General features: G+C 40.9%; 8 protein-coding genes across 9 annotated transcripts in view; 3 read left to right on the top strand and 5 right to left on the bottom strand.

The window, feature by feature from the left end:
• The window catches only part of ric1 (RIC1 homolog, RAB6A GEF complex partner 1), a 67,975-nt gene extending 53,363 nt beyond the window's left edge, over positions 1–14,612 (top strand). Inside the window, exons 10-26 of the mRNA XM_036529511.1 lie at positions 1,158–1,206; positions 3,195–3,350; positions 3,580–3,771; positions 3,952–3,990; positions 4,144–4,254; positions 4,412–4,501; positions 5,024–5,184; positions 5,555–5,693; positions 5,994–6,110; positions 7,100–7,819; positions 8,386–8,544; positions 9,687–9,823; positions 10,655–10,950; positions 11,625–11,822; positions 12,256–12,433; positions 12,658–12,846; positions 13,330–14,612. Coding sequence (XP_036385404.1) covers positions 1,158–1,206; positions 3,195–3,350; positions 3,580–3,771; positions 3,952–3,990; positions 4,144–4,254; positions 4,412–4,501; positions 5,024–5,184; positions 5,555–5,693; positions 5,994–6,110; positions 7,100–7,819; positions 8,386–8,544; positions 9,687–9,823; positions 10,655–10,950; positions 11,625–11,822; positions 12,256–12,433; positions 12,658–12,846; positions 13,330–13,615 — 3,217 coding nt within the window. The 3' untranslated portion in view covers positions 13,616–14,612. The remainder of the gene's footprint in view (positions 1–1,157; positions 1,207–3,194; positions 3,351–3,579; positions 3,772–3,951; positions 3,991–4,143; positions 4,255–4,411; positions 4,502–5,023; positions 5,185–5,554; positions 5,694–5,993; positions 6,111–7,099; positions 7,820–8,385; positions 8,545–9,686; positions 9,824–10,654; positions 10,951–11,624; positions 11,823–12,255; positions 12,434–12,657; positions 12,847–13,329) is intronic.
• Positions 14,613–19,672: 5,060 nt separating this feature from the next.
• Positions 19,673–46,096, bottom strand: LOC118778116 (endoplasmic reticulum metallopeptidase 1). The gene is made up of 15 exons (XM_036529466.1): positions 45,790–46,096; positions 43,706–44,010; positions 36,364–36,491; positions 35,405–35,510; positions 34,941–35,087; positions 34,243–34,335; positions 30,765–30,977; positions 30,164–30,384; positions 27,576–27,750; positions 26,997–27,187; positions 26,252–26,404; positions 25,831–26,033; positions 25,302–25,417; positions 24,782–24,945; positions 19,673–23,725 (listed from the first exon to the last, which is right to left on the bottom strand). Exons 1-15 carry the CDS (start codon positions 46,059–46,061, stop codon positions 23,549–23,551), a joined length of 2,664 nt encoding a protein of 887 aa, XP_036385359.1. The 5' UTR covers positions 46,062–46,096; the 3' UTR covers positions 19,673–23,548.
• Positions 46,097–50,605: 4,509 nt separating this feature from the next.
• Positions 50,606–54,092, top strand: mlana (melan-A). The gene is made up of 4 exons (XM_036528261.1): positions 50,606–50,673; positions 50,938–51,034; positions 51,364–51,480; positions 54,024–54,092. Exons 1-4 carry the CDS (start codon positions 50,606–50,608, stop codon positions 54,090–54,092), a joined length of 351 nt encoding a protein of 116 aa, XP_036384154.1.
• A 1,877-nt stretch (positions 54,093–55,969) lies between these two features.
• On the bottom strand, positions 55,970–71,463 carry LOC118777870 (uncharacterized protein KIAA2026). Its single transcript, XM_036529096.1, has 9 exons — positions 71,384–71,463; positions 69,554–71,128; positions 68,447–68,647; positions 66,473–68,007; positions 65,204–65,283; positions 63,143–63,232; positions 61,865–61,980; positions 61,355–61,548; positions 55,970–60,062 (listed from the first exon to the last, which is right to left on the bottom strand). Exons 2-9 carry the CDS (start codon positions 70,267–70,269, stop codon positions 56,356–56,358), a joined length of 6,639 nt encoding a protein of 2,212 aa, XP_036384989.1. The 5' UTR covers positions 70,270–71,128; positions 71,384–71,463; the 3' UTR covers positions 55,970–56,355.
• Positions 71,464–77,011: 5,548 nt separating this feature from the next.
• On the top strand, positions 77,012–144,184 carry LOC118777432 (E3 ubiquitin-protein ligase UHRF2-like). Its single transcript, XM_036528317.1, has 16 exons — positions 77,012–77,331; positions 96,060–96,347; positions 106,721–107,007; positions 122,420–122,638; positions 125,307–125,416; positions 126,972–127,158; positions 128,887–129,010; positions 131,304–131,411; positions 131,837–131,941; positions 135,817–135,923; positions 136,242–136,404; positions 138,594–138,731; positions 139,663–139,882; positions 142,193–142,338; positions 143,617–143,715; positions 143,961–144,184. The coding sequence occupies exons 1-16, from the start codon at positions 77,179–77,181 to the stop codon at positions 144,105–144,107; spliced, it is 2,601 nt and encodes an 866-aa protein (XP_036384210.1). The 5' UTR covers positions 77,012–77,178; the 3' UTR covers positions 144,108–144,184.
• Positions 144,185–146,143: 1,959 nt separating this feature from the next.
• Positions 146,144–175,410, bottom strand: LOC118778578 (glycine dehydrogenase (decarboxylating), mitochondrial-like). The gene is given in 26 exon segments (XM_036530195.1): positions 146,144–146,767; positions 147,155–147,235; positions 147,766–147,938; positions 148,209–148,304; positions 148,906–149,017; positions 149,564–149,705; positions 149,963–150,075; positions 150,366–150,515; positions 151,430–151,555; positions 152,153–152,228; positions 153,303–153,445; positions 154,173–154,214; positions 154,410–154,494; positions 156,038–156,135; positions 156,529–156,609; positions 159,857–159,897; positions 159,900–159,986; positions 160,232–160,337; positions 160,424–160,520; positions 161,236–161,432; positions 163,432–163,576; positions 164,708–164,785; positions 164,890–165,054; positions 165,861–165,996; positions 174,769–174,847; positions 175,031–175,410. Coding segments are annotated over 26 exon segments (3,084 nt in total). The 5' UTR covers positions 175,325–175,410; the 3' UTR covers positions 146,144–146,626.
• Positions 175,411–176,221: 811 nt separating this feature from the next.
• Positions 176,222–185,258, bottom strand: oaz1b (ornithine decarboxylase antizyme 1b). Its single transcript, XM_036529361.1, is given in 6 exon segments — positions 176,222–177,270; positions 177,519–177,604; positions 179,057–179,229; positions 182,231–182,317; positions 182,319–182,370; positions 184,858–185,258. Coding segments are annotated over 6 exon segments (657 nt in total). The 5' UTR covers positions 184,986–185,258; the 3' UTR covers positions 176,222–177,139.
• An 8,269-nt stretch (positions 185,259–193,527) lies between these two features.
• On the bottom strand, positions 193,528–214,049 carry LOC118778523 (inactive tyrosine-protein kinase PRAG1). Of its 2 annotated transcripts, XM_036530079.1 has the most exons (7): positions 213,868–214,049; positions 211,258–211,359; positions 208,031–208,403; positions 206,239–207,821; positions 198,533–198,693; positions 196,018–196,751; positions 193,528–194,658 (listed from the first exon to the last, which is right to left on the bottom strand). In XM_036530079.1, exons 3-7 carry the CDS (start codon positions 208,280–208,282, stop codon positions 193,621–193,623), a joined length of 3,768 nt encoding a protein of 1,255 aa, XP_036385972.1. In that variant the 5' UTR covers positions 208,283–208,403; positions 211,258–211,359; positions 213,868–214,049; the 3' UTR covers positions 193,528–193,620. The 2 variants fall into 2 exon arrangements, with proteins under 2 accessions (XP_036385972.1, XP_036385971.1); XM_036530078.1 differs by lacking the exon at positions 211,258–211,359.
• Positions 214,050–240,811: the final 26,762 nt, after the last annotated feature.

Here is a 240,811-nt window from a genome sequence, read left to right as displayed (position 1 = left end):
CGTGACTCTGTAGAACGAGGAAACGGGATGCTTTTACCTGCACACGTGGCGCATGCTGTGCATTAATAAACAGAGCTTCACTGTAAGAGCTTTCTGCCCTATTCCTCAAACAGCGTCAGTAAACAGCACTTGGGATTCTCTTATTAATGCAACCCGCGTCAGTGGTGCATAGACTGTCACATGGTTAGAAGTGTTAAGAGTCTCAGACCAAGTTGCTTCATTTCTGCAGATGGCTGGAAGGATGGGTGTTTGGTTATGATTATTTATTTTGGGGTATTATTCATTGTGTATAGGTCAAAATAATACCTATAGAGGCTTTTGAGGGTTTTTTGGAATGCATCAGTGAGTATAAAGAAGCTGTTTTGGGGCAAATGAAAGTTTATTTTGCTCTTTCAGAATTTATTCCAGACGAAATAGTACCTTATTATCATTAAAATGTACTTTATTCTGTTGGGCTTTAATAAACTACTTAAAGCACTTGTAATTTATTATAGCCTTATGCTTTGTACATTATTTCATTTTACTTTATTTATACATTATTTCGTTTCATAGTGCCCCCTGTAGAAATTACTTTTACAAATTAGTTTTTGTTAACTATGACGGGATGAAATAAAGATTAACGCAGTTTGTCAGTTCTGAGATGGAGATTTAATAGGAGTTTTTAAGAAATATTTTGCTAAATAACTCATCTAATTCTTCCTTGTCTTTTCTACAAGTATTGCTCTCTCTCTCTCTCTCTTCTTCTTTGTTCTTTTAGGTGTACATACAGCACTTTGGGTGCCTCAGGTTGATTGATCAGAGGCTTTTCCTCTCAGTGAAAGTTGAACTAAAGCACTTGCTCAGACTGGTATGAAGTTGTGTAAGGAATAAAAGTCCTAGGTTTTTATCACGATTCATAGTACAGCGTGTATACACGTACATGCTTAATGTACTCACATTAACATACATAGATATATGCAGTAACACACATGTTTAGTGGTTTTACTTGAGAAGTGGGGTTTTTCCATTGCATACAGCTTAGTGCTCCTAAGTAATGTACATACAGCAGTCCATATGATGAGATTCCAAACCTTTGACCTTTGTCGTTGTCCTTTACGAATCCAGCTTCCCCAGCCTCTCTGCTTGCTCCTCAGCGTGTCTCTCCCCTCTGCTTGCAGGTATCGATCAGATGGCACGAAGAAGGAGCCCACAAAGATCAGCTCTATGGTGAGTCGCATTTCACTGCTGTCCTTTAACCCAGCAAAGCTTCTGGTCAGACACGGACCATCTGCTCAGCTGGTACTTGGGCTAAATTTTCAAGGGTTCATCAGCCTCCTTAAACATTAAGTTAATCTCATGATGCTTAGATGGGGATATGCATGTCTGAAATATCTTAAACATTTAAACACTGGAACTTTGGTCCCCATTTACACATTTAGTGTCCGTTTATAACTTGGGTCTGCTGTCAGCTGTGATCATATGTGTTATGTGTGTTTTCATATGAATTGGCCTCAAATTTTTCTACACAAGTTATTGAAAGCTATTTATTTGAAATCAGGAACAGTCTTAGATTCTGCATAATATTTATTTGAAATCAGGAACCATCTGCGTCATTACTCTACAGGGGGTTTGTAGTCAGCTTGTGGTCAGTGGGCCACACAGAGAAGGTTGATGCGTTTCACTCCAGTGGCCTTGCCTGTGTGGCAGCCTGGAGGGGTCTCGGTTATGGGATCTTTAAGTTCTGCTGATCTTCATCCCTCACTTTACACCTTGGCATCTGTTCCTCTCAGCACCTCTTGACTGTTTTGCTTTTATGGGCTCCTCTGCTCAGCTGGTCACTCAAACATGGGACACAGTACTACTCTAACATATGTGGCAGTATGCAAATAATAGCATGCTTTGGTGTCTCAAACTTTTTTCCCTCTTCTGTAACATACAATTGGGCTGCTGTGAAATAAACCCATGCCATTTCTAGTGGTGATGATCATTGTTTTTAATGGAATTTTTTAAAGCCCAGTATTCTCTCATTGATCTTTTGTGTTATGAAGCAATATGCTAGATTTCAGAGTCATAAATCTATAGAAGGAATGGAGTATGTTACAAAGTGGAAGCATTAATTTCTATGCCATTGTTTTTCTTTTTGAATTTTAAAATTGTGTTTGTGTTACAGAGGCTATTGGTAAAAATTTCAAATCCTTGTTAAAACAACATATAACCTGAGTGTAAAATATTTCAGAAACAGTAATTTCTCTTGTACTGCATTAATTTATAACTAAACAACAGTATTGAGAGTAACAGAATTAGAAAGGGTTTGAGACATGGTTAAATAAGGAGTAAATAATTTTTTCCTTTCAATGTTGTTTTTACAAAATGCTGGAACATTTAGCCAACCAAAATTACAGCAAGTAAATGTTTTCATAAGCAGACTTTCATGAGTGGAATATACATCCCTGTAGATGTATACATGGTGTATGGTAACAGTACAGCATTGTTAGAAAACAGGTCAAAGTGCCCTTGAGCCTTCCAGAGGGTAAAACTGGAATTCTTGTATGTGTGGCCTTCATTCACAGCAGTGTGGAAGAGTTTAAAGCTTGGCTGTAGAGGTTTACAGACAGTCTTTGCCTACAAGCAAATAACAGTGTAATTGAGTTTGCTATAGTTGTTACTGCAGTCATTTATGCCTCTATTTGACCTGTTTTACATTGATTTATAGCGTGCATGCTTGCTTGTAGCACTTCGCACCGTTCTGTAATTCAATAAGAACATTTGCCAGAATGCTAACAGGACTATTATTGAAGCTGACTTTGCATGGTCATTAGAGAACCGTGTTTGTCTGGGGTTTAAGCTGTTGTGCCTACGTGCCTGGGTGAATATGTGACACCTTTTTTAGCGGACTTGAACACGCCAAGGCTGTTTATAAATAATCAGGTGGTCTATGATGCAGTCGGTGGTTAACCTCTGCCCTTTCATCGCATTCAGTGAGAATCAGACTGCCAACGTCCACATGAAACCAAGTGAAACAACCAGATTGGACTTGGTTTTCTTAGTTCTGACTGCTGCTTTACAATTTGCACAATCCATCGCTCTCTAATCTAAATCCATGCAGTGGATTTTATTCGGTCCCTGGAGGAGAGCAGGCAGGGAAGCTGAGCGCGGCTGCTGATAAGAGAACACAGCAGCGCTGATGCTGAGCCTGATACGGCTTACTCCCACAGAGCTGGGGGGCAGAGGGCTACCACCTGTGGGTGATCACCAGCAGCGAGGCCAGCCGCAGGTCAGACGGGGACATGGAGAGCACGCCCACCCTCCAGCAGGCCGGGATCCTGCAGTTCCAGTTCATCAAGAGCGCCCTGACAGTCAATCCCTGCACGGTCAGCAGCTCTCTCACTGCGCACACACACACACACACACGCACAGTACACACTCACACGATTATACCTCTATCATACTACACACATACATGTGTATGTCAATGGTAGTTTTAAGATTAGAAGTGTAGATTCCACCAGTGATATCCACATGTCACTCTAGACTGTTTTAACCTGGTTGAAAGTTGCTCTCATGACCTTCTTGACCCTGTAATTTGGCTGGTCTTTACAGAGCAACCAGGAGCAGGTGCTTTTGATTGGGGAGGACCGCCTGTACCTGACATGTGGGGACCCAGCCCAAGCCCACACCCCCTCGGAGCAGCACCTATCCCGGGACAGCAGCCCCTTGTACTCCACCTCCCCCTCCTCCGTCTCTCAGGGATTAAGCACTTTATTAGGACACAGGCATTGGCACGTGGTCCAGGTATGGGCTGGCACACTGAAAATGCTACACAATCAGTCATTACTGGTCTGCATGCTCTTTAGGGTCTCTGCCATGCTGCTGTCTCAAATGCACGTGCCCCCAGTATCTTTCCAGGAAAGTGTAATCTAAAACATATTTTCAGAATCAGTTTTTTGTTTCATTTGTGTTTTTCTCTTCCAGATTCACAGCACATATCTTGAGAGCAACTGGCCAATACGGGTGAGTAAGAAACAAGCAGGGCAGCGTTGTTGAGGAGTGGGGATTCAGAGCAGAAATACGCCCCTCCGCTTTGGACTGCCAGCTACAAGGAAGCAGATTGCTGTGAAAGCCATCGGTTTCTAACGGCCTGGTCTCCGCTCCCCTGTCCCGCAGTATGCAGCCATAGACACGCAGGGCCAGTGCATGGCAGTGGCAGGGAGACGCGGCTTTGCACACTACTCCTCCTTCACCAGGAAGTGGAAGCTTTTCGGGAACATCACCCAGGTTTGACAGCTTCTTTTTCTTCCTTTCTCTTTGTCAAAAACTGTCGCATTCCAATAATCTGCAGCGTTCACTTCAAGAAAGGTCATGTACAGCGTGACAGAAGGTATTACTGTGCTTGAAAGTAACTGAAGCTGGTGTTTTTCTGCCTCTACTACAGGAGCAGAACATGACGGTGACCGGAGGGCTGGCATGGTGGAACGACTACATTGTAGTCGCCTGTTACAATTTCATAGACCAGCAGGAGGAGGTAAAGAGATCCGAAAGGCATTACCAATGGATCACCCTAGACAAAGATAGAATTAGAACCTGTGATTGCAAAATGTGTGCATGTTCTTCTCTGATAACTTAAAAGCTTAGGCTGTGTGACTTTCAGTTTATTCAGGATTTTGCCATGGATTTCATGGATTGTTGTTATAACAGGTTGGGGATGTAGTTTCAACTCATCCTTTACAAGCACTTAGGACTCTGTGTTTAGCACTTCCTGTGACTTGTCCCTCCCAGCAGTCATCCATTAATGGCATTCCTACTCCAAATTTCACTGTGCAAAATTTGATTATGTTGATCAGAGTAGTAGTTTACCACAGAGTTATTTATAAGAGTGCTGTCAATCACAGCATGTTTGAGGACAAATCAGCATATAAATGAAATGTTAGCATGTTATAATTATAATGTAATTCCAGTTTGTCAAAAGCTGTTACTCAGTTTTTGTAAAGGCAAACACCAGGCAGCACAGAATGGGTGAAATAGCCTCTCTGATCCTCTTCTCCAGCTAAGGCTCTACCTGCGGTCGTCCAACTTGGACAACGCGTTCGCCGACATCACCAAACTGCACTCGGACACGCTGCTGCTCAACGTGTTCCGCAACATGGTGATCCTGTTCAGGGCCGACTGCTCCATCTGCCTCTACAACATCGAGAGGAGGAAGGACAGGTGGGTCAGGCCACAGGGCAGCCGTCTGCTCCAGCTACTGTAGCCAGATCAGTAATGGTGACGAGCCTCTGCTTCAGACTGTAGGATTAAACTGTTGGCTACATTCTTATAAGTTGTCTACAGCTGTGCAGTGTAATTTAATCAATGTTGAGATAAATGCATTTGGCCTGAACTGTGCCTGATGTAATAAACGCCAGACAGAGTGTAATAATATCAAAAAGTTAAGGCTGTAGTTTTGACCGTCGTTGATAGAAGGTGGACTGTGACTTAATGGATGTTTCTTCACTGACTGTTAGAGCAGTAGGATACCGGATGCCTTGGTGTCCCTCTATAACGCTCTCCTCTATAACACTCTCTGTTCTCCTCCCAGCCCGAACGCCTCTGTCAGTATTGAGCTCCTGCAGGAGGTGTCCATGTCCCGCTACATCCCTCACCCAGCCTTGGTGGTGTCTGTCACTCTCACCTCGGTGCGCACCGAGACCGGCATCACTCTCAAAGCCCCGCAGCAGGTAGTGTATTTTCTCACACACGTGCACATACACACGTGCGCATACATGTATACACAAGCACACACATACATACAGTCATGCACATACCCATAGGCACACATTCATACGAATACACACATGCATATATGCGCGTACACACACACACGCACATACACACACACATACACACACACACACACACACACACAGTAGCAGTTATTATAGATGCAGCGATTCAGCGTATGGGTGAGGACGCATATACAGAGGCTGAAATAAAGGTGTTCTAGGTGGCTGGCTCTTAGCGGTGCCCTCTGTCCCCAGGCCTGCGTGGCGGAGAGCATCATGCTGAACCTGGCCGGGCAGCTCATCATGCTGCAGAGGGACCGCTCCGGGCCCCAGGTGCGCGAGAAGGAGGCCCTGCCCAATCACAAGAAGCTGGTGAGCCATTAGCCCCGCCTTGCGCTCATAGTCAGCAGAGGCTGTTGCTGTGAGGCATTCAGGCTGCCGTTGTCATGGGAACCATTACATGCTCATCTGGATTTGAAAGGCCCAGCTTCCACATCTCCCCATCATCATCTTATCAAGGGCAGCAGATACTCGAAGTGACACACAAACGCACATGAAGCACGGAGCTCTATTAATGCTATTAATACTGTGGCACAAGATTAGAAGGGCTGGCTTTCTGCTGTTGTCCTCTCCCCTCTCTTCCCTTTCTCTGATCAATATTATATGCAGCATAATCAAAAAATAGGCCATCAATTTTTTTGATGTGATTTTTTTTGTTGCTTATTAACATCATTATATTGATGTGTGACCTCAGTTATATGGGATGGACAGGAAATCGTGTCACATCATGATGGCTGATGAAGCTTCCACGTTTCTGCTGCCATCTGAAAGCTTTTCTCTGCAGTGGAACACACTGTACACAGGAGCCCATTAAAATCAGGGGGAACTTTGAAACCCCCTCTGAATAATTTAAAATGTATGCTCAGCGACTGTTTCAAAGGCGTTGGGAGGCAGAGAGAGGACCTGAATGTGTAATGGGCAGTGCATGTGTACTCTTCCTTCGTGTTTTGTCTGCTCTAAAAAACGGACTTTGTGTCAGCTTACATCTTCATCCCATCTTCTTGAATGTGTATACATTGTCAGTATTTCAGAGTTTGGAAGGTTATGAAATCGTGTCCTTCCTTTGTTATTGTGAGAGTGTTTTCTTTAAGTTTGCATTAGTGAATGTGTGCTCTTGCTTTGTGTTCTGTCTGCTGGCATGGTGTAAGCTCGTTTTCATCCCCTCTTCCTGAATGTGTACACATTGTCACTTAATGTCAGTGATTGTCAAAGAGTTTGGGAAGTTCTGAAATCGTGTCTTTCCTTAAGTCTGCACTGTGCTGATGGTAATTCGGTCTCTCTTCCTGCCCTGTCGTTCCCAGCTGCCGTTCTGCCCCCCGGTGGTGCTGGCGCAGTGCGTGGAGAACGTGTGGACGACCTGCCGCAGCAACCGCAAGAAGCACCACCTGCTGGAGGCGCTGTGGCTGGCGTGCGGCGAGGCGGGCATGAAGGTGTGGCTGCCGCTGTTCCCGCGCGACCACCGCAAGCCGCACTCCTTCCTGTCGCGCCGCATCATGCTGCCCTTCCACATCAACATCTACCCGCTGGCCGTGCTCTTCGAGGACGCGCTGGTGCTGGGCGCCACCAACGAGACGGTGCTGTACGACGGGCTGCAGGGCCCGCGCGAGCCGCTCGAGGCCCACTTCCCCTTCTGCACGGTGGAGCGCACCTCCCAGATCTACCTCCACCACATCCTGCGGCAGCTGCTGGTGCGCAACCTGGGCGAGCAGGCGCTGCTGCTGGCGCAGTCGTGCGCCGGGCTGCCCTACTTCCCGCACGTGCTGGAGCTGATGGTGCACGTGGTGCTGGAGGAGGAGGCCACCTCGCGCGAGCCCATCCCCGACCCGCTGCTGCCCACCGTCGCCAAGTTCATCACCGAGTTCCCGCTCTTCCTGCAGACCATCGTGCACTGCGCCCGCAAGACCGAGTACGCGCTCTGGAACTACCTGTTCGCCGCCGTCGGCAACCCCAAGGACCTGTTTGAGGAGTGCCTGATGGCCCAGGACCTGGACACGGCCGCCTCCTATCTCATAATCCTGCAGGTGGGTGGCGCTGTCCTCTAGGGCGACGTCACGCGGCCGGCCTCCTGTCTCAGTCCAGCAGGCAGGGGCCTCTGTTACTCTCACGTGACATTTTAGCAGCAGAGAAGAAGAATGGTTTCCAGGTCTCCACCTTCACAACCTGCTTGACGAAGTGAAGGTCTTATCTTGCCAGCTGTAATGACCGCTGCCATAAATATGCCTTCCAGCATGTAATACATGCCATTTTATTCCACTGTGTTAAATCCAGGGGCATAAGCTTTCCCTCAGTAATTCAGATAATTAAACTCAGTGTTCATCGTGCTGGAAGAAAATGCCATTACACTATATATAAATCCTCTGAGCCATTTTACTGCCATCCACTTGAGAAACATATATTTCAGTATGACTGGGTTACTGTTTGTCACAATACAGCTCTGTTCCAAGGGAATTAACCTGTCACATCTGCTAGAGCTTTTTGGCTACACAAATGAATAACCCAAAATTTTCAGAATTTTCAAATAGCTTGACTGTGGCTCAGTGAAGGTCTTGACAACTAAGCTGAATTTATACAAAATGTCTCGTGGCAGAACATGGAGGTCCCGGCAGTGAGCCGCCAGCATGCCACACTACTCTTCAACACTGCCCTGGAGCAGGGGAAGTGGGACCTCTGTCGTCACATGATCAGATTCCTCAAGGCCATTGGCTCAGGAGAATCAGAGACACCACCCCTCACACCAACCACTCAGGTACTTGTAATCTGTGATTTTTTTTTTCTTCATCAAAGTAGTAAACTTTAAAACTGAATAAATTTGCAATAATGGTGCGACCACTCTTCCAGTTTTCCAGAGCTGTTCTTTTAGATACATTTTCCTGCACTTGTAATGTTGTTGGTGAAGACAGATACAAGTTCCCCAAGATGTATTTCTTTGTATGTTTTACATTCATATTTTCTCACTAGGCAGATACTCTTATCCAGAACTACTTACAAAGCAAGAGTATTTATTTAATTAATAATGGGAAATGTGGAAGAAAATCAGATATTTTCCTTAAGGAAAAATAACATTAACTTGCTCTTGCACAGAGAAACTACATTAACAACATAATAAAGCCAGTTATACCCATTAGCACCACTGTAACTACAAACAAAGTGCTCTTTGTTTGTGATTGAGAGCAGTTCTGTTGTTTGTGTGTACTGCACATGTTCTCTAAAATAGTTAGTCCCTAAGGACAATTTTAATCCTTCTTATATAACAGTTACGCAATACTGGCATAGAGTTACACTGTTCTAACATGTGTAATTCAAACAGTTGTGTGAAATTCCACATTTTATATATCTAGCTTTAATAAGAAATGTATTTTATTGGTATTTTGGATAAATAATTCATGGATTAGTAATGAAACCAAATTTTACTTTCACAGGGTAAAACTTGACCAATTTGTTTTAAGATTAAAACATTAAGTTTACATTAAGATTAAGTTTTTTTTTTTTTTTTAAATGGTGGTTCTTGTTTGAAATGGCGAGCTTAGTTGGGCTGAATGGCCTGTTCTCGTCATCATATGTTATGTTTTTATGTCCTTATATCCATTGCATTGCAGTGTCCATTCACATCCTGACTTGGACTTAGCCACTCCTTAGGCAGTCCTTGGAGTCAGATTGATCAGGACCGAATCAGGAATCAATCAAATCACAACTGAGTCACGAATCAAGCTCAGTACTGGTAGCCTTTCCAAACCATCACAAACATGATTCCTGCTTTAGGATGCAGCGATGTGTGGAAAGTTTCACAGGGCTTTTCATTCTGTTGTAGTTGCAATTGCTACAGCTGTTTTTGAGTAGTTGAAGTAGATCTGAAACAGAGCTTAAGTGTGTTTTCTCTGGCTCTGTTAGGAACCCAGCTCAACGGGAGGCTTTGAATTCTTCCGGCACCGGAGCATCAGTCTGTCCCAGTCAGCTGACAGCCTGAATCCAGGGAAGTTCAACCTGCAGAAGACCCTCAGCATGCCCTCTGGACCCTCGGCAAAGAGGTAGCGAGAGAGAGTGATGCAGATACTGTTATCTCAGACACTGTTTCTGAAATATGTCCACTGCTCCGTACAAGGAGCTTAAAGTGGCCTGTGCAGTGTATGAACACCCTTCAGCTCCAGGTTTAAAATGGAAGGTGTGTGTCAGATACATGGTTCATGGCTCTCATGCACACACTAGGCTGTGGTCATATGGGGTGGGGGGTCCACTGCCAAGCTTCGCAGGCTTGTAAAACTGCCAGAAATTCAAACCCCACGTCAATTCCTGGCAGTTTTCTGTGCTGCCTACAAATTCCTGTGAACAGTCGTTAACCTGAACTTCCACGGCAATTTACAGTGCTGCTTACTGACGAAAATCCCACTCTTCATGCAGTGTTAGCGCTCCTGTACTCTGTGACTATGAGCCAGTGGTCCACTGAATAGTTGCAACCTTTTTGAGTGCTTCAAAGGGAAAATGTGACTGAATTACAGGAGTTAAGAGGAAATCTAAGAAAACAAACTGCAGTTTGCAAGACTGCAGCTGTTTTTTAGATTTAGTTTAAACAACCATTACCCTATATGTCTTATCATACTGTATAAGGTTTTATATATCCCTGGTAACAGGATTAGTAGTAAATACATAAAAGTGGTTCAGCTTGTCGCAGTATGTATAATGTAAGGTAAAACGGGCACTGTTGCAGAGCAGAGATTGATTGTCGCTCTGAGGGATTAGCAGGGTATTGTATCTGGATTTCCAGGGCAACGACCTCGCTGAATACAGCGCTGCCGCTAACGGTTGCTTTGATATCCCCCCCCCCCCCCCTCCCCTTTTCGTCTTTTGCGCGCGGTGGGAAGCGGGGACAGGTGGAGCAGGGACAGCGACTGTGCGGAGAACATGTACATCGACATGATGCTGTGGCGCCACGCCCGCCGGCTGCTGGAGGAGGTGCGGCTCAAGGACCTGGGCTGCTTCTCCGCCCAGCTGGGCTTCGAGCTCATCGGCTGGCTGTGCAAGGAGCGCACGCGGGCCGCCCGCGTCGACAACTTCGTCACCGCACTCAAGCGGCTGCACCAGGACTTCCTGTGGCCCTTCCCCGTCATCCCCGCCTGCTCCGTCAGCTCGCCCTACAAGAACGGCCGCTACCGCGCAGGTGAGGGAGGCTCAGTGTGTGCCCGGGGGGGCCTGATGCAGGCGTGCAGTAAGCAGGGAATGTCGGAGGCTCAGTGTGTGCCCGGGGGGGCCTGATGCAGGCGTGCAGTAAGCAGGGAATGTCAGAGGCTCAGTGTGTACCCGGGGGGGCCTGATGCAGGCGTGCAGTAAGCAGGGAATGTCAGAGGCTCAGTGTGTACCCGGGGGGGCCTGATGCAGGCGTGCAGTAAGCAGGGAATATCGGAGGCTTGTGGTAGTAGCACTAGAGACTTACAGTACCACTCCAAAGTTTGGACCCCCCTGATGAAGCTAATGGGAAATCTGCATTGAAAGACTTATGCTTAAATGCTCGAAATTTGTTTCTTAGATATAAATAGTGAAGTTGATGCCTATGCAAAAAAATGTCATTTTAAAAAATATTTTTTGGCCAGTTTGAATCTAAAATGTAAGTTTTGATTTGTTCTTTTTGGTCACCGTATATTTCCATTTGTGATATTTCATAGTAGTGATGTTTACTATTATTCTAACATGCGAAAAATAGTAAAAATAAAAGAAAAACCCCTCTATGAGTAGGTGTGTCCACACTGGTACCATAAGGCTTGCTATAATATACTTTGTGTTATGGACCACATATGGACAGCACAGTCTAAGAGCGCTTCTTCCGCCCTGTCTCAGTGCTGGGCACGCGGCTGCTGAAGTCCCAGTCGGCGGACAGCCTCCTGAACAGTGAGATGGACACGGCCCCGCCTCATGTGGCCCCCAGCAGACACAGCTGGCTGGACAGCCTGGGGGCGGAGCCCAAGGAGATGGACACGGCCTCGTCTCACGGGCCCCAGCCGCAGGAGGCCTTCCTCTCACCCCTCATCAGCAAGGGTGAGTCTGCCTCTCACCCTCCTCTTCCTCTGTGGCAGGGTCTCCAGTGAGGGCCCAGTGTCACTCCTCTTCTGTGGTAACCTCGGCTGGTTGATTGTAAAAAAACAAGCAGGAGTCATTGTTATAAAGTTTCTACACCCTTTTTGAGCTTTTGCTCAGAATACAGTTTGTTTTATCAATTCTCTTTAAAAACATTAAAAACATTAAAAAAAACCATAAAGAATTTCCAAGCATGCACCTGGGTCGATTGCACAGTTGGAGGATTGCAGGTGTAGGCAACTTGTAGACAATTGGCAGAGAGACCTGTGTGGATTTTCTATCCCTCTTGCTTTCATCTCTGTTGTTTTGAATTGTAAGTAAGCCTCGTTTTGTCATGGTTTGCATGTGGGTCTGTTTCACCTGTTTTTGTCTTCTCTGGCCTCTCTGTCCCCAGGCGATGAGTGCAGCATCGGCTCGGCCACAGACCTGACAGAGACCAGCTCCATGGTGGACGGGGACTGGACCATGGTGGACGAGAACTTCTCCACCCTCAGCCTGACGCAGTCTGAGCTGGAGCACATCTCCATGGAGCTGGCCAACAAAGGCCCACACAAGTCCCAGGTGCAGCTCAGGTGAGGCAGCCGTCGCTCAGTGATGTCATCACTGCGGGATGGTTAAATACGACAGAGGCATCACCCCAGTGTTCCATTGGCGAGAAAGACTGTCAACTGGTATGGCAGATGGGAGATGCATTGATCTTTACTCACCACTCACAGTTCCCTGCCTGTGCTTTCACCTCCTGTTTCACAGCGCTGGCTGTTGGACTCATCTGTTTGTGTTTGTGCTGGCATCCCAGGTACCTGCTGCACATTTTCATGGAGGCAGGCTGCCTGGAGTGGTGCGTGGTCATCGGTCTCATCCTCAGAGACACCAACATCATCAAGCAGGTGGTCAGTTTCCTGGACTCCCCCGAGGTCCCGGCGGAGACCGTGCAGAGCGTTCGCAATGGCCTGCTGGCAGTGGATGCTTGGGCCTCGTCCGACTGGTGAGCTCACTTGCACGCGTACCACATACCACACATGCACTGTTCACTGAACACACTGGAAATGCATATACACATTGTGGACACAGGACACTATACACGCACACACACACACACACACACACACACACACACACACACACACACACACACGACACACATTATATGCATACTGCAGACACAGGACACTACACACACACACGTACACAGACTACATGCAACACAGACGGCAAACGCAGGACACACACCATATGCACACTACGGACAGGCTTTCTGCACAACACGCTAACGCACCCTGCAAACACAGGATACACACACTATGCACACTAAACACCATGTAGTGATCTGGTCATAACTTATGACAACTGGGCTAAAATAGTTTAGTGTAATATCCGCACGTATAGACGTGCTTAAACCAATGCGGGCTAGATGTCTTCTGAATGGAGCCTGACCACGTGTGTGTGTCTGTGAATCCCCACTGCACAGCCTGGGCTACAAGCCCTTCCTCAGCCTGCTCCGGCCGCAGCTGCAGAAGCTGCTGGAGGCCGCCGCCGAGCAGGTCCAGCCGGAGGTCTTCCAGCCGTCCGGTGCCTCCAAGCTGGCGGAGCCCACCAGCCCCCGGACAGAGGAGAGCCGCGGGCCGGTCGCCCTGGGGGCCAGCCTGCCCGCCGAGGCGGCAGGAGGGGCGGCGCGGCCCATGGAGGACTGCCCCGAGGAGGAGCAGGAGGAGCAGACTGTGGACGAGGGGGCGTACGACTGCACCCTTTCCTGACCCCCACCGAGCCAGAGCAGCCTCCACGGAACCACAGGAAAAGGAAGAGAGCGGGAACGCAAACAGGAAGTGGCAGAGACACAAGCCCCAGGTGGTCAGGGCAGCTCCTGTCAGCTGGTGTTTGAGTTGCGTTTTTCTTTAGTTGTTTTTATTTTACTGCTTTAAGCATTACGATGTTGAAATTGGATGTGTGTGTGTGTGAGCGCGCGTTTCTGTGTGTGTGCGCATGTGTGTGTATAAAATTGTGTGATGAACTGAGCTCCTTAAAGACAGAGAGAGGTAACACTCCCTCCCTTGCTGCCCGCAATGCAAAACCGAAAATATGGACCCATTAAAACTTGGCCAGGGTCCTAGGAGGTCACTGAAGCACATGATGTATGCTTTTGAGCATTCCGTGGACAGAGCGTCAGTATTATATTGTAATGAAACACACCTCACAGGTCCTGATGAATTGGAGTCTGCTTGGACAGAGCCTTAGGTAACACCCAAATGATGTATACTTCACTGTACTCCTGAGTGGGCAGTATACTCACATGGCAGAATTACGACCGCAGGAAGTATTACTTCTGGGATTTATGTAAGCTCTGCACTGTTGTTGCTGTTTGGTTTTTAGCTCCCTGGACCCCTGTAACTCGGGGGTTTGTGTTTATTTTTACGCTTGTGCTGTTCGTTCAGTTTTGGGACGGCATTCTCATAAGCTCTCCTGAAAGAGAAATGGACGTGGGACGATCGAAAGCATTTATTGACATTTTCGGATGTGCACAGCATTTTAATGACCTTTCTTGGGACTCCACTTGCCTTGACCTTGTGTAGTTTGGATTATGGACACAAAGGCATATAAATCAATTTTGAATACACACGCACAAAAATTTACTCCAACAAATCAACCAAGATACAGAAAACTCACAGCAACCAGATTCTGACGGTCCCATATACTGTGATGTGGATGAAGTGAGATATTTGGAGACATAAAATCCTGTTTGTAGTAGATGGGGGATTACACACTTAAGTTAATTTAAGCAGCTATTTTTAGGATCAGCTGCAAAAAATCTGAAGTCTACAGTTTTACAGACTGGTAGGCATTGTGTGAAACATTAAAGTAAAGCAGTTATTACAGCTTCAGTATTTATGTGAAATAAGATGACTTAAAACTGAAAATATGTCATCTTCATATAGTTTCAGATTCTTAATGGTACAGAACAGGCCTCATTATCTACACTATCCACATAGGCTGAAGCTCTGCAGAGTTCATTTTGATGCAGAATGCGCTATGCAGGGTTTCACTAGCACTTAAACTGGTCTTTTTTAGGTCACAGAGCCATGACCACAGATCAGATGACCACATGTATAGAACAGAATTCTGCTGCAGTTACGTTTTCATTTATCCACAAACAAAAAATCACTGGTCCTTAAAATGTTGTGTTCCACAGAATGTTTTGAAACTTTGAAGCAGGGTTTTTTTTGTCAGTTATAATTTGAAGCCTGTTTGTGGGCCACAGAATCAGTTACAGTATATTCATTCACTTACCCAGAGCCATACACATAAATGTAGTTTATGTATGAGCAAATCAATGTGAAAGTGTTCATGAGCGTGTTGATTAGAATAACAGCACTGCATGAAAATGTGTGTACCTTCACCTCTGAACTCAGACGAGCCTGGTGTGTTCAGTGTGGCCTTTACAGTCCATGGCATAGTTTAAGAAAACTTAAAACCACGTTGCTTGATCTGACCCCAAATGACCCATTTGGATTATCTTAAATGTGTACAGTCCATTTTTAATTTATGCAGCACGATTTTAAGATGATGTGCGGTTGCTGTTGGCCTCAAAGCTGTCAGATCAGTGTGAGACAGTCAAATAAAAGGAGCACCAAAACCAGCAGACACACTAATCATTTGGGGAAGCATTAATATTGCATACTTCTTCCACCTGCTGTGGAGCAGAAAAAGGAAAAAACTGGTAACTGTATATTTAGGATCACTCTGTGGAATCAAGTCCACACTGCTTGACTGAACAATCTATAACATTGTGTGAAGACTTGTTTTATGGGGAGTCAACCTTGTATGAATTGGGGAAATTTTATCCCTGCAAACAGTGTCCTTAAACTGTATTATAATGAAACTGAGATAGTATGTCCTTAATGGCATGTTGAGTGAATGGGCTGAAATCAGTGTTAACACTGGTAATTTAGCCGAGATGGAAACGTAATGATCAAGTTCTGTGTGTGTTAACAGTTTGTCAACAGTTGTCAAGTGTTTGAAAGCATAAATCATGTGGTACTGGATATCTTTGAATCTCCTGCGTGTATGAAATTTGAACCTGAGAATTTTGCTTTGTATTCTCTTGTCCAGTGGAACCTCTATACCCAAAGTCATATGAACCTGTTTAGGTTTTGATTTTGAGTAATTTTTATATTATTATTGTTATTATTATTCCTGCCTAGACCATCGAGGAACATAAATTAGATACACACCTTGACTTTCATATCTTCACTTATTTATTTTTTATTGTTGTGGCTATATTATCTTGGACTGCACATGCATTTCATCAATGTGAATAGCACTCACTCAAATCATGTGGCCCTGTTTCAGACTCACAGGCTCTTCATTGTGAGTGGGAGACTGGGAATCCCTTTGAGATGAGAAATGGTCACATGATCACCTCCAGAACTGCTTTTAAGTCAATATTAAGTAACCACAGCTTTGCTTTATGGTAGGAGCACATGCTTAGGACACTTACAAAGAATTTTACACAAGTGTGATATCGCCCCCTCCCTTCATGTACAATAGTTTCTACCTACAGCAGTATTAAAGAGATGCTAGAAACGTTCGTAAAGGTTCAGTTTAATAAATCAATGCAGAATTGTTACTACTTTTATACAACAATGGAGTGGTCTATTTTTATAGCTTTACTGTGCCCCGCCCATGTCATTTCTCTCCTCTGTTCATTTTGCCATGCTCATATGGACCAAAACATTTTAATGAAAAATGTTTAAGTTGGCAGCAGCTAACTCTTGAAACACTTCTCATCTCTGTTGTTCTGCTCTGCAAAGTGGAAATTCATTTGTTTGATACCGGTTTATTTCTTGGAGGACTACCTTGCAGATGCTGGGCAGCCGTGCTCTGTTCCTGTCCAGACCGTGCAGTATACAGATACAGAACTCCAGTGCTGATGTATCACATGCTTTCCATTACCAGGATGGCACTGATTTTGATTTCCTCTTCTACCGTCATCTCAGTATATGCATTGTTCCACTCCCTTATTAGAGAAAATGAAACAGTGAAGTCCTATCGAACGTTTACTTGTATTATTCAACCAAAGAAATGATTAGCCACACTCTGTACACAACAGTCAGAGGTCTGTGTGTGGATGTGTTAGAAGGCTCACTGAGACCTGGGGCCCGGTGAGAAAACCTGTCCCATTTTTGCACCAAAACCTGCTCTCACTCGAGTAGTTTTGAGCCACCATTGAGGTGAACAAAACCATAGAAACGCTACATAGCAAATGATGCAGCTTCATTGACATTAAAAGGCCTTTTTCCAGCTAAGTCAAACAATTAATGGCAGACTCTTTCCATGCATAGGTACTGTATTCATAATGGTTATAGGGGTGTGAGTACCTTGGAATGTTGGGAGGACTCTTTGTAAGCTAACTTCCTGTGTACAGTAAAACATTGCCTGGGTCAGATGGCCACCTTCAATGCAGTGTATAGATACAGTTTCTTGTACAATTACTTTTCTACTGTTTTTTTTGTTTTCTATTTTATTTTGCCTGTACATAAATACAATAAATTATTTTTAAAAACAAACATGTGTTTCCTATACTTTACCACTAGTGTTATCCCAGGTTGAGTGAAGAAAACACTGCATGAGCCAGAGATCATGAAGGAATTGTGAACAGCTTGTGCACCCCCCCCCCCACACACACACACACACAAACACCCAATGTCAAATGTCCAATTCATAGGATAATACCGATCATTTCTCTCCTAATTAATGGCATCATGGCAAATGCAGTTGGACATCTGTTTTACTTCTAAGTTAAAATAAATCCACTTGTTGGGATACACAACTTCAAAAAGTAAGAATTTAGTCTCTCCTTGTCTGCAGGTATTTCACTATAAGTGAATTATACAAGGTGACAAAAATCACCTTGCCCTCAAGTCAAACGTAAACTAAATTAAATGTGAAATTCATGTTGAAAACGCATCTGTGGTCCTTTGAAAATGACACTGGTAAATTTTGGCTCCTACTACAGGACTTATGCGTTTTTGGCTAAACAAACAACTGAGATGACTCATTTTTTGAATCATGAAAACCGTTCAAATTAATGTGGAGTTTTATTTTTGCTCTTTGTACATCCAGGAGTTTACAATGTTGCACAAAAATAGCTTCAACAGTGACAAACTTACAACTGATATTGATTATATTGCAACAGATGACATTGCAACAGATTAGTGGGATATCATTTCACCACTATCGCCACCAATAGTGTAAAAAAAAAATTGGACAGAAACGTTCCTCTTGTGTTAACTGTGTATTGCATTTAAGAACACCACTGCCAAACTTTCATACAAAACTGCATTTTATTCAATGTTGAAAAGAACACTAATTTAGTGAATACAATAAATAAGGGCACAAGTGCGTGATTGACAGGACAAGAGAGAAAGGCATATGAAAACAATGAAAAAAAATCAACATTTGTGAACATGTGTGGAAACAATCCACAATTGGAAATAGAAAAAAAATATTAAGACACAGCTTTGGGCATTTCTAATATAATACGTAATTTTTCTTGTAATGATTTTAATTTCCACCACAATCACAACAAAGGCTGTCTTTTTTCCAGTTGAACTAAACTACTAAAGTATGCCAAACATATGTATGTTTAAATACTCAAGTATGCTTGAGTATTTTCGTGTTGAAAGAAATCATTGCCAACCAGAATATGTTTATGAAAACAGGTTCAGAACTGTTATAACTGTTGTAGATTTTGTAAATTACACGTATGTAATGAAACTATTAGGAGACTCCTTCATACTGATTTGGTTGTCCCTGGTTTTGGTAACATATATGAACTCATCAATATTCAGTGCCATTTTATTGTGATAAGAGATTCAAGTTTAAAAAGTCAAAAAAGTGTAATCTATTATTACTATTATTAAGTTAGGCTTATTATAATAATGTGCCATGTTCAAACAAAAAAGTATGAAATACTGAATAAAGTTCCTGTAGCTTACACCCTGTTTTCTACAACTTTACATGTGATGTATTTTACGTATAGTGAATGCAGGAATATTTAGTAAGTCTTGGCTCTGTGGTGACTACAGTATGGCGTCACACTCACACATTTTGGTCAGCCATTTCCTTAGGAATATTAAATGCTGTCTTTACTCAGAACTGCAGAGTGCACTTTCAGGAAAAGAGAGCTTGAGATGAACTAGAATAGTAGTGGAAACATGAAACAGTGGTGAACCTGGGAACTTCTGAACTTCACTGAAGGACACTATGTCAGCCCCTACCCACAACAAGCTATGAATTACATCAGAAATGCCCAGATGAAAAAAGAACTTTCACAGCGTCAAGAACAATAAGGATTACAATCAGCCACCAACCAACCAAACCACGTTTTACAATCATCCACAGTGCAAGAATACTGCAGAGTTCTACTCATAAACATATGTATTTCACTTATAATACCCAACTGATTAAAGCAATCTGCCACTCTTCATTAACAGGGAAGTAAGTACATTGTACATTTCTGTAATAGCAGAGGTCACCAACACATTGTTACAGAACTTGAGTAATTACTTTTACTGCTGGGAGTCAGGATTAGGCCACAAAGAAATCTGTAATACATAAACCATAAATGGTGAACACTTGTGACTATCAATCAATGTATAAATTATAATTACACTGTTATTACATAATGTTACAGTGTAATTACTGTCCTTAATGTAGAGTGTCATAAAAATGTAAAAAGCCAAATTATTCAATAAGACCAGATATTTACAATATTTTTTAAACTTATACATGTAATTAGTTATGAATAGCACCCCTGGTGATTATTACTTCAGAATTCTTTAAGTTTTTTATTAACTTTGGAAATGTTCTATTGACTAAGACAGATATTAATAAACATTAATATTTATGCCATACACCAAAGCGGCGAGACCCCCTTCAATATTTTTCATTCTATTGTGCAGCTATCCTAAAACATATGAGTAATTTCATACATGGCAAAATCCATAAAAGTTTCATTATAATTTTGCTTTCTTGTATATTTCTATACATGCATACTATGAGAGAAAGATGCTGGGAATTTTCATTGCAAGTGCAGCAATGGATATGACAAAAATAGAGATTTAAACCTCACTTCTATTCTACAAAACAATGCTGTACAGTCCAGTCCTTGCTATGACCATAAATATATTTATTTGTAAGTGCATGTAGCCAGAGGGTAGTAAGAAAACCGTATTGGCATTTAAGGAAAAAAGTCATAAAGCAGTTTGTAGAAATCAGTCTTTGATGACCTTAAGCTTTCAACATCCTCTGCCAGCAAAAGTCACAGGAAGCCCAAAAAGAATGCTTATAACACGCTACTGCTATTGCTACTACTGTTAGCTTAATCTTAGCTACCTAGCTGGCTGAGGACAGCCACTTGGATACACAGCTAGATAAAAGCAAGGCTTGGTGTTACTCGTACTGTGTTTTGTTTTTTTTTTTTTGCAATCCCATTTTGAAAGGGAAGTCATTTTCTCTGCAGCGGCCATCCTGAAAGCACATGCTGTTGAATAATGTGAAAGGCATGAAGTGAACTCAATGTACTCCCTAAAAGTGGCAGTCGAAAATGTCCCACGCCTATTTACACTCCTGTTGTATTGCAATGTTGCCACTACGTTTGAAGTGCTTCAAGACCAACATAAAAGCGGTCACTTGCATAGTTCAGATATAACTTTCGTGACTATTCCAATGTGGGATAAGGGCAGCCACTTTGTGCTGGAACACTCACAATACTGTACATTGCCGCAAGCGGAGAGACATTGTAATGAACTGCTAACCAACACTGACTCACACTCTAACCGCAAAGCCTTCACAAACATCAGGCTGAGATTTGTTCAGAAGCATCGTTTCTCTTAAACGCGGAGCAACAGATGCACACGCGCAGTTTTGACTGAACTCGGTTCACAGTGAAGTATAGCACGAGACTGGTTACACAGAGTTACAGGAAGAGGAAGACATTTTGAGGAGACAAAGGAGGTGAGGGGACAGGTCCACGTGGGACCTCCGTGGTCTGGAGTTAAATGTTTTCGCCAGAACAGAATGTCCACTAGAGGCCTTCAAGTGTACGGACTAATCAAGTGCACATTAAAGTATGTCCTCACGCCTCACACCGTGACATCAATGGGTCTACTCTTCTAAACAGTGTTCCTCAAAAGGACATGGAAAGCAGCTGTACTTTGGGAGAGAGGCTCTGTCCTCTTAGGATATTAAATGCAGCACAAACTCTGAGGTAACAGAACACACACGCTTCCCTCTCTATCCCTCCCCCCTAAGCGCACTCAAATCTCTGTTCTGAGTGGCTACCTACATGCACACTCTGCTTGGTAGACGAGTGGATGAGACCGTCGAGTTAGCCCTTGTCCAACTCTAGGTGGCGCACAAACACATAAACACAGTCGAAAAAGCAGAGCACAGAGGCAGCGGTGGCAGCAGTTCGGCTGAGCTGATTCCCCATTGAAGGGAAAAGATCCAGGTCACAGGTGAAAAATTTCAAGACACTCACGCCTCCAGAACAGAGGGGCCAATGTGCTCTCTCATTCAGATTTAAATCACCCTCCTTCCATCTCTGTGGAAAAACCCAGAGAGGCCCTTGTGAACCAGTAACCAGCATCAACCTCAAAGAAACAGTGTGCTGCTATAAGCAGCAAGGGTGGGGGAGCTAAACCACAGTGATGTTACTGAAATGTTAATGCATTTTCACACAGATTAACCAGTTCATGTCTCCTCATCATTTTTAACCACTCCACAGTGTTCCATTCTTCCAAACATACCCTGTTAATATCACCCTGCCTTTTCATATCCCCAAATTAGTCTTTGCTTGGGATATTAAAAGGGTTCACTTTAAAGGAGAACTCAGGTAAAAATATTATTATAACATATATTCTCAAATTTAAAGTTCTTACATATATGACTGAGCATTCTGGACTGCATCCCTTAAGCCAAGGACCTTACCCTGCTCCACCAGACAATGATGCAAGCTGGCCTTGCTACCGCAGAGCTTTTCATTACATTGAATAGAGAAGTAAAGAAAGGAAAAAATCTGCTTTCACCCTCCCCCACATATAACTCGCTAAATCATGCTCTTCCTCTGAGTGTATCTGTTAGTCTGTGCATGGTGATTGCATATGATCTACCACTCCACACTGGGAATGTCAATAAGAATTAGAAACAAAAAGATTTATTGGAAAAGGGTCAATACAGTATAATCACAATTTACACAGATTCTGCGCTCCCTTTAAATTAGATTACTGAAGATAATGTCAAAATCTTTTTTTCTGGTCCATCTTGTGTAACAAATCTGCTGAAATGCATTTTATATGCAGCTGTGGCTGAACCGACCCACTTCCTTTTTCCTGACAAGAGTATGACTTGGCACATCTCAGGAGGAGACCTAAATACCTACACATTGTGTAAAATATAAAACTGTAATTATTCATACCTAAAATGATGCTCAAATGAAACCAGAGGTGATGCTCAAAAATCGTGTGAATGGAGCCTTGCTGTTCACTCAATTTCTAAACAATTAAGCTGTTACCATGCACAAGACACCATAAACTCCCAAAGCACTTTTGTATTTATTTTTTGATTCTTATGTGTTTTTAAGTGATCAGAATGTGATGTTTTTTTCCTAAAAGGTTTGTATTCTCCTGTTCATTGTAATGAGAAGCTCTACCTTGTAGTAAGGCCAGCATGCATCATTTATTAGAGGAGGGTTTAATTCTCAGCTTACAGGAAGTGATTTGAAATGCTCAGTTACAGACAAAAGAGCATATAGTTCACACATACTTGATGTAATAACACAAATGAAAAATATTTTTTGATCAGAGTGCCCTTTTAACTACAGTAGTCCTGGATACCCTGTGTAGAGAAGGAAACTTACTAAAATGATAATAAGCTGTCTTTGGGCAACTCTGCTTGTTTAAGGGTTGAGAAGAACGGCAAAATTCCATCAACTTCTACTGTTTTTTCAACCGAACTGTTGCACTGAATCTACCCTACATCAGCTACGATCACAGGGTGCTGGTTTGAGCATGAGTTCACAGGATACAGTTGACGCTAATATTTACAAACCACATTCATTCAAGTTGCATTGCTCTTTTTACAGTTCAGTAAAAAACCGTCAATTGTACTTCTAAGAGAAGTGTTAAAAGATCCTTGCAACGTAGCTACTACAGTGTGCACATCGTGCAAAGGCCTATAGCTACAAATAAAGCACTTATTTCCTGTTGTCTGTCAGAATGCCACCTTTGATGACTCTCAAGCTTAGCCTGTGAAAGGCCACAGAATAGTAGAAATATCGACCCTAGGTATTCACTTTGACATTTACACCTCAGAGGAATAACATAAATGACTACTCTTGTTCCAAGGGAACGCTGAAAGACAATAGATGAACAATGGCAAACATGCAAAGCGATCTGTGTTGCTTAAGGATTAAGAAGAGAGTATAAAACAAATGAATGCATCAAAGACGACCTTGTCAGTAGGTTAGTCAGAAATTACTAGGCTTAATTCTGGCTTGGCTTTCACACGGCTCCACTGTTACTACCCTATTGACACAGTGACAGGGATGTCTCTGGAGGTGAGCTGGGATGGAGGACGTCTGCATGTGTGTGCTGGGTGGAGCAAGAGGAAGTGGGTGCCACTCCAGGCTCTCAGTATCGGTACATGTGGTAGGTGCTGACCCAGGACGAGGGGAAGGCCCACACCGGGAACCTCTGCAGCATCTCCTGCAGCTGGGGCGTCTTCTGATCTTCCCCGAAAAAGTAGTGGGATGCGATGGCCACTGAGATCATCCCCTCTGGTCCTGAGGGGTTTGGAGACTTGGGTGGCTAGAACACCAAACACACACACACACACGCGCGCATGCAGGCACACACACAGTTGTTACATTACATTACTGGCATTTAGCTGACACTCTTATCCAGAGCTACTTACACAAGTTACAGTTTTACATGTTATCCATTTATACAGCTTACTGAGGCAATTGTGAGTTACGTACCTTGCCCAAGGGTACAGCAGTAGTGCCCCAGTGAGGAACCAACAACCTTTCAGTTATGAGCCCTGCTCCTTACCATTATGCTACACTGCTGCCCAGTGTTATGGGGCACAAAGCCACATGTTCCTTTTAGAGCTTGCAGTCATTGTAGAATGTTTACGACTGGTTACTTTGTTCCTTTTTCACATAAGTGCATGCAAAATGCAGGCAGCCAAGCCAAGACTACATTTTTCATTGAACATATTGCTTTAATAGCAACAAACATGGTTTACCCCACAACTGTTAATTACCTCTGTGTCAAAACAATGCGCTAATCACTGCAGTGCAAAGGTAAAGTTGTTTTCACAGCTAGCAGCGTTTTAACATGCTGCATTTGTCAGTGTCTCAGTATGTCTGTTGGTGTACGACCACTGTTGATAAGAGATAAAATTGCCTCTCCCAGTTCAAAGTGTGTACCCCTAAGGATATTCTCTTAATGCCTAAAACTTAATCCTACTGATACTGAGACACAAATATCTTTATCAATTATTTAGCATTATTTATCAATGGTGTTCACATAACTTATGAACTTGATTTCTTGAACTGACCTAAAGTTGGGACTGGGTAACTAGGTTCATTCTCCTGTTATAGCCTTATAAATATATTCCCCATTATAGCCTCATAGATACAACCTAATACCCAAATATCTGTAACACATGTCCTCATCTGAATCAGTATTCATCATTTGGGATGTATGCAAATATATGTAAAGCACATAAATGCGCATGTAAATACAAGTTTGGTCACGGTTCCTGTGCTGTTAATGCACAGCTCTAAACCTATGTAAACAAAACTGTTAGATATTCAAAATAAGTTAAAACCAAAGAGTCAAGACTTGCCACAAATGTACCTGTATTTCAAACCAGAAGTTCCAGACCGGAGATTCGAGGCCGTGGGAGTAGAATATGAAGTACTCCCCGTTGAGGTCAAACTGTGGCGTCCCATCTCCGAAGGACCAGCTGGACAGGACAGCCCCACTGTGGGGCATGAGGTAGAGGGACATGTGGCTGGGCCCTGCAAGGGGTACAGTTAGGGGACAGAGGGACAGACAGGCATCAGTGCCAACCCTGATCCAAACCATCATTTGTTTATTAACTGACCAAAGCAATGGGCTGGGATCCCACATAGCCACCTTGACTAAGGGCCTTTGTTCCAGGGAAACAGACAGATGTAATAACTCAAGTCTCATTCTTAACTCTACACAGAGGTGGTTTTTAAACTTTTTCACAGGGGGGGTGTCTGTGACGGTGAATTAGCTCTAAGACAAAGAGGGCATGGACACGTTCAGCAGGTTTCTGCAGCTGGTTACTGCATGAGAAAACCACCAATACAATTACACAAGCAGACATAGAGCTGCCAGGGCCTCCTACCTTTCACTTCAAAAGTCATCTTAGTTGTACCCCAGTCCGTCTCCTGTTTCGAAAGCAGCTTGAATTCTACGGGGGACTTTGGTGACACTTCAGGGGCAGGAAGGTACCAATTTTTCCTAGAAAACAAATGTGCCATGTGTTCTGCTACAGTATAGGAGAACTCTCATATCAAGTGGAAAATAATTAGTCTCCCATTTTAAGGTTAAGCAGAGGGCAAAATGTTAATTACTGTGGGATTCCATCCATAAAATTTGGCTTACACTGCCTAGAAGACAATCCTTTATTTCATTCCAAATGTAAATATGAAATGTAAATTAATATTTCTTTTGCAGCAATGTGGACATGGTTAATCCTCTAGTATGTGGCAAAAGAAACTGGTGACGAAACAAAAATTAGGAAACTGTACAATTCCTTATCGTCCCTACTTCCCAACCAGGAGAACACATCCTAGTTTAGTAAAGACCAAATAAAGGCCAACTGGCTGCTTCACACCAACTGTTTAATTGGGGCCTAGCTGACCCAGACTCACTTGACAAGGAACTTGACAGGCAGGAACCAGGGGAAGCCGCAGAAGGGGAGGTCCTCCTTGCACTTGGTCCGGATGGTCTCGTTGATCTCCGGTATGTGCGGTGTGATGTAGCGCATTCCAGTGTAGTCAAAGCTATTGATCCACAGGCCTGAGTCCCGCCTCTCCACCTCACCGTCCAGCCCGTGGAAGGTGCGTGTGGTGTGCTGGAGACGACATTTGTAAATCCGCTGAAAATTCAACCCTGTGTAACCTGCGTCGCTCTATTTGCCATACTGATCTAGCTTTTACTAAACTTCTCACAAGTGCCACTGATGAGGGGCTAAGCATAAACAGCATTATCGAATCATGGGACCTTCTGCACTTCAAGCCGAGTTAAATTTCAACGCCACTTGGCAGGAACATTCAGTTCATGCTGCTTTACCTGAAGGAAGACCCGTTTGGGTCGTGGGCTGGCCGGATCAGCCGTGTAGGGGAAGAACAAGCCGCAGGAGACCAGTATGAAAACCACCGTGAAGATGGTGCCGAGCCCCGCCAAAATCCATTTGGTGCTTCTGGCCATGTAGATGAAGTGGAGCTGAAAGAGCAGGAGAGAAAAGGATCCTTACAAAAGCTTCAGAAAAGGTTTCGAAGACTTGGTCGCCATATCTAATGGTGGAGAAGCTAACCAAGTGAAACACGCCACATGTACACTATACTTTTTTGGTGAGTTATTATGAGAAGATTAAATCTTCGATAAGTGTTTGGCTGAATATATCAAGCATTTATATGCCAGCACTGACATGGTATCATCTGTAGTGGGGAGAGGCACAAAGAGCTGCAAAAGTCAAGCAGAGATGGAAGAGAATTGTGGATGCCTTATATGTTCCACAAGGAGCAAAGTGAATTACTGAATGACTGACATGGTATCAGCATAGAGAGAATTACTGAGCACTTTCCTTAGAGCTGAACATCAAATATTTATTTTCTATTTTCTAGAAAAATTATCATAACCTCAATTATGTGATAATTACAAACTTAAGTTACGGATCTTTTTCCAGAGAACAGCTCTAAGGGCCTTTTAAAGCTCATAAGACAGGATATGAGGATTCTGCTCATAGTGTGAGAAATGGGATAGGATCAGGGCATGGCCATTGTGCCGTAAGGATGCCACGCCGTTCTGAACTCACAAAGAAAGAGGAGAGGAAGATGGTGCCCAGGGTGACAAGGGAGGCCAGCACCACATCTGGGGGGATCTCCGTGCCGCTGCGCCCCAGGATTGGGGTGAAGATCTCGAACACCACCCAGATGAGGAATATGAAGTGCACGTAGGGCAGTGCCAGACCCAGTAGGTACAGAACCGAGTACTTCACCGTCGCACCTTAAACAAAGAGATGAGATGTTCAGCCAAGCGGCAACTTCCTGGTTCCACACCAGCCTGCCCGTAATTAGGATAAGACTAAGACTATAGGACCCTGTCTATATTTCAATTCTGTGTATAATTTCAGCCACTGCCCAGTTAAATCAAGACAAGATGGCCGTCAGGTTGCTCAGTGGGTATCTATGGTCAGGTTTTCTCTGGTGCGTTTCCAAACATGTTTGTTTACCTTTAAGTGCAAATGAAAATCACAGATGTAAGCAGGCAATACACATCAGGGAAAACGAAAATATAAAGCATCTAGACAGGAACAGAAGAGGAATAAAGATGTGAAAGAAAGAGAGTGTTGGGGGGGGGGGGGTTTACCCCCTTCACTGGGGCAGCGTCTCACCTCTCTGCTTAAACTCCTGGGTGAGCAGCAGCTTGGTGGCCAGTGGGAAGGACACCATGAGCATGGGCACGTAGGCGGAGCAGAGGCCCTGCTGGGTGAGGTAGACCAGGGAGCAGCACCAGAGCAGCAAGCTGACGTCGAAGAACAGCTCCCCCAGCTCCAGCCGCCTAACGCTCTGCACAACACGACAAGCCACGGCTTGTGTTACACGTGTTACATGACACAGCTCTACATTACAGGCAGTTTATTTCCTCAGCCACCCATCCTGTCTCTGGGGACCGGCACTGCAGCTCAGGGCTGATCCAAAACACACCCTACATCTGAACAAGCGATCTCTTGGCAGGAATTTAGCTGCAATCAGACATATCTGCATTTTTCTGACATGCACAAAGTGCAGTGCTTAACTTAATGTTGATATATGTGATGCACTGCAACAGAAGTTGCTAACAGCTCATTTTCATCTTAACCCAAAGGAGCACTACCAGTGAAACTACATGACAGTAGGAAAACCATGCCCATGCTTTTGCTACCCAAATATGCAGACAAACTTCAATTTCTGTCTTCTAGTCCAGACACACCCCCATCAGAAGGTCATAAACATGGAAAGAAAAAAATAAATCCTATCAACATATAAAGGAGCAGGATCATAATCAAGAGGTTTCAAGGTCCATTCCCCACTGGCATGGTGCTGTTGTACCCTTAGGTACTTAACCCAGACTTGCCACAGGCAATTTCCCACCATATGAATGGATAACATGTAAAATTGTAACCTATGTAATTCGCTCTGGATAAGAGCGTCTGCTAAACAACAATGATGTAGTGTAAATGAATATAATGTATGAGATATACAAATAATCAGTATATAAAGGTTACCTTGAACTGCTCATCTGAGACCCTTTATGGGCATGTCAGTTTTTTGATTGCAAACATGAATTAGGCAAATCATAGAAGCAACTCTCAGAAAAGCACCGTCCTGTAACTTCATCCATAACATCAATATTCTCATTCAGACATACTGGCCCATGGAAATAAGATGAGCTCGGTGGCTCAGAATGATTCAGTTCAGTGAACAGAGAAATTAATCGCACACGAGGACTGGTACAGCAGCTTGGACAGGCAAATGCCTTGGCTTGGAATGAGAAAATGAACAGGAAAAATGGCAAACACCACCTGTCTGTAACACAACTAACTGCTGCTGTTTTTCAGGCCTGCGCCATATGTTTTACAAGTGAAACAGCTAATCTAAAAAATATGTGCTTGGTGCATCTTAACTATGGGTGGATTCCTTTTTATCCACAAAAATCTAAAGCGTGTACTTATAAGTTTTACTTTACCTTACAAGTAAATGGGTATCTAAATAAAATGCACAGTGGCAAAGTGGCAAAGAACTCTTCCTTTAGCATGTCCATATTTCCTCACTCTAAGCATTACCTTTTCCCTCTCCAAATGAATGAATACTTGATTTCACACTTCACACAAGTTGACATGTTAGAACAGAACAGTAATCTTACACTATCATAATCTTACAATTTTAGTTTGATCCATCCAAGCATGTTCATATGGCTATGCAATTAAGCTACTTTTTATAGGCATGTTATTACTCTGGCACGTTTCAGCTGAACATACACTATATGGACAAAAGTATTCGGACGCCCGACCATTACATTGTAATGACATTGTATTCAAATACATATATTTTAATATGGAGTTGGTCCCCTTTTGCAGCTATAACAGCCTCCACTCTTCTTGGAAGGCTTTCCACAAGATTTTGGAGTGTTTCTGTGGGAATTTGTGCCCATTCATTCTGTAGAGCATTTATGAGGTCAGGCACTGATGTTGGACGAGAAGGCCTGGCTCGCAATCTCTGTTCCAGTTCATCCCAAAGGTGCTCGATGGGGTTGAGGTCAGGACTCTGTGCGGGCCAGTCAAGTTCTTCCGCACCGAACTCATCAAACCATGTCTTTATAGTCCTTGCTTTGTGCACTGGGGCACAGTCATGTTGGAATAGAAAAGGGCCTTCCCCAAACTGTTGCCACAAAGTTGGAAGCATAGCATTGTCCAAAATGTCTTGGTATGCTGAAGCATTAAGACTGCCCTCCACTGGAGGTAAGGGGCCTAGCCCAAACCCTGAAAAACAGGTGTGGCCAAATACTTTTGTCCATATAGTGTACATTGAGCCCTTTACTCCTCTCTGCTTCCAGTCCCCTACAAACTCCATTATATTCAGAGCTTTGTATGAGACTTTGATTGCTGTGAAGGTGGCTACAGAGCCACAAATTCATTTAAATGTGAATTGTTTTTTTGCTTAATAATAAAAAAAACAAGGGTTCTTCTGTGTGGATTCCTATTTTAACAGAAGTGGGGCAAAACACATTTATACAATCGTGGCTGTTATATTTAAGTAACATTTTCACATTAAGGAAATTCATATAAAGGAAGTCTTAAAACACGGGCTAATATATGGTCAAACTGCTCTTGTGGTATGAGAGAAAAAACTTTTCTGCAGGGTTTATTACTTTACATCCTTTTATAACTAGATGTGACTGCAGAAGCTGCAGGCAGAGTGCTGAGAGTGGTGGTGCACTCACCCCGTAATAGAGGTTCTTGGCCAGTGTGTGAACCAGGATCATCTTGCCAGCGGCGGCAGCACCGTATAGGCAGACTGACATGTAGAAGTGGTTGTACCAGAACATGGACTGACCCATGAGGGACACCAGCAGGGCCACAATGAGCACAGAGAGCAGGGTGACGATCCAGCTCAGGATCACCACCCCGGTGCCACAGGCCAGCTCGCGCACGTACCGGCCCCCTGTCACACGGAGCACACAGACACTCTGTCAAACTCCCTGCATCAACTGGCAAGCCTATACAGAAGCAGCACAGTTTCCTTAGGGCTAATTAAGTTAAAATGACTGGTGAAAAGGTCATCGGACAGTTGCTACTATCTAATTAAATGCTAAAAGGTACACAACTGCTGGGATAGAACCAGGAACTTGCTCCAACTAAACAAAATAGCTTTTCCACACAGGATACACTGATCAATGAACTTAACACTTTAAATTCAACAAACAGGGCATTGTGATTTTTTTCCTCTTATCTGCCTCCCTCACATTTCCATTGTAATATGCAGTGTGTGTGGTTTTGCCAACCTTTACAGAAAATAAACTGGTGCACCCTGCAGGTACCTACCCCCGTTGCTAGGCAAAGAGCACTTCTTGCCCAAGTAGAAGAACGTTGCCATGGTTGCCATGTAGTTAATGATGGTTCCAACACGAGCTGGGTAGGCCACCACAAAGACACCCAGCAGGTCAAAGAACACCATGTTGCCGTGGCGATACTCTGAGGAATCTGCCAGCTTCTCCGACATGACAAGGTGCTTCAGGACTGCCAGGATGTTGTCACCTGAGGGGGCATTCATGAACAACTGAAACAAGTGAACTTTGCTTACCTTTTCTTTTACATTTAAAACCTCTTTTGTCAAAGAGGCTTTACTCATACACTTTATATGCAAGCAAATATTGCCGGACCTGTTTATTTATATTTAAAGGACTTAAATAATAACATGATATGTAATGCAGCGTACATGATAACAAATTCATACAATACCAAGCATCACTTGCTGCTCTTTTTGCTGACAGATTATACAATATCTGTTTTTATTACACCTAAAAGAGGCTGTAAACTCTGAAGACTGAAGAGATCTCCTGCTGTGTGGCATTCAAGATCCCAGTGTGTCGTCTCCTACTTTTCTTCAAAACAAACTCGGAGACAATAGTGTCTCTTAACTAGAAGTACATAGAGTCCAATTGTTCTGGTTATGTTTGATATTTCCATTCATTTCTGCTCACTTGATACAAACAAAGAGCTTTTGGCTGTGCTGGGGCCCCTTTTGTATGCAAACTGATCCCCATTACACAACACTTTTCTGTGGCGTAAGTGCCGAGAAGCCTCCGAATCTCACATTTCCACCTGTAAACCTAAGGCCCAGTTACACTGCATTTGATAGCAAGTGTCACCCAACCTACATCAAGACCTTTGCAGCCAAAATACCAATTTTCCACCACAGAGCTGAAAATAGGTTCACTCACTTTACCAGTGTTACTCGTGCTGGCCTAGTTACAAGCAAACCGTTTAGGGTAAGGGTTAGAAAACAGATTCCAGGCCATTGTCTCAATCTGTCTCAGTCTAACGGATGAATTTTACAGTCCTATTAAGGTATGCTGAGATACATGTGGGATAAACGTATGGATAGAGTTGGGTACCGAAACCCGTTCCTATGCGACCGGTATCTACTGGACCGAAATGCAACGCAGATTTCAGTCCCTCATTTCGGTGCCACTTAAATGCCTGCCCTAAGCTAGTGTTAAATTATTGTAGTTGGGTTAGGTTTTATTTATTATGTGAATTTGTTATGTAAATTTGTTAAGTGTTTTGTGTTTATATTTATATATGTAAGTATATAATGTAAGTAACTGTTAACAGTTAACCCTTTTGAGCGTACAGTCACACCGGTGTGATTAGCCATTTAGCACGTATGCTAAACCAGTGCGAATACATTATTGGAAAAAAAAATTCTAGCTAATTTTAGCTTTGAAGAAACAGCAATTTAACGTTTAAAAATATAGCAAATAAAAAATGAAAACTATGAGAAGCTTAATAATGCTAATGAAAACATAACGAACCATGTAATGTAACACCCGCTACATAGGATAAAAATAAGTTACGTGCGAAAGGGTTAATATATTGTTCAAATAATATAAGTTCAAATTTGCCTTAGCAATTAAAAAAGCTGTTCTTTAATGTCATCGACTATCGTTTTGTGCTTTTTTTAGTATCGGTTCAGGCACCGTTTAGGCACCAGTACAGTTTCAAAAATATCGCTTTAGCACCGGTATTGGAAAAAACCCAAACGATAACCAACCCTACGTATGGATACTTAATTTAAATCAGTATTTGCCCAACCATAATATTGTACCTACCATTTCCTGCTAGATTTCATTGCCTTTATTCTGAAAATTGTTTTCTCTGACCACTTGGCTATTGTTCAACATAGCTTGTTTTAAAGGATAAGTTTTTAGTAAAATGTAATTGGTTCTGTCTAGGCAATCTTCATAGTGTGCTGTTTGAGATGAATCATTTATAGATGCCTACATGCTAGCCCAACACCTCCCCCTCCCAACAAACAACATTTGTTTGGTCTGTGTTGCTTGTCAGCTTGTAGCCATTTCTCATCTAAAACATTCGATCAGTGTTGGTTGTGGTGTGTGTCCCTTGCAATCTAAACTTTCTCTCCTGGAAAATGGTACATTTTATGCCATACTTCTCTCTTTACCAGCTAGTCAGCCAAACCTGTTACTGGGTAGATATTTTTTGAAAGTTTTGAGCAAACTGACCCAAGAAACGTCTGTGATGCGAGAGGTGCTTTTCTCCAGCAAATTCGAGGAAGCATAGCTTTCAAATTTTCAAAGTTACACAGAGCAGTTCAGCTTTCAGTTGATCAAACACTTCATGGTTTTCTTTTTCCCCACAAGGAAAATAATTTAACTTCAAATACCACAGAAAAACAAATTCCAAATACCGGAACTGATGCTGAAACATCAAGCAGGCTCACTCACCACTTCTGTAAGAGGAAGACAAACTCTAGGCTAGACAAGGGTATAACTAGTGTCATATGAACATGTGTAGCCATTCATATTTATGGCATACACATCAGATGTGGTTGGTCTCTTCCTGCAAACTCCAGTCAATGACAACAGCCATTTTTAAAGGAAACAGCAGATGAAAAACGTTTGTTGAAGATAAAATTGATTCTTCTTCAGAAAAGTAATGCATCTAACCGTTATTACAGTGTTTATATTGAGGTTGGAAAGTGTGCGTAACATGAGTACTTACAAACAGACAATGTATTAGTGAGTCGAGTGTTAGTTTAAGTATTTGTGGAAGGAGAGTGTGGAGTATGTGGAGTGTGTGTTTAAGTATTTCTGAGAGGAGATTATGGAGTGTGTGTGTATTTCTGCAAGGACAGCGTGGGGAGTGTGTAGCATGTGTGAGTATTACTGAAAGGAGATTATGGAGCGTGTGTGTATTTCTGCGAGGACAGTGTGGGGAGTGTGAAGCATGTGTTTGAGTATTTCTGAGAGGAGATTATGAAGTGTGTGTGTATTTCTGAGTGGAGAGTGTGGAGTATGTGGAGTGTGTATTTGAGTACTGCTGAGAGGAAAGTAGTGTTTGTGCTTGAGTATTTCTGAGAAGAGAGCGTAGAGTGTGTGCCTGAGGGGAGAGTGATAGCGACAAGGGTTCAGCAGTCCCCTGCTGCGATTTCCATCCATTCAGCTTTTGGCAGTTTCACACAAACATAACCGCAGTGCTCAGGCCACTTCAGAGCCAAGGCAGATCCCAGGCACCACTGCCCTACAGTTAACCTTACAGCAAATCAACCAGAGTGACTTCAGTGCCACACTCAAACATACCAATCTCCTCAGCTCTGCTTGGATAAGCATGACTTTCAGCGTGACCCTGATAACACATCCAGCTCTTTCACATTTTGCCCTTGGGTGACACTGGCTGCCCTTTGTATGCGTCAGGCCTGGCGAGAGTAAGCACTGCTCTGCATGACCCGCGCTTGACGGACAGTGACAGGCAGGTCGCTCTGCCAGCTCAGACTCACCCGCTCTCTGTATCGATTCCGTCAGGATCCTGTCTGGAGTGTCATACTTCGTGTGGTAGATGAATCCATTTTCAATGAAGGCCAAATCGATCCCTGCACAGGAACAGCATGCCAGGGTCAGGCCAAGAGAGAGAGAAATGACACGCATCAGTACACCCACTGCTGCAATGACTGATGTCTGAGGTGGGGGAGGGACATTTTGAATTTTTTTATCCAGTTTATTTACAGTTATGTAAATCTGTTAAAGCTATCAGTCATAATATTACTTCATACTCCATGAGCGTCAGCTGTTTGGTCTACCGTGAGTTTATTTACATGAACTCAAAGTAGGAATTACAATGAGTGGAAAAATCCCACAACCATTAAATTAGACACTCAGCTGATGTGCTATACTATAATATGACAGGAAAAATTACCAAACAAGAAGTATAACTAAATATTATGTTTTAATGACATCGCAAGAATTAATTATTGCATTGGATAAAATGGGATTACAAAATCATTTAACATGGAATTTTAAACAGGACAAGATACAAACAGGAGGATGAAAGAACATACCAGGGAAAGTTAAATGGCCTTTTAGATGACAGTAAGAGATGATATTACACAAGACTCAAGCAAACTAAGTCATGGCATGATCAGTAAAACAATAAGAAGAAACACTGATGTTATCACAAGAGACACATCCTCTGCTTTACCTGGGATATTCCCAAAGTCCCTGTAGATTCGGAAATCCGTGTCTGAGGGGATCACCCCACTCTGGAAGACCTCCTGGCCAACCACAGAGGCGAAGGGGTGCTTGGCTGAATGCACATAGGCCTGAACTAACCAGGGGTTTTCAGGTCCTGACAATTCAGAGGAAGGGAGATGATGAGAGAAAAAGAAAATGTTTAAAACATCTGCACCATCTGCACAATTTATTTTAGCAGTTAGCATTTTAGCAGTGGTATTTTTCAAAACGCATGAGGCAACATTGTGATTCTCTAATGTGCTTGCTTGCTACAGTTCTTTTCAATCCACTGCAAACTCAAAGATCTTTCAAAAACAGACACAGACTCTTCCACCTGCTTCTGTTGCTGCAGCATTCTACATTCCCTGAGGAAAGCATGCTCAGCAACTGATGAGACTGAACAGATTCTCACTCTCGCAGCAGCGCACATACCTGTCTGAAACACCACCTCTTTGCCCCCCACGCCTGCCGCCTCCAGGTTGATGAATGCTCGGACCTGTGTTGCCCACGGGTGCTGCGTGATGAAGCCGTGACTCGCCTGACCAGAGCAACCAGAACAGGACGGCACAGCATGAGCAGATGAGCGTTTCAGATAAGCTAACGGCCATGGTTCATGGGTAACACACAATGAGATTTCTAACAGATGCCTTCAGACGGAAGGGCACAGGACAAAACTCATGGTATAGTGTGCAAGTGTTTAAATGGATTTGGGAAGCTGCTGTCTATGCTAGAAGAATTTTTTTTGTCAGACTCAACATCAGCCTCCGCTCTTGAGCAGGGCGGTGGTGTCTGGTACTTTCTCCCTTATTTACAATCCCACTCCATTAGTAAAGAATGTAATCCAACCGGTGCCTATACTTCTGGGCTGTTTCCAAAATATAGCAACACCTCAAAAGAAACCAGTGATGGTGATGCTACATAGAATGGAAAAATATGAAAAATGTCTTATATTTTGTGTATATTACATGCATTTCTTAAAGGGAATCTGGCCGAGTTTTGATGGAATTATCAAGGTTAGGTACTACTCCTATATATCTATTTGGCAACGTTAACAACTGAGATCAGGAAAAAGGAAGTGGGTGGGTGAAGCAAGAAGTGTGTCAAATGCATTCCAGCAGATGTGTACTAAGGGAAACAACGAACAAAAGCAGTGGAAAAGAACTCTGTGTCTGTAATGTATATTAAATATTTAAGAGTATGTTGACCTAAGGTGTGGACCAGAAAAAATTAAATAAAACATTATTTCAGCGTAAAGAATTTTAATACATTAATTTTATTTAGCACAGAATCCGTGCAAACTGAAACCACGCCATGGCTTTTTTATGTCTAATGTTAAATGCTATGCAGCAGACTGAAATTCTGTATGGCCTTCTGCACGTTTTACCACACACCTGGAGTATGTTCTCCTCTGCCCCATTGAAAAGGAACACCACCCCATGCCGCAGAGGTGTGGAGAGGTTGGCCAGGGAGTGCAACACCTCCAGCATAACGGCACAGCTGACCGCATCATCGCTTGCTCCTGCAAACAGGTGATGGACACAGCGTCAATGCAATCAGAGAGTGCTCAGATTCCTGTCCCCAGGGTGCTTTGCAACAGGGGCGCACAACTCTGACCCTGCAGTTTCACCTAATTTAAGCTCTTCTTATATTTTATATTTTATCGGTGAGGTGATTATATAAGTATATTAAACCTAAGATATATATTAATATTTAAACATATAAAACATGCAATAGTGCCCAAATGGTTCCATGTTGCACACAGCTGTTACAAAGCTTGTGTGTTTTAGTTCTGTCATTTCTCTTGAGAGGACATGGAAACTACACCTTCAATTGAGATACATCCTGAATTGTACAACAAACAATCAGAAATATAAAATATAGTGAAAATATGCTGAAAAATGTATGTATCTCAGTGATGGCTGAGATTAAAAAGAGAAGCCCTCAGCTGGCTTGGACATGGCGGCCTACTAATAAAAGGATCTTGCACGGTCTGCAATCTGCTCTCCTGTGATAGGATTATTCACTTCAATGTGTGACTCAGCTGGGTGATGAACAGCAGGCCGCAAAGTTCTACACACAGGGGTGGAGAGGTAAGGCTCCTTAACTGGTGTTACTCATCCTCAACCTGAACAGGGGGATAAATAGCCCAGTCTGACAGAACCAGGACACTTTCCACAACCAAACACTCCTTTTGTGAATAGTGTCATGTGACCTTAATTACAGGACAACTATACCACAGGAAGACTGGATCTCAGTTTACAATCTAATTCAAAATATTCAACCACTGATAGCACAGTATCCCCATCACCACACAGAGGAGATAAATCCTATTTGATACACTGCCCAACATGTCTATCTACACCACATTCTTGGTATTCTATGTGCAGCATCTAGGTAGTCCCCAGAGGTCTTCCTTCCAAGCTCAAACAAGGCCTAAGCATTCTAAAGTCCTAAATATCTCGGCCATTTGGAGAGTGAGGCCTACAGGGTAGTATGCCTTAAGAGAACCATCATTTCTCTGTTCGAATGTTCATATTTTGCATGTTTTATATGAGAGATGATGTGAAGGTTAATAAGGTTAACTGCACAACAGTCTCATTAGGCCCTTCTTAACACTGTACAGGCAGTCAAGTTTGTGAAAAATATTTTACTTTTGGGGATTTACATGGTTATACCATTACATGTATACTGCTACTGTATATATGGTACAGTCTCAGTTATACTGTAGAAATGGCTGTCACACCATCAAGCAACTGTTTTTAAGTATTACTCCTCTGGTTACCTCTTTAATCAGTGCTGTTTTCACTGAGGAAGGAGGGCAAAAAAAAACATCACACACAAAATTATCTGTAAAATTTAAATGCTTTGGGTTTATCCCTCCTACCCCAACACGTAATGTCAGGGAAATGTGGAGGGGAAAAACAACATTCAGAGCTCATGGAATTGAGTCCTGAGTTAGATTTACTTGTCTAGCAGGTTTTTTTCCAATTCATTGCCAAGTAGGAATTTGTGACATCCTAGCCCATGTGAAATGATTTTACCAAATGACTTCAACACTGAAGAGATCAGCAAAATGAACTCATTTATTATGAGAGAAACTGTCAGTCAAGATACATGGCAGATGACTAAATCAACCTGCAAATATCTAACACGACAACAAGCAGAAAGAAAGATATGCTTTACTGTAGGGGTTAAGAGGCACCCCCGTACCAGAAGGACACTGAGGGAAGCTAATGCAGTACTTGGTGAATGCAAATAGCATGGAAAAATGAGTGACGGAAGGCTGAGTCACGTGACTGTGGCCTCCCTGCAGTGTGTTGTGGACCAGCAGCCAATGGCAGAGGCAGCATGTTCAGGCAGGGCCAGTTTGCAAACCTGTGCCAAAGCTATTAATGTGAACAGATCGCTCTTTGTGTTCCCACAAATCAGCTGCAACTGCAGAGTTCACAGCCAACAGGTTAATGCTGTGAGTTCACACTGAACTGAACTGAAGGGAATTTTGAAAAACAATGAAAATGCACTTTACCAAATCAAAAAAAAAGTACAACTTCAGCAGTTGTATATTGAAAATTAACATTTTCTAAGTCACCACAGAAGCCGTCAGCAACCTGATAGAGGTCATGTCTGTAATACAATACAAAGGAAATGAAACTCAACATGACACGAAAATCTGTTCATGTGTTTTGCAAGAACAAAAATATCATTTTCCCCATAATTTTTTAAAAAATGTAGTATTTGTCAACATGTCTCACACACTGTGCCATCATCTCACATTTCCCTCAATGATCAACAAATATAGAGCAGGTAGCACTGGAGAAAGAAAAAACACCTTGAATTCTAGCCAATATGGTAAACTATTTATCTGATTATTTATGAGACTTCCACAGCTAGGCCTACAACTAGGGGTGTGCAATATGACGATATTAGATCGTGAAGGCTTAAAATGTCTCTACAATCTGCCTTTACAGAGAGATCATTAGTATCGTGCTACTGTGCACATTCTATCAGTTGCAGTTCTATGGCTCATACACGCATCCAAAGTTGTTTTGTCAGCCAAATCCGTTTCGACACACCAATAAACCGCGATTAACACCGCCCATTCGCCTCCTGTATGGCGTCAGATTTATGCCAAAAGTCGCGAGCGCAGAAAACATTCTCACGAGCGCAGAAAACATGCTTGCAAGCCTATAAAACATTCTCGCGCACAAAGCAGCCACCACGCGCGAGAGAGTTTCTGCTTGGCGAGCGCTGGAGGGCATACGCGTTCGCGCGGGTTAACTCTGCTCGACGAATCAACCTGAGTTTTGACAATTTGGGGGCGGAAACCAAGGGAGGCACTGGCCCTCTTATGATTGGTCACTTACAACGCAGTCACACCCATACGACCGCCTTGAACCTTGATTGACAGCTTCTGTTTGGTCAGAGGCCTGTTATTTTACATTTACATTTACATTTATTCATTTATTTATTCAAATTGCTGGGTTGTTAGACGAAGCCAGCTAGCAGTATCACTTACATGTAAATCTTCAAGTGTCACCGCCATTGTTCCGTCCACTGTGTCCTCAACTCCGAATTTGTTGTCAGGACTCAGTTGTTTGAAATAACAAGCCTCTGGCCGAACAGTGTCTGTCTGTCGTTCAGTTCATGGAAGCTGTCAATTAAGGTTCAAGGAGGTCGTGTGGGTGTGACCAATCATAAGAGGGCCCTAAACTCAAAACTCAGGTCGATCCGTGCGAGCAGAGTTAACCCGCGCGAGCGCATATGCCCTCCAGCACTCGCCAAGCAGAAACTCTCGCACGTGGTGGCTGCTTTGTGCATGAGAATGTTTTATACACTCGCGAGAATGTTTTCTGCGCTTGCGACTTTTGACATAAATCTGACGCCATACTCCTGCCATTGAATTTTCATGCAGTCGCGTCACTCATAAATTTCGCGTCGCGTTCGGTTAAAACACACCTTAATAACGAAGGCATTTGAGAAAGGCATTCCGTATGACAGGAAAAGTAAGCGCTGGAAAGAGGTAACTGATGCAGTAACATTTTACCTGGCCAAAGATATGATTCCCATAAAAACCGTAGAAAATGAGGGCTTCAAAAGACTGCTAAAAATAGTTCAAGGTAGATCCAGGGTACGAGATACCCAGCTGCAAATATTTTTCCAACACGGCCATTCCACGGCTGTTCTCCGAATGCCGCGACAAGATTCAACACAAAATTCAAAACGTCCAGTTTTTGCTACAACAGCTGATTTATAGTAGGGAAATTAGTCTGGTTGTACTGTTCAGTAACTTGCAAAATAGTCTTAAAAACCAACATGAAAAAGAATCGTGGTAAGATCGCGGATCGTGATCCTGCCTGAAAAAATCGTGATATATTTTTGCCATATCGCCCAACCCTAGCTACAACTGCACTGAATACATTTCACAGTAGTGTTTTTAACAAGAAATTTTAACAAAATTATTACAACTTCTAGCTTCACGTCCTTCATTTCACATGCAGCTGACTGCAACATTTCTATGCAGAGCTCCTCATACAATTAGAACTTTCAGATATGTAAACAGAAGTATCTTAATCCTGACAACTCTGACATCCTGACTGATCAGCAAGAAAAATTCCAAAGCTCGGATGCAGCCACTAAAAGAAGAAAAGTCAGCAACAATTTATTCAGGTTTTTTTTTTTTAATGCAAAGCAGGCAATTATACAGTTGACAAAATGAGTTAGTCTGCCACTGCTTGTGATTCATTAAAAAACAGCTAGCATAATGCAAGTCAGACCCAAGTCAATGTGTCTTGGCATCAAAAAAAAGACAAAACAGGGAAAGTGTTCACGAAATATTTCACTTTTGTTCTGCGCTGTTTTGATGTCACCACACCTGCTGTTCTTCTGTTTACAAAATGAAAGTATTTCAGGGGAGAACTCTGGCTTTATTCCTTGTAAATTGTGGAGGTACAGAACCACTTAATTTTCCTCTGCACACAAGATTTGTCCACAGGGTGTCTTGTAGCTGATTAAGTTTAACATTTAGAAACATGGCAATTTACCGACTTAAAGTATACACAATGAACAGTGTGCCCAAACAATGCCAGATGTTAACCTGACAGTCAGGATTCTTCAAGCAGTTAATCATCCAGTCAAAGCTGTGTCTCAAGATAAAACTATCACAAAGTGACACAGTGACACTGTGATTCTATACTGTGCCACTAACAGCCTCTGCATTGACAAAATCATGTTTATGTCCCACTTGTGATAATATTGCTCAAAAGAGGAAACAGTGGAAAATGTGCACAGTCATTTGCATCAAGAACACGAGGGGAGTCATACAGACATACAGTCATCTCCATCTTGTTTCATCATTTCAGTGTATTGTCTTCTGATGAGGATTAAATAGGACTTATCGCTGTTGCTCATTGAAACATGTTGAAAGTGTTGAAAGTGGGTGAAGGTGGGTGAAAGTGAAAATGTCAGACACTCACATTTTTAGCATTGCTGGCAGGGAATGAGACTTTATGTACACAGCTCAGTCTTCTAATTTGCATATTTCACTAAATTATCTGTCACACACTCACATGGAACAGAGACTAATTCTTATATCAAAATAACATCAATGTCAAAGATGAACAGTGTTCCTATACCTTTAAGTAGTACTTAACTGCATCGTTGTTGTGTTAAGACTGGTTGATGAATACAACATAATTTTTTTACAACCCTTTTACATCTGTAAATTTGTATAGGGGTTGTCTCTTTGGTTAGAGGAGTTGTATGTTTACCACAAGTCTGATATCCCTTATTTTGGTGCCCCTTAATATTAATTATTTATTTCACTTCAGAAACTCTGCATCTTCTGCTAGAAACTGCATCTGCTAGAAACATTTAACTACATCTCTCAGTGCTGAGTCACTGACACTCATGAAAGCACCAGTTTTCAGGTACAGGACAGTGAGGTGAGACTCTTCTGGGTGGCATTTTAAGTTTTTTTTAGTCCATTATTTGCTCTTAGGTCATGCATTCATTTAATACTAACAATTCTTTTATAGTAACATGGTATCCTGTATTTGCTACAGTAGCCTGTATGTTCAGCATTTTGTGCAAGATAAATAGCTAGTGATTATTAAACTTCTTTTGTTTAATACAGCACTATACACCAAAATAATTATTCTGGAAACAAACGAAAAAACCTTAATATGTCAAATGTTCTGAAGTGTCCTAGTGTTCTTTTTAAAACACAGTACATTTAAATTGGTCCGCTGGGGACTGAAAAGCAGTGATGTCCAAAATGTCCTGTAAAGCTCAATGCCCTAGCAAACTGGAAATATGCCATGAGGCAATCCTTGGAAAGAGGGCAAATAATTACTCCAAAATAACAGTATAGGAGCTAGCAATGTAAAATTTTGAAGTTACATATACAAATAATGCCATACAGAAACGGAAGGCTTTGTGTTTATTAGCATTAAGTTAATGGAAAAATTGAGGTTCCCTACTTTATATTGTGTAACAAAGGTTCAAAAATGCAAACAGGAAAAAAAAACATTAAGAGTCTCTATGACCTGGAAATTTTTAGGGGTTTAAAGGAATTCAGGACATAATGTGAGTAACATTTTAAAATGCATATATAGGTTACCAGGTTAAATACCAGAGAAGAAAACAAAAAAATGGACCTTGTTCCATGAAAATTTACAGGGTTCTGGAAACCACTAACAACCAACCAGGTGTCCAGGGGCCTCAATCATTAATCTGGGTGGTAACTTTTTCCTAAAATTTGGTCATATGCACAGAGGTCAGCTTTTTAGAATCAAGATGGATAAACCTCAAACTGTAACATAATTGTTTACAAATGGACTTGAATTTAAGCCTTAAAGTTACCACACTTTCATATTAATATTTTTGCATGTTAATGTGGCTTGATGCCCTGGTTGCTTATGGAAAAATGGAGACAAGAAGAACATACTGTAGATGCAGAAATAAAAATTAAAGTGTATGCACATGCAAAGCAAAAAACAATATCTGTTTGGCAAATGTGAGAGTGGTGTGTCAAATCTTGTGAAAAATTCAATTTGGCAACGTCTCACCAATAACGCCAATGCTGCCAGTTTGGGAATGAGGAACTATCACTGCAGAGGTTACAAAGAAATGGTTTTACTTAATGTTAACTAAGAGGTGCATTGTGCATTGCACTGTAGGCAGGCCAAACGAGCTCCACTTGACGCCCACTGATGGTCGTACTTCAGGGGTAACTACGGTTATTAATTAGAGACAAGAGATCAGAAAAGAATATCAGGAGACATTGTGACCTTAAACTTTGACCTTGCAACCCTAAAAATTGACAGTGTTCTATGGATCAGTGAGGACAAGATGCATGCCAGTTTTAATCAAAATTAATGTGTAATGTGTAACTGCACAACCCTGAAACAACAAGCAATCAGATGCCTCTCTGACCTTACCCTTTGACCTTATGACCTCAAAGTCAGTACGACTCTGGACACCAGTATGGACAACAACTGTGCCATGTTTCAGAAAAATCTTTCCATAATTCAGTATGTCAGAGGTCATAAACCATTTTTGCAACAGAACCATAAAACCGCTGTACTGAAGATTGACAGAACGAAAGAGCACTGGAAGAAAAACTAAAATCTACCTTTTCTGTGTGCTGAATTTTTTTGCGGGATATAAAAGAAGCCTATATCACCAATTCAGAAGCTGACTTTGACAATACTGAAACAGAGGTGCAGGGCCTACCTGGGCTGTTGGCAACAGTGTCAAAGTGACAGTTAGCCAGCATGAGATGTTTCGCCCCAGCCTTGGGCTCCAGTTTGACGGCAATGTTGGTGACCTTGTCATAGAAGCTGGTGAATCCACCCAGGAAGTCAATGCTGAAGGAACCAGTGGGGCGCTGGACATTGACAGAGACAGAGTGGGGGCCAGCAGCAGTCTCTGCTCGGATGTGCTCAATCTGATCAAGCAGGTAGTTAACTGTCAGTACTTCATTCTCCACACTTCCCACGGGCCTTGGACCCACGCTGGTGATCTTCTCCAGGTGTTTTCTGCGAGACAACACGAGTTCAGTCAGACATCAGGCCAAAAGGACGAATGAACATATGGTGCAAAAAACTCCAGAGAGGAGAACAACATGTAGGGAAATGTAAACCAATTAGCTTCCTCATTTTATAGCTCAAGACCCCAATTGGCTATCTGGTATTTTTTCACTCCCTGCACTCTGCATTTACTATTTTGACAGTATAATAACACCATGTTGACAAACTCACTAGCTAACTGTATCCTTGAGTGAACACTTGTTTAATTGGCTTTCCAAAAACAGGCATGACATGTGAAACATAGTATTTTGCAATTGCTTAAGCTGTACCTTAAGAGTGGAGATAACAAGAATAATGCTAGGCATAAAATACAAATGACATGAAATATAAAATTTCCCCTCCGTTTGAGAGGAGCTTCAAAGCACACAAGCTTCAGGAAGCGCTTTCCATGTAAGTCAAAATAAGCTACCTGACACCTAGCTGGGAAATTGACACTCAGCACTAATTCTGTGGCTCATTGACATTGAGAACAACTCCCCTCCCCCTCCATCACTGAAGAGGAAGTCTCTGAGGACTACCACTTTGGGTGTGGTTAGGTATCCCCCCCCCCCCCCCCCCCCCCCATCTCGGTGGCACGAGTTGCAGATATGACTTCATTTCTGTATTATTGAGCAACTAAGCTGTGTTGTTTCCACCTATGTACTCCATGTGTCCATTAAATGCAAATGTACTGCAAGCTGGATTGCACCAAATTTCTTCGTTCAATTATTACTCTTGCATGCTTGTTTTGTTTCATTTCAGGCCCTGTTTTGAAGCACTGAGTCTTGCCCAGTTCAGAAAATCCAAAATCATGAACCGCTGCAGTACCCAATAAAGACAGCTGACAGTTACACTTGCTGTCTTCATTACCGTAACGACATCAATGTGTAAAATCACAAACGACACATGACATATCACATTTGAATTAAGTGAAATATTTTTCACTGCACCCAACCTTTAACATCAAAGTGGGCAATGCAGAATATCATTTCTGCTCCCTGCGTATGAGTTTTATGCAGTAAATTAATTATTAATGGACTGCTGTGTCATTATGTTAGATTGTTTGAAAGATGCGGATGAATGTGTTTGGTCAAGCAAAATATGTTAAATTAGACTTTCACAAATTCCTGAAAAAAAAAAACATTTAAAGGTTTTTACGACATTTGGTGTGAAGCTTGTTAAGGACAGTTCCCCATCAACGGTGCCATTCAAGCCTCTCGTACAGACAACATTTAAGTCGAGCTGGGCTAGCTGCTTCCCATGCAACTGAAAAAATAAGAAGGAAACTAAAACTAAGAGCCAAACAAACACTGCTAGCTCCCACATGTCATTCTTTGGTCAAATACACAGCCCTAATATAAAGTTTAAAAAATGACTGCACATCCCCTTTCGCTATGTCATGGGAGATCCGCCTGCTAGCTGTCGAATCGATTGATTCATTGTGAGACTGTCAGTAAGGTAGTTAGCTTCGTGGATAGCTAAGATTTAAAATACAACTCTCAGCCATCGCTGTCACTTTCCCCTTTGCATGGTAACTAACGCTATCTAACGACTTTACCTGAGCGAGATCGCAAACTCCATGATAAACACAACCATAGCTTGCGTTGCCTAGACTAGACGGTCGTTTCCCTAGCGTCGAAATGTTAAGGCAGGGCAGCAAATTACTCTCACGATGTTAATGTATTTAGACGGTCAGCGAGTTAGTTAGCGACTAATTACTCACTAACTAGCCAGCAACTAACTACTTACCTTGCCCTTATCGCATTGAACTCGCCGGTGGATTTCCCGATGACTAGCTGCTGCAGCGATAAATGGACCAGTCCCCACAGCAAAAGCATGAACACAGCAACCAAAACAACTCCGATCCCTTCGCTCAGCAAATACAAACTAACTTCAGGCTTCTTTTTCACTTCACCACAACCGTTGTTTCCGTACTGTTGCAGAGCATCCCTGTCCCGTTGCGAGACATTATTCTGAGTACCGTAGGCTTTTATTCGCCTTATTGTGGTGTCACTCTCCATTTTTACTGCTGGTACACCAACGTGCGTCGATTGGGCAGATTCCGAACGGATAATAGGGAGGGACAAATTTCATTGAGGAAGTGTTCGGTGACAGGAAGAGCGAGGTGAGCTCAATGTGCAAAACCTTACGTAACGCTCCGCAGAGATACTGATGGGAGGTGAAGTCCGTAGGTAATGCAAACGCAAAATGCAACCTCTGTAGCATCCGTAACATTTCACGACAATGCTCAGTGTTTTGCCTGTTCAGCTCGTCCCAGATATTACTGTTGCAAATACAGTGTTACAAAAATCAGTTCATATTCCCATGGGCTAAAGTGCTTTAGTGGTCAGAGAGGTTAAATACAGCTGCTAAATCTCTGCTTGGCAGGCACACCTAACCTAACTTGTCTACTGTCTGACCTATCATCCATATATATAGCTTGACATTTAATGCAACAATTCAGATTCACATCCAGATGTTTCCCTCCCACTGCTTGAACCCACAACTGTCTGGTTATGAGCTCGCATCCATGACCACCTGTCCACACTACTGGCTGAGTACGATTATACAGCATAACAGTGAAATTGATAATGTGTCTTGTGTTAGTACAATTGGCAGTGGTGGTGATGCCACATTTAAAACTATCAATAGGGATTTTTTTTTTTTTGAGAGAGAGAGAGAGAGAGAGAGCTGTGGTTGCGGGATATGTGTTTCTTACTACTATGTTCTTTATGGGATGTTTGTCAGGGTAAATTACATATCTTTGTACATCTATATTAATGTCTCTTGGAGTTTTTCTAAAACATCTGTGAAAGGTTATCTGGAATTTCAGACAAATCCTACAGCACTGTCATTTTTACACACAGTTCCACTCAAAATGGAAGTTTCAACATCCTGCATAGGAGTTACAAAATATTATTCCAAGCTTTTAGAGAGAAAATGTATCCCCAGTTTTATAAATTGTTATCAATTATTCTTCTAAACTTTATTTATGACTGCCCTTTCCCCAACCATGAAATTATAATTGGGTTATAATTGGCAGTTGGGGGGTGAGAAGTACAGGTTTTGGGAGTGCATTGTACAAAAACAAACATCAATCGCAGTTAGGTGTTTTCAAAAAGATGCAACTTGCTTAAAACTACATGCAGCTGAATTTATTCCAGGAAGTGTAAAGTTACATGCATTTGAATTTTTTGCTATATACTAAAGTAGTACACTATCATAGTAAAAATAACACTCAGAGATTCACCAGCTGACCTCAAAGCTTTCACCACACATTAGTGTTGCTAAGAAATTCAGATTAAAATCTTTAAAAAATGTGTGCAAAGCCTCTCTGGCAGAAAATCTCTATGGAGAAATATTGGCAGACCACAGATTTTCTGTGTAGCAAGTAGCATATGTAGAAATGCCTTTGTGTTAGGCAGTTTTGTGGTTATTTCATTGACACTGCTCAGTTTTCTGAGCAAATTTCTGAGCACGGTTCTTTGCCTCCATTAAATCCACCAATTCACCCACCTGTCTCCTACCAGAATGTTCAAGAATATTTAATAACTTAGTAAATAACATGTACAGGCCAGGGCTACTTGATTTGGAATTGTCATTTGTAAGACATCTGCCCTTATTGGATGCTAGGAAAATTTAAGAATAATTATATGAGTATATTACATGTTAGTATTTCTACAGTGGTATAACCACAACTAATATTTTGTCTGTGCTAACTTTATGATAGAATATAGGAACAACTTTTGTTATTAGCTGTTGGCACCCTGATGTTACTGATCAGTAGGGGATGGGGTGGGGAGGGTCTACTTTCACTACTGGATATATCTAAAACGTAGTTATTTTAGGGACAATGCATCTGTAAATGGCAAAGTACAGAGTATACATATGTAAAACAAATGTCACCTTAAAATAATTAATTTTGAGTTTCAGTGTTTTAAAATAAAATACCACACAGAACAAAACAATGTATGATTTGTAATTCAGTACAGTGTGAGAATTGGTCAACGGGCAGAATACTTTATATTATATAATATATAATATTATATAATTAAAATTATATTAAATTATACAATTACATTATAGTATAAACATATTAATGTAATTAATATAATTAATGATTTTTGGGCTTGTCAGGTTCAATTAACTGCATGAAAACCCACCAGCTATTGATATACTGTTACTAACGCCATAGCATATCAATCTAGCTTGCTTACATTACTACTCTTCTGCTGTCTGCATCACCGGCTGTGTTTCAGTGGTCCTGGAGTCAGATAAGCTGAGAAAGGTTTTCAGAAATACTGTGCGTAGTTGACATGCTCTTTAAAGCACTGTGCTGCAACTGTGGTCAAGCACACTGTGTCATTATAGAAAATATACAAGCAATAAATAACATGTAATACCTTATTTGTAATACAGTATGATAATAAAACATGTACAAAATCAAGTTTAATTTGTTTTCTTTATTTAACCGTAAATTACACAAGTACTTCAAATTGTTGCTTTTTTCGCCAATCTGTGTGCCAGTAGTTAGTACTGGAACACTGCTAAATCACACTTTGTTTAATATCACATATTTGTTCTTCTTGGTACAGGGATGTATGGGTTACACTGTGCTTTTGTCAAACAGTGTAAGTCATGAAATGTTAAACATCATTGCCAATTATTGATGTGCTCATTTTCCAGGGAATGCTCCGCTATTATTTTAAAATCTTAGTCTTTTGTTGATATAGACAGAATGTACAAATAATTTTCTCTCTAGTGGAGTGTCCATCCATCAGCAAAGATGAATGTGTACATGTCAAATGTAGTAGACTGTGGACATTACAAGTCAATATTTTTTCCACAAATAATTACAGCCATATTGTACCTATTTTTAACAATTATAACACTTTTATCGTGGTGATCCAGCATTAAAGCATTAAAGAAGGCTTGTATCAGTGACAATATTCTTAACAAACATTTTGATGGCTAGCCAGACACAATAGATGACAACAGAAACCTTGAGGGAAAGTAACATAAGTTGAGGCTTATAGACTGTGCAGGCTTAAAGGTGGGGCAGCAATAGCAATAACAGCACACTACAACAGGCAGGAGGCACAGCCAGTCCAGCAATTATTAAGTAACATACAGCAACAAAGACACTACTAGGTCATGCAAGAAGAGACTGACATGGCAGTGCAAGTAGCCTGTATGATTGAAAATGGATAGAACATAGAAAAGAACTGCTGAAAGACCTGTAGAATAAACACATCTTGTAAACTGCAAACCGCTTACCAATGAACATTGACGCTGCTATCCAGGAGGAAATCAGGATTGCGTGGGGCTGAAGAATGACACGAAACAAACAAAAGTCCGAAAAGACCAGCTTTATACTTTTATTGATATAATACGCAGATTATTAAAGGAAACTCTACAGGGGCAGAGTGCTTAAGGTGCTTAGTTATTTGCTGCCTGCAGAGAATAATTACAAAGCTGCCTATGAAATGGCCCCCACCACTCCCTTCCTCCCACAGCCTTCTAAATTTATGATAAAATAACACATAGCAAGTCTGTCTATTATTGTGTATTTGATAAATAAACGCCATGAACTCAAAATTATTTACATTATGTACTAGGTGCATATTGTTATCAAAAATAAAATCATGAATCATAACTTTACATGTTAGTTATTTCATATTATGTTTAAATTTTTTAAAGTAATATTTTCCTGAGCAACCGTTATGATGAAAATCCAACTGAATGTGAGACCAGTTGTTCGGGGGTCTTGTGGCAAACCGAGGCAGTCAGCAGACAACTTTCACGAGTGGCTTTCAGTTTGAGGGATATTCAAAACTGCGGGGTTTTCACGCTAATTAGTCTGGTTCAATGGCTTTAAGTATGAGCGTAGAACCCGTGACGGTCATGAGAATTCTTTCCCTCAAAGGGTTCTCCACTCTCACAAGCAAAAGATTTCAGTCGGGAAAGCCACCCTGAATGAGATTTCCTGTACCGGCTCCATTGCTGCGTTTTGGACTAACGCTCTCCCCAATCAGTTCCAATTTTGGTAAGATTTTTCATTTTTTTTTACGCACATCCCGAATTCACAACGACAAAATGCTGTCTGTTTGGCAGGGAAAATAATTTCATTATGGGATTATATGCTTAAATATACAAAGAATAAACATTTGTATTTAATTTAATTAAGCAGTAATGCGGGTAATTACATACTCTAATTTATCTGTCAGTTTATTTTACAAAGTATACGTTAACTTGATTTACATTGCTTCACTTATGATGCAACATGATGCTGTCGAAATGTGATGGTATTATGAAGACAAATGTAATGAACCTCTTGAACAAACATTCTTGTTACAATGCATACGTTCAGTTGCTATGTTTTTTTTTTCTTTTTTGCTTTGGAACGTTTCACATAACGTTTCAACCAGTGTTCCAGAAAAAGTCTTTATTTTATGTGATCCTCCATCCAATAAAATAAGGATTTTTAAAGATTTTGTCATGTGTCATTTTTTCCCTTTTCTTAAGGTGTGATTTCCAGTTTCCAGATTTTCCCAAAAACGACAGTATGCCACGCGGAGACTTCAACGTCCATTTCGCAAGCAGAGGCGGTGGATTATATGTTCGAGCTGAAGAGTTCGTGGAATTCTTTAAACGCTTTATTTAATAAGCCTACTCTTTTCCTTCTTCTTGTTCTGAATTACACTACACTCAAACAGATGTTTTCCTTCATTAAATCCGTATTTGTAAATGCTGGTGATTGATGTTAACCATAATAATGAAAAATCACCTCGGAGATTACAATCGGTGTAATTGATCATTTACAGCAAATGGAGGCTTGTATGGTGATTTGTACTCCCCTTGAGATCAGCCTGAAATAGGATTTACTGCACTTTTCAGGGCAGCAGGAATAGCTCTCCTGGTCATCATTCTCGCAGCTCTCCTCATAATCGGATGTTGGTACTTCAAGAGAAGGAGTGGGTACAAAATGATTCGGGTGAGATACGCTGTTCTTCTACCTCAGGGAGGCTGACAAGTTCTCTACACAGAGGTGAAGAGTATGTGGTAGGAAGTATTCATCTGAGGGTTGCCCTTCCAAAGGTATACACTGCATTTAGTTTGTATGCTGTTTCCCATTCAATTGCTGAGCTCTTGACAGCTACATACCAACAAAGCTTTTCAGTCTTCAAAGCAAAATACTTTCCTTAAAAGACTAATTTAAAAGCCAGATGCTTTTAATACAGTGAAGGTTGTGGAAGTACAGCTTTGCTTCACCTGTAGAAAGGACACAGTCAATGTTTATCCCTATCCCCTGTCTCCTTACAGCCTCAAAATGCAAGTCAGTCCTGGAGGTCGTTGATGAGTTCAGGCCAGTACAGAGACGGAGGAGCAGCTGCCGAGAACAAAGTTGCGCTCAATGAGTTCAGCAGCCTACGTCAAGTGGTAAGTGATACCAGTAACTAAAGATACCAGTGGCTGAAGGGGCTATGGTGTCAATCTGAACATTAACTTGATATGTGTAACTGTACAACCACAGAACAAAGTAGTGGGGGAGAAGTGAAATCCAAATGCTATTAATCTGAATGTAATTTATGTTTCATGCCTCATTAGGGCTGAGTGTGAATGCATTGACATTAGTATTGTCATAATTTGTACCCCCAAGGATTGTGAGGATGGGCACAATAACTTATTGCAATTTTTTTTTTTTTTTTTGGGGGGGGTGGGGGTGGGGGGGCATTTGACTGGCGTACTTGCATATTGAGATGGTTAATACCTTGTTTGCAGTGTTTTATCAGGGTTTTCAGTTTCATCCTAGTGGCTATTCATCCAAAAGTTACTCATCTTGCAATATTGATAATATTCTCTTCCTTGAAAGTTCTGTTTAAGCTGTTGTTGCTTATATGTATATTCTGTGTTAATTTTTAGTCTACTTTGCAGCTGACCTTTCCTTAATTGTTACTTGCCAGCAATCTAATGTTATTATTTTGAAAATACAGTCAGCTATACCATCAATACACAAGAGGGTTAGCTAAAATGCCTACACCTATACCAGCTTGTGCAAACACACAATCTTACCATATTTAACTAATCAATCTGATCAATTTCAACAGACACAAATTGCTAGCCTTAAAAATACACACATGCACACACACACACACACACACACACACACACACACACACACACACACACACACACAGTCATACACACGCTGTATGTACATGTATACATTGAGGCATTAAAAATGCAATAAATACAGAGCAATTCATTTCTATAGCAGAAAAAAATTACTGCTAGGCCACTTCTGAGATGTACAGCATAAACCGGTTATCAGATCAAAGGAAGAAATACTCTCATTTCCTTCATTTGCTACTGGAAATACTCAGACTGTGATAGCAGCGTGCCGCCATTAACTTCTGTAAATGTGTTTGTTGCTTTGAGCAAATACACTGCAATACATGGCACCAGAATATTGTCTCGAGGATTACATCAACTGTGATCAAAATCCATATTGCATTGCAGCCCATGCCATCACACCTCCAGCTCTCATCCAAAGCTGAGGGGATCGTGCCTCACACCATGTTTGTAGTCTGTGGTCCACCCAGACCAGATCGACTTCTTGCTGATCAGAACACTGCACCAAGCATCCTTTCTTTGAAATAGCTTTACTAACAAGGTTTATTTCATACCTATATTATTATTAGTAGCATTATTTATGTTTGGTTAGTTTCTTTTTGGAATGTCTGTGTGCCCAGGTGTGATGTGTCCATGCTGGTTATTAATCACCATGCCTCTATATAAACCGTTTGCAGCTGCATGTAACTAAACATCCCTTACTGCACTCTTTTATGTGACCAGAGCATATTACCAGCCCACACAGAAGGATAGCAACAACCTATACAGACAGATGAATGACTCAAACGTTTTTGTCCCTAGAGTAAAACAAATCCATTAGTTACCAGATTTATGGTTACTGTGTTTGATTTTGTAAAACCATCTTGAATTTAGACATTTACTTTCTGTTATCATGTCAAGTATTTATTTGCTATTCCTTCATGAGATGTTCATGGAGAGTGAGAGAGACGCCGTAGTTGAGTAATATAAAAGGGGGTGGGAGAATTGACCTCAACTGAGGCAGCCGATTTTTTTTTTTTTTGTGACATTCACATCAGGGGTGAGGATGGTGGTCTTTGGTAGCTTTTCAAATTCAACTTTATAATTCAATTGAGCAAATATTATTAATGGATGGTATGATAATGAGTCTCAAGTGGCTCAGATAATCAGACACAATAATCAGACAATTACCAGAACAGCGGAACAGATTAGCTTTGTTCCAGTGGGGATAGGGATGGGTAGGCTGGCCAAGGTTTCCCCATTTCATCTCTCGTAGGCACCCTTTGATTTGTCAGGCACCTGTGAGTAGCACCTATCCTTCAATGAACATCCACTCCACTGTAGTGGACTGTGTGACTTACAGTTTGAAAAATAGCCATCAGGTGTGTGTGAAGGTATCAGAAGATTGAACTCGTCATGCCTCAGTGTTCCCATGTGAGCACAGAGGTTGTTGCAGTGACACAAGCCTAGTGCACAACTCCAGAAAAAAAATAAGTGGAGAATAAAAGCATAAAAAATAATTTTCATATATTTTATACTGATTTATACCTTTTTCTGAAGTTACATAATTCAACTGACCTCAGATCCTGAAAACTATAATGTGAACAATGTATAAAACAATGCAACACTTCAGACCTACGTTTCTTCAAACCTCACTCAATCTAGCTTTCAATCAATAACTCCTGCCTTCATTGAGGCTGGAAAAGATCATTATGTTTTGGCTTGTTAATACAGCAATTCTCCATGTTACTTTTAGTTAGACTAATTAGTAATTCTGATGTGAATGGCTGGGATATAGGTAGATGGTCTGTATGAAGTTGTATATTTATGAAAATATAATTGAGCTGTTGTCAATTCTGTTTGTATTTCAGGTGCCCAATGCTCCTCCAGCATATGAGAAGATTTCCTCTGACCTCTTACCCCCTCCCTACTCACCCTGAGAAACTCATTTGGACAACCACCAAGAACCAGTGATGGGGTTGTGAATATTTACTGTCACTGATTTTATGGTTTCCATTAAATACTCACTCTCTCAAACAAGTGTGCTTGTGTTCATCAAGACCTGTAGCTAATTGATTTTCTCATAAGTTTTCATTTTCTTATTTTTTTTAACAATGCTTATGTAGAAAACAGAAGCAATTCACAATCACATTTAGGATAGGCAATGTGATTTACCTTCACTGAAAAGTAGTAAATGGTGATGCTAATGCTTTTTAAAGAGATCATTTAAGGCTTTCCACATGCTATCTGAACTGTAACTCTACCTAATAACCATCTGGTACAATTTGTAAACATGTAAGTACTGTGCATGTATGTTTCTTTTTCTTTTGACTTCAAAGTAAAGGCTTGTGCTTAAACCAAAACAGGAAAAAGAAATGTGTTTTGATTAGAGCAATACTTCTACACACCCAGTGTGCAAGACACAAGGAGGGTTTTTTTGATGATGGGCAAATATGAACACATGATAGTGGATGTATTAAGTGACAATCTTAAAATGTAACACTGTTCTAAATAGTTAGTCAACTCCCAGTGTGCAGTAAAGGGCTGGTGGTAGTCACAAAACATTGCCTTTTAAGACAGGATTGTATTTTACATACATATAAAGGTGCAAGAAAGTGAAGTATGTAAAGGTCTGTCATAGTGACATAGAAGAGAAGACTCCTGGTGTAAAGCGCCATATTTATTTCCATGCTGACTTGTCTGAAATTTCTTAACCATTGCAGATGGTTCAAAGTACCTACTAAAATGTATATGTCGTGCAAATGGAAATAATAAATAACCAACTTGGAGTTTCATACAAACGTTGAATGGGTTTACACAAATTACAATAACACCACTGCTCAGCTGTGTCTCAGTTGGGACAATTTTTTCAAGCAGAGAGAAACTTTAAGAGATGAAATGAAAATTTTGGCAAAATATGTCCAACACTCAAAAGGGTAACTTCATCTAAATTCAGATATGCTGCTCCTTACAATTCAGTCAATATTGATATTGAATAGTGGTATGCATTGTACTTCCTTCCACAATTCACACTGTAAAGAACTGTTTGCCTTGCACCTCTCTAACAAACGTACAGAATACGCACCTGATCTGTATCTCCTTGCAACGAGTCGCTTTTTTCGTATCTCCATGAGTCTTCAAAACATGTTTAGGTGGCTATCCGGAAACACTTAAGCCATGTCTTCTTTTGCACCACTTATTAAGCACACTGCTTAATATAAAATCAAATTTAATGCATTAAGACACACTAGCTCTATGTGCAGATCAGTTTATCTACAGACTTGGAGACCTGTTAAGGATTTGGGTGTATTACTATATGGTTAAGTGAAAAGACATTTTTAAAGAATGAATGAAAACCTGATTTGCAAATAAAATTTGCTACAATATACAGAGTTAGAGTTATAAAACCATGACTGGGTTTCATTTTACTTGTATTAGATAAAATAAATGAAGACCTTTTTAGTATGGATACCTACACTACAGTAAAGGTAACAAAACATTACATTGTAAATGTATGGCTGGCCTTTAAATTGTAAAGACCTCTACAAAATGCCAAATATTAGAATGGGTTCTTCAGTTCAAACAAAAAAATCTGAAAGATCTGTATAATGTCTATGTTCAAATACAAAAAGTGACAGATTGTTGGACAGAAACTGTTAATCATGAAAGAATGGTTTAATGTCAATGAAAAATGCTACAAAACATTCATACCTGACTTAGCTACCTTCTCAAATATGAACTCAATAGAAAAAAACCCTGCCGACCTAGCAAGTTACATAAACTTATGTGTACTGGCCATTAGATGTTTCCTCTCCAAACAATTGAATTCATCTTTTATTGTGACAAGTTCCCTCCAAAATACATCCCATTGGGATCTCCAAATGGTTTTCTTTAGGAAATACAAAAAACACATCAAGTAAATAAATCCCACACATCTGTTGAATATATTAGCAAACAGTTTCAGCAATTGAGCTAGAAGCTACAGGGGATCTCTTCCATGTTGGTGTCCATCAGTACTGTCCTGTAATATGTCTAAGGTTAAAAACATGTAATTCAAGCTTCAGTTTCTCAAAAAAAAAAACCCTAAAGTGAAAGAATGGTTGTCACATACAACTACTTGCTGTACAGAATCCTGTTACGGGATAAAAAGCAGTTGGAATCTGACTTTCATCTGGCATGTCCCAAAAGTACTGGCTTTCTGTCTCAGTTACTAGGTCCTCCTTTTTCTCCTTGTGATGGTGTCAGGGCATCGTCACTCTTTAACGTGGACAACACCTTGCCTGTATTCGAGTTCACTGTTACCACCACCGTGGTCAAAGCCTTAGACATTGGTGGCAAACCGGAGAGGGCGGGGCTTTTGATGGCATTTAAAATGGCGCCATCTGGACTCACTAGAATTTTATTTGATGAGGAGCTTGCCAATACGACTGGGGCAGTAACCTGCTTTCTCAGAGTCTGTGAAGGACTGGTGGAAGCTTGTGCCATGCTCACTGATTCTGATCTCACCATCTTGGCTGGCTGGCCAGGTGCCATTATGACACTGCTAGTGGAGGGTGGAATAGCCATAGGGGATGTCTGTCTCCATGTGAACGCACTCCCTGTAGGTGGCACTGTTGCAACAGGCAGAGACTGCATCCTAGAGACCGTGCTTCCTATTGGAGGCGCAGTGGCTGCAGGAAACACCTGTGGTCTGGAGATGACATTTCCCACTGGCTGCAAGGCTGATGTAAGCTGTGCCTTGGGTAATGCGTTTCCAAGTCCCGTGAATAAAGGTGCTGGTATAGTGTTATTCTGTGAACCTCCTGTTGACTGGGCAGGAATCACAGACTCCTTTGTATGGTTACCTATAACTTGCAATGGAGGAACTGGCAAGCCCTTCCCTTCAGCAGACAATCTTGTGGTAGTTCTCATGGGACTTGGCAGGCCCAGATGGGAAGTGGGTGCAGCTGCTAGTAACTGGGAAACATGTGCAACTGAAGTGGTGCTACTAGTTGATAGTGGAGTTTTCACAGTACTCCTCCCTACAGTAGTAACCTGGTGAGGGACAGGAACAGGAGCAGCAGGTGAGGGGGTTACTGTCACAGCGGATGGTGGTGGGGGTCGATATGTGGTTTGCTGGGGTGGTGCAGTCGGTGTTGCCTTTCTTGGGCTTGGTGTGACTGACAGAGCAGGAGCTGGTGCACTGGACGCAACTGCGCTTTTCTGGACAGCAGGTGGGGGGTTTGCCCCTTGAGCCAGAGGCACGACAGGGCTGGATATGAGCAGCACATGGCTCCCAGGCCCAAGACCTTGAGCAGGAACGATGAATCTGGTGTTGTTGATTATGATGTGGGTTCCAGGAGCAAGGGGGGCGGAAGTGTTGATCACAATCCTTTGTTGCACGGTAGTAGCAGGTTCATTTGGGGAACCAATAACAGTCTGGAGTGCAGGTCGAGGAGCAGAGACCGGGGTGCTAACCATCTGGGTAGGGGTGGGGGTGTTTCCGGCCTGAGACTGTGAAGCAGGAGGGGTTACTTTGAAGGCAAAGGATTTTGTGTTGAGCGGTGCTGGAAATCTTGGTTTATTGAGGACAAGACCTGCTGTTGGTGACCCAGCAGCAGCGGTGTTCATTAAAGCTAGGTCTTTGCTAATGAGACTGCTTGCAGAAGTAGTCGCAATGGCCTTCGGAGAACTGCCTCCTGCTGGCCTTATTTTTGCATCACCCACACCAGGCACCAGAGAGGCACTAGATGATGAGACACTATGATGTTGAGAAGCTGTTAAAAGAGCTGAGGATGCAAAATGTCCGGTTTTGATAGTAGAGAATCCAATGGTTTTCCCATCAGGAGACTCATTGCTCTTAGCTGAACCTGTACTTTTTGCAGTTGACAGAGTCATTCCAGTGAGAGCACTAGAAGTCTGAGCAAGAATCAGACCACTTGATGTACTTGCAGCAAGTCCTGCCCTGGACACAGTTACACATGTGCTTTTTGCTGCCAATTCTGGTGAAGACAGACTGACTTGCTTGCCAGGGTTCAAGGCCTCAGCTGATAACCTGGTAGATAAATCTGGCAGTAGCCCGATTGTCTGAACCTTCTGCAAGGTGCTGGCAGGACTGTTGCTGATGACTTGACTAACATTAAGTCCAACTTTCACATCTACGACTTGAGAGGTCGACGTCAGGGAAGTTGCCACGGTGTCAGTAGACAATGCCTGTTTTGGAATGCTAACTGTAGAGTGGTCAACAGAGACAGGTGCCTGACTTATCAGCATCAGCCTTGGCGCCGGCATGGCAGAGGAAGCAGCGGGGGAAGCAACTTTGGATGTTGCTACGGGAGGCGCAATGCTTGACGGCGGAGTTACGAGGATGACCTTCTGGAAGGGAAGCCTGTCAGCCAGTCTCTCCTCTGGTTGAGCCCTTTTCACTGGTGGTTTGGTGCTGTACTGCACCAAAGATGCTGGAGTGATTATCATGCCACTTTTTCCGCAGGAAGTGGTTACATTGACATTACTATGAGGAGTTGCTGGCAATGCTGGATTGGTGACAACTGATGATTTTGCAGACGTATTAAATTTGTTAGCGGTTAACGAAGTGGGAATAGAAACATTATGGGACTGGGTTAAGGCAAAATTCACAATAGTCCCTCCTGCCTGACCTGCACTGATTGGAATGGGAATGGTAGAGGGAGCCTGGGACAGGCTAACAAAGGGAGCAGGTCTGCTGAATGTTGGTGGCGACACAGTTGTGGCTGTGCTAGACAGTGCTGGGGGAGTGGAAGCTGTGGGAGAAGAGGACTTGGACACCAGGAAGGCTTGAAACTGTGGGGAAATGGCGATGACAGGGCTAGGAGGCGAAGCACCGGGGACATTTTGGTCAGAAGTCTGAACCTTTACCACACCTGTGTTGCCCCCTCTAGTCGTGACAAGGATTGACTGTGAGTCCCTGATGCACACGGTCTTCAGTTCTTGCTTGGCATCGGGAGGTTTGCTGGGATTTGTAGAGGTGTCACCGGTGACAGCGGATTTATTAGTGCTTACATTCTGAGTGGTACAGATTTTGGAGACAGAGGCACCCATGTAAGTGGACGTTACAGCCGTCGGTAAACTGGAAGAAATGGTGCTAGTCGAGACGCTCCTGCTGTAGGCCTCGGTCAGTGGAGCCACTGGCTGTATGGGAATTTTATTAACATCGTCAGCCCTAGTGAAATTAGGAGAGCTGGGCAGTGGAACCGTTACTTTGGAGACAGGGACAGGGATCTTCTGCTGCTGGGACTTCCGGGGGTCCTTCTCCAGCTGCCTCTGGATAAGCAGGTTAGAAGGCAGGATGACCACCTGTTGCAAGATCTTCTCCCCTGTCTTCTGATCAAGGACCGGCTGCACCGCAATCTTTACTGGACTGTTGCTGTTCTTCCTGAGTAGGTCCAAGCCCCCGGGCACAGCGTGGGCAGCCTGAGCAGGACTCTTTGGTGTGGGTACCGGTTGCGGTGCCTGTGTCGGGCTCACCAACACTTTAGTTGTTTGCGTGGAGACGGCTGGCTTGTTTTGCATCTGGCTGGCCGTCATCGCAGCTGCAGCGGGCTGACTGATTAAGGTCACTTTGTTCCCGACACTCCTGGCTAGCAAGGCCTGTATGGGCGTGGAGCCCTTGTGGAAAACAGCCATTGGTGTCGTAACCCTGGAGGTTTCTGTGACTACGTTCTGTGCGGCGGCATTTGGCTCCCTGGGTCTAGCCTCTGTTTGCGCTGCTGGTGACGTCTGTTCCTCAGCAGTGCTCTTGTTTTTCTTCCGAGGGGTCAGCTCTTCATCTGTGCTTCCACTCTGTCTCCTCTTAGAGTTCCTCAAAGCTGGTTTCTGCTCGTCGGAGGCGATGCTTTCCCGTCTAGCTGAACGGGTCCTCCCTAATATCTCCACTCCTTGCTGCTTAGCATCATCTGGAAAACAGAAATAAGTAACAGAACAACTGTCAACCTCCTGCTGCTATGAAGAGCGAAGAGTGGTAAAAATTTAAATATTAAATAACTACAAAACAAAACTTGAGTCACAATAACTGTGATGAGCAATTACTTTCCAGAAAGGCATTTTTTTAATCCCTTTGCACTTTCTTCCCTCCATTTTTTCCCCTGATAAACATACTGATGTTTCATCAAGGTGACGTTCACCAACATATGACCGCTTGACCAAAACAAAATTTATTTGATGGACAACAAATTAGGTTTGTAGTAATTATTAGATCAGTCAGGCTAACTAATCTTATATTAAAAATATATTCATAATTATATGTCATTTTATTTTAATGGCTTTTGCTTTTGATTGTGCACACAGCATGCCTGCAGATGACTGTAATGACACATCACATGACCTAAAGTAACCAGTGTGCTATGTATATGAAGAGAATTCTCTATATAACTGAAACATCCCATGATAATATGCAGTCATAAACAGAATATGTTCATAACTGGGGCTGTCTGTTAGCTGTTCAAGACAAAATGTTGATAAATAAAATTTTAACATAAAAATAGCTAATATGTATGTCAATAGCAGTTATTTTCTGACAAAGATTTCTTCAATCTTTCCTTTTTCAGTGTAACATAAAATAAATGTGTGGGGCAACAGTTTGTAGCAGTAATTTCCATAATCTGTTTTGCTTCCAACAAATGCGTACCATTATTTGTAAACAAAGTACATGACATTTACATTACATTTGCTTAGCAAACACTCTTATCCATTGCGTCTTGCTCAGATTCGAATGATTACATGTTGTATTCAGATGGATATTTACTGAGGCAACTCAGGTTAAGTGCCTTGCACCTTTCTACAACAGCAAGGACACTCAAACCACCAAGTTTTGGTTACTGGCCCAGCTCCTTAACACTACACCGCACTGCCTAACATTAGTCCTACCAGTGCTAATGCACATATTTTACATGTATTAGCGAATACATATATTTTCAACCAGGGATGATTGGGATTTTTCATGAGGCAAAGGGGGTAGAGTAACCTTCTGACAGATGCCAAATATGAATAAGCATTGATCACTTCAAGCCTTCTACAGGAAGAACATTACTGCAAACCATGTCAGAATCACAACATCTAAAATACTGAAGGAGAAAAGTCATATTTCACTTAATATGAATTTGAACATTGTTTTCTAGTCTCTGTTCATAATATAAGACCTCAACTGTATATGTTAAGAATAACGATGTACATGTCTGTATGTGCTCACCTGCTGTAACTGTGTCCTTCTTGGCTGCCTGGTCCTGTTTGTCTTCCCCATCAGCTGGCTTGATGCTGTCAGTGGATGAATGGCTGTCCTTGCCCAGGCCTCCATCCCCCTCCTCCCCAGTCCACTCCTCTCTGACAAAGTTGTTGTAGTCAGGATGCTTCTTGAAATCATCAAAATCCTTTTTTAACCGGGCCCTTTCAAGAAACACAATGAAGTTAAATGTGTACCTAAAGTACAGGGATTTTGTCACAGACAGCTAACACTGAAACTAACAGTTAATTCATCCACTGACAAAAAGTCACAAGTCTGAGTAGAACTGGTCTAAAATTGCACAGATGAATTATAACAATTAACATGTATCAGTTAAAATGTCACTTCTGAAATCAACTGAACCCCGCACTTCCGAGCACATTGTACCAGTCAGCCACACCAACAAACTGAACTTTCATATACATTGTTGATGTGCTCATTCATATAAGTGCAATGACACGCCTTTGGGCATGCATTTACCTGTTCCTCTGGAAGGCCTTGACAAGTTTGGGCTCCCAGGGAGAGAGCTCATTGAGCAGTCTGATAAGAGTAATGTGTAGATCTTTTACTGCTTCTCTCCTGAAGTACCATCGCCCCTGTAAAACATCACATGCAGCTTGTCAGCCTTCCAGCATATACCAAAGGCCTTGGCCATCTGCATGCACCGGTGAATATCTATCAAACCATCTGACCTTAGGTAATTCTCACCTTCCCAGTGCCTTCAACACTGGGTCAGTCTCAGAGTTAACACCAGTATCTGGTGCATCTTGCACTGTCAAGGGTGAACTTCATGAGAATAACGATATAGAACTATTCAGTTCATTGCTGCTCTAGGACCTCACAATAGTATAGACTGTTATAGTAATATGGAAATTATAATTCATTTTTGGCGCTAGCAGGGCAGGTAAGCAGACTGATATTCCTTGTAGCCTGGCTGAAGCTATACAGCCTCAGGGCCTTGATCGTGAGTAAATGATTTGTACAAGATCTGTTTAATTGTATTGCATCAACAGTGCAATGTTACATCAGAAAGAAAAACATCAAACACATGCAAACAAGCATCCTCTGCTGGCCAGGCCACCGGTTTTGCAGTCAAAAGCTTGATATGCTAGCGGATGGACCCCCGACAAGCTGACAGCTGCTTCTGCCCCAAAACCACTGCCACTGCAGCCTTGCATTGCAAATAATGACTGGCCGCAGAGCCAGTTTTTGTGTGCAAGTACCTTACATCTCAGGCAACCCTTAAAGTCTTTAAAGAGTTAACTGCTTTTTTGGCTTCTATCCAGTATATACGACTATATACGAGCAAAATAGAGGAGAAACATGCTGTCTATAAATACCCTGAGTTGTCACATACAAAAATTCTTATTTATAACAATCATAAAGGCAGAGGACAACTACTATTGTCATCACTGGAAAACTAGCTTGTTAGGTAGATGGTTAGCTTCTAGAATCATGTACTGAATTATTGTCTCAGACCCAGATCGTCTCAACTGTGTGAGACTATCTGGTGAACTGCTCTTTTAAAGTCAACACTGAGCATGTCCAGAAAGACAGAGATAGCATTTGTTGCACTAAAAAAAAAATCAGACTTTTCATTTTTGTGTTACTTACACCGGGGTCCTGAACCTTCTATCTAGTATGAATGAACACACTATGAACTCAAATGAATCAAAATAGCAAAACATGAGAAAAGAAAACTACCAATGCAACAAACATTACAGGCCACATGACACAGGAGGTCCCTCTCTCACTGACCGATTTCTTTCTGGTGCTTTCCAGCTCGTCCAGCTCATCCTCTGTTTTGCTGATCAGCTCTCTCAGCTCCTCTAGACTGGTACACACGAGCTGAAAGATTAAGAGAAAAAAAACAGTGGCATGTGAGGATCCTCACTGGTGGACAGTTAAACTACATCCCGTGACATACAATTTTATGGTGCCAGGAAGATTTAAAAGTGTTGGCATCATTCAAGCAGATTTTTGATGAACAGACCTTAGTTAATATTGTCTCAATCTGCCAAATACTGATTGCGGATCTCTGCTTAGATAATTCCTGAAGAATATCCAAAAGGCTTTTTTGACCTCACCTTTCTGAATAAGAAAATAGCCATGTTTTCCAGTGGGACCCACTCAACAGAGACAGACTAACACAGCCTCCACCATCACGATTTATACTCATTCTTCACAGATTTGTATATAACTTACTTGGTGTGTGCAAGTCACCAAAACTGGTCAATCCGGTAAACATTCCTATCTGGGACCCACCAAAAATGAACTCTGTCATTCCTTACTATTTAAGAAGTCAGTATATGTTCTGTTGTGTCTCATTTTCATCCACAATTTTTCAGACTCCCCAGCTTAACGAAGCACAAAAAATAAATGCAAAACTAAACATTGTTCAAAAACTTCCAGTTGAATGGCTGATTATATTGGCAGGGATCTGTTTTTGAATACTTCCCTCAAATCATTATTTAAAATTGCCCACTGTGGCCTTTGGAGCTGTGGTTGTGATTGGATGCAACTGTATTTGTTTGGCATTATTTGTCAGAGCAGATGCTTACCTTATCTTGAAATAAGTACAGCAATTTTTGTTCCAATTATGACATTTTGCATTAGCAGTTACAGCTACAGGCCTACATCTATATGCTTTAATTCCACAGACACAGCATCTCATCCCCACAGGAACCTGTGATGGCAGGTCAGCGGGGTGTAAGACCAACATCAACACCCTGTTTTTGCCTTCAGATTGGGACCAGGAAACAGACCCACATGAGCTGATTAGTTTATTTAATTTACTGCCCTCTAGAGCAGGGGGGCAGTTTTATCTACTGGTTTCCATGACAGTCGTTGATTTCAGTAAATTTCTTAATCTTTAGCTATGTAAATACCCCCAATGCCTCTCTGTCCAATTTCCTGCAATTACCTCAGTTTGGCCTCTTTGTTGTGCTGCTTTAACTGCAGATGATCCACCACAAAGATGATGCCATTAATTCAGCCAGATTCTCCATTTTGTTTAGGTGGACAACTGCCCCTAACAGCTACAAGATTACTCCATCCTTACAGCAATCTAACTGCATCCCCCTTTGTAGCAACCTTGGAACACCTAAATGCAGAAAATGTCTACTACTGGAAATGTGTACTGCCATATGTCATGAGGAAAATGGTTCAAATAGTAAACTCAGACATGTCCGGCATGCATGGTGCTCATGACAATGATGCTTCCAAAGGAAGAAGACTCCTCAGAGGACAAAACACAACAAGACGTCATACAGATTCACCAAACCACATCCCATCTTAATGATACTTAGGACTGTGATTTGTGGCCAGATGGAAATCAAACTGAGCTTTCCAGAGATGCTCATCAGCAGTATGTTTTGGAGCCTAGTGATACGAGGAATATTATGTTCTTAATATGGAGGCAAAGGTGTGGTTCAAAATCAAGATCTTGCTTATCAGCCGTATGGTGACAACCAAGAAATGTAAGAAGACAACCAGGAAATCTAATAAGTCCTGGCAGAGACTGGGTTTTGCCCATTTTGTCCTAATATATGCATGTTTTTTTTTCTCAGCATCATAATCACCTTTTTATGACAAACAATGTAGCAAAAAGGTCAAGACTTGTTTAACCTGACCAGAAGACACAATTCAAATTGTCATTCTGGTGCAATTGCAAATTGCTCCGACAGACCAAATGACAGGATTAAGACAACCTTAGGACATTCCACATAATACTGGCTCTGATGCAAATTGCTGACCAGCAATCTAGTTTATAAAACCTGGACTATCGGTAAGTATAGTGAGGAAACCAGAGCAGCTTACCTGAAATGTAGGTTCAGCAGGGAGTTTGGGGCCAGCTTTTCTCTTCTTTGCTCCAACCTTTTTGGACTCAAACTTTTTGCCTAAAAGAAATGAGCACATGTTGTACACTGTGATACTCACAAGCACTCTTGAGTCATTGTTTTAAAGACAACTGATAAAACAAGGCAGGAGAAATAGTCATATTATGAATTTCAAATTAACTCCATTGAAGTACAGTCCACAAGGGTACAGTAGCCTACATAAAGTAAGGACAAACTAAAATTGCAATTAAAAGGAGAAACACTAAACTACTTCCAAAACTTCTACCAATCATTACACTGGGAGTCTAGAAAAGAAGATCTGATTTGTGTAACAGTTAGCATGATGCTAAAATTTCAGCATGGGGATCTGTGTGGAGGAGTGGTTAGGATACTACAATCTATGCAAGAGCAGGAGGTTCTGAATTCAAGTTCCAGATGTGATCAAACTGGTGTAAGTAATTAGCCTGACTCACTCCAATAAAAAATCAGCTCTGTTTAAACTGGTAATCTAAAAATATACATACAACTTGCCTTTTTCATATGCAAAAACAGCCTTTGGGAAATGTTTGCCCAACCATATAAACAGCACATTGGTCCACCATGAAACACGGGCAAATCAAAGTCATACAATGTTTAAATGCATCTATAAAAAATTCATTTGGAGTACAAGAATGACTCATTTAATGTTGGTTTTTTGTTCCTAACAAAGCCCAACTGTCCCACATGTAGGTCTGTTTACTTGCAAAATTAATGTGAGTCAAACTACGCTTTCCATTTTCATTTAGTTAAGGACAAGGTGTCACTACAGCTTGAACAGCACCAGTAATTCACACTGTGACATTCAAAAATGTCATGACAGTTTTAAATTATTTAATAAGGGATTAGATATATAAAAATACTAAACACTTCAAATATGTTTTGTTACGTTTGATGGACTTAGATAAGGACACTTCTCAAATAACTAAAAGAAAACAGAGGTAAACAGAAACAGCCATAGTAACCTCTTCATTTGGAACTCTGCTTACACATGTCCAATTGTCTGAGTCTAATCTGTATAAGCAGAGTACACTATATAATGATTCACTGCTTGATTATTAAAATAGATTGTGCCATTTAAGGGTGGTAAATGCTGCTACCTCACTATCTTGTCACCTGAAAATAAAATGAGATCAAACAACACTGGCATTGCGAGTTCATTTACAGGGCCACTTTGGTGTGTTTCCAACAAGCGCACGAATACATCCCTCACCCAATTTCCTCTTCTTCCTCTTGCCCTTCTTTTTTTCCGTGGTGGCTGCTTTCAGAAGGTTGTTTTTGAAGGCTTTGGCCAGGTTAAGCCGCGTCCCTCCTGGTTTGCCCTGGCCCTCTTTAGTCCCAAGCTCTTTCACTTTCTTTTTCTTTCTTTTCTTTTTCTTAGGGTGCAAGCAGCAGGCCTTCCCCTCGGTCGGGCTCTTGTGGGGCGAATGGTCGGGGGCGGCCGCTGTGGGTCGAGGTGCCATGGGGCAGTAGCGGTGATGCTCCTGCTTTGGGTTTGCGTTACTGCTGCATGCCGGGCAAGGCTCCTGGGCCTCGGCGGACGTCCCGGTAGACACCACGCGGATCTGCCCGGGGCTCAGTGGAACCACGCCACTCGACGTTTCCCCCGGATTCATGGGCGATGTCCTCTTATTGCTCTTTTCTCCTTCTCCAACCTGAAGCCGCGATTCACAGGACTCTGCCTTGACGTGCCCTAAACACCCTTCCTTTTTCACGTCAGGGCTGCTCTGCACTTCCATGGGTTCTTCCTTAACGCTACTCGTGCTGGAAGTGCTGCCATCTTCCTTACATGGATGGTGCAGGCTGATATGTCCTTTTTGGTCAGGTTCAGCTTTAACTTTCACAGGCGTGTCCCCCTCCCCTCCTCCCGAGCCCTCCATCAGTCCCCACACGCGTGACGAGCTGCAGTCCTCCTCTTTTTGCTCTGCGCTGCAGCTGTCAGCCTCTTCTTTTACGCCCTGCTGCCCTGTCCCTGTGGAACCCTCATGTCCCTTGGTCTCCAAACATCCCTCAGCCGTTTCCTTCAACTCCTGCCTCTTCACCCGAATGGATGGGAAGGGGAACTCGGGGGAGGAGCAGGGACTTTGGCAGTAGATGCGCAAGTCCGCCCCGCAGAAGTGGGGGAAGTGGATGTAGGCATTGTCATGCCCGTCGTACCCCAGGATGGACTCCCTGCACTCGTGGATAGGCTGGGCCAACACCGCGTCCTGCACCTCCTTCTGGTTCTCATACACATAGTCGCACAGGCCCTTGAGCAGCCAGACGCGCTGGTTAAACGGCAAAAGGTGGAAGGGCCGCTCCTCTAGGGGGCTCACTTCCCCCAGAGTGCGGAAGAACTGAGGGCAGAGGCCCAGCTGCTCTGCGCAAGCTGCTGTGTCCTCAGCCCGGGCCATGGCCTGGTACCAGCCCAGCACCTTCTGCCGGAGAGCCGCCTCCCAGCGGCGGTATGTCAGGGTGGGGCGCCGGTGCAGGGTGGCTCGTCTCTGGGGATGGCACAGCAGCGAAGTCATCACCTTGGCCAGGAAAGTGCTGCAGCGGGGCATGAGCAAGCAGCGCTCCAGCTCAAAGAACACAATCTCTGGCAGATTGAGCACCGTCTGGGCCAGGCACAGGAAGTGGCCAATCGCCGGTAGCTCCCACACGGTACCTATGGACCAGGGCGAGGCCTGGGCCAGCAGTCCCTGCTCCCACTCCTCCAGCTCTTTCGCAGAGGCTTCCTCTGCTTCTTTCTTCTCCTGTTCGCGTTGCCTGCGGCAAGAAAAAGAGATGGTTTTTATGTAATTACACAGAATTGTTATGAATTGCTTTCCAGGGCACTTACACCGTTAATATGTCGCATCTTAAGCACTCTTCAAGAGACTTTTCTCAGTTGGGTAGACAATAGCCGTAGGAGGGGCTCAGACCCTTAAACAGCCTACTCAGCACAGCAGACAAACTTTTCCTGAAGATATCTGGCCACGTGTGTCTTTTATTTTGCTTTATAAGACTTGGTATTACAGATTTGTTATAGGAGTCATTGCAAAACATTTTTGTCTTCCCATTTTATTCAAAGATATGAGTTGGTTAAAATTTATATCAATTGAAAGGTACAGGGAGATTTTTGTGATCAGTAATTTTTATTGCTATTAGTTGTATTTTGACTTCTGGTACCACATTATTCCACATAAACAGTTGATAATGGTCCTACCTCTTCTCCTCTTTGGCTCTCTGCTGCTCTTCCAGCCTAAGGGCCTGCACCATCAGAGATTCGCTGGCCCCCATTGTTATAGTGGCCAGGCTACGGGGCACAGACCGCCGCCTCGTGGAGGTGCTCCCAAATCCTTTGTCCTCTTCAGTCCCAAAGCGACCCTTTGAGGTGACAGCCAGTGAAGTCTTCTCCCGTAAGGTTCTGCAGCAACAAGAGAGAATGGTAAATGATGCTGCTAGTCTTTGTAGTCTTGGTAAATGGCACTATCAGTTTTATCAGATGTCACATAAGCACGTTTTTTATCAGATGAAACTGCAAGACTTTTCATTAGTCATGCATAAATCACTCAGCATTTTAACACCACAATACCTGCAAATTGCCACAACCAGTGTATTGAAGGTGGGCATGGAACCTACAATATTCACAACTTCACACCACAGAGACACAGTTAGCTTACTCAACAAAAGACATATCCCTTAAGCATAGACTAACTGAATGTTGATAAAATTACCCTAGCCACATTTTAACAAAGGAAGCCTGAGTTAGGTGGAACAAGAACTGCAAACCAAAAATTCAGCAGGATTAATTGCTGTGTCTCAGTTGCGTTTTCATTCAGAGCTGGTTCTGCCCACTGCTATAGCCATCCAATCAGATGTGATTTATAGATATCAAATTTCATAGCAAGATGGCACATAGAGGTATTGGTGCAGAAGAGTAAACAGTTATCCTTGGAGAGATGCCTACTTTTTGGTATCCAACAAGAATGGCTCAGATGGGCAAACTACATGCTACACTATTATGTGGATCTGGATTTATGTGGTACATTTACCCCATTATCTTTCTTGCATTAATGATGTTGGTATGGTTATCACCATCACATGGTGAGGAGGCGTAAAGGGATGATTATAAGAGCCTAAGATTTGGGAGGGTCATACACACTTAAACAACCTGGGCAGGCCACGCTTGTCATCTCGTGGATGACAGATTATGCGTCATAACTCCTACACTTTTGAAATAACTGTCCTCTCTTACAGTAACTACAACTACAAATTTTATTTAAGGATGTGCTCTGTTGTTAAGAGACTTAAGTGGTGATTGTGTGCTTACCTAGACAGCAGTGTCAACTTCTGCTCCAGCATAATTTCCAATTTTTGAGCCTGTTTCGAGATCCAGTGGTCGACACCGTGGATCCTGTAACAGTTCTCCAGCATCTGCCTGAAGTCGGCCACAAACTCCGTGATAGTCTCATACTCCTTGTTAACGAACTTCTCCTCCATCCTCCTGAACCACATTGGTTCCTGTAGTCGGTCACTGTCACCATGCTCCTCCGCGTTCATAGGGTTCATGAACGGAGCCGTTATACTTTTGTGTTTTTCGAGCAGAAATCCGTGAAATATTCTATAGGCTTGCTGCAGCTCGTAGCTAAAGTCATCCTCATCGTTTATAACACTAGATTTGCAATCCTCGGGCAACGACCGACTGTCCTCCGATATTTCAGGCTCCCCCTCTACTAATACTCGACTATCAGCTTTACAGTCAGAAATCGGACTTCCTGGCGTTGCGGTCAACAATGTCCCGTTGCTGAGCTCCCCAGTGGTCAGATTAAGTTCAGTACTACTAAATACTGATTCCTGTGGTAAAGTGAGAGGATTCTGCTGCGATCCCGCCTCCTGTTCGTCTTGGGACACATAGTCGGGGTTTTGTAAATGTTTACGTTTTTCTGTTTTGTTTGTCATTTCATTACGCTCTACGGCGTCATGAAGAGATATCTCTGATAGGTTACAAGTTTCAATTCTAACACTACTATCAGTTTGCACCTTCATCTTGCTACAGTGACCAACGATGTGGCTCTGTAACTAGTAGCAACCTAGCCAGCTAATTCCATTGCCAGACGAAAAAGATAGAGGGTTCTCATTGCCAGATACAGCTAAAGACAATAGATTAAATAATCTGGTCCTTCTGAGATCACATAACTGCGGCGGTGAAATGTTCTTAGAAACACGCATGTAGTTATGTGAACTGATCCGGTCTTATTTTGCTAGCTAGCGCTAGCTATAGTACCCAGCACGCCTTAGCGACATCACTGCTTCATATTACATTGTTCCCTGGACCATGACATGTATTCCTTATTTCTTGGTGTGTAGCCAAAGTAATAACATGAGAACCCCTAACTATCTAGCGAGCTATTTGTAAGGGGAACCTGGAACTTTCTCCTTAAATTTTACCTGCCGTGCCAGACCAGTGTTAGCTATCTTGCTAGCTACCTGGCAAGCTAAACTTAGTCAAAGTCTTGTAGCAAGCTAACGTTCATTTCAAGCTGAGGCAGTGATGAGTTCTTGGCTCGCAAGCTAGGCAGTAGCTAGCTTTCCAAGTTTCATCATTATAAGCATTTAAATCTGTCAAGTGTGCGGAGCTCGTAGGCTTCAAGTTGGGCCCTGCACATCCACCTGCTACAGATGCAGACCCTCTCATACCACAGGGCCAGTGTTCAGACCTCCGCGATCAGCGCCTTCAATTTGCTTCCTAGACCTACGGGGTAACCACTGTCACCGGAGATCTGTGGTGCTCTACCCGTCTATCCGTGCGACTCATTGTTTCCATTCGGGGCCTGCGCTGGCTGCTTCCTCCATGACATTCCGAAAAAAGATGATCAGATTCCAGGGTGATTTCTCCCAGATTTGTCTGGGATAAAAAAGCAAAGTTAGCTAACTAATTAGCAAGCTAGCTACTTATCCGCTAGCCTAGACAAATAGCCAGCTTGCAACCAAAAAGCACTCCGAAACCGGCACGATAGCCAGCTAGCTAGCTAAATCGGAATAGTCCATTTAATTTAGCTAGCTACTTAGCTAGCTACACTCAGACAAGTTAAGTTAAGCTATCAGGAAAATGTATATTTATTAAATGCACCTAACATACTAGCTAATAAATAATACTTACGACAAGTTAGGCGATTTATAACTAAAAATTAAAAATTCACTGCCATCTAGCCAAGACCCGATTCAATTAGCTAGCTAGCTTCCAAACGTTACTTTGAACTCACAGCGCCTCTGTTTGTCCTGTCGTTTTGACGTCATCACAGTGTCACTGATTTTTGTTTAGTTACATTTTTTGATAATTTCTAATGCTCATTATACCCTTTACAGCCAAAATTACCAGAGCTTCCTTAAACCAGATTTGTTATGAGCTTTGGATAAAAGCCCTCCCCCTCTCAAAATTAAATGTCAAACAGGAAAAGACACTTTTTGTGGAATTAATGCTTCAATAGTTCTTTGCTACTGTATCTGACAGAGTGTCAGATTTTATCTCCTGAGGGCAAATGTGCATATTATTATTTTCGTCACACCTCCCCAGCTTGCTTCAAGTTCTCAATTTTGTAAGTGGCTCAATGTCTTTTATCAGTAGACAAATAAATATGTTAAATCCAAAGAATGTTTGTAGGCACTGAATTAAAATACTTTACTACTAACTGTATGGTAATACGGTGAAAATTTTTACATTGATTTTGTTTCATACTATGACAAAGTATGACGAAATTGTGCTTTAAAGTTAATGGAATGGGCCGCCTGTGGAACTGAAAATATAAAATAATTTTTGGTGTATTTACAAGTGAGTAGTTCTAGTGAAGTTGAATGCTCTTTACTGCTGAAGTCTGAGAGCATGTAAGGTTTGAAGATACTTCCCAGTCAGGTTGAAAGTACAAATAATCTGCTTCTGTTATTTTATTTGTAATTACATTTGTGGTATTTATTTCAGAATGATAAATATTACCATTTTTAATTTTTACCACATCATGATGAAGTCACAAACATAGGAAAAACCTGAGCCTGGAAAATGTTTGGTCTAAAGACATTATAAGCCCTCGGCTGTGAGCCATAAAGTATAACCAACCTGATGAAGCTCAACACAGTACATTTCTCATCTTGTATGACATTCAGACAGTCAGATTATGTAGACCCCCCCCCTTAAAACTTAAATGACAAATAATTTTGCAATGGCTTCACACTTACATTTAGTCATTTAGCAGATGGTTTTATCCAGAGAAACTTACAAAAGTATATACAAGGAAATGCTAAACGTATTAAGTAAAACAGTCTTTTCACTCCACTGACCGAAGGGAAAACAAACAAAATTTAGTATGTTTGTAGATTTGGTGTTCCAAGGGCTATGTATGCTATCGATTGCTTCAATAAAATAATCATTTGGTATTGCTAATTAACACAGCTGTTCACTAAACCATTTTGTTTATTGTGCACTGTGCCCAAAGAATGGCATTCTAGAGCACTCCCTTGGTTGCGCCACAGAAGTGCTTAACAGAAGGGAGATGTCATGATGGCTGCAAAGAATCCTCAGCCTGTTGCATGTGCTTGCTGTTCAAGCACACACTTTATCTGGTACAAAATGTGAATGGCGCATTCTACAGATGGAAGAAGAGAACCTGAAATGTCTCCATCCACTGCCATTTTAGTCCATGTGCCCAGGGCAAACTGTAGCTACCAGCAAATGCTGCAGAGGTTTTTGCAAACTAGTGTGACTGCTTTACTGCAGCCAAGGGTATTACCAGTGCTAAACAGAAAGTGTGAGTATATGTGATCATATTAGATAGCCAGAACAGCCAATGGTTAAAAATCCTTTATGAATTGTCCTTTTAATTTGTCTAAGACAGCCTTAACAGACAGTTTTTGAATAGTTTTTCCACTCAGCAACTTTATGTTCACAGAAAAAAACAACAAGACCTGACAAGACATTGCGGTGCATTTGTCATCTGTGATGGAAACATTTTGAAGACATTCTCAGGTACTACTGATTAAGATCATTTGAAGACTAAAGAGGAGGTTTTCCTGCTGAAAATGCTCTCCCAAAATGAACACTTCTCAGGTAGCACTTTGTGTATGTTTTAAGTTCTTTTTAATTGCATTTTTGGTAAGGATTGCATTGTTAGAATATTACTAATAAAGCAATAACAAAAATGACAGTGAATGAATAATCAAAATATATGTCATGTTAAAATTTTATTTAAACATTTTATATTTAAAGTATAATAATTTTGTTTAAAATAATATCTAAAACTGAATGAATTTAAAAGTACAGGCTTTGACCTGGCCCTTCAAGAGTTTGAGCACTAAAGAGTAGCCCCAACCATTCCACAATGCACCCCATCCCCTTCCGCTGTACCCTTTCACCTTGATAGGTTTCCTGAATTGAGCCCGTCTAGCTTTAGGTCTGAAATCCTAATAATAAAAGTGAGGACCTGGAGCACCAGGTGGAGTTTGTGGAGAACAGACAAAGGATATTAATTTGGAGACTCAGCTGCAGAAATTACTTAGTGTCTTTCCCAGTGAAGGCCAATATATCTGATCATTTGCCCTGTTATTATATTGTAAGTGAGTTTCAGGTGAAACGTAACAAAACTATTCATTTGTGGATTGTACTCATAGGTAAACCTGTGACTGTCTTTTTTAGATACCCTAATTACACACAGTACTTTCTCAGCTAATGTTAACATTGCAGATGTCATCACACATCTTTCCTACCAGCCAGTACCTGTCAGACTCACCCAGCCCTGTGAAAGAGCACTGAGAATACCTCTGAGAATGAAGAACTCCAGTACAATGGAATGTATGCAGGGGAATATGTGAAGGATAATATGGCAAGCAGTAACTCTTATGTGGAGATTCTTAGAAGAAAGAGTGTGCCTCAACAAAGTCTCTACAAAGCTGCCTTTGTACTTAGTATATTATAATTGACACCATTTAACTGTCTTAATTAAGATTTGGTCCCAAATCTGAATGGTGCTGTGCTGAAATGTGCCCCTCTGTCTTGCAGGGTGAACCATATTAAGCTCCTTCAGTCTATGGGTAGGGTTTGGGGTACAGGAGTGAAGCTACTGTTGCAGTATCTCTCCACCATGAGCACCTGCAGGTACATTGAGCTCTCTGACTCCTAAAGGGACCCTGGATGTAACCCTGTGGAGGTCATCTAAAAGTGCAGCCTGGCTTCCCAGCAGGTGCACTTGGAGAACAGATGAGTATAGTGTGGCCTCCAGTAACAGTACATGTACCTCCTGACCACTGCCATGGTCTTCTCCCAGAGCAGAGCCTGTAAAAACCATAGCCCTCAGTGAGAGGAGCAGGTGGATTGGGCAAGGCAAGCAGGTGACAAATACAGACAGTCCTCATTCATTTTACTCCGAGGCCCACACTCCTCATGGAAAGTAGCACTAACATTACATTATTACATTATTGGCATTTAGCAAATGCTCTTGAACAGAGCAACTTACATCAATTAGTTTTTTTTTTACAATGCTATCTATGTATACAGCTGGATATTTACTGTGGGTTAAGCACATTGTCCAAGGATACAGCAGCAGTGTGGGGAATCGATCTAGCAACCTTTTAGTTACAAGTCCTGCTCCTTGACCACTATGCTTCACTGCCGCCCCATTCATTGGGAGTCTATTTCATGAGCTAACATATGGCCTATCAAATGCTTCAATGTGTTGTAGGAGCTGGTATATTTTGATGATTTATTTTATTTATGGTACTTCACATGTGTAATAGGTGTAAATAAATTATGCCCAGAGACAATGATGTTTAATTTGAATTACATATGTGCACATTTATATATTCATTCCAAACATATCGGCATGTCTTACTGATTTTTAATTATTATTATTTATTTTTTAATGGAATGTGATAAGCAACCACTAGGGGGAGTCTTAAGTCAAAACAAATGTGGAACAGCTGTAATGCATTGCAACACCTAAAAATACAGCTGCAAAAAAGCAAGCTGTCTCTCCAAATTCAACAGATCTCTGTACGAGGGAGACTATTTCATGAGATGGAAACCCTTATCCTATACATTTCTGTGGTCAGACATTATTTTGTCAATGAGAGGGTCAGGTTAATGTGTTTCTGTCATACGTTTATTGCTTGTATCTAAACTGTTGACCTTGAAATGTCTCAGAGGGAGGGATCCTGAATACTGGCGCTACCCAGCCTTGCATTTTGAGGTGCAATTTGAAAAAGGCCTCTGTCGTCACCTAATTAAATCTGGTGGAAAGTGTTTTCATCAGGTAAAATTAGTCAACCATGAATGAAGCAAACCAACAAAATGGCCTATTTTGCTATCTTTTGTGACCAGCCTCTGTGCCCCTGTGCTAGAAAACTGCTTTGGTTATCCCCATAGCGCTTCCTTCTAACAGGCTTAACAATAAGCAAGTAAGTTCTATCCGTCAAAGTGGCACTGGCTGACTGACTGCAAATTTAAACATTTGAGGAAGGAATCAAAATGTACGGTATTTGGTAAACTTGCCATATTGTGTTTTGCTTAAGTTTTCAGATGATATCTGTATGATGAATTTGAGAAAGTGTCGGATCTTGTGTTCATGGACTGAAGGAGCAACAGATTGGCTAACAGCAGTAAGAGTGATATTCTTCACGACTGGAGTTACTATTATTGGACTAGGATTGAAGTCTGGGTTGCAGACTGGATTGGACTGTATTAGTTTATGATTATGGTTAAAATTATTATAGGTTTTTTTTACTCCTGCCCTAACCTAATTTTGGTAAATCACAGGAGCAACTTTCCTGTACCATATCCCAGATGTTGTAAATAAAACATCTGTATCATTAAAGCAAAAAAACGTGGTAGTTCTCTTAGGATGCCTGCATACCAAGATAGCCAGAAAATAATGTTACATTTCTCAGCCACACAGTATAAAAGAAGCAGTCAGTAAGTATTACGTGATTGAACTAAGTGGCAAACTTTGTACTTGATTTATTAGTTAGCAAACTAGTTAGAGAGCTTGTTAATGTCATCTTTTTTTACAACAGCTTCATGACTATAACACTTTCCTGTGAATATTATAAAAATTGTTAGGAAATTTGCACACTTTCCTTCAAAGTAGTGCCCCCTTTTCATTATCATCCTAATCCTCCATCTACTTTTTATTTAAAAGAAAATTCAATATAATTCAAATGAATATGGTTTGCATGCATACACACACATACACACAATCACACACACTGAGTGTGCATGTGTGTGTGTGTGTGATGTTAATCTGTGTTAATTTGGCAAAGGATATTTCTGCATTTGAAATACACAGGGTAATTTGGCTGAGCAACAATATACTTGTACCTAGTACACACATCAAAATCCCACATCATTGAATTTTATCTTGATTACAGATTAAAAATTATTGAAGTAAATATACCAATGTAGCAGGATTGTGGCTCAGCTCCACTTCTTGTAGTCACAATTATGTAGTTATAATGCCGCAAGCTGATCGCTTTCACCTTCTGCACCTGTTATTGGATTACTTTCTGCACGTTCGGAAAGCTATTTGGCTAGTTTTAAATGTAAGTATGTGTACATGTTTTTTATCCTTAGCAGCACAGTTTGAAGCATACGAACCGAAGGTCTGTAGCACTTAGTTACATGTAAATGAGGAAAGATGACTTTCTGGAAATTGCATTGGTGTGAACTGTACAGTGCAGAAAAGGGATCTGTGTCTTTAAAAACAAATTGGTGCTGGATTTTATTTCGCGAGATTTGCTTGGCGCCGTGACCCCATGTGAAACACCTCCTGCAATAAACACTCTCCCCTGCAGAGCAGCTCGCAATGGAGCTCTGAACACTGAGCATTTATAGCTATTTCCCTTTTCCCCCACACCCCCACAATTGTTGAAAACTGTTTTCGATAACATTTTTAACGATTGGCGAATACGGGAACGATGTGGATTCAGATTCGGACCATAGACGGAAAAGAGACCCGCACCATAGAAGATCTTTCCAGATTAACTAAAATTGAGTATTTAAGGCTGAAAATTCAGGAGATCTTCAATGTAAACCCGGAACAGCAGCGGTTATTTTACAGGGGAAAACAGGTAAGAGCAATGTGTGTCTTGGGTGGCTCGTGATTTTTCCGCTTTAATGCATTTTGATGCAGGATTAAGTGCTCCTAAAATGCCATGCAGCGTTAGCTAGCTACAAGCTTCCTGTTTTGATGGGAGTTCGCTCGATAGCTTGCTACCAGCTCTTGCGCAAGAATTGCGGGACACAGCTAGCCTGCTAGCTAGGTAGCTGGCTAGCACTAGTTGTGCTACTATAGCCACACAAGCTAGTCTAAAGTCTTAACTAGCAAAACTGTAGTTCTTTCGGAGGCATCACTGTGTATGTAGCTCACCAGAGAATTGGGACATTGTAGCTTTTACAGAGAAAATAGCTTTTTCATTGAGATGTGATAAGTAATGTCGACAATGCCTAAATAATGCTATCAACAACGTTGTTTTGACTCTTACTGATAAAATATCACACATCTAGTTACTTTGCAAGTTAATATTTGGACCATGTTTTAAATAAAGATTTAGCTAGTTTGCTAGCAAGTTACCTTTGTTGTATCTTAGATGATCATAATTTATTCCTGGGAAATATAGCAGAACTCCTCGTTTAGCTAGTCTCTTAATGTAAACCATTGGGCTATAGCTAGCTAGTTGGTTCAATTGATATTTAACCTATAAATGATAGTCTAGTTTGCTACTAGATAGCTAGAATAGCTATATCGATTATTAGCTTTGTTTTCTGTGTTGTTTTCCGTAGCGTACAGAGTCAGCGTTGTAATTAGCTGGCTAGGTAGATTGATTTATCACGAGAAAAAATATGTGAGATGCTTTTAGACCACGTTTTTCATAAAATGCATATAGCTCCCTTTATCTGGTGTGCTGGCATGTGTTTTTGCTATGGTTGCTTGTGTTGGGTTGTTTACGCCTTATGAAGGATGCGTTACTGCACGTGTTTTGCCACCCAAAGCAGAAGGAGTACTGTTTACAAACCAGCGCGCTGATCGTTTGACACTGTCAACGTCACAGCACCGAGCGAACGCCTGTGTTATGGTATTCGATTTGTTTGTATCGGAAACATGTATGCAGCTCATCACCTTTGCGCAATCACACTTCATTGTCCACCGGACAATCACATAACGACGGGTCCACTGTGATGTGGTGAAGGTTTTCCTCTGGCAGGACGTGCCTTGAGAATAACGAATATATGCACTGTAGTTTAGCTATATGTTTTCAGTGAATTGTGTGGGTGGTGGTCGAGTCTCGTCGCCACAGGCTATGTTTATGGAGCGGTTTGACTGCGGAATCACCGCGGGGTTTGGTGAAAGTACATAGCAAATAAGAGATAAGTAAACAGAGTGGTGGTGAGCAATTAATATCGAGGATTCCTAAATACATAAATTCTGAGCTTATGATCTTCTTAATTTCTTTGACAGACAATGCCTTCCAGTCGGATGAAGTCGGGAAGATGTCTGTTCTGAATCTGAAAAATTAAATGTCATATAATAGAGTATGACACTGTGTGAACACTCATCTGTGAAGTCAACCTTTTGTCAAAAGTGATTAATCAACACTGATTCGAAGTAGTACCCAAAGGAAATGTGCTTACTGTATATTTCTGAATGGCACCAAAATCTGTGTGTCCTCAGTATGTGTCTCTGGCTCAGAACTTCAACGAGAAGGTGTCCTTATTCGTGTTTTGCTGCACTCTGAAGTTCAGTTGCAGATGTTGGAACCAGCATGTAATAAATCTAGTTATAAAAATCAACCTCGACATCTCACATAGGTCCAAATATTGTATTAAAATAGAATGTTTAATTTTAAATACTCTTAGCAGTAGTTTGATGACCAGGAACACAGCTAGTCTTTAAAAATGTCAGAGCAGCTCCAGAAAGGCTCTAATGAAAGAGGAGTGTGGTGATGACATAGCAGGTGGCAAACAATAGATCCATGTCCTTTCACTGGTGGATGCGTGTTTGAAATGTTAACGGCTGATTGCTTATAAACTGGCATATAAATAAATATGTCATATCTTATCTCAGATTTAAATAGCCCACTAATTTCAAACTGACCAAATAAGATAGCTGTCAACTAAATCAGAGTCTACCGGACATTTACTAGCCACTAGCAGCTAATTGATACAGTGCAGAATACCAGCTGCTGAAGTCATGTAGAGTAGAAATATATTGCCAGTGGTGTATTAAATAAGCATGGGGAAGTAAAGTTAAATGGCATAGCATTTTAACTTATTCCTCTGTTGCTGTCTGAATGATATTAGCTTGAATGTTCCATGGGGTTTGAACTCTGAAGTGCTAATTCTCATGAACAAAGCTGCACTTTCTAAATATCACATTTTGGCTCATTTACCCAATGTGTGTAAAATGTCTGTATTCATGTCATACTATGAGCTTTATTTAGTTTCTATGTTGAGAAGCTGATGAACACCATAGAATACCATCAGTCATATAGGGTCCTAATGGCATGTCAGTGAATCAAGCAGTGTGTTACCTCTGTCAGCTTCATTCCTTTGCATTTGACTCCTTTGCAGCTTTGTTATTAGCTTAAATATCTGTAATTAGCTGCAGAAGACTGGAATAAGACTGCAGTCAGCCAGTTAATTGCTTAAGCACTACTACAGCACCCTTTGGTGAAAATTTAAGTTGAAAGAATTATTAAAAAAATAATTCAGTGTTGTGGGTTGCATGTGTTGGTTCCCTATGAAACTGGGAAGGTGACTGCCCCTGAAAATGTATTGGAAATTTGCTGTCAACTTCAATTCCATTTTAGCATAGCTTGTCACAGATCACTGATGGTACACATGTTGTTGAAGGAACTTCATACAAACGTAGGAATCGGCTCAGAATGTTACAGCTATGCAGAAGGCCATATTTGTGGTAGGAAACTGAGTACAGTCATGCTATAAAACCACAGAGTTAAGGCAGCTGAGATCTGGCTGCAGTTCAACACTGTCATTCTGAGGGGTAGACCATGTTTTCATGGGAGATTGTGAATGAAAATGTAGGCCTGTCCTTTTTGCGTCCCTCCATTCCTCCTCAGCAAAGCCAGCCTCAGGGTGGAAAGAGAGACATTATCTGTTGACGAGTAGGCCTCAGTTGTGTCAGATGAATGCTGAGATACCAGATTTAAAACACTTCAGATGTAGTCTACCATTTTCTTCCTCTGTGTCTCCTATAGTATGGCTTGGCTTCGATTTGGCTGTAATCTCTGCTGGTTGTAGACTTGAAATTAATGTTACACTTTAGCACTTTGGAAGCTATGTTCAAATCAGCTATTATTGAAATGCACGTATAGTGAGCATTCTAAAAATAATGCTAACTATTGATAAAAAGCAAGCGCAGCCTTTAATTAAGTCCAACACATGGACTTTAATGCCCCATTTAGTGCAGTGGTGCATGCGTTGCAGGGGTCCCTTTTACATAGGGAATGCTACTTACATCCCACAGTGCCATCATTATTTTATATAGCCATGCTAAATGATTGCTGTGCAAGATTTGTTTTGCTGTTATGGCTATGTCTGACCAGAGGGACACTGTGAATTGGTTTACGGAGAGATTTCATACATGTGGACTAGATTTAGATTTTATATGTAATCCTCACCTTAACTTCAAAAATAATGAACAAGAAGGCTGATCTGAGGATAGTCTCTGTGGACTTATTCTACCTTCATTATATGAACAAGGAGTGGTCAGCCTGCTGATATAAAAATGACATTTGACAAGTTACTGATGTTTCTCTTCTTCCATACGAGCAAGTTAACATTCATTCTAAAATGTCTACCTTCCAAGCTAGGTAACTACAAGGTGGGAATAACGGTGATCTTTCCAAAATCAATTCCCCCCTACACTCACACACACAATTTTGTCATTTAACATGACTGAGTTCCTACAATGCACATCCACTTGTGTTGGTTTTACAGTGCTCAGATTAGTTTACTTGCCTGTCTGGCTATCCACAGCCACTTTGAAAAGGGTTTAACTACCACAAAGAAAATATCATTGTTTCAGCTGATTGTGTTAGGATCTAAGGCAAAACTAGAATTTCATTGGATTAACCTTGAAAGCTGTGTATTTTTATTATGTCCATCTTTTAAATTGTTCATTCCTTATTGCTGCTGGCAGGGTTCCATCTTTATATTTCCAAAAATGTAACACCAAGCGGTTGGTTTTCTTTGCATTTATTTATTGAGAATTTAGGTCACAATGTTTGATGAACCTGGAAATGTAGGCTGATTTGTGAAACTGTCAAAAGGACTGGCTCTGTGTCAGTGATCATATAATTGTCAGCATACAGTAAATTGGAGCACAGATGCCAGTGTTTATGAAATGTATAAAATGCACTGGGGCACTGCTATTTTTACTGAATAAAAGAGATACTGGAGTTGAGTTTGATCTCTTGACTCCTTGTCACCATCACGCTGCTGATGTGTATGAGTTTTGTCTTTACCCTGAAATTAAGAAACATTTGGCCATTTAACATTTTATGAAATCCATCTTCTGTATGTATGTCTTTGAGGATAGAATCATCTGTTGCAAAGTAGCAAGACAACCATTTTAATTCTATTCTAAATGCATTTACAGAATTTTCAAGATGGATATCTTTTCTATTATCAAAATATCTGTGGAAATAAAACAGATGTAGAAAATTTGAATACAAGTTTTTTTTCTTCATTTTTCAATCAAACTGTGGGAACCTTGAGTTACCGTGTATTTTGAATGAAAAGCTACTAATTGCGAGGAAAACACTACCCACCTTGGCACTGGAGCAAATCTTTGCATCTTCCTCTTTGAAGTGAACAACAGTTGCTTTCAAATGTCACAGAGTTTGAAGACATGAGACTAATCGACTTGCCTATGACCAAACACGCCTATGTGAACAGTCTTTTTATCTGGTCCACTTCTGTTGTACTATTGCAGGAACAGAAATTGACAGTTCACAAGTGAAACATGGAGTAAAACATTTGCCTTGCTATCCTTTACTTTCTGTGTATTTCCACAGGTGAATTTAGCTATCTTAAACAACTCTCAAAAACAGAAAATATGCGGCCACTCCAGAAGCAGCCGAGTGTGTGATCTCTCAATGTATCAGCTAGTTCTGCAATTTTCTGTTCTTTATTTCTCTCATTTCAGAATTGCCAGTTGTGCATTAGGCTCTCTCGATCATCGCATCATCCACACTCACACAGGAGCACTGAAGCACAGTGAATGAAATCCTCTGATGCATTTACATGCAGCTAATGGCAGCTTTTCTACACTATAAGTCACAGGAGAGAGAGTGCTGAATGGAAGATAAGTGCATCTCTCACTGACGGCATCTGAGGAGCTCATTGTTTTCTGATATCTACCTAGTGGGTGCTAATAAGCAATGTGAAAAGGTGTCCCTGGGTGAAGTAAACCACCTAATCCACTATGAAACAAAGTCAGTTATAGTCAGTTGCATTCTACTAGTGTGAAGCCCTAGTGTGGTATAATGACACAGCCTAGACTGAAACTTTTAAATGTCTTTAGCTGTAGGGCTTATCTTGCACTCTGAATGAGTACCTTTATTGACTGAGCCACTTGGGATTCAGGTGGTTTGGTGGTTTTCTTGAAGCACTAGAAAATGCAGGAGGAATGGGTATTAATGTGTCTGTAAATAACTGTAGTAGGGGGATTGGCCCAAGTGAATTTACTGACCAGAACAGTTACAATATAAAGTAATGGCTAGCTTGCTGCAAGCATAGCCAAATCTCATTGCAGTTAGCTAAGTAAGGTTTTTGTCTGTTTGTTTAAAATGGCACTTATGTGGAAAATTAGAGTAGAAAGTCAGGCAAAATAACTGGGTCCTGTGGGGCATGTCTTATAAACTGTGTTTTAAACACCAGAATGAATTGCAGAACTTACTCAATAAATTGATTATTGAATATTGTTAAGGGCAAACAAGACACTCTATTACAAAGAATGAAAAAAGAAACATGTCACTGGTCTGATCTTAAAGGAATGTTCAATAGAGGTTTAAAGACTGATGAAAAATATATGTATAAGAGAGGTATACTGTATATATATACTGTGCCGACAAGATACTATATATACTGTGTGAAAATAATCGTCACAAGGTTTTGAATTAATAATTAATTAATTTTGAAAAAGAGTCAGATTTTTTTTTTACTTCTGAAAGAAAAGAGTGCTCAGACTATGTATTGATAGATGTTAAGGTATAATTGAAAAATAATTTGGTCATGTTCAGTTGCAAAAGGAGACAATGAGAATATGTTATTAGGGGAAATTTAGTTTTTGGGTTGAACATTCAATGTAACTGACCATCTCAGATTTTGCTGAAAATATTCACCGTAGGGGTTTTGGACATGCTGAGTCCATGCAAAATCGAAGAATGCCAGTGTGGTGAGCATTATGTAGTTTTTCAGCCTTATCCAGTTTACCATCTGCAATGCATTTAATGAACACAATTAGCTTCGGCCATTTCAAAAAGCAGAATTTAGCGGGTACCAAAAGTTCTTCGTTGAACTTTTTGGAATTTGTCCAAATAGTTTTTTTTTTTTGGATTCTGCTCTGCTTCAGTTGGGGATCAGTATTTTCAATAAGTTTGTGAGAATGACAGTGATCTCTCATTCCATTATGTGGCAAATGTCAGGACATGTATTATTTGGTTATTTTATTTTATAAATTGCAATACATTCAAATTTCGAGTGTGTGTCCTGAATGAATGAATGATTAAATAAATAAATAGACTTTGTAATGTGTAACTTCAAAATGTATGCCAGTCTGTTTGATGCAGAGATATTTAGAGGTTTTGTGTTGGACATTCCTCCAGAAAAAATGATTAAATATATAAATTTAATGTCTGAAATAGTGAAAAATATAAGATAATAAAAATGGAGTGCTTTCAGATGTATCCATATATATTTTTTCAACATGCTGTCGTGGATTGGTCCATTCCAAATACAATCCACCCAGTCTTGACAGCGATTAATATGTGTGTGTATGAGCTTGAATGAGAGCTGCGACACTGCTCAAGCACGATATGCAAAGTGCCTGTTTCCCTCCACTCCTTAATGACAAACATGTTTTTAAATTAGTTTGAGTGCGTGTTTTGTTACGTGAGTCCTGTGTCCTCCTGGGTTGGAAGAGGAGGGGGGGGGGGTGGGGTGGGGGATTTCCACGTGTGAAGTAATTTGAAGAATGAGCTGCTTGCAGTCTTCTCATAATGCGCTGCCGGGAACAAAGTCCCTTTCAAAATGGCGCCCTGTTTTTCCTGCTCAGGGGCCTGACTTTGAGCTCCGCTCCCTTGTGTCCGTAAATGTTCTCTGTTACACTCCTCTTTTTGTGTTATGCGTGTCTGAGATTATTGCTGTCATTTTTAACCGTGCGTGTTCTCCTATGCCTTTCTCTGGTAGCCTCCATTTTCTCTGCTTATGAACCACATTGTTTAGTCATGCTCAGAAACGGCATCTGCTTCTAACCATGCCTGCGCTATTTGGCCTTTCTTTTTACAAGCCTGTGATTGACTGGTTTTGTATGCCTCGCTAACACTTACCGTTATTGTCTATTGTGAGAATTGAACCCAGATGAGAGAGTAAACTACCTTTTAAAAAATATATGTAACTAATTACGTTTTATCTTGTTAGCTTCAGGTCTGAAAGAATGTAAATATATGGAATAATATAAATAAATAATTAATGCAAATATAAATGAATTAGATTATGATTATATCACTATGTGTATTAATTATTAACTATCGGTCAGTCAAAAAGAAGTTTTTCTTGTTAGCTGCATTCATTTGTGGATTAGTTTGTTTCAAATATTCCCAAATAGGTTTTCCCACTTATTTGGGAATATTTGACTGGAGGCATTAAAACTATGAAATCACTTTTGACTGTGAAAATTTGTTTCTAACACAGTGGCCTCATTAATAATATTACTTAGTTGACTACAATTAAAATACAATTCAATCTACATAGTTACTGTGATAATGCAGAGTTTTGATATTTGATATTGAACCAACTGAATTTGATGTGAAATTTGTTTGCTGATGTGCCAAAGTAATGGTATTGCCTGTTGTGGAAACCATACTTTCATTTTCTTTTAGCTGGCTTACCAAATGGAGGCTTTGCAAATGAATAATACTGCAAACTAGTCACACTGCCCCTGAAATCTCAGCTTAAGTAAACTTAACAGTGGTCTTATCTCTTGCATTTCCTTCTGCATGTAATTTGAAACTGGAATGCAAATTTCCCTAAATAAGTTTATATGCCTCCATTTTTGGTACGTGTGACCTCAGAGACAAGCTTTATAAATGTATTGCTAATGTTTTCACAGTTCATCATGTCTCTTGACATGTCCCTTTACAAAAGCAAGATGTAATCCAAAGAAGTGTTTTTCTTACTTTTATTCCTGCAGCATTGGTATTTGACCTACTAATAAAATGAGTAAAACAGTGGAGTACCAGACACCTTTGATAATTGCCCCCCGATTAGATTAGGAGAAGAAAAGAAAAATCCTCACCTTAATACTTGTTACATAATTTACTTAAACTACTTACACAGAGAGAGTATTAAAACAAAAGTGCAAATAACTGAACAAAACCTTGTTTTGTGTCCATACTTTACATGTTATTAATAATGTAATTTACGTAATGTACTTCACAAAGGATTTACACAAAGAATAAGAAATCAAGAATAAAAGTAAGTCCTTTAAATCGCTGCTTCATTATTCATATTATTTACATTATTCTAACCTATCTAGGTTGCTAAAAATGAAATATGAAGAAAGATGTATACTTATCTAAGGAATACATATTCTGAATGACTGTGTATCACCTTGGACTGTGGCAGTCTATTACCACTTTTTTCCAATCGTGATTAAAAATGACCAAGGCTTGCTGGTTGGGAAATTTCTGCTGCGCCACAGAACATAAATATGAATATTAGTTGTGGTAGCAGTGATGTCACAGGGACCGGGAAATTACAGTATCCTTGTATATACTGCATGTGTGCAAAATGTCTGCCAAAGATGAGAGTTCAGTCTAAAGACTGCGGTTTCTCCCGGTTGAATAAGCGTGGTGCTCTCAAATTCAGTTTTGGGACTGTGCTAAGGGAAACACCGAAACAAAGTTAAACTGCAAACGGTAATCGCAGTTGTGAGTCAACAGTGTCTTTATGTTGTTCAGAAGTGTAAGAGGCAGTGTGTTTTGCTGTGTCAGAAGTGGTTTTGGGGGTCTTGAGTTTACCTTGGAAAGAACAATATGAGCAGCCATGCGCAATGACACGCCCCAGTCCCCAGTTGAGTGCCGGCCTGTTCTGCGATGCCCATCTTGAGTTCGGCCTGTTGGATGGAGCGAGGGAGTCTGGTTTCACAGTGCAGCACTCTTTTTTAGCCAGTTTATCCAGAGGCCAAACTGATCAATTTACTTGGTGGAGTGATGTCATCTTCAGGCAGTACATTCATGGTCAATTTAATGTTAAAAAACCTAGATTTTAAAACTCTGCGCATGGTGTCATGATGACTTAAAGAGCGACTTGCATTACACACAATTTTTTATGTGTTATCCATGATATTTACTAATGAAATTCAGGTTAAGACCCTTGCTGAAACACACAGCAGCCCAATCTAGGAATGAAACTGGCAAAGGTGTGGTTATGACTCCTGCTCCTTACCAGGGCACTGCTTTATGTTGAAAAATGTTGAAAAATGGTAATGTTAATGAAGAAGGTACATTTCATAAGGTTACTTCCTTGTCACCTTCTTTGCTTTTCAGGACTTCAGAAAATGTGAGTCCTTGACAGCAAAAGTATTGTTAACTACTGAAGAAATGTTATCAAGCACGTGAAACACTTACTTTGTGAATATGTATTGAACATACATGAACTGACGTATGTGAGCACTCACATTTCACTGGGAGCAAATGATTTAAGATTTCCGGCCAGAGACAGCGTAGTAGAAGGTGTTGGTCTTGGTCTGTTGACAGTCAGTATTGTGTATATCTCTTAAGCACAAATAGATTTATCTAAAAACTACCTTTGGTGCAAGTTGCATTATTCAGAGAGGAAATGCTGACTATGAAGTAGATTGATTGAAGTAGAAAATCTGAATGCACAGTGTCATCAACACAGTTGCATTGTGCAGCCCTACAGTATCAAATTTAATACCTGAGCACAGGACCAGGCAGACATTTTTCAATGGTCTTGGATACACTTGTTTTGAATGATTTTTTTTCCCGTTGCATCTGAATGTAGAAGACTGAATGCTTCTTTACAGGATGCATGTGTGTATGCAGTATGCTGCATGCTTTTTTCAGGCGTGGGCAAACTGCAAGATGGGTCTCTGCTACGGCTGTTTCAAAATGGCATCCGTTTGTGATTAGATTGAAAGAGCAGTCTGAGAGTAGTGCTGCGTAATGCTCCTGGCATTACGATTTTATGCTTTTTTTCATGCTCTGTGTACTATCAAATTGTTGACTTTGAGAGTCTCTTATTTGTGATCCTGTCAAGAGATTAAAGCATGAATTTGGCCAATTAGAGTGGTTACTGGGCTTGAAATGTCTTCAGTAATTGGAAGTGCTTTTCACGTTACCTGTTTGTCAAAAATGCGAGGTTCTGCTTTTTGAACCAAGCGACAGATGTGTGGAGGGTCAGAAAGGGGGGAAAAAAGAGATTGTAGTTAGTTGTTGTTTGGCTTCGGTCCTCCAATTACCGAGAGAGAATGGAATCCGTTAAAAAAGGATGTATATAAATAAATAAATGCAGTTTAGTAGACAGCGATTTCAGTGTTGGTGTTGTGGGCTGCTCTGGGGGTGTAGGCTGTTGATTAGAAATGTGACCTATTTTTTTTCTTGCTCCCTTCTGAGACGGGGAGGTTGGGGGAGGGGTGCTCTGTATCTGCTTGAGCAGCGTGGGGCGTTTCCTGCCATATCCCAGCATTCCCTGGCATTTTTAGCCGTGGTTTGTTCTCCCGGTTGTGTAGCCTCGGCTCCCCTGATTTGGTGTTTCACCTTTCTGCAGACAGTGTGCATCGGCGACGGCGGTCACCCGCACTCAGCAGCGAAACTGTCGCTGCGAACGGTTGAAACTTTTAATATTTTATCAAGGATCGTATTCTTCTTCAGATGAAAGAGGCATTTAAAGTGTAGCTCAGCACATTAAAGCAAATCACTGTTTTTTCCAGTAATACTGAACATATTGTTTCTGTGCTTTGGCACTACATTTCAGTTTAGTGTTCTATCTGATAATGATAGTACGGTCAGGTACTGAGACATTGGGACGGTATTACATTTGTGCTCCAGGGAATCCATTGCTTGTTTGTATATCTTTCTTTATCAATTGCTGAGTAGAAAGATAACATAATACAGGCAAAATGAAACAAAATTGAATCTCAGTTGTTTTAGGAACACGAACATAAAGTGATTGATAAAAGAATGAAATTCTGGTTATCCTATGGAGTGTGTTGCAAGTGTTGAAAGTGAAAGCAGTGTACTAACAAGGGATGAATGCTAAGATACGCCATTCATGTTCCTGAAGCAGCCAGCAGTGCAGCTGCAAGTGTCCACCTGTGTGCTAAACTGAGCTCATTTGCATTAAAATTATTCAATACATTATTTATTTGTTTGCAGGGCACTGTATATTTTTACATATGTTTTATACAGGTGGATTTATTTGCATATGGATTTATGTACTGTGACGAAAGTTGTTTCCCTTACTAATATACACCTCAGCAGGGCCATATCTACGATTTGAACCTTCAGCCTTCCAGTTATAGTTACATTTCCTTAAAAACAATTTAACTGCCACCCTTTCACTGTTCAGCTGGAGTTTTTCAACTACTCTGCGTGCCATTTTGATGTGCCTCAGATGTGTGCAGTTTTGCCATTAAAAAACTACAGACACATTCTTTTTATGCTTTTTTTCCCCGCTTTTTTGGAATCAGCAGTTGTCTGTTAGGCTCATCTGACCATGGCATTCACTGGCACTTGTGCTGGGGCAAAGTGAATGCAGTCCCCGGAAACACTCGCAAGCCCACACCAACAGTTTTTCACACTGAAAGGCACACGGTGCGCTGGAAGAGCAAACGCCAGACAGAGGATAGGTAAATCTCACTGATGTCATCTGAGTGGCTCATAGAAGCCTGACCAGTTGCAGGGTACTGAGAGAGTAGTGTGAGCAGAGATGAGCAGGGACAGAATTTTAAGTATTACAAAATTTCATCAAATTACAAAAACATAAACAATCAGTGGGGGTTGTGGGTTGGGTGGGGGGTGGAGGAGGAATGTTTTCTTTCTCACCATAGAAGGAGTCAGCAATCCTTTGGACCATATATTTGTATTCCAGTAAAAATGCTTGAAATCCAGTACTGTTCACATGTCTCATATGACTCAGTTATCTCAGATGATTTTTTGTGGACCCCATATTTATTTAATAAGCAAAATAGGTGTTTAATGCCTCTGATTTTTACCATACTGTATTTTATCATATCATATATTTCTCCCATTTACCCATTCCAGCTCTTGCCAGCTCTTTGAACCCATACCAAACCTACGTACTTTGCTTACCTTTACACTGCACAGAACACATAATTGCCCTACGATATGATTTAGACATGTCTATGTATTGCAACACACAGTGTTGTACCCGATACGACACATTTATACTAAATACTTTTTGAATGTTGCAGTTCTGTTCTAAGAATGCTTTTGACATACAAACACAGTATATCCTGAAACCTACAACCTCTCATTGTAGTTATGAGTCTATTATATCCAAATAATTTTAGATTCATAAGTAGATTTTGTTTCTTTCTAGGAATTATAGGATTTAATTGAAAAAATAGAAAACATTCTTTGTTGGAGCCACGCATGATCAGAATATCTGTTTTTTGTATTTGTGATAAACCTAGCACATATCTAAAAGTGTTAGTCTTATATTTTCACATTTTTCATGTTTAGTAACATTTTATTATTTAATTTTTGTGGTAACAAAGGCATACCATACAGAGGCCAAGAATTACCACAATGTGTGGTCATATTCTGAAAAGGGAATGCATTATGTGATCGCTTACTGTGGCTTTCATTCAGCGAAAGACCGTACTGCAGTTTTCTGATGGTTTGACTTAGCAATAGCATTTGATGTGTGGCTGTGAGTGCACCAGTCCTTGTTGTGTGGAAACGTGCTCGGTCGTGTGCGGTGTCTTTGTAGGGGAAGGTGTTTACATTCCGAGCCGCGTCGGGAGTGTTGAGCAGCAGAGAATCGGACAGAAGCGGGCAGGTGAAGATGGGAACGCTCCTCGTGGCTCTAATCTAAATTTCATGAGTGTGTAAAAAGGAGCCTCGCAAAATTACACTCTCTGTCACCAATCCTTTCGAAGTGTTCCTTTCCTGTGCATAATAAAATAGGTGTCAAGCAATAAAGTGCTCGGCAGAAATGGAAATTTCCTTCCACAGACGAAGAGGGTAAGGGAAGCTCTGTTTTCTCGTGTGGAGCACAACGGTTTTATCCAATGTGTGCCACCGCAACATTGTTGTCGGTTTTGGTGCCATTTAAAAAACATACCTATGACTCTTTAAGTTCTCCGTATTTATTTTCATGAGCAGAGCCATTTTATGAGACAGAGAAACCAGTACCAGTGCTGCTGGGAGGGGGGGTTGCAAATGGAGGGAAAATGTTCTGTATTGGTTGCCATAGCAACTCCCCCCCAGATTTACTTATTTATTTATTTGAGAATAGCGCACTGGAAGGCCCGGTCATTCACACATTTTCTTAAAGTAGACATAACAGTTGTCTTTGGGTTGGAAAAGGGCAGACGTGTATTTTGAAATTCAAGGACGGCACTTTCATGAATCTCATAGACCTGATACACCGCAGCATGGCTCGTTATAACAGACATTCAGTTAAAATGTTAAGTGTAGCCGCTCGCACAATGATATGGGCTTCCTAGTGCAATGATTGCAAACGATTACAGAACCACAATGCACTGTATGAGGAAATAATCACTGGAGGGTTTCTTTGACAGGTGATAAATGACTTTTTTTGTTTAATTTTGCGTAAGTGGTACTATGCTTTCTTAAAAGCAGAATATCGGTTTGCAGCTAGGGATTTTTTTGCTTGTGAAGATAGTTGAGAAATCGTTTCCTTTGATGATATTTCCCCAGTCATATTTATTGACTCCAAAGCATAATCCAACTTGCAATATCAGTTCTGTGTTTCCCACATGGCAACACTGATTCTGTTGATGCCGATTTCTGCTGATCTCTGAAATGGTACGGTGCTGAGATTTTACTGCAAAGACAAGCTATTGGCTTAAAATATACTGAAAAAAACATTACCTACGGTATTGATAGAACAAAAACAACCAACATGGGCACCTCGGAATTTGATTGTTTCTCAAATTCCACCTAAAATGTCAGGATAGTGACCCGCTCTGGAAGCGAGCCCTGACAACAAAGCGCTGCATCCCTTTTCAGATTCAGCGGGAGAAATAATCAGTGGACTGACACTTCATCAACCTGGTTGTAGGAGGACCTTGAGAAACTGTCTGCATGTATTGTAATACTGACTATGTTTAGGACGGTGGATTTCAGTCATTTTCTTGTATGCCTATGTGTGCAGATTTTCATTACTACTTAGCTGGCTATTCCCTAGATGAATGAAATTATTAATTAAATTATTGTCATCGTTAAATGTCATTTTGTATTTCTTTGCAGGTTGCTGGTGATGGTTTATACATGCCAGATAAATCATTAATTTCAGTCTGTCCTCAGCATATTTAATGAACTTGTGCACCTTAAAATATCAGATACAATATACAAATATAGCTGTGAGCAGTGATTAAATTGGGGACAGTCACAAGCACAGAGGCCATATTCTAATTACATTTTAGATTGTTTTTACTACAGGGCCAAGCACCGATGGTGTGTAGGCGCCCTATTGTATTTGTAAATGTGGTTAGAATGTGATTAGAAAGGGGTTAGATTGGTGATTCGACTGTGGTTAGAATGAGATTAGTGTGCAAACAGAATGGGTATTGAATGTGGCTCAGATATGATTAGACTGTGATTAAAATGTTTTTGAATGCTAATTATAATGAGGTTAAATGGTGATTAAATTGGAATTAGAATGTAGTTATGAGAGTACAATGTTGATTAGAATGTGGTTAGAATGATTTGAATAGAGATATTACAATCGGAATGTTGATGGCACAATAGATCATTGACCACACAGTCAGAATGGCGGTGTTGTCACAGTATAATTTTCATTATGTCACACTCAGAAAGATGCTTGTAACAATATTAATTATCTGTTGTGACAGAATCAGAAAATGATTGAGAAAAAAACAGTGGGATGCAGAATAATAATATTGATATCCAAAGCACTTTTGGTGCTTATGCACCATAGGTGCTTCATGATTTACTTAAGTATCAGTTAAATAATTAAAGATGTTGAGGCATGTGGAATTAAATCCCTTATTTTAAATTAGTGTGGTTGTTTCCAAATTCATTTGAACTATTTTGATGGTGTTTGTGGGCACAGTGACATAGTACTGTTTTTTCCTGTTGGATAGAAAAAATCTGTTTAAAATCCAGAAATCCAGAATATTTATTTTAATTGCCCGTGCCTATTCTCCAAGAAAGTGATGGTTTTGTACATAAAAGTGTAATTTCATCAGGATTGGATAAATTATTTCATTTTGGATTCTAGCCTTCTGTCTCTAAGTAATAAACCATAATATGTATGGCAGTGAAATCACCATGAGAGCTTAATCAAGGGGCAAACACTGGACTATATAATGAAATGTTACTGCCTCTACAACATAAGGTAAGATTTTTCTGTAAGACACATTTACATGCATGTGTGTGCATATGCGTGATGGTGCATCATGCACACTATGAAATACTATAAACATGCTAATTGTCCTCATCTTTTGGATGAGTTAGTCTGTATTTGGTGACTCTATCATCAAAGTACATTGCAAAATGGTGAATCCACTGCTTTCCCAGGTGGGGTTACTTTTATATCCTTTGAGGTACAAATTTGCTAATTCAACTGAAAAATTTAAATAATGGTAAAAAAAGAGATAGTCACGCAATCCTCAGTTGTTATTTTTCTGCCTCAGGCCATATTCACTGTCACTGTTGGAGAAGGCAGACTAGCCAGCCACTGCCTCACATTTCTCCCAACTGTATGTTTATGTAGCTGGGTAACTTTACTATTTAAGTCACCTTGTAGGCTTCTTTGCTTGTGACTGGATTCCTCATCTGACAGGAAACGTGGAAGGAGTGATGGGTTGCAGTTCAAACAATGATCCTGCCCCTTTGCACTTGCTAAGCTTTATTCGTAGATACCTTTGTGCTATCTTATTTCTACCTTGCAGCACTCTTATTTGTGGCTGTGTCTGTAGTTACTAGCCAGTTCTCTTACTAGCTTACCTTTCATTAAGCTGCCCTGTTTTTTTTCCCAATTTGCTATGTAGCTAGCTAGCTATTTTTCAGATTGCTAGGTTGCCTTCTCTAGCTACTGCTTAGCATTAGCAGGCCTCAGTGCCACAAGCTGTATTCACTGTCTGTTGAAGAAGGTAACAGGATTGATACTGGAAAATTACATCCTCTGCCCCTCTTGAAATTGTGACAGCAAGGGCTGAACAGGGAGGTATACTCCTTTTTAACCATTTATCTCTTACTTATGCCTGTTCCTGCTTTTCCGTGTTAATTTTTACATATATTTTCTGTTCCATGGGGGTCTACACACTGAAGCTCTAGGAACTCTGTTGTAATTTTGTCCTTAACTTTTCATGTGAGAAGTAATTGGTCAACATCATCACAGCCTGTTTTCAAGAAACTAGACTGCTCTTCCTGCCAAAAACATTTGTCAGACATTTGTCCAGCCATTTAACTGTGGCCCCACCCACCATTGCAGAAGCATAGCTTAACTCTTGGATCACCGTTACCAGGTCTCCCCCAGTGTAGAAGTGATGGCACAGTGATAGATATACCTAGAATGGACAGCTTGCACTGGGTCTTGCTAGCTCACTCCAGCTTCCCCCATGGGGCCCAAAGGTACCAAATACTAGACCTTTCAAAACATGCGAAAAAGCACAACCTGGCAGTGCTGTAAGATGCAGTGGCTGGCTTGGCTTGGTAGTTGACGAAGCCCTGGTGGTACCATGTGGAGCAGTACCTTCATCCGCTGACTGCACCAGACCCAGATGACAGTAACCTTGCAGCCCTCTACGACCCCCATCAACAACATTTACTGTCTTGTTTCTGTTAAAGTCAATTAAATGCCACTATTTCATTCACTAACTGGTATATGCACTACTCACTACAAGACAAAAGACTGTCAGTTGTGAAAGCGAAATTAATTAGCATTTTGAGTGTCATATCTCCTGTTGCTCCTTTCAGAACAGGTGGTTACTTGTGGCCTGATAGTGGACTCTTGAAAGGTATGAGTACTTCCTCTAATGCTTCCTAACAGATTTTATTTCAGAAACACAAGTCTTGTTTATTCGCCTCTTTTTAGTAAGTATTTTGTAAATCCTCTTTTGGCTTGGACTGGCATCCTGTAGTGTTTTATGAGGTTCTGGCATTTCTGAGTGGGACTTTTGAATATTCCCTCTGGCAGAATTACTTTAGGACCTTTCAGATCCTTTGGTTTTTGTGTTTGAACTGAATTTGAATGACAGATGGTTGATTTGTTTGAGGTCAAGAGTCAGTTAAGAATATTTATTTTTGTACATATATATCATGTCCAAATATAGTTTAATTTTAATTTCAAAAAATTGTTCTTAGAAAATCTCATGGAGGTACCAACATTGCACAGTGTTTTAGAGCCCATGGCTTTCTTTCACTCAGATTACAAGGTTACTTAGCCAACCTTGTGTTTAAAATTCACTGGTCTGCTGTTCAGTAGCATCAGCCAAAAGAAAAATGTGGAGTTTGAGCAGACTTCACAGTGAAAATGGGTTGTGATATGAAGAAGAACATTTCTTAGATACATAATACTAAGGGTTTCAATCATGATCCTGGGTAAACTGTGTACAGTATTGATTTTTTGCGCAGCCCAAACTCTTCGTTGATGGATGTAATGAAAAATGTGATGTTAGAAGTTTTATAAATTAATTAATTTGTTGTGTAGTGCAAAATGTATTGTAAAATAAACTGCCAGTGGTTTCTCTTTCTTGAATTAAGGACAATGGCATCTACAGGGGAAATGAGGAATTTTTTTTCCCTATTTAACCTGTGAAATGACTTTCATTTGGTAGATTTTGGTTATCCAGTTGCATTCTTAGCTCTGTTGTCCAAGTGGAAAGTCCATTCTGGCACTCGCTATGGCAGATCCCAGCAGTCTCTACCATCCCTCTACAATGTCCCACCTCAGCTTGTAGTCCAACCTGATACACCTTTACTGGAGTTCTCCATGCTGAACTAATGGCTTTCACATGTTCCTTTGAGGTGGTTTTCTGTTTCTTATGGAGGTGCCAGATTCTTTGTTGTGTTCTCCACACACAAACTTGCTTACACCTGAGTGTTGTACATCATTACATTGCTTCTGAAGCTTGATCAGATGCCGTGGTAGTATCCTGGCACTTGGTGGAAATCTTTGTTTGTGCGTGACAGAAAGCATGCGTCCTGTGTGTTTTATGGCACACTGCGTGTTTGGTTAATATCATGCAGATGTCTGCCTATCCGTGTGTGTCAGGCTTACTCGTGCTGTAAAAACCACCAATAAATGCTTGTCTAATGACTCGGTGGTGTGCTCCGTCTGCTCTTTCTCCCAGATGGAAGATGGCCAGACGCTGTTTGACTACAACGTGGGCCTGAATGACATTGTGCAGCTGCTCATCCGCTCGCAGACCGACCCTCCCGACAGCCCCGTCCCCAAGGACTGTGAGGGTGTCGCCTGCAGCTCCACGCAGCCCATCCACACCACGACCACCTCCACCGCCGCTGTCAACAGCAGCAGCAGCAACAACAACGGGTCCAAGACCTCCAGTCCACCGCTTGACAATCAGCCCTCAACCTCCACCCGATCGTTCCTCATTGACCCAGGCCTTGGGAAATACAAGGTTAGTGTTTGCGCATTTGATTCTCTCTGTGTGTATGTGGTGGTGAGTTTTTTATGCATTCACTCAAGCATATGGCTGTTGCATTGGGTCAAGCTCTTTTTAACCTTACATGTTCCACTGAAAATTCTAGGGACTGTTTTTCAGGTTTGATTGTCAATGCCTCCTACCAATTTCTGGAAGTAGAAACATTAAAAAGACAAGAAATTACAAAGACTGGCCATTTTAGTGTTGTTTAGTAAAATTTGCCTGAATACCTAGTCCATCTTAAATGGGCATTCAACACATGTAGTAATGCTTTTTACAGGCCAAAAACATATAAGACAAATCAGCTTTATAATAAATGTGGTAATTTCACATTTAATGCCATACCATTTTTGTTTAAAAAACTGGGACAATTTTTACTCCTTTTACATACACCAGTTCCAAACTTCGACTTCAGTGATATCAGTCATCCTAATCCATATCAATATCTAGGTATTTTCTATTGTGACTGGATCAGGCATATTCAATAATTTACCCCTTTCTGTAGGAGAACGGCATTTCGGGAAATACCCCTAGGTGAAGCAACAATGTTGGCCGGACCTTACAGGCTGAAGTGCCTCTTTTTTCCCCAGCGTTTCCAGTTTTTCCAGTTTTTATATATACATTTGTGCATGACCTTGTGAGTTTTTTCTCTGTCAACCAGGTCAGTGATGAGACATGAACTATTCAACTCTGTAGGCTTATTCTGTAATGGTGTTCTGAAGTCACTGAGATTATATGTCGGGCTATTCCAGGCATTAGGGACTTTACTTACATTTTGATGTGGCCCATGTGGGCATGTTGCTGTGGCAACTTAATGCATAAACAAGAGATGCTGATTTATTGACATTGACCAGTATGCTCTTGCTTTGGTTGGTACTGAAGGTGTTGCACAGAAGATCTGTCACCAAAGTAACCATGATTGACAGTAAAACTTTCTCATAATGTGTATGGATTCCATGGAAAGGTAAGCATAATATTACAGTGTTCTTAAGTGATTATGCTTCACTAAAATATAGCTACATTTTATGAATAGTACTTGGCCAGTATGCATAAAACACCAGTGTCTTACAAGCTAATAACTGTATTTGTGAAAAAGATGGTATATAATGGTAGATAAACAGCAAAAGAACATTAGTTTGTTTAATGCTTGCCAGGGGACATGGTATATTTACAATGGTACAAATTCATATGGATTTAAGAGCAGCATAAAAATCATAATCTGCTTTTTTAATTATAAAATGATTACCTTCATAGTGTGGATGCCATGTGCCTCACCACACAAGAAGAGTCGCGTTGCCACAACATCAGTGGTTGTGAGAAACATTCATGCGAAGGGAAGGCCAAATGGCATGAGACCAAACGGCTCTTTTCAAATATAGCTTATGCCAGTAGATGTCCGCTTAACTTCCGAGGAACAGAGTGGTGGCTGCATTCCCTGACCAAAGCGGACACTGAACTTTCAAATTTTACTGTTTGAACAAATGCTTTCCAGATTACAGGGTAGAGTGGCAAAAATTGCATCAGACTTCTAGACCAGTTTTCAAACCAATCACTGGCATCCCACCATCATGCGTCACCATCCGTCTGCTCAGAATGAATAGAAAGAAGGATTTGTTCTGCTTTCTGTAGCATCTTTAGGATTTCTGAAGTCTTTATCACATCCATGTCATCTTAGATACCTGAAGCAATGAGTTTTTATGAAATGATTTCTTTTCTAGCTGTGTAATGAAGAACATAAGAACATAATTGTAATGATGATAACAGACTGTGCAGCCTATCGTTCCTTCTCATTTGGCTTGTATCCGGAGTGAATCTGTCACTGTGCTGAGTTTGATCTTGAATGATCTCTGACACCACAGCAAACCCTTACATGCTATTTTATGCAGTAAAAACACTGTGTAAAACAGTTCTTTTTGTGTCAGTGTTAAATGTATTTGAACGAATTTCCACCTGCACTGCCTGGTTCTGGTGACAGAACCTAGCTTTAATTTGTTTCTGCGGTTCACTGTGTTAATCCCTGTCAAGATTTTGAACTCAGATGCTATCTGGCCCTCCTTTTCCTGAGCCCGGGGATTTAGTGCTTTTAGTTTCTCTTCAAAATTCATCTGTTTAAGACCTGGGACCAATGTTGTTACCTTTCTCTGTGCTTTTCTTGGAATCCAATATTCTATACAGTGTGGTAACCAACATTTTTTATTTTATTGTCCAAAGTTTTACTGAATTTTAAATAAATTCAGACTTTGTATGATTTTTACTTCTTTTAATTTTTGACTTGCATGCTATACCTTTTATTTTACAGTTGCATCCTGGTTACCCTTTTTTTGCTTCAACAAACTGTCTAATTCTGACTGGAATTAACTACAACACCTAAAGCCTGGTTCCCAAACTAGGATCTAGGATTGTTGAAACTTGAAAATAAGTTTTCTGCAAGCGAATATGGTACACAGAAGTAAAGGGTATTGAAATTGGTGAATCATACTGCGCATCATAACATCGAGGTCATAAAGCACTTTCCACAGCTACAGGACTCACCAAGTCGCAAACCGTTTTTATCAAGCTACCCTGCTTCTTTCCACTTATCATGCTTCCATTGTTTGTAGTAGTTTGTGGAGTTGTTCATGGAGGCAGCAAATAATCCCTCGTCCTCTTGCCAAAGCTCAATAAATTCCTTATTTTCCACTTTAGTCCATTGTTTATTTTTTGGCTGGGGCCTCAGTTCTTTTTCATGTCTTTCTTGTTCCATGACTCACTGCATTTTGCTGTGGTTCTTCAGTACACACTAGAACACTGCTTTATTGATTGGTTATTGTTCATTGGCTGTTGGCAGTCCCTCACTGCTCATGACGTTCAACTCAACACGAAAGAGACAGAAACTTCAAGATTGATTTATTTGTTTTCTGCTCATAAGGTGGTCAAAATACAAATTAGTGTTACTGATAGGATGCAAACCGAGGTGCAGTTTTGAATTATGTGTGCAAAACTTTATGAAGAATTCTTGCAAGGCACACTTGCATTGAATTAACGAACACAGGGGGCTCCTAAGTGGCTCAGTCAGTTAAGGTGCGTGAGCCAAGTTGTGGCATCTACTGACAGTGACCGGGAACCCACAGCGGCAGAACAGATCGACTTTGTTCTTGTAGGGTGAACAACAGTTGCGTTGGCATGCAAGTGTATTGAATGGTTGCATTCACTTTGTCCTGTGCTCTTGTGGAAATGCAGAGGTGGTTGCAGTGAGATGGTCCTAATGTACAGTTGACTATCACAAAAAGTTGAGTGAAAATAAATAAAAGCTAAATCAGGGCTAAAGCTGTAAGATGTCCTCTTGGCACAAATCTTCCATGTTGTGCACACTCTAAACTTTGTGCCCCCATTAAATATTTTATAATATAAGTCCACGGTTTAGATTCCCTGGCTGCTCGGTGTTTTCAGCTGCCAGAACACCTTAAGCACATTTTATCAAGAGAGACCAAAATTGTTTTGGGGAGCTAGCTAGTTGTTTTAGTTGTTTAGGTTTCCATTCCTTGATGCATTTTCACGTCAAGGATTTTACTGAAGGATGATTAAAGTCACTCATCATTATTGTTGCCCTTTCCGTAGAGACTTTTCTGATGTTGTCACAGAGATTATGCGTACACTCTTCTTGAATGCTCAGCAAGAATGGCTGTACCTCTTCCACTGCAGCAGGATGGAGATGGTCTCTTTTAAAGACACCAGGATGTTTCCAGAAAATGCCTCCCCCATCCAGTCACCCCACCGGTTAAATTCACACTCGACTGCAAAATGCCTCTTGAACATTGGCAGTCTGAGTGCATGACCAATGTGAATGTTGATTGCCTATAGTACTGGCATATGGTCGCAGAGCTTTCCAAAATGTGTGAAATCCCTGGAAAATCATGTATTCATTTCTTGATCAGAGGCTTAATTTTTTCCATGCTCAGTCTAGAAGAGGTGTTATCGCAAAAAATCTGGCCAAACTTGTACTCCACGGCAGAGGTGTATTTAATTTTTTTTGTGTGTGTATGTGTTGTTGAGGAGCCAGGCAACAAGAAACTACCTTTCCCCTCATTTTTGTTCAGTAGCAGGAGTTTGGTCCCTGATGCTCCTGATAGTTTGATTTGGCAGGCTTCTCGTAGAGCCCTTTGCCACCCCTTGCTTCGCGCGCTGTGTCCATGGCAACCTGCTGACACAGCGCACTGAGCGTTTAGCTACTGTAACCAGTGCGTTTTGGGTGCCAGGGTCTGGCAGCCTGGCTGGGAACTGAGATGGTGATGCTGTCATTTCCTCTGTGACCTCCACCTCTTCTCGGCAGCAGTCTTGCCTGGACACGGAGCTGCAGGTCTTCCTGAAGCCAGACTTGAGAAAATGGCGCAAAGCTTGTGGGAGCGGTGACCTGTTCTGTTGAAGTCAGATGCAAACATAAATTGGGGTAGGAAGTGATTTTAGTGTGCCCGAGTTCCCTGCTGCTATTTTTCACCAGGTCAAAGTTCTGTTGGCTTTACTCTCACTGTGTGGATGTTGTTCCCTTTTTAATCCTTTTTTTTACCCTCCTTTGACACAGGATATTGGAATAACATTGTCGTTTCCAGTTTACTGAGCACTTTGTGGCTTAATTAAACTAGAACAGAGATTTTTTTTTTTCCTTTTGTGATTTTTCTCTCAAATGTCAACTGACTTATCCTCACCAGCTCATAAACTCTCATCTCTCAGAATAGGTTCATTAGGAGTTTAGCAAAAAATAGAAAGAATAACATCTTTCTCTCATTAGGTCTGTGACAGGGGTGTTTCGTCTCCCAGTTCAAAAGGCTGCACATTTTCATATGCATATAGGAATTTTAAAAGTTGTAATAATAACTTTGCCCCTTTGTGTTTTAATATTTAAAATTATGATACACTCACCGGGAGTATATAATTTGCTTTTCTTGAGTATGGGACTGCAAGGCACCATGGTTGATATATGTTGTAAAGTGCGTTATCTGGCAGATGGCCTTGCTGCTAGAGGATTTCCATTGGATAAGAAGGCCTCTGTTCTCTATTTTGAAAACCAGTATTTGAGTGAAACAGTAATGGCCTGCCAAATGATTTTTGCGAGTGATAAGTTAATTTGAGCCAAAAGCATTTTTTTTTTCCCCAAGAGATGCAACCTGCCTGAAACGTCAGTCCTTCACTCGACAAAAACATTCAGACATTAAGACTGTAGCAGCAACTGGCAGCAAACAAAGGAAAAGAAGACATTTTTCCCTACAGTCAGGTTCGGACATACACTGGCTCAGACTGTGACCCTGAATAATTTCTGTGTCTGCTCCCTCAAGTGTTAAATGGCAGGGAAAGAGCTTCTGACAGCGAGGTGTTGTAGGGAGCAGGTACACACAGCATCCAAACTGTCTGGGTCTTGTGCCCAGTGAGCCAGGCATTTTCCGAAGGCCTGTGCTACTCGGAGCTCAGCACTGGGAAAAGGTCCGCTGGCTGCCAGAAATGGCGGAAAAAGACATTTGTGCATAGGGTAAGCATGGCTTTGGCATGGATGCAGAAACCTGGGAAGCCTGTGCCAATGGCCTATCATCATAGGAAATAGCTCTGAAAAATTGAATGACTGTCTGAGAAAAAAAAAAAAAAAAAACACAAGTGCAGCGTCAAGCTATATACAGTATGCACTGACTGTAAGTGCTTTTGACAAAACCATTCCAGAATCTGACAAACCACTGTATGACGTGTGTTGGCGTTAATGCTTGCAATATCAATAATCACTGTCACACCTAAACCCATTACACAGAATGCATATGTGTGTAGACAACAGGCAGGAAAATTGAATTGTTTTAGGCAATGTACTGATATGATACACACTGACTAACGCATATAAGCATGTGCATATTACCACATACATTTACAAACGCATGAGAAATAAGCTGTCTTAGTGCTCCTCCTCAATGGTTAATGTGTAAGGCTAAATTTTGCAGGAATCTTAGGCCAGGAGTACACTGTACAACTTCTAAAACATTTAAGACCCCCACACGCTGTTCGCTAACAAACTCCCGACATGCCTACGTATTGTTGTCTTGGCAGTGCACTGTGTGGTGTAGGCGCTCAGTTGTATGATTGTGCTGCTTTTGATTGGATCTCTGACCTCATGGCGACCAAGGAGCACAGGGTATTGCCATGCTTGTGGCATTGGTGTGCACTGAGAAGAAAGAAAAAACAAAAAACAAAACAAAAGCACGAAAAAGGAGAGTGTGGGCCCTGTGGAAGCTGGAAAGGAGTGGGCATTTGGCTAACTACCTGCCACGCACTCACTCATACACCCACACATGTGTTCGAGATTTGTATGCTGTCATCCTACTTCCTTGTCTGTCTGGCTAGAAATGTCATTGTTATTGTTATTTTTCTCCAGCAGTGGTCTTTTTTTTTTTTTTTTTTTTTTTTGCCTTTGTCACGATAACTGTCGCAGCAGACATCAAAGAGACAGCTGTGCTCCTGCCACAACTCTATCAATTTCTCATCAGTTTCCTGGGTCCGTGTGGATCAAGCTGCAGCAGCCGCCTTCCTCTTCACCATTGTTTGTATGCCATGGGTTGACAGTGGTCACTAAAGTCTCCTTGTAGCCATGTTTACACTGCACAAGTGACAAGAAAAAAAATCAGAGTTTTCTTCAGATTGTCATAATGTATTCGGGAGGATGTGGGGCATTTAATCAAATGTGGCTGACCTTCTCGCACTGTGCGAGTATGATCTTGAAAAATATTCAGCAACGAGTGAATCGAGGCAAAATCATTCTAAATATCATATAGTGTATTCCTGTCGATAGACCATGAGCCTCTCTTGACTAGCTGCAATATAAAGTGCCAGGAGAAAGTTTGTCAGTAAAACTTGATTGTGGTCTTGATTAATGTATAATTCAACTATAATTTTGTGAACATGACTATTTGGATTTTTTAGCCTCCTTTTTTATATATGAAAGAATGTTAAGTATGGACCTGTTATGAATGCAATTACTGATTGATAAATCTTTGCATTTTTATCACCCTGGGAAACCTTTATACAAGCAGCTTGCTTACTCAAGGACTGTTATGCACGGTCGCAAAATGTTCCTGTGTAAAATTGTCCCCGCATGAAAACAATTCAGAAAAGGCTTGCTGCTTTTCTCCTACAGGGAAAAAGATATTTCTTGCTAGAACATTCACCCTTTTGCTAAAAAAAAACAAATTACAAAACAGTTTTATATTTTGTTTCCTATTGGACAGAATTCGCAGATTCTTTTTGGGTGAGAAAACATGGTTTATTGCACAACGCAGAGGGTATCAGTTAAGACTTTTGTCTTGAATTTCATTTGGCACATTGTGGGAAATGTGTCCTTGCCATTTTGCCGCATAGATGATGCCGTATCTCCGCCACAAGGTGTTGTTCTGCCCATTACATGTCCTGTTGAATTTGAGAAATTTCAGGGATTATGTCAGCGCCCTACTAACGTTATTGTTGCTGACAGACAAATGGCGGCCTCTATTAGGACCGTTAAACCCTCAGTATTGTAGATGTAAGTATTTTTAATTTCACTCGATGATGAAAGGGAATTAATCTTGAAAGCATTTTCTCACACAGAATGAGGGTATGAAATACAGCCTTGTGTCATGTATTGTCAACTCTAAACATATAGGACAGTAAACCGCTGTTAATCTGAATATCGAGTTTTCCACCCTGACACCTGTTACAGATCCACAGGGCCTCATATAATCATTTCCGAATGTTTGCTGTAAAGCGTGAAGAACGCAGGAGGAAGAAAATATCACTGCAGCAGTGACATAAATTCCAGCTGTTGCTAACCCATGTTTTGCTCATCGCAACATGTGATTGCATCTGCCAGGTCCTCTGTTTTTTGGCCGCTGTGCCTATACACTGACATATGAAAGCGATAGCAATTCTGATTGGCATGGTGGTTTAATGCAAAATAATTGTGATCAACCTTCCTGCCAAGTTTGCCAATCATTTCCACCGGTGAAACAGGAGTCCATGGCATTATACAAGGTCAGGCTCTTTTTGTTAGTCATTAGAATACTGATATGGGTGACAGTGCATTGCAGTTTAATACCCAGCCTGATTTCAATTGTGTAAAACTTTAAAGGAATCAATTTCATTTTGCTCTTCGTGGACAGCACGTAATACAAGTGCATTATGTTGGCTTCTTTCACACTAGCCATTGATGATAAATAATATAGCTGAAACAGTTCCCAATTATCTGTGGTAAGAACTCGTTTTTCTCCAGATTACAAAGCACGAGGTCTAGGATAATGGAAACTTGGCATGTTGTAGTACAAGTGTCAAGAAACAAACAACATTGAAATGTCTGTTTCTGCTTGTCACCTTCTGTTTCTGGTGTGTATGTGCGCACATGTGTGCTTGTGTTTGTGTGTGGCGCACATGCAAATGCATGCGTGTGCTCCGTAGTGTTTGTTAGTTTAATCAGGGTGGGAAATCTCCCGGTTGAGCTTCTCTTTGCTTCAGTGGACTGGGACAAATTGCCTCTGCTCAGTTTTCTGTGTGAGGAACGGGCTTGCCAAATGGAAAAAAAAAGGAAAAAAAAAGAGACAGAAATCCAGTCTATGATGTAAAAACACTGAAGGTGGTGGCATGTTATAAACCATCATCCATTAAAGTGTCTGCTGGTGCTTTTGTGTCCACACTCTGAACACTTCAGTTTAGCCTGCTCTCTGTTTTTGCTTTTTTCCCTCCCCTGCATTTATTTCCGCTGCGAAGTGAGTTGTGTTCGGGAAGATGGCGGTCTTTGTCCTTTAGAGAAGTAGAACAGCAGGAAGAATTAAAGCTACCAGCAGTGCAAAGCACCAACATTTCCTGCTAATAATCATCATTTTCCACTTCATACCTGTATCACACACCCCCAAACACACACCCTCCCTGTTCATCCAGAAATTCCATTAACTCAGACCTTGAAAAGCATGATTTCTTTATTAAGCCAAGTGCCGCTTCTTCACTTAGCTGTGTGGAAGGATTTGTTTTCCCCTTTTCCAGGAGAACAGGTGGCCAAGAATATTTAGATAATTTAACAGCTGTAATAATGAGAAAAAATTAACATGAATACTACATTACTACATGTGTGGTCCCTCAGGACACTGAGGAGTGATGTATAGGAGAATGAAAAATACATGTCATGCATTCAGATGCATTCAGATGCATTTGGCAAAGCAAAAGCATGTTAATATTCTTTCTGAGTAGAAGGTGTAATTACAGTAATTTTTCTGATTGTGGCTTAAGGGTGTTTGGCCATTTGTCCTCCTGCTAACATTGTCCTTCTGTGCAAATCCGAATCTCCTCTCTGTGAGTTTGTTCTGTTGCTCACATTGCAATCAATTAACACTTTTCAAAATGAGTGGTATTCATTCTGTACAGGATTTGTTCTAATTAGATGGATCAGGGCTTTTGAGAATAAAGTGTTTTCTTAGCAAGTTTTATTTATCTATATTGACATTTATTATTGGTGAAATACTACAGTAATATATACACAAATGCTACACTGACTGAGGGTGTGAATGGATTTGTCTTTGTTTTTTTTTTGTTTGTAAGTCTTTCTCATTAGTTGCATTTTATGTTACTGTTCTGTTCAATGGCAATGGCTCTTTTTCTTGTTACAAAGTTACGTAAAACTTAAACAGGGGTTGCTCAAGTTTCAGTCTTCATCAACAACAGTACGAGGTTTGATGCATCATTGAATCAGTTGTGTCATTTATAAACTACAAAATTGCAACATAAACATGTTAACAAAAATGTTGAATTAATTAAATGTTACAAATACATCTACAAATGCAAATACATAAGTATGAACATTAACTGAGTTTTTGAAGATGTGCAAATTGTGTTAACTTGAACTCCATACTTTTTTTTTTTTTTTTTGATGACTTGAAGCTCAAGTAAACCTGAACTGGTTTAACTTGAGAGCTGACTTGTGACCAGAAGCCCATGACTTGAGTTACATTTTGGGACTTTATGAAAACAGTGAATAAACTGTTTGTTGACAATATGAATATACAGAACCCAGCTGTTGCAGTATAGACCTGTGGAGTCATTGTGACTTCTGACTCTTCTAGAAATTGGCACTGTGCAAGTCGACATAAATAGTGTTAGGTCACACCTCACTTTTTAAAAGCAGAGCATTAAGGAAAAAAACATCTTTATTGTTAGTGATTGGCCAAATGTGATTATATTGAAATGTATCATGTTCATGATAATTGAATTTAACAAAGGGGATCCACATTCATGCCAAACATTACTCGGTATCATATGATGTAATGTATCTGCTTTACAAGAGGCTAGGTAACAAGTTTTTTTTTTTCTTTTGGTTTCCCCAGATAAATGAGCTGGTGGACTGCAGAGACATCAGCATTGGCGCCTGGTTTGAGGCCACCATTGAGAAAGTGACCCGAGCCTCAAAGGGACAGAATGGCAAGCCTGCCACTTCGGGAAAGGGTGGCAAGCTGAGCAAAAGGACTAACGGCAAGCTGGATGTAGACCAAAGCCACTCCGCCCTGGACAATAATGGAAATTCTGTTTATAACTCGGACATCGGGCCCTCCACCTCTCACACAGACTGCAGAGACATTGAGGAGGAGGTCACATATCATATCAAATACGACGAGTAAGTGCCGCTGGGAAAGGGTTTTGGCATCTCCCCATTTCCGAGGATCCCCGTAGCATGTGGAAGCCGCGATTTCCATGGAATACTCCCAGGGCTTCTGTCCAAGTTTTAAAAAAGCGATCCCTTTCATATTGGCCTACGTTTTGAATGTGTTTCCTCACTTTTCTCCGTGAGAAGGAATATTTTGCCTTGATTTGTCTGCTTGTTTTTGAGATGCATGCCGGGTTAGTCGGGATCAGGTGAGGTAAGTATGTCCTGTCCAGACTGGCGTTGAACAGGCAGGTGTTGGCATTACGTGAGATGCTGAGGTACCAAGGCAAACTTTCTAAGGTGAGCTTGTGCAGCATTTACATCGCAGCTGTGTAAATCCTCATGAGGGATTTAACAATTGCCTCAAGGTGTAGTTAGAAACAAACATGTATTTTTCCTTACTCTTTGATTTTAAAACTTGTGGGACACTTCAGTTAAATAGCAGAGGCTCTGCTATATCCTGCAAATTGTAGGTAGTGTTTTGTTCAGTTTAGTCCAGTGTAGAAAGAAAAACAAGCCTTTAATTTTTCAGGTTAAAAATTGGTCATACTTTGGGCTTTTTCTACGATGACTCCCGTAGTCCAATGCTTATAAAACCTGTGTCCAGGTACACCAACCTTCTGCATACCCTGTGTAACGCTAGTGACTGCACGAAGTGGAAGTGGATTATTACTGTAAACCTCCATGCTAACGATGTATACAGGGGGTTATTGTGGTATGTTTGTGTGCTGTCATTCACACATTTAGGCCAGCATGGAAGATTCAAAACTTAAAGCAATTGACCTTCAAATTATTTATTACAAAAAATGTGTATGTATATTGAATAAAGAAAGTGTTGAATAATCCACCATTGCATGTAGCCCAGATTTTACCAGGAGATCTCATGTAGCGAAAGGGGATAGTTCTGCCCAGTTTGTCTTCTTCAACTCAAGATAAGTGATGCTGATTCCATGCCTGTGGCACTGGCAGAGCAAAAGCCATTTCCCTTTGTCATCATCTTCTCCTCCCAGAACTACCATCACCTTCTCCCAGGCCAGTTTCATCGTATTTCAGCAGCACAGTGCCAGAGTGTTATCTGGCAAAGAAATGGTGGTCTCAGAATGTTGCAAAAACAATGCACTGTTGAAGTGTTGGAAACTTTGCCTTTGTGTTTGTGATGAGTGAAGTGATCAGATTATGAGGCGATCCATGCATAAACTGCTTCATGCACTTTGCATCTTACCAAATGTAGGAAAGGAAGTGAAAAGCCATTTCGCTGGTAAATGTGGTGTATCCTTGTGTGAACAGAGCTTTCCACCTCCTTCTCCACCCTGTGTAAGAGGATATCCCGCCAATCAGTGACTGTTGGTTTAACTGGATTCCTTTCAGGGCATTACACTTGTGCTGTTGCTGTAAGCCAAGGCCAGGCACCTCTGGCTGTCCTGATAGACTCCCCAGCAGTGGATTTAATAAGACACCATCAATTACAAGGGCAGTGTCTGCAGTAAAGTTCAAGTTTGAGATTTCTACAGTATATATTTATTTGCCAAGCGATGGATGCTGCTTTAGATGAGAGCCTAGTATACAAATACAAGACAAAGTTGCATATAATCAGTTTCAGAATCTCTCTTTATTGTATGAAACAGTTATAGCAGCAAGTAGAAAGGAATGTACAGTTTACAGCAGGATAACATTATGATCAGGAAGAATGGATTCTTTGAAAGGTAGCTGTTCCAGTTAACATCTGAAATCATTGCATGAATTGATCTGTGACTTTCAGGGCTCAAATTATACAGGAGAGCCGTGAAAGGCAAGTTCCTGCAACACTTACAGAAATACAGTAACTCATGTATATAAGATGCAGGGTCCCTCTCATAGCAGTACTGCTTGCAAGATCCAAATAATCTTTGCTACAGTAATGGCATTTCTAGAATCAACACCTCAGTTGTCCAATATATCATAAGGAATATGCTGCGTTTAGTGATTTACACTTCACTTACTGCGGTTGTGGAATGCCATGTTTGTAATTTTAAGCGGTTATGTGATAAATACCATTGACATTGGTAGGACTTAAAACCTTTGATATTTTCAAGAGATGGTAAATACATTTTCACTTGAAAATAACTTGCTTCATGTTAAGGGCTACATATTGTTTGTGTTTGACTTTACTGATGACAAAGACTTGAACATGTTAGAAGCCAGAAATGAGGTCACAGAGTATTATTTACAAGGGACCTTCAAGAGGGCTCAAGACTGGGCTCCTAGTGGCTAATATACGACTTGCATTGCCAGCACACCATTAGTGGCTATTGGAGTAGACCCAGTTTGCAAAAATCTCAGAATTTTTGTCCATTTTTCCAAAGCCTGGCAGCAGCTCTCTGAACTCCACCATCACACAGATAAAGAGCTGTTGCTTAAATCTAACAGAGGTAAGGTAGTAGTAAGTAAGGTAAGAGGCTCATTGCTTAAACAGACTATTCTAACAACAGTCTGTTTGCACCTTTGCCTAATCATATGTAAAATGCACCAGCCTTGCTTTGAGTTCACATCTGTGTCAGCTGCAATCTCCCTGCAGTAGCTGAGGGGACACAAAAGTGATGAAGCAAGTGGATACAATTTATCAGTTGATACCACAATACCACAGATTTATAAACAAGGGGTGATTGTGTAGCAGCCACATTACTGAAATTAGGTGCATGCTTTACCTTTTCTTTTATTTTATGTGTTATTTTCACATGCTGCAGGCGTGTTTATGCATAGTCCCTGACATTGAGAACAAGGAAGCTGCGTTTTCTGCAGCGGTCGGTGGGATTGATGGGTAATAAAACATTTGGCATGTCAGAAGCGTAGATGTGTGTCCTGGTGAAGGAGATGGAAGGAGTGCCCTCTCTCCTAGCTCTCCAAAGGCCTGGGTTTAGCTTAACTAGCTAAATGAAAGAGGCATCAGTGGTAAAGGAAGAAAGAGTGGGTCAGCTACATGGTGAAGGTAAGGGGGACTGATGTTCCCTCCATGGCTGTGATTATGCAGCGGGAAAGCAGGCTTTAATGTGCCAGGCTGCATGGTGAATTATTGGTACATTTGTATACCATCTGGAATTTTCTGCTTTGTGCCTGTCCTGCAGCAGCAAAGATCATTTGCTGGTGCCACAGAATTTTCAAGTCTGTCAGGATCCTTTTTCTAAGGTAGGGTGTGTGTGTTCAAAGTAAAAGCTAATTTTATATAATGGGGTAGATTAGGGCTGCAACATTAATTCTGCGTAGTCAAGTTATAAATGAAAAAAAGATGAAAAGTGTACTATTCAAACCATAATTGACCGAAGTCTTCCGTTATTTATAATTTAAAGTAAGTCATTCATAAAAAGAAAATTCTGTTGCTGCTTTATGTGAAAATTGGAATGATTCAGACACAAGAGCTACCAGCTATCACCACCTGCCTGTTAGAATACCTAAAAAGATGACCGTCCCCTGAGCTGGAGAGTGTAAGATTTGAGATGTCTGTTCATGGCAGTTTTGCCCCCCTTTAGATCAGCTGTTCCCGTTTCGTATCTACTGACTGTTGCAGAATGGAGCTCTTGGCTGCACCTCCTAACTAATAACACACTGAAAATCCCTGCCAATATTCATGATATAACATGACCTCTCTTGCCTTTTCCTTCCATAACACTTTCATTTAATAATTCTAGAGAAATGTACAATGTTGATAAACTCATGCCATGCTCATTGTAGCTTGGAAGTGGAATGAGATCACATCAGTACATGTAACTCTGGTGACCTGGCTAGCTATAATATTCCTTAGTATTCTTAGCTAATTTGCATATTTGTGTTGTGGGTATAGCACTGCCTTACTGTACTAGACTCCTCTTCCTTGTTCCACAGTGGACATTATGCTAAAGTGGCTCCCTTGCTCGCATCTCCCTTACCTGACAAAACCTCAAAAGTGAAGCATTAACAACGGATATGTAGGGTAAATCAGGAACATAAGTAATGGATTGGACAGCAGTAATTCAAACAGAAAGCTGTCAGGAAAACCAAAATTTGATTGAGTGTTCTGTTCCACAGTATGTCCATGTACTGTGACTGTGTGACAATGCTCAGTTGTGGGATTTTTATTAGTACTGTATATTTTATTATGAATTATATAATGTGAAATATTCTGATTATTTAATTTACCTCATTTTTATATGAGGTGAAGTGAAAATTATCGGGTTCATTTTATTTGATGTAGTTTGCCTGTTTTTAATGATGCAGCCCTAAATCATATATACTCCACATTTATCCAACACGTAGGTAGCTGTTGAGATCAGCTTGTAGAGTACTTAAAAGGGCCATTGTGCTCTGTTAACCATAGGTAGGTTTCATTAGCTATATAGAGTAGCTTGCAGCACTTCCACTTTTGTGTCTTAAGGTCTGTAACCCATTCGTACAGATGTTTTTGGTTTCTTACATGGACAATTAAGCTGAACCCCCCCCCCCCGTTCCTGGATACACAAGCAATGTCCCATCAAAGATTTGAACACACAACCCCTTTGGTCTGTAGGGAGGGGTCGAAACGCTCGTTTAAAACCGCAGACTGCGTCTCCGCTCATTTCGCCTGCAGCTAGGGGAGGAATTTAGAGTCGTCTTTTTCTGGCAAATTCATTCAGAGTGAGCTGTTTCCATGGTTACCGAGTTCTTGGGAGCGTTACTTTCCCAGTCATCATGAATGCTTAAAATTTGAGCAGTGGGCTGTTGTTGGGCGTGTTGTACAGGCCCAACTTATTGGAACACAAGTCAATTGAGAGTGTCCTTTTTTAAAGTTTTATCTGCTGTAAAGTCAAAGAGCAAAATGCAGATAATGTGGGTAATCCTGAACTGAGGGTTTTTTTTTTTTTTTTTTTGGATCAACTAGCCCTACTCTCCTAAATTCCAGTTGTTTGTGAGAGCGCAGTTTTCTCCTTTTGTTTTGTGGTTATGGAAATTGGCTTCCAGACACTGCCTTGTTGTATAATTTTGGGGACCAAAACAGCTTGTCGGAAATGCAAACCACCTGTTTTGGATGAATATTTTGGGCAGAATATTCTACATCATTGCCTCTGTGATAGCCTCTCTTACATGTTTATTACGCTATGTTCTGTTATAAGCAACTAGCCTCTCAGAACTGCTAAATGGTCCAAACAAACCAGAATAAATTAGATACAAAACATGATTGAATTATTTGTATCACTATACCTCTCTATACTAAAAGAGTAATTATTTGTGCAGTGTTATTGTAGTGATGATGATGTCAGTCATTGAAATTCAGACAGCTGGTTTACTGATGAATAGATGCTGGTGGGGAGTCATCAGCATTTTGATGTGAAGGCAGTTACCAGCATCTCCGGGATATGTCCTCGCTCTCGTGTAAGCCAGCAGTGCGGGTTCACAAAGGCGCTTCCTGCTTCTGCGCGCTTGCTCTGCCCGTCACCACGACTGAGTGAAATGGCGCCGTCCATTTACCCAGAGAGCACAATGGAGTTTTATTTATTTATTAACTTAGCTGGCAGAGCTTGTGCAGTGCGGTGCTAATGCTTGTTATATTTGTGATTGTACTATCAAAATCAACCAGACGCTGCAGATGTAAACCACCGCTGGCTCAGAGTGAGAAAATTGCAAAGCCCTGCAAAGCTTCTGAAAAGCAGTATTGCAGGAGCTGTGTTCACAGAGGTGGGAATTGCTGCTCTGTTTATTATGATTGAATAACCATGTTCATGCTGAACTGGGTGCATTGCTTATCTGTAAATACACATTGGTAGCGAGCTTTAGTATGGTTCAACTACTCCAACTGTATTGCAGTGTCCTCTATCTTGGTGAGCCATATTTAGAAAGCCTGAAGAAGAGCTGAGGCCGATGTCATTAGTCAGATCAGGTGTTGTCTGTAGTTAAACTCTTGTGCACAAGCAGCCGGATAATGGAGGAAGAACTGTAGGTAGGAGTTCAAATGAAAGGCTGCTAAAAATGTTTTTTTTTTCTTTTTTCAAAAAGGTTTCTGCTGAAACCTGAAAGTATTCTCAAGCATCTGCAAGCACTCAAAAAAAAAATCTAAGCTTGTGGTAAGCACACACCAATTTGTTTTTCCTCCCTCGTGTTGTTAAAATAAAAAAGAGGATGATCCCAGTGCTTTGAAAGCTCCTGATCTTTATGAAGCCCTCAATTACAAATTAACAGGAGGTTAACGAAATCCGATCGTCTTGCTCTGTGCTACCGTAATTACATTCGGGCCGCCTTCCAGCTGCAGCAGCCTACCGACAGCCTCTGAAAATAAAGCGCCAGCCCGATGGCCTTTCACTCTCGCGTCTCTCTCGTCCTCATACCAGGGCTCTTGCTAATTTGGTATTTTGATCACGTACTGCAGCATAGCAAAGGCATAGAACAGAAGCTGGAGGACATCTCCTCACGAATTCTCATATCTGCAGAGACGGACTCATCTTTTCACTCCTGATATTCGTTTCACCCTGAACGCTCCACCGTGAATGAAAACAACACGCCAGCCGCCAGACGCACCCCGCACTTTTTTTTTTTTTTTTGCGCAAGCATAAATCTTGTCCCCCAATCTATCCCCTCTGACCCCACTTCCCTCCCGGCCTCACCACTGCCCATATTATGACCCCTGACCAGTCAAAAGGTTCCCATAGTCCCCCTGTTGGCCAGTGCCTTCTCCTGCATTCCCTTCTCAGACTTCCAGAGAGCACAGAGAAGATTTCTGCACTACCCCATCAGAGCCCCCTTAATCCTCTGTTTAAAAAAAAAAAAACCTGCAAAAACTCCCCTCATTCTCCATGCACACCAGCTTCCCCACGTTGCTGTGTGTGTGAGCATTGGAGAGCTTTCCCTCCGCTGTCACGACGTAGATGCAGACAGTGCACACACGGGGCCTTGTTTTGGTCCACGCCGGTCTTTCTCCTCCCCTCGCTGCAGAGGAAATCGGCCCGCCAGCAGTATAGGTTCACAGAGAGTGCGTCTGTGTGGAGCTGCATATTGATATTCAGAGCATGCAGAATGGAAAAAATTAGAAGGGACGGCAAAATAAAATTTCAGCCAAAGACTGAAGCGACATAAGCAGTTCTGCAAGGTCCCCCCCCCCATCTCATCTTCTACATTTTGTCTCTCTTAAATAGCACTGCTGCTCTCTGGTGTGAAACTAACCTTTTTTTTCCCCCCTTAAATGCAGTAATTCCTGCTTTAGCCTATTCCTGTTAATAATGTGTATTTGTTCTGGTTTGTTATATTTACGAGGGTGTGGACCGCAAGGCTCTACACAAACAGCTCACTGTAAATGTCTGAGCATTTGCACACTGTCTGGAAGTGTCCAGTGTCTGGCTGCCCTGCGGCACAGTTGTATATATATATATTTTTTGTTACTTGGTAGCTAGAAGAGGGCGTGCGTTGAATGCAGGAGCAGACGTTGCTTTGTGGAGCTATTCAGATAAATGGTCACCATACATGACATACAGATTGAAGCACTTAATGACGTTGTTAGCATCAAATGTGTGTTAAGGAGTGAGTGCATGATTTTGTGGGGTACTAGACATACCTTCAAGCAAAAACCTCAGGAAGAGCTGGAAATTAGAAAGGATTTAGCCAGCTGTTCATTGATTTGGTACATACTAGGGGTGTAATGGTTCTGAAACCGAAACTGAAACGTCAGCAATACAAACGTCCACGGTCTCGTGTCGCGGTTCTGGAAGATGGAACCGCGAAGCCCCCCCCCCCACCCCCAACCAACCCCAAACCTAACCCGCTGCAACTCTCATTACGTTACTAATGTAACAAAACTCATTTTCATTTCACAATTAACACTATAACACATGTAAATCAAAAAATTATTATTCTATTTAATAGGGGTGTAACAGTACACGTATTTGTACCATACCATTCGGTACAGGACGTTCGGATTGTTGCATTTTGTGATCCTGTGATCCTGCGTGCATAACTTTTTATCCTCTGATGGTCAGTTGACCAAAAAGTTACCGAATAAAGTGATACTTGACAAGACACAGTGTGCCCTCTCTTCTACAATTCTGTGTGCGGAACTAAAAAAAAAAAAAAGTTTCCTTTCCGATTTCATAACGGAGCCGTAAGGCTGTGCTCACACGTAGCATCTTTTTTGAAGCTGTCAGCGTCCGTTTTACATAATAATCCTATGGAGTAGACCGTGTTTTCAAAAATGTCCTGAGCGTTTTTTTTAAATCGCCGGCATTTTTTTCTGCAGCTCAGGGTGTTTTTTTTTTCAATTGAAAAAAGTTAAGCTTCTCAGAAAAAAACGCCCTACGTAAAGCGCTTCTTTGACAGCTGACCAATCACAAGTGGAGTACTGACACCTTTCGTTTCCCATAACAACCACCAAAAATGGAGAAGGTAGCAGTGGAGAAGTTAATTGTGCTGGTTTCTGAGTACAGTGAACTGTACAACATGACAGTTAAACTGTATCATAACATTCATCATAAAGAGGCTGCTTGGAGTCAAATTGGACGGATCCTAGGACTTTCTGGAAAGTGTGTTTAATGCTTGAAGTTGTCGTTAGCAAAACTAGCCTGTTAGCTAATGTTAGCTCTGCAACAATGTATAGCCCTTGCTGTAAATATTTGTAGCTTGTTTTCTGTGAAAATTCTTGTTCTTGTCTCTCAGTGTCATTGTGTTATGTCGAACTGTTGTATTGTCACCGTGGGCCTGAGAGAAATGCAATTTCAATCCTCCGTATGTCCTGTGCATATTGGAGAATTGACAATAAAGTTGACTTTGACTTTTGACTTTGATAGCCAGTTAGACCATCACTAACAATGTACATGCTACTGTTGTTATGGCAACAAAAGATGCTCTCAACTGCTTTTTGGAATAAACTCTGCCAGCATTTTTTTTACTTCTGTAAAAAATCTGTAAAATCTCTGGCCAGCGTTTTTCATCAAAAAAGATGCTATGTGTGAACACAGCAACTGAATTAGCACATGTTCAGTAGCGTAATGTCCTGCCATACCGTAATCGATAGTTCATATCGTTGTTCAACTGAAATCGGGTATGTTGCTGGCAGTACGTCAAACATGATTACTCATTTGAGACGGCATCATCCAAATGTGAATATCATCGGTACAAGGAAAAAACAGAGTGGATAGCAAACGCTGCTCCCCGTGGCATTTAAGCAACCTCTCCCTGCTAATTTATATCAGGCAAAAGCAATAACAAACGCCATAGGTGTTTGCCTTTATGTGCATTCCTTATGCGTTCATGAAATTATGGCCAGTTTGCCACTGTTTACAAGTTTGTACAAGTTTATATGTTTACAAGTTAAATTCATAGTAATTGAAAAGAAATTTCATGTTTTGCATGTCTTTTTTTTTCACCGTACCGAAAACGTACCGAACCGTGACTTCAAAACCGAGGTACGTAGCGAACTGTGACTTTTGCGTACTGTTACACCCCTAATATCTACACTGTATTCAGTTGTCAGATTAGTTAGTTGTGAGGTCAGAATAAAGAGTAGTCATGAGATGACTTTCTCTGTGATTTCAGTTTCGGTCATCTGTACAGGGTGAGTTTTTGATTTTATGGTAGAAAAAGCAGAGCGGTCATTTTTTCCATTGATATAGCTATGTCTTATACTACAATCCTGAAACTCGGGGAAAAAAAGCTATGAAATACAAGAATGCTCTTAAAGAGCCACTCTCAGAGGCCCTCAGTGACTAAGTCACGGTTCATTAAAAGCTGTGTGGGGCATGAAGCAGGGCCTGGCTCACAGGCTCACAGCCTTGTTGCAGACCCAAATCAGGTGTTAGCCTGACCTTGGCTGGCCATCCTCTGCCCCTTGTACTGAAGGATCTGAGCTGCCATCCTGGCCTTACAGATATTCTTTTTGCATTTAGCTGTTGAATGCCCATGTCTATGTTTTTCAGCAATATTTGCAGTTACATGTAGCTATTTCTGGTTCAGTTCATGCAGGGATAGATACAGTAACATCACTAGCAACATCCCTGTGATAGCTACTTTTTCTCATATCTGTCCTTGCCTAGATAACCTAGATAAATTATATTGATGTTTTAAAAACTGCATATCCTTAATCTATAAACTTCAATTTCAATGTGAAATCCAATTGAGGTGAATCCTAGTCAGGATTCTGTACAGGATCCTGTATCAGGATGCTGAAGCTTTGTTGGCTGCCTTGGGTTGCTTGCCCACTCATCTGCTGGCTGTGAGTATGGACATCACAATGAACAGGATTTAGTTTGACAGCGTGTTGTGCCAGTGAGTTATTGCCTAAAATACTATCACAATATTTGTACATGCACTGTGCAAAATGAATTACCTTAGGGGTTTAAGTCCTTCTAATTCAGTTTAAATCTGATTATTAGGGCTGTAGTGAATAGTTTCGTCATTGATTTGATTCCTTGACAGCTAGGTATTTGATTACAATTGACTGAGCTCAGGCTCCTTAATGGCTTGGTCAACAAGGCACTGACCTCAAGTGCAGGCTGAACCTTGTGGCCCAGGTTTGACCCCAGCCATGTCATCAGGAATGCTGATCGTGGGTCAACAGCAGCAGAGCAAGCTGAGTTCGCTCCACCTAGGTAGAGGTGGGAATGTCAGCTGGGGCTCCTTGTCTCACCACTCTTGGGCACTCTGCGACTCATCAGGCTCTTTGAGTTCCTCATATTACGTCAGAAGAGATGTGCCTACCCTCCAATGGGCATCCGCTTCACTGTATTGTACTAAGGCTAAGATGGCTAAGATGGCATGAAACAACGTGGATCAGGGGCACATTTGAAAGTGACACAAAATAGCGAAGCTAGATGGCTATCAGCGTATACTGCCCTTTGCCGATTACTGGCCGGGCCGTTGCAACAGTTGCTTGACCATCTTTTGCTGTAGCTTTGTAGTTAGCTAGGTATTTTGTAGAGCCCGACCAATAAATCGGAGTACCGATATTATCACCTGATATGAGCTAATTGCAGATAAATCGATATCGACGTTAATAGCAGCTGATAAATGACAATTAAAAAAGAAACGGAGAGACAGAAGATGGTTCCGGTAGGGCAGCATGGTGGCTCAGTGGTTAGACTGTTGCATCACAGCAAGAAGGTCCTGGGTTCAAATCCCGACCACCCCAGGTCCTTTCTGTGTGGAGTTTGCATGCTCTCCCTGTGTTTGTGTGGGTTTCTGCTAGGGACTCCAGTTTTCTCCTACCATCAAAAAGACATGCATGTTAGGCTTAATACTCCTGTCAGTGCCCTTGACCAAGGGACCAAGGCACTGATAAAAGAACTGGAGTTGGTCCCTGGGGGATCAATAAAGTGTACCATTTTTCACCACCATCCTTCCACCATGTTATGAGTGTTGTCATTGCGTAGTTTGTCCACCAGAGGGCACACTGCAACCCCACTGTTGGCAACACATGCATTTGGAACGCCACAAATCACAACAATCAGCTGACCCGAGCAGAGTAGCCCACAACAGAGATCATCTGTGTTCATAGTTCATAATTGATAATTGTCATGTGAAATACATTACTTAAATAATAATAAATATCCCTCATCACTTCTCCTCTTAGCCTAAATAAGCCTGACAATGTTCATGTCAGCCATGCCTGGTTTTGCTGCAGTAACGTGAAAGCCGGTACCGTCAGTCAGACATCAAAATTACGTTTAACATTACGGTAGTTGAGTGGTGTAGGCTAAGCTGTTGACAGACTTGATTGTAGGTTTATTTATGAAACAGTGTGGCAGTTCTAGCGAGTAAACAAACAATGGTCCTATCAATTCTCCCTCGTCACTTCTAAAAATTCTCTGGTAACATCGTTTACAGCAGCTTATAACGCTGTCCATGGCTAAATTAGGTTACCCACAAAGCTTGCTAATGCCATGTTTATCAGCGGAAGACCACAAACGTTAATTAGCAGTTAAACTATAGCGTTTAACTTATTCTGCCTAAATGAAGCAATGGTAAATATATCCGCAACTTGCATGTCTGTAGTTACAGTGGATGCATTGGAAATTATTAACCCTTTCGTGCGTATGGTCACACCAGTGTGATTAGCCATTTAGCGTGTATGCTAAAACTGATGCGTTTAGAACACTAGATTGGAGAAATTTTAGCTCATTTTAGCTTTGAGGAAACAGGGATTTAACTCCTAAAAAATATAGCAAATGCTAACTGAAAACTATGAGAAGCTTAATAATGCAGATGAAAACATAACGAACCATGTAACCTAATACGTGCGCTACATAGCAAAAAAAAGTGTTACGTGGGAAAGGGTTAAACCAGAGGGGACACGTAAATAAATGTGAGCTGGACAAGTATCTAACATGGCTTGGTAGCCAAACAAAGTTATCTAGCTTCTCTTTCAAACATGTAGTGTGAAATCCCAAAGTCGCAAGTCCTCACTGCAGACAGTCATGTAGATGCATTCAATAGCAGTGTTTACTCTAGGTCACTGTATCAGTTTACTGCATAGTTTAAGATGGCATGATATTTTTTTAAAACTTTTTAGTATTTTTATACATTTGACTCTTAAGCCCCTTTCAGACATGCACTGGATGCCGGAACGTATCCGGCCCTTACCTGGGGGAGCTGTATGTGAGAGCGCAAATGTCCGTGTCAGTCGGACCAGACATGTGACGGACTTCGTTCTGCCAGCTCCCTAGTACAAAGTCCGGCTCATGTCGGAGTGAGCCCATGTGTGAATAGAGCAGGCAACGTTCCAGAGAATCCACCGCGAGCGAGTGGGCGTGTTGATGACGTTTCTATCTTTCTATCATGCGACTGGTGCAAAACCAGAAGAATACAAACATCTGCCTCGTACTCTTTTCCGCGTGCCTGTACATTGCTTTCCACTGTTTCGTTGACATTGCAGATATGTCCAAATACATGCTATTTTGAGTCCAATGTTCATTAAAGAGATAGCTATAGCTATACTGCCAAAACATGTCTCTTACGATGATTAATAACATTGGTTAGTAGTTTATTATCTGGCTAGTAGCTAGCTAAGCTGTAGCTAAGTAATAGTGATAGGTCACCAGTTCACCTATCTCACTATACCTAACATTACATAAAACTTACCAACAAAAATTTACCTTATTGTTATAATTAATGTATAAGTAATAATAAATTATGTGTACCAGTAGCACCATTTGGATGGCTATGTGTGATTTTTTTTATAGGCTACCCAAAAGTACAATAGCTATGTTCACCTTCTCCTCCTTCGTGCCACCAAAAGGTAAGGCATTGAAAAGGAAAAAACTGAAAATGCTTCAACTCGCGAATACTTTAGGTGATCTCCTCAATACTTTTCACTCGTGAGAATGCAAGTGGTGTCTAACTGGAAAATACCACAAGGAAATCTGGACGTTTCTAAACTTGCAATGATTTCAAGCGACAATGTAACATACTACAAATGTAATTATTAATGGTCACATACTGGGTACTACACTGAAAAATAGCATGCAGTATACAGTATATACTTGTGTAGTACGCAGTTCACAGTATGCAGTAGGCAGTTTCGAATACAGCCACTGCGATTTCTGCAGCATAGTTTTTGCGTCATGTCCTGCCTCCTGCACGCTTTACCCAGGCGCTGCCCCTCACCTAAACCAAACCGGAGTATTTCCTATAGGTGAGAACGCGTCTGTCATGGACAATCTCCTGTTGTGTGCTACATGTATGAAAGGGCAATTCCGGCCAATTTCCGGACCTGATTCTCCGCACTTTGTCCAGAGTTCATATGTGAAAATGGCTTTATTTATCAAAACTTTAATATATTTGTTGTACTTTTGTTCAAAGTACTATTTATGACAATAAAACAAGTTTATTTTTAAACTGCATTATGTCACGTTATCTTGGTGAGGACTCAAATAACTACACATAACAAATGTTAGAGAGAAAATTTTTGTTTAGGTTATGTGTTTCTGAGAAAAAAGTATCAGCCGATATATCATTATCGGATTTTTAAATCAAATATCGAAATTGGTAACGGTCTTAAAAATCCTGTATCAGTCCGGCTCTAGTAGTTGGTCCAGCATGGCTAGGTAAGTAGGTGATACAAGCTATGATAATTTTCAGTTGTATTCTGCACATCATAATGGAAGTGAATTAAGTTTATTACACTACCTGTCAAATGAAATCTGTAGGTATAAATGTTCTGATGGATTTGGCTTATCATAAAGGCTGTATCTTAAATGAATCGATGCATCATTACATCATTTTCTTTGACTAATATGTATTAGTTGTTTGAAAAGTCCCAGCCTATATTTTCAGTAACCTGTCACACACTGTGCTATTTAGATGAGTGATGAAAGACTCACTTTCCGGAAAAGTACACACCTTTCCCTTTTCTTGCCTTTGCTGTTCCTGATGCTCACTTAAACTGTGGTGATCTGATGACTAATCAATCCTTCATTTACATTCACTTCACTTAAAAGGATAACCAGATTGTACATCAGTCTAAGGTTAATTGCAGTACAAGTATTGCCATAGTTAATGAAAGATCAGTCTGTGCACAACCATATAATTATGGTAAAAGGCCACTTGGAAGCTAATTTCTTTTGTTCTTTTTCTGTTTTATACCTGTGCATTGGAGTTAACATATGTAAGGTTTAAGGATGTGCTCTTAAAGTATGTGAAATAATAAGGTATAATAAGGTATTAATTAATCACAGCGAAATTTTCACTAATGGTGTAGAGGTGCTTTGAGGCGGTGACGTTGCAATGTGTCTGTGTCCTTTGGTAGATTTGGATTTGGGCTTTCCTAGGTCACAGTTGCCTGGTTGCTGACTTGCATTAGACTCAGCGCAGAGAGTGATTCAGGGTGACAAGGCTGTTTCTGGTTTGCCCTTGGCAACATTTCCCAGTTTACCCTAACGTTGTTTCAGTGTATGTGGACCTTTTTATTAGTCAGTAGAATGTACACATCCACGTGTGCTGACAGGATATTGCGTCTTTATATGTAACCGCTCACACTTTTTTGATACGGATACCATACCAAACCATTCTGACTTTTCTGTTCCCTTATGTAAATTTTGTTGCGGCATCAACATATTTTTAATAGCTGGTACAGACATAAAAACCTAATGTGTGGAACAAACAGACATATGAGGGCAACAAGGTCGTATTTTGCATCATAAATAATAGTAAAAACAGCATTATAACATTCAAAAGATGCAAGAGGAAAGATGTCTTTGAGGACATAGGGAACCATTCATTTCTGAGCACACTAATTTGGAATTCACTGTGTCATGCGGTTCTGACTGTTGCGTTATTAAAAATTAAGGACTGCTGCGCTAAACCAAGTTTGGCTCGCGTCCTTCTGGTTTCACACGTTTTTATAACTTTATTTCAGCCCTTTTTGCTGACTGGTAGACAGTCCTGAGGCAAACGTGGTCTTCTCCTCCTCTCCTCCTCCCAGCTACCCGGAGAACGGCGTGGTGGAGATGGCTGCGGATGATGTCAGGCCTCGTGCTCGCACCGTGCTCAAGTGGGAGCAGCTGGAGGTGGGCCAGGTCGTCATGGTGAACTACAACATCGAGATCCCTGAGGAGAGGGGCTTCTGGTTCGACGCAGAGATCACCGCCCTCAACGAAGTCTCCAGGACCAACAAGGAGGTCCGGGTGAAAATTCTGTTGGGGTAAGAGGAGTCCAGTCCCTCGGATCAATGGTGTGCGCTCAGCGCAAGACCCTTTTTCCCTCATTTTTTATATGTATAATTACCTAGTTTAAGGAATTGTTACATTGAACACTGGAATATAGACCAGTGAGACTTGCTGAAGGTGAGATGGCCAATTATCCATTCCTAACGCGAGTTCTCCCTCTCCGAGAAAACAGCTGGCTTGTGGGCTGTTGTATAATTTATATTTTACATGACTGATCGGTCTCTGATGAGGCACTTGAGAAAATCTGACCTTATAAAAACATGTTCGACATAACAAATGTGTAGAGCAGGACAGACCTGAACAACCTAGCACGTGGTGTCTCATTTCATTAAGTCGGATCCACTCAATGTCAGATGCTTTCCCAGAGAGACGGGATGGAATGGAATCAGACGTAAGTACTCACAGGTTGTCACCTCTGATTGTTGTTGGGGACGAGAAGCCTTTTTGACACATCTTGAAAAGGCGCACTGCATAGGTGCAGGTGGGATGCACTCCTACATGAATTGGTAAGGGTGTAATGTATACAACCAGTAACTAAGCATGATCTTTTGAAGGAAAGTCTGCTGTTGTAGTGGGGTTCCAAATCCTCTACCAACCATGGTCCATTCAAAATGGAATTAGTAATTAGCTAGTAGGCCTAAGTTGCCTTTTTGTATGGAACTCAGTACCCCCTTCCCCCCCCCCCCCCCCCTTTTTTTTTCTTCTTCAACCGTGTGTGGAATCATTAGTTGTATATTGGACTCGCCTGACCGTGACAACCACTGCACTCAATGCAGCACCATAGAAGCCAGATGAATGCAATTCTCCAACACACTTGCATGCAGCTAGTGTCTTCTTTTGCAGTTCAAGTCTCATGCTGCGCTACAGTGCAGTGGGTGCTCATTGGAGGATGGGCGCTGCTCCACGGGGTCATCCAAGCAAGGAACATGGTGAATTGCAGGGACTTTGACTGAGACATACACTTGCCCAGTCAGTTGGATATCACAAACTTTCACAAACCCACCAATCCCCGGTCTAATGTATGGCCGCTGGGGAAGAAATGGATTGGGCTCCTGACTTTCGTCAATTATAGCAGAACTACAGTCTAAACACCTGCACTCACACTCTTATTTTAACTGACTTATTTTCACTAACTCTTATGGCTGACATCACTTTTCTAAGAACAACAACAGAAAAAAGGAAAGGTAGTTGATTCTGAAGGCCTTCCTGTGAGATAAACGGGAGTTTCTATGGCTATAGTAAAATGTCCTTGGACAGATTTGGACAAAAAGCAAAAAAAAAATCATATTATCAGAAAATGGTACCTTACACACTAAAATTGCCTTAAAGTTACCACTGTGGTGACAATTCTGAAAGAGAGTATTCTGGCCTTAATTTCCAGGCTCCTGTGTAGGCAGCCTCCATTTCCAGCTCTCTAGTCTTGTAGCAGAAATGGAGAAACTTTTAAAATGGGATGATAGTCACTGTGTCCCTGTGAGCCTTTTGGTAATACAGGCTGTCCTGTCATTCCCTCTATGCAGGGTGTGTCACGATGCTGAATTTTTAGGTTGTGCTATATATATATATATATATATGTATATATATATATTTTCTAGCCTGTTATTAATCACATTATTAAGCCACTATGGGGAACATAGGTCTCAATTCCCGACAACTCTGTCAAAGATGGGCATTCCAGGAATGCAGTGTGTCATAGAAGTGGGAACTGGCTGTATATATAAGTGCCTTTCCCAGCAAATGTTAGAACAGTGATTTCATGACTTGCCTGCAGTGATAAGATAATGAATTCAATGGTCAAAGAGTGATTTCTGAACTTAGAATTCTTGACTTGACTTTCTCTGAATTTAACTAACTAGCCGGAATGTTAGTTAGCTAAACTTGCTATGTAGTCTGTGTTCTATCATTGCTGATAGTACCAACCTGTTTGTGTCCAACTAGCTCAAGTAAAAAAAAACAAAAAAAAAAAACAATGCAATCCACTTATAAGAAATACTGATACAATAATCAACTTAATATATTGATCAGAAACATTGGAAGGGATTCATTCCTACACAGTGTTAATGCTGTTTATTAGTTTTGCTTGTTTTGAATTGAGAATTCTCTGCTCAAGAATTGAGCAGTTGTCTTATGAAGAGTCTCTGGAGTTCCCCTTCTTCGCTGTCAAAGTAGCTGTGAACATTGGTGGAACTGTTGTTCTCTTTGTGTCTGGTTGCGATGGGTTTCACTGCAGTCAGTCTGAACCTGTTTCAAGTGGCTGTAGTAGGAATAGAATACAGGCTTTCCACGACACCCCTCACACCAGAGTTCAGATACACTGTGGCAGCACATGTTGGATGCACATCCTGCCCAGCAGTTCTGCAGCTACGTTTTCACTCTTGTGTCACGAATTTTTTAAACTGTATTGTTATTTGAAGACGCAAACATTTTTAACTGCAGATCCAGTCTATGCTCCATTCTGTATTGAGTTCCAGTGTCAGAAGTCAGGGTAATGGAATCCCTCCGGCTTACTGTAGGTTGGCAGTGTTCTCTGTAGACCTAGTTTTGTTGCAAAAACAAAGCACAGTTGGTTGCAGTAATCCCTAAAAATGTTGGATCCTGTAGTTTCTGTTTGACACATTTTTCTTTACCACTCTTTTGTTTCAGAGGTCCAGGTGATGTCATTGAAGACTGTAAGCTTCTCTTTCTGGATGAAATTTACCGAATTGAGAAGACAGGAGCGCGTCCACTTTCTGCAGCAGACGGGCAGTTCAAACGTAGGCCTTAACCCTCTCATTTAGTAAGGTGTTTTATACCATAGGGGACACCCTATCTTATGGAAACTGGGAAATCTGGAACAGGAATCACACAGTCTAATGTATTTAATGTTCTCAAATCACTCTGAAGTCTCAAATGCCAAGATTTTGATAAAAAACATGAAGACCCACAATGCACTGAAATTTTCAGGGTTGTTGTTTTATGAAACCTAATTATAAATTAATAAATACTTGTAAAACCTAATTATAAACCTATTATACGACAGCATGCACACATGAAGTGAAAAAACATGCATATAACCGCAGACAGCAGAAATTAAAATTTGTTTGAATTAAATATTTAATGGAATACCAAGAGATTGAAATTGTGGATTAAATTAAATTAAATGGTGACAGTAACAAAAGCTATTTAAAACTGATCAGCTAAGTGTCTATAGCAAACAATACCAAACTCCTGTCTTCTATCTCAACAGCCTATAGGCACATATTTGAACTGGCTAATTGGATGATAGATCAGTTAAAGTAATCTGTACTTTCATCAGCGTGAGAGCAGATAATTCAATGAGAACAGTTCTATGGCTGTTTGACATACAGTATATGTCTGACTTTCACTGTTAAGCTTTACAACATTCCATTAAAGAAAGCCATATCTCTCACTCTTACCTGGATACCTGTGTTTGGTGCCAAGAGCAACCAGTCCACCCATGGTTTTTAGATCCTACCAACTAGCACCAGTGTTGTCAGGAGACTGACATATGGATGGGGATCTGTGCTGTGATTTTGTTCCACCTGAGTGAGAAGATGGTGGAAAAGCAGGTGGAACCACAGTGCTTTTTCCTGGCTCTAGTCCCAATAGTGCAATATCCCCTGCCAGGCACATAAAATAAGCTTGATGAAGACAGAATTGCTATAATAACCTTTTGATCAGGAGCTGAACGGAACTTATAAAGTGAGGGATGACTTCTACTAGTATTACTAACAAGATGTGGCAAGAGCGAGTGAGGTGTATGTATTGCTACCCAGCATGAGTATCAGATGCAAGGCACAGCTGTCTGTTAGGGACTGAGACAAACAGAGGCAGTGGCCCGCATTATTTTGAATGGAAGGTGTATCTGAGATACGTCGTCTTACTTAAAAATTCACATGATAATATCCCCTCACAATAAATATAAAATAATTCTATGAGTAAACCTGCTGAGAGTACATCTTCTACATACATTCTGTATATATACTGAAAAGTCAGTGCAATATAGAACAAATTATATATGGCTTGAATGTGGCATATAAATTGTATTGTTGCACAGTTCAGCCCTCAGATAAAAATGCTAAAACATAGACTGAGGATGTCGCACATAAAATTACATGAGGATGATCTGATACGAAAAATGTACATTTGGCTTTTATGAGCTGTCATTACTGTGTGTGTGTGTGTGTGTGTGTGTTTTTGTTTGTGTATGTATGGGTGTGTGCGCACACACATGTGTATGTGTCTGTGTGTGTGCTTGTGTGTGTGTGTGTGTGGATGTTTGTGTGTGTGTTTTGATCGTTGATCCAGGGAAGAGCGGGCCGGAGTGTAAGCACTGCAAGGCGGACCCGGACTCGGAGTGCCGCTTCTGCTCGTGCTGCGTTTGCGGGGGCAAGCAGGATGCCCACATGCAGCTGCTGTGTGACGAGTGCAATATGGCCTTCCACATCTACTGCCTGAACCCGCCGCTCACCACCATCCCCGACGATGAGGACTGGTAAAGCTGTCAGCGCATTCACTGTCTCACCTACAGGGGGCGCTGAGAGGGCTGGGAGACAGCTAGGAAGAATTCAGTGCCAGAGCAGGGGTCAATTCCAACTCAGTTCAGTCAGTTTCAGTTTATGGAATGATTTGAAATTTCGTTCATGAAAATCATCCATTGTTTTCAAAGGAGATTTTTCAATTAATGAATCAAATTTGAAATAACTGAAATGGATTTTACCCCAAATCTGTTCAATCTTCTTCAATATTCTATTACTATAACATCGCCAGTTTACATTTAAAGACTAGCTCCATTGAAAATCGGGGGTTTTATTTTGATATGTTATTTGGGATTGGTAAATACATGTAGATCCACTGATGACATGTACTTTTATTTTGGGAAAATGGATGAAAGTGGCATGGAACATGTAGATTTCAGAGGGAATCCTTACATCATATTTACATTGTTCTGAAGGTGAGGCCACAGCTCCTGTTCTGGTTGCATAGAAATCGGGCAACCTGAAAGAACCTGCCACTCTGAGACGTCATGCCTTCTCCCAGCCAGAAATGCTTAAGCCTTAAGATGTTTGCCAGAAAGCATTTTTCATTGTTTTCCATGAGAGCCCATCACTCGCTGTCAGTGGCAAGAATTCATTTACAGCAGCAGTAGATTCCGAGGTTTCTCATCACAGCTGTGTGATACTCCGCCAAGCTTGACTTGCATAAAGGAATTATATTCCTGTTGCTATTCAAGGCAGAATCATAACCCTAATGGCAAACCACTCTGATTCTCTCTGTGTTATCCCCACCCTGTTTTTGCCAATATTTTTTCCTTTAGATATATGTTTATAGCCAGCAATGGAGGCTTCGCCTCTGTGTGTCAGTGTATTTTACCATGTAAGTTCTAACAAATACAGTTAGATTTGCTGATGATATTCACGTTTTTTTATTATATGGTAAAGAACAGTGCCACAACACTTGATCCTCTGTATTGTTGTAGCCCCCCTATCACTCTTAATCACCTTGACTAACATGATCAGAAAACACCCCTCACAAAAAAGTATTTGAATGTTTCATACGTCATAGTCCTGAGGGCTAATATTTAAAACAATAAGCATTTTTAAAACCTTTTTTTATTGTACAAATGTGTTTTACAACTGTAGGAAGACAATTTACAAATGAAAGAAGTGTGTATTGCACTTGTTCTTAACCTTAACTTAGAGTATTTTATATTAAATTTTTTTTTTGTATTTTTCATACCATAAGAGTTCCATACTGGGGTGGCCCAACTTGTGGTGTGTAAGAATATATAATAAATATGTAATGTTTACTTAATTTCAATTAAATTTAAGTGCCATAGGGATTGAGCAGAAATCCACTGAATTCCCCATTTAGTTTCAGACATTTATGTTTCAGACGTTGGTGTCATTATTAAAATGCAGATTTTTTTTATAATGAAGCCTTTATTTATACATTTACGTAAATCTTAAATCTTAAAATAGTTTTTATGTGGTGAAGAATGTATTTCTGATTTCATCATATATTAAGATGTAATTATAATGTGAAGTTTAGAGGTGCTTACAAATGAAGAAAGCAAACCAATTTGCTCCTTGCGCTTGAGTAATTCTCTGTTCACCAGATGCGACATAAAGTAATTTACTCTGTTTTCAGTTGAATGCGCATGATTCAGTATTGCATGAGAGGTCTTCTCCCCCCCTGAAATTCTTTGCCTGCTGTTGTGCAGGTACTGCCCAACCTGCAAGAATGACACCAGTGAAGTGGTGAAGGCTGGGGAGAAGCTAAAGGCTAGCAAGAAGAGGGCCAAGATGCCGTCAGCCAACACGGAGAGCCAGCGAGACTGGGGCAAGGTGACTGAGACTGTGCGGGAGGTCTATACTGTTTTTCCACTGTATAGCTGGAACCAGGTTGGCTGGCTTAGTTAAGCATCCTGGTGGCCTTTCATTTTTTTGCCCTGCTGAGTCATGTCAGCGCAACTACTGCTGCTGCTGGTTCTAGCCTACTTACAAATAAGGTCGTTGGAAGAGCTGGAAAACTCTGTGATCGTGTTGCTTCTGTTGGCACTAAAAATGAGACAGCATAGATTCCATAGGTGACCACAGAAAACAACCAGAGGTCGGTGGAGGAGAGATGGAATTTTGTTGGGGGTGTCCACAGGCTTTGCCTGCCCATTTCCATGACTAAAATCCTGGCTGTCTTCGGGATCTGGTCAAGACGCCAGCGTTCAGTGTAATGTCATGTGCTCCAGATCTGGTTGTGAGAGATGCAGTTCCAGCTCTGTGGTGAGTCATTTCTGTTCAACCCATAGGAAGTGTCAATGTGCAGTCTGTCTGTCTTTCACTGTCTCTGTGAGGTCAACTACCTGGTGTATGGTTGGTGTATGTTAAACAAATAATATGAATCATATTCACATGCTTTACATTACCAACATTTTTAGGGAAATAATTTTCAGATTCAGTTGGTTATTAATAGTAAATTATGGCAGAGCAAGCTATTGAGTTTTTCCAGACAACAACCATATATCCCCTGTAAGTTATCAGCCATATTGGAGTTAGCTATAAATACGTTTCCTTGGCGATCAGCAAAAACTAAGTCACATTACCATAAAATGCATTTATCCAAATTGGGTCAAGGCAAATACAGTTTCCAAAATGTTTGCCATGAAGTTATTTTATGACATAAAATTATTTATGTCATTAAAGTGGGACTGACCTGACAACAGCATCGTTGTTACCTTTGAAGGACACTATATTTCGCCTTCATCAAAGAAACCTAACCTTTAGGATATCGCAGTAAAGATCATCAATTGCCGTCAGTCAACAAAACCAGTTACAGTGATACAAATACCCATTGAAAAGAGAATATTATATTGCAGCCTGTGTTACATATTATATTGTGCCGTGTAAGGTTCATCAAAGACCATCATGCTATAAAGATCAAATGCTGTCAGTCAATAAAACCAGGGAGTCATCCAGATATGCTTTGAAAAGATATAAGTATTATATTGCAGTCTGTGTTACATATGACGTTGAGTAAACTTCATCAAAGATCATCAAAAGCAATGACCATCATCGAATACTGTCGGTCAACAAAACCAAAGAGAATGACACACAGACAGCAATATATCTTTTCAGTGTGTATTTGTAACATACTACATTGTATAAGGCTGTATTTCATTTTTAATAGGAAGAATTAATTGGGGGAAAAAAATCATTCAGTCTTTTCTAGGACTTCAAGCATATAGGAAGCGCTTCACATTTTCTGGCATGCTGACCATTCCCAGTGAGACCCACATAGGCTGAGCATGGTGTTTTTGTGTCATTAGGTGCAAACAGAAGCAAAGGCTATTTAAAGAAGGCAGTTTTCAGTGAGTCATAGTTTTAGCAGGAGAGAGCATTAGTTTTATTATGCTTTAGGAATCAGCACCAGTATCAAATGAGGCGAGGCCCATTTATGCACAACCATGAGGAAGAAAGCGAGCCCTCAGTGACTAACTGTGATTATGTGTTGAGTCATTTCCTTTCATGCAGACTTCTTAAAGCGGTTTGATTTGGACAGTAATATTTCAGATTCCTCAGCAGTGTGAATATTACTGGAATCACTTGAATCAAATGGACATTTTGGTTTCTGGGAAGTTCCAGTGCTAATTGAAAACAGTACTTCAGAGGTGATTGAATACATTTGAAATGATTGTTTTCTTCTTTTGAAATGAGTGAATGGATCACTGTCCCATGATTTACTGTGGGTAAATGTGTATTGTTAGCATTGAAATGTAGCCATTTTCTGATTTTCTGCTTGCCTTTGTTTTATTTCAGCAATAGTGGTTTCCATATTTCTTAACATTTTTCAAGCAATTGATGATATTTTTTGAAAAAAATAATATAACCTCCTGAATACCTCCTCCTAAAGTAGCTAGGGTTGTACTAATCACATATTTGTGCGATCTCTTAACTTAGTGTCATTTATGAGAACTCTTGCCACATTAAAATGGTTTTTCACATAAATGTTCCCTCAAGGCCAGTTTATTCATGAAAAGCTTGAGATTGTTTGCTCAAGTTTCTTAGCTCATGTTCTATTTTCACCTTTCATGCAATATCAGTCCTGATGGCCAGTGAGGTGTCTGAACCATCGTATTGTTTTCAGGGAATGGCCTGTGTGGGCCGCACCAAGGAATGCACCATCGTTCCCTCCAACCACTATGGGCCAATACCTGGGGTTCCCGTGGGAACAACATGGAAGTTCCGTGTGCAGGTGAGTCCCTCAAGGCTGAGTTTGCGCTGTAATCAGAGCAATCGCTGTGGAAGTAGTTAAGTACGTTCACCATAGGGTTTCATGGCGTTTACCTTTTCCATTTTTACATCATTATGTTTGGATTGCCTGTATTTCGAGCATTATGTTACCTCCATTGCTCAACTATGTGAATGTATGACTGTCATTTTGTAATGTAATTTTATAAGGTTACAAACAAAGCACTTATGTTCATCATTGTTTTACATTGTTATTGTAGTTGTTTGAATTTAACTGTCTGTGATCTTCAAGCCTGTCTTCCTCCCTCTTAATTCTGATTTTCCCTACCCTCCCTTTCCCTCTGTCCCATTTCATCTCTCCTTTCTCTTGAATGTATTTCCCCTGTTTCTGTCTGCCTGCCACTGCTCTCTCACTCCCTGTGGCGCCAGGTGAGTGAGGCAGGGGTGCACAGGCCCCACGTGGGCGGTATCCATGGTCGCAGTAATGACGGCTCCTACTCGCTGGTGCTGGCCGGAGGATTTGAGGACGAAGTGGTGAGTGTCCCTCTCGCGCTGGTGGGAGAGAGAGCGTTACGCAAGGGTGCCTGTGAGCGAGCTTTCCCTCTCTGTTCTTTTGTCTGATGCTCTGGCAGACACTATGATTTTCTATGCTGTTTGTTCTGGCTACTCATTATCACAGCAGTTGTGGTGCATGGATATTCCCTATACGCTGTTAGTCTGTGTTGGTTCCTCTCTGCTCATTGCTGAAGTCTCACTCATTTTTTTTGCAGTTACAAATTAAATGTGCGGGTTCGCTCTGCTAAAGTAAAGGGAATCTCCATCTAACTCTTAGTCTCACAACAGATGAAACAGAAAAGCAACTAAATGTAATGTAAATTTAAAAGTGCTCAAACAAAACCCAACAAATCACCAGTAACACTACTTAATAAAACAAGTTAATATGACTTTTTCAAGGTTAGATTACTTTATAATACCATAAGACTGATGACTAAAAATAAACAATTTCTTGCGGGTTAAATAATCCAAATAAAAATCTAAATACCACACTGGCAATAAATTTTATTAACACCTTACTGTGTGACTGTTTGCATTTTATGTACATTAATAAGTGGTTACTCAAATTTTATTATCAAATTCCTTGAAATAAAGTCAGTTTGTAAATTCAGTAATGTATGTGTAGGTTGTAAACGTAACCAGTGTCCTTCCTATGAACTGGTGATTTTCATTAGGGTGAGAAGAAAAAAATCTTTATCCTGAATGGTGTCTTCACACCAGCCCCGCTGACATCATAACCTTCTGCGTAACTGCTCTGCTTGGCTTGATTTCTGTGGTGATGGTTGGAAATTTATACCAAACCTGGGCAAGAATCCATGTGATTCTTACACTGCAGCAATTACATGTACAATAAATAAATTGTTTAGGCAATCTTAATAAGGTGTATTAGAGAAAAAGAAATGATGTGTAAATCAACCCAGTCCAAAAGTTTAAATATACCCAATAGACCACATTATGTTCACTAAAACAAAAACATAATAACATAGTTCATTAAAATTGCCATTTTATTTTTTAATTTGATTTGAACAAACCCTGCTTAAATTGCCTGCTCCAATCGCCTGCTACTTTGCAAGCTAAATCCATTTTCAACCTTAATTCCTAGATGGCTATCTAGCTTAATAAGCCTGAAAATCAATTTAGCACTGATTTTGATGAACAGCCATTTCTTTACACCTTAAAATGTTTTTGTCTGTCTTTGAGAAACATTAAGTGGCTGATTCAACAGTAATTGTTTTATTCCACTTCATTTGATAAACAGCACTTTTACATTATGTAAGCAATGATCTAGGTAATGCAACTAAGTGTTTACTTACACTTTATTACTGGTTAATTTACTAGTGAATTTACATATTGTGTGAATGTGTAACAATGTATATCTCTTTTTGATGTTCTGTAAATAATTTATATATACATGCATTTGTCCACATACTTCTTTTTATCTGGAGCTGCTGAGTTTGCTGCTTAATAAAATTAGCCTAAACCAAATGTTCTCTGCATGTTGCTAAATTCTGTTTTGATCAATAATGTGTATAATACAACAATATCTATAAAATATTTACTAACTATATTTTTAATCTATATTTAATAACTTTAAGAATATGGGTTAGTTATAGGTGTCAGACACTGGTGCTGATCACTAACTAATTAATTATTATAATTAATTATATAATATATTATATATGTTAAATTATGTAATATATATTAGTTATTATATTGACTTATTTGGGCCCAAGAAGACCTTTGTTGTATGCATCAATTCATTATCTTAACAAAGCAGTAAGTGAATTGGGAATGAGAGCAACTATCCTGGACTAGAAATGACCTCTAACCAGCCACCACCAGAGAAATGTCAAATCACTCAAGTCACTTAAATTTCACCAGACGGTCCCATGTACCAGTTTTTAAATTAGGAAAAATAAACACAATAAAAATGACTATGCTACCAAAGACAGACTACACTTTCAGAATGCTACCACTAAAATTATCGTCTGACTGCCTCCATGAAAACCACAAGATTGCTGTGGTATGCACTGATGCTTGAAGAGAACGCCCACCTCAGTTTAACCAACAGAAATGGATTAAATTTATCCTACCGTTCACAGCTACCTGTCATTTTGAAATGTATGGATAAGGGATCTGTATACCTCATATACAGTCATGAAAGACTGCAAATTAAAACAGCAGAAACACTCAATATTCACATAAGAAATCTGTTACTCTGTAAGTCATGCCAACAGCAAATAACTGCTACCCTGTATAAAAACAAGAACAAGTCAGAAACAAAAACAAAAGTAAGTAAAAAAATTTGCCTCCATAAAACAAGGGAATCTTTCAGTGAGTGCCTCTGGAATAGCCCGTCTTTCACATTGATTAAACTTTCACTGATCTGAGAAAAATGGAAACAATCATCTATCCATAGCCTAAAGGTCCTGGTCCTGGTCTTTTACCATTGATTGCCCATGAAAATGTTCTCTTCAAGTTTGAATTTTTGAACTATGTGAAACTAAAAATCAGAATCCCAACAGAGCTGTGAATAAAGCATCAAAGTAAAAAGGACTAAAGTTAAGAAAACCTCTTGAAAGTAATTAGAATGACACAGCAGGCTCAGTAGTGTCATCTGCACGTTATGAGATAAAATCTAAATAATTACGCACGTCACAATTGTAATTTGACCTTTTCTCTTCAGCAGAAACATTATCTGCAAACTTTATAGAAGTACAGAACAGAAACAAACCTATGGCTATACACAAAAGGCACCTGTAGAAATTGTCCACTGGATGGCGTGCTGTTCCATCCACCACGAGGGGAAAAAGGAAACAATGTGGAATAAATGAGCGAATTCTAGAATGTATACATAACTCAATTCCTAACTGCCATTTAGAACCACACAGTATGCATTAACAGGCACAAACATGAAAGGTAGGGAAGTGTAGGGTGGAACACACCGAAAGGGCAATGTGTCAGTGTTCCATTCATTTATACAAGTATAATTGTAACATCAGTTCAACCACAAGTGGGGGTTGGGGGTGGAGGTGGAGGGTTGGGTTGAAAATAAAAAAAGGTAAAGCACCTCTGAAGGATTAAGGGAGCATAGCATATCTCTGTGAAGTGCATTAATTATCCTGTGTGTTGAGGGTGTGCATGTGTATATTCATGAATGTGTAAGCATGCACCAGTGAAATTTTTTGGGGTATGACCCTTGGCAGGAAAAGCAAAGCAAAGCAATGATTGATATTTATGTTGCACTGTATACTGTACAAAATTACGGCCTGGTTCAGCTTTTGATATGGCCCCTCTGGGATATTAAAATGTGAATTGACCACACAGAGTTCTTATTTAGCTAATGTGTATGTTTTTATGTAATTGTAGTGGGTGGCTGTATGGCTATAAAGAACATTAGCAGGCAAGTCATCCCCGCTTGTTAAGGGGGATTAGCCAGTTGATCGCTCTGGAGTTAAGCAATTGTTTTCTCTTGGTTCTTTCATTAAATGCAGTGACAACAATACCCACTATCTCCAACACCAGCTTTTCCTTGCCAACACATTAAAGTAATACAGTGTGCTTAGAAAAATTGTTGATGATATTTCATAAGGAATAACAGACCTCATAACCTAATACAAAATGAACAAGGATTATTCAACATAAAACCTGCCCAATGTTTCTTTTTTGATAACTTCGCCCTGTGCTTTTTCATGAAGAAATGTGACTGACTGTATTTCCATTTACATCCTCAGTGCAATCAGACTGTAGCCTGTATTTGGGAATCTTGGAACCACCTGACCTCTCACAGGTATTTAGTTTTTGGCTGGGTATGTGCAGCACGGTTGACCTGTGCATCTTTGTCACTTTCTTAGGACAGAGGTGATGAGTTCACCTACACAGGAAGTGGGGGTCGTGACCTTTCAGGAAACAAGCGCATTGGGGAGCACTCCTTTGACCAGACCCTAACCCACATGAACAGGTAATAGTCTGCAGTGTCTGCCTAGATTGCTTTTGCCAGTAGGATTAAAAACATTGCTCCTTGTGCCCTCTAAGAATATAATACCTGAAGTCAATGAACTGGCATCAAAGATGATAATGAAAAAACAAATTGTTCTGATGTAGCCAGCAGGGCTTTAATCTGATGTCAAACTTCATGCTTTCAAAAGCCTTATTGTGTTAGTGCATTTTTTGCACAGTGACTACATTCTAACATCCTGGTGCTTTCACATGTTCACTCCATGGCTTAGCCCAGTCCCAGCTAAGACCCTCCCTCACCTGGTGTCATCTCACTCTCTAGGGCCCTGGCACTCAACTGTGATGCCCCTCTGAATGACAAGGATGGGGCCGAGTCCAGGAACTGGAGGGCAGGGAAGCCGGTGCGGGTGGTGCGCAGCTCTAAGGGCCGACGCATCAGCAAGTACGCCCCCGAGGAGGGGAACCGATACGATGGGATCTACAAGGTGGGTCTGCAGCCCCTCTGATAGGGAGTGTGAGATGGGAGGCTCTGGCTTTAGTTATTAAGGCTGTCATTGTTAATGAGTAAACTCATCCAATCAATCAGAAAGTAAATACTTTGTAATGTTTTATTTTTTTGGCTCAAATTGTGATTTGTTGTTCCCTGCTTTGACCCTGTGAACATACTTAATTCATTTTTCCTGGCACAGTTTGGTTTTGATAGTTGAGATGTTTGATAGTGGAGATGCAGTATAATAGCAGCTAGATGCATTGTAAGAAGATGTCAAAGCACAGTTGACAGAAAGGCAGTGAACGTGCTGGGCCTTTAAGTGAAAAGTGGTGGAAGACAGTAGTTGGGGGCAAACCAGGTTAATTGTACCTGTTGCCAGGGAAAGGTTCAGTATCATCATAGTATCTCATACATATAGGAACAACCTGCCTGCTAAATTTGTTTTTTTCTGCCAGCAGCTCATATACCCCAAACTGAAGTAGCATTCTTTATCAGTATATTATTTAAGGATGCCAGCTTCCCTGCAAGTCAGTTAATGCCGATGGCCAAAGTCATGCCAGTGTACCCAGTATGTACTCAGCATGGACCAGCATGAGCAATCCTGTACTGGTTATGATTGTAATCCAGTAACAAGGTTTGAAATCCAGTAAGCCCCCAAAAAGTACTTTTTGGATTCAGTTATTGTGCTGTTAGAAGTGCAGAGAGGTGACTGTGGAGTCATTCACACTCATAAAATTTAAAACATGTGCCTGTATTACCCACCCTTGTTTTTTGAATAGAAGCCTGGAGACTGCATTTACACTTGGAGGTTTTTCGCGGGCTGGAGATTGTTGTAGGCCAGGTTGTGTGACCTGGATACATCATGGGGAGAGAACACAGAGGGCTAAGCTTTATTTGAAATGGATAGGGCTGAATCTCATCTGAGATTTCTTTGCATTCCAGGATGTGAAATACATAAATGGTGTGTCATGATTATGTTCCAGATTGTCGGGGGAAATCACACAGAGCTCTGAGATTACTAGTCATAATTGGTCTCCCCCCCCGCTCCCCCAATAAATCTGCGCTCGTTGGGTGAGGTATTGCAAGGAAGATTTTTGATTTAAATTACATTTTTAATGAACCCCACATCAAACTAAGCAGGAATTTGCCTCTGGAAAAATATAATAAATTAAACATTTTAACTGGCAAAATTATCTTTTCATGCAATTCCATATGGGATATTTATATATGCAAGGTAGCCAATCTTCACTTTTCAACCCCTCTCTACTTACTTACCTGTGTCCCTGAAGACCAGCTCTTCCTCACATTTTCTAGCCATGACCCAGTTCTAACCCCAAACGTATTTTGTTGCCCAAAATAGCACAGGCCAGACATGCAGTTTAATGTCAAATGTAGCATAATGAATAAACGAATGAATAAAATTATGGAATAAAAATGAATTTAATTTATAAATAATTATAACTTCAATTTAAAATTGTGTTTTCTGTGATTTAAGTGTGCTTTATGACTTTCTGGCTACTCAGCCTTGGTAACTACACTTCACTTGAACAACAAGAAGTGGGTTGCTAGGTACATTTGCAATATATTTCTGTGCTGTACAGACACTGTACTTTGTACAAAGTGAAAAGGCACAGGTAAAACATGCATTTTCTTTTTGCCCTCACTGTGATTTCTCTGCAGGAATTGTGAGAAATCTTTTTACTTTTTTTCCAAAATGCTTTTACCCCATACAAAAATCAGCAAAAAAAAGATGCTCAGATTCAGTTGTGATTTCTAGTATTTATTCATGACACCTTAACATGCTACATAAATACTTGCTGAGAAAGCTGAGAACAACAGTAAAGGACAACTGAGGTGATATTTTTAATTGCAAACTATTTTACTATTTCATAAGCAGCGAAAAGTAACAGTATACTCAGATTTTCCATTGTAAAGTGTGTCAGTAAATCATCATATATCTTCAAAGACTAACTAGTAAGCAGGTTCTGTATTATTTACTTACACAGCCCTATTCATGGCTGGGTACCAGTTATACTAACTCTGCAGTGTAATGGAGAGTTGAGAAATACAGAGTTCTGTTTTAATCCATTCTCTAATTACAGGATATTGCATCGCTTGTCTAATTATGCTGAAGTCTTTTGACAGTACTTTTGACTTACCTGATGGTAATGTCGGTATGTACAGGTGGTGAAGTACTGGCCTGAGATTGGCAAGTGTGGGTTCCTAGTCTGGCGGTACCTGCTCAGACGTGATGATCTGGAGCCGGCGCCCTGGACACCAGAGGGGGCGGAGCGCATCAAGAAGCTGGGGCTCTCTGTGCAGGTGATTCTATGTCACACGTCTCTCTTCAAGGACATCTTACTTCATGCAATCAACCCTATTCACACTGACAGCTCTACAGCACTGGAAGTAAGGCTCTATCAGCAACAACAGGTTCATCGAAGTGAATGGCTGGGCGATGAATTTCAAATGCTTTCCACTTGCAAATGTCACTGTAATTATCTTTCTTAGCAGGGGTTCCGCGTGAGTTATATCAACAAAGTTTAAATCGATTCAAGTTTTTAATCCTGCTATATGGCAAATGCTTTCACAGTTAGATGATCCTGTTTAACTGTTGCTTGGATTGCTATGTATTTCTTAATGCACTCTCACCTGGTTTTGCACACTGACTCACTTGCACTTAGGATATGTAGCAGATTATATTCAATTTCAAGGATCTCACAATACCCCACCGCTAATGCCTGGCAGCCTCTCTGCATTAGAGCACTCAGTAGACATTATCTGAGGAAGAAGGGAAGGGAATTATTTAACCAATTAAATGGGAGGATTATTAGATTGCCAGATTGAAAGGGCCTGATTAGATAGCCAGGGCACCAGGAAACCAGGGAACCCCCTAGACCATGATACGTGCCATGGGATTTCTATTGACCAGAGTAAGTCAAGACCTCATTTTAGCATTTAATCTTAAAGATTCCATCTCCTACAGCACTGTGTCCCCATCAGTGCATTTGGTCTAGAGACAAAACTATGGTTAAGCCCCAGCACCATTTAGCTTCAGTTGTCAGCCAGGTTGCAGGGTGCTGGCCTAGTCTTTAAGATCCATTGACTGGTATGCCTATACTGAGGTCTCATCATTGTGTTTTCTGTCTTTCATTATGTAGAACTTTCCTGTTTTTCTTGCAAGAGTCAACAAGGTTTCATGTTTCTTTAGAGCAAATGTAAATATGCCTGACATACGGTCTTTGCCACATAGTACCCACCTGGTTATCTGGAGGCAATGGCCAATAAGACCAAGAAAGAGGCGAGTGTCCGGGGTAGTGTTCGGGGTAAGAGACACGCAGGGAGAGGGCGGCCAAGGACACAGCCGCTGCAGAAGAAGGTGAAGGAGGAGGAAAAGGATGAGCAGGAGCCAGAGGAAGAAGCAGATGGAGGACCCCAGAGCAACGGCAGCCAGAAAACACCCAAGGAAGCAGGTACCATTTAAGCCGGTCCTTGGGGGCTCAGCTAGTTTCAGGATGACACAGCCACACCTGATAACTTAGGAGGTATGAATGTGAAATTGGCCATGTATGTCTCCTCTCCTTGTTTGTGAGGGGGAGTCAATAACAGCTATTTTAAATGCTGGATGGAAACTCATTCAAGATTTCGTGGTATTTAAATCTTTGAGGGATGACTCACTTAAAACTTGCTTTCTCACTGTCTTCCCCATGGTGTTTGAACTTCACCGAAGCTTCTAGGACCACTTTTTGGAAAGGGAGGTAATTGACAGGAATAAGTAATCCATGAGCAGCATTCAATTCCATGGGTATCTTTAATCTTTCATTTTTAATCAAAGGGTCACTCATTCCACAAGTTGGGTGATGATCACAAAAAAATTAAAAGGATTTAAAAAGATTCACAATGAGCAGAACCTAATAGATTTTGGTTGCTTATTTAACTGTGATAATCAGTGGTGCTTGGACATTGGACTCTTTGTCATACTACTATATTTGCCAACACATGGTACACACAAGGTAACTGTCCTTGTGCTTAACTGTCCCACCAAAACTGATACTAAAACAGCTTTCCTTTGTTTGGCTTTGAAATTTTTGCAGTTTGTTTTTTCAGTGTGTTCTACTGTGGTTGACACATGTTCAATACAAATGCCTTAGTGTAGGCGGCAGCGTAGCATAGTGGTTAAGGAGCCGGACTCGTAACCGAAAGGTTGCTGGTTCAATCCCCGCTGGGACACTGCTGCTGTACCCTTGGGCAAGGTACCTAACCTAAATGGATAACATTGTAAAACAACTGTAACCTATGTAAGTCGCTTTGGATAAAAGTGTCTACTAAATGAATAAAATGTGAATTTAGCATACACAAATAATTAGAAATGTAAGGATTTTGGCTTCTTATTTAAGCAAATAGTTTTAAAGAGATTATGTACTGTAAATAGTGAAGTACTGATGTAAAAGAAGTTTATTTGTAATCTTGGTGTATATTATTGTATAGTGAAATATATTTAATGCAAAAGGCATTACGGAGTTGTATTGGGAAAATCCTAAGGTAAACACAGATGGCTGAGGTGCAGGTAAGAAGCCTCTTATGAAGCCACAGCACAAACAAAGTGCCACAAATGTACCAGAGTATCTTAACCTTGGAGCCGTTATGGCTGCTCAGATGAAACCAAAATTGAGTGTTACGGACATCATTGCAAGGTCATCAGTGATTTTTTATGCCAAAAAAGGTGAAGCTCATGTTGAGAAAATAATGTCACAGTCTTGCTGTGGGGTTGTTTTACATCATCTGATCATAGTGCTCTGGTGATTGCTCTGGAGATGAAGGTTAATTACATTGATTAACACTTCTGCTGGAAAAAATTAAAATAAACAAAATCATCATGCTGAATTAGTCATCACCACCTCTAGATCCCAATATGGTGGAGGACTTTTTGCATGAATTCAGAAAGCGGAAGAAAATGAAAACTAAGAAATGTGAAGGACCTGGAGGTCTGCTGAGGAGCCAAAAATGCATCCTGAGAAGTGCCTCATTCTAAGACTACAGGGAACACATTTTATATGTATGTAATTTATTTGTACCCATTCATTTATAATTCACTGATTTCTTTTGTTAAAAGTGTTTCAATGCTATGAATAAATCTGTATTGTATTATATGCCATTGTATTTCAACAGCAGAATTTTTTTTGTCTGATATGTAAGCCAGCTTCGCTTCATAACTCTTACCATAAAAACAGGCCCCCGCCCAGATGGTCAGTGCATTGATATGTTTGGGGTGGTGTGTCCTAAGAGACTGTACACAGCTGTACCTCAGAAGACACCTGAGAAAACGGAAAAGCCTGGGCGAGGCCTGTGGGGCCTGCGGGTGGGTTTTGTGGCATGGGAGCAGTTGCCTTTACGGTACTGGCGGTGGAGGGACTGAATTTGCGTGTGCTGTCACAATTCAGATAGCATCAACAAATCCGAAACTGCTTGGTCTGTAGCGAAACTTGTTATTCTGTTCAGCATCTACCATGGTGGTTTTCTTCTATGCCATTTTGCTATGAATAATTACATCTTTCCAAAACAATAGAAGCAGTTATTTTCCTGGGGGACAGTATGTCCTGTATACGCAACAAACCACCCGGTTTGCCATTCGGAGGAAGGAAATCATTGGGTTTGACATAGGAGCGCACCAGGAAATGATTTTCCATTTAGGGTCTGGACAGAGGAATCCTGTCATTGTAAAGGAAGGTGAAGTTAAAAGTTTTATTGAGTGAAAAATGAGTGTATACCCCCACCCCCCACAGACATGCCTGAGGAGGAACCACCAGTGAAGAGACTGAAGGAAGTGGAGGCATTCCAGCTCTCCGAGCAGCAGAAGGCCCTAATCCTGGAGGACGACCTGAACAGGAAGCTGTGGGATGAGGCCATGGGCTTCCTGAAGGAAGGACCTGTAAGAATCACACCCAGTTTGAAACCCTTTATTTAGAGCTATGGCAGTTACAGTGACAACAGCTGTGTACTTTATTTTAGATAATTTTGTTTATTGAAAAGCCTGAATTTAAAACATTACTGTATAGATATTAAATAACATGTTTTTCATATGGGCAGCATAAGGGTACCTTGTCACGGGTAATGCACAGCAACATCGTGTATATGATGACTCAGTTACTGAATAGGGTATTGGAAGGTGATAATCACATCCTGCTACTGAACAAGCTGTCCAAGCCGCATGTCATAATTTCTGAAAATGGCTAGTGACTGAGCCATGGGTTAACCTCACACACCTTTACATCTGGGCTACTGAGAGATTCAGGCAGGCAGGAGCTGACACACCACACAAGCTTTGAAAATAGAGAACTGTGCTGGGTGCCACCACTTCAGGGCTTGGCATTCAGAGTCAGACAGGTCACTGATGCTGTCCCATAAAATCAAAAAGCACTTACAACAGGACACATAATGTCACTAACTTTCTAAGAAGCTACCAACAGGTACGACTATTTCTTTGCACTTATCTTGCTTCAGTTGTTTGTGTTGGTCGCTTTTTGTGGTAGAAGTACATAAGCCCTTATGCTCTTGACAGCATAATAGTCCATTTCAATTACAATTATATGAAAGTATGCATTGCTCCAGGGGTCACAAGTTCTTTAGTGGTTAAGGCGCTGACCTTGAGCACAAGCTGAGCTCTACGGCCCGGATTGATCACTGCCGTGTCATCAGCTGGTGATAACTGGGTGCTCACGTCAGTGAAACAAACCGTTTAGGAGAGGGGCAGAGGTTGCTCATCTCACTGCTCTCAGCCACCGTGCAATTCATCAGGTGCCTGTGAGCTGCTCGGACAAAGTTAGCGGAGGAGCACCTGTCCTGCAGTGAGTGCCCACTCCACTGTAGTGTGCTGTGTGACTTGTGGTGTGAAAAATAGCCATTGGCTCTGTGAGCTTATACCAGCATAAAGCATAAAAAGGATGTATTGTTCCTCAAGGTCATTAAAGTGTGGATCCGCTCAGAAAACCTGTTATTTCTGCATATATATCATAGTGTATGCATTAGCCCCTAGTTAGAGTGAATATGATAGAAAGGGTCTTATGTGAGTTTAAAATGTATCACTGGGATTTGTCTTCTGTACCTCTCATATTGATCTGAAAATGGAGTGGTGCCTTTTGGTCAAGTTGTAATGTCTGTGGAAATGTTATTTCTATGGTAACAGCTATGCATGGTGTCACCCTTGCAGAACTTCCTGCGGAAGGTGGAGCAGATCTTCATGTGTGTGTGCTGCCAGGAGCTGGCGTTCCAGCCTATCACCACCGTGTGTCTGCACAACGTCTGCAAGGTTAAACCAAACAGCTGATTTGATCACAGTGCAGTTTGTGCTCTGTCATATAGGCCTAATTAAAAAAAAAATCCTTTAATATTGTGCATGTTAAAGTTAAAGGATGCTTGAACTTCAATTATCAAGTAACTAGTTAATAATATCACTATAGTGTAATCATAGCAGTATAATCATCATGGCACTGGTGATTTCATGAATATGGCTGTTTGTCACCTGACCCCCTGCTGTTCTCGCTCTGACCCCAGACCTGCCTGCAGAGGTCATTCCGTGCTGAGGTGTACACCTGCCCTGCATGCCGCCATGACCTGGGCAAGGACTACGTCATGGTCCTCAACAAGACGCTACAAGTGCTGCTGGACCAGTTCTTCCCGGGCTACAGCAAGGGCCGATGAGCTGACCACCGCACATTCACACACATACTCTCACATGTACACACATATACACATACACTAATACACATACACTAATACACATGCACACACACACACATATGCGCACACACAGAAATGATGACAGAAAAACACAGAAATACAATACAAGTACACCCTCCATTATCAGGACAGTTATGACTGACCCTTCTGGAGCTTGGACTGCCCCTCTGCCCCCCACCACCTCCCTCCCTTCCTTCTGCCCTCTCAACTTCACCAGCCGGCTGTTCTTGTCCCAGGACGCCCCACCACGGGCCTCCCTTGGCTCTCAGCTCTCCAGGCCTATATCCTCCTCTCCCGTCTCTGAAGACTGGACTCCCGCTGCTCGACCAGCACTGTGCCCCTCCACACACCCAGCTGTCCTCGTGGAGATGGGAGAAAAACCACCACACAAAAGCTAAATGTGCAACACATCCGAGAGCAGGTGCTTGGGGTGAAATCCAGGGAAGGGGTGGGTTTGGGGGACTGTTTTCTTTGTTTGTTGTGCTTAGGGGTACAGAATCCTCTCTGCTTCTTTAAATGTACGTGCCTGGTCCGGAAAAAACGCCTGTTTTTTTTTTCCCTCCCATTCGTTACCCTTTCCTTGTTTTCTGTGTTGTCCGTTTCTTTAAAAGATTCTAAGGATTTTTTTAAAGACATGAAAATGCAACTGTTTTAATGATTATATTGTCTCTAAAGCAAACTGTGATGTGCACTGCCCCTCTTTCAGCTCTTATTTTTTAACTGTACCTGTTTTTTCTGCAATGACTGGCAAGCTGTCTCCTTTTTTCTGTGAGCTTTACTGTGTTCTCTTCAATCTTGTACTCTACAGTTTACCGCAGTACTAACAGTTTTAGAAAGTCACGTGGCTGCTTTGCTCTTGCATTAGTGTTGTGTTATATGTTTTATTGCACTTATTGAAGAAAAGAGAAATTAAAAAAAAATTGTCACGTCTAATTTCCAATATTACTAAGTATGCCACTTTTCTATAATTTAGTTGCATATTATATTTTAATCATTAGTTCTTTGTATGTGGCGACCTTACCTGCAGCAGTGTCAGCCTGAAGAGTTACATTGCTTCATATCGTGATCTGAAATTTTATACATGGTATAATACTTGATATGTACCTATTAAATATTTTGATTCCAAAAAACAAACTGTTTTTTCTCCTTATTATCCATATATAGTACCCTTGACATGAATGCACAGTGAGAATATTCACTGGCTAGAAACAATGCAGTTGCATAGCATTGTTAAAATGAATTTGGGTAGGCAGGACAGGGATTATCAGATTTTGTCCTGGAGAAGGCCTGGGTTAAACAGAAGCCTCTCGCCGCCCACCAATTAGCGGTGATATACCAATGCTGGAATGGCGGGCTTCTTGGTGCAGGAGCTGGAAGGTTCTAGACTGTTATTGTCTGTTAGGAGGGTGTGTCTAAATGTTGGATTTGAGCCAGCTTTGGCGGGAGGGGTGTAAGAAGCTAGTCTCCGCTCAGGTATGAGTCTGAAGATTCGTGTCTTCCTTCACATATCAAGTGCCTTGTTTACAAAAAAAATGAAGATTACTGAGGAACGCGCATGGATTGGTTACTAGGGAAACAGCTGTTTCTGCAGTGAAAATGGGAAACAGTGCTGCTTGCTGCAGCTGCAGCGAGGAGAGCGGCCCGTTTGCATTGCAGTTTTCCGGATCGAGGCGCGGAGGTCCCCGACACAAAATGCGCACATCGCCACTCCGACAGCACAGCACGTCTCTCCAGGCTTAGCGCAGAAATCAGCCCGCCGAGTCTGGCGGAAAATGGTGGAGGCGATTAAAATTGTTTGTTGGCCTTAAACTGTTCCTTTGGTGGGATATGTATCAATATGCCCCCTGGTGGACGAGCCTTGCATTACGGATTTGGGTGTTCCCTGACCGCTGTCGTAAAGAAAGACACTGTGACAAAGTGGCACTGTAATTTGTTTTGTATGCTGTTATGGTTTGCCTTTAGTTTTGTCTGGCACAATTTGTTGTTAGTTGAGGTTATTGAAAATTGTGAATGGATTTAAAATATTTGCTGTCTACAAGAGGTTGACAATCATTTTAATAATGATTGTTATTAAAAAACATGTAATACATTACCCACATAAAAAGAATATTTAAGCATCTCAATAAAAAACATTTTGGCTTTTTCCCACCATAAATCCATGGCATGCAGTTGAGGCCACATTGTTAGTATTGTCATACAAGGTGAAATAAAACAGGTCAAGAATTATATCTGATCCTATCAACAAGGTAAAATAAAACATGTCAAGAATTATATCTGATCCTATCAAAGAGGGTAAGAGGGTAAATATAACAACAGTGAGGGGGCGGCATCGGGGTAACTATGTACAACACACAATATCAGATTTGAGGCACGAAATGCACACCACTTAACATAACCAGAAACAAAAAGGTAACATTGCAATTGCTGCTTGGATTAAACAGTTCCAGCTCCCCGCAGCACCACACACATCAGCTGTGGTGTCATGAGGAGGCCATCTTTGCTTCGAAAGGGGACTCGTACACTTCCATGGGCGGGCAGGTGCATACCAGGTTCTGGTCACCGTAAATGTCATCAATTCTGGAAATTGATGGCCAAAACTTGGTCTCTGGTTTGATGAATGGCTGAAGTAAAAAAAAAAAAAAACAGGATTTACAGTCACTTCTACTTACAGCAATACTATACTGTCTAAAAAAACAATTATAGTGGATCTCATACTTGTACTTTCAAGATGATTCCAAGATGGAAGTCTTCGCAGGACCAGGATTTTTCCTTTCCCTGGACTAGTTAGCCAACAATAATAATGTGCTCTCAAGGTGCTGTGACACCCCCTTCTATTCTACCCAAGTGAAATTCTGTTGTAGGATGGTTTTATCACATTCAGGAAGAAGCACGGTGTCTTGTCTATGATGTTTGGTTTTGGAGTGGCAAGTCGTGCTGGGGCGGCCGCCGGCCAGTGACGGAATGTGTGTGTGCGTGTGTGCATGTGTGTGGGAGAGAGGGAGACTCACCAGGGGGAAGACGGCAGACTCCCTGGAGTAGGGCCTGTCCCAGGTGGAGGAGGCGATGCAGGCCAGTGAGTGCGGTGCCATCTGTAGCACAGACACAGTGACATGGGAATGACAGGGATCACACAGGGATACAGTGCGTATTGCATCACATTAGTGAAAGACTGGAAAAGTTTTTTTTTTGTGCTCAGCTTGTCAGGAATAGGTGTTGCAAACATACTGATGTAGTAGTTTCTCTTTCTGTTTCTCTCTCTCAGGATACCCAGAAATGTTCAGTCCAAGGTACGGTGTATCCACTGTGTGTAACCCCTGTAATTCCACCCTACAGTTCCTACAGTTTCCATTGTCTTGTAACATTTAAGTCTTGATTTGTGAGGTTGATATTGCACTAACAAGAAGTTTTACCATCTCCCCGGGGAACATGAAATGTAACATTTTTATTGTTGTAAAAGATAACCAGGTCAATTACTTTTTTAATCACAGAATATAATTAAGATGGGATTCCCCTTGATATGTTATTACTCTATTAAGATATCATCTTGTACGTGAGAATATGTTTCCTCTACCGCTGCTGTGTTTCACTGTCTTCCCCTCCATCTGTCAGGGGAACGTACCTTCAGCTGGTTGATGTGAGAGTCCATCCTTCCCTCCTCGATGTCGGCGATCTCCTGGCGGATGCTCAACAGGGCATCGCAGAAGCGGTCCATCTCGGCCTTGTCCTCGGACTCGGTGGGCTCAATCATGAGTGTGCCTGCCACCGGCCACGACATGGTGGGGGCATGGAAACCTGTCAGGGAGGGGAGGAGGTGGGAGGGGTATACAGAGGTGGACTAACCCTGTGGACAAATCTTTCTGAATGACCAGCAGAGCGTTACGACTAAAAGCAAAAGTTGAGACAATAGTGTGATTGTTGCCCAGACATTATTTGAATTGTATTATTATTTGAATGTGAATTGAGACATTTGATGAATACAAAGTTACCAGAACGAATATGACCATTATGGCCGAAGTCTACTTCATCGTCGGCATAATTGATGAAGCACCTCCTCTCACATACCATAATCCTGCAGTCTCTTTGCCACGTCCACTGCTTCAATATTTGCCGTCTTCTTGAATGGTCTCACGTCAAGGATGAACTCATGAGCAACAAAACCTGTACAGAAGAACAAGGTTGTCTCACTTATCAGGGTATACATTTTTCAACCAAAACCAGCATGCTAGCTTTAGGAGTAGTGGTTACAGCAATGGCCTCTGAACTCTGAGGGCTGGGATTTTGATTTTTACTTGTAAGTAAGATACACTATAGCTGAGTATGGATGTATTTCTTTGAATAGTTGTTTTAGGGATTTGTTCAGTAGCATGAAGGTATATATTCTTTAAAAAATAAAATCAGCAAAAATGTTCAGACATTGCTTGATCTAATCGTTAAACTTTGTCAGGCCAACCAAGTTGTCTTTGGTGTAACTGGCCAGACATCTTTCCTGTGTTTAATGCTGCGGTACTTTACATATGAAAGTTTTTCATATTAACTTTTTGAATGAAATTCAAGCTATTACCACATTTGTAAGTAAACACAGTACAGTAATGTAATGGTACTTTTTAGAGACACCTTGACATTGAATTTTAAAGTTGAAAATCTCATTCATCAGCCCTAAAAATGTCTAGATGGTTTAGCCTGTCATCTTACAGTAGTCATCATAGTCCTCATAGTCACTGTGCTTAATATACAGGAGGATAATATGGTTACTGTTTACCTTTCCTGCCCCTGAAGAGGACTTTATAATGATTCTCCAGTCTCTTGGCCATGTAGTTGGCATTCAGGATGGCCATTTCTGTGGCGTGTGTCAGACCTTTGGCCCCCATCATCTGTGTGTCACCAACATGACTGACGTTAAAACTTGGACTACACCACTTCACATTTAAGTCTTTTCCAATGTATTATGGCGTACTGCTATGAGGCATTTTCAATTCAATTCAAAAAACGTTATTGTCTATCCCACAGGGGTAGAAAAATTTCTTTGACAGGAGGCTCAGTACAACAATTAACATTCACTTTGGGATAAGGACATACATACATTAAAAACACAGAGGCCAGGGTCCAAAAAGAGCAGTAAAAACTGGGACTTAAAAGTTTGTTCATTGGACACTCTACATTAAATGTTTGACCATTTCTAACCAACTGACAGGATGTTTCAGTGATTTTTGATTATGAGGTCCTCCTTATACAGAAGAATATTCACAGAATCAGGTCAACATTCTGTCTTTTACAAATGCTTGAAATTAACCAGTGTCTGGCTGAATAAATGTTGGCTGTATGTTGCTATTCTACCTCATAAACTGAATTGTCAGAAGATGCCACTTCAAAGAATCTTTTTTATGATAAAAAAAGACGGAGGTCTGTGTGCACCCTACCTTGATGTAGGCCCAGGAGATGGGCAGAATGGCACTGGAGCCCCAGGGAGCTGCGCTAATGGTGCCCAGGGAGCTTGCAATGTTGTCTGACTTCAGGGTGACCACTGGGTGGCAGGGCAGGAACGGCACAAGGTGCTGCTTTCTGGAGAAAAACAACAACAACAAAAAAAGGTTCCATCAATTCACATGGATGACGACAATTCACATTGAAATAGAAGGGCTTTTTTGTGTCTTTTTTTATATGTAAATTGCCAGTTACCAAATGTATACTGTGTGCAGTACTGCCCTCAAACTGCAAAAACATGTTAACAAAAGCAATTATTTCTTTTACGCTTTACATTCCTCAAATTCCTTCATTCCCTCTCTGACAGGGCCAATTCTGGGTAGGTGTACACTCACACTCCGATAGGCCCCATCCCTGGGCCTCCTCCTCCATGGGGAATGCAGAAGGTTTTGTGGAGATTTAAATGGGAGACATCTGATCCATAATCTCCTGGGCGGCACAACCCTACCTGTGTAACAAGCAGAGATACAGGGCATACACATCAGTGCTATAAGGCCTCAATTAGTGTGGGAGTACATGCACACTTTGTGAACTACGAACTATAAACCAGGCAGAATGGAGACGTGGTCCAGTTACACATCTTGTTCCAAGCACAGAAAAACAGCTGATTTTCCAAATGCTTACAATTCACCTTTGGCATAACAGCAAAGCACTGAATTGCAAATGAAAGAGATCAAGGGTATGGCCACTAAAAGGGAAATCGGTAGAGCAGCAGAGTTAATCCGCTGCCTCAGTCACCTGTGCGTTCATGTTGGCCCCATCCAGGTACACCTGACCTCCGTGTTGGTGGATGAGTTCACAAACATCACTAATGTTTTCCTCGAACACACCATTGGTGGAGGGGTATGTGACCATTATAGCTGCCAAGTTGGTCTTGTGTTTGTCCACCTGCGAACAGAGGGAACTGAATAAGAAATGGCTGTCCTCTCCCTTCATATATCACAGACTTCCAGAAAACCTGTTAGATCCCAGTCAGATTGCTGAGTTGTTGCTCTCAGAATTAATCAGTAAGTAACGCTTTCATAAATAGACCTCACTTGCCACATTTCACCCTTACACATTCACACCTCCAAGAAACATCTCACTCATTACCAGTGTGAATTCCTAATTCTAATTAGGACAAAAGCAAATTTGTCACAGCTAATGCACACACAGCAATGTTTAATTGGGTTATGTACTGGAAATGGGAACATGTTTTTCATTTGTTGCAAGCAAACACATTTCAAACTGTAGCGACATGCTCATCCTCCAAAATGTGTTTCCTCTCACTAATCCTGCAAGGTCCATTTGCAAATATTCAATGGGACAAAAAAATTTGGTGAAAATCGTACAATTTTAAACAATACATACACTTCATCCTTAATTCTTGTAAGTTTGTGTGCTACCTTAAAGCACTAGCAACTGAATTATGGTTGTCATCTGTTCTTATAATGTTTCTCATGTGTGTAACTTTTTATACTATCTCAAATAAACAATTGAATTATCTGAATTAGAATGAACTACATCTTACATATGCACCTTGGGTTTAAGGAAGATTGTATGAGGAATAGTATGTCTCACTGTAAAACTCATAATTCCCTATATAAGACAACAGAAATTATGGGACAAGTATTTAAGGCTTGGTTAACACTGGGGGTATTACTTTTAACTGATAAATGGAACATATTTGCCTCACAACTATGTTCAAATATAAACTTTGTATTTCATCCAATAAGGTGTGTTTGGAGCATATCAGTGTAGTGACCTTGACTCTTCCCTTTAGTTAGTGCCCCTCCCTCCCTCTTCTACCGACAGGGTCCTACCATGGCCTTCAGGTGTGCCAGATCAATATTACCATCCCGGTCAACCTCCACCACCTGGACCTTCATCCCCGCCATCTGAGCACTGGCGGGGTTCGTGCCATGGGCTGATTTGGGTATCAGGCACACCTAAGGACAGATTAAGCACTAGATTGGCCATTGAGTGTAGTTAGACACAACACAGCAAACTTTTGAAAGAGAAAACCCCCTTTAAAAGGGTGTGTTGGAACACACTGGTAACATTTAAATGTATCGTTTTTTTTTCTAAGAGTTTCTGAAATCGCTGACAATAGCTCCTGGTCATTGCACGCAATTTGGGAGATTAGCAAGGCACTGCCAGTACTAGCTGGCTTCTGTAGTTAGAATTACCATAAGAATTCCCTCCACTTCCATTTGTATTGACAAATGAGTTTCTCTGAGACTGAATTAACAATAAAATTTGTTAAAATAACTGCATAGGCAAATGAAACCTGAATTGTGAACATGCTGAAGACAGTTTAGGGGGGCTGATCATTTACAAACATCAAACCACCCTGCCAGGTGGTGACATATCCTTGAAAATCATCACGTAATATGATTTTCCCCACAGCTAACCTACAACTCTCCACCCTCCAGAATTTGTTGTTATTGTGATGTGAATAGAATGATAGGTACACTCCAGCACCAATTCTAGCACTTTGGCATGGCTGAAGGGTGCCTCAAAAGATGACTCTGTGCATTACTCACTGTTCTGTGTTCCTCCCCTTTAGAGTTCAGAAATGCTTTGATGGCAACTAGACCAGCATATTCACCCTGGGCACCACTGGAGAACAAAATCACACATCTGTTACTTTGCTGTGAAAAATTGCAATGAAAACAGAAGAGAGACAGAAATGGATAGACATCACCAGATACATTACAAGTGAAACCAATTATAACTTTGTAAAAGTAGCAGGAAAAAAAAACAAATCCAGCATTATTTAAGAAGAAACAACCATAAAAATCATGTTCCAGTTATTTTCAAGAGTTGACATGGAATAATAATTTTTAAAAAGTTGCCCTCACTTGTGAGGGTTCATGGATGTTGCAAGATGCATTTCCCCATTGAGCAACACAGTTCACAGGAAACAGGAAGTTATGTTCTGTGGAACTTGTTCCTGTCTTTGTGCAGTGTGTGCATCTTTCTGTTGTTTGTGGTCAAGGAACACTTGTACAATTCTCATAAAAACGGTGACTCAGAACTATCTTTCTTATTAGGAGATGAGTTGCAAAAGCACTTACAGTATTTACAGCTTTCCTGATCAACAGTTTATCAGTGAGCATGCATCTCCCCTATACAACACTGAAATCTGAGGAAGAATTATTGAGGAGGACTATTATTATTATTATCATTATTATTATTATTTTATTATTACTATTAGTAGTCGAGGCAGCAGTAGTAGTAGCACAGGAGTTAATGTACCTGTTGTAGCTATCATATTGAATATGATGATACTGATGTCATGCAAAATTAATACAACATCAATGTTTGAAAATCAGGACTTTAGCTTTGTAGTAAGATAGGTATTGTGAATCACTTTCTATAAGCATACTAATTTTGAGATTCATCGTATGAAAATACATTGATTTTTACTGTTGACCACCAGGGGGTGCTAATCACGATCACAAAAACTCAGAGCTGGAAAGTTAAATTTGGAGGGTTCCCAGAACAACTTCTAAAGAGCAGTATGTTTTACATGCCATGCCTTAAGGTCAAATTGGGTAGAACGTGTTGTAAGTGAACTACCAGAAACAGTCTTGTGTGAAATGCATGTTTCTCTCTCACTTCCGATGACTCTGCAGACCCTGAGTAGTCAAGAGTAGAAGTTATCCATTGTCAGAATGACAGGAAGCTGACCTGTTGGGCTGGAAGGAGATCTTGTCATACCCCGTGATCTCACACAGATCTCTCTCTAGCTGTTTGAAAAGCTGTTGGTAACCCTTTGCCTGATCCAGGGGAACAAAGGGGTGAATGTTTGCAAATTCCCTCCATGTGATTGGCTGTTTGGAAAGATATACAAAGCAGGAGTCATCTGAGTGAAGGATCAGGTGATTCTCCAAGAATAAAACATTGCAAAACAAGCGGAACAACAGAGACTGTTTATAACTAGGGAGTCGACACATTCTGTATTGCTTTTTGGTTCAGCTATGGTATTCTGATCCTTATTAAAAGCTGTTTTCAAAGTCCCAGAAGGCTTATCTTCATGATCACTTGTTATAAGACTTTTTTTTTTACATTGTTGTCTTACTGAGATGAGGTCAGTCCACCACAAGACCTTGTTACAGTTTCAAAAATGGTTCATCAGTCATATGGAACAGAGATCAGTGATGGCTACTACATAAAAAATAACCTCACACCCACAAAGTGGAATAAGTTTGTAGGAGCATTGCTCCAATTAAATGTCTCATATACACAGTGGTCACAGGTGCACATTTTTATTCATAAAACAAGCCAGAATGCCAAACAATGTTTTAATAACCTGAAGTATTAAAACAAAAGAAAATCAAAAAATAAATACATAAATGAATAAAGACTTTCACTTTAAACAATAATGACTTTAGCATGTAGGGATATTAGAAAGCTTTCGTTGATGAACTAAGGGGTTCTGGCGATGGAACTTCAGATTAAATCAAGCCAGCACAAACAGGTAAATAGGAATAAATCAGAACGACACAACTTCTCAAACTCCTTTATCTGATCAAAAATGCCAGTGAACATCTCACTCACCATGAGCTCAGTGGAACTGTTCAGTTTCATTGTACAGGAACCCTGGATACAGAGTAAGCAGAAAATACAAATACTTTTCAGAGAAACCTCTCTGACTCAGAATTGCAAAGTGATTACCAAAATGGCTACAACCCTTTTTATACTGGAAGAATGACAACTAAGTGTATGCATGCTTGTCCCAAAAACATACTGGAAAAGATGTATTTCAGATTATTCTGAACTCTTAAAAGTACTCACCAGAGGGATCATACTGTGTACAAGAGAAATGTCTTTGTTTTCCAGACGTTTCATGTAGCGAACAATATTGGTCTCAGAGTGATAACTACAGATGAGAGGAAAAGGGAAGCTGTCAGTATATACATATATATAATTTTTGCATTCCAATATCCAGCACTTGTTACTGTAGCACTATGTGACAGCTAGATACACTATATGGACAAAAGTATTCGGACACCTGACCATTACACCAACAGGGACTGTAATGACATTGTATTCAAATACATATACTTTAATATGGAGTTGGTCCCCCTTTTGCAGCTATAACAGCTTCCACTCTTCTTGGAAGGCTTTCCACAAGATTTTGGAGTGTTTCTGTGGGAACTTGTGCCCATTCATTCTGTAGAGCATTTATGAGGTCAGGCACTGATGTTGGACGAGAAGGCCTGGCTCACTATCTCCGTTCCAGTTCATCCCAGTTCATGCTCGATGGGGTTGAGGTCAGGGCTCTGTGCGGGCCAGTCAACTTCTTCCACACCGAACTCATCAAACCATGTCTTTATAGTCCTTGCCTTGTGCACTGGGGCACAGTCATGTTGGAATAGAAAAGGGCCTTCCCCAAACTGTTGCCACAAAGCTGGAAGCATAGCATTATCCAAAATGTCTTGGTATGCTGAAGCATTAAGATTGCCCTTCACTGGAGATAAGGGGCCTAGCCCAAACCCTGAAAAACCGGTGTACCCAAATACTTTTGTCCATATAGTGTATCAGGTGTGGTCTGTTTCTTACTGGATGTACTGTTATCCCTCTGATCTTATATGAACTTTTTTGAACTTTCCCTTTGCAAGTTGCCTGGAAAATGAGCAACTTTTTAGCATCTAACTAAATGTTCATGTATTAGCCCTCAGGTACAAACAACCAGATTTTTTTACTTCTTTCAGCATTGTGCCATTTTGCACATAAATTTGAAATATTGCAGTTTCTAATAATGTCATTTATTGGTAGGACTTTAGTTGGGTTTGAGTTCACACTGTATCTATATGATTGAATAAGTGAATAACACAAGTTTTATTTATTATAGTACACTTGTACAATCAAGTCTTAAAGTAGTGCATTTTCCAGAGGGAATCAAAAAACCAGAACACCCAGGCCAGTTGGGGAAAAAACTGGAAAATTATTCCCTGGCCCCAGGAAAAGGCATTTGAGAGATTTCTGGTGAATAATAATATAAAAAATAACACTGGTGTAGCACAAGGTATCAGTTCATCTCAACACTTCAACAGAATAGTTCCATTCTATAGCCAAAGTGGTGGACAGGGGGTGGAAATATTGGCCTCAGGCAGGTTATAAGTTTAAAAGATGCAGGTTAAAAGAAAGAACATGTTTGGGAATTGACTGAAGGAGTTGTGAATTTAATGGGTAAAATGGGATGTGTCTCTTATGTTCTGTACGTTCTGAACTTTGGAGTTGTGTCACACAGTATTGATATGACTGTATGACTTAAAAAGAAACTGAAATTGCAAATAATGAAAGTGGAACTGATGCCGGAATGAAAAACAAGGAACTTGTTTTGGAATTGACTCAAGGAATTCTGGATTTAACCACCAATCTGGGAAGTGTCTGTTATGGTCCATAACTTCTCAACAGACCTGTTGAACACTGGGTGTGAGAGATAGGTAGAGGTCCTCTTGAAGGGAGAGCACTCAATGCCTCTCACTTCTTTGTTCATTTTCTCAGCAATCAGTTCCTGAGAAAATGTAGCAAGAGATTACAGTTAGACCTAACAGTCATTATTCCAAAAGGTACCAAATATAGGCCATAAGATTACCTCCCACCTCCTTTCTTTGCCAAGACAGATTAAGTGGAATGTGGTCATATTTCTTGAATAGAAGTAGTTTCAGTCATTCTTTTTTTCTTTTTATTAAAAAAATCACACAATTTCCCTTGAAAAAATATTTTACACTAGATTTACTTCTCTCTATGTTTATATGTATCTATGTATCTATCTATATATTACATGCATTTGTTTACATTATTTTTGCACTGATTTACATGTTTTACATTCATTATGTACACTGTACATCTGGTAAAGTCAATGTACCAATCAAGGGTAAAAACAACAGGAACAAAAAACACTTACAGCTGAAGATTCACATCCAAACACCCACAGCAGGTCATCCAAGTCTCTCTCTGTCACAGTCTCATCCAGAGACACACCCAGCTAGGGAGGTAAACGGTTCAAACAATTTTAATGACTCAGGTTCCATGTAAGATTTTATGAAAGAGTCGCAATAAATTTTATGAGGGCTCAAATCAGTTTCTAACTCAGTCACCAAATATTTATCAAAGGTGTGGAAAGCAAAAGTCAGATTGACTGGCCCCAGTGAATGTGCCACTGATAGCAGACTGATTGGTTCAGCAGGTTACCTGTTGCCACTTCATTTCATTTAAGCTCAGTATAATTTTGGACAATGCAATAGCTTATCATAACATGATACCTTTTCACTAATGATGTGATAAAGCCAGATAATGTAATTGATTGAATTGAAAAAAAAATTGAATTTTTTGCTGATAATGTAACACCTCATTATGCCAACAGGTTGTTATTCCGTTTTTATCTGGTAAGACATATTTTATTAATACAATAATTCAATAATGAAATACCTTTCACTCTAAAATGAAATTTTATCATATTTATTATATATTTTTTTAATTATGACGATTTAGTGTTATATTTTGCTAGGAAATCATGGAAGCCTAACATGTTTTTATTGAAATGAAATTTTATCTAATTTGGGAGACATGGTGAAAGGGGCCAAACAAATATTAGCTTCTTAGGGCAAAATTTGTTCACAGGCACATTGTGAGGCCTATTTAAATATCAGGGGCCAATACTGGAAGCCAAGCAATATTGCAGACAGTAAAACAGAATTATGGGAATAAAGTCATGAGCGAAAAGATCAAGTTTAATATAAGGTGATGGTAAGGTAATGAAGGTATTTGAAATTTCACAAGACTATGTCAAAGGCAGCAGAAATTTGGTGTGCTGATACAGTCTGTGGTTACTTAAAATCCTGCCAAACTTTATAACAGTCAGATATAGACATATTACAGACAATCTAACATGCTGACAGTTAGAAGCAAGAAGTGAAACAAATACAGACTGCTGATGAAGTAAATTAGCAGAATGCTTAGATATGCGTTTGCAGTAGTGGTCTTTGTTGTTTTTGCTGATATCATGTTTAAAGCAATACTTTTGACAAGCAAACAGCAGAAATACTGAGTCATTTATGTTAAGGTCGTTTTGAGTCGCAAAACATTGGAGGTAGAATAGAATGCAGTCTACATTTTTAATTTAGTTTTTTAAAATGCACTTTCTATTTTATTTCACTTGAGCCTAACCGTTTTTTACATCTGGTGTGAAACTATCCATGTTTGCTATCCACTGATTTGGAATTAGTTTTTAATAGGGTGGTTTTCATATTGCATTATAATCACAAAGTTGAATTTTTGTTTAAATATTTAGTTTCCTATGCATTAAGCTCTATGTTCAGTGCTTTCTGACAACTTCTATTGTACAAAAACACTATCACAAATATATTTTGATTGCCTGACTACATTTCATTTATGGTAATAATTTATTCTTTAAGTTTCCTTTTCATTTTTGTGACAAATAATAGAAAGGGGTTGGACCTAAATCAACATTAGTCTAATTACTGTGCTTTGGAGACAAATAAAGTTGTTCAGAGATCATTTCAATAGTTTTACATTCTTGTGTGAATTTCATTGTGATTAACCATTTGATTATCAAGCATCTGCCAAAACAGATGACTTTAATTCCAGTAATTTAATGATGAATTAAATAATAATGTTAATATTGGAGGAGGTCACTGTCAAATTTCTTAATTATTTTTTATTTTTGGATTATTTTATTTCATTTGTTCATTTACCTGTTTTTACTAGGGCTGCAACAATAACTGCATCACCACCATACCGCGGTATTAGGAGGTGTACCGCAGTGTTGAGCCAGTCACCGCCATTACCATCATAACAGCTTTTTTTTCCCTTATGTGAGAGTGCTGCCATCCTCATGTAGCTTTTGGCTTGGTCTGTGGCCTTGTCTACACGTATCTGGATATTTTCGAAAACTCAGGTTTTGAAAAGGATCACGTCCAAAGTACATGCGTTTTGTTTTTTAAATCTGTCCGCACAAGAACGAGAAAATGAATGTAAAACGCCCAGACTTCTGCACTGAGCATACACATAACATTTAGCAAGGGCATCACGTCATTGTAGCTTCTAGTCGACTGACCAATCAAATCAATGGAGAGGACTGACACCGAGGAGAAGCGGTTTGCGAGTCTGGTGTTGAAAACTAATGAGCAACTGCAACTGTCAACAAATAATGTTATGGAGGAAAACATTCAATGTATGATAACCCCTGTCTATACCCATGTTTATGGATAATAATATGTACCAAAACTCACACAAAATGCTGTGTAATAACTATTTCTTTAGTTTTAAGTTAATGAACCAAACATCGAGCATTTTATATAGTGTTTGAAATGCATGCCATGAATAAACTAGTACAATTAGCCTAGGCGATGGCCTAGAACTCGATGGATTTTTGTCTTTTGAAAGAGATAAAACAGTAGAAACAATGTTTGTGCACCAAATGATTGTGTGACAGTTCAGGTTAGGCATATTTGTTGTTTAATACAGTTATTTTCTGCTTCTGTTACTCGGCTACATTTCAAATTGTCAGCAGCTGTTGAGCATAAGGAGTTTAAGGAATTAAAAACTGAGAGTAATTTATATAACCTATTTTAAAATAGACCTAGTGCCCCCATTTCTGGTAAATTAAATCCCTTGCTGGTTATTGCGAATGAGGCACAAACAAGTCTGCGATGGTTAGCTATTTGGTATAACAGTTCATTAGTCAAAATAGGGGGTGGCCTAGTTTTTTTTTTTTTTTTTTAACAAATTCAAGCCTGAATTAGCCTATTTACAATAACACAAAAATAACTGTAGGCTTTAAAAAAACAAGAAACAACAAAGCCAATCAACAGCTTGTCCTGTCTTTGTTGGTTCTTTGTTCAATGCTTTTAGGCCTATAGTGGTAGCGATAGTAGCAACAGTGGTAGCGAGAGTACCACTATATTGTATATTAAGGGACAATTAACGTAAAATGAATGACAAATTAAACACAGGGGGGTTTGGTTGTGGTATTACAGCAAACCGCAAGGTGGTATTCTTCGAATACTGCAGTAAGGAAATTTCTATACCGCTGCAGCCCTAGGTTTTACTCCATTATTATTGAAACATTATAAAGTTCTGAAGAGTTGTTATGCTATACAGAGATTATTACATCATCAGTTATGACCAGTTGTTACAAATGTCCTGCCCAGTAACATTACAGGAAAGCACCTAACAGCGGTACCATCCCTGCACTCAGGGTTAAGACTCACCACTTCATCACTGTAGACCCGAAGATTGATCTGCCTCTCCTCAAAATATCTTTGGCTGCCACCCCACAGTGGATCTTAAGCGTGTCAAAGAACATTTCACGTTGGAGTGTGTGCCCTGCTCGTTTCAGCCCTGATGGGAGCAAAGGGATAACAAAGAAACAAGTACTGTACATTGCATAAAAAGCTGTGACATGCCAAAGCAATGTCATCTGCTAAAAAAAATTGCTTTGTGTTTCCTTCAGAGTACATCACTGTATCATCTGCAACCCAAAAGCTGAGTGCATTCTATTACAATTTCGTTTTTGGAGTTTTAAAACCCAATGTTCAAATATTGCTTGGGTATGCATAGCAGATAAACAAGAGGTACAGACACACCTTCAGCCAAGATCACGGTAGCACTGTGTGTCCTCTTAGCAATGTGCTTCAGGCCCTGTGGGCCATGGTACACTGCAAACATGGCAGCCATGTTGGCAAGAAGAGCCTGGCAGAAGAGACCATGATCTTATCAACACATTCACAACTTGGCTTTACCTATTCAGTGTGTTCCTTGGGGTTGTTCAGGCTTACTTGAGCAGTGCAGATGTTGCTGGTGGCCTTGTCCCTGCGAATGTGTTGCTCTCTGGTCTGGAGGGCCAGGCGGTACACCTCCTTCCCAGCAGCATCTCTGTCAGATAGAAAAGAGATGAAAAGTGCCACGATTGATATAATGCATGTTGCTGATAGTTTAATTAATAATAGGGTCAATAACTTTATAATTCCTAGCAAACCACAGATGTATTCAGACTTTGCAAAGAATGTTAGTCTTTCATTTAGCAAGCCATCTACCTTTTTTGACATTGTGCTGCTTTCATTTTTCATGACATTACTAATAGCCAAGATGAATTGCATGGAGAATTTAAAACCTTGTTTTGGCTACAAATTGAAAATTATGACATTCAAACAGTTAGCGCAAATTCATATGTCATTTGCATTCATGAGGACACGATACATGAAATGACACAGTAATGTAACCAGTCAAACAAAGGGAGAAAAAACGCAATTGTTTGAAAGTCAGAATTTATGTGAATGTAACAAAATTTGTACAGCTTAAAGATGAAAACCCTACAAATGTGACACATATTACCTATGATAATGTGCTACTTTGTGCTTGCCTGCATGATTATAATAACACTTGTGGTGTTCAAGGTAAACTCCCAACTCTAACCGTAATATGAAGCCTGAAAATCCCTGATGTAATATTTGGCAGGATGAATACTGTTTAGTACAGATGTCTAGAAGCATATTTATGGCGTATGAATGAGAAAAGGGGACCCAAAACTGAAACAGGGGACACTCCAGCAGAAAAGAACTGATTTCTTAAGTTAAAAATGAAAGTTCACCTGGTGACTCCAACCATCCTGCCTGGCATCATCCTGACCAGCTTTTCCTTCACAGAGAAGAAGGCGGCATGGGGCCCCCCGTAGCAGAGAGGAACCCCAAATCTCTGGGAGCTGCCCAAAGCGATGTCCACCCCAAACTCGCCCGGTGGGCACAGGACACACAGGGCCAGAAGGTCAGTGGCACAACAGGCCAAGGCCTAGGGGGTGAAGATAGGGGTCATCAAGATCCCTCACTGATCCAGGCAGGTGCGTTAGTTTATATTTGTCTGTTGTCAGCCTGATTTTCATATTCTCACAGGAGCAGAATATTGTGCTAAGTGGTATTGTCCCTTTGTCCTACGTTGTCTTTATGTTGTATGCCACCAGCATATGAACAGTGAGGAATAACTGCACACTATCCAAATACCTAAAAAATCCTATTAAAATATGACATGTATATATAGTTATAAATGATACAAACATAATATACGCTCTTACACTGTGTAAGAAATCATAGCAAAGAAATGAGTTTAAACATATAGTAATAGTTATATTTATATACAGTATAATAAAGAAATAGTGTAAAAATGAACAACTAAGCATTGGTTTATTTAGAACTAATTTAATATCAGTTTCACAACAAGTGTGGCCTCATAAACCTTGCCTCAGTTTTGATTTCTGCTGTTTATTGGCCCTAGTAACTGTTAATCACGTTTAGAACATGATGTTACAGAAAGCCTTTACAACAACAGTGAGGGCACCGAGACAGCACATAATCTGAGTAGCTAGGGGCCACTTCATCAGAATAAGAAAGTAAATGGGGAACTGTGGAATGCTGAATAATGGATTTATAAAAAGGAAACCGTAAAAACACCACACACAAGAGAGAATTCCGTAGATTTAACATGGAGTAATTCACCAAATTTTCATTCCAAGTGTATAATTATTTCTGTGCCACTAGGCAATGGGAATTGCTGGTAAGAGATAATAGAAATGATTAAATATATGGGTAGAATACCAATACACACAGTTACCTGGACTTGTGGTATTTTATATTATGGTACTTTGTATTATGATGTCTATGAACAAAATTAAAAAATAACTAAAAACAAGGACGTCACCTTTGAAATAACCTACAGCAAAAACACGTCAAACACTAAAGGCAGGTAAACACTGGTTGTCGTCATATTTGACAACTACAGCTATACTTGTAACATTTATTTTCAGCAGAGCGTTTATAAGAACTGACACATACGAGATGGCAAGATCAATGTGTCCCTCGCCATAACTGTTAGAGTAAACAAGCAGGAGTGAGAGGCTGTAGAGGGATCCTTGACTGTGGTGAAAGGCAAGACGAGACTACAATTATGCAAGAAGGAGAATGATAAATAATTACTGGACCCAACCAGCAAAACACCCAGGCACACCCTCCTGCAACCGGCCAATCCCAGCAAGCCTTAAAATAACTTGTCTCACAGCCACTGTCAGCTCAACAATCCCAAGCAGCAAACGTGCATGTCATGGATTCCGGCTGGCTGCTCGTCTGGCTCTGTTGTGAAGTCCAATGGAATAAGCACAAGGCAGAACGCCATGAGACTGTGGGATGAACTCCAGGAATGACCATCCTGGCTGTTCCCCTAAGCCAAGTCAAAGCGGCCTGCCCAGCACAGCAGACACAAAATGACCTCACAGATGAACTCAGCAGAATTTCACTGGAGGGAGAGCGCAGGCAGGGGTAGTGAAGTGCTGTGCCCCAGTAGGGAATTGAACCAACACCCTTTCAGTTACAAGTCCTACTCCTTAACCACTATGCTACACTGCTGCCACATATAATCCCAACCTATAATAATAAGTGAAACTTTTTAGATATCTTCAGAAATGTCACAGACTGTCAGTAAAGGAACTAAAAGCATGTGCTTTAAGAGCACATATTGTCAAATGATAGGTGTTCAGTGTGTATAGTTGCAAAAAAACATTGTATCATATTGCAATCCCTCAGCGTCAGTGGGAGAGCAGAGCACCAGCCCTATAAACTATAAATTGAGCAGATCTGACAGATGAAGTCAGTTGACTGAAATAAATTACGTCTCCTCTCAAAGTAATAACAATAATGATAATAATAATAATAATAATAATAATAATAAACTTTATTATTATTATTATTATTACTTTGAGAGGAGACAACCTCTCTGGTCCCCATCCTTAGTTGCCTCTCACCCCAGCCTTATGGGCACGGTCCACTAGTCCAGTGAAGTCCTCCACTCCACCCTCTGTGTCAGGGTACTGGAAGAGTACCCCAGTCACATCCTTTCCAAAATCCATTTCATGAGGTAACTTCAGCTCAGTCCTCACTCCAATGTAGCTGCCAATTACAAAACAAAATCGATTAATGATTCAGCTACACAGGTCACATTTATGATCACAATTATGACACTATCATACCACTATCTTGAATAAAAAAAAATCAAAATTCATGAAATATTTTCTCTCCTTGAAGGTAGTTAATATTGAAGTAAAACTCACTTTTTAAGTGAAGACATGCATTTGGGTGCTAAAATCACAATTACAGTGACTGTAATTCGCTCATAGACAATCACCACATGTATCATTTCATAAGTGACTTATCTTTCAAGAAAAGTGAAATGATTAGGATTTAGCATAATCGGAAAGAATATATTTAGGGACTTTTGCTTGAAAACAGTTAAGTCCTCTTGTCTAGCCAAGTATTCCAAATCATGATTTTGGTATCCAAATGAAAAAGGAGGAGCTCATGACTTTGGATATATTGGTTGGCAGGTTAGATATGGAAACTATTAAGATGATACATGCAGCAACGTTTTAATATTAAAGACTGGAAGCATAGCAGGACTGTCAGACCAGTAAAATCCTGTTTGAACCAGACAACGATCATAGATCACTGCCAGGTGATTCAGTTGTGTAAATAGGGGTTGTAATATGACACTTGCAGGAATATAGCCAAGGGGTCTAAACTTGGGATGACAACCATGCCCAACAGGTCACAGGTTCCTCTTCCATGATTGCATTCAGCAGATCAGAGGTGTCAGTGTGGACATGTATTTCAGGTCACAAGGGCTGCAAAAATGGTGGGTACTTATGTTTGGTTTCACAGCACACTGGGAAATGATGACTCACCCTAATAAAATGTCAACTTTCCTGATTCACTGCTGACCTTTTCATGGCCATAATACCATGAATAACAAATGTTCTTTCACAAATCAAAAATATAGACTTATGAAATTATGAATAAGCTGTCTGATTTAACATTTTTTGTCCAGTTTGGGCTGCATTATTAAGCTATACAAGCTAAAGCTACTGAAATTCATTGTGACTTAGCAAAAAAGAAGAATCTCTGGCTAAAATACGAAGCTACTCTGCCTGATGCCTACGTCACACCAAACAGACCACCTGTGTTCACGTCAACTGTCACATCGGACCGAAGGTCCTCGGTGTTGTCCAGATTTCAGGGTCTTACTTGGCTCTTGTCTGCACCACAGCGATCGTCTGGGGGTGGCAGCGAGTGTCGATGTAGAACGTCCTCCTCTTGTTCTGCCTAAGCACAGACAAAGGAAAGAACAAGGCAAGGAATGCTGCAAAACAGGCCATTTACTGCAACATAAATTAATCCATGATACTATGGTCTTAGCTGGTATCCACCTGTGACACAGCTGCATCGCCTCGGCAGCAGCTGTGCCTTCATCCAGCAACGAGGCGTTGGCCACATCCAGGCCTGTGAGGTCACACACCATGGTCTGGTAGTTGAGCAGACTCTCCAGACGACCTTGGGACACCTCTGGCTGGTAGGGCGTGTACTGAGTCACCCTGAGGAAGATATTTGAGAAACGCAGACTGCACATTATACTCATACTCCCTTCATTTACATTCCATTTAAGATCTAATTTTATCAAGTAGTACGTATGAAATAGGAAGTATGAAATATGAAATAGTAAGCTCTGATGAAGAAAACACACCATTCTTTCCTCTCAGTCATAAGACAAAGAGCTGTTGTGATGTTGCGAGAAACTGGGCTTGCACAAACAGAGGGTGGCTCTTAAAACTGTTCTTATGTAGAGTCAGTGCAGATTTACCAAATAACTAAATAAGAATAAAATAACGTGTTTGGTGTTATGTGTGTGAGTGTTATCGGCAGGACATACAGTCCAAGGACACCTTAGTTCACAGCTATGCTGAAGAATTGTGGTAGTCAGCCAAGAGATAACTCTGGTATGTCTCTCTCCTTTTGTCTGATAATACCTTTTTGGTTAGAGTAATGAGGCCAGTAAGCTCTGCATCTGAAATACTATTCAGCCTGGTTAGAGAGAAGGCTGAGGATGAATGTAGATGGGGAAGGGTTGGCATAAACCAGAAAAACATGCCAGTCAAACACATGGGTGAAAACCACCCAAGCTCTTGAATATTTGCCATTCTATTGTGTGTATGTATACACAGACCGGACGTCATGAGTCATAAAACTTAATAATTTGTAATTTGTTCTGGCAAAATCAGTGAAGAGTTAAACATGTACACATGCAAACTGCAGATAACATGACCAGCATTTTGTACATGAGTGGCAATCACAGACTTCTACACCAGGAGAGCTATGTGTGGTTCAGGAACGACAAACCAACCATCCTGAGTTTTCCAGCAGGTTCCTCTGGATGGCAGGTGGCACAGAGCAATTGTAGTAACCCATTCCAATATAGGACCTCCACAACTTGTTCTGGCTGGCAATGTTGTACAGATACTGGAGGACTTCGCTCTCACCTGGGATACAAAAGAAGCAGGCACTGTTGCATGGAAAGTGCCCAATAATCTCTGCCTTAAATTAAAACTATTATGCATCTCTTTATGAAAAGAAATTATCTGATTAAACACACCAAGATAAGTGACATTGCTCCTCTGATCAGAACTGGTAGAATAAAAAACAGCTTAATAACACAGGAAGAGACAGTGTAAATACACTGAGAATCTACTGGTAGAATAAAAAACAGCTTAATAACACAGGAAGAGATAGTGTAAACATACTGAGAATCTCTATAATTTATATGAACTGCCACTTAGAGTGGACAGCAGAAATGACAGTGGGTATAAAGCTGTTGAAAAGTGTTGATGAGGAAACATGGTCCTAATTCATGCATATTGTATTTTGATCCAATGTGTCTGTATTGATTCATTCAGACTCATACTGAAAATTACTTGAAAGGTACTGCACAAATCATATTATGATGTCTATATATGCATATTATCCTTAGCTACAATTACACTATATGGCCAAAGGTACGTGGACACCTGACCATTACACCTATATGAGCTTATTGGACATCCCATTCCAAAACCATGGGTATTAATATAGAGTGCCCCCCCCCCCTTTGCAGCTATAACAGCCTCCACTCTTCTGGGAAGGCTTTCCACAAGATTTTGGAGTGTGTCTGTGGGAATTTGTGCCCATTCTGCCAAAAGAGCATTTGTGAGGTCAGGCAGTGATATTGGACGAGAAGGCCTGGCTCGCAATCAGCTTTCTAATTCATCCCAAAGGTGTTCAATGGGGTTGAGGTCAGGGCTCTGTGCAGGTCACTGGAGTTTATCCACACCAAACTTGTCAAACCACGTCTTTATGGACGTTGCTTTGTGAACAGGGGCACAGTCATGCTGGAACAAGAAAGGGTCTTCCCCAAACTGTTGCCACAAAGTTGGAAGCATACAATTTTCTAAAATATCTTTGCATAATGTAGCATTAATGTTACCCTTCACTGGAACTAAGGGGCCTAGCCCAAACCCTGAAAAACAGCCCCAGACCATTATCCCTCCTCCACCAAACTTTACAGTAGGCACTGTGCATTCCAGTAGGAGGCGCTCTCCTGGCATCCGCCAAACCCAGATTCATCCATCAGACTGCCAGATAGTGAAGCGTGATTCATCACTCCAAAGAACGCATTTCCACTGCTCCAGAGTCCAGTGGCGGCGTGCTTTGCACCACTCCAGCCGTCGCTTGGCATTGCGCATAGTGATGTTGGGCTTGTGTGCAGCTGCTCGGCCATGGAAACTCATTTCATGAAGCTCAGACGCACAGTTCTTGTGCTGATATTGCAGCCAGAGACAGTTTGGAACTCTGCAGTGAGTGATTCAACAGAGGATAGGTGGTTTTTACGTGCTACGGGCTTTGGCACTCGCTGCAGCAAACGGTACTTAAGATCAAAAGTCAATATCTTGGCTTGCAGTACAAATGTTAAAATTAACTATTTGTTCAGAAGATACATGATGAAGCTGTATTCTTTTAGTAAAGCTAGTATAGCTAGTAAAGTGTGTGAAAGCCAAATTAGCTAGCTAACTAGCTATTTGCACATTCAACTAAAAAATACAAATACCACCTTACAAAGACAAATCTAACTAGCTAGCTACAATACAAACAAAACAATAAACATAACTAGCTAGTTACTATCACATTCCACTGACAAATACAAATGTCACCTTGCAAACAAACACATAGCTAGCTAGCTACAATTAAAAAAAAAAAAAACAAAGAAAAAACAAAGAAAGCTAGATAGCTTGCTAGCTAATTTGGCTTTCATGCACTTTACTTGACTGTCATATTGCTAATAGCTATCTTGCTAGCTATCAAACTAATACAGCCTCATCACATCTCTTCTGACCAAATAGTTAATATTACCACAGACACTGCAAGCAACCAGTTTTGACAACTTTAGTACTGTTAGCTAGGTAGCTACCAAATTAACATTATAGTCATATTTGGTATTGAGGCAATCCAAAAGTAATGGAAAGCAATCAAGTTATGTTACTTTAATATTGTGATACTTGGATTAGGTTACTGATTACATTTTTTTAAATAATTCCTTTCGGTATTGTCAATAAACCCAAAACAAAGTGTACCTCATATGAGGTTTTACAGTGAATAAATTAACTTGATAAACTGTTTACCTTAGATAACATGAGCCTCACTTTATATATTTTTATGAAGTATGATTCAAAAACCTTAAAAATGGAATGGGAAGAAGGAATTTAATAAAAATCACCTTGACATTTCCCCACAGTAAGAAAATTCTCTAGGAATGTCATAAGTTTTATAAATTTTTCAGTGTTTTTCCTATCTAAACTAAAACTACTACTGATGACACTGAGGCTGGGTGTTGAAGTTTAAGTAGTGATGTTATCTGCAGCCCCAGGTTTTGCACAATTCAAGAAACATTTGTAAAACACATCCTCTTCTGAATTTCTTATGAATTTCACTTTTCCTCATTTCTCAACACCACCACTGTCAGAAATTGTTGTCAAAGCCTTCACTTCTCCATTGAGGTTGCATGGTCTCAACAGTGTTTTAGAAATGCATCCATGAATTGACCTCACAGTATCACATGACCTAACAAACTGAAAAATGTATTTCAACCAATGTGGACATGATTACATGGTTGTGCTCTATGCCCTCTACAACTGTGACTATGGTCTCCATACTCCTGTTGATTGCTAAGTTGTTAATATTACACTGCCAGCATCATCCAAATTCTTCACCCAGATTGGTAACTGATCACACTGATGCAGAAAATCACACCCCAGCAAATCTCAGTGGTTGACAACAGTGAGTAAAACTGGCAAAAGTGGTATCTTTAGATGAAATGAGTCTAGTTTGGGGGGGGGGGGATGTAAATTTAAGAAAAGAAACATTTATTGATTATGTGTTAATCAAGCTGTGGATTTGATGTGAAACTTTCCCATATGAAGACACATTTGACAACAGCTAACAAATATCATATAGCCCTCCATGTTAGACACTGAATATTTTTTTCAAATCTGTCCCACAATTCATCAAAAGCCATCCTACTGTCATTTTCTTTTGTGTAGTTTGTATTGTCCCAGTCCAGATACAGTACAATCAAATTAATATACATAATGTAATGAATCCAGGTGTTATGGCTCAAATAAAACATGCAAAAACACTTTGAGTACTAACCAGAACAAATAGAGGATCTCTCGAACTCCCAAATTCTGTACTCCCCCCACTGGCTACCATTTGTTTTTAGAGTAGGATTTGACAGTTCCTGGCCTCTTGTACATTTCAGGGTTATTGAATCCATATGTGGCTCCATGAAAACTGAAGTCAGCATCCCAGGGATTTCTGTGTATCCCCAACGAAAACAGGCAATGGCTTAGTTTCTTCTGCTTAGGCCCCCAGAGAATGAAATTCCTCACCAGAGCACATCAGGGATGTACACAGTCACTGTTATTACATCCCTTAGGCATAGCTTGTGACTTGCATTTCTTGCTTATCACAAGGAGACAGCCATCCTATCCTTGATGGATTCCATTTGCAGATTATTATTATTATTATATATTATTGCATATAATATGTTGTGTGATATATAATATATTCTTAATACTATTATTTTATTAATCCAAACTATTATTATTATAGAAAGAAATTATCATAATAATAATAAGGATTATATGGGTTTAAAAACTGAATTGCATTATATAAAACTGAACTTTTAAATGAAACCCAAAACTGGTTATTCGTACACATTTCCATGCTACTGGGTACAGTGGCCCTCAGGTCTAATCCTGTAATCCATACTTGTATGAACTTGCTGTGCGTAATGCTCACCCCACATTCTCTGCAGACATTCTTGAATGTGCTATAAGCTGCTGTTAACAATATGGCAGAACAGACTGGAGACAAAGGTATAACAACAGACATATCAGACCATCTGCCTGTGTCAAACTGGCCTATCACAGAGAAAGACTTTTTATCCTAGTACATGCTATAGGGCATACTCAAACAGTCAATACCCTACACTTCCATCATGAACTTTTATGTCTGCATGGGAAAAGCCTTTCAGCTGCTCTCCCACTGCTGACTACCTTTCATATACTTTAGGGAGAGTTTTTAAATTCCTACCACATAATATTTGATTTTGTCCAATTTTACTAGTCTAAAGGCAGATTAAAATAATGCATCAGCTAAAGTGTACAAACTCTGTTATTCATGCAAACGATGCAAAAAAAGTGTTATGGCCATTATTCACCCTAAATGTTCTTGTGCACAGAACCCTTCATTAACCCTTGTGCATTAACCGTTTGTCTGAACTAACACATTTCTAGGGCTCCAGGGCTGCACGCTGGTATGTGCTGCTGTTGCCCAAAAGCCTTAATGCTGTGATACTCCATAAAAAGTAACATAAAGCAGATTTTTGCTGACAAGCCTCTTAGGTAGTCTGACTCACACAGAAAAAAAAACACACACACACAGCGCTGTTCGTTGTATACGCATAATGCATCAGACATCGGGTACACGAAAGTACATTAACTGAATGGCAGCAGCTATTTGGGTCATGTGTCACTTGTGACTTCAATTAAAAGAAAAAATTTAAAGCAACATTCCCTAGCTCTCCACCCAGTCCTCTGAAAAAAAAAAAAAACACTAGGAACAATCCTGTCCTGCCTCTCTGTTAGTGTGTGCAGTCATAGTGTAGCAGAGCTGAAGTGATTAGCTCGTGTGAGTCCTGCGTAAAGCCTTAGGTAGCGGGTAGGCCGACCCACGTAACATCACATTAAAACACAACGCAAGAGACCACCCGTTACAATAGCAGTTGCCATAAACCAATTAAAATGTTCAAATCAAACATTTTTCTTCTTATGATCTGCTGTTACAGTAGCCACTACCTTTGATTACAAGCACCTCATAGTCTCTCCTCTGTTTCTACCATCATTACAGACAGAGATTATTTGTTACATTATCTTTTATTATCTCACAAAGGATGATTGACGTGATTGCAAATGAAAGAATCAAGACAGTAGGAAAGCGATCTGTTATTTTGTTCATTCTATTGAAACACTAATGGCCCACCTCCATGCATGTTTAAATACATGACCAATAAAAACATGAACATTCAATCACTTGCTATTCCATATCAGTACCTTTAAACATTTTAAACAGTTTTAAAGAAGCCATACAGTGGCTTATCTTGTCATTTGAAATAATAATAACTTTTTTCACAGTGCTCGTCTCTGTTCTAGATATACACTATATGGACAAAAGTATTCGGATGCCTGACCATTACATTGTAATGACATTGTATTCAAATACATTTACTTTAATATGGTTGGTCCCCCTTTTGCAGCTATAACAGCTTTCACTCTTCTGGGAAGGCTTTCCACAAGATTTTGGAGTGTTTCTGTGGGAATTTGTGCCCATTCATTCTGTAGAGCATTTATGAGGTCAGGCACTGATGTTGGACAAGAAGGCCTGGCTTGCAATCTCCATTCCAGTTCATCCCAATGGGGTTGAGGTCAGGGCTCTGTGCGGTGCCAGTCAAGTTCTTCCACACCGAACTCATCAAACCATGTCTTTATAGTCCTTGCTTTGTACACTGGGGCACAGTCATGTTGGAATAGAAAAGGGCCTTCCCCAAACTGTTGCCACAACGTTGGAAGCATAGCACTGTCCAAAATGTCTTGGTATGCTGAAGCATTAAGATTGCCCTTCACTGGAGGGGCCTAGCCCAAACTCTGAAAAACAGGTGCAGCCAAATACTTTTGTCCATATAGTGTACATACTGGCTGTTTTCAATTAGTGTGGTATATTTGTTCACTCATATTCATTAGCCAGGCCCCGATTGGCTGATAGTAGTCGTGACAGCCCAGCCCCCTCAGGCCCTCAAAATGTGAACAAACTTGTATGACTGTCTATCTCAGCAACCAGGCTTTCTCAAAAGGTGCCTCAATACAAGGAATGGTTCAGCTAGCTAATGTTAAATTGGGTAGTTACCCACATGAAAGAGTATTAGAATATTAAATATTCTTGAATATTTTTGAATATAGAATATTGCTAGTTAGCTACCAGCTACCATAATATAGCTCAAATTTAGTTATCATGGCTACTACCCAGACATGAAATACGATTCTCTCTTGCACAGTTGTGGTTCTCTCCTCTCCATTCCTACCATTATAATACGATCTAGCCATGAGTTCCAGTTACTCATTGCGCTCATTCATGTGAAGGTCAAGAGAAATCCACTCTTGAATTGCACCTGGTTCTTAATGGAATCAGTGGAGAAATGTGCAGAGCATGGGAGGACTAACTTGCATTGGAACAGTCTTGTTAGAAATGAATTCGAGCCACATGATGCGGATTGCTAAATCTTTCAGAAGGCTGTGCAAAGCTGACTGCCAGCTACAGCACATTTTACATGCCCTGGTTTACGACTCTTTGCTGGCTAAGGTTACTTGCTAGTCAAGAGTGTAGCTACAGCTGAACTGAGGATCCCACTGTGTTTACGTGGGTGTTTGCAGCGGTTGCGGGCACCAAGGAAAGGCAAGGATATGCAAATAAGAGATTAAACATGATTGGTCCAGTAAAATGGAGCTCACTTTTTATGTAGAAACTGGAGGTAATCATGAAGCTCTTTAAAAAGAGGGAGACATTTTCTGATAACAAATGTCATATTTTCACATTTTCCATTTATACCAGTGTGCAACTAAAACTAAAAAAAAAATCACTCCTTTTACTGTATGGCCCCCTTAAAGTTTTTCATGCCCAAAAAAAAAAAAAAACTTGCTCTTCATGTCATAATTCAGTAATGAGTTGTCTTTTTCCCACAAGGCACAGAACTTCTTGCTTGCTGTCTTCCAGCATGGAATTAAGGCGTGAAGGCAAAAACCACATTTTTCAAAAATTGTTACATTTCGGGACAGTTCTGACAAGCAGCAACCCCACCTTGCTAAACTGAAAATCCTCCTTCTATGTCTTTCTATGAAGTTTGTTTCCACAAACTTCAGAATGAGTCAATAACATACACATGCCAAACTGGTGAGTTCTGTGATTCAGTAGACAACACAAACTAAAATAAGAAAATTCATGGTATACCCCTTCCAGTATGACATAGGCTCACTTTAAAGGAAACTATAATTCCTGATAACAACAGTGCAATACAACATTTGGTCACTTAATATTTTTAAGATAAGTGCTCGTAGTTGCACTCCTAGTTGAACCACTTAAGTAACTTGCTTCCTCTCAAAACATTATTTTCGCCAGCAGTCCCAGGAATGTAGCTTGGATCCTTTGCAATTCACATTTGTGTTTACTGGTGTTATATTAAACTTTAATGAAATGTTGATGCATTTAATGGTTATTGATATCATCTTTAACTACAATGTACTATGATTTAAATTGTAATTTACCAACGTATTGTGAATGAGTGAGCCACACGGTTGACTAGTTAGCTAAAATACCACAAGAAGCATTTCATTTAGCTAACTAGCTTGCTATGCTCAAGTTAGCTATGATCAAAATTGGCTGAAGTTGGCTATTGCAATGTCGTTGACAGCCAGTTACCTGTGTTGTTTGATTCTGATAGCTGTCAAACAGTGGAATTTGTATCCATTTTGGGCCTTTGGAGTATTATACATTAAAAAGGAAATACTTGCATGCAACATTGGTTGCTTGCTCTGCAGCTGCAAGAACAGTTGTCTGCTAGAATATGTCTGCTGTGTTCAAACAGTTAGCCACTGCAGACAGTAAGTACTTAGCAAGATGGCTGTTGCTAATAACCTACAAACTTTATGGTAAGATAAATATTTCCACCTTCCTTCTGAGGCAGTTCCTTTTAAGGACACACCTGCAGTAGGACGCCACTCCTACAATGCTCAGAGAAAAAATAATTTCCTGACAGCCACATTTTGGAGAATCAACAGCTTTCTTTATCCTGCCTACTGGCTTAGCTTGAGAGTATTGTGGAGTATAAGTAAACACATAAATAAATAATGAAATTAATAAAACAATAAATGTTGCAATAAATAAATAATGAAATCTCTTTTACATGGTAGCACTCACTGTCAGGCTTTGTGCTATTTTTGTATTACTACTTAATGAGTTAATATGTTATTTATTCTTTTATTTAACTTGACAGGCCTTCATACTAAGAGGCAAAACATTTATGATCAGGTACTCTGAGGGTGACAATAAACAGGTGTCTGGGTGATACTGAAAGAGTCTATTTAATAATTCATTTCAGGTGACAAGTAATTTAGAAAAAACACCAAAAGAGTTGGGATATTCAATAAGAAAACATTGAACAGGTTCATCTGTAGTAAGTTGTATTGAACATGTTGCGCTTGAACAGAATGGCCCCAGAGAACCACTGAAGAAAATTATAAAAAAAGAAAAGTGAAACAACCATCCTTGGCCTCTCATTTACAGCTGTGAACGCTAACCAGACTGAACTGTGAAGAAAACAAGGTAAGACTTAACAACACACCCACACCACAGTTTTGAACAGGAGGGTGTTACACCAGGGTGAGTCTCAAGAAAACAGCAATAAATATTTTAAGAAACTTACTCCACAACGAGGCGTGTCATGAAGTAGAAGGTATAGACAATATGCGTGTATTTTTTATTGATATGGAAAATGGCTTAATTTTATTTTGCAGATAAGCTGGATCCTTACACTAGATAACGCCAGAAAGAAAGGAAAGGGAGAAAATGCAATTCAACGAACACTTGTAAACGTGTTGATAAATTTCACTTACAAACTGGGTCATCTATTTTCAGACTTCGTTTCAAACGGATTGAGGACGGAAGGGTTTTGTCAATCAACTCGTCAACTGTCTGGAAACACGAGAATAAAGTTGGCACAATACGTTTCCCCTTCTAGGCAATAAAATCACTTCCACATATACATTTGCTAAAATTCCCCTTATGATACTTTACGCTTTATTAATTTACGTTTAATTTTATTTATTATAACACAAAAAAGACAAAGTTATTCTTTATGATTAATATCATTCTTACCTCAAGACCGAGAGTGTGGAGCATCTCTGTTTTCTCTTTATCATCAGGTCCAATATGCCGCTCGGCAAAGTCATCATGTCTCGGTAATATTTTATCGATCTGTCTTGAAGATGAAAACACGGCAGAGCTTCTCAGTCCCCGAAACCAAACAGGACCATGTGGACTTTTGTGAGCGATGCGGTTAGGTTGCAGTTTTCTTGGTAAAACGCCACTTTTAATGCAAAGATTTCTCGAAGGAGTGCGAACATTCAGTGACCTGTAGGTCAAACAACAGGATTTTGAACACCTTTGCATTCTTATACACCTTATGGAGATCTGTACTGCTATTGTCTTGTTCTTCACTCATCAATGAGCGGTCTGAAAGCCCTTCGGGTGATACATACAACTCTGGGTAAGGTTCACTGCCACAATTTGCTTCGAAACACCTCCCAGTTTCAAGAACTAGCCAATCGATTGCAGGCGTAGGGACAAGCCCCGTCAACAGCTGCTTCGCAAGTTTTCGTTACGCATGCATAGAAATACCGCAGCTCCTCGCTCTTTTTCGGGTTCAAGACCATAGCAACCCTGCATCAAATTATATTTACATGATTGCGTCCTGCAGGAGTGTTAATATGAAATGGACATAAATCAAGTACAATTCTAATTGCTTCCTTGAAATTGACTAAATCTGATCCTGCACTTATCTGTAATCTGTTTTACAATACAAAAAACGAAACGTTTTTAAGAAAAAAAAAAAATAGAAAAAAGGCCATGTCCTGGGATTTACGGTATTGTAGGGTGCACCCGTATTATATTGGGCGTTACGCTATGTCATTTTTGTTGAGAGAGCGGTTAACATGTCACATTCGGTGCATGGTTTAAAAACGTTGATTGCAGTACCCCCATGTGGTCTATCTGTGAAATTATATTGATCCAGTTACACATCCATTTTGCCGATGTGTAGGCGTCGGTTTGAGGACATGATTCTGAAAACACGTCCAAACCAGTGTTTTTCCATGGAGACGTAACTGTTGTTGTGTGGCAGTCTTCACTACTACCTGTCACACATTTGGAAATGCAATGCAAATCATCTGAAATACCCATTTATAGCCGTCTGAACTGGTACAGTAATACACAGAGATATAATCATGGAATATGTGTTTGTACAGGGGGCAGTGAGGGGTGAAAACACAAAGCAAACACACGTCAGTGTGTACTTTAACCTTTTATTATCACAGATGCACAATAATAAAGGTACCACTATGCAGATGTACATCAATAAACTGAAACTATAGGAAAATACCAAAATGTTGTGAAGGAATGCTAGACCAAATCCCAGTCAAGACAGCACACTGCACATTCCATTCCAAAGAATGCTGAGACTTTGTAACATTGTGCACGACAGAAAAAAAGAACTTTGGGTTTGTTTAGCCTTGTACAAATTCCCACAACATACACCACTTGTATTTTTTTTCCATACTTGACCAGTCTAACTTGTCTCAAACAATGCTGCACTCATTCCTCACTTAATTTCAGTCCATGTTTCTGGTCTCTTAGGAATAATCCAGCAATTACGTACCATGTATTAGGTCGGCAGAAAGATCTTTAGCACAGAAGCTACCACACAAAACATTTCTATAAGGCTTTAAAGAGACTGAATGCTTACACTGCAATAAAGGGCATTTTTTAGGTTGAAGGGAGGGAATGGGTGCATTTTTGTTTTTAAACAATAGCCAATGAGGTAAGAGCCAGAATATCAAGTTTAAAACAACTGACCTATTTTTTAATACATTCAGAAAACGAAGCATCTTCCTTCAGCGTAAAATGACAATTGTGACTGATATAAGAATTGCAATATGCTCACAGTTGTGTTTGTGAAAACCCATCTAAGAGGGTCCCTGGTAGGAGTCCCTCTGAAGTACTGAAAATACCAATGAGTAATAAAAGAAAGACACAACAGCAAAAAACAGGGAAAAGCCACACAAAGCAAGTAACGGTGACATCTAAACCTATATGCTTCCTTGAAACACAAAAGCATGGGAGGCCGTAAGCACTTGGGTCAGGGGGGTGGGGGTGGGGGTGGGTGTGGAGGTTTGGGGGTCTGTGGTTTTAAGGGGATGGGGGTTGGAACTAGTCTTCATCAGAGGAATCCCTGTCGAAGTTGTAGGCCATGAAGAAAACATCAGGTCGAGGCGGGACAAGGGCGTGGCCTGGTTTCACAATCTCAAAGCCCAGAAAGCTGAATGTACGCAGTAATTTTGCTGAGGAAAGAGAAAACAGTTTTTTTTCTTTACAAGGAAATCAACCACTGTATATTTCGTCTAGACATACATACATATGCACAACCCCTCAATATTTTTAGCCACATCTTAACCACTATGTGACTATGAGTTACCTACTTGCAGGGCAAGGTTAGGATTTAACAATGAAAATTAATGAAATTCAAACTACAAATTTATAATACTGAGAAAGACTGTGCTAGGATAAAGTGAGATGCCAATTCTAGTACCTCTGTCTTCTCTGTTCTTGTAAAAGCAGACAAACACACTGACAACTTTCAGATGTTCCTCAGCATACTCCAGGAGGGCTGCAAAGCTGTTGAAAGAATTCACTCTGTTTACATGGGAGGCTGTATTTCATATAAAATGACAAACACATAAGACAATTTTGTCATAGCTCCATCTCCCCTTTTGTATTTTTGAGGATATATTTGCAAAAGCAGTGTTGAAAGTAGCATGGAAAATTCTAAACAGTGGGTGGTGTAAGACTCCTGCTAAAACCTTGCAGGATTCAAATTTATCCTTAAAATAGTAAGATGTTATTATAAATTAGCGGTACTGTTTACTTAAATGCTGTTTGCAAGGGGTGCGATTTTCCACTTGAAGTTTGTCATTTTGAATGGGAGATCCAGGATAGTGTGAAGCTACAAGAGCAGCATGCTGTTTAAATGTCAACCTTTTCCAATCAGGTAATATCCATTTCCATATAACTAGAAGAACCAACTCTACTGTGAAGGTCTCCCCTGTACTCAAAATGTAGTGTGTATGCTTTGAAGCAATCCCTGAGAGACAGAGTTACAACTCATATTGTACTTATATTCTTAGTGAATCATCATTATATGGCCTTTCAATGCATGTTCACATATCCAAATCAGTTTTGCATTCCACACTGCTTCTGAGCCAGTGATAGCAGCTAGGCGTGAAAAGAAAGACTGTATGAAAGGTGTGAAAATTCAAAGCGCTTTTACGGCTTACATGAAAGTTACCCTTACGGCCATTATAAATACAATCCTACTGTAACTTTAAGGTGAGAATTTTTTCTACTGTTAAGTCCAATCTTACAGAACACTGTTGTCAGAATCTTGATGAACACTTTACCGTGCTAAAGCTGATGGCTAACATAGAACTCACAAGGAAGATAATTATAACAGTGGAAAAATGTGTTATTGTGTTTATTAGATATGAATTAGCCCTGGAAATACAAAAACTCTGCAGGTAAATTCAGTTAATATCAGACAGAGTCCAAGTCTGAACAGACAGAATTATTAGGAAACACAAAACCTGTGCTAGTTTTTTATATAAACAGTAAGACATAGGTACAGAATTACACAATTAATGTTAAGTAGCTTGTATGTTATGCTTTTGAACAGTTTGTTCTTTTGCCACATTAGCCTTAAATATGAAGATGATTAGTGCACAGAACAACTGAATTTAAAACAGATTATTCACTGGAAATGTAGTCAACGTGTCACTTTACTTTTTAACCTAATGTTAGCGTTTTTTCAGAGGGAGAGAAACAAGCACTTCACTACCACCCACAAAGTCCTGTCCCTACTCTCACCCTTCATTCCCTGCCCTGTGGGCTTCTGTGCTTCTGAAACTTTCTCCTTCACACATCTCTGCCAGTCTATGTGTATGCCCACCTTAAACTGTGGTTAGAATTTCACCAACACTTTCACCCCTCTCCCCTGCATGTTTCAAAGCACCTCACCCTTGGCGAAATAAGGCAGAGCCCAATCCCTCTGTCCTGACCCCTCACACGGCTCACCTCTCCTTGCTGCCCTCAGGGAGGGTATCCTTGGGGATCTCCACATACAGGTTGTTGTCACTCAGCACCGCGTCCCAGTGGATCACCCGGGACACGGTGGGCAGGCTCTGAAAGTGAAGGATCCTGGGGCGCCCGCTCCCCGGGGGCTCCTCCGTCACGGTGAGCTTCCTGTCCTGTTTGGGGCACCACATGAAACAAATAAGGGTCTGCATCTCATAAACAGTGCCTTCGCATCAAACCAGCCACGGAACCACCAATGCCAAGCACTTGTAATGCAAAGAAAATGTCAAAGTGTTATTGGAAAAAAGTGTTTCCTAGCCTTGTCTTTCCTTCAGAGTTCTCTTAATTAGTTTGATTTAGCAATTTGTGTTATGCATACATTGATATTTACATCTATTTACAGTTAACTTCTGCAAATCTTTTGTTTATGAAATGTGTGGTTAGCAGTGTGTTTGAAAAAAGGAATGCAAAGTAGTTTGGGTGGAGGTGTTAAATTTGCTACTTACAGCTGTGGAGGAAAATGGGTGACTATATCTAGGACCCAGTGCTCTGGGTACCCTCTAATCTTGATCTGACATCAGTGTGCTCACCCCCAATCCAACTTCAACCATGGAGTGCAAAATTTTGATTCTTATTGTTTCTAAAGCATAAATTTGACTCTGCTTCTTTGAACGGCATTCATGCGATGCACGTCAACCAGACCAAAAGCAGATAGGATGGAAAATGTAAACTTACTTCCACAGACATCAAACAAAATTACACTACAAAGGAGTACATCTTAATTTAACATTTAGCAAGCGGATGATCTTTTAGTGATATCAACATTTGTAGAGCAGCTAGCTTTATTAGCTTGGCATGTAGCTTAGCAAGCTAGTTCTAGGTAGCATGTGATTAGTTCGGAACGTGCCTCAGTAAAGAAGCTAGCATAAGTTAGTTATGATAGTAGTTCCGATGGTTTGCTGTGATGTATTTTGTAAACTTGCCGTTCATTTGAAATTGTACAGGCTTCTTTGTAGCAGATAAAGCTCATCACCAAAAAGTACAAGCATCTTTGATTAAACTAAGGTTAATAGTAGTTTACTGCGATCCCTTACATTGTTACACGAATGGCTGCATTAGTAAGCGGTGACAATCAGGGTAAGCACTAAAGCCAAAAGCTTATTCAAATACATGTATCACACATTGTACACTAGTTTACATTACAGGTGAGCTCAGCTAAGTAGGTTTGAATGAGTGGTTAACTAAATGTTGATCTGGGTTTGACATCATTTCACTGTCAGCTGCAAATGCCCTGTGACACATACCTGCTGTGAGAAGCAAGTTAATTCTAACAGAAGGACACAAGTAAAGGTGCGATTGTAAGTTACTTCCATTCATTCGAGTCCTTTAAATCAGTGTTTTCCAAGGACTCGGTCGTGACCCACGGGTGGGTCACAGGAGATTTTATTTGTGTCGGCAAATAAATTTGCAGAATTTCTTCCATGGCCCACCTATCACATCCTTTAGCGCGTATGCGTAAACTTTAGCTTTGAGGAAACAGCAATTTAACATTAAAAAATATAGCAAATGCGGCGGGGAAAACTATGAGAAGCTAAATAACGCTAATGAAAACATAACGATCCATATAACATAACATGCACGCTACATAGCATAAGTTACGTGCGAAAGGTTATCCCAGTAGATAGCACATGATGTGCCTAGTGAGATTTGATGCGGATTAGACCTGATGTGGTTAATGAATTGATTGTTGACTGTTCGAATTGACTGACTGTTTGATAATGGCTGCACTTAAACACAGGCCTACTTGTTCTGATAACAGGCGTGAGCATTTCAAAAAAAACTTTCAACAGGAAGCATGTTTTTGATAGTACTGAATGTTCGTATTGTTCTGATAATTGCACTTATAACATTGAATCTAGTATGAAAGGCCAGCGTACATTGTTTCTTTTACTGATGAGGAAAAAAACGAGAGCCTGTTAACTCTACCTAAATGCACTTATTTTGTCTCATTTATAAAGTATTTAAAATGTGTATACTGTTTTACTGATGAGAGAAAATAAAAACAATGAGATAACCTGTTCATTCCGCCTAAATACATTTATTTGGTCTCATTTATTAAGTATTTAACATGTGTATATGTTTTCAATAACACGTGCACAAAACGAAGTTGTGATTTATCAAACGTATATTTCTTCGAAATGGCTGGTTTACCTAATCAAGATAATATAAGGTGATACGGAAATGGCAATAAAAATGGTCAGGAACATTCATTTATGAACAAATCTCCTCTTCTCATGATTTATAGATAAGGCCTATTATGAACTGGGTCATGATGGTTTGTCCTTTTTAAAAAGTGAGTCCCCGGAAAAAAGTTTGGGAAACACTGCTTTAAATAATTAACGATGTTGACAAGCATCTGGCTTTGTTTAAAACATTTGACAATTGAGTTTAAACCAAGCGGGTTATGTTTATCATGTTCACTAATCTATAGCTACTAATTCATACAGGGCAGCCATTTCAGATGTCCTTGTCTGCTATCTCACTGGACATTACAAAAAATATTGTAACTGTGCAGCAGCTCTGAATGGCTTGACAAATACTCCTCTTCCTGCTCATGGCTTTCAGCGAGTCACATGACAGGATGTGGTTAAGACATGACAGTTAGGACCCCCCACCTTCTGTAATGCCCGTTATGTGTGCTATCTACTATGCACCACTGCATTTGAATGTACATTTTTTGTTTCCTTATTTGAGCTTTGGCTTGGCTTCTAAAACCAACTGTGAACAGCCGTTTGTTTTGAATAGGGACTATGAAAAGACAATTTTTTTTTTCCAAGATACAACATGAAGCCTCAGAGAGACATACCGTTCCTGTGTGGCCAACTACTCCTATACAATGCAAGACAGCAGATGTTTTGATGTCCACTGATAAAACATGAAGCACAAGGCCATTTACAGTGCCTGTCTGAGAGACACAGACAGTCCCCAGACAACCTCAACATGTTCCAGTGTTTGTTTAATTTAAACACTTAGCTGCTTACTCAGTTTGGCCATTTTTCAAAACTAGTCTAAGTGACCTTGTCTTAAAGCCTTTGGCGATGACTCGTTTCATCCCCCGCAATCTGGAGGGCTGTGGCTGTGCGCGAGCCCGGACACTGGTGGTGCTGGACTCACCGAATACAGCGGCCGAGCTGAAGGAGTGTGATCCCGTTGACCATTCCCTCGCCCACCTGGGATCTTCAGGGGTGGGAGAGGGGCATCAGGAGCACCACAGAGGCCCTGGACCGCGGGTACTGCTACAGTGCAGGGACAGGCTGGGGGGAGGAGCAAAACAGGACCAGCTCACATCAGAGTTAAAACAGACTCAGCTGCAAGATACCATCAGAACATCAAGCTGCCACCTTATCAAGCCATACACCAACTGCAAACAGAAGTACAAGTTACTGAGATAAGGGGATACTAAACCTCAAAACAGCCATTTAAATTTTGTTGCTTACGTTATAGCTAATTTTGCGTGCAGGAAGTGAGAAGTGAGTGTATACCCCACAACAAGCCAGCTAGTTCTTCCCAGTCGCCACATTAGATCAAAAGAATGTCTATGTGGCTGTCCTGGACCGACCAATCCATTTAAATATTTATTTCATATGGTTTCAGTTGAAACAGACGTGTTCTCTTTATCAATATTATTTTTTGGCCTCTAAATCCCAGCATGCATTGCATAGTGCATTCTGGGATTTTTAAGACTACCATTAACTTGCAGTTTGCCAAAAAAAAAAACCCAAGAAGAAATTTCAGATAAGCTAAGATTTTGCTTGATAAAAATTAGAATCATGGCATTGAGGTAGACTTCTACTACATAAAAACAACACATATATTTACAAAATGGCAGTCAATTTACAAATTACTATATGGGAAGTAGCCAATAATTCAGTTTAGGATTCAGTGTCAGACAGATGGATCTATTTTCTTCTAATTATAGGTGTATTCCATTCTAGCCTGCGCAGATTACAGTGAGCAAAGACAATCTGAGGAAACATCAAAACAGAGGAAGGTAGGACAATATGAGCACATTTCCATTGTGCACTTCCCATTTTTCCAGGACCAAATGATCACTTCTGCATAAAAGTATGTGTCTTTTCTTCCCTTAGTCAGTGGGCCATTGAACTGTTTGTATGTTACCATACAGTGTACATGTTAATATTGCTCTCTCCATGCCCCTCAACTACAGAGCCATGGTGCTGTCTGTACTCAAACAAGCTCCTATGCAGTCCTGTCCATTCCTCAAGAATTCACCACCCCTCCCCATTTTCCCACAAAATTCAGAAAGTTCTACCATGCTTTGAGCTGGTGCGGTGATATTCCTCTCTGATAATTGCACTGGATATTGTGTTAGTGACAAACTTTGACAGAAAGAAAGAAATAAATTTGTGCTTTAAGTTAACACAAGAGACTACCCACAACTAGATGTAACATAAGGGATATCTGCCACTGTGAAGGGGAGGTGGGACCAAGTGGGCATTATCCCGAATGCAGAGTCAGCTTTTGAATTTGCGTCCAATGACAGGGACTGTCATTTGCTTACACAAAACAGCAGGTCATCTTTTCTTACCACTACAACCAAATAAGTGGAATATTACGTTATGGACCTAATAATACAATGAAAATTACAAGACTGTTTAAGTCTCCTTAAACTTGAAGCCAGTACTGTACAGAAACAAACATGACACACAATGTCCACAATGTCCAAGGATGGACTGCCATGGTTACTTCAGACAGGATTTAACCACAGCACATGGACTATTAATCAAAATTTAAGCCTCTTTGTTAACCATATACCCAGAGGCTGTACCCCTCTGATAAAAATACAAATAACAAAAAAACGACACCTGCGTGATGACAAGTCTAGAAAATTCAGTTTCAAAGGGAGAATTGTATACAAGGAACAGAAAAAAAGCTAAATTTATTTTATTGTACAGTGCATACGTCACACGTTTTAAAACACCTACGTAGAACATCTTTGTTAAAAACCCAGAGAGCAATGACGTCGAAAACAGGAAGGGCCGCTACCTATTGTGACGAAGCTGCGTAGGAACTCTAGCAAGACCTGGCTAGCTAGGCCGTAGAATAAAAAGCGTTTAATTTCCTAGGCAAATTACCCAATTCGTTCAAATAATATCACAATTGCTACTTAAAATACCCCTCTGTATGAAATACGAAATACTTTGATTGTTAAATAAATATGCATACTGATAATATAATCACCTAGCTTGCCAGCTAACGCGTTAGCTAGTTAGCTTATGCTCTGAGCTCGGCCTGGCCTTTAAACTGTAGCGTCAGACCTAGATATACGGTCCTCTTTAATGTTGTCCATGGTGTAAATGTATCACAGAACTTCATACAACAATAGTACAATGTACTGAGAACTATTATGTGGCTCCTACATATTGCTTTCACCATAATTCTAGATATTTCTCCGGAGAGGAGGAACGTGAGCTGTGGCTGTGACGTACAATGTAATAACTAGCTAGCCAGCTAGCCAACCAGCTGAACGAGGAAGAGTTGCTAGCTCGCTAATGAGGGCTAGTTAACGGTACCTACGTTAGTTACGTTTTAAATGTACAACATAACGTTCAAGTAGACTTATGTTTAATTCATTTAAAATAACTTAAGTCAATTCGTTTCCACAGGTACAACATATAAGTACTAAGACAACTAACTGACAAATAGTCTGCTTTTACGCAGCGGCTAGCTAGCTAGGAATATTAACAACACACAACCCCCAGGCTTTTGGATTCACTTACTTGCCAATCATGTCACAAATACTACTACTACTTAAAGCAGCCATGGTAGTAAGATGCTGTGGTTTTCCTTCTTTTTCGCGAGCAAAGCAATGACTATTCAGGATCCGCTGGAGGTTGGATTTTACCATCCGGCCTCGGAGAGGGAAACGACGGACTGACTTCTCACGGCAATGGTCGGCTGAAGAATGAAGCAGGCTAATGAGCTTGAAGGAGATAGGGGGCTCTGAGCTCCGAGCGGCGGATCGGCAGAGCGAGAAAAACAAGCCAGTGAGAGGTGCGGAAAGTCGACTGCGTGGGGGCGTCTTCTCAGAGAGTGGAAAAGTACTGAGACTGAGAAGCCGCTACGTACGGTGGACCGCAAGAAACCAACGCTCGCTAGCGAAAGAGGTCGAGGTTTTTGTGGAAACTGTGTGAATATCGGAATCTTTATATACAATAGAATCGCGACATTTGAAAATCGAATTTTTTGGGTATGGTATTCTGTGCTAAGGTGCACAATAAGCTTAATATTAGGACTAATACTGAAGGCTATGTTGCGTATTTACACGTAATACTGCCCTATATTTATCCCCTGAAACTAACATTATGCCTTAGATTGTCTAGACGATTTCTACTCACGGGTGCCCTTACAATTAATTAAGGCTTAGTTTAAGGCTTAGTAACAACTTGTAGTTTTTACAAGTTTATTGTAACTGTAAAATGTAATATTTAATATTATGTAGTATTACATTAAATATTATGTTATATCAGGTTGGTAAAAATGGGACTTCCACGTTTTTGTAGTGGTAGGGCCCCTTGGTATTGGAGCAGTCATTGGCAGGGTGCTCCCATTCTGATTAGACCATTAGTATTATCACACACACAGGGCATGGAGATAGTCGTCATTTGAAGCAACACACATACACACTCAAAATATTTTAAGACACATCATGTGAATCACAATCACAAATAAAGCACACAAAATGGCAATCAGCCATCATTTCCCTTCATAAGTGGAAGAGTGGGATCAACTGTTCAGTACAGGACAGACCCATGGGTAGTCCTGGCACTGCAGCCGTGGGAGGGAAGCAGTCAAAAATAACACTATACAAGGTTCAGGAAGCAGTGGTTAACTCAAGTCTAGAAAAAAGAGGAGAGCACACTGGTAAACATTGCTGTGAAAGAAAGTATCAGCCTGTATTTAAACGAGAAACATAAAACAATTACAACATTAACGGTTTACCTGGCAACTTGTGCATATACACATTTAGCTGTCAGCTCATGAATGCCTAAGGACTCGGATCTAAAACTGGCAAACATAATGCCTTCAATTTGTATACAATAAACATGAGTTTAAAGTTGAAGTTGTTTTTTTTTTTTTTTTTAATTTTCGTACCTTCGTACCTTTCAAATGCATGGGGAAATAGACCTTATTTATGGAGCAGGTTGAAAAAGCATACTGCCAGCCCAACTTGAAGTGGTTTCAAGGTTTCAACTGCTAGCTTCTTTTACATTGCATTTCAAGTAATGTTGATGCAGGATATTAACTTGGTGTGGATATGGCACTGCACTAGGTTCCCTGTTTATCATAAGGCAAGGCTGTAGCTGTCTAGTTAGACCTTACACTGCCGGGTTTCCAGGGAATTGTAGCACACATGTCCTGCCTTTCTGTCCTCCATGTAGGAACATTCACTTGGTAATTGGAAGTCCTTTTTGGAGCTGCAAGATCTCAGGTTGTATGAGTTCCCATGTTACCTATGGATGTAGTTTTTTAGACCATGGCCCTTCAAAAATATTGAACACTTTAAATTTTCCCAATATATGGTAAGGCCTATAGAAGTATGAATTGGCTAAGTACATTTACATTTATTCATTTGTGAGACGCTTTTATCCAAAGTGTCTCGCAAGTGAGGTAGAGTACAAAACAAGCAAATAACCGTAAGGAGTCAACAGTATTAGAGGCTAAGGTTATACATACCTTTGCCGTGCATTTAATAACCTGAAATTGTAAGATATCAGTGTTGTCTAAAGCGGCAATGCTATTTTTCTCCACTAGAGAGCACTCATTGAAAATTTATAAGTAAACTGGCAACAGAGTTGTGTGCAGTCTGTACTATATCAGTCAGGATGAGCATGTGAATAAATCTGTTGTGAGCTACCTGTCATTCTTGTTTAACATACATTAAACATAACAGTTGGCTCTTTGCCGCTTTATGTATAAAGTGGTTATACATACTTTGGCTGCGCTTTTAAAAAATCACTTCCAAATATACACTATATACAGTATGCTACTAATATGCCCAAAAGAATTTTATGCCTTAATTTTGTTTTTGTGCTCATGCAAAGTTCTTGGTTGCTCCGCAGACACAAACAGGTGTTTTTCTAAGTTAAAACCATTCACACAACATGGCTCTTTTCATTCCTGCTTTTAATACTGGTCTGATTTTTTACCACATCCTGCTTGTTCTGGGTGCCGGCAACATCAAAGAACTCAAGACAGGAGCCTTGGCGCCTCTTCATTCATTGAGTGCAAACCAAGACATGTATACCTGTTTGGAGCAAACTGGACTATAGACAGCACTCAAGAGAGATTATGTTACAATACAAATTTTTTGTTGTTGACAAATGTGCACTCAAAACAGAATATCATTGTTCATTGTCACACCTTTCAAAAGAATATATCAAATAACTTTGGCTGAAGTACTTGAAAATGTGAGCCAGAATCTAAAATTACAGACAAGGAGGCCAAAGTACATTAAAACATTGGACAAATGGCCACCCTAGCACTGGTGTCTGCATGTGTAATGGCACTCTGTGAAAGCGGAACTGGACATCAGATTATACTTAATCCAAAGGAGCATCCCACATTATTCAATATAGGCAGAATCCATTGAACTGTCCTAAATAATCTCAGGATTCACTGTCACACAGGAGGGAGTGAGAGTGGCGGCAGCCTGACTGGCATGGGCGGTTCTTCCAAAAGCCCCTGGGATCAATTTACCTAACCCTAAACCTGACCCCAGCCATTATGTGAAGAAGTTGAAACTGATCCAGGGTCAGTGCATGTGGGCAGCATCAGATAAACCAGATTGCTAACAGAACCAGGAGATGCACAGCTGTGTATGCTACTAACATTCCAGGAAATGTGTGCTTTAGAAAAGATGTGAGAAAGGAGAAGATTCATTTAGCTAATTCACTGACATAGATAAAATAATTAAAATTGATTGAAATTACAATTATTTCCCCTCTACTGCAAATTTTCTGTTGGAAGGAGGACTTTTTAAAACAAAAAATAGTATGATAGGCAAATTCACTCTTCCCCTGACAGGTTAACCATTCATTTTCCTTGGTGCTAATTTTAGGTCTTGAGTTTACATACTGGGAGTGACTTGGCAACAAGAGAAATGCAAATATCTTTATCAAAGCCCACTAAATCGCTAAAGCCCTGTGTTTCTCTTTAACTCAGACAGTAGCTTAAAGACTGACAACAGCTGTTTTCTCACCATGTGGCTCTGTCCACATTGCCATAAAAGACTGAGAGAATTGGAAGGAGGGCCACCATATGTTTGTTTTTATTTGCTGCTTTGTCATCAGCTGTTAGTGTGCAAAAGCCCCCTAAATGGCATGCACATCCATGAATGACATGTTAACAACACAAAATAATGCTTTCAGCATTAGCTGCTGTCATGCTGAGAGCTTTACTCATATCAGCAGAGGGGTGTTTGTGTCCATCACCGCAGAATGCTTCCCATTTGTCATACTGCAAACCAGAGGTGTGTCATTGTAATTCATGAAGAACAGTCACAGAAAACAAAGACAAATTAATCTGAAAGCAAAATGCTATTTACTAAATCCTGTTACTATACTGTTTACATATATATATATATGTATATATATTACACACACACAATATGGACAAACGTATTCGGAGAAGCCTGACCATTACACCAACAGGTGTAAGACTGTAATGACATACTTTAATATGGAGTTGGTCCCCCTTTTGCAGCTATAACAGCTTCCACTCTTCTTGGAAGGCTTTCCACAAGATTTTGGAGTGTTTCTGTGGGAATTTGTGCCCATTCGTTCTGTAGAGCATATATGAGGTCAGGCACTGATGTTGGACGAGAAGGCCTGGCTCACAATCTCCGTTCCAGTTCATCCCAAAGGTGCTCGATGGGGTTGAGGTCAGGGCTCAGTGTGGGCCAGTCAAGTTCTTCCACATCAAACTCATCAAATCATGTCTTTATAGTCCTTGCTTTCTACACTGGGGCACAGTCATGTTGGAATAGAAAAGGGCCTTCCCCAAGCTGTTGCCACAACGCTGGAAGCATAGCATTGTCCAAAATGTCTTGGTATGCTGAAGCATTAAGATTGCCCTTTACTGGAGATAAGGGGCCTAGCCCAAACCCTGAAAAACAGGTGTGGCCAAATACTTTTGTCCATATAGTGTACATACTGGCTGTTTTCAATTAGTGTGGCATATTTGTTTTTTTGTCCATATAGTATATATATATATATATATGATACGTTCTGTGAAATAGGATGTTATGTGATTTGGACGTTGTGCGAACACCATACTATATACTTAGCAAACCTATATGGAGTAAGCTACTGTAGCCAAGACACTGTAAACATACAGTATTGTACTATATTTCAACTAATGTATCTGGTAAAGTGCACTGTAATATATGGGTGAAGTTGGTTAATACTGTACAATACTAAACATAATACACATTAATGCACTGTACCATTATATGCCTGGCAGCGCCATTGCTTTATTTCCATGAGACATGAGATACACGTGTTGCGTGCGGGAAGCGTTGCCTTCACTATGTCCGATTAACTCCGCTACGTCCTGTTCTGCCATCTGGATTTTTAAATTTTATTATAAACTTATGGGATTATAGACGTATATGTGAACGTATATGTATACATATACATTCACTGAGCACTTTATTAGGAACACTATACTAATACTGGGTAGGGCTTCCCTTTGCTCTAAAAACAGCCTCAATTCTTCATGGCATGGATTCCACAAGATTTTGGAAACATTCCTTTGAGATTCTGGTCCATGTTGACATGATTGCATCACGCACTTTCTGCAGATTTGTCAGCTGCACATTCATGTTGCGAATCTCCTGTTCTACCACATCCCAAAGGTGTTCTATTGGATTCAGTTCCGGTGACTGGCAAGGCCACTGAAGAACACTGAACTCATTGTCATCTTCGTGAAACCAGTTTGAGATGACTTTTGTGTTGTGACATGGTGCATTATCATGCTGGAAGTAGCCATTAGAAGATGGGTAAATTGTGGCCATGAAGGGATGCACATGGTCAGCAACAGTACTCAAATAGCCTGTGGCATTCAAGCGATCATTGATTGGTATTAACGGGTCAAAAGTGTGCCAAGAAAACATTCCCCATACCACTACACCACCACTGCTACCAGCCTGGACTGTTCACACAAGGCAGGTTGGGTCCATGGATTCATGCTGCTGGTGCCAGATTCTGACCCTACCATCTGTGTGCCTCAGCAGAAATCGAGATTCATCAGTCCAGGCTATGTTTTTCCAGTCTTCAACGGTCCAGTTTTGGTGAGCCTCTGCCCACTGCAGCCTCAGCTTTCTGTTCTTGGCTGAAAGAAGTGGAACCCGATATGGTCTTCTGCTGTTGTAGCCCATCCGCCTCAAGGTTTGATGTGTCGTGCATTCTGAGATGCTTTTCTGCTCACCACAATTGTACAGAGTGGTTATCTGAGTTACTGTAGCCTTTCTGTCAGCTTGAACCAGTCTGGCCATTCTCTGTTGACCTCTCTCATCAACAAGACATTTCCGTCCGCAGAACTGCCGCTCACTGGATGTTTTTTGTTTTTGGCACCATTCAGAGTAAACTGTAAAGACTGTTGTGCGTGAAAATCCTAGGAGATCAGCAGTTACAGAAATACTCAAACCAGTCCGTCTGGCACCAACAATCATGCCACAGTCGAAATCACTGAGATCACATTTTTTCCCCATTCTGATGGTTGATGTTATTGTGTCAATCACTGTGATGTGGACTTGGGTGCATATTAATTTAGTCTGTAGATCTATACCAACAGTGGCATCGTGTTGAAGCCCTCGTTTCGCTGGCTGGCCTAAAGAGTCTTTTTTTTTGTTTTGTCCATCTTGTGTAGCACCCTCAGCACAAGTTCCCCCAAATAAAAGACACATGCCCTGTAGTCTCTGCAAAGACAAAAGGCACAAGCACTTGCCTTTGTCAGTGGCTTCCCCTGGGTACTGAACTGCACTATTGCTGCACCACAACCTCATTCCATTGGCCATTGCTCCATAGCAACACATTCCACCTATGACAAAAGAGCTCTTGATGTTTTTGAGAGGGTGATATGAAGCAGAAAGCAACATCCAGGATCCAGAGCAGGGGGTGAGATCACCTCCGAACAGATTTCACCACACAGGGAGGCTTCGTGCTCACTCCCACAGACTGGCAGCTTCTAGTGTAAACTTGATTGGAATGTAAATAAGATTTGAACAGTTGGGTTCCCATCAAGGCGATACAGCAGCTCTCACAATCAGGGTTATTATTAGGCATTAGCCAGGAACAAACAGGTATTGGAATTTACAATGTATTGTGGGAAAAAGGGAAAACATAACAGCAGTGTTCACTTCTAAAGCCAGAAGCCTGTGATATTTTGGAAAGAATGAACGCAAATATTTCACAGATGTAAAGTATACTTAAAAACTTGTCTTCTAAATATGCACCAAAATAGCTGTGTGGAGAGTAATTTGTGAGATGATAATGCAACATTACAAAAAATGGATAATTTACATGTCACAGTAAAAGCCCTCCAATATCTACATACTTTTCACTGTGTATTGAATAAATGTATTTTCATCCTCTTACAAATGCCTGGTAGCTTTAAGTTAAATTTTGGATATGCAAGATACTCTCACAGAATACTCACATTTCACAGAAACTGTTCATAACTTGACAGATGAGTCAAAAGATTCATGACGTGGAAACATATTTACAATTTATTGGTAGACACAGGTGAAACTTGCACACATTACTTTTTTAACTATCAGTACACAGAGCAGTTTTAACAGAAGCATTAAGGCAGCAATAATAAACACACTATAGGGTTATGAAGCAACATTTTAAGATGGGTTTCAGGAGGCTGTGGATCACAAGTGATTCCTTTCTGGAGAGAATCTGCATATGGTGAGCAGCCCACTGGCGAAATAGACGTGCAAAAGAAAGAAACAAAAACAGTTGTTCTAACTGGCACTTCCAAAACAAACCCAGATAAACAATGAAAGCATTCCAGTGACAATCAGGAATTAAAACAGTGGACATTATAAATATGTTCTTATATGGATCTGATCCATAACAATTAAGACCGGCTGGGCTCACCATGCAGCTCAAAAATTTCTGTGCACATCACGCCCTTTTTTAAATTCCAGAGACAGCTCGGGGATTAAAATGGAATTAATAGATTCACAATTATGCTCTCAATTTGTTACTAACACAAAAATTGAGACCTAAAGGCACTATAACAATTTTCAATAGCAACAATTACATCAGTAATTATAATAAAATAATAACATTAATCATAATAATAACAGCAAACAATTAGTAACGGGCAAAGCAAGGTTCACAAAGCACTGTATAATTTAAGCAATCACTTAATGCTTTATTGATGAAGAGCAATAACTTTGTTCATTTCATTCCATCATATGCAGTGCTCCCAGTTCTAACACTCTTATTTCTGATACTCTCATTGCCCTCTCTTTGTCCTTGCAACACCTTGTGCTTATACAACAAATGTATCTTATGGCTTTCTGCATTACTTTTAACTGTAGCCATGCTGTGGCTTTGATGTAATAAATTAAGCTGCCTTCTACTGAACACAGAATAGTAAGCGATCTCCATATTAACATGCATAAATGTAGGTTTAAGGCATCTTTGTACCATTAGTCACAGTATTTTTTTCATAATTGTAAACTAAATCAAACTTAAACCCTGAAACCACCACATTGACTGGTTCTGCAGCGGACAGTTAGCATGTTCAGGTTGTAGTAACACCCATTCTGAATCCATATCTGGATCTAACTTAACTACAAAACAAAATCTGTGGAAACAAAAAGAAGACCACAAACACATTTTGCATAATACAGTCTGTAGGTTATTTCTGGAAATGCTATTTGGCCTTATGAGGCCAGATACACAGTGACATTTAATAAGGAACCTTTTTGCATTAAGATAATGTGTGAGTATGGTATGATTGTTTAGAACCATTTTCCTCTAGTCCTGGAAGAGAGGGGTAAGCGCTTTGTGAAGCCTCGTTTCTGCCCTTTACAACTTATTATAACATCACAATAATGACACCACTGATAACAGTCTTGGCAGATCAATTCTCATTAACACTGCACACGAGGATGTCCACATCTCCTCTGCAAGTATTGGGATTTCTGGTTCATATTAATACTCAGATCCACGTTAGACAAAATCCCTGATCCAGGACAGCGATTGTTCATTGTACGGTCCATTCCTGGCTGTGCCGGGGGGCAGTCCTACTTGTTCAACAGAGTCTATGTACATTAACACCTTGGCTCAAAATGCAAGAGCTGGACGGAGCAGCAACGTCTAGCTTCCATGCATCTGGGAGCAGAACTGGGGGGGGGGGGGGGGGGGGGGGCGTCAGAGCTCACAGTGACTGTGGGTTTTAGCCACCAAAACAATGAAGGAAAAGAGAAGGTTGAACACAAGGCAGAGCCACCTGCAGTGTCACTTGAGGGAGTACAGCAGTTCTGCGGTGTGGCAGAGGGACAGCGGGTGGGCGGCAGAGAAGTACTGGCAGCATAGCCAGTCCTCCAGCTCGGCGTTGCGCTCGGGCTCCAGGGAGCGTTCAGCGAACTTCATCATCAGCAGGGCGCGCTTCACGTCCAGCCAGTTGAGCAGGCCGTCGTGGCGGGGCGACTCGCCGGGCCTCTCCCACTGCTGCTCCATCAGGTCCCGGCGGGGCCCCCACAGCAGGCTCTGCAGGGCACGCTTGGCCTCCTGGATGTGGATGCGCTTGATGGGGTCGGGCTGGAGCAGCAGGCGGGCCAGCCGCTGGAGGCCCGCCGAGTAGAGGGACAGGGGCGGGATGGGCGGGAGGTCCTCACAGTAGTAGTCCTGCTCCTTTAGCTTGGGGCTCACCTCGAAGGGATTGGGCTGGTGGAGCAGCTCGTAGATCAGGATTCCCGTCTGGAACTCATCAAACTTGCGGTACTGGGCGGCCGAAAGGATCTCAGGGGCCAGCCGGGCGTGGTCCCGCTTGAGGCGGGGGTCAGCGGCGGGGTCGTCGGGGCTCCGCTGCTTGGCCTTGGAGAAGCTGCTGATGAGCAGGCGGGGGAGCTGCTTCTGGTATCGGTCGTCGCCCTGGCCGTGGCGGCGGGGCACCAGCAGCAGGTTCTCCAGGCAGAGGTCACGGTGGGTGACCCCATGCTCCTTCAGGTGCTCCAGGCCGTTGCAGAGCTGCAGCAGCAGGAAGCAGACACGCCGCTCGTACTCCTCCGGCTGCGAGCGGTGGACAGGGGCCCACTCCCGCACAAAGTCAGCCGCGCTCTGGTGGGGCACCTCCCGGGTGATGACCACCACGCGCTCCTGCTCCGTCTGCCCAAGGGGCCCTGACGCCTCATCCTGGGGCAGCATGCTCACCGGGACACAGGCGATGAAGTGGCCGCAGTCCTGCTGCAGGTTGAAGTGGGGGGGCATGCCCTGCTGAACTGTCAGCCCATATAGGTGGCCCTGCTTGGCATCTGGAGTCTGGTTCTTACAGATCTGCAACCAGAGAGACATCGCACTGATTACACTCAAAAGCCTGGTTCGGATTACGATAAAAACAAGATTAAGTCACTAAAATTACCCCTTGAGTCCTTTTCTTTCAAAACCTCAATACAACTGTCTTTGTGACCCAGTGCACCCACACATCTTCAACCTTTAACATTGATTGGTCATCCATAATGTAAACATTTTTCCGACCAATATCTGCAAGTAAAATGTGCGTTGTTGCTAGTAAAGATGGGGATAAATGTATTTTTAATGTGCATGCAAACCGGCATATTGCAGTACAAAAATAAACACAGCTGAACTAATATGTCGTATATGACAGTGTGATTAATACTGATCTCACAGTTTACAGTGATTAATCCCGAGCTCAGTGATTTTTTTACATTATGACGTAGGAAGCCATGCCTTCTGTGTGCAACTCTTTATGAGCAAGGTGTGTCCCTGTCTTGCATAATAGGATTTATGGATTGGAAGGCATTAGGAAAGAGTTGTGCCCTCGGGTGGCGTTTAGCAGTGTGGCTGTTCAGCTATACGTAAGACTAATGACTGCGGAACAAAGGTCAGTCTGAATGAATGCACACCACTCCTAGAACAAACTAGTACACGCCCTCCAACCAGATAGAAATTGTGAGACTTTTTCTTCAAACAAACAGGTGAGAGGTTATAACTCTCACTCATTTCAAAGCAGTTGACTGTTACATTTGGTGTAGGCTTACTCCTTTGTTCCCTTCACACTGTTTAAGAAAGACTCTGTGACACTAAAGTTACTTTGATTGATTAGTGTTCTTCCACTATCCTGTCTAACAACATACATTTAATCCATGGCTTACAAACCACATCTTAATAATAACAAATTTAAACCCTGGAGTATATTAAGTGTGTAAGTGTATAGTATTCAGTGTGGAACTGTGCATGTTGCTCTGAAAAATAGTCTGCCAAATGACAATAATGTGATGCAATGTAATATGCTTTGTTTGTCAGATTTTTTTAATGTATGACATACTGAAGAATGTACTATTTAGCCTAGCCAAATGGCATGAAAATAAAAACCTGACACTACATTTCAACTGTAGGTGTACAAAAAAGTAAAAGATTTTTTTTATTTCAAGCTAACTATAATGCACTCAAAGCTGAGTAGCTCTTTCACATTTTTAAAAGTATTTTAAAATTTTAGTATTTTAAAAGAAATTTTTTTGTCTGTTTCCAATGCATTTTTCATTTATTTCAGTGGCTGCCATTTGTGTTGCATGAGGCATAGGAAAAACAGGACACTTGCTTCAACTCCTCACTCATGCCATAAAGGCAAAGCAGGGGAGGCAGTAAAAAGAGGTGCTGCCTGTCACATGGTACCTTGACTGCGTAGGAGTTGCTGGGGTCAGAGGCACAGGAGGCTGAGTAGTAGACAGCGTCACCGGCCTCGCAGGAGGGCTTGTTGCAGGTGAGTTTGAAGAGGGACCAGTTGCTCTCGTCAAAGCGCAGCGGGTTCTTCTGGCTGCGGGTGAAGTGGTCCTCACACTTGAGCGCCAGGCGCCGCAGCGACTCAGCGTACAGCCCGCCTAGCTTGGAGTAGACGCCCTCGCGGCTGTCCATGTTGCTGAGCAGTGTCTGCAGCTGGAGGCTGGAGCCCGAGGCGGCGGCGGACGGGGTGAGGTTGGGGGAGGACGAGGAGGTGACGCCCCCCCGGCAGCAGCCCCCCAGCCTGCCCCGCCCCTTGGCTGAGGGCTCGTCCAGCGTCCGGGAGCGCAGCGGGCGGTTGAGGGGTGGGTGGGCGCAGCGCTCCAGGGACTCGCTGGAGGAGTACAGGTTCCGCCGGTCCACCGGGCTGGATGGGAGGCCCAACCTGCTGCGGCTCAGCCGGGAGACGTTGTCCTCAGAGCCGCTGAGGGGGAAACGCGGGTGTTCTGGGCAGCCGGGTGCAGACACGGTACGGTTGACCATCTTCTTCTCCGGGAGAGGGGGTGGCTGCCCCTGGCATCCCTCACCAGTGCTGGGGAAAGGGTCAGGATGAGGGGACACCGGAGAGGGAGTCAGGGGGCTGCTGGGATACAGGGATGGGCTAGCCACATGGGCGGCATCCTGGAAACCTGTACAAAGACATGAGGTATAAATTTCCTGCTAACTAAATGACATTCAGGAGGGAATACTGTAATTAAATTCTATGCAATGAATATTGCGTTCAACAAGACCCGGGCTGATGTAGACTGGTTAGTTACTCTTTCACAGGGAGGCACCTCTTTGGGCTTTGTTTCATAGGTTTTATAGTGTCACACAGAGTTCCTGGACTGTTGTGTCAATTGAACAGAGTGTGAATGAAGACCTATTCCTCCTGAAACACACCATCTAGATGCCTCCCTCTTTGCTGTACCATTCTGCTGGGTCAGATTCGTCTTCAACAATTAGCTGCACATTTAAAATGACCTTCCACATGAGATAATGAGGTCATAATAAAGATTTTCAAACTTCAGACAGAGGGGAATTTGCAAAATCCCCTTTCATTTCTCACATCTAATTAACTGCATTTCAAACAAAGACCCATTTCAAGAGGGTCAGACTGATGCATTTTGACACTGTGAAGATATGGATAGGACTGCCCTTTAGTTTCTTAGGTAAAACCTATCACTTCCTGTTTAATAGGTCTCAAGGAAAATGTTTGAGGAAATATCCAAATTAGAAGAAGGGTCAGCAAAATAAATAAAAAACAATAGTCGTGCACCCTAAAGCATGTATGTGATCTATATTCTTGACTTTTGTTTTGCTTGCTTTGAAGTGTTCAATTATCTTTTTGTGTTGCCTGCCTTACAATTCTAGTGCATAGACCAGAGTGATGTAACATTCTGAAACTCTGTGTATTCTGAAGATTGCAAATGGTTACCAGTTACAAGTGACAGAGTAAACAATATGGCAATAATCACACAAGCGTATTTTTTGTTGACATACACTATACTGAAATAGGGACATGACACAATTCGGGTTGCAAACCATGTAACCCAACCAATTACAATTTGCATCCATGAAGCTTCAGATACTTAACCCACCTACACCATTTATGGGTGCTACAAGTCACAGATCAAGAGAAATGGATTTCATGCATGTATGGGTACATTCACAAATTCACCACAAAATATGAGACTGTATGAGGAAGCATATTTCAATATATGCATCACAGGGATGTGTAGGATTTGAAGGCTGTATGAGTAACACTTCAGGAAAAATAGGTTTCAACCAATTTAAGGAAAAGTCGTCAAAGCATGTGAGATGGGCAACTGCCAGTTGTGGCACAGTGACTGACATGAAGTCACATTATAACCTTTTTGCAAGCTGTTAAGGTTATACTCCTGGAAGATCTAGAAAAATGATAACACCCACAGTAATGTATATTCACAATACACAGACACATATTACAACAGCATTGTTATATCAAATTCTGGTAAACCAATGAAAATAACCTTTCTGACAGCCATTCCAAAACAAAGTTGTAAGCACATCTACATCAAACACCCAACAGTCTTACAAAGCTCAATCCAGATTGGATTATTTCATATTGTTACGCAGAGCAGACAATCCAATGGGGGAGAAAACAACCTAAAGCCATGGCCTGGAGTCTAATCAATAAATCTTCGCATCATAACACTTATTGCGATTATTCATTATGTTTGAGAGACCCACATTCACAAAATTTACATTTAGTATTTTTTAGCCACTTGGCAAGACAGTATTGGAGCACAATTGTCCATTAACATAATCAATATTTGCTCAAAGGGGCTATAATAATCACTGAATAACTCCAATCCCCATACACTGCTAACAATATGCTGCTAACAATGTGCTCCAGAAACGGGGACTCTGGGATAATGGCCCCACCCACCTCCATCACTGAGGATCCTGGAGTCGGAGTGTAGGCTATCAGAGGAGGCGGTAGCCAGGCTGCTCCTGAGGCCCCTCAGGGAATGGGTCAGGCTCTCCACAGAGCCCTGCTGGCTGGCTTTGTCTAGCTCTGAGCTGCTCTGACTCATCTTACTGGATATCCTGTGAGGAAAGAGGTGGGACAAAGCACCTGTCAGCCAACTGGAAGAGAGAGGAATTTCTAGAGTGCACTTTGCTCCCATTCAGCATCTCTTTCATAGAGATCAGGGTTGATTTGCAGTCACCATCATATTTGCAACATCACAGAAACATTCTACTTTTAAAAGTACATCACAAAAACTGTTGCTTTAAGTCCCTTTCAACTCACAGCAGCTAAAAATATACATAATCACGTATACCCTCAACACCCAATCAACACCCTGCATCAACTAAATTGTCTCATCTTTTAAAATAAAACACATTACTATGAACACTCATACAGTGTACAGAAAGTATTCACCTGCAGAGTCTTTCCAGTCTCTCATCTCTTTCCAAAGTATGTAAAGAAGTGAAGATTGCTCTTCATTGTTCTCCACCACTTTTGATATTGTGAAATATCAACAAATATGTGATGGTCTTGACTAAGTTTGTTTATTTCACACTGACACACAGTGCACTTGCATTGAATAAGAGTGATTAGATGTTGAAAGCTTGGTGCCAAATGGTTGCCTGCATTGCTCAGTTATAAGCTCTGTAAATACTGAAGAACAGCTGTCATGCCAGGACATGATTCTTCATCTTGTTTAAAGGATGAACAGTATGTAACTATGCTACGCAACTCCATAATATTCCCCCTACAAAGCATTCAATACATTCCTGTCCTACGGCAAACAGACCATTTATCTGAGGAGCAAGATTACTTCATTTTATGCACATGGGGGTCTAAATGCTGACCTGAGAGCAACTGCTTACATTTTGTCTATTCACGTTGTAGGATGGAATATCTGTAGAGATCTTTGAAAACCAAAGCCATTCAGTCCCTGAAAAGGGTTGCCTGGTTTCCTTTGTCATCCAATAGAGGCTTCTTTTCTGAAAAGTTTGTACTCTAGCATTCATTTTTTGAGACCATCAGCTTTAACACCCCCCCACCTGAGCGTATGTGAATGAAACCCCATTCTCCTGGTACAGCACTTCCCCTAATCACATATTCCAAAGAGTGTGAGTGACAGGTATTCAGGGCTTCAGCATTGCAGTTATGGCTCAAATAACCAGACTTCAATCATTTATCTCATCTCAGATTAACTACTCCATCCATCCGCCTTTCAAATAATGAATGTGTAGAATTGGATATTGTATTTCATGACAACAAAGGTATATGATGAAAGTCTGGGGAAATATAGAGAGGGAAAAAATGAGTGGGGAAGATGTCTCCATTTCACAAATGCAAAGCCTTTTGTGTTATTTTTTTTCCAAACCTCTTTCAGCATTTGCCTTACAGTAATGCAAGCCTCTTACAAAAGTCCCGTACAATGCAAAACACCTAGATGAGTGCAACTATAGCATGGAGACAATGTGGGCTGATGGCAGCAACAATACAAATCCGACAGACAGATGTCACAAGGGTCAATGCACAGGCACACCACTGTACGTTCTGTGGTAGACTGACATTTCCATGAACAAAACAGCACTGTTTAAACGCCAGAGATCGACCACGTACTGGTGTTCGGAGGCTGAGGCGAGAATTGTGATGACACTGCACTCTTCGGCTGGTCTTGAATGCTTAAGGCAGCTTTCTGATTGTGGTTTTGTCACGATATTCTAAAGAAAGCATTCAGAATTTAGTTCCTCATCTACACTTCTTTATTTTTATTTTAGAACATTTGTTGGGAATAGTTATACTTAGTCAGTATGCCTGAGTCAGGTGACAACAGTTTAAAACTGCAGTTTCTGCAAAAGACAGGAATACATTTGTCTATTTAAAAATGTCACTATAAACCAGATATTTCAGCACCTTTTACAAAAATACAATTTAACGTTTGAGTAATAATAATCACCTATTGTATTAAAATACAATACAATAAAATAAAATGGCAAGATAAAGTTAAAACAAGGAGGGAGGATCCTGCAAGTAAGGCTAGCAAATTCACCATACTAAAACACAGCATCAACGTCATCCTCCAAGTGTGATACCAGAAATAGCAGGAATTAAGTTTGGTTAATCAACCTACCACATATGCAAAATAAGTGTTGAAAATGACAGATCAAAAAGAAGCTGAGGTCTGCCAGGACTCTAGAATACTTTAATACATGCAAGGGAAGCCTGGAAAGTGATATCTAAGCTCTGGGAGATTTTGTCCAGTCTGCTTTTAGAGAGATGAGAACAAAATGCCTGTCACAAAAGTAACTGTCACAAACGATCAAACTTCTACTGAAGTCCTGCTGTAGTGCAGGCTCACAATTTGTCAGAGACGCACACAGTTTGAGTAAGGTATCTGAGATATTAGGCGTTCACTATAATGACTTCTATTTTACAGTAGCTGTATTGCTACATCATTACAGCAGTGTTCATGAATTTCTCTGCCCAATTAAAACACCTCAGATATGGTTGGAAGGCTATGTTGGGGGGCTAAGTAGAGATATGGTCAATGCAGCAAACTCCAAGAAGTGCCAGGAGAGCTTTGCCAGTTATGCATTTTCAATTTGTGGTTTTGTGTAAGGAAGCCCTCCCTACACCCAGTCTACTATTACAGAAATAGACATGCTAATCAGTTATTTTACTTTGTTTTATGTTAATCAGCCCTTTGCACATAAACCTTTAGTGTGGGTACAGTACAGTATGTGTGGAGTACCCAATGGTTGGAATCTCTGGAATGTCCCACTCATAAAGGGTGTCTCCTGTAGTCTGTCCACAGAGATCGAGCTTTGAGCATCTTAGAGAAGAGACATAGGTGCATCATAGAAATGTGTATTATAAAAATGTACACAATAATGAATGTGTAAACACTAAATAAAAAATGCCAACCCAAACATATGTGACACTATTTACAGCATCTGATCTTCAGTGGGTTGCTACTTCCATTAATTTGACCTGCAGCTGATAAATGTTGATTTATAATGTGATTTAGATACACACTCTCAAGGTCTCATGTCTAAGTATGCAGTTATCTTAGGAAACATTTTGATTCATTCAAAAACAAATGAATGTTTTCTGCTTTTATGGAAATCACTAGGTATCTACACCACAACATGTAATTAACTACCCCCAGTAATTATGGCATATACATTGTCATAAATGTGAACTCCTTTCAATAATTGATCACTGCCATTTAAATGTGCTACGGCATTTTCATCTTGGCAAAGCAATTTTCGCTGTACATGTGCCATTGCCATTCACACCAACAACTGTGGCAAATACCAGTGTTGCCATACTGCCATTGTTTCACCAACGTTGCTCAATAACAAAAACTTGTCATGAAAAACATTGAGTATGAGTGACACCCACCTAGGAGAATGGAGATCTAGGGAAATAGGGACTTAACAGAAAATGTTGCACAGGACTGGCAGTAGTCTTGGAAAAGTAAAAATAAACATTTGCTGAGATTGTTTGCTGTTGCATAGGTTGTGAGAGAAATGCATGACAGTGCAAACACGACGACAGTGTTCACATTTGAACTGCCTGAAATGTCAATTTACTGCTGGAATGTGTGATGTACATTTACAGCTTCACACATTCAGGCTTGTATTAAAATGGTGGAAACAATGGTCTTCATTGTTTAAAGGGTTGGGTGATGTGAAGGCGGGGTGCGGGGGTGTCATCTCATCACCTTACATATTCATTACACCCACATCTTTGCAGGGATCTCAGTCAATTCCAGGGTGCACAACTACTGTATCGCCTTAAAGCTTGGTTCATCAGACTGAGTCACACATGTCTGATTTTATAAGTTAACATTCTAACACTTATCTACAGAGGGCACAATTCCTGCAATCACTTCCAGATGACAAAAAAGCACCTAAACTTGTGATGTCTCAAACATTTATGTAACCAAAAACACCAAGAGTTAAATTTTAAAGTCTGGGCTGTGAGCCCTGGCCTCATCATGGTGCCAAAAGGGAGGAGAGAAGCAGGAAAAGCCAGCTCTGGGCAAAGTGGATGGAGCTTACCTGTGGATTACACCTGAGCACAAAGGTCCCAGGTGTAACTGTTGACATCTGCCATCAGTAGTGCTTTACAGAGTCAACAGTCCTACTGCACTGTTGCTATTAATGCTTACTTCAGTACTGCTTAGAGTACACCTTAATGTAAACCCTGAAAGCATGCTGTACCATTTTAAACCCCAGAAGCATTGTTAGTTCATCTTTCAACTCATGCAATAATCCCAGAACCTTCACCCATTCTTCAGTACAAGACAACTGACCCATTTACAACGCAAAATAAGGGAACAGAGGTAAACACAAGACAGTTATCAGCAAAAGGTGTAAATCAACATTTCAGGTTTGGCAAGTTGCTCATTGCTGGGTGCTTTCTTTTTTATGCACAATTTATAATCTCCATGTGTCTTTGATGTGAAAGACATACATTCAAAGCAAGACAAAGACATAGAAATACATGGTCAGAGTGAATTTAAAATAACTTTGAGTGTATACACAGATTGCTATGCAAGCAATAGATCATGTCTGGTAAAATGAATGTCTTGCGGTGCAATTCTTGACTAAGTCACCTATAAAAAAGAAATAACCACCTACCTCCACATGAAACCACAAAAGTCCCTTCAAGTTCAGTCGAAACATGCTCTCAGCTACAATCTGATATTTCCTTCCAAACCAGCACGGAGTAATGCTATACCAGTGGAGCAAGTGCCTTGTGTATTTAAAGGAGTATTTAAAGGTTCATTCCACAATAAAATAAGTAACGTAACCATGCAATGAAGCAGCATCAGTACTCATATCTCATCGCGTCCACCCAACCCAAACATGCGACGGCTTTTATTTTTATGGATCAGCTCGGTTCATCTATTCTCTGTCATCCAGAAGGGACAATTTGGGGCTTTGAGGGATGGAGGGGGGGGGGGGTTTCAATGGCTGGGACAGTGGGGCAATTGCCTTGGGCAAAAGTATGCTCCACTGAGCTCTTCAATGTCCTCCAAAGCCCCTTTCAAAAATATGTTTGTTTTTGGCATGCTACAAGACCACAAAGGATTGACAACCATGTTTCTTGTGTCATCTACCTGGTTAAGTTTCGTATTATATATATTTAGTGCGCAGAATGTTGAATGGCAGGGATGGCACAAACAGATTTCAAAACCATCTGTTCCCTAAATGATTCATGACACAAAAACGTTATATCAGAAGTTTGCTGCTCCCTTGTATGCCCTTGCTGCTCCCTGATATAACGGTGGGTGCATTGACTTACACACTAAGGTGTGTAGTGCATGGGTGCGTAGTAAATTGGAAAAAGGAAAAAAAAAACACTCAACATCAAGTTTTGTGTGCCAGTCATAGCTCTTAAATGTGCTGTGGAAAGTAAACAGTGCCATTCTCAGTTGGATTTGAGGCTGAATTGAGACTGCTTTCAGTTTTTAAACACAGTAAGCCTGACAATGGGAAGGTTAGACCATGTGGGTTACACTGGAGCACAACTGCATGAAAACAAACAAAAAATAGAATTCCTAAAAGTGTGCCAGTGGCTGGAGGAGATGTGTCCGTACACGCGTTTAGAAGGTGTATTTTTATCAGTCTCGCATGCTTGCAATGTCATAATAGGAGAGACGCATTGCCTTCCTAAAATTACAACAAAAATAAGGGCCTGGTGAAACCTGACCAGAGAGTAAGACGAGAGAATTCCAAACTAAGCACCAGCCGATGTGTTGCTGTGGAACATTTGTTTCAAACTGGAGAGTTTCATGAGCAAACATGACTTTATATGGAAGGGCTTAAGACTAAAAAAAGTGTTTGTATGATCAACTGACTTGAGATGGTTTCTTCATGGATCAACACAGAAATGGCACGATAGCCTCTTGCCGAATTTTGCAGGCTGTAATGCAGTTTGTAGACAGGGGAAGTTTGACCCATTGCAAAGATATTAAAAAAAAGGGAGAAGTTGAACTACCATGGAAAACAAGCTAATTTACCATGAAGGAAGCTGAACTGTTGCAGGAGGGGAAGCTTCTGATGCCTTTCTCAGAGATTGCATTTGCTCTACATCCTCAGAACGAGGGGAACATAGAGGACACATTACCCCACAATCACTACGCAGGTGATACATGCACCTGCGACTGAATGCTCAACTATGTTTACTGACTGAAAAACATTTTGTGGCCCCATGCTACTCTTGCTTGAACACATTTGCTTGCAACTATCGGGACAATCACTTGAGGAATTCACAGATATATTTTTAAAGTAAACCATCCCAACTAAGCAGGTTTATTTTAAAATGATCATTTGACCGCTTACATGTCCATCAAGTCCTGCTTTTGGGTTTTCGCTCTGGAGACAGAGTGTATAAATAATCTGGTCACACTGCAGCCACTTGGTGCTACCTTCAGTAGTTCTAATGTCAAAATACTCCTCGTTTGCAAATACACGTTCAGTTCAGTAGAAATGGAGCTCTGTATTTGTGCAAATTCTCTCAGCAATAAGGTCACAGTTAGTGGTGACAAATCAGAATGTGCATTATGACTTACGTGTACATCACAAACAAGGGTTTCCTTTGTCCAGCCATTTCAATGAGACAAGATCTCTTTTTCTGGTCAAGTACAGTTCACTCCATTGTGCATCAGCCAAGACAAACAAATAATGTGATGAAGAACGTCGTCATAGCCCATTTTCCTTACAATGACACGTTCCACTATCGCTAGCAACAAGAAATGCATTCAGTCATTTCACACCTGTTACTGCAAATGACTCCAAGCCCATGGAATGGGGGCTAACACTGGGTGAATAATATCACCATGAAAAGATAGATCTTGCATCATTAAACAAACGAAGGTCATCATGTAATCTCACACAGAGAATCATGTGGTTCCAACAATACCCTCAGTCAACTGACAATGATACTGCAATGGATGCACATGATGCAATGAAAGTTCACAAAAATCCTGAAACAGGGAACAGTAAATGCTGAATTACAGTAAAAAAGATCATGATACTTAGGATCTGTGCAGATTCCATGTCATTGACTCACTTGCTGCATATTAAGACAGGATACAGACCCATTAAACACTGCTCTAGTTAACTCCTCTCTCACACAACAGACAAAAGGCAGGACCCCTCCCAACATAAAAAAGCAATGAAGTTAATTAACAGAGCTTTCACATTTTTTATTTTGTAACTATTCATTTAATAATCTGTCAGCTGTCACATGAAATGATGAGAAAATACCAGTCCAGAGTAAAACTTATTTTTCACACTGCTCTCTAATTTCCATTTCTGCTTTATTTCCTTGGCACTCACTCACCAGCCTCAGTACTTGCACTTAATAACTTGTTTTCATCCTCTTGGGAGTCATCCTTTGTCAATAAAAACTAATTTAAAGCCTCGTTGAGGGCTGAATGTAATTAAAATAGATGCAATCCCAAACAGCATAAAGATTGCTGTACCTCAAGCATGACAGTTAAAAGGAATACACTGTACAAAGAAGTAACTGTAGAGACTAAAGCACCACTTTAGATGTTCATAGCTCATTTTACTCAGTGTGCATCTGCTGTGGTTAATAGATGAACCTCTTACCTGTGGTTCTTCTTTGGAGGTGGTGGAGGTGGAACAGGGTCATGGCTCCCACTCTTGGCCTCTGACAGGTCTGTGGTGAAAGATGCTGCCTTGGCCAGCATGTCCCTGCTGTGTGTGCTGTTCTCCACGCCGCTGCCCGGGTGCTTCTGACTGGCACCATTGTTGGCCGTGCCTGGCAGGGTGCTCTCCTTGCTGTGAGCTGCAGGGCTCCAATCCCTCGGCTCCGACACAGCGGCCCCATTGATGAGGCCTGACGCCCTGCTCCGAGGCATGGCCTCCTCCCCTCCCTCCTCCTCCTCCTCCTCGATTCGGCCCTCCCAGTTCCAGGTGGAGTTGTACATCTTGTGCCTCCTCTCGGCAGCGGTGAGGGCAGGGCCCGAGGCAGGGGGCTCCATCTGGGGAGTGGGCTGTGCGGCGGAAGGTGAGTGCGCCGGCATCTCTGGCCGGGGCACTGGGGAAAGGCTTGAGGTCCCCAGTTTTGGAGAGCGGGAGTTCATCTTGGGAGGGATGGGGGGGCTGGCTTGAGGCTTGGGCTGGAGGGAGGCTGTCGCTGTCTCCGAGCCACGGCAGCTCGAAGGCCACTTGAAAGCAGGGCTGCTGGGGTCTGCGGTGGCCGTGGGGCTGAAGTGCGACCACTGCGTGCTCACGGCAGAGTCCGGGCTGCTGAGGTAGAACGTGCGGTTGTCCTCCTCCGTGTGCACGGCCATGACGGTGATCGTCGCCCTCTGACCTTCGGCAGTTGGGCCCGCGTCCGGACTTGAGTTCTGCCCCTCGTCCTGCGGCCTCCTCTTCCGTTTGGTGCTCTCTGCGTAGATGGGCTCGTTGCGTGGGTCCCCATTGTGTGTGTTCGACAGGGGGCTGGATGAAGGTGTAAAGACCTGGGGCCTGTCCAGTCCCGGCGGCCCGAAAACATCCTGCCCCTGTGAGCCGGCGAGAGAATCAGTGCTGCTTCGGCATGAGCAGGAGTCCGACAGACTGGTGGGCTCAGAGAGGAAAGAGACGGCTCTACCGCAAGCCTGAGGGGCCTGCAGTGTGGAGTCAGCAGGAAAGCCAGGGCAGGGAGAAGTGCTTGATGGCTCGGTATTGCCAGTGATGCCAGCAGTGGTGGGGGTGGCGGTGATGATGTTGATGGCGATCTCCAGGGGTGCTTGAGGTTCATGTGCTGCTGAGCCACATGAGTCATTAATAACTTCGCTGTATCTGTCGCAGCTCCCTGAGGAAAAGGTCTTACCCTCTGGGCTCTGTGCAAACCCCGCCGGGCAGCGGCTGCTGCTGCCTGTGTAAGTGCTCTTCACAGAGGTCACCTGCGGCCTGTAGGCGTCACTGGTTCCAATCTCTCTCAAACCATGTGGACCGCGCACCTCTTCCTGGGTCACAAAGATAAACGCTGACTCCTTTTGGAGGCACGATGGGGACAGAGTACCTGCTGGGAGCCTGCCGGTGTAGTCCAGCTTGCCTGTAGCTGTGCTTTGCAGAAAGGACTCTTTCAGAGGCTTGCTGCAGCCATTATTGTCTATATACAAGGGACTAAGGTCCAACACCTTCTTAAAGCTTAGTCTGTCGACTGGACTCTTCTGATTATCCTGAAATGAAAGACAAGTGCATTTTATATTATATAAGGAGTATGCTCATTTTTCATTATGCCCAATTGTTGACTAAACTACAGGCACTAGCAAGAATGATAATAATACACAAAAAAATCATATCAATGAAGTTAACAACTATTGGATTATGGATTAGACAAAAGGGACATCCTGCTAAAGGTAGGTAGTGAGATTAGATGAGCTCTGACCTGCTCAGTGTTCATGTTGACGTCTGTCCGCATGTCAGGCATGTCTGGGTTCATCATGGTGGGTCTGACGGCGATGGTGGGCTTGCAGTGGGAGGCTGAGTGGGTCAGGCCGTCATCCTCATCCCCCGCTGAGCTGTTCCTGGCACGGACCGCGCTGCTGCCATTGGACCGGTGGGCACTGCGGGGGTGGAAGCAGTTCTTGCAGGAACCCGGTTTCCACACATGCTCAGCAAACTCGCCACACACCGACATCTTCAGGACCCCACGTGCGTCACTGCTGAACCAGCCGAATTCCACAGGGATGAGGGCTCACTGACATGGCTTGTGCACGGCCGCCAGGTCACCCAAACTCAGGGGCATCAAGTAAAATGACCTGCACAAACAAAAGAGGATCGTGATACATAAAATCATAAAAAGAAGGACTCAGAACAAATTTAATCAGATCCACATAACATAATTATAAACCTTGTACATCTCAGGCGAATCCCCTGTTTGTTGTTTAAGTATTATTGATTTATGGCCAATTTTCAGAACAAATCAGACATGTTGTTTGTGATTGATATATTAAAATTATGTGCACTTGCATTATTTTAATGGCAACCACCTAAAACCCTTGCACATTTTCATTATAAAAATTCTAGCCACAAGACGCCATCACCCCCCAGCCTTATACATGTCCTGGACTAGACCAGCATCAAAATGATAAAAATCATTCCCTCATTACCTGTGGCTTGTCATTTTGGACAAAGACACTCTAATCTGATCAGTGGAGGAGACAGGAAAAAGGAACAATAGCCATTCAGAGAAATGTCTGGGAGATGATGGAGTAAACTTCTCTTATTGTACAGACATGGAAGTGAACAAGATGCCAATAAAGGAGCAGAACTACCTAATCTTACAGAGGGGAGGTCCAACATCTGCAGTGATAATGAAGAGTATCAACAAACACAGCATTTTATGCTGTACATGTTGAGGCTGCTATTTTTGTGTTGTATGACAGCAATACATTTCTGTTACAACCAGTAAATTGCATTGCATGCTCCTTTTTCACTACAACTTTGAAAATCTCCAATGAGCCACGCTGTGCTCAACTCACAGCATAGCTTCTGGCACCAACTCAACTCGATGCAAGGTGCATGGTCTCCTCCAATACACTTCACCGTGACACTGGGGGCTATTTTTCATGCAACAAATGAGTGTTCTACAATGGTCTCACTGTCCCACTGATGACAACCAGTAACCTATAGGCAGCTAGTGAGTCTCGAGCAGGCACTGACACAGCAGGAACCAGGTTAACTTAGGACTGGTCTACCACAGCAGGGCCAAGCCATTTCCGTCACGACGTTGCAGACTCCCACTCACAGCCAAGTGAGTGATATCTGCACTCAAGGGCCTCAACCTGTGCTCAGAGAGAGTGCCTTTGCTGACCAAGCCACTCAGGAGCCTACTGGACTGTCTTACTTTTACAATACACTATACCTCCATCCAGTGGTCTCTGTATGAGCTTCGAAACCACTTCTATCAGTGGAGAAGGACACAAAGAACAACTGAACTCTTAAATGAGATTTCAGATTGAATTGGATTTTCATTTTTACTAATGAATAAACGTGAATGATTAGGACTAAATATTATATACCTCTTGTCTCCACATATATTGCCTAGACTAACTAACAATTTGAGCAAGGTGATGAAGGTGATGTGTATTTAAAAGGGATTTACAAATATAAAGACAAAGACATAATGACAAAAATATCCCAGCTATACTACTTCCAGAGCATATCAGTATTGCCTGTTGCATGAACCACTGGAGAAGAATTGTCGGGTTATATAAGAATAAAGAATTAGGGCTATGCTTTCAGGATGAAAGTGCTTCACACTCAAAAGTGAAAACCTAAAGGTGCAAACAGCTTCTGACCTGTTTCCTCCCGGAGCTTTTCCCCATATAGGTGGCAATACCTCCGGAAAGTACCAAGCTATCTGCAAAAAAAAAACCTCCGCTCTGTTCTACAGCTCTATGACACAGTGAAGTTTTGCACAGCGGTATTGAATAACCACAATGAAAGCACTGTGTGTGGGGGGGGGAAGTCGGGCTGACACTATAATTAAACTCGGGACCAGCAAAAGGCTGCGATAATGTCACTTTTAAAGTTCAACTGTGAGCAAAACCACAACTGTGTGCACGTACTCGCAAGTAACCGAAGCTGCAGGGGAGTCAGCTGTGTTCAACTTTCCCAGCCTGCCCAAATTAGAGGCCCTCGCTTTCTGTTCAGCCTGTGTGCACCCAACACGGGAACTAACAGGGGAGGTGTCACCGAGAGGTGCTGCCTCGCATCCTGCAGGCGATCTGGCTGCGGACGTCTCCAAAGCGCCCCGAGCCTGTGGCAGGTCGGAATGCAAGGAATGTGAAGGCGCGAGTCACAAAGAGGTGAGTCTCACACCACAACAGGCCTCTCATTGTGGTGGTTTCATTCAAGGGGAAAAGAGTGTGATAATCAGCACACTGCAGTGTAAATTTGTCTCCCTCCACTACGGTTTACCCCCTGTTCTCTATTGAGCTCCAAATACTTCTTGACAAGTCTTGGTAACAGCATGCTTTTTTTCATCTCAGTACCTGCTGAGAAGGAATATAGGGTTCAGAGGCCGCAATGTGTTAATCCACTGGGTCCACTGTGCCTTAAACCCTGTAAACAACTGACCCAGAGCTTTGTCTTCTTCCAGAGGTGAGGCAGTTGCCCACGCACTCTTCTCTGCCATGCCTTAAAATGAGGCTGCCAGTGGATCGGTATTGCACTGGTAAATCACGATGAATGTTTTAAGTGTGTCTAGGATATCAACTCACATTATGCTTTGTTGTTTGTTTAATGTAAACACAGCAACCACATTTTACTTTGGAAGCTATGCTGGGTGAAGGTTGTTTATAGTTCAGGCCAGCACCCTAGTTTGGTTCAGATTACAGGAAAAGCCTCAGGGCAAGAAAAAAAAAAACAGTGACTCTGTTTTGTACAGACATTTTTTTAAGTTAACCTACATTCATATTGGCCTACATAGTACATATAATGACTACAAAAAGATAATGAATGGTGTGTGCTATTGTAAAAAAAAAGGGTTGTGTATTGAGAGAGAAAAAGCAGGGAGCTGATTTCAGAGAGCCAATTAGGTGTGCAGTGTACTGCAGACATACTCAGAACTCTCACACATTTAAGTATCAGGTTTAATCATATCATTACCTGGAATCTGTCTCTACTTCTCTGTCTGGATTCCACTTCAGGCACAGCTTTGAACAAAGTATTTTTTCCCAATGATGGCTCATTAGTCACCAATGTTCCGCTCTTGTCCAAGTTTTAGCCAAAACAAAAGGAGATGGAATTAATGAGATTTTCGTATATATGTCTCATCAGGAATATCTCGTGGGGTTTTAGTCACAAACTGAATGCTTGCCTCAGTAAAGACAGAGTGATACAGAATTTCAGATTTTTTGGGGGGAATTTGAGAGTTCCAACAAACGGCAAAAGGTGCACTTGTAGCATCCTACACAGCCTTCACTGTGATGCATTCATCTGGAAATGGTAATAACAATAGCACTAAACGAAACCCAAGACACTATCGAGCTGAATTTATTAACGTCTGTAATGCCGATCTACAACTCAAACTAGGAATGTTCAAAGACGATTGTGTGAGCTGTCTGTGGTAAAATACAGCTTGACTGTGTTGGCTCCTACAACAGCCGGGGTCTCTGACATTGTCCTTTAGACTTTTGTGGCTTTTGTGTGGAAAATGAAGGCCTACTTTGTGTCCCCTCTGGTCTGTGAGCACCGCTGCCACCTTCTGCCTCTCATCCTGCTGCCTGAGCACTGTGTGGAAATAACAGCGCCTCGAAGGCAAACGGCCTCTTTTACAGCTCCGCCGACCACAACACGTTTGCTCTGGGCTCGTCTAACACATTGGGAAACAGCTTGTATGACAATGTGAGACTCTGTGGCTACAGTATGACAGTATGTTATTGACTCAACAGAAAGGCTGGTGGGGGGTGTCTTTGTTTCTTTTCCACACAGCAGCTGGTGTAACACAGTGAAGGCACATGTGGACTGGGAGGCCTTGAATGATTATTCTTTCAGGCACAGGGTCCAGCAAGTGCTGTCAGTGTTTAAGGAAAGGCAAAGCAGCCACAGCTCTTCTTCCCACCCACATGAAACATTTAAGATCTGAGACAGTTCCAAGAAGCTGATCCATTGATTTCATTCTCAGTTCGCATGTAAGACCCCGATCTGCAAACTGCTTGAGTTAAGTTTCAGGAATTCCTCTTTACAACATCAGTGACTGTCCATAATCCTTATCCAAGCACTGCACATTGCCGTAAAAAGTTCATGTATGAATTGATTATGACATTGGACACACCAGCCTGGGGTATTAGATTCAGTATACCATTTCTTTTCATAAGGACAAAGTGCTTACATTTTCATCTTAAGCTTGCACATCGGCAGTGAAAGCAGAGTTATTCTCTACAAATAAGCTTGTCAAAGTGATTCATCCCATGAATATTCTGGAAAAAAAATATGACTAACTACAATTATACTAGCTCGCTACATTTGGAAGAAAGACGGCGCTGAGCACTTCTGCAATTAACACATTTAATGTATTAAAAAGAGGAAGAACGTTCACGTGAAGCTGTGAGTAAGAAGTATTCAAAGTTAAAGTACGCGAGAGTGTTTGCGTGACCTGCCTGGCACTAGAAATGATCCCATTAGTCCTTTTAATTTAATTGCTATGCCGAGTGTGAACAAAAATTGCCGTGAACATAAACGTGAGTATACGGGCAAGAAGACACCAAACACAAATACATTATCAACATATTTTACAACACATCGAGTTCGATGTCAACTTTCGACTGCTCAGCACATGTGTATGCGTAGGCTAGCTGTTATGTTTAGGCTTGGTGTCATTTACTTGAAATTCCCCCAACTGTAGAACTGCGCGTTATCACCCGTACAAAAACGAACAACTTGTTGAACTGCGGAGTCCTCTCTAAATATACGTAACCTTGATAGCCCAGGCTATGAGTTTCGAACCTCAAATGAAATTAAATATCGTCACACCCTATTTCTACCAACTGTTTCAACATGGATAGGGCTAGTAATGTTTAAGTATCATTTTAGCCGCTGTGAATTATTCCTGGAATCTAGAAGTAGAGCCCACACTCAACTTGTGACATTCGCCACAGTGTGAATCCACTTTCCTAAGAATGTACTTCTACACAGTGTATTAACACCAACACTATGGACATTTTATTTACCTTAGTCAGTAAATCCCAAACGCCATAATTTAAATTGACCAAGGACACAATATTTCTCATTTAGTCAGTAATCTGTGCGAGAACGGGAACATTTGGTGATAAATCCAATTTAATCACATCGAAGACCGGCCAGAACTTCAGGACAAACGTGCGTTTCTAGGTTTTAAAGCGCGTATAACTGCACTGCAAACCGTTCAGATCGCATTTTAGCGTGGCATCTGTTACCGCGGTTTCAGTCTATACACATTCCCAGAGACATTATATACCTTCACTAGGCTACTGTATAGTCAACGCCTCACCTGCGATAATAGTGGAGACAGACAAACTGCTTCCTCAAAAGAAGACTATTACCTACGACATACACTCACACAACCCTTCGGGACAAAATAAAGCTCTCTTTTACAAATGACTATGATATGCGGAGCGCATGTGGATTTAGATAAGCGTTCCAGGAAAACCCGATTCATTGTTCGAAAGACCGCGCTGACCTATGCTCTTATTCAGTGTATGACAGTTTATGTGTGCGAGAGTAAATCATCCAGTTTACCTGCAGTTTCCCAGACTTGCCCGGCTGCAGAGAAAGATCCCCCAGTACCTAAACCTCCGAGGCGACGGAATATTCCGAGGCAAGCTCGTTTTCGCTTAAATCCCACATCTACAGGTAGTTGAAAAGGGATCCGGAAAATAGGTGTGTAGAGATTCCACCACGCGGCTTTGATCAGTAGCGGGGCGACGCAGTAGACTGTGTGGCGGACGGAAAACAGTTGGCCAGGATCTCCTGCGACGAGGGGAGGGGAGGAGCTCTGTGTGTGAAACTATATACCCACCACTGACTCGGTACAAATGCGAGTGATGTGGGTTTGAACGATAAGAAACGACCGTACCTGCATGGTATTATTATTATATAATTCAGTTGCATCTTACAAAAATGTTTCTTGTTGTAGACATTGTGTAAAGCAAGGTTGTATGTTATGTCCCATCAGTGATTTCAAAATGTTGATGTTTGTGCTCTTGGTAGAGGTGTAGAAATATGTCTGTCTTGCCTGATATAAATAAATAAACAGAGGTGTAAACACATCGTATGCACATCAGAGCAGATTCAAGCTGATTCGATGTTGAACAATAGGAAGCTTTACACCAGCTGTAAAACCAAAACCTGATCGTTCTTTGCCATTCTAAGGTTGCTCCATCCCTTCCTGATAGCTAGCTATCAGACCTGGAGGAACAGAAATGACACAAGTCAGTCAAGAGTCAGGACGGCAATATGTTACAGACATATGACCTGTTTCAGAATGCTCTCAGAAATGAAATACAGGGTTTTGTATTATTATGTCAAGACAACATAAAAATTCCTCTACAATTTTAAATACAGAGTTTCAGCCCTTCCTATTGAAATATGGCAATATAATTCTGCATTATCTGTCAATTCTGTAAAACGGGTCAATAGCATTCAGAAGTCACATTTCGCTAAAATATAATCTATAAAATGATGTTAAAACTTTGCTGTTAACGCAGCTTGTCTTGCTGATCAGTTTTGATTCAGGGAATTTATACTGGTATACTGATGTCCAGGATCTGTTCACAGCAAATGAATATTTGCATTCCGGAAATCCTGATGTTGCTTTTTATAATAAACCAAAATGGGGGGATAAAAAAAGCTAATTCCAAGCTAATTAAATACACATTTTTGGTAGATAAAGGTCTGCAGTAAAACCATCTCTGAAAATAATGTCACGCTGCGTGGGTGTATGCCCCCTGGAGTTTCAGTTTCTGTAATGAAGAGAGACTGCAGAGGGAAGTCATGCTAATGCCTGCTGCTTTCCATTATAGCAATGCTGAAAAGCAGTGGTGCACTGTGTCAGTGCATTTCAACCACAGGGAGATGAAAGTCGCTCTCAGCACGCACAGCGCAGAACAATGGCTCAAAAAATATAACAAGATTCCTCGCTGATGCATGAAATGGGGACTAAATCACCACATCGAGACTATTCTGGCTCTGAACAATGTGTCTTTGCATTCCGTCCATAAGTCCTTCCTCACAATGCAATGCAAAGTGACTGGCAAGCAATTGGGATTTAATCTGAAACTATCAGAAACTAACAATACAGGCCATTGACTACCAAACTGAAATTCCCAAAAGGGTTTGAAAGTGTCTCCGGACGATATCAAAAGCACTGTGTTTTTTCAGGCTCAGTAGAAAACACAGCTCCAATACAGCCACATCAGTGAGGGTACGCAATGATAACACAGAGTGCTAGCCATGCGCTTCACTTCCCCTGGCCTCCCGAGAATCTCTTATGAAGAGGGACATGTTCTGGCATGTTCTTCACAACTGCCAGCATGGTCCCTCTTGTCATTATTTGCATAATGTAAATGTAAAATGAGGTTTTTAGAATCAAATGTACCGATACATTTGATTCTGACAGGACTGTTCAAGGCCAGATATATGTATATATGTTCATCTAAAGGTTTGGACATTTGAATCTCTTGCAGGCCACTGCTGTTGAATCCTTGAGCAACTTATTCCAACATGCGTTTAAAAAGCAAATAAAATTAACAGTGTGAGGTAGGACTCTGGAACTCCTGTCAACATTCCTCACTGTGAAAATGAGACTGACAGAACATCTAGGGACAAATTTTGTCATTTAATGACAAAATTTTCTTGAAAAGACGTAAGTCCTGATCTCATACCTTCAGGACCAGTCCTCAGACTAAGGTTTTCTGCCAGGGCTGTTACAAACCAACTGTGATGGAGATGGAGAGAAGTGTTCTTTTGCCAATTAAACCTGTGTGCAGAAGGCTGTGAACATTCTTTCTTTTTTGGTCCTATATTACTTTTCCAATTCTCACCACTGCACTGTGTAGCACCAATTTCTGTGGAGGTAGAAGCAAACACAGCACGAATCCCAAAGGAGACTGTGATTAAATTGTTCGAACATTTGTAGTTTCAAAACCCGGAACTGCTTGGTTTTAACAGCTTCTGTTTGATTTACAGTAACATGTCAGATGTATCACACACAATGCAGTATATAAACAAGAGATATATATGTAAAATAAAAAAAAAAACAATCACTCAGATTATGTGTGCATTGAACACAAAGAGGTGCATCAGTTTATATAAACTCAAAGAAAAATCAAGTAATGCCAAGTATTGCATTCTTGCAACAACGTGAAATCCTTGAAATGATGGAAATACTGTTCTGTGTACATCATGTAAGTATCACATTTGCCAAAATTTTGTTCTCAAATTCTCAAGACAGACTGCAATGCTGAACCTGCAATATTAGAGGTCACTGTGATGTGACAAGGAAGTTTTTTCAATTGGACATTCAAATGTTATTAGCCATGAGGAAAGCAGAAAATCAGAGGGCTGAAATGTATGAAGAGCTGTTTGTATGAAAAGCATGAAGAGTTGTTGAGGGTACTTCTACTTTCCATGTTATTAGAGTGCTCTTTGAAACATGGCGGATGATTCTGTAAAAGCCCTCTACACATCCCTCAGTGAAATCAATTATTAAAGGCCAAATCATTTTAAATTAAAGTCAGCCCAAGAATAAGGAATTAAGGCATGAAAAATAAAGTGGCCACACACCTGACTGCACTAACCAGACAAGTCTTTCAGGGCCACCAAATTATAGCCTCTAAATTGTAAACATGGATTTCTGTCAATTTAGGGAAAAGTACATTTCTAGTAGGGACAGAACCTGAATCCTCAAATAGAATTCTGGCATCTAATCAGTATTCTCACAGTATTACAGTTCTGTGCCTAAGATAGCTGTTTTCTCTCCTCATAGTGTTCTGCAAAAACACGATAAAAACTAGCCTGTTGTTTTACATGACACCTCACATTTCATATTTCCAAAACGTGATGCAGGCTCTTTCAATTATAGAATTTCAGTTTCCCAGGAAGCAGTTGGTAAGACTCTGAAGCATTGTCGTTGTCATGTTCTCCTTTTGCTGTTGGTGCTTTCCCCATGCTCAGGATGTGGCTAGCCTTCACATGAGGGGTGTGCAGAGGGCAGAGACTGAGATGAAGGGGAGAGGGCCACAGTTGCTCCCATACATACAGAAGGGAAAGAAGAATGACAGGCTGAGCCCCTCCAACCACACCACTCTGATAAGTTCCAGACAATACATCTTTGATTTTAATTGCCCTACATTTCCCTAATGGGGAGGAAGATCCAAACAAGAGGAGGGGAGCTACAGGCGCTCATGTGGAATCAGCCTAATGGGGGACACCTGCCTGGAAGTCTACGGAGGCAAAACATTTCCGTTAATTCTAATCTGTGCCCTGGTACCAATCTGTAGGGGAACACCAGCCACCGCATAGGACGCATTAAATGGTTACGCAATTCACGCAATCGGATTGGGTTCCCTTGTTTTGTTCTGCGCAGTCCTGCTGCTCCCTAGCCTACTGCCCATTCTGACACTCCCCTCCCCCGCCCAGAGATAGGGTTCAGGGTTCAGTGACTCACCGTTCTTGTTTCAGTTGGTTGTCAAAACAGTATTGTCTGCAGACCCCTGATCGCCCCAGAATGCTTCAACACACAAGGTTACTCTTGCTGCAGCCTGCATCAATTTCACCTGGTAAAGGTGAACTGTCAAAGAACATTCATCACTGAGAACACACTAGGAGAAGAAAGTACTTTGCTGTCTGCTCATTGTTCAATCTAAGCCACTGAAAAATCCAGGAAATGTATCTTTATCATGGAATATAGCATGCTATCATGGCCAGTACAAACATCTCCTGTCATTAATGGTCATTTCATTTCACTTAATGGCTAAATATAGAAGTCAATCTGAAGAATTCAGTTACTGCATTCACTTTTACTATTGTGCATAACTTGGCACATTTTTTTCTGGTGTCACATCACTGTACATCACATGTTTTTGGTAGCTTCTTACATGGAAGTTTTTTTGTATTGGATGAAATATATTACTCTGGAAAGTGATGAACATGAATTTATAATTCTGTATGCAGACTTCATCCAAATAAATATCATATCGGCTCATATCAGCAAATGACAGGAAGTTTGTTGCGAACCCATAGGATCGGTTGGTTTTTCAATAGAAAGGTCTCTTCTAAACACGCCTTGCTCTCAACAATGAAAAGAGCACATTACAGAGGAAATATAAATTGCAAATCTCTGACTATAGCAGTACTGGTGAGCAATACTTCACATTAGGGTAGCTCAAGTAAAATTACACAAACCTCATTGTACATTCATAAACAGTTTTTATAGTTTATGGTTGGGGACCTGTGTGATGTGATAGAGAAATGTCAGAATCAGACATAAATAATATGAGAGTAGCAGACAAAAATGCTGTTTTAAATAATGTGGGGTTTTTATTGTTGAATTCCTCTGCTTACAGTGAATATTCACCTTGGACAGGAGTTTGTACTCACCACTAGTGTGTATGTCTTCCCATGTTCCTTTGTTTTCATTTTGCTGTGAGCTTGAAATTGAGAGAAGATGAAAGCTTTATGAAGGTATGATGACACGTCTACCTATTTCACAACAGTGTTTCATGAAAAGTGGAAGCTAAATGCTAAACAAAATCAATTGTTTCTCTGATGAAAAATGTGCAGCAAGCAAGTCCAAACAAAACAAGACTCAGGGATGTTCTGACAGGAATTTATACTTACATAAATAATAAGTGTTTATTGAGATAATGAATTATTATGAAAAAATTATAAAAATATAACATTTACATTTTTCAACTATATTAGCTGAACATAAGCAGATAGAGATGAAGCAAACTTAGAGATGTCCATATTTTGCACTGCAGCTGGTAACATCAGTGTTGTCTGTACTCCGAAATGCTAGGGTGAAGCTGTGTTCACCTAACTCATTCCACATGGCCCTCAGTCCAACCTGTTCCAATATGCATTGTTAGGAGGGTAAAGATATTCTCAGCTTCTGATTTTGTGGGGTATACAACCATTCTAAACAGTCAGGTTGATTCCCCCAAACATGAATCACTGTCTGTATGAATGTATGTTGATGTTATTGCTTTTTTCAACGTTATTGCTTTTTTTTTGCTCTTTTCATCTGTATTGTATTTATATGTCAACATGTTACTCACACTTCAAAGCAACTGACTATGGGATGTAAACAACAGGATGTTGACACAGTGATGAAGTGAATTGTTACAGTAAATGTATTGGAACATTACTGATGACATCCCTATGCTGTCGAAAACCACTACAAAGTAAAAGACAAAAAGCCTTTTTACAGTCACTCAAAGGACATTGAGCTGTAAGATTGATAGCCTACAACCTTGTCTTCATTTATTCACTACATGCTCAGTCCTTTTCAACCCAAACTCAAAGGAATTATTGTATGAAAATTACTGGATGCACAATACCTACAACGACATTGATGATACATTTGTTTTAGTTGACAGGTTTTAAGGATCCGGTATCTTGGCCAAAGTATTACATTCACAACTAATGCTTAAGGAATTGTTCAAGAGCAAACAGCAACAAACATCAACCTCATCACAGTTCTCTTTAATGAGCACAATGGCCCCTATGTGGAATGGTATGCCACTCAAAGAAAACTAAGACAGAAATTAAAGACCACAGAGTTGGCATGCAGGAAATGAGAAGAAGGTGTTAGTTTCGATGCCTTTTCCCAGCTGAGTTTCCATGGCAGCGCGGTGTTTAAATAAAAGGGTAGGTGTAGTTTGGAATGCAGAGATAACATGCCGGTGCACCGCCGCGCCTCAGCATTAGTTATAAGCGCAGAAGTACCCACCACACACAGCCACGCACGTTTGCATGACTGTGTTTTTTCCACAGCCATTCACACTGTTTGCTGAAGCATGTTCTAGCCTCTGGCTAAGAACACACAGAGATTTTTACAACTTACATTATATAAATACTTCGCCAAGCCCTTATTTTGGCCCTCTTGGTCTGAAGCACAAAACAAAATTAGTGAAAGAAGAATACCAAAATGGAGGGAAAGGAATGAACAAATTCCATAAACCTTTGCACTCATTTTGACCGCTGGACTGCCAGATTAATACAGTGCTTCCTTTGAACATCCTGAGCAAGGCATGCTTCCTGTTTGTGCCCTCCCAGGGTACACTGTGGCTGTAAAATCACAATGGTCGTACGGCACGGTCTGCTAACTTGATCTCATAATCACATTGCCAGTGAACTCTTTGAGTTCTTCTGTCATTTTCCTTAGCTCAACACCATGGTCTGACTGCACGCCTCCCTTTCCCTCTTTTACGAGTGTCTCTGTTCTTGCACTTACCACACAATACCATCTGCTTAAGTCATCAGCACTACCGTGGGGTGGCTTAATGAGTCTGGGGGCTTGTGAGGCCAGTAAATGCCATTAACATCGTAGCCAGGGTGTCCTCTCTCTTTCCTAAGGAGTTGCTTGGGTGTACATAACACCAAAGCCACTCTCTCAGAGGTCACTTCAGCGTGAGGTGAGACACCCTGACTGAGTTCTTACACCTCGACAAAGGAGGAAAGGGGTACACAGTGATCACATTCAGTGAACTGGCCTCTGCCAGTGACTCGCTTTGTGGACAAGGAGAGACAAGTGTCCCAGAACATACCTGATGGCAAAGATGTTGACACCTGACCTCTCCATGACCTGTGATTTCAAATACCAAAAACAGACGGCAAAGTGATTTCAAGGTCCTCAGTGGGCGACTGATAACCCAGTCACGCTATTACTATGTATTGCTGACATTGTAAAGGGCCATTGAAAGTCAGTTAGAATTGGATGCATGTCCCCTTCAGAAAGGGGAAAACTGGCTGTGAAGCCGTGAACCCATGCAAATGAGATCTCACAGTTTAGAAAAAAACCAAGACCACTGGTAGAGCTGATAATGTGTAGAAAAATTTTTCTCTGTCCATTTTAAATCATTATGTGTCAGCACTGGACAATGGGGCAGTGACCATCCATGCTTTCTCACAGGTAGTTTTAATTAGTAAAATACCAAACATGGAAAACACAACTTTGCTTAGACTTAGGACAGTTTAGTCAGTGTCCCCTTTTGTTCTCATTTCATGCTATAGGTACTGGACACATGGGTATTAGGAACTGGTAATTCCACACATAGGCAGAAAGACTGCACGGACAAATACTCATAGTCAATATAAAAATTACTTGGGCTGAAACTGACAGGCAAAGAGAGGAGATTTAGAAATCTGTCTTATGACTGAAACAACAGACATCATTCATTGTTTTTGCGCGTGATCATGCAAGTTCTATCTTGAATAATGAGGTAATATGCCTGTACCCTGGGGCCAAGAGGGAAATCATGCAAGAGGAAATTCATTTGCTTATCTCAGAAGGCTTCGAGGAGGGGAAACCATGTGCTTGCAATAGTTTTTTTCCTAAAAACACCACACCTTTACCAACATAAGCAACCTTCAAGAAAACTTGCTTTGACAAGATCAAAGTGAATACAAGAAAATAGCAACTCTATTAGAAAGACTACATTAATAATAAGATAATGGCTACACTAAAATTATGGTTTCAATATAATATCAATATGAGAAATTCAGTATATAACCTATAACCCAGAAGGTCATGGTATATCCCCCCCCCCCCCCCAAGGCAGTCTTTTTTTGCTAAACACACCTTTATTTCTACAGCCATATAATACTGTACAAATTGTTTCCCCATGTGTTAGTCTCTTTAGTTAAATGTTTCTCATAACTGTTTGAGACTCATCTGAATTTAATAGGTCATTAAAGTATATTTTTGGTTGTTATTTGTTCTTATACTTAGTCTACAAATAAGTATATACAGTATGTGTGTGCGACAAGTATGTGAAGAATATTTAACACCTTATGAAATAAAATGCTGACACATGTTTTATAGCTAGGTATTCAAGGTGTCTAAAAAGTCTGAAATAAAAGGAAAACATTATTTAGCCATCTCATGTTTGACATCTACTGTAAATGTAACTCCTAAAAGGTCCCTGAATTTTGAGTGGAAATATAATCAGACAGAATTTGGCTTCAAATGAAAGATGAAGCCCTATCGTGCCCCCTCAAATGCAGAATACACCTTCTGCTGCTGCTTGCCACACATCTTCTTCAGATGTTCTTTCCCCATCATCTCTCTCTCTTAGTGAAGGTGGGCTACTTCCTGGAGTCACAACCACTGATACATTTTTTATGAAATGTCTTGGTCTGAGTTATATCACTGAAAGCAATCAAATTTTCATTAGATTCCATCTTTAGAACACAGAAATCACTCTGTGATCCGGAGCGTTGCTCCTGAAGGTCTGGTTTATTTTGCTAGAAGATAAAACTACCACAGAGGATGATTTATTGAATGAATGAGTACAGGACTATTAATGCCTTTGAAAACTGAACTTTGGTGTAGGGCTTGCCGTTGACCATGTCTGTCTTTTTTCTTGCAGACGTTTACTCGGGCGAATGCTGGGAATGTGTCACCTTGAGGTCATTTCATCAAAGAACTGACTCAGGTACAGGAGTGAGTTAATTGTCTGTTCTCCACAGCTGCTGTGCTTCAAGCAGAGTTTGGTTACCCAGAGACCTGACTGAGCCAGTGCTCCTGGGTGTTTTGAGGGGGTGAACTGTAACTGAGGAGATGAGTGAAATATACCTCTAAATTCCCTATGGCAAGTTTGTCAAACTGATATCAACAAAGAACTCCTCTCCGAAAAACTGGAGACAAGTGTGCAGGCCATGCAAAAGCTACTTTGTGTGAATTGGGAGTGATTCATGCTTTTTGTCAGATGAAACTACTGCTCCAACTGCAGACTTCTCTCCCACAGTAATCTACCAATCTCTCGAGGTCATCGTGTTCTTAAATCCTGTATGTTGCTTTGTCAAACTAAGTATCATTGTGCCAGTAGCGAGGAGCTGCCAGTATTCATCCACTGTAAAAAAAACTGAATCAGCAATAGTTTCAGGACCACCTGCACAGTGCATTATTGAATATATTAAATAATTCTTTGATAAACCACCCTGCATGTGAGAAAAACACATACATAAATCAGACTCCACATCTAAACTTTTTGTCAGGGTGTGATGGTGGGGGCAGGGCTGGATAGGGGGGGGGGGGGGGGGGGGGGGGGGGGGGGCGGAGTAGTGCAGTATGAAGACAGTTTAACAAAAGGTTGATGAAAATCCTCTTTAAATTTATCGAGTTCACTTTCTAGGTGGGGGTTGGGGTGGGAGGTAGAGCAGGACGAATGACTTTTTTTGCCCATTAGATTGTGTGTCACGATTTAAGTTGAAGGACAAGTTAGGAACAAAGGTGGGATTAGCTTCACTGATGTCCCCGGACACTTTGTGTATGTCACCTGTGTCAGAGGGAAAGAACAGGAGATGTTTCAGATCAGCAGAAGAGACTTCACCGAAGTTGCTTTCAAGAACAAAAATAGGCAGCTGAGCTTGAGCTTCAGAAATAACGTTGCCTCTCTTGGGGCAAAACGGAAAAGCTAGAAATTCATGCAGATGCTATTTTTAAATAAAGCTTCAATACGACAGAGACATGTTCCACAAGGGTTTTCTATTTAGGGCCTGTGGTCTTTACACCCTTTATTTAACGTCTCCCTACCTGCCTGCTAGCTTGTCTTTCTCCCTGATAGTTATTTAAATTAGCCTGCAATTTTAGGACAGTGAAAAGACCAGAGCATTACTCATCCCCCTTCACCATAAAAAATCTCTCTGCCTGAATACATAAAAACAGTAGCTTCATCCATTAACAAGTTCTGCATAAATCCTCTAGTGTGCAAAATTAATCTCCCTATATCCTGTTATGGTGCCCTTACCTGAACTTTATAGACACAGGCACAGAAAACTGTGAGGTGACAGGGGTCAAAGCAATCAGTGCTCAAAGACACAGCAGAAATATTCAATCCAGGATTTGAACCCATAACCAGGGTGCGAAATATGGGGGCCTCGGGGGGTCCGAGACCCCTTGATTGATACTTGAGACCCCCTTAAAGCCTCAACAGCAAAATTTTGGGGGGGTCTTCGGAAAAATCTTCAGAAAATTATTCGTCACTTGTAATTGTCACTAAAAACGTCTTTTAACCCTTAAAGCCCGACAGATGCAGCCTGTGTCCAAATTCACATCCCTTCTTCTCGCTTGAATTGCTCACAAAGTGTTCATCGCTAACGAAGCTACTTGCTTGTCTATGCGAGAAAAATAATTTTGAAATTACTTCAAATTTAATCATAGTTACAATCTGCATACAGCTCTGCATCCATCTCCACACCCACACTCCGCACACTACTCTTGTTTGAATTAGTCATGAACAGGTCATTGCATAGATATGGAACACATATCACAAGAAAGAGCGGAACCCGAGCTTTGTAATGATGCTAGTCACATATTTGTACATACTGCAGGAATCACGTTATGAAGACAGATCAAACTTCTGCAAAGTAATATCTTTACTAATTTCTTCACCCATTTTCACACTCCTGCTTCTCGGTTGAATAAGTCACAAAGTTCCTATCCCTTCACAACATACCGCATATGAGCAGAATTTACCCTTTCTGATGATACTAGTTGTTTCTCTGTGCGAAAAACCGTTTGTCAAGCAATCCGGTTTTGAAATCACAGCAAATTTCTGCATTGTTTCCAACATAGGGCCGACATTACATCCCACTTTGTATGAAAAATAAACGCAAAATAATGTATTTGCTTTTCATTGCAATGATTCAAAAGTTGTAGTCAAAAGACGTGCGCTTGTTTTCATAAAATAAAGCACATTCTTCATCCAATGATTCAGTGACAAGACTTCAGTGAATAAAACAATGACATTTATTTCCGTTAGGCACTAAGCACATATTTTTTCAAATTGCTAAATCATGTTAACAATATAAGCCTTGGCGATGTGTGTGCAAAGCGTATATAGCCTTATTGATTGCTTTGGCTTGCATCCATGAAGTCTGGTATATTGCGTATTGAGTCTGTGTAAGACTTCAGCATAACACTGGAGCACTAGGTAGGGGCATACCTGCCAACACATTTTGTTGTTTCTCCCGGGAAACTCCTGTAATTTGCATGGCAAACTTTATTATGAATAATCGTCATACACGGATCTATAAGTTATGTATGTTTGTCTGACATTACCCAAGTTGCCAGATCATCTATGAAACACAATCTACACACACAATCCACACACTACATACAATTATTTATTTACTATCCACAACTGCCCTCCGCCGAAAAAAACCTCCCATACTTTGAAACCTAAATGTTGGCAGGTATGGGTAGGGGACCCCTCGATTGCCACCGGGTATTTCGCACACTGCCCGTAACCCTCAGGTCATGATCCCCCATCACCAAAAGCACAATGCCAAGCTTTGGCCTATAGCTAAAGCAAGTGATGGAAGGTCACTGGCATCAGCAGGCCAGGTCAGGTAAAGCACACCTGTTCAGCCCATCTTTAATCTACACAGGGGAAAGGAAAATTGTAAAAGAGAACAACACACTCAAGTTTTTTATTTAACTGCTCATTTAATCTTGCTGGCACTGCCTATGTTTCACCAAAGTTTTGGCAAATGTCCCTCTCAGGACAGCAGCCCGCCCCTGCCGCCAGGACCCATTTGCATATGCTGTATGTGAATGTGAAAATTTGTTTTTACTAAATTACCATACATACTTGAGTTTACGCTGCTCTGTTGTTTTTATACACTGACATTTGTAAATGTGACACACTGCATACATATGTAGCTGGAGTGGCAGTGATAGAGACTGAGAGAGGGTGTATGGGTTGCTGTGTTATTATGCTGGGATACCTTAAACTGCTGAATGTGTCTGACACAACACCTTGTTTGATGCCACTCTTTTATGCCCAGATCTAAAGCCATTAAACAATTAGTGTGTTTGCCATTAAATTATTAATGTGTTTGTGGTGTAACAGCCTAATAGGGCCTTTCCAAACCAGTGAATCACTTTCGCTGTGTGCTGGCTACAAAGCTCCATTTTGTTTTCGAAAAGTTGACAGAGTGGGAAAAAAATGCGGGACCTCACAAATCACATTTTTATAGCTTGTTGTAGCTTGTAGATTAAATAAACACATGAAGGGCTGCACAAGATTCCAGTGTTGGTCTCACCGTGTTGCACGGGCAGGAATCGGGCAGGAACTTACACTACGCAACAGTATGTCCTTTTGAAGCAATGTTTCAACACACTTACATTTACTGTAACATTCCTAAGGCATCCTGGAAGAAAACAATATTTTATAATTAATAAATTGTTCCAAATTAGTAGAGCCTTGGCCCCTTAAAAGTAACACATATTATGAATTAGAACAGAAAGATGCATAGCAGGTATACTGAAATAGGAAACCTACAGAGGAAGGTCACTCTAATTACCATTATGTGATGTTGTAATGGAGGAGAGGAGAGTGAGGACACCATTGAAGGGTTATTAACCCCAGTGCTCTGAACACCTGCAGCACCATCCCAGAGATGCTCACTGAGAATATATCAAACTAGAGAAAACAGAACTGGAGCTGCCCCTCTCCCTCTCTCAGTCTTTAAAGGCTTTCATGGTGGATGGTCATCGAGGCCATACTCAGCAGGCAACCGAGACATTAGTGATTAAGGTGGAAGATTAGGCCCCGGATCACTGAGACAAAGACAAGGTGCAGCAGCTGGGTCGACATCCATTATGCAAGAGGTGCGTCTCACCCCCCCCAACACCCCAACTGCTTGGGTGGAGGATTTCTCAGCCTAATGAAGAGGGTGCATTCCACTTATTCTCTGCCACAGTGGGTGCTCAGTCAAACTGCCCCCCTGAGACACACAGACAGCCTCTTCATTCAGGGCTCCCATCAACCGCACTTAACTTCACTGTGGACAATGATGGGTAACCTTCAGTACAATTCAATGTTTGTGTCAGATGGACTTTTCAGAGCTGAGGTTAACATCTATTGTCCAGCGGAATTACAGGTTGTTTGGCGTTCTGCATCTCTGACCCCAATGAAATGAATTGAGCCAATTATTTTAAGGTCGGGCTGCCATCCAGGATCAGAGCATCAGAGCACTGGCAAATCATATAAAGAAAAACGGACAAATACAGTATTACTTCAAATCAAAATGCACATTATGTTCCACTTTTGTTATAATAGTACAATAATCATTTCTTTCTCTCATGTCACAGAAATTACTTACAAATGCATTATTAGTTAAATGATATTTCAAGCTAACTTTGAGGAACACATTTTGCAATAATGTAACAAGAGTAACACTGTATAATTAAAACATTTACTTGAATCATTTAAGAAATCTCATTTAAGTTCAGTAACTACAACAAACATAAGTAATACACAATAAAGAATATACAAACTCAGTCATTCAAAATGACATGGTAAGTAAATCCCTTTTGAGATTGCTAAGACTCATGTTGGTGGGTTTTATTGAATATGTGAAAATTCCATTCAGAAACAACATTCTTGTTTGGTATGTTTATTTTGATCGGCAATAAAATGTAGGGAAATAATGAAAATGAGATAATGAAGTGAATAGGTGTATTGCCTTTCTAGCCAGCCAGATAATAGCCTTTACTCATTATGGTGCTATTAACTAGCCTGCTAAATAACAAATTAAGTGTTTTAGTTTTCTGTCCTCTCAGTCAATTTCTAAGTGAGGAAACTGTCACCATGCAAAATCCATCCAATGGTAAACTCACAACATTCTTCTGCATGATTCTTGAAAAAGATTCTTCTTTTTTTACATGTTTAAGAGAGCTATCTGTGGAAAACTAGCCTTTTCCACAAGGTTTTGTATCTCCCAGTTTCCTCTCATTAAAATTTCTGTATGAAAATATAGGAAGTCATCATCAATCATCAACGCAAACTACATGTGCAATGCTCAATAAAGTAAACTAAGCATTCAGTACACAACAATAAAACATCCAATTTTAATATCTGATCAGAGTAAAATTCATATTATTCCTTATAACCACATCCTTGAATTAACACGCTGGAGAGGTTTGAGAAGTTTAACTAACAGACTGCTGGACCATTAACAAGTAGATATTTGAAACCTGAGGACAAATGGATGATTGAATACTCCCAACAGATGGCAAACTGACTGGTTGACTCAAATTTACTTCCTCTGTGCTGAGAATTGTAACATACTATCTGGAAAGAAAAGATAACAAAGACAGTCTCTACCTGTTCTTATTATTCTCTTGCTAATGAGATCTGTTCACTTGGTGAGAGAATAAGGCACGACAGGACCTGTAACCTTGGCAACAAACTGCAAGATTCCCTGGTCCTGTTATTTTCAGAATTCTGACAGAATTAATCTCAAACCATGCAGACTTTACACTGTACTATATTCGCCTTGTTGGAAGTGGGTCATTTGATGTGGGAAAATATTGTACCTCAAAAGACAGCTTTGTTGTTTATGTATTCAGTTGCCAAGCTTTGAAGTCTTACCAGTAAATGATTTCACACTCCTGAGTGTGTATATACTTTTGTTTTTCATTTTCTTGTGTCACAACCAAACACAGAACCAGAACTTGTTTGTTATTCCTCCTGTTTCTTGTCTAACAGTGTTTGTTTGTTTGTTTGTGTCTTAGTTTTTTGTTTAATATTTTAGTTTCTTGTGGAGTTTTTTGCTGGGTGAGAGACTGGCTGAAAGTCTTCACAGCTCAGACAGAGTAACACAAAGACACTATAGCACTTTTCATGATTAAAACATATGCATATTACGTGTCCTCATATGATTTTAAACTTAAATGTGTCTTTCACAGAATTTCCAGTTTACATTATTAGAAACATTTACATACACAGTCCATTTCATTAGTGCATACATGTAAGGATGACTGGCTGACCTCATAAGAACAATACATATCTGAAACAGTTCCATAGGTAATTTTCCCCCAAACTTTTAAATAGTAAATGGAGGACACATAAGACCTTTTAAACATGTGCTGTGTAGGCAACCGTTCACCACCATTCAGTGCAGCCAACCAGGAGGGGAGTGGGGCCACACACAGTTACAAATTCTCATACCATGGCTTTCCAAAATGTAAGGGGCCATTCAATAATCCAAGAGGTGAGGGGAAATGGACGGGAACACTTTTAATGACTTAACTTTCAAATGCTATGCACCTCATAAACACCACATGAAGTATCAATCATTTTGTCAAGATGCCAAGTGACAGTATAAACAAACACAATGAAGCCTCGCCCTGATGCGGCAAAGCATTGTTTTTGGCTGCTGCCACGTTAAAGGCTTTGTTATTCATACAAACCGTTTAAGCCTCTTAAACAGGGACAGAAACTCTAAAATGGAAAACAGGACCAACCACAAAATGTGGGAAAAACAGACAATCCTCCCACAGATTGAAGATGACTGGCTGCACTTTTGCAACAGTTTAATCTGCTTTTGAATTCATAAACTAAGAGAAATGGTGACCATCCACTCAAAATGACAAACCACCAGAAACCCACAGGTGACATTATTTCACCACCACTGTTTTTTTTATTGTAAAATTTACACAGTTGGCAATGAGTTTGTTATAAACAACATAACAAAGAAACCACAAAAAAGCAGTAAAATGCCAAAATGGCCAATTTAAGATTTGAAGTTATTTGCTTATGTACAATGCATCAGGGAACATGTTTTACTCATTAACTTTTTTGTTGATAAATGGTCTGCATTTTATTATTTTGCACTTCAAAAATATGAGGAAGCAAATCATGTACATTCCTGTTGGGCATCTTGTAACAAGTTAAATTGACAGAGAAGCACAAACAGCATTCCATTCTATGGTCACTTTTCAAATTGGGGGAAGTTTTCGTCACAGAAGTTTTAAACTCGCTGACAGTAGCTTTGAAATGCCAGTTACTGCCTGTCCTTCATTAACTTGCATTTTATGTAATATCCATGTAAGATGCTTTAAAAATGTTTTTTATTAATAGAAGCCAATATCTATCTTTTGAGACAAAATATACACTCAAAATATGGCGTGGCAGCCTTTCTCTATGCTGTTGATCCTCACTTGAAACTTGAAACCTCAGGTCCGCTATTATTATCATTCATAAATGGGGCACCGTGGTGTCAAAGTAACGATGAGGTCTTTCTACTCCATTCACCAACATTAGCAGTTGTGTTGGTTCTGTTCTTCATGCAAATGAGAAATGCTTTCTGGTACAGGTCTACTTTTTCTAATCTGTTGATCCAGGAAATTATAGGCTCCTCAGCTTCTATGTGGACTTCCTCTGTGTCCTTTGTGACGTGTGAGAGAAAGAGGGTTTGATGAACTCTTGAGTCAATGAAAACCAGACCGACAATTGCATGTAATATCCCTCAGAGTCTCTTACAAGGCAAACAAAAGAAATCTTTCCCCCGAGGCAGTTAGACAGTTAAACACGTGAGAGCAACCACAGAGAGGATGACATTTATGGTAAATTACTATAATTTCTCCAAACTTCCTAAAATATTGTAATGGTTATGTCTGGATGTTCTTTGCCTCCTTTTTCATATTTATACACCAAATTAGGAAAAGTCATGAAAGGAAAAAAAAAAGAAAAGAAAACAAAACAGAATGGAATCCAATGTCTCAACCTTATTTTTTTAATAAATGGGTTCCTCAAAAATACATTTTGAGTTGAATGAATTTAGCCTAGTCTGGAATTACATTTCTTTGCTAAGTCAGAAGAGAGATCCAGCAAAATGCTTCTGTCATTATTGTGTGCATTCTAATATCAAAAACATGAAACCACAATCCACATAACCATTCTGCTTTAAAAAGATAAACCCCACAATGGACTTGCCCAGGGTGAGAACCTACTATCAAAGCAGCATTAATTCCATTCAGAGTAATTAATGAGACTTTGTCTGTCTTTCCCAGGCTCGGGGACAGTGTATACTTCTTAGATGTTGGGAAACATTCTCTCTGCCACTCTGAATGGGGGAAGAGCTGACCTCTTATCTCACAGTAGTGGGTGGTCCACAGTGATAGTACGACATCACGACTTTCCTAAATTCGTTAAGACCAAGCCTAAGAACAGCATGGGATATAACACAAGAATGAGGCCACTGTCGACTTTATGACCTGAAAATTAAGCTGGATGTAGGACTCCTTGCCAAAGGAGATTTGGGCCTTAACTGCACCTGTCCAGAGAACAAGAAATTCCTGTCTGGGGAGGAAAATAATTGCCTCGGAGATCTCTAACTGCTTGTCACTTGTTGACTGAAGGAGCACAGGTGCTGCTCGTGCTGGTCTGTTGGTCTGAGCGTGCTCAGTGTTGCATTTCCAGCCCTTTCAGACAGTCAGCAATGGGACAATAGTCTCTGTGTGTCCTGCACTATACATCCTTGGGACCTCAGCTCTTAAATTGAATTAGGATGCAGTGTGACATAAATAGCACACTGTGAGGTGTCTTGTGAATTGGATGTATATCTGCAAATGTTTGGGGTGCTGATGAATGGATAAGCAGTGAATTGTCTGCTGTTTGTATGGATCTTAGTGTACAGACAAAAGAATCCTAAAAAATGTTTTTTAAAAAATCTAATGGTGCAAGGTGAAAAAACGGACAGTGTCATGCCAGAAATCATTGAAAATTATCTAAATTTAATAATTAGTCCAGTTTGAAACTCCTCCTTTGCAGTCCTTCTGGGAAACAACCTCAGAAAACCCAAAGTGGAGTTGAGATCATACTGAGTGGTGAACAACACTTACTTTTCTTCTAATTAAAAGCTCCCAGCCTGGCATCACATGAATTGGCTGGTATGGGGTGGAGGCCAGGGAGTCAGGAAGGCCAAGACTGCTTTGTATGAGAAACCAGAATGTCACTGTTCTGTTCAGGGGCACTGGGCCTTAACCCAGCACCACTAGGAGGTCACATCCTGGCATTAGTCGTCACGGCAATGAATATGTGGGTCTGGGTTGTGGTGATGTCAGAGGTGGCTTTTGAAGCTGTGCCAAGCCATTTATAAGACAGAGAGCTGCAGTTACATTTTAGCTTGTTAGCAAACAAGGACACAGAACTATCTGGGTATGAAATGACAAACAACCATATAAGTGTATGACAAAAATAGCACTTCTGGTACATAAATAGGCCTTCATTGTCAGAACTTAATAAATCTCCAACAGTCCCTGATAATTTTTTTCAAGCCAAATGAAAGTTTTCAGGATAAGCAGAGAGGAAGAGAGGAGGGCACAGAGCCACAGGATGTCTACACAAGGACAGCAAGTGACAACTTCCTGTATGCTGCTGCCTGCCTACTACACAGTCAGCGGCCCAGAGATAATCATAGACGTGACTAGAAGGGAAAGATTATCCTCTTCAGGATTTGACGTGCTCTGTTATTTTGACTTCAGGGTTGTCTATTTTTGGGTTAATGGTATGTCTTAATGGTATGTTAATGGTATGTCTTCATTACTGATGAAGACACATAATAAGGATGCAGATTAAGCAAAAAATACAATGATAATATTATGCTCAAAAAAATGCCTGACATGTAGGTCACACTTGTATGTTAAAGAAACTCTCTTTTTGGCTATTCTGAATGCCAGTGGGAGTGTAACGACCCGCTTGGCAAAATTTCCTAGGTTATCCTTAATTGCCCAACAGATTTCCTTTCTCCTGGGAAAGGGACTTCAATACATTTCCCCACCTATTTACATTGCTTTATACATCTTTGAGTCAGATCTGGGCTGGCAGAGGTGAGTAATAACATCCTTCCTTTCCTCTAAGAGGAGTGAACTGCAATATACTGTCTGTGGAACACACACTGAGTGATGGGGCTGAGTGCTGGGCTTGGAGGGCTATGACACACTGGAACACAATGAGTCAGTGGGTTCCGGGACACAGTGGAGCTTCCCACAGCTTGCAAGTTTCCCGTGGATTCTGTTCAAACAGGCCTGGGTGGTTAAGCCTGTTATGAGCCTGCCACTACTTTTCTGATGCAGTGTATGGACAGAAACGCATACAAACTTCAAGAGCATTTTTAACCTTCCACATCATCTGCTGATGAAAGCTCTGTAGAAATAAAAAGCTTTGTTTTCCCCCAAGCAGAGAAAATAGTACATGGATGAGATTGGTGCAGCTCAGAGAGCAGAATGAAGAAGATATTCGGAAGGCATTCACAGAGGAACTGTCCTCTACACAGGTCATTTGGAAAACTTGTGAACTGAAATGCTGATGTTTTGGAGATAACAAGCATACAACAGTTTTATCTGGGCTGTTCCATATTACATTTATATCACTGTATCAACATGGCAAAGTTTTTATATAGGTATATAGGTTTTCATCAGTAATAACTTTACATTATTGCTGTATTGAAAGGTGGCACAGGCAATTTCTAACAGCAAATGTTTGTTCTGGCAATGATTTCTCTGAAAAATGTGCTGCCCCAAGGCAAATTCCAGTTTCATTAAAAACTCAAACCAGCTTGAAATATAAACAGATTCTTGTTGACTGGGACATTACTTGTCTGGTTAGAGAAACAAACAATCTGTCTCTTATGTGGTAAAACTAATAAAATATGTAAATTAACCACAATGACAGTGAAACAAAGTGATTTTTTTCTGGTAGATTACGTTGGTCTTGCTGTATTCAGTCTATAGGAACCTCCACAACTCAGCCACTTACACACTCACACTTCACACGTGAAGAGAAGCACACTTCAAATTCTTTAAGGGGTGTTTAACGGATATAAGGGTAAAGGAGCCTGGATTGGCTAATAAATAGGGAGATACCTGATGCAAATGGTTCCTCAATTACAACATAATTTCCAAGTCCCTCAATAACCGACAGTGTCACTACCAAAACTGAAATGTAGGACATTCGCACAGACTGATGGGTTTGAATGGACATTTCTTTTAATTGTAGAGCGCTGAGCTGATTAGGGGAAGGGGGCATGCATTTTATTCATACATTGGCTTGCCTAATTCCCCATTAAGGACAGTTTTATTTGCAAATTGCTGTGTGATACGACACAGATGATACCTACATATTGTAGCCTACAAGCTATGTGTATTGTCGAATTAAATACTACAAGAACAATTCAATATCCTAAGAATTATACTCTATAATAGTATAAGTTTGAGTATAAGTGAGTATAAGTATAATGTGACTTCTACTTAGATTGGAAAACATATGTTTGCGGATAACAAACACCTTAGTACAAAAAAGATTTCTTATAAAAATATAAGAAATACATTAAAAGAAGGATATGATGAGTTTTCTTGCACATAAGTTGCTTATTTGGAGGAAATGTCAAATAGCTCTGTATGTTAGTTTTTTACTCAAAACTGTTTAGGCCATGGCCCCTCTGGCCTTGTAGCCAACAACATCTGGCAAATTCAGCATTTCTAAGCATGTCAGATTGCAAAGGCCAGGTCCATTGCCAGCTGAAGCAAAAATTAAATGACCACAATGATGTGTTACATTTAAATTGCCATTGCAGTTTGACTTGATTTAAATTCTTTACTCAAAACCAATGTAGTTGAGGCATGCCACACAAACTGACAAAAGACATTCTGGCTACAATTCTTAGAAAACCTTTTCTTTTATTATATCATTTTTTTTCCTATTCTAAGCTGAGCTATTCACTGCTGATCCTTTTTTCATTATTTAGAAACAGCATTCAGAATGAATGAAAACTAATCAGATTAACATCCAGCTGTCATATCATGCATGAGTTGCCTTTTTTGGGGACCACTCCTTCATTGAAGGCTGCAATTAATTGTGGGCTCGGTGACTTTGTGCTTATTTCATGCTCTTTCAAAAACAATCCCTCTAACTGCCAGAAATGTTGAGACCAATCTGACAGCAGATCCCTCCAGCCCTGTCATTAGACTCTACAATTTGGGTTTTCGAACTTTCTCAACTCAGGCCCTGCCCAAATTTCACATACCAGCCAAGGCACTCAAATAAAAATCATCTTGATTTTTATCACTGACACAGTAGTTAACACTGCAACTATATTAAACCACTAAAATGTTGCTAAAATTTTGGGAATGTTGGGAGTAAGCTCTTCAGGGAGGGATTTTTCCAACCGATTATAATGAGGCAAAGTGGGCAATGCAGATAAAATCCATTTAAGTGCCAGACAAACTGTGACCACTGCTGGGAAACACACTTTGAGTTCACAGGATGCAAACATGACCATTGCTGTATTCCATAAACGGCAAGAAAAGGACAAGCTTTTACTCATAAATCTAATAATGGTAATTGTTGACACCACAGGTAGTGGATAGTGACAATCCATCTATATCACGATTATTTTATTTTGGCGAATGCATGGAAAAATTCACAAAATGAAGACCTGGCAGTGGAAAAGTGTGATGTTGCTTTAAATAGTAGTCTGAACCTTAGGTATGCTAGTACTGACCTTGGCCACACTTGCCCTCAGGACTGAAGCCGTAGTTCTGAAATTTGCCTCAAACATGCACAACATGGAAAGGTTTTGATCACTCAGCACTCCTAATTTCAATGAGCTTTGACATCAAACTGCTGTAATGTCTAAATTTGATCCTGCCCCCACTGGCATGGAATCTGAGACCTCTGTAGCAATCTTGAGGCCTTGGTCATTGATAATGCTCCATTATCTGTGAGTTTAATAGACAATATCTACAACACGGTTTCAAACTACCTGGCAGCACCTGGACCCACCAATGGCAGGAAGTAATGGAGCCACAGGGAAGCCACAGGCCACCATGGATTCAGGAAAAACAAACAAACACTGAAGGCCTTTGAGGGGGAAATCCTGGCATCGAGAGGTCTTTGACCCAGTCAGACAAAGGAGGCCATGGAATGTGACAGTGCATTCAATATCGTCATCTCTAAAGTCACCATGGTAATCAGGTCCGCACACTCTCTGTTCCTTCCAATACTGTTTCTAGGTTCTGGTGGCATGTGCATGGCAACTATCTCGAGTTTCTATCTACCTTTTGTGAAACATTGTGATTGAGGCACAAAAGAAAGTACATGCTTCAACAGAGGTTGGTGGGGTGGATGAATTTAAAATATGTAACCATCACAAAGCTAATAAGTTGGCTTGCTGAGAATGCCAGGATGTGGCCTGGCTTACAATGTTATCTCTCTACAGAAGAACCAAAATTGTGCAAAATTATGTAGGATCACAGACTTTCTGTCAAGTGTACAACTGTGTATAGTATTGATAAAGAAAGTTGTACTATGGTAATAAACTGTTATCACTTCTAATGAGACAACCCCACTCTTCTTGTTGTTTGATTACATGGTTATATCTACCTTGTGTGATGCAAACGCTACAATAAAAAAAAACAAAGATATGATTTCAAGTCCAAAAGTATATCTATAAAACATGATCCTGTAATACATTGGATAATATTGAAATATAAGACAACTTAGAACTGAGCTCTGTATTAAAAGTGCATGCTAGCTCAATATCTCTTCCAGTTACTAAACTAAATTTGTCTGATGCGCAGTGAAACCAGTTACATATCAATCGATGATTACCAGCTCTTATATGGCAAAACAACCCACTGAAGAAGATCATTGCCACAAGGACTAATCCTTAGGTTAGCAATAACATGCAGTATAAAAATAATCTGAACCTCTTATCCTAGTCTATGGGGAATAAAAAAATTTGTCTCTCCCAGGAAAGTTAATTCTAGTTACTGGATAGAGTTCAATTGTTCAAGTCTGCATAAAAAAAGAAAAATAGGCTGGCAACATGGATTTTAAGGGCATAACAGGAAGCTATCAAATATGGCTTGATAATCATTTCCAAGCTTTTAAATTCCTTGTTCTTTCATTGTTCTAGATTTTAATATGTTGTTGAAGGACAGAATTTAGGTCAGAGGTGCTTGTTTAACATTTTGTCTTTTCCTCCACCAGTGCTCTGATTAAAAGGCAGTAAATATCATTACACTCTGAACTATAGCAGTCTTCATGAGAACGAGAGGAATCTCCATGAATACATGAACCTGGAATGTGACAGCACACTTCCTCCATGATAAAACAAAAATATAGGAAAATATGACTATTTGGACCTTTGCATGCACGCACACAGTGAAAGCTAATTGTGGACAGAGTTCACGCATGGCATGCATGGCAAACTTAATGAGACAACGTGTTTCATTTGGTCTGGAGTCAAAAGGGGCATGTGTAAAAGTGCCTAGTGACTGAGGAAGGGGGAGAGAGGTGGAGTGGGGGACCGACCCAATTACACATTCACATTTCCTTCCCTACTCACTCTCTCCTCACAGCCATAAAAAGCCTCACTTCTGAACTTGCACTTTAGTGTCCTCATTCCTCATGTATCATACCAATAGAATTGCAGTCGTTGAGATTTATTTATATTTTGTGTTCCATAAATGAATAATAAAAGTAAATCTAATATTTTCCCATCTAGTGTAACATACATACAAGGCAGATATATCATATTATAGCATTTGCGTTTTTTTTTTTTTTATAAAAAAAGATAGCTAACATAACTTAAATGGCTGAGATTCTGTGACATAAGAAGCTTGCATCTTGTATTTCCCCAAGAGGCATGCAATTATGTTCATTTAGTTTTGGGACAACTGTTGGCTCAAGGCGTGGACATATTAGAGCACAGATCTGAGGAGATCTACTTGGCAGTGAGCCTAAGAATTCTGGAGTGCAGGGTTATCAGCCCATCGAGAAATACCAACCACTGTTAGCAGTTGGGGAGGGTTGAGGGGTGCAGGCTTACATAAGAACATTACAGTTTGTGAAGCTGCTTATTAGAGATTCATGCAGCCATTGATAAGACTTTGCCTAATTGTTGATTGGTATCGATATGTCAGCTTCTGGTGATACACCTGTCATTTTACATTGCCTGGTGCTTGGCAGAACATTTCCTTCATCTCTCAGTAAAAAAATCTTTCTTTTGAAAGTTTTTGGCTTGCTAAAATTTTCATTGAAACCAAAAGCACCACTTGTCAAAGACATCTTAAAATGTTGATGGGAAGATACTGGATACAGACAGAGAACTAAGGGAGTCTGATGTGCCTGATCAGAATGCAATCTGAATTTTCACAGGAGCAGGGTGGTTTGTTGCTTCATTTTACTTAACAATGATGAATAACACTTTCATGAAAAGTAATCTTGGAGCCACTGTCACCTGGTGTGTGGGTATAGCTACCTTTAAAACTGTGAAGTTATTGTAACAGGAGAATCAAGCATATCGAAAAGTTTCTTATTCCTGCATTACCACTGATATGCTGAACCTCTCAGGGTCTACACAATGCTGAACATGTATTCCTGCACATTCACAAGGCTTGAATCAATCGTAATTTCAGTTTATCATCACAGCTTGCTTTGTGCATGTTGCTGCTGCTGTCATCCTGACACTGGTATCACCGCAATTCCACTTCCCTTATTGCTATCAAGTGTCATTGTCAGGAAAGGCAGAGGACAAAGGATGACTTGATCCTTTCACTGCTAGGGAATGCCTTACAAGACTATCTGTCCCTTACTACTTCTGTACTCTGAGCCTCTGACACTTAATATGCAGGAATTCTATGCTAAAGAGACGCGAGGAAGTGGCCTTTGTTTTACATGGGCTTTCCCACATGCCGCTGCTCTGTCATAATGCAGCTAAGCCACTGCTTGGAAAAGTGACATTTCTCACCTATTGTCCGGTATGAGTCAGCCATGCCCCAGTTATTTCCTCACGCTTGTGCGGTCCAATAAGGTAATAACTGGGGCCCAAATCCTTTTCATGCCATTATTCCTCTGCAGTGAATACATTTGTCTCTGACCTGCTTTCTTTTGCTGACACACTGTTAACTCACTGGGCTTCATAAACGCAACAGGTCATATTTCTTAAAACGTCTTCGTGTTCCCTGACCTTATTCAGTTGGTTCACTGAAGCCTGACTGAAATGAAGAACTTCCTTAATTCATGTTTTTCTTTGAAAGCAGAAGTTAGAAGTTAAACATATATTATATATAAGAAAATGAGAGAAAGTGAGCAAGGGTTCTCCATATGTTACTGTTTTCTTTAATTTTGCTTTTTCCCCTTGATACATAAAATTATATGTAGCTTTAGTCACCAGGCGTACGCACAAACCACCACCTTGAAAAGTGTTTAATCTTACCTCCTTTGACTACATCCTTAAAGTATATACACTGATCTGGACATGGACATGGACATGGAATGGACATCTCTTAATCTGGTGAAAATCCTTGACAAAAATATATAGTTTGCAATGCAGTGTGGGACATGAAAAAGCATTACCTCAATGATTATCATTGCCTCAAAGTATCCTGGTCGTTGTCATATATAATCTTTCCAATACTGCACTTTTTGTACAGTACTTGTACAACATGGAAAGGGCTTTGCACTCATAGCACAGGGAGGGGTTATACTAGTTACTCATTGGATTGCCACACAATACTCACTGTGATGTGTAAACTTTTTCTAATCCTTTCCTATACATGAAGGCACCAGACCTAACCTTTAAACAAAGGCTTTTTGTACACTTCCAGTAACACTGTGGCCTTGTAGTGAGTAATTAAGTTTAATTGGTTCTGCTCTGTTTCAGTTATTGAGGCTGTATGCAAGGCAGCATGGTGACTGTGCTTTAGATTGATTTCAGTCAAATCTTGCTTCTTTTTACAGCAGGCAGTGGAAAAGAGAGGGGACTTACGTAATATATTTCAACAAAATAATGGGAAAATAAAGTAGTAAAACAGTGGGATAGTAAAATAAGGCAGCTAAATCTAGGTGCATATTCTTCTACTCACGTACACCAAACCAGGGCTAGTGCAAACATGTCTTTGGACAAATCTCACTAATGACTATGTAAACATTTCAATGCAATCTGTAAGTCCTCAGAAAACACCCACAGCTTCACTGAAACTGTGAGCTCCTTTCAGTGAGATGTAACCACAAAATCTCTCAAAAAGCATGTTACTGATAATGTGCTGCACGTCTGCCATGGCAGGGAATTCCCCTGTTGTTTTGTCATTTTTGCATCAGCGTCAGGGTTGGCACAGCACACACACCCATGCAGTGAAACTGCACTAGCATCTGACTTCTCAGTGCAGTTGCCCCTTACGCTCATAAGCCAGAAACAGTATTATTGCTGTTGTAAATGGTAAATTTCTTATTTTGGTTGTCTAGGAATCAGCCTACATGACAACCTGTCTGTTCTGGTAAAAGTCATGTATGGTCACCTGTGCCCTTTCCCAGACTGAAAGCCGTCGTACGTAGTTGCTTTGCCAATAAGAAAGCTATCTTTACCCAATTTGTTGATTATTTTTGTTCTAAGAGTTTCTAAGCCTTTCATATTTTAGTTTCAGTTTCATTTAGCCAGGAAAACACTGATGTGAGCACAACTGACAAGTTGGTCTAGTGTTTATCAGGTTTGAAGAAATATGGCTGAACTAGTTAGTAATACCTACCTTCATCTTCATGTAGTGAAAGGGAAGGCCTATAATCACTCTTTTGCAAAGATGGAATCACTCCCAGTCATTGTGACTTCCTTCATAACATCATTGATGATTTGTCCATAATCTTGTTTTTTGTATATTATGTAC

Source organism: Megalops cyprinoides, chromosome 5, assembly GCF_013368585.1.
Source record: "Megalops cyprinoides isolate fMegCyp1 chromosome 5, fMegCyp1.pri, whole genome shotgun sequence".
In the NCBI taxonomy this organism is placed as follows: domain Eukaryota; kingdom Metazoa; phylum Chordata; class Actinopteri; order Elopiformes; family Megalopidae; genus Megalops; species Megalops cyprinoides.
Note: the sequence above shows the minus strand (reverse complement) of the source record. Positions and strands in the feature narration are given on the sequence as shown.

Excerpts from the sequence above, each read along its gene's own strand:
- mlana (XM_036528261.1), top strand. The coding sequence starts at position 50,606 with ATGCCACGCGGAGACTTCAACGTCCATTTCGCAAGCAGAGGCGGTGGA. Across the intron at positions 51,035-51,363 it reads GTGGGTACAAAATGATTCGG|CCTCAAAATGCAAGTCAGTC; the intron begins GTGAGATACGCT and ends GTCTCCTTACAG. Across the intron at positions 51,481-54,023 it reads TCAGCAGCCTACGTCAAGTG|GTGCCCAATGCTCCTCCAGC; the intron begins GTAAGTGATACC and ends TTTGTATTTCAG.
- LOC118778116 (XM_036529466.1), bottom strand. The coding sequence starts at position 46,061 with ATGGAGAGTGACACCACAATAAGGCGAATAAAAGCCTACGGTACTCAG. Across the intron at positions 35,088-35,404 it reads AGAGGTGGTGTTTCAGACAG|GACCTGAAAACCCCTGGTTA; the intron begins GTATGTGCGCTG and ends CTGAATTGTCAG. Across the intron at positions 25,418-25,830 it reads CCTGTCAAGTTCCTTGTCAA|GAAAAATTGGTACCTTCCTG; the intron begins GTGAGTCTGGGT and ends TTTGTTTTCTAG.
- LOC118777870 (XM_036529096.1), bottom strand. The coding sequence starts at position 70,269 with ATGAAGGTGCAAACTGATAGTAGTGTTAGAATTGAAACTTGTAACCTA. Across the intron at positions 61,981-63,142 it reads AAAGCACCAGAAAGAAATCG|GGGCGATGGTACTTCAGGAG; the intron begins GTCAGTGAGAGA and ends GATGTTTTACAG. Across the intron at positions 60,063-61,354 it reads GAAGGACACAGTTACAGCAG|ATGATGCTAAGCAGCAAGGA; the intron begins GTGAGCACATAC and ends TCTGTTTTCCAG.
- LOC118777432 (XM_036528317.1), top strand. The coding sequence starts at position 77,179 with ATGTGGATTCAGATTCGGACCATAGACGGAAAAGAGACCCGCACCATA. Across the intron at positions 122,639-125,306 it reads CGGGTGAAAATTCTGTTGGG|AGGTCCAGGTGATGTCATTG; the intron begins GTAAGAGGAGTC and ends CTTTTGTTTCAG. Across the intron at positions 138,732-139,662 it reads AGCTGGGGCTCTCTGTGCAG|TACCCACCTGGTTATCTGGA; the intron begins GTGATTCTATGT and ends TTTGCCACATAG.
- LOC118778523 (XM_036530079.1), bottom strand. The coding sequence starts at position 208,282 with ATGTCGGTGTGTGGCGAGTTTGCTGAGCATGTGTGGAAACCGGGTTCC. Across the intron at positions 196,752-198,532 it reads CAGGATCCTCAGTGATGGAG|GTTTCCAGGATGCCGCCCAT; the intron begins GTGGGTGGGGCC and ends GTCTTTGTACAG. Across the intron at positions 194,659-196,017 it reads GCAACTCCTACGCAGTCAAG|ATCTGTAAGAACCAGACTCC; the intron begins GTACCATGTGAC and ends CTCTGGTTGCAG.